Source organism: Rhinoderma darwinii, chromosome 3, assembly GCF_050947455.1.
Source record: "Rhinoderma darwinii isolate aRhiDar2 chromosome 3, aRhiDar2.hap1, whole genome shotgun sequence".
Lineage (NCBI taxonomy): Eukaryota > Metazoa > Chordata > Amphibia > Anura > Rhinodermatidae > Rhinoderma > Rhinoderma darwinii.
The window spans coordinates 310,794,918-311,083,275 of NC_134689.1; the positions used below are offsets into that span (position 1 = coordinate 310,794,918).

A 288,358-nucleotide genomic window follows, 5' to 3' on the forward strand; every position below is an offset into this window, starting at 1 on the left:
CTGGTATAAAACCAACCTGATCTCTATCTACCAAACAAGGGAGTAATTTATTCAGTCAGGAGCAATGCTATTTTATGTACGGTTAAAGGGGTATTTCCATCAGAGACATTTATCACATATATGGATCTGACCACAGGATATGTCATAAATGTCAGTTAGATGCAAGTCCCACCTCTGACACCCACACCTAGCTCTAGAACGGAGCCCCCTAAACCCCGTTCTACTGCTCAGTGTTGTGGCCGAAGCGTATGATGTGCGACCATTAACTACGGATACTCACTGAGCTATGCTGGTTCCCTAAGTCCCTTAGAACTGAATGGAAGTTACAGAAACAGCGTATCTCGCATACTACGCTGCTTCTGTAACTGGCAACTGGCATTCACTAGTATGGGAGTTACGGAAACAGTGTTGCTCAGCATCGACAATGCTCTGGCCGGGGATTCCTCTCCGGGAGGAGCCCCTGACCTCACTGTCCATATATGGATAGTGACGCCAGGGGCTTCACCAGGGGCGGAATCCCCGACCAGAGTGTTGTCGGGGATGCAGGCAACGTTTACTCTTCCGGTCACAGCTCGTTCAACACATTGCCTCAGCGCTCATCCAAAAAGATGGTCCCCTGGGTGAAATGGTTGATGCAGGGACCGTCTTCCTGGATGAGTGCTGAGATGATGTGTTGAAGGACCTGTGGCAGGAAGTATAAACACAGCGTGATCTCACGATTGAAGCTGGGAGGGGAGAAGCAATATGACGCTGACTGGACATCATCATACAGACAACACAAACACCACCCACAGAGAAAGAGGCAAAGGTATAGGAATATGAGCAGAAGAGGACAGCACAGTACAGCAGAACAGCAAAGCCTCCAAGGCAAACGGGTGCCGGCCTCTAGGAATCCGACTTGAAGATCAAACAATGTCAAGCAAAGCGCAATGTCAAGCTGAAACGTTGCACTACTTCATTGCACATATGGGAGAATAAATACATTTATTTGATATTTTCAACTTGGAGTGCTGCCTCTTTCTCTTGTTCTTGTCTACACAGAGAAAGAGCAGCGTTACCGCCCCTTTGGCTAGTATAGCCGCATTTGCATATTTAGAAAAAAGCTCATAACTTTTAAAATAATAAACGTTTTGTGACACAATTTTCACTGGAATTATCAGCATGACAGCGCCTCTTAGATTGGATAGGAGATTGGGCATTACTAAACTAGTATACTTATGTTTGAAAGAGTTTCCAGCTCCCCGAAAAACGCTTTCATTTTGTGGCAATAAATATATATAAACTATACGACAGTCGGGTCATTGCTTCCTCACTGAAAATGATGCCAACAATGTGTTTTTTTTTATTGGTATTGCATCCTAGTGACAACTCATTCACAATTAACAGCCTTTTACAATTTGAGTGGTGTCCCGCATTATCCAGTTAGCACTTCCGTTTAGTTATAGGGAAGCACTGATTTCATTTACTAGTGCCAGCAGCACTGTGGAGCAATATAGAGTATGCACTGCATTAAAGTATGTGGGTACTGTGTTTGGCACTGTTATAGTATGTGGGCACTATATAGCCCTACATCATACAGTGGTATTATTTGAGCACTATATAGTGGTATTGTTTAGGAGAGTACTATTATTTGGACACCTTATGGTGGTAGTATTACATGGGCACTGTCTAGAGAAATTATGTGAGCACAGTATGACATTAATATACTGTATATATAGTTTTACAGGTTTGGTATATATAAATTGGCATATATATAATTTGTGGGCATGATTAGTGCAGCGTCTAACCCTTAAAGGGAATGTGTTGCCAGAAAAGCATGTTTGTTTTTTTTAAATTAAACATTTAGTGTGTAGGTGATTAAACATTGTTCACATTTTTTTTATTTTTTTCACGAGTCAGGAAATATTATAAATTAGATTCTAATTTATAATATTTCCCATTGCTGGTCACTAGATGGATCTATTCCCAAAATTGCAGCATTGCATGTGGTAAAGCAACCACATTGCTTTATGCTGCAAAATTGGGTAAAAAGCCCTCGCTCTAGTGAGCTCTCAGCATCCCCCCCTCCTTTATCCTGGCTAGTGCCGGGATAAACGAGGGGTTTGAACGGTCTAACCTCCTACACTGTGTGTCGCCATTTTTTGAGCTAACACACAGTGTAGTAGGTTTACATACAGTAGTAAACGTACACAAACACGAACATACATTGAAATCTCTTACCTGCTCCTGCCGCCGCGGCTCCCTCCGGCCCGTCCGCTCCGTCTGCTGCCGCTGGGTATAGGGATGCTCACAGGGATAACCTGGTTGAACAAGCAAGGGTCTGAGGGGGGAGGATCCTTAAATAGAAAGTCTTAGGATTTTGACACGCACTGGCCCTTTAAGAAGGGAAGAGTCAGCGCGTGTACCCTCTAGTGGCTGCAGCTGCACATCGTGGATGACGGCCATGGAGGGAGATGAGAGATGCAGTTACCTGACGACGTCCAGAGCCTGTAGAGCGTCCGGATCGGGTGAGTGGAACTCGGACTGTCTGCCTGGTATAAAACCAACCTGATCTCTATCTACCAAACAAGGGAGTAATTTATTCAGTCAGGAGCAATGCTATTTTATGTACGGTTAAAGGGGTATTTCCATCAGAGACATTTATCACATATATGGATCTGACCACAGGATATGTCATAAATGTCAGTTAGATGCAAGTCCCACCTCTGACACCCACACCTAGCTCTAGAACGGAGCCCCCTAAACCCCGTTCTACTGCTCAGTGTTGTGGCCGAAGCGTATGATGTGCGACCATTAACTACGGATACTCACTGAGCTATGCTGGTTCCCTAAGTCCCTTAGAACTGAATGGAAGTTACAGAAACAGCGTATCTCGCATACTACGCTGCTTCTGTAACTGGCAACTGGCATTCACTAGTATGGGAGTTACGGAAACAGTGTTGCTCAGCATCGACAATGCTCTGGCCGGGGATTCCTCTCCGGGAGGAGCCCCTGACCTCACTGTCCATATATGGATAGTGACGCCAGGGGCTTCACCAGGGGCGGAATCCCCGACCAGAGTGTTGTCGGGGATGCAGGCAACGTTTACTCTTCCGGTCACAGCTCGTTCAACACATTGCCTCAGCGCTCATCCAAAAAGATGGTCCCCTGGGTGAAATGGTTGATGCAGGGACCGTCTTCCTGGATGAGTGCTGAGATGATGTGTTGAAGGACCTGTGGCAGGAAGTATAAACACAGCGTGATCTCACGATTGAAGCTGGGAGGGGAGAAGCAATATGACGCTGACTGGACATCATCATACAGACAACACAAACACCACCCACAGAGAAAGAGGCAAAGGTATAGGAATATGAGCAGAAGAGGACAGCACAGTACAGCAGAACAGCAAAGCCTCCAAGGCAAACGGGTGCCGGCCTCTAGGAATCCGACTTGAAGATCAAACAATGTCAAGCAAAGCGCAATGTCAAGCTGAAACGTTGCACTACTTCATTGCACATATGGGAGAATAAATACATTTATTTGATATTTTCAACTTGGAGTGCTGCCTCTTTCTCTTGTTCTTGTCTACACAGAGAAAGAGCAGCATTACCGCCCCTTTGGCTAGTATAGCCGCATTTGCATATTTAGAAAAAAGCTCATAACTTTTAAAATAATAAACGTTTTGTGACACAATTTTCACTGGAATTATCAGCATGACAGCGCCTCTTAGATTGGATAGGAGATTGGGCATTACTAAACTAGTATACTTATGTTTGAAAGAGTTTCCAGCTCCCCGAAAAACGCTTTCATTTTGTGGCAATAAATATATATAAACTATACGACAGTCGGGTCATTGCTTCCTCACTGAAAATGATGCCAACAATGTGTTTTTTTTTATTGGTATTGCATCCTAGTGACAACTCATTCACAATTAACAGCCTTTTACAATTTGAGTGGTGTCCCGCATTATCCAGTTAGCACTTCCGTTTAGTTATAGGGAAGCACTGATTTCATTTACTAGTGCCAGCAGCACTGTGGAGCAATATAGAGTATGCACTGCATTAAAGTATGTGGGTACTGTGTTTGGCACTGTTATAGTATGTGGGCACTATATAGCCCTACATCATACAGTGGTATTATTTGAGCACTATATAGTGGTATTGTTTAGGAGAGTACTATTATTTGGACACCTTATGGTGGTAGTATTACATGGGCACTGTCTAGAGAAATTATGTGAGCACAGTATGACATTAATATACTGTATATATAGTTTTACAGGTTTGGTATATATAAATTGGCATATATATAATTTGTGGGCATGATTAGTGCAGCGTCTAACCCTTAAAGGGAATGTGTTGCCAGAAAAGCATGTTTGTTTTTTTTAAATTAAACATTTAGTGTGTAGGTGATTAAACATTGTTCACATTTTTTTTATTTTTTTCACGAGTCAGGAAATATTATAAATTAGATTCTAATTTATAATATTTCCCATTGCTGGTCACTAGATGGATCTATTCCCAAAATTGCAGCATTGCATGTGGTAAAGCAACCACATTGCTTTATGCTGCAAAATTGGGTAAAAAGCCCTCGCTCTAGTGAGCTCTCAGCATCCCCCCCTCCTTTATCCTGGCTAGTGCCGGGATAAACGAGGGGTTTGAACGGTCTAACCTCCTACACTGTGTGTCGCCATTTTTTGAGCTAACACACAGTGTAGTAGGTTTACATACAGTAGTAAACGTACACAAACACGAACATACATTGAAATCTCTTACCTGCTCCTGCCGCCGCGGCTCCCTCCGGCCCGTCCGCTCCGTCTGCTGCCGCTGGTCCAAGTGCACAAGTCCGGAAGCCGCGACCGGAAGTAGTAATCTTACTGTCCGGCCGCGACTTCCGGTCCACAGGAAAATGGCGCCGGACGGCGCTAATTTAAAATTGGACTGTGTGGGAGCGGCGCATGCGCAGTTCCCACACAGACGGCGTACACAGAAGTGGATGGGACGGGAGCCGTTCGCAGTCCCTATGGGACTGTGGCTGCCGTATTCCATGTCTGTATGTGTCGTTAATCGACACATACAGAAATGGAACATAAAATGGCAGCCCCCATAGGGAAGAAAAAGTGTAAAAATAAGAAAAAGTAAAACACAAACACACAAATAAATCTAAACGTTTTTAATAAAGCACTAACATCTTTAACATATGAAAACATTTTTTGTGATGACACTGTTCCTTTAAAGGGGTTATCCAGGCTTTAAAAATTGATGATCTATTTTAAGTCAAAGCTTATGATAATAAAATAATGAAAATATAAAACAAATTTCATATAGAAAAAAATTGACTAAACATTTGTGAGACTAGATAAACAAGGATTTTTTTCTGCCAACAAATTTTATATAGAAAAAAATTTACTAAACATTTGTGAGACTAGATAAACATTTTTTTTTCTGCCACCATCTATGGTTTTATTTTATCTTCTCCTTTTGTAAGATGTACAGTTATAAGCTGTGTACAGTACTTTAGGTTCAAAGAAAAGCTATATCTTGGAGCAACTCTTAGGCTAAGTTCACACGTAGCGTAAATACTTCGGATTTTCTGCAACGGCTTTAGTTGCGGAAAATCTGCAGCATAATACAGCAGCAGTAGAAAAGCTGCAATTCCGCTGCAAAAAACGCAACTTAGAATATTATTTATCTTATACTTACCCAGAATTTTGTGCTTCTTTGTGTTGTCTGGCCTCTTGGGATAATGTTTCATCCCATGTGACTGCTGCAGCCAATCACAGGGTAAGTATGTGGGGTTTTTTTTGTTCATTTTTTAGCGTGCAGTTTTCTGCAGTGGACATTTTGGACTTAAAACTGCCCCACAATTTGGTGCGGTTTTTCGGTCGGAATTCCCTACAGTCACCAGGGCGGATACGCTGTGTACTTTTACTGTGCACAAAATCTGCATGAAGACTGCAGGTAAACGTAGGTAATTCTGCAGGTAAAAGACTACATTTTGATGCAGAAATGCTGCGGATTTTAGTGTGTTTGTTAAAAAAAACTAGTCAGAAACGCAAAATAAATTGACATGCTGCAGATTTTAAAATACACACTGCAAGTCAATTTACGTGCAGAAAAAAGCTGCAACGTGTAGATGAGACTTCTTGACATCTCATTTAATTTGCTGGTACTGTATTACGCTGCAAATTTGCAGAATGAAAATACGTGCAGCAATTTTGCACGTAACACGCATCGTGTGTGCATTTGGCGTAAGGCCACGTTCAGATGTGGCGGAATTGCTGTTGAATTCCGCTGTGGACAGTCCATAGTGGAATTCTGCAGCAGCCAGCTTTTATATTTGTTTCTATACATTTTTAGAAAACGTAGTTCAGACGTTGCAGAAAATAACTGCGGAAATCAGGCTGCGGTGCAGAATTTTCCCTCCGCAGCATGCTCATTATGTTGCGGAGAAGCAGCAAAATTTCACTGTGGATTTCAGCCTTTGCAATGCAAAAACTGAAATCTGTGGCAAGTCCGCTGTGATATCTGCGACGTCTGAATTACCTGTCAAATATGCAAATGTTGGTGCAGATTCGTTGCGTAATTGCCCCGAATCCGCACCAACATTTGCAGCGGAAAATTTATGCCACGTCTGAACGTGGCCTAAAGGTGCAGTCACACGTGGCATATTTGATGACGAAATGTCTGCAACTGAAAATCAGTTCCATTCATCTGAATGTGGCTTGCAGAAATCCATGCACCTGCTGCAGAAACAACCCCATTCAGATGAACGCAACTAATTTTCAGTTGCAGAAATTTCTGCAATAAATCTGCCGCGTGTGAATTTACCCTTTAGATTATATTAAGAATTTATTGGCTATTCCCTAATATAATGATATTATCACTCATTTTGCAAGCGGAAGAAATTATGATACCAACCCTGAGAAACTGGCGGTAATTCAAGTTTCCTCTTCACTGCCATTTTTGCGATAACATTATATCAGGGAACCGCTCGTCAAGCAATATAATATAACGGTTAAAGTGGATATAAACAATTGGTACATCACGCTACTGACTACTGTTTGTTCTGAACATCAGTCAAGAATCTGAACAATGAGCAGACAGTTTCAAACATCTTGGATTCATTTCATTTTCTTTTCGTTTTACTCAGATATTTTCTGTAATATTTTGGTGTATAAATATTTTGTTTTGCTTATGTTACTATCCTTTCAATTACTTTGTAACCATGTAAGTTGTTGTGTATTACAGCATCACTGGGTTTGTGTGTAATGCTATACTGTGTTTGTGTCAGCGTTGCAAAAACCGAGCCAGGGAAAACAGCCTAAAGTCATCAAGTTTTATGCAGTCAGCACTACTACTAAGTAAATTGTAATGTTAGTACACATAGAAATTTTAACCTTGTGTTCTTCACAATTCTGCTAATAGAACCGAGTAACAAACCTCAAAAGCTTGAAATAGGGATCAGAGATCCCTATATTTTAAGAGACGTAACGGTCTGATACTTGCAATACCCCCTTTGCCGTGACTTTGGTTAGGGTCGAGCGACTAGATCCAGGACTTAGGTGCCTCTAACTGACACCAAAAGTGAACGTCGCTATAATGTACCAGTAAAGGTACACAGGAAATGGAGCACAAGCAAGGTTAGGCAGTCCAGAACTCGGCAACGTGAGTTAAAGATATAAAAATGTTGTGCCAGGGTAAAATCGTGATCATAGTCAAATAAGCCAAGGCCCAGTAACTGTGATGTAGCACACAAATTATGGAAAAAATTGAAGCAAAATTTTTTAAATAATAAAAAGATATCAGCCTTTTATTTCACCCTAACATAGCGATGTTTCCACTCAAGCATATGTCCTTCTCAAGTGATGTAGCAGAGTCAGGTAATGCGGTACAGTAGCAGGTAGTTTAGGAGCGTAGTAGTTCAAGCCAATGTTTAGTAATGGCGATTTACAAGAGTCAAACAAGCTGGGTCAACCAGGAGTCAAAATACAATGCAGGAAATCTCAGGGACGAACAAGCCTAGCTAGAGTATAAAAACTGATAACTGGCACTAAGGCCAGCGAGTAGGGAGGTTAAATACTACGCCCGCATATATGTGACAGATAGCCTGTTCAGTACAATTAATTGTAATGAAAATATAATAGACGCATTATCACGGCACAGCCACATGGACATTTCAAAGGACCAAGGCTACCTGCATAAATAGGTGAACCCTTATGATCCTGTTTTCTGGGTGACCTAACATAAGAAGCTTCCCTCCCTTTTTTTTAATGCAGTTTTTTGCTCAGTTTTGTTTTGCCAAAGCCAGAAGTGGTTCAAAAAAGAAGGAAAGCTATAAAGAAAAGACTGATGCATCTCCCTTCTTTGTGTCCACGTCTGTGTTTGGCTAAAAAAATTGAGCCAAACACTTCAACAAAAACGGCATAAAAACTGAGTGTGATCCTGGCCTAAGCCATCCAAACTCCTCTGGTTGATCTTCCATTCACCCATTGTAAAAGAAGAGGGAAGGGTTGAATAATGGTAAAGATATCTCTCAATAAAACTTCTGATTGTCAGAAAAGTTGGTGGCTCCCCACACATGGTCAAAATATTATCGGACTTGGATTGGACTGAAATGGTATTCTGAATATTGCCAGCTATAGACTGCTTTTAAGAGAACCCGACAAGATACTTAATGTTCCTGTTGACAGCCTCAGCTAAATAGACATGTCCTTTGTGTGGTTTTGATTTGATGCCATGAATTTCTAGCTGTTGTGTAAGTTCATGTCAGCTGGTGGAATAAACAGCTAACATCTGGAAGAAACCTTCATGCCAGATGAACCTGTAACAAAAGATGACTTTCAGCCCGAGTTATGGACGGCCCCAATAATTACAGTTACCAAGCCTAAATCATCAGGCAATGGACAGAAGTCCGACTGCTCAGGATAATAAGACACATTGTATTACAATACAGGGTAATATAGAGTCATACTTACATTGTAGTTTATTTACATATTTTATTTTAAAATTATAACATTAAAAAGTTAAAGAGGAAGTAATACCAGAAATGACACTGCAGAGTTTACAATTCATGTGACTACCATGAGTGAAGATGTTTTTATTTTTATTTTAAAAGATTTTTCCCTTTTCAACCATTGTAAAATGAGTCATCTGCAGCTGAGCGCACCTGTAAGATGTGATAGTCAACAACATAGAGGAAGACACAGACACGGGCAGTCATGATGTTCTGATGGGCATTACTACGGTATTGGTATTCTGCTAAAGGCGCCTGCGGACTCCAAGTAGCTCTGCAGTTTACCATCATAGTACTCCTGCTGGTAAATCGCATAATCTCTATAAAAGCATTTTCTTAGGGAATCGCTGTTAATGTAGATAAAATACTAATTCAACAGCATCTGTCACCCGTCAGTGCTCTATAAAATATCCTGCTAAAGGGGAGTCAGTTGGGGTATTAGAAGATTGGGGGGGGGGGGGTGTTTGAAATATTCCCTGTGTGGCATGCTAATTAGGTTACCTGAGCACACACAGTCCTTCTTGGTGGCAGAGGGGGCTCACGTGGACCTTTTGACTGCTCAGCTGTAAGGAATGACTAAGGTGAATCTTCTCGACTGCTAAGAAGCGAATTAAGAGCTCATGTGACCTCATTTGTATTCAGTCCAGGGAATCTTTAGGGAGTTTTGGTACAGTCCCTGACTACCCTTAAGGCTATGTTCACACGGAGTATTTTGGGGGAGGAATATCTGCCTCAAAATTCCGTTTGGAACTTTGAGGCAGATTTTCCTCTCCCTGCACGCCGATTTTCGCGCCGTTATTCGCCCGCGGCCATTGAGCGCCGCGGGCATAAAACAGCGCGAAATACGCTTTCTCTGCCTCCCATTGAAGTCAATGGGAGGTCAGAGGCGGAAGCGCCCGAAGATAGGGCATGTCGCTTCTTTTTCCCGCGAGGCAGTTTTACTGCTCGCGGGAAAAAGACGCCGACGCCTCCCATTGAAATCAATGGGAGGCGTTCTCGGGCCGTTTTTGCCGAGTTTTGCGACGCGGTTTCCGCATCCAAAAACTCGGCAAAATACTCCGTGTGAACATAGCCTAAGTGTGGCATGAGGACCCGGCCCTGCACTCTCTAGTTACGCCCCTGGAAGTGTAGCTGCACTAGCTACGGCAGTGTGTTATTCAGCATGAAAAAGGAAGACAAAATGACAAAAAATTGTCACATTTCCTTATATAATACAGTTTAGATAACACAGTGCTCCCAGAAATGTACATATCAGAAGGTGGCAAGTAACGTTCATGAACCTGCTACAAATAAGCTCACAAAAACAACACAAATATAAAGCACTAAATGACACGATAAATTGAACAATGCTGTGTATCATATCTTACAGATTAACAGTGGAGAGTATGTAACAAACATACAGTAGGTCAATGTGTCCACAAAAAGTTACAAAGTAATTATCTGAATACAATAAAGGGGATATACCGTAGAAGATTAACTATAATAAGCAAACAAATCATGGAAGCACTGCGTCCACATACAGTGCATTTGGAAAGTCTTCAGCCCCCTTCACTTTTTTCACATTGTGTTATGTTGAGGCCTTGTGTTAAAATTTAAAGAAATTCAAGTTTCCCCCCATCATTCTGCACTCAATACCTCATAATGAAAAGTGAAAACAGAATTTTAGAAATTTTTGAAAATGTAATGGAAAAACTCTAATTTCACATGGACATAAGTATTCAGACCCTTTTGCTATGACACTTAAAATTTAGCTCTGGGGGCCTTCCATTTCTCTAGATCATATTTGAAATGTTTCTACACCTTGATTGGAGTCCACCTGTGGTAAATTCATTTGATTGGATGTGATTTGGAAAAACACACCCATGTCTATATAAGGCCCAGCTGACAATGCATATCAGAGCAAAAACAAAGCCATGATGAGGAAAGAACTACCTGTAGAGCTCAGAAACAGGATTGTGTGGAGGCACAGATCTGGAGAAGGGTAAAAAAAATTCTGCTGCACTGAAAGTTTCCAAGAGCACAGTGTCCTCCATAATTCTTAAATGGAAGAAGTTTGGAACAACCAGCACTCTTCCTAGAGCTAACCGCCCCACCAAACTAGTAATTGTAATTGGGGGAGAAGGGTCTTGGTAAGAGAGTTGACCAAGACCCTAATTGTTACTCCGGCTGAGTTCCAAAGATCCTGTGTGCAGATGGAGAAACTTTTAGAAGGTCAACCATCGCTGCAGCACTCCACCAATCAGAGTGAAAGAAGCCTCTCCTCAGTAAAAGACACATGAAAGCCTGCCTGGAGTTTGCAAAAAAAACACCTAAACAACTCTCAGACTGTGAGAAACAAGATTCTGTGGTCTGATGAAACCAAGAGTGATTTTTTTTTTACCTCAATTCTAAGCATCATGTCTTGAGGAAACCAGGAAACTCATCATCTATCCAATGCTATCCCTACAGTGAAGCATGGTGGTGGCAGCATCATGCTGTGGGGGTGTTTTTCAGCACTTGGGATAGGGTGACTGGTCAGGGTTGAGGGAAAGATTAATAGAGCAAAGTACAGAAATATTCTTAATGACAACCTGATCCAGAATACTCTGGACCTCAGACTGGGCCGAAGGTTCACTTTCCAACAAGACAATGACCCTAAGCACACAGCCAAGACAACACAGGAGTAGCTTAGGAACAACTCTGTGAATGTCCTTGAGTGGCCCAGCCAGAGCCCTGACTTGTACCCAATCGAACATCTCTGGAAAGACCTGAAAATGTCTATCCACCGACGGGTTGGATGGGGACCATCGGTAGACAAACATTTTCAGCTTGAGAGCATCTGCAGAGGAAAAATGGCAGAAAATCCTCAAATCCAGGTGTGCAAACCTTGTCGCGTCATACCCAAGAAGACTGGAGTCTGTTATTACTGCCTAAGGTGCTTCATGTAAGTACTGAGTAATAGTCTAAATACTTATGTCACTGCAATTTTTTAGTTTTTCCTTTTCATTAAATTAGCAAAGATTACTAACATTCTATATTCACTTTGTCATTATGGGGTACTGAGTGCAGAATGATGGGGAAAAACTTGATTTTTTTTATTTTAGCACAAGGCTTCAACATAGCATAATGTAAAAACATTTAAAGGGTCTGACTTTGCAAATGCATTGTATACTGAAAAGTACTAATAGGGGAAACATACTTTTTTTTATATTGTAATGTAATAATAAATATTTATTTCGTGTTTTTATTTGGCTCAGTGGTTAGAACTGTTGTTTTGCAGCACTGCGGTCCTGGATTCAAACTAGGACAACTTGGTGTTTGTATGTTCTCCCCATATTTGTTCTCCAACGCTTTAAAAACCATATTGTAAAAGGCGTGTTACTGCTAATAACATTATGGTAGGGAATTGACATCTATGCAAGCCTAAATATTTGGGGTTTGTACACAGTTCAGGGGGGCATTAAGACAGATCACTCACTACAACCTACCCTGATGATTACCTTAGCTAAAAATCTACCTATATACACACACACATAAATATATATATATACATATATATATATATATATATATATATATATATATATATATATATATATATATATATTTATATTTATTTATACACAGATGTAGCTGTCTTTACCTTGACTTTTAACGCATTAAATAAACAATGGCTAGATCTCTTCTCTTGACTTTTTTAATGACTTTTCAATGGCTTTCGTTGTGTGATATCACGCTGCAGCAAGTTATCAGAATCAAGTTAAAGACATCCGTATATCTATTGATACACATAAAATGAGTCCCTACTACGTTGGTAAAAATCCATAAAACCATAGTATACAACTATCAACACAAACCAATCAAAGTGAGTTTTTAAAAGGAATATTTATGGATGATTTTTGGGAAGTCATCGGGCAGTTATACATCTGTATACATATATGTTGCCCCTATGTATATATAAATAGATATCCTAAAATCAATAATGTCCACAGATTACGGGCAGACATAACTAATGTGCAAAGGCACATCGGACCACAGCAGGCAAGGGAAAGCAGAATGATAGTGCTCCCTACTGTCCATTAGATGCATGAAAGAGACTATGCTAATGATTTCCATCCATGGCTCACAATTCTAGTGGATAGGCAGACCGGTGGGGGATATTTTGGAGAGCCATGATGGAGGTGTTCTTTGACTAGCACCACACTCTCATCAAATTAGCCATTGGAAAGCTGTGTACAAGGGCCTTGTGTTGTCTGTGTCTGCCCTGCTACAGATACATACATTACTTACTGCCTGTATTGTTTACATCAGCAGTGCTACAAAAATGAAATAGAAAATATATTTGATTAAGTCATCTCCAAGCCCTTGTAAATCAGCCTGCTTGTGAATATGAGAAGCCATATAAGAAAGCATTGGGTACATAATCCTCCTCCATCTGTTTCTGCTTATAACCGAGCTGTATCATCAAAATCTACTGGGCAGACAGTCTCTGATTAACACAAACCAGAGCACATCAATAGCAGAGCGCGGAGAGGATACAAGAACATACATTTGTCCTCTCACAGTCTTAGAGGCTGTGAATAATTCATTTTGGAAGTTGATCTTATTTTGAAAAATAGATTTATTGTACATCAATGATTGAATAAATGACTGTTGTATGGGATGTGCATGTAGAATTGAGAAGGTGTCCTTCAGGAGCTTCAGCTGGTCCAAGGTACTATTTCTTTAAGGGAAACTCTGGAGCATACGGTATATGGTCGGATTGCCCTAAGATCAAGCCTTTGATGTCTTTATTTATATCCATCTCTACTTTAAAGTCAACTTTATCACTGTCGTGTTGGCCATCCTGTCAAAGTGACCTGGTCCTATTAGCCTTCTTAAAGGGAATGTGTCGCTAGAAATTATTATTATTTTTTTTAGTTAAACAGTTATTATATACATGATTAGACATTGTTCTAATTTTTTTCATTTTTTCACAAGTCAGGAAATATTATAAATTAGATTCTAATTTATAACATTTCCCTGTGCTGGCCACTAGAGGGAGCAATTCCCAAAATTGCAGCATTGGCATGTGGTAAAGCAACCACATTGCTTTATGCTGCAAAATTTGAGAAGACACACTCGCTCTAGCGTCCTCAAACAATCCCCCCTCCTTTATCCTGGCTAGTGCCAAGAGAAAGGAGGGGATTGAATGTTCAAACCTCCTACACTGTGTGCCGCCATTTTTTGAGCGAATACACAGTGTAGTAGGCTTACATACAGTGGTAATCACACACTAAAACACGAACATACACAAACATAACTTACCTGCTCAAGCCGCCGCCGCTGCCTCCGGTCCGTCCGCTCCTAGTGCTTGCTTCTAATCACATGTCCGGAAGCCGCGACCGGAAGTAGTCATCTTACCGCCTGGCCGCGGCTTCCGGTCCACAAGAAAATGGCGCCGGATGTCGCTCGGCCGAAGACCTTCCATTTGGACTGTGTGGGAGCAGCGCATGCGCCGTTCTCACACAGACGGCGTACACCATAGTGAATGGAACGGCTCCCGTTCGCAATCTCTATGGGGATGTATGTGCCGTATTCCATCTCTGTATGTGTCGTTAATCGACACATACAGAGATGAAAAAAATATGGCAGCCCCCATAGTGAAGAAAAACTTAGAAAAAAAAAAAGTAAAACACAAACACACAAATAAATAAAATGTATTTTAATAAAACACTAAAAGCAAATTGATATAAAATTATTTTTTTCGCAACACCTTTCCTTTAAACGTAGGATGCGACGTGATTTACGAACCGCTATGCGGTTAATCATCCTGAGAGCTTGGTAATCTAAAAACCCAACTAGCTGGTAGCAAAAACAGACACTTTCTAACACAGTTGTCCCCATGATCACATTTTTTAAGTTCCCTGTCTTTCCACACTGTTACAGCCACGGTCACGGACCACGACTTTCACCTACCTGCCTCCCGCAGATCCTCCTCTTCCTGCCGGCATCTTCCTCCTCAAAGACATCGACACATGCGCCCTCTCTGTCCCGTAGTGATCACTAGAGGGCATGCACGTTCTGGTTCCCGGTCTTAAAGGGCCTGTGCGCGCATATGTAAATAATTAATTAATTATTCCCTGATCACCCTGAACTATAAAAATGGTCCTGCCCTTCTGATCCTTGCCTGAGTGTTGTTAGTATTCCCATGTCAGTCTTGCAAATGTTCCCTTAGTGTTATCCTGTTCCCGTTGTTTCCCGAGCCCTGCTACCTGAATCTTGTATCCCGTGCGCTGTCCTTGTTCCTGAGTCTGTTAGTGTTGGAGTTGTGTCCTACTGCACCTGCTGTCATCTGCCACGTCCAGTGTCATCTGCCACGTCCGGTGTCATCTACCACATCCAGTGGCAATGGCGGAGTGTCCTAGTGGGACCACATACCCTGTGATCATGACAGTACGCTCAGGCCAGGAAATCCGCTGGCCAGCCCAAGACCGCAGTTCAAAAGATACAGACGTAGGTGCATGACCTACGGACACGTCAGGATCAACTTCTTGAGGCTGTAAATTCCATCGTGGACCATCTGGATTAACTCACTGTTCCACCTCCGGTTCTTCCTCCAGAGACTGTTGCTCTTCCAAGGCCCGTTGCTCTCCCTGTTTGTTCCGGATCCACAGTTTCCCTGCCTCTTCTTCCTCGCTATGATGGTGATACCAGAGCCTGTAGAGGGTTCATCAACCAATGCATTGTTCATTTTAGGCTACGAGCTCATCTCTTCCCCACTGAGGAGGCCAAAGTAGCATTTATCATCTCCCTCCTCGCTGGCAAGGCCCTGGCATGGTCGAATTCCATCTTGGAACAACAAGAACCTGTATCCTCGGACCTAGCCTTGTTCCCTTCTGTGCCATTTTCGAGGAGCCGGGCTGAACATCTTCTGCCGCAGCCACTCTGCTAACCCTCAAGCAAGAGGGTCCACAGTAGGAGAGTATGCTTTCTCCTCCTGTACCCTGGCAGCAGAGTTGGAATGGAAAAATGAGGCACTGGTGGCGACCTTTTGGCAGGGACTGTCCTCGCACAACAAGGACGAGCTTGCAGCCCACAACCTACCTTCTACCTTGTATGCCCTCAATTTTGTTGGCCACTCGGGTTGACATGAGGATCCGGGTGCACACTCAGGAGGTTTGACAGGAGAGCTGGGGTCAAAGACCAGTACCCTCGGCCCAGAGACCACTATTGTCTTCCCCTAGTGTGCTACCTGAAGAACACATGCAGGTAGACAGAGTCCGGTTGTCCGAACAAGAAAAGCAGCGCAGACGCTCTTCTGGATTATGTCTGTATTGTGGCCTTAAGGGTAATTTTGTGCTCCAATGCCCACAGAAACCGGGAAACTCCAGCACCTAGGGTTGGTTGGAGAGGCAACTCTAGGTGGGACGTCTCCAAACGTCAAAGCCTCTTACAAACTTTTGATTCCTGTGGCCATCATCTTTGGAGAAACATCACATTCCTCCTCTGTCTATCTTGACTCGGGAGCAGCTGCAAATTTCATCCAGCAGGATCTAGTGGATCGCTTACATCTACCCACAGTTCTTCTGGAGAGACCTCTGGCTGTTGCTTCTGTGAATGGTCATCCATTGCCCGATCAAATTGTGTTCATAACGGAACCATTGACACTACAAGACGGAGCTCTTCACTAGGAACAGATCGCCTTCCTTGTATTACCTATAGCTATCAACCCTATTCTGCTAGGTCTGCCATGGCTTCGACTACACGCTCCGGTTCTCGACTGGAGTTCCGGAGAAGTTCTCCAATGGGGTCCCAGATGCCATAGCCATTTACTGTCACAAGTTCGCCCTATTTTGCCTCCACTGCCTCAGTCACTCTCCGATCTACCATCTCATTATGCTAGTTTTGCGGATGTTTTCAGTAAAAGGGAAGCAGAGACTCTTCCTCCTCATCGCATCTACAACTGCCCGTTGGATTTACTCACTGACTCTTCACCACCTCGGGTGTGCATTTACCCTCTTTCCCTGCCAGAAACGTTAAAGAGAATCTCGAAAGAGGGTTCATCCGAAAGTCTTCCTCCCCAGCAGGAGCCGGATTCTTCTTAGTGATAAAGTAGGACAGTACGGGAAAAGAGATCTTCACTACTACGTCTTCTTAGGAAAAAAAAAAGGCTATCGTGGTCTTCTTACAGGAGACGCAGTTCGGATCAGCTTCCGTTACTCCGCAACTCAAGATTCCCAGATGTATACTACAGTTCCTCTCCGGACTCTAAAACCAAGGGTATATCCAATCTTGTAGCGAACTCAGTACCTTGGAAGTGTTGGGGATGTCACACAGATGACGCGGGACGATACTTGTTTGTAAAAGTTAAGATTGCAGACTGCACCATAACTTTTGCAAACATATACCTCCCTAACTCGGGTCAACTGACATTACTGGAGGAGGTCCTTACTGTACTGGACGACTTTGTGGAGGGGACGTTGGTTATGGGAGGAGATTTTAATATGGCCCTAGACCCCAGATTAGACACCACATCGAACCAGCCTGCCGTCTCTAGACCTTTCACTCATCGCCTACAGAGTTCGCTCCATGCCCATCAACTAGTAGATCCCTGGTGCATACTACACCCAAATGATACGGACTATACATTTTTTTCTCACCCGCAGAATATGTACTCACGTATAGACTACTTTTTGCTTCGGCATTCCCAGTTTACACTTCTTTCCTCGGCTTCTATATACTGCATATCGTTCTTGGATCATGCCATGATAACTCTAACTCTGGCCCTCCCCTCCTTGCACCCGACTCCGTGGCAGTGGCGTCTGAATGACTCATTGCTTCAGGATCCTGTAGTCTTGGAGGAAGTGCAGTCTGAACTCCAATTCTACTTGGGTGCCAATGTTACGGCAGATTCTAATCCTCTTTCAGTCTGGGAAGCCCATAAATGCGTTATGAGAGGAGTTCTCATACGGATTGGCTCCAGACTCAAAAGGGACCATGCTGCGATATTCACAGATCTAGTGGGGAAAATACACGCCCTGGTACTCACTCACAAAAGGCTATTGGACCCAGGCTCGGGAGCAGAACTAATAAGGTTGCGGGATAAATTACGTACTTTGACACTCTCAGCAGCCAAAGCCTCTCTCACTAAATGCTGTAGACACTATTATGAATTTGGCAACAAGCCGAGTCGCACGTTAGCACAGGCTTTGCGAGTGCAGAGGATGTGCACGTATGTACCTTGCATTACCACACCAGAGGGCACAAAGGAACACTCGCCGGGACAAATTGCAGAAACCTTTCATTCCTATTATTTAAAGTTATACAACCTAAGGGACTCTTAAGGCATTCCTAACCCCAATACTAGACGTGACGTCATCAGATCATATCTCCAATCCTCGGGATTAAGTACGATTTCGCAGGAGGCAGTGACAATAATAGACGCCCCGATTACGGCGGATGATTTTCTTGAAGCGCTCAAAGCATCCCCCTCTGGTAAGGCCCCAGGCCCTGATGGCCTATTGCTGGCCTACTACAAAAAACTTACTCCCCTCCTCACTAGTCCTTTTTTGGAGGAATTTTATTCCATTCCAGAGGGTAGATCGCTGCCTACAGACACATTGAGAGCCCACATCACAGTAATCCCTAAGGAGGATAAAGACCCCTTCCAATGTAGTAGTGACCGCCCCATTTCCCTTCTAAATTTAGACTTAAAACTTTGGTTACCCGAATCACACCATTTTTATCGAAAACAATTCATGGGGATCAGACAGGCTTTCTTCCTACGAGAGAGTTCAGGCATAATACCATTCGAGCTGTCAATCTCATTGAGCACATTACCGCCTCCTCAGTTTTTGCTCTCCACCGATGCCGAGAAAACGTTTGACCGGATTGATTGGTAGTTTCTCCAGGAGACTTTATCTTATATAGGTCTGGGCCAGGGTATGCTCAGTTGGATTTTGAGTCTGTACTCCTCCCCCTCGGCATCGGTGAAGGTCAATGGTCATCATTCTTCCTCCTTCCCCAATTCTAATGGAACCCGCCAGGGCTGCCCGCTATCTCCTTTAATTTTCACGCTATGTTTGGAACCCTTCTTAAGTCATGTCCGAGTTAACACAGATGTTGCGGGTGTCCAGGTGGGGGATACGACTCACAAAGTCGCAGCATACACGGATGACTTATTATTTTTCCTTTCACGGCCCCGTATTTTGGTTCCGAACCTGTTGGCTGAATTCCGGTCATTTGCAATGCTGTCCAACTTTAAAATCAACTTACAAAAATCTGAAGCTCTTAATGTCTCCCTCTCCCCCAAGGTGGTGGCAGCCTTAGCGGATTCCTTCCCCTTTAAGTGGGCGGCTAGTTCCATTAAATGTCTAGGCATTCAGCTCACAAGTCGGCCCTCACACCTTTATGCATGTAACTATTCCCATATATTGCGAACACTTCAGGGAGATCTTGAAAGATGGTCGAAAGGGACCTTCACTTGATTTGGTCGTTGCGCCATATTCAAGATGAATGTGTTGCCACGGCTGTTGTACTTCTTTCAGGCACTTCCAATCTACATACCGCGTCTTTTCTTTACCTCCCTCTCTTCTCTAATGCTCAAGTTTATTTGGTCGAACAAATCTGCACGCATTGCATGAACGACTCTGACCCGCCCGAGATTTGACGGTGGTTTGGGCCTGCCTGATATTCATCGATATTACCAGGCGGCACATTTGACGCGTATCATAGATTGGTGTAGACATGGCGGTTCCAAACCATGGGTCAAGTTGGAGCAATCCTTCCTATCCCTCCCTCTTTCGGCGGCCCCATGGCTACTGGATCAGATCCCAACATCGGCTAGATCGCACGCTCTTATAGGTCCCACCCTGCGAGTCGCGACGCTGGCATTCAAACATTTCCGGATCTCCCCGTCACCGCTATATCCAGTGTTAGGCAATCCCTCTTTTCAGCCGGGTTGTGAACCTGGACCATTCTTTTGCAAACGTCTAGCTGGGGAGATGCAGGCCCGCCATTATATCAGTAATGGCGGTTGGAGGACGACATCTCAATTAACGGACAGTACGGATCCGGGCCACCTTTCGCTTTGGCAGGCCTCCCAAATCCGTCACTTTCTTCTTATCTCTTGCCCCTGCTTCCGAATTTTCACGTGATCTTACAGTATTTTCTATGTCTGTGTAATTTTCATTGGTGCTCCTATGTCCTAACTGTGTATCACAGAGTCGTGAAATGTATTATTTCTATGTCATTCACTTTTGATAAATAAATAAAAACAGAATTTAAAAAAAAAAGAAAAAGAAGGACAGATCTCTTCGGCCATGTATCGACTACCAGGATCTGAATCGAATCACTGTTAAAATTAAGTATCCCCTGCCGCTCATCTCAGAACATTTTGACAGAATCCGTGGGGCCAAGGTATTCACAAAACTGGACCTACGCGGAGCATTTAACTTGATCTGTATCCGCAGAGGGTACCAATGGAAAACCGAATTTAACACCCGAGACGGCCATTACGAATACCATATGATGCCCTTTTGGCCTGTGTTACGCTCCAGCAGTGTTCCAGGAATTTATAAATTACATTTTCCATGATCTGCTGTATGTCTGTGTAGTGGTCTATCTAAACGACATCCTGATTTCCTTGCCGAATTTAATGATGCATCGAAGGCACGTTTGCCAAGTTCTATCGCTGTTAAGGGAGAACCACCTATACGCAAAAATTGAGAACTGTGTATTCGAGAGAGTCCTACTGCCCTTCCTGGGCTACATCGTGTCAGACTGTGGCCTCAAGATGGACCCAGAGAAGCTGAGATTCGTCTTGGAGTGGCCATGTCCACAGGGCCTGCGGCCCATACAAAGATTTCTGGCATTCGTGAACTTCTATTGGCAGTTTATCCTGAACTTCTCATCTCTGACTGCCCCAATCTCGGCCCTCACCAAGAAAAGGGTGAATGCCAAGGTTTGGCCTCCAGAGGCAGAATCGGCATTTACTAGGCTCAAGAGCGCTTTCACCTCAGCTGCTGTTCTTCATCACCTTGATGCATCTTGTTGGTGCTGGAGTCCTATTAGGTCAAATGAACCAGAAGGGTAAGATGGTGGCTTGTGGATTCTTCTCAAAATTGTTCTCTCCGGAAGAGCGTAACTATTCCACCGTGGATCGGGAGTTGCTGGCCGTCAAGTTAGCATTAGAGAAATGGAGACACTTGCTGGAAGGCGCGGTCCACCCTATTATCACTTATACGGATCACAGGAACCTTATGTACTTAAAGTCAGCCCAACGACTAAATCCTCGCCAAGCCAGGTGGTCGTTGTTCTTTGCTAGATTTCAATTCCTGCTTTACTTCCGTCCTGCTGATAAGAATGTAAAGGCTGACGCCCTGTCTCGATCTTTTGAGATTAATGATTCTGAAGAGATTCCCCAATATATTATAGACCCGTCTAGGATTATTGTCGCTAGCCCGTTGCAAATTAGAGACATTCCTCCTGGAAAGACTTTTGTCCGCCTTACGGACAGGAGGAAGATTCTCCGCTGGGGACACAGCTCTAAATTGGTGGGGCACTCTGGTGTTCGAAAGACTCATGACTTCATAGCCCGTCAGTATTGGTGGCCCACGCTGCCTAAGGATGTTGTGGACTATGTCTCTTCATATATGAACTGGGCCTCGAACAAGTCTTCCTGCTCCAAACCTGCTGGCCTGCTCCATCCCGTGCCCGTTCCTGATGCCCCTTCACAGCATATAGCTATGGACTTTATCACTGACCTTCCCCCCTCGGCTGGATGTACTACAATCTGGGTAGTAGTGGATAGTTTCTCCAAGATGGCACATTTTATTCCACAGACTGGCCTCCTGTCTGCTCCTCGCCTGGCAAGCCTGTTTAATTTGCACATCTTCTGGCTACACGGACTCCCTCTACTTATTGTCTCAGACCAGGGTGTACAGTTTACATCAAAGTTCTGGAGAGCCCTGTGCAACATGCTGGACGTTAAACTTGACTTCTCTTCTGCCTATCACCCTCAGTCCATTGGTCAAGTTGAGAGGACCAACCAAATTTTTGTTAATTATCTTCGCCACTTTGTTTTCACCCAACACGATAATTGGGAGCAACTCCTGCCTTGGGCAGAAGTCTCATACAACAACCACACAAGTGAGTCTACCGCCTCGTCTCCCTTCTACATTGTGTACAGCCAGCATCCTTGAGTCCCCCTCCCTATGCCAGCCATGACTCAAGTATCAGCAGCTAACTCTTCATTTGGCTCTTTTATTCACATCTGGCAGAAAACTAAGGCTGCGATTCTCCAAGCAGTGGACTGCATGAAAAAGCATGCCGATAAAAGAAGGAAAATTCCCCCTCAATTCTCTTCTGGAGTCAAGGTTTGGCTGTCCTCGAGAAACCTTCGACTCAAGATGCCTTCTCACAAGTTCGCTTCTAGGTTTCTCGGTCCCTTCGAGGTCCTACAGCGGATCAACCCAGTATCCGATAAACTTAGGTTGCCTCCTACTGTGAAGATTCCCAACTCGTTCCATGTGTCCTTCCCTAAACCTGTGGTCCTGAGCCGCTACAGTAAAGCTTCTAGGTCTGCAGTTGCTCCCAGCGGTTCTTCTGAGGTATTCGAGGTGAAGGAGATTCTGGACCAAAAGAGGGTAAGAGGAAGGACTTTCTATTTGGTGGAGTGGATGGGGTTTGGTCCTGAGGAGAGATGCTGGGAGCCAGAGGAGAACCTCAATGCCCCAACCCTCATTAAAAAACGTCCTCTTTCGCTCTGGACCCAAGAAAAGGGGGCGTAAGGGGGGGTACTGTTACGGCCACGGTCATGTACCGTGACCTTCACTAACCTGCCTCCTGCAGATCTTCCTCTTCCTGCCGGTGTCTTCCTCCCCAGTGATGACGGCACATGCACCCCTCTGTCCCGTAGTGATCACTAGAGGGCACATGTGCACTGGTTCCCGGTCTTAAAGGGCCAGCGCGCGCATATGTAAATAATTAATTATTCCCTGATCACCTTGACCTATGAAAAAGGACCTTGCCCTTCTGATCCTTGCCTGAGCGTTGTTAGTATTCCCATGTCAGTCTTCCAAATGGTCCCTTAGTGTTATCCTGTCCCGTTGTTTCCCGTGCCCTGCTACCTGCAGAGGCGTAGCTAGGTTCTCCAGCACCCGGGGCAAAGATTCAGTTTGGCCCCCCCACCAACCTCTTTCCCGACATCTCCTTCCCCATCGCCATGTTTGTTTTCTCTACCAATCAATGACGTGTCATTTCTTTTCCACATTTCTTTTTATGTAACTCGAGCATAAAAACCTTTTTTTTACATTTTACAAACAATATAGTTCTATACACAACACCAGAATAGTGCTCAGTACATAAATACAGCACCAGCACAAATACAGCTCACTTTAGTGCAACCCCTGTCGTATAGGTTTGCACTAATTTGTTTCTAGCTTCCAGCATGGCCCGAACAATGGTAAGGATATGCTGGGAGATGCTGTTTCACAAAAAATAAATCATATCATAATCATACCACCCATCATCTCGCTGCAGATCATACACTGACTACAGTACTGATTAGAGGCAGAATAAGCATTTACATTAAGTGACTCACCGGTGACGTCTCAGATTCTAGTTCTTTTTCTTCATCCGATCCAGACGTCTATGATGACTTTTCCCGCTCACAGCCCATTTCTGCAGTTTGCTGCTCTGATGTCTTCAGCTTCTCACTTTTCCAACATTTCTACACCTATAAACAAAGATAAAGCTCTCATTATACCACACACTATGCCCCTAAATATAATAGCGCCATACACTGCACCTCTAATTATAATAGCTCCATACACTGTGTCCCCCACACACACCGTGCCCCCTGTAGATAGTGCTTGCCATAGAGCCCCCTGTAGATAGTGCCCTCCATAGAGCCCCCTTTAGATAGTGCCCCCATATACCCCACCCCTGTATATAGTGTCCCACAAATAGCTCCCCCTATAGTGCTCCACAGATAGCCCACCCCTGTATATAGCCCCCTGTAGATATAGCCCACCCCTGTATATAGTGCTCCTTACATATAGTCCACCCCTGTATATAGTGCTCCACAGATAGCCCACCCCTGTATATAGCCCCCTGTAGATATAGCCCACCCCTGTATATAGTGCTCCACAGATAGCCCACCCCTGTATATAGCCCCCTGTAGATATAGCCCACCCCTGTATATAGTGCCTGCCATAGAGCCCCCTGTAGATAGTGCCCCCATATAACCCACCCCTGTATATAGTGTCCCACAAATAGCTCCCATATAGTGCTCCACAGATAGCCCACCCCTGTATATAGCCCCCTGTAGCTATAGCCCACCCCTGTATATAGTGCTCCTTACATATAGTCCAACCCTGTATATAGTGCTCCACAGATAGCCCACCCTTGTATATAGCCCCCTGTAGATATAGCCCACCCCTGTATAAAGTGCCTGCCATAGAGCCCCCTGTAGATAGTGCCCCCATAGAGCCCCCTGTAGATAGTGCTCCTTACATATAGTCCACCCCTGTATATAGTGCTCCATAGATAATCCACCCCTGTATATAGCCCCCCATAGATATAGCCAACCCCTGTATATAGTGCTCCACAGATAGCCCACCCCTATATATAGCCCCCCTGTAGATATAGCCCCCCGTAGATAAAGCTCCCCCATAGATAAAGACCCCCCTATAGATAAAGCCCCATGTAGATAAAGCCCCCCCCTGTAATAAAGCCCCCCCCATAGATAAAGCCCCGCCTGTAGATAAAGCCCCCCTGTAAATAAAGACCCCTGTAGATAAAGCCTTCCCGGTAGATAAAGCCCCCCCCGGTAGATAAAGCCGCCCCTGTAGATAAAGCCCCCTGTAGATAAAGCCCCCCTGTAGCTAAAGCCCCCCGTAGATAAAGCCCCCTGTAGATAAAAAGCCCCCCTGTAGATAAAGCCACACACCTTTTTTGTTACGATAAAATAACAAACTATTCAATCTCACCTTAATCTCGTTCCCATGCCGTCCGGCAGCAATGGAGACCTGCTCTCTTCTGCGCAGGTCTCCTCGTGTTGAAAGAAGCGTCTATGAAAGGCACTGATGGCAGGGCAGAATGACTTTCCCTGTCATTCAGCGCCATTCAATGACGCAAGCGGCGCAAAGTAACACGCCGCTTCACTTGTAGAAAGGCGCTGAATGGCCGGGCACGGAACGTACCCGGTCATTGATTGCTTCTAATTGTACCTGTGTCCTATAGACGCAGGTACAATTATAGTGCAGGAGGGGGTGGTGCTGGTGCCCCCCTCTAAATTGTACCCGGGACACATGCCCCGCCTTCCCCCCTAGCTACGCCCCTGGCTACCTGTATCCTGCATCCCGTGCTGTGTCCTTGTTCCTGATCCTGTTAGTGTTGGAGTCGTGTCCTACTGCACCTGCTGTCATCTGCCACGTCCAGTATCATCTGCCTTGTCCAGTGTCATCTACCACATCCAGTGTCATCCGCCATGTCTGGCGTAACCTGCTGCACACACTTCCATCCATGCTAAAGACTTGGCCACTGTCTGGACTATTTCAGGTACCCTTGTGCTACGAACTTGTATAGACTGTGACTTGGCCAGCTGCCTCTCCGCTACAGCAGAGTGGCCTAGTGCAGGGGCGTAGCTAGGGGGGGCAGGCGGGGCATGTGCCCCGGGCGCAACTTAGAGAGGGGCGCCAGCGCCACCTCCTCCTGCACTATAATTGCACCTGTGTCGCAAGGACACAGGTACAATTAGAAGCAATGAATAACCGGGCACATTCTGTGCCCGGCCATTCAGCGCCTTTCCACGAGTGAAGCGACTGGTACCTTTTGTACCAGTGAAGCTTCCGTCGATGAAAGGCGCTGCTTGACAGGGAAAGTCATCCTGCCCAGCCAATCAGCGCCTTTCATAGACGCTGCGTTCAACCCCCAGGAGACCTGCGCAGAAGAGAGCAGGTCTCCATGGCTGACGGACGGCGTGGGATTAAGGTGAGTTTGAATATATATATTTATTTTTTATTGTAATAAAAGTGTGTGGCTTTATCTACAAGGGGAACTTTATCTACGGGGGAGACTTTATCTACGGGTGGGGGGACTTTGTCTACACGGGGGGGCTTTATCTACAAGGGGGACTTTATCTACGGGGGGGACTTTATCTACACGGGGGGGCTTTATCTACGGAGGAGGACTTTGTCTACACGGGGGGGCTTTATCTATGGAGGGGGGACTTTGTCTACACGGGGGGGGGCTTTAGCTACGGGTGGGTGTCTATCTACAGGGGGGGCTATATACTGGGATGGGCTATCTATGGAGCACCATATACAGGGGTGGGCTATAGCTACAGGGGGGGCTATATAGTATATAGCCCCCCTGTAGATATAGCCCACCCCTGTATATAGCCCCCCTGTAGATATAGCCCACCCCTGTATATAGTCCCCCTATAGATATAGCCCACCCCTGTATATAGCCCCCCCTGTAGATATAGCCCACCCCTGTACATAGTCGCCCTGTAGATATAGCCCATCCCTGTAGATATAGCCCACACCTGTAGATATAGCCCACCCCTGTAGATATAGCCCACCCCTGTAAATATAGTCCCCCTGTAGATATAGCCCACCCCTGTATATAGTCCCCCTGTAGATATAGCCCACCCCTGTATATAGTCCCCCTGTAGATATAGCCCACCCCTGTATATAGTATCCCACAAATAGCTCCCCCTATAGTGCTCCACAGAAAGCCCACCCCTGTATATAGCCCCCTGTACATATAGTCCACCCCTGTATATAGTGCTCCACAGATAGCCCACCTCTGTATATAGTATATACAGGGGTGGGCTATCTGTGGAGCACTATATACAGGGGTGGGCTATCTAGTGGAGCACTATATACAGGGGTGGACTATATGTACAGGGGGGCTATATACAGGGGTGGGCTATCTGTGAAGCACTATATACAGGTGTGGACTATATGTGGAGCACTATATACAGGGGTGGACTATATGTGGAGCACTATATACAAGGGTGGGCTATATCTACAGGTGGGCTACATATAGGGTTGGGCTATCTGTGGAGCACTATATACAGGGGTAGGCTATATCTACAGGGGGGCTATATACAGGGATGGGCTATATCTACATGGGGGCTATATACAGGAGTGGGCTATCTGTGGAGCACTATATACAGGGGTGGGCTATATCTACAGGGGGCTATATACAGGGTTGGGCTATACGTGGAGCACTATATATAGGGCTGGGCTATATCTACAGGGGGCTATATACAGGGGTGGGCTATCTGTAGAGCACTATAGGGGGAGTTATTTGTGGGACACTATATACAGGGGTGGGCTATATGGGGGCACTATCTACAGGGGGCTCTATGGCAGGCACTATCTACAGGGGGCTCTATGGCAGGCACTATCTACAGGGGGCACAGTGTGTGTGTGGGACACGATGTATGGTGCTATTATAATTAGAGTTGCAGTGTATGGCGCTATTATATTTAGGGGCGTAGTGTGTGGTATAATGATAATTTTATCTTTATTTATAGGTGCAGAAATGTTGGAAAAGTGAGAAGCTGAAGACATGTGAGCGGCAAACTGCAGAAATGGGCTGTGAACGGGAGAAGTCATCATAGAGGTCTGGAGCGGATGGAGAAAAATAACTAGAATCTGAGACGTCACCGGTGAGTCACCTAATGTAAATGTTCATTCTGCCTCTAATCAGTAATGTAGTCACTGTATGATCTGCAGCGAGATGGTGGTATGATTGATAGGATTTATTTTTGTGAAACAGCATCTCCCAGCATATCCTTATCATTGTTCGGGCCATGCTGGGAGCTGTAGTTTTACGCCGTACATACCTATACGGAAGGGGTTGCACTAAATTGAGCTGTATTTGTGCTGGTGCTGTATATATCTACTGAGCTTGGTTCTGGGGCTGTATATATGTACTGAGCTTAGTTCTGGTGTTATGTATAGAACCATATTGCTTGTAAAATGTACAAATGTTTTTATGCTCGTGTTACTTAAAAAGAAATGTGGAAAAGAAATGACCGGTAGAGAAAACAACACGGCGAGGGGGTAGGAGATGTCGGGAAAGAGGTGGGGGGGGGGGGGGGGGGGGGCGCCAAACTGAATCTTTGCCCCGGGTGCTGGAGAACCTATCTACGACTCTGGCCTAGTGGGTCCACATACCCCTGTGATCGTGACACACACCCGGCTTTTCTCTGGAGCTTTCCTCAGGTTGCTGACTCATATCCCAATAAAGGATCTCTGTCATCTTTGATTCACCCCAACCCTTCCTTATCTCCCCATATTCCTCCCTAATAGCTTGTGGGTTGTATGTCGGTCGTGCTGTCAGAGTTTGTCTCGTACATGTTTTTGGTTGTTTTATACCTTCTCAACATGTGACACATTTGTACGCCATCTATAAAGTGCACACATCATTTGCTGTAACTACCTGTTGGTAGGCAGGTCCGTCCCAGGCAGTGCACATTGTAGACGGGTTTTCCTAAAGGATAAAAATTTTACAGTTGTGACATTTGATATACTTTGCAGCATTTATTCAACACTTCAGGTTTTAGCGAGCATACTCCAACATACAGTAGTTGCACCATTTTTTCATACATATTTTTTTGCATTTGGCACATCTGCACTACAGTTTGAGCCAATTTTATGGACAGAAAAAACTTTTAAAGCTCGTGTTCATGTAGTTCCAGTTCATAGCACAAGATTTTTTACCTGCAAATATAAAAAGCATAAGGGCTCACTCATGGATGAAACATGTTGGAGATTTTACCGAGGTTTTTATTTGTGAGTTTTTAATCGATCATTTAAAAGTTGTATAATCCTTCTGTGCATTGTCATTGTGAAATATTAGGTTAGTAATGCCACGGTTTAATTGGTGCCTCATATATACAGATTTATAGATGTTATGCTCTAAATTAAAGTGTATTGTTTTTTATGTTTTTAAAATTTTCCTTCATATGGTCAATTATTTCCTTGTTTCTGCTGCCCTCTACTGGTTATTATCTAAAGACTGCCTTATATAATTTGGATATATTTGTTATTTTGTATATATTGATGATAGCGTTTAACATGAAGCTCCTCCTTAGTCTACGTCTGCTGACTGCAATATATCTTCATGATCTATTTTGCTGTTTGGTAAACAATTTCATGGGGAATGCAAGTATACTCTATAATAGACATATCAGGAGAGGTGATAAGTTCTATTTAAGAAAATGGACAAATTGACTGATTTTTATTATATTTATTTTGCTTTATTATAGAGATTTTTTTTCTCCCAATGATACTTGATGATGTTATAGTTTGTTCTGAAGTACTATAGCTTTATGCAGAGATTTTCACTTCTAATAATTCTTGATAATGTGGCAGCCTGTTGTCGGCTATTGAGGCCTCTGCTGACGACTACTAGTCCTTCTCAATGAATTAGAATATCATCAAAAAGTAAATTTATTTCAGTAATTAAATTAAAAAAGTAAAACTCATATATTATATAGATTACACACAGAGTTTTATTTCCAGCATTTTTTTTTCTTTTAATGTTGCTGATTATGGCTAACAGTTAATGAAAACCCAAAATTTAGTGTCTCAGAAAATTACAATATTATATAAGCCCAATTTCAAAAATGATTTTTATTGCTGAAATGTTGGCCTACTGAAAAGTACAGTATATGCACTCGACTATGGTATTCATCCCGACAACACGACGGAACCCTTGCACAACGGAGACAAACTAAAACCATTGGAACCGGATCCGTCACCATTGAAATCAATGGTGATGGAAACGGAAACCTTTGGTTTCAGTTTGTGTCAGTCAGGGCTCAGTTTCAGATGTGAACGAAGCCTCAGACGTACCTGATCAGTCTCACCACTACTCCCTTTTTTTGGACTCTGTGGAAGTGATGTAGCAGAGTTCAAAACCGCATATCTCAACATAGTGAGGTTGGGCACTCTATCTTGGCCCCCTGTAATATGCAATAACATAGAACAAAAATGGCTTTCTCCTGACAAAACTGCATTTTTATCTTTTAGATAACCTGCAGTCATTTGCATTTAAAACAATATCATTTAAAAAAATGAAATACGTCATCAACAAAACTGAGCTCCAGCATCAGGGGGAAACCTTGCAATACTGCAGCACACTTCATAGGATGGGGCAGGATTTTCTCAATATCTCTATTTTAATTCATGTGAATTAACTTCAAAATATTACAACGTCAAATCATATCATAACATAGCGCATTATAGCACTCCAAATTTTGTAATTTTACTCTCTTTGCGTACTGGGTACAGAACAGCGCAGCGCATGTGTAGAGATAAGACACATTCCTTCACACTGTAACCACCTAGGCAGCCTGCCTCCTCCTGTTTCATCACACACAAAATCCCCCTTTTCTTCAGACCCATGCTTTTCAGGAACAACTCTAATTTAACCCGATACACAAGACACACCAAAATATTTTACACAGTACCGCTGTTAAGAATGAGAGCATGCAATATAGATCTAAAAACAATGCAATATGTGGTCACTAGTCTCATCAGACTTCACACTGCACACATGTTACATCACACACATGTCTCACACATCAGACACATGTCACATCACACCCATTCACATTACACTCCCCCCGTTCTGACCCAACTTAGTTACTGCAATATACCTGGCTGCTCCATATTCTTCACTCTTCCTGTCAAAATCTACAAAATCTCCACCTGTATTCTACACATCTCTCTCACCAACTTACTTGTTACCACCTGTAATCACTTACGTTGTCATTTTAAACTACGCACTCTACTTTCCTATTTACCTAAGTTAACTCCTGGTCATCCACCATCCCTTGTTCATCTCCCCACAAACCATTCAATTTATCACATGCAAACAACCATCTTTCAGCTGCCAGCCATTTAAAAAAAAAATTCTCCACAGTTAGACAGTTTGCTATTCACATTTTTGGGCCCTGCTCCCATACAAAGTAAAAAATAGAGATGCTCCATAATTCCCGGCATAATTCCTGGCACAGTTCTGCAGCACTGACATCCATCCGTAGCAATACGGAAAGGTGTTCGTGGCCAATAGAACTGAATGGGAGGTCCGTAATTATGGGTGATTTTACGGTCGTGTGCATGGGGCCTCAGTCTAGGGATTTGCTTATGTATTTTGTTGATGATTTCTTTAGGGGCCCTGGGTCTGAGCCAATACCAATCTCCTTCACTGTAATTTGCGTAGGTAGTTATACTACTACGACACAGATGGGTCATTAATTGAACACAGGTTGTTATTTTACAACGGTATTCAGTTCCGACGGTCTGATTTTATTCTACTACAGACTTACTTACTTGGCTGTTATTCTACAACAAAGTCGATATGCCGGATTATCAAATGCATGCTAGAAATCAGTCTGTACTGATTCCTATCTTATGTCAGTCTGACAATGCATACAACTGATGGTTTTTAAGGGCTATTACACACAATATTACAAGCTGGCAGTGTGCTAGGAGCGTATCAATTGTGACTCAATGCAACATTCAAAGTTTTCCCTTCACACATTTATCACACTTGTCACATGCACTCCCATATATATCCATTTCACTACTACAATCCTGACAAAGGACCTGATTATTACGGGACCCCTTTTGCAGATGTTATAGTGTCTTTCTTCCCCTGTTTGTCACAATTTATTTTGGCTGTATGCCACACTACGGGGCTTCCCCTGTTGCTCTGCTCTCTGAGTTCTCAATTATCAGGACTACCACAGAAGTCCTTGACGGTACTACAAGTACTAGGGGATATTACCTATGAATATTCAACCACTGTCCTTATCGCTGCTGGGTTAGTGGTTTGTAACTCTGGTCAGTGGTCTGTGACTCTCAGCTCTGCCACCTACGGGCAGACTGTATCACCTACAAACACATAGTACCTCACCGAGCCAGGCATCCCCGACACTCGACTATCTCAGAGCAAACAGGCAACAGGATAATATTCCCCTTAATTCTTAACAATTTCTACACAACAGCCAAATAATAAATGAAATTTCTAACAGACATATAACAATGCACGTCAAACAGCAGAGTTCATTGCAAGTTTTTTGTACATATCCTTTATTTCTCACTTTACGTACAGACAGCTGGACGCAATGCACAAGGTTTTTATCTCTGTACAAGATTTTTCACGCTACGTCATCACATTCCACAGGAGAGGGTCACACACTCAATCCTCACAGCTTCTGTTTCATAGGCAGCAAAAGTTCTCTCATACCATGAACTCAAGACACAAATTTACACATCTTCAACATTAAAGAGGCTCTGTCACCAGATTATAAGTGCCCTATCTCCTACATAATCTGATCGGCACTGTAATGTAGATAGCAACAGTGGTTTTTAGTTTGAAAAACGTGTTTTTACTTATTACCAAGTGGGCGTTGTGAAGAGAAGTGTATGACGCTGACCAATTAGCGTCATACACTTCTCATTGTTCCAGCCCAGCTTCTTTCACTGCACATCGTGATTGTGCAGCGAAAGAAGCCGGCCTGGAACAATGAGAAGTGTATGACGCTGATTGGTCACTGATTGGTCAGCGTCATACACTCCTCTGTACAACGCCCAGTTGATAAAAGGTAAAAACACGCCAAGTTGTCTATTAAGGAACTAATTAGAATAAATTTAAAATTGTTCATAACTTTGTAAGAAATTATAGTTTTTCAAAATAAAAACCACTGTTGTTATCTACATTACAGCGCCGATCAGATTATGTAGGAGATAGGGCACTTATAATCTGGTGACAGAGCCTCTTTAACTCAAGATAACGTACGCATCTGCAATTATTCATCAAAGTTTTGACATACCTCATACTGCTGGATAAATCAAACTGTGTCCAGTAGATGTGATGTCGTGATAGCTAAATTCCAGTCCAGGCAATAAATGAGTGAAAAAGGTATTTAAGAATATGCTTCTTACGTACCGGACGGTTTTAAGGATGCAATGCCCGTCTTCCATTGACAGCTATTAGATGATCAATCTCCTGGGTTTTCCGGCATCAAAAACTGTTGACACAATCATGGCCCAAAATATTTTAGACTGGAATTTGTATTGGGTATATCAATACCCGGCCAGTGATTTATCCAGTTTCAAATCAGAGGTCATCTATATATATATCGGAGAGAAAGTTCACACAGAGACCATGATTTGTATGCTCAAAATCCTTCAATGAAGTTTATTTCCAAAATCAATTACAATAATATCATTCAAAAGGTGTGTAAACATGAGGTTAACCAATCATTTACAATATAACAATAACTCTGATTCAGCCAATAGCATACAATGATAATATTTCACATTCACCAAATCACAGACATACATTACATTTTTAAATATAATATTATCATTTTATTAGATGCTGACGTTAGGTTTGCAGGTGGCTTATTTCTCTTGTCAACGAAATAACAGATTGCTCTTCTAATATGGGGGAGTTTTACTCACATACATATGTGAATGTGTCTCCCTCTCTTATCTCACTCCCTCCCCTTTCCTTCTTTCCACAAGCTTCTCATGAGAACAAAGGCCAAAGATAACTAACTTAGAAACATACAAAATCAGCAGTAATATACTTGTCTTAAAGGAACAATGACTTTCTTATTCACTACAAAATAAAAAAGATGGAGACTCCATGCAAGATGGCTGCTGCACGAAATGGAATAATTTAAACATGTTTAATCACTTTTACAGCCACCACACTCTAGTGTGGTTGACTCAGTCCACAGCTGATTTGTTTAGTTTTTGACTAGAGTGACCAATGGGGCTCATGCACCCTGTTGTATTATGACGCCGTTTTGTAGGGAGCCGTAATAGGGCTGTCATAGAGGTTCATGAGCCCTCTACTGTACCTACATATGCCTCTGATTTCATAGGGGGGCATACAGAGATTTTGATTCCATGCTTCATAACACTACGTTTGTATGGAGGTACCCTCTATTCTCCTACGGAACCCTTACGGTAGCATATGCATACTTCCCAACCTTCTCAGATTCAGCGGGACAGTTCCGAATTCCAGGCGGTGTACCTGCTGTTCCGGTAGTTTGTCCTGCTTACAACTGTATCTGCGTCCTCAACATATCTTCTTTGCGATACTTGAAAGTTGAGAGGTATGGCATATGGAGGCTGTACAGCTCTGTGCCCGTATGCAAGAGTCCTTACAGCAGATGGGCAGGTGATACATTTATGTTCAAAGCATTAAACACTTTTGAAAACCCCTCCATCCAGTGCCCTTTTAGGGCATGTCATACACCATTTCTGTAATTAATAGTATTTTGGAAGATGAAGCAGCGCTGAGTGCTGTGAAAGCTGCTTTTACCAGTGACTGAGAGACAGGTGGCCACTCCAAGGTACTTGTAACATAGCAAATGGATTAACCAGTTCTCCATCTGTTCTAAAGACTACTTATGGATTGTAAATTGAATAGCAAATTACCATGCACTCAAAAGACCTAGACCTATCAGCCCTATTTTAGAATGCTTGGGCCTGTACAGTGACATTCACAGTTATGATTTCCATTTATTCTATTTAATATTGTTATTAAATTGAAATTATATTCACATTAAAATTATATTTTTATTTGCTTTTGTAGTCAAATATGCAGTGCAGTAAGCTGGACAACAACACTTATAAGCACTATAAAGCCTCATGCAGATGGTTGGAATACGCTCGGCTCCATTAACCCCTTCCCGAACTCTGCTGTGTATATATACGTCGCTGTTGGGTACGGCTTCCCGCAAAGCACAGTAACATTACGTTGTGGTGATAGTGCAGGCTCAGGAGCTGAGCACACACCACCACCGCCAGGTAGGTGCCAGCTATATGATACAGCTGACACCATAATGTAATGGCTAGGACCGGAGCTAGCCTCCATCCAGCCAATTAACCCCTCAGATGGTGCGCTCAATAGAGATCGCAGCCTCTGAGGGGTTTTTAGCCACCGGCACCCCATAAATGTGATAGCTGGGTTGCCGGTGGCTGCAATGGCAACAGGAGGCCTAATAGTGGCCTCACGGTCTGCCAGCAACAGAAGCCTCCTATGCCTCGCTCAGAGGCGGGGCCTAAAAGTCTTCCGGTACCATCATCAAGATGGCACCTGCTCAGCTTCCGGCTCAGAAGCTGAGTCGGCGCCATCAGCAGTGGGTGTCCGCTGTTTGTTACAGCGGACACCCCGCTGTAACAGCAGGAACTAGAGCTAGTTCCGATCCCTGCCATTAACCCCTTAGATGCAGCGATCGAAAGCGACCGCTACATCTTAGTGGTTTATCACAAATTGGCAGCCCTGCCATGCGATGGCAGGGCTGCCGATTTCTACTATGGCAACAGGAGGCCTAACAATGGTCTCCTGTCTGCCATTACGGATGCCGATTAGACCCCGCACGGAGGCTGAGCCTGATCGGCTTGCTGTCAGTGAACAACTGATAGTTCTAATACATTGCACTACATAGGTAGTGCAATGTATTAGAACATCAATCAAACAGTTGGACCTTCAAGTCCCCTAGTGGGACTAAAAAGTGTAAAAAAAGTTGTACAAAATAAAATAAAAGTTTCAAGTAATAAAATAAAACACAATAGACCCTTTTTTCCTTATCAAGCCATAAATAAATAGTAAATGTATATTTGGTATCACGGCGTCCGTAACAACCTGAACTGTAAAAATATTGTTATTTGTCCCGTGCAGTGAATGCCATAAAAAAAAAAACCCTAAAATATACAGCCAGAATTGCTGTTTTTTGGTCACTTTGTCTTCCAAAAATATTAAATACAAACTGATCAAAAAGTTACATGTATCCAAAAATGGTTCCTATAAAAACTATAGCTCATCTCACAAAAAACAAGCCCCACACAGCTTTGTCAATGAAAAAATTAAAAAGTTATGGCTCTTTCAACTTGGCGACAGCAAAAATACATTATTTTTACAAAAGTAATTTTATTGTGCAAATAGTTGTAAAACATAAAAAAGTGCTATAAATCTGGTATCACCGGAATCACCTTGCCTCCCAAAAAAGTATAAAAAGTGATCAAAAAGTCGCGTGTACCCCAAAATGGTACCAATAATAACTACAGTTCGTCCCACAAAGAACAGCCCCCATACCACTATGTCTATGAAAAAACAAAATAAGTTAAGGCTCCAATAAGTCAGGAAAGAAAAATATGCAGTTGTGCAGGCCCGAGGGGAACATTTCCACTGTTTCAAGAGGCGATTTATCAAGGCACTAAAACTAGGGAACCAGGAAGTGGAGGGCTCAAACATATCTGCTGGAAGCGACGGTGCCCGTATTATACCAGGACAACACTTTCCCAGCGAAATTTCTCAAACTGCAAAGGTGCAGAGTGTGGACCAATAGGGGGATAAGAAACGACACCATTTATCAGTGCGACACTGGCCTGTGCATGAAAGATTGCTTCACAGCATAACACACATCTATGGATTATTTTACCCCATTATTATACCACCTAACTATGCCCCTGATGTACTCTGCCCGGTTTACAAGTACCCCCACATTATAAACTAAAATACCAGTAAAACTCCAAACAAAACTATTAACAATCAAAATCCACGCTCCAAAAGCCAAATGGCGCCCCCTCCCTTCTGAGCCCTACAATATGCCAAAACAGCAGTTTACTTCCACATATATGGCATCGCAAAACCAGGAAGAACCCTTTTAACAATTTTTGGGGTGTGTGTCTCCAGTGACACAAGCTGGGCATGACATATTTGCCACTAAAATGGCATATTTGGGAAAAATTGCTGTTTTTATTTTGCACCATCCGCAGCGCAATCATCTATGGAAAAGACCTGTGGGGTGAAAATGCTCACTACACCCCTTAATAAATGCCTTGAGTGGTGTACTTTCTTAAATAGGGTCACTTCTCATGAGTTTCTTTTATTATTTCACATCCGAGCCTCTGCAATTGTGAACCAATACTTTGTAAGTCGCCAAATTAGGCCTCAATTTCGCATGGTGCTCTTTCAATCCTGAGCCCTGTTGATCGTCCAGGCAAAGGATTAGGACCACATGTAGGGTTTTTCTAAAACTGGGTGACACAGCTTAATAATTAGAGAGCTGTCTTGTTATGGTCGCACAAGCTGAGGACCACATATTGGCATATCTATGGAAAAATTCCCATTTTCACTCTGCAACATCTAGCGCACACTAATTTCTGGAAAATCACTGCAGGGTTAACATGCTCACTACACCCCTAGGTGAATACCTTGAGGATTGTAGTCTCCAAAATGGGGTCACTTCTGGGGGGTTTCCACTGTTTTGGTCCCAGAGGGGCTTTGCACATAGCGCCCAGAAACCAATCCAGCAAAATCTGTGCTCCAAATGCCAAATGGCGCTCTTTCCCTTCTGAGCCCTACTGTGTGCCCAAAGAGCAGTTTATGACCACATATGAGGTACTACCGTACTCAGGAGACATTGCTTTACAAATGTTGGGGTGCTTTTTCTCCTTTTATTTGTTGAGAAAATGAAAAATTTTGGGCTAAAGCTACGTCTTATTTTTTTTAAATTTTCACTGCCCAATTCTAATAAAATCTATGAAACACCTGTGGGGTCAAAATGCTCACTACACCCCTAGATAAAATCCTCAAAGTGTTTAGTTTCCCAAATGGAGTGACTTTTGGGGTTTTGGTCCCACAGGGGCTTTGCAAACGCGACATGATGCCAAGAAACCAATCCAGCAAAATCTGTGCTCCAAAAGCCAAATAGTGCGTCTTACCTTCTAAGGGTAAGGCCACATGGTGCGTCATTGACGCGGTTTTGTCGCGTTTGAAAACCGCATGCGGTCAACTACATGCGTTTTTCATTTCTGTAATGCTGCAGTTCTGTTGCGTTTTTAAAGGAAATAATTGATGGACATAGTTTTCACCCGTGTTGAAGTTTGTTAGGTGCTTCTTTTATATAGTTCATTACAATGCATTGCAGAACTGTTAGCAAAAACGCAAGCAGTTCAGCAACAACTTTGGTAGCGCGGTCATTAACTGCATGCAGTCGGACATTATGAAGATGCAGTTAACTGCACAAAAAACACAATGTAATATAATAGCAGCAGTCTGTCCATAATACAAATTTCACCATTGACTTCTATTGAAAAATGACTTTCTGCGGTTTAAAAACGCAACGTGACCGCACCGTGTGGCCTTACCCTAAACCTTGCCGTGTGCCCAAACAGCAGTTTATGACCACATATGGGGTATTTACAGTGAAGGAAATAAGTATTTGATCCCTTGCTGATTTTTTAAGTTTGCCCACTGTCAAAGACATGAACAGTCTAGAATTTTTAGGCTAGATTAATTTTATTAGTGAGAGATAGATTATATAAAAAAAAAACTGAAAATCACATTGTCAAAATTATATATATTTATTTGCATTGTGCACAGAGAAATAAGTATTTGATCCCTTTGGCAAACAAGACTTAATACTTGGTGGCAAAACCCTTGTTGGCAAGCACAGCAGTCAGACGTTTTTTGTAGTTGATGATGAGGTTTGCACACATGTTAGATGGAATTTTGGCCCACTCCTCTTTGCAGATCATCTGTAAATCATTAAGATTTCGAGGCTGTTGCTTGACAATTCGGATCTTCAGCTCCCTCCATAAGTTTTCGATGGGATTAAGGTCTGGACACTGGCTAGGCCACTCCATAACCTTAATGTGCTTCTTTTTGAGCCACTCCTTTGTTGCCTTGGCTGTATGTTTCGGGTCATTGTCGTGCTGGAAGACCCAGCCACGAGCCATTTTTAATGTCCTGGTGGAGGGAAGGAGGTTGTCACTCAGGATTTGACGGTACATGGCTCCATCCATTCTCCCATTGATGCGGTGAAGTAGTCCTGTGCCCTTAGCAGAGAAACACCCCCAAAACATAATGTTTCCACCTCCATGCTTGACAGTGGGGACGGTGTTCTTTGGGTCATAGGCAGCATTTCTCTTCCTCCAAACACGGCGAGTTGAGTTAATGCCAAAGAGCTCAATTTTAGTCTCATCTGACCACAGCACCTTCTCCCAATCACTCTCAGAATCAGCCAGATGTTCATTTGCAAACTTCAGACGGGCCTGTACATGTGCCTTCTTGAGCAGGGGGACCTTGCGGGCACTGCAGGATTTTAATCCATTACGGCGTAATGTGTTACCAATGGTTTTCTTGGTGACTGTGGTCCCAGCTGCCTTGAGATCATTAACAAGTTCCCCCCCCCCCGTGTAGTTTTCGGCTGAGTTCTCACCTTCCTCAGGATCAAGGATACCCCACGAGGTGAGATTTTGCATGGAGCCCCAGATCGATGTCGATTGACAGTCATTTTGTATGTCTTCCATTTTCTTACTATTGCACCAACAGTTGTCTCCTTCTCACCCAGCGTCTTACTTATGGTTTTGTAGCCCATTCCAGCCTTGTGCAGGTCTATGATCTTGTCCCTGACATCCTTAGAAAGCTCTTTGGTCTTGCCCATGTTGTAGAGGTTAGAGTCAGACTGATTAATTGAGTCTGTGGACAGGAGTCTTTTATACAGGTGACCATTTAAGACAGCTGTCTTTAATGCAGGCACCAAGTTGATTTGGAGCGTGTAACTGGTCTGGAGGAGGCTGAACTCTTAATGGTTGGTAGGGGATCAAATACTTATTTCTCTGTGCATAATGCAAATAAATATATATAATTTTGACTATGTGATTTTCATTTTTTTTTTAAAATATAATCTATCTCTCACTGGTAAAATTAACCTAGCCTAAAAATTCTAGACTGTTCATGTCTTTGACAGTGGGCAAACTTACAAAATCAGCAAGGGATCAAATACTTATTTCCTTCACTGTACATACTCTGGAGAAGTTGTTTTACAAATGTTGGGGGGCTTTTTCTTCTTTATTTCTTGTGGAAATAGTTTTTTTTTAGCTTATTGGAACAATGTAAAAAAAATTATTTTCACGTCAAAATTCAAATAAAATCTATGAAACGACTGTGGGTTCAAAATGCTCACTACACCTGTTAGGGATCTGCCAGGTACTACATCTAGGTATACTCCTGGGATTAATCAATCCACACCTGAGGCCAGACCTGTTCGACTGACACCATCTCCCACCAACCAGGGTGGCAGGCTCAGGAGTGGGAGAGCCTATCGCGGCCTGGTCAGTCGGAGTTAGCTCCGCCCCCTGTCCTTTATTACCTGCTGTGTTCTCCTCCTCAGTGCTTGTAATTCTTTTGGATTCCTGGCCCCACTGCTGCTTGCTCCAGCCTGATTCTGCCGTGCTTCTGCCTTGCTGCTGTCCTGCTGAACCCGCTTTGCTTTGCCTCCGGCTTGCTTCCTCCTCCGTGCTCACTTGGGTATACTCCACTTCATCCTGGTCCTGACAACTCATTCACCGCTCCGTTTCCTCGTGGCGTTCCGTGGGCTACTGCCCCTTCCCTTGCGTGTTCCCTGTTTGTTCTCCCGTGCACTTAGACAGCGTAGGGACCGCCGCCCAGTTGTACCCCGTCGCCTAGGGCGGGTCGTTGCAAGTAGGCAGGGACAGGGCGGTGGGTAGATTAGGGCTCACTTTCCCTTCACCTCCTTCCTGCCATTACATAACTAATGGCCAAACGGAGAGGACTAACCAGTCCCTGGAACAATATTTAAGGTGTTTCATCTCTGACTGTCAATTCGATTGGGTCTCATTCCTTCCCCTTGCTGAATTTTCCCTGAATAACCGGGTCAGTAACTCGTCAGGGGTCTCCCCGTTTTTCTGTAATTTCGGGTTTAACCCAAGGTTCTCCTCCGTTTCCCCTGGTTGTTCCAATAATCCTGAGGTAGAGGAGGTTCATCGGGAACTGTGCACTGTCTGGGCCCAGGTTCAGAAGAACCTAGAGGCGTCCCAAAGCGCACAAAAGATTCAGGCGGATAGTAGACGTTCTGCTAACCCCCGGTTTGTCGTCGGGGATTTGGTCTGGTTGTCGTCCAGGAACTTGCGCCTTAAGGTCCCGTCCAGGAAGTTTGCTCCCCGATTTATTGGGCCTTATAAGATCATTGAAGTCCTCAACCCTGTATCCTTCCGTCTGGAGCTGCCCCCATCCTTTCGCATACATGACGTCTTCCATGCCTCCCTCCTTAAACGCTGCTCCCCGTCCTGGTCCCCCTCGAGGAAACCTCCTGTTCCCGTTCTCACCCCTGAGGGGGTGGAATTCGAGGTGGCCAAGATTATTGACAGTAGGATGGTCCAGGGCTCCCTCCAGTACCTGGTCCATTGGAGAGGGTACGGGCCGGAGGAGAGGACTTGGGTACCCGCCCGTGATGTTCACGCTGGGGTATTGATCAGGAGGTTCCACCTTCTCTTCCCTACTAAACCGGGTCCTCTTAGTAAGGGTCCGGTGGCCCCTCATAAAAGGGGGAGTACTGTTAGGGATCTGCCAGGTACTACATCTAGGTATACTCCTGGGATTAATCAATCCACACCTGAGGCCAGACCTGTTCGACTGACACCATCTCCCACCAACCAGGGTGGCAGGCTCAGGAGTGGGAGAGCCTATCGCGGCCTGGTCAGTCGGAGTTAGCTCCGCCCCCTGTCCTTTATTACCTGCTGTGTTCTCCTCCTCAGTGCTTGTAATTCTTTTGGATTCCTGGCCCCACTGCTGCTTGCTCCAGCCTGATTCTGCCGTGCTTCTGCCTTGCTGCTGTCCTGCTGAACCCGCTTTGCTTTGCCTCCGGCTTGCTTCCTCCTCCGTGCTCACTTGGGTATACTCCACTTCATCCTGGTCCTGACAACTCATTCACCGCTCCGTTTCCTCGTGGCGTTCCGTGGGCTACTGCCCCTTCCCTTGCGTGTTCCCTGTTTGTTCTCCCGTGCACTTAGACAGCGTAGGGACCGCCGCCCAGTTGTACCCCGTCGCCTAGGGCGGGTCGTTGCAAGTAGGCAGGGACAGGGCGGTGGGTAGATTAGGGCTCACTTTCCCTTCACCTCCTTCCTGCCATTACAACACCCTTGATGAATTTCTTGTGGGTGTAGTTTCCAAAATGGGGTATTTTTGGGGTGTTTACTATGTTTTGGCCCCTCAAGACTTCTTCAAACCTGACATGGTGCCTAAAATATAATCTAATAAAAAGAAGGCCCCAAAACCCACTAGGTGATCCTTTGCTTCTGAGACCTGTGCTTCACTCCTTTACCACACTAGAGCCACATGAGGGATATTTCTAAAAAATGCAGAATCTGGGCAATAAATAATGAGTTGCGTTTCTCTTGTAAAACCTTCCGTGTTACATAAAAAATGAATTAAAAAAAAATTTCTGCAAAAAAAAGAAATTTGTAAATTTCACCTCTACATTGCCTTAATTCTTGTGAAATGCCTAAAGGGTTAAGAAACTTTCTAAATGTTGTTTTGAATAGTTTGTGGGGTGCAGTTTTTAAAATGGGGTGATTTATGGGGATTTCTAATATATAGTGCCCTCAAAACCACTTCAGAACTGAAGAGGCCCCTGAAAAAATAGCCTTTTGAAATTTTCTTAAAAATGTGAGAATTTGCTGCTAAAGTTCTAAGCCTTGTAACGTCCTAGAAAAATAATGGGACGTTAAAAAAACTATGCAAACATAAAGTAGATATGTGGGAAATGTAAACTAGTAAGTATTTTGTGTGGTATTACTATTAATTTTACAAGCAGATACATTTAAACTTAGAAAAATTTAATTTTTGAAAATTTTCTCTAAATTTTGGTTTCTCACAAATAAATATTTAATTTATCGACTACATTTTCTCACTAATGTACAGTCCAATATGTCATGAGAAAACAATCTCAGAATTGCTTGGATAGGTAAAAGCATTCCAAAGTTATTACCACATAAAGTGACACATGTCAGGTTTGAAAAATGAGGCTCTGTCAGGAAGGTCAAAAGTGACCACAGCGGGAAGGGGTTAAAGTTCCAAGTTGTATACAGCTGTAATATGGAAACCCATATAAGTCAATCGGGCCATACTTTACCTCTGTATGTCTTTAATTTTATATGGAGACATACAGAATTTTTTCTGCTGAATTTATAGAAAATTGGACAGATGCCAAGTACAGAGGTATTCTCCACTACAAGCATTGCAGCTGCAGGGACACCAGGTGCTGCTGTACAGGATTTGTATCATGGCTCTGGCACGTGCATGGGGCCTTGCGATTGTAAACTTATGAATTATATTTTTCTTCTTTAGCCCTCCTTTACACAGGGTTTTTGTTCTCTGTTTTTAAAAGCATGTAGATGCATGTAAACACCAGCAGTTTGTAGCTTTTTATATGGTGTTTTCCCACGGGGCGTCTTTTATGCAGCCATTTTTAAAAACGGCCGTGTAAAAAAATGCCTCGTATAAAGAAGAGCTGTCACTTCTTGAGTCGTTTTTGGAGCCGTTTTTTATTGACTCAATAGAGCAAGGGAAAACAGCTCCTGATTTTCAGCCGTTTTTTAAGCAAACTCGCCTTTTTTGTTGCGTTTTTTCGGCCATTTTTGGAGCTGTTTTTCTATAGAGTCAATGAAAAACGGCTCCAAAAATGGCTCAAAAAGTCACATGCACTTCTTTTTACGGGGCGTCTTTTTCAAAACGTCTGTGTAAAAAAACACCCCGTCAGAACAGAACGCCGTATTTCCCATTGAAATGGGCAGATGTTTGGAGGCTTCCGAATTTTTCTGGCCGTTTACGTGTGAACATACCCTTAGACAGCATGCAGCCCTAATCTCAGCAGCTACAGGCATAGACACAGTCTTCACTGTGTCGTGGAAGTCAATGACTCAAAATATATTAGACTGAAATTTAGAAGAGTCCAACAGACTCTCAGGCCAGGCACTTTATCTAGCATCCTAATCAGAATATTTCATACCGATATATATCAAGAGAGGAGAAGAAAACACACAGACGCTGCTGATATGCTCAAAATACTCCTCTGGAGGTTTATTTCCAAGCTCAAACTGTAATACTGAAATTCAGAAGGGGTGTAGGCTTGAGGTTAACCAATCAGAGACAATGTGACAATATTTGTTATTCAGCCAATAGCTGACCATAAGATACATCCCAGATACATCATTATAATTCTTCACACATCAGGTTTGCAGGTGGCCTTATCTCTCTTGGGCAGAATGTTCCCGTAAGATGGGGGAGGCATTCCCACAAGCATATTTGCCACCCTCCCTTCTCACTCCCTGTGCCTTCACTGCAAGCTTCGTATGGGAGCCAAGGTCAAAGATAAAACATACAAAATCAACATAACTTGTGTTAAAGGAACAATGTCTTTCCTATTCACTACAAAAGAACCAAGATGAGAACAATAGACAAGATGGCTGCTGCACGAAACTAAATCATTTAAACATTATTAGAATCACTTTCACATAACTCATATCTTAGTAATTCGGCATCCTGCTCGATAATTCATAATGTAATTTCATACAGAGAATATAAGCAAATAAACCATCCTTCACAACTGTGAACCAAGATATTAGTTCTGTGGGAGATGGCATAGCTCATAGAAGGGTTTTAGCTATGTCAGGAACTAGAGGCAGGAGAAGATACAAACAACTGAGCTAACAAGAAAATGACTGCACACAGTTACCACACTTACATATTTAGGGCTTATTCAGACGAACGCATAATACGTCCGTGCTACGCGCGTGTTTTTCACGTGCGTCGCACGGACCTATGTTACTCAATGGCGCCGTTCAGACAGTCCGTGATTTTCACACAGCGTATGTCCGTATGTGAAACGCACGACACGTCCTATATTTGGCCGTGTTTCGCGCTGCACACACCCATTGAAGTCAATGGGTGCGTGAAGACAACGCACGGCACACGGACGCACTTCCGTGTGCCGCGCGTGATGCGCGCTACAGTAGTCAAAACTATGAATGAAAACAGAAAAGCACCACGTGCTTTTCTGTTTACAAACATAAAAACAGAGTGTCATAATGATGGCGGCTGCGCGAAAATCACGCAGCCACGCATCATATACTGATGACACACGGAGCTTTTATGGACCTTTTGCGCGTGCAAAACGCACACGCTCGTGTGAATCCGGCCTTAGGAGCACAGTCAGGCGCTCATTTATTACTGGTGCTGCGCTTTAAACAATGTTACCATAAGATACCATTGATTCTGAAATATTACATCAACTCAGGCAGAAACATAGGAAAGTGACAGAATGTTGAAAAAAATACTACAGTGAAGTTCAGGCTGTTATGTGACGTACAGCAGAAAAAAATATTTCTTTAGTAACACAATAGTTTCAAAACATAAGATCCAAAAATACATGCACCCCATTATTAATATTTAGTGAAGCCTCCCCTGGCAAGAATAATAACCCTGCACACTTTTATTAATCCTTAATAAGGTTGGAAATATCTTGGATCACTCCTGGAGTTAACACCACTACATCAACTATAATGTGATTTTCACAATAATACGTATGTATTTCTTATGGATATGTTATAAATCCACACACCAAACATATTTATTTAGGTGCAAAGCTTTTGTTGGAATTGGTTGATGTGTTGACCTTAAAAAGTGTTCAATGAGATTAGAAATAACTGTCTGATTTTTGTTTTCCCCAGAAATAGCGCCACCCTTGTCCATGGGCTGTGTTTGATATTGCAGCTCAGCTCCATTCTCAATTTCCATAAAATTACAGGTATACATATTATGAGAAAAAAACATTTGTCTTGAAGCCCTACCACTTGGTATATATAAGCCAGTTGCACCTTACTTGAATATAGTTATACTGACACTTCTATTAATAATTATTTTTTTATTTTATGTTTTAGAAAACAAAGTATATAACACATGTAATATTCATAGACTGCAGAGTGTAATATATCAAAGAATATCTGCAAGAGAATCCAGATGGTGATGATAATATTTGCATTGATTTGATATCTATATTTTAATATTTATCGTAATTCTAATAAATATTGGATTCTCATTCATCTCATTTTCATTGCAAAACTTCAGATATCCACAAGGGGAAGTATTATCTCATTGTCAGTGATTCTGCTGCCACGCACTTGGTCATGTCAATGAACTAGATATACTTTATATGCATGTTACTATACATTAAATCAATCAACAAATATTATTACCTTGGCTTGGTAGGTGCAGACTCAGACCTATTACCATTCAGAATGTAAGATGTCTGTCACTTCATTAGAGTTTCCTTTCAACAGACCAATTTCAGTGTTCTAATAAAGGCCTTAAACTGGCCTTTTGTCCTCTGCACCATATCTTTTGGAAGATATCCCTAACCTCAAAAAGGAACACATAGAGGGTTTGGCATTGTCCTCAAAATTCACTGTAGTAAGTAGGGATGTCACTATACCAGAATTTGGACTTCGATACCGATACTTTGTGTAGTATTGGGTTTTCTATAAAAAAACGATACTTTGCCAACAGTGATAAAAAAAAGTTCTTCCATTTTCTGATGTGAGGCACGAGGTGTGATGAATTTAACCTCCATGTGCCTCACATTAATAGTAATTAACCCCGTCATGTTTCTCAGTCATAATGGGTTAATGTGTGAGGTACATGATGGGGTTAATTACTATTAATGTGAGGCACATGGAGGTTACATTAATAAGTGAAAGAATGTTTTATTAGATTTTTTACAGGGTACACATCATAAATGATGCAAAACAATTGTTGTGCAGGCTATTACGGCTGCGCCAATACCGAATATGTGTATATTTTATGGATTGAGACTTATTTTAATGTTTATTGTAAAAAAAGGTATATGTGTATTTTTGTAAATTTAATATTACTTTATGTTTTTACTTTATTTGTAAACTTTAAGTACTGGCATATATCAGATATATGCCAGTACATTAGCCTGTGTACGTATAGTACACAGGCAGTTGTTAGAACATACCTCAGTATGCCCTAACAGGAAATATGGTAAGACAGCCCTGGGGTCCTTCAATGGACCCTGGGCTGTCTGACCATATATGGTATGGCCCTCGATCGCGTCACAGGAATTCCCTGTGACGCGATACAGGGGCATTCCCCCTTCTCATTTTCTCCTGAATGCTGCAGTCAGCTTTGATCGCAGCATTCAGGAGAATAGCGGCGGAAATGAGAGGTTTCTTTGATCTCCGCCGTTATATAATGGGGCTGCGGCTGTGTAATACAGACATTGCACCGCTCCTCACAACAAGTGCGCGCGCGGTCAGCATGAGGAGATGCGGCCGGCGCTGTACTAATGAGCGGCGGCACTGAGGACAGAACATGTGGGTGTTTTGCAGTGCGCCGGCCATGTTCTGTCTTCCGTGCCGCCGCTCATTAGTGCAGCGCCGGCCGCATCACATCATCCTGACGACGCGCACTTGTTAGGACTCAGGAGCAGGGCAATGACTGTATTACACAGTCGCATGCCTCGCTCTCATGCATTCATGTGTTACAATGCTAAGCTGTGCGCCTCACAGTTTAGTATCGAAATACATTAAATAACGGTACCGAACCGTTTGGGAATGCACAGTATCGAAGTTTCAATGCATCGTCCATCCCTAGTAGTAAGTACTAGAGACTTCTTGATTCAAGTCAAATGGCTGCATAGACTGTATCTGTAAGGCTGGGTTCGCACAACCTATTTTCAGGCGTAAACGATTCGTTTTTTTCGCCTCGAATTACGCCTGAAAACACGGCTCAAATACGTCGGCAAACATCTGCCCATTCATTTCAATGGGTTTGCTGACGTACTGTGCCGACGACCTGTAATTTTACGCGTCACTGTCAAAAGACGGCGCGTAAAATAACACCGTCGTCAAAGGAGTGCAGGACACTTCTTGGTACGTAATTTGAGCCATTTTTCATTGACTTCAATGAAGAACAGCTCCAAATTACGGCCGTAATTGACGCCTCGCAAAACGCGAGTACGAGCAATTACGTCTGAAATTCAGGAGCTGTTTTCTCCTGAAAACAGGTCCATAATTTCAGACGTAATTGTCGTTATCGTGTGCACATACCCTAATGCTGCAGGCCATTGGTCAACCCATTTTGCAATACTGGCAGAAGTATATTCTTTCATATCATATGGGTATGTTCCCAGATTCAAAGATCTATACGAGTCCATTGCTTTATTGACGCTAGACTAGGTTATCCAGGCGGTGTTCACCAGAGGCTAGTCTACTCGGCAAAGTGCAGGAGATAGTTCCAAGGAATCCAAATCCTGCCAAGACTCCTCATGTGTTAGGGCAGATTCACACGAGCGTTGCGTTTTTGCGCGCGCAAACAACGCGGCATTTTGCGTGCGCAAAAACCATTTGACAGCTGCGTGTGACATCCGTGTCTGATGCGCGGCTGCGTGATTTTCGCGCAGCCGCCATCATAGAGATGAGGCTAGTCGACGGCCGTCACTGTCCAAGGTGCTGAAAGAGCTAACTCTTTCAGCACCCTCGACAGTGAATGCCGAACACAATATCGCAAAACCTGTAGAAAAAAAAGAAAAAGTTCGTACTTACCGAGAACTTCCCGGCCGTTGCCTTGGTGACGCGTCCTTGGTGACGCGTCCTTGGTGACGCGCCTCTCTTGACATCGGGCCCCACCTCCCTGGATGACGCGCCAGTTCATGTGACCGCTGCAGCCTGTGCTTGGCCTGTGATTGGCTGGAGCTGTCACTTGGACTTAATTGTCATCCCGGGAGGTCAGACTGGAGGAAGAAGCCGGGAGTTAGCGGTAAGTCAGAACTTCGGTTTTTTTTCTACAGGTTCATGTATATTGGGATCGGAAGTCACGGTCCATGGTGCTGAAACAGTTTAACTCTTTCAGCACCATGGACAGTGACTATCTCCTGACGTCGCGTACCGATAATTTTTTTGCCGGGTTCGGCCAAAACGAGTTTGGCCGAACCCGGTGAAGTTCGGTACGCTTGTCCGGCTTCGCTCATCGCAAAGACACTCCGTTTGGATGTTCGGAAACAGAAAAGCACGTGGTGCTTTTCTGTTTTCATTCATCCTTTTCACTGCTGTTGCGCGAATCACGCTCGTCCCACGGAAGTGCTTCCGTGTGGTGCGCGTGATTTTCACGCACCCATTGACTTCAATGGGTGCGTGATGCGCGAAATACGCAGAGTTATTGAACCTGTCGCGCTTTTTGCGCAGCAGACAAACGCTGCGCAAAAAGCACGGACTGTCTGTACTGCCCCATAGACTTGTATTGGTCCATGCGTGCCGCGTGAAAACCACGCGGCCCGCACGGACCGAATACACGCTCGTGTGAATCCCCCCTTATGGAGGTAATACCATACTACTGAACTGATAATCCCCAAAAAGTCAATTTTTGAAGAACCGATGATCCTGATAAATGACAGTATACTGTTCGTCTCTAAATATCCTCCGTATGCCCTTACAGCAGACATGTGAGTCATGTTAATTCAGTGTGAATTCTGTTGTCTGTACTGTTTTCAATTTATGACAAGTCTTTATTGCTATATTAAAATAAAATGATCTTATAGTTACTGTATTATTGTTTATATTGTAAAAGTTAAAAAATCCTGGAAATCCTGCAGGGATAAAAAGTTTAGACTTACCCCGGGTGTGGCTGCAGCAGTCACATGGGATAAGACATCATCCCAGGAGGCCAGACTGCGCTCAGAAGATAGGATCTCATCGTTAGGAATAGCAGAATTTCCGCCGCAAAAGTCACAACATGTGGCTTTTTGTTTTGGGGTTTATCTCCCCATTGAATTCAATAAGTAGAACCCACAATAGAGGAGCAGCGATTCCACAGCATAAATTTACATGCCGCGGCTTCAAAAACTGCACTGCAGGTCCATTTCTGAACGTTTTTTCGGCAGATTTTTTTTCTGCTGTGTGTGGCTGAAATTTGTTCAATTCTCACCCACGCTCCTGCTACTATATTATGCTGCAGATTTTCCACAACTAAATCCGTTGCGGAAAACCCGCTAGTGTGTTCCTACCCTAAAAAGAGTCTCCTGCCAGTTTCCCCTTGACTCTCTTTAAAACTGCTATACTAAGAGTGATTAACCCTTGAAAGGTGATGAAAACCTGTGATGCAGTTTTAAATGTAATGAATAGAAGCTGCATAATGCCGCTGTAAGGGTATGTGCACACGGTAGCAGGCTTTTACGGCTGAAATGACAGACTGTTTTCAGGAGAAAACAGCTGTCTAGTTTCAGCCGTAATTGCTCCTCCTCGCATTTTGCGAGGCTTCTCTGACAGCCGTAAATTTTGAGCTGTGCTTCATTGAGTTCATTGAAGAACGGCTCAAATTACGTCTGAAAGAAGTGTCCTGCACTTCTTTTGACGAGGCTGTATTTTTACGCGTCGTCGTTTGACAGCTGTCAAACGACGACGGGTAAATGACAGGTCGCCGGCACAGTACGTCGGCAAACCCATTCAAATGAATGGGCAGATGTTTGCCGACGTATTGTAGCCCTATTTTCAGACGTAAAACGAGGCATAATACGCCTCGTTTACGTCTGAAAATAGGTCGTGTGAACCCAGCCTTAGCCGAATTCATCAGTCAGCTGGTCTGACGGCTTGGCTGAGAGCGGCTCCTGCCTGTGTTCCTCTGACGTGCAATATAACCCTGATACTAATCAAATCTAAGCAGAAATAGAGTTACTCCTCATGTACACACAAATGACAGCTTATTCTGAAAAGTCACCTGAAAGGCATAGATATTAAAAAAAAAATTGTCACACTGCGATTGCTTGATCACCTACATAATGCTTTGGAATACTTGGTAAGCATTAGGCCTTGTTCCCACAGTGCAGATTTGCTGCAGATTTTTCAATAATTTTTTAAGCCAAAACCAGTATTGGATCCAGGAGAGCAAACCTATAATGCCTTCTCTTATATATTTCTTCTGTTTATGTTCTGTTCCTGGTTCTGGCTTAAAAAATACATGCAAAATCTGCACTGTAGGAACAAGGCTTTAGGCTTAGACAACACAGTGACTTTGTCCGCGACACAGGTCGCATTGCAGAAAATCACTGTGTCCCGCTGTCTGCATCGCAATTAATGAAAATTAATGTGGCCACGTTGCAACCTGCAGGTTGCTAGGACCGCGACATGATAGTTGCAATAAATCCAAACCTGCTGGATTTCTTGCGGCTGGCGTTGGTGTGAGGGTATGGCCGTTTTTGGAGCTTTTTTCAATAGAGTCTATGAAAAACAGTTCCAAAAACGTCCCAAGAAGTGTCCTTTTCAAAATGGCCGCGTAAAAAAAACGACCCATTGGAACAGAACGCTGTATTTCCTATTGCAATCAATGGGCAGATGTTTGGAAGCATTCTGCTTCCGATTTTTCAGCCGTTTTTCGCCCGAAAAACGGCCGAAAATAGGTTGTGTGAACATACCCTTACACTGACAGGCAAACTATTAGGCCATGTCTCTGGAATTTCCTAATATGCAGATACTGGTGGCAAATCTGTGGCCTCTGTTAGGCCCCTGGCTGTCATGGTAACCCATTGGCACTCTGCGATCGCGTCACATGGTGACGATGGGCTGACAGAGGGTGCCCCTCTCCCTCTGTCAAACACCTTAGATGCAGAGAACACTATTTACCAAGGCATCTAAGAGGTTAAACGGCCTGTATCAGAGGTTTGTAATGGGAAACCAGGTGTCAATCACCGCATGGCTTCTGTGCCCATGCGATTATATGGCGTACATGTATGGCACAGTGCCTCAACACAAGGCTTTCTATGACATACATGTAGGTCATGGTGGGCCAAGTTAATAAATAAATGTCATTTCAGCACTGGGACTGCAGCCACAATTATTTCTTTGGTTAATACTCTCAGACTTCCAACAGATCAATATGCATCCTCTTAATCAACGCAGATTGATTTAATAAATCTCCCCCATGATTTTTTGGTTTTCTGCATAGTTGACTCTTTAAATGAAACAGAGCTAATCTGAGTTCTTTGCCTGAGCGTCCTCAGGGATCCTCTCCTCAGGACACTGCTGATACATTTATTCCAATAGTGTTTCAAAAGGGAACTTTTCAGGCTTTTACCATTCCAAAAGAAAGAAACGTAAGCAAAACGTATAATCTGTGCTCTGACTTGTCATTACCTGCAGAAACGTTCAAAGAAATAAACAGCTTGTAAGGCTGGGTCCACACTACTTCTTTTTTGTTTTGGTAGATGCATACCCATTGGGAGACATTGAAGTCCATGTAGCCCGGCCTACAGCGATGACTGTAGCGCATGTGACCGCCTGTGATTGGCTCCAGCAGTCACACGGGATAAAACGTCATTCCAGGAGGCCAGCTGCACTAAGAACAGCCGTGGGAACAAGGAGCCGTCGTAAGACAACCAAATGGAAGTAAGAATAGTTTTTATTATTAAATATAAATAAGAACAAGAGTTTGTTTTTTTTCAGATTTGCGATTTGCATATTTCCCACCGCAAAAATTGCAACATTTTCTATTTGTTGTTGCTTTTACCTCCCCATTAAACTCAATTGGGGAAAAGCAGAAAAAAGTGCAACACTTTTGCAGCATAAATTGGCATGCTGCGGATAAAATAAAATTCTGCACGTTTTTCCGCACCGTGTGGATAAAATTTGTTCAAATCTCATCCACTTTGCTGCTACTGTATTACACTTCGTGTTTTCCATAATGAATTATGTTGCAGAAAATACGCAGCTGGTTAACGGCTGGTTGTAGGGTCAATATGTTATCAGTATATTGTATGAGGTGTTACTTCATTAGGGAAACAATAGAATAAGATGATAGGGACAGATTCCGGCGGTAATAGGGTTGTTCTTTTCAGAACGGGTGCCCAGCAGTATTACCACATACAGGGCTAATCCAGTTTAGCTGTAGAGAACAGATATGGCACCACTGTGCCACCCTCATACACTATACTGATCACATATTGATCCTACAACCAGCAGTTAACCAAAGAAAACTTTAGCCCTTTGTCCAAAATATATTTTTGTGTTGTATGTCAGTTTATGATTTAATGTGCGTTATTCCACGTTTAACCAGCTCATTAAAAGCTAAGTTTTATAATTACTCCTTCCTTATCTAAATACAATTTGAGAATGTGGAAGGTATAAAGGGAACCAGCCCATTGTTTTGAAACTGGGAACTTTACTAATATGCTGCGGAACGGTTGCATATCTGTTGTGAGTTCAATAGGGAAGTTAATATTTACAACAGCAAATGTTGAGAGTTTTCCTAAAAAAAAAAAATAAATCGAAAAAAAAGGATATTTCCACTTTAAAATAATAAAAAAAAGACTTTACTCACCTCCCCCTAATTTCCTCATGCAGCTGGCCTAATGGAATGAAGTTTCGTCCCTTGTGACAGCTGCAATCACAGGCTGCAAGGGTCACATGGGACACAACGTCATCCTACGAGGCCCACTCAACACAGACCAGTTGGGGGAGCAAGGACTTGTCACTACAGGAGACCAGGGGAGGTGAGTATAGTTTCCGTCCCCCCCCCCCTTGCTGTTCATCTGAAAAATCAAAAATCTGCACCAAACCAAACATAATTTGGTGCAGACTTTCCGGCAAAATTCCCTGTGGTATCTGGGTTGGATTTATGGATTTACTGGAAAGTTTTCCACAGCAAATCCGACCTGAGTGAACATAAACTTAGAGTACCCACACACATTGCGGATTTGTTTTGGATATTGCCTCTTCTACATTGAAAAGGGTGAAATCCGCAGTGAACATCCAGAAAAGAATGAGAAAGCTGCAAATATGAAAATCCCCAGCATGCTCTGATTTCCGTGCGGAAAATGTTCAGTATCATGTGTATGACATTCGTTAAATCTCCTTCACTTGCTTGCAACAGTCTTCTGCTGCGGATTTTTTTCATGCAAATTAGGACAGAAAATCTGAAGAAATGTGCTACTTGTGCAGGGGGCCTTAATGCTTTGCAACATGCATGCATGGACTTACAGATAGGTTATGTTCACATGTTCAGGATTGGCCATAAGCAATGGATTTTTAAAAGAATCCGCAGGCCAAATACGCATCTGACACTCGGATTTCTGCCATGGATATGCCAGTGGATCCGCACGTGCATTAGCCTCATTATAATTCAATCAGGATAATCCGCTGCTTTTCCGTGCAAAATCCACATAAATAATGGAGCATGTTGCAGATTTAATTATTTTTTCCCACTGCATGTAAATGGGGTATAAAATTCAACATTCACTTGCATTTGATGCCAAAAGTCAGAGGATTTTATGAGGATTGAGGTACGAAATCTACGCCTAAATCCTCAACCTTTCCTGAACGTGTGAACATAGCCATAGGGTGAGGGAGTGACTTATTTAATTATTTTCACTGAGCCGCCCAAGAAGTTTAGCAAATACGTGAAGAGAATTAGCAGAAGAATCAACAGAGGGACAGAAGGATAGAAGCCAGCACTGTCCTTGCATTGAGCTGCACACATTGCATAGAGTAGTTGTGACACGCAACTACATGTGTATTCAAGTAAAATCTTACAAGTCAATAAGTATTGTACATGTTATTTTCTTTATTGCATAATTTGCATTTTTTTTAAATGTCTTACAAATATTCCTTCCGCTTTCTGAATATATGATATAGTAACACAGAAATTCTGTAGCAGTATTTGTTTTAAAACACACCACCAACTTAAATAATTAAGATCAATCAAATCTGAGAACATAAATTATTAATGATTTGCATTTGACATTCTAAATACCATTCAGCCACTTGAAATCTCTGAGCATTGAATTATGTATTAAGAGGAAGCAGAATATGGGCCTTGTATTCATTCAGAGGGGATGAGCGACAGATGGTAATTTGCCAAATCTTCCCACTTTTATATATTTCCCATTGTAGTTTGGCTGATACGTACATGTCCTACTAATTGGAGCAATTCTTCTCTAAACAACACTGTAAATAATACTTGTCTGTTTAAGGTAAGTAGTAAACCTGCCATGTAAAATGTCCACCATGTAGTCAGCTAGACATAATCTCATTGATGTTTTTTGATAAGATATTATGTTCCCTCCTCCACTTTGATGAAATCTACACCCCACTCAGGGAACTATTAGGATGAGGCCCCAAGGTAGGACAAAAATGGGGGAAATTTTTAAAACAAAATGCTTGTTATTTTGACTGAAATTGTGATAAAAAAACTAGCATACATGCTGTGCACCAAATTCATTGTGTGTTTTAGACATTTTTCACATCTGACTCGAGATTTTTTTAAAGCGGAAGAGTAGAGTGGCTAAGACAAGTTGTATGTGAGCCATGAGGTACCATAAGGAAGAGTATCAAACATGTCTAGGAACATGCGCCAAATTGTTAAAAATTTTTTTAACCTTTTTATTGAACATTCTTTCAAAGTTTGTGAGGAAAACAGAAGGAAAGAAGGGAGGGGGAGCAATATAATTCAATCAATAGTCCAGAAGATCATTGAAATTTCCAGTAAACACAAATTAAATATCATCAAGAGGTTGACCTAACTGGTCGAGCAGGATAAGGAGATGAGGGGGGGGGGGAAGGCGGGGAAGGGGAGGCAAAAAGAAAATAAATGAAAACAAAATTCTTTCATTTTTATCTCGCTGTGCTTATGAAGGAAACAATGCAGATGAAACACTCACATTTGTTTTAAATTGTAAGCAATTTCCCCTACCCCATTGAATTTTAAAAAGAAAAACATAAATCGGGGATGGAGGCATCCGCAGGAACCAGCCCATCGCACACATCCACCCCAACAGAACCCATCGTATCTATGCGGGGACAGGGGAGAAATAAGAAGGACATGAAGAAGAAGCATGGCTCTCGCCCACACCAGAAAACCACCAGGATCCTGACCACATCTTACTCGGGTGCATTCCCCAGGAGCACCTGTTCGTGGAACCAGACCATTGGTTCAAAGTATTTCCATATTTGTGTTTGAATGTTTTGTGGGAATAATGCAATGAATGTTTCCCATGTTCCAAAAAATTGTTGGACCTGTAATTCCTTATGGAGAGAGGCCTCTACCCAGTCCATTTTCAATAGATAGGATAATTTGTCCAAGAATAATTTGAAAGGTGGGGGCTGATTAGCAAGCCAGGTTTGTAATATGGCTTTCATCCCTGCTGCCGCCACATAATGCAATAATTTGTGTGTCCCGGGGGAACACCCATGAACTTCAGGCTCCTTGTACCCAAACACCGCCCACATCATCGTATCAGGGACAAAATTGGTGAAGTGAGTAGTAGTGAATGTGCGTGTGCGAGATCAAAATAGACGAATGTTTGGGGAACGACCACAAGCAATGGTAGAGATTGGCTGCAGGTGCTTGACAGTAACACGACGATTCATAGATACCAATTTTATGCCCCACACTTGGAGTCAAATATGACCTATAGGCTATCTTAAGTCGCATTTCCAGAAAACGGGCAGAGGGAAGAAATTTTTGTGCCTGCTCTAGAGCCGCCAGTATTGTGGTAGGAGTTAGAGTCTGATTGTCACCCTGCCATTTAGTTAGAGGAGTCTGGGATTGCGAATAATCAAGGGGAACATGAATGAATTGGAAGTTTCTAGATATTTGGCCATTCGGGAAGTTGGGACTGGAGAATTTTAAGAGCAAATAAGGATTCCATTCCAGGTCTGGCAGTTGCTGTAAAACCTTTTTTATATAACTGTCAACTTGAAGAAAACTGAAGTGGTCGATGGGTAACTCGGGATACTTAGAGCGGAGGTCTGAAAGTGTAAGAGCCCTACGGTCTTCCTTATGCACAAGCTGTTTTGGAGAGGTGATTCCTAATGTGTGCCACCTGTGGAAAATTGGCGCCAAATATTTTATACAGCCTGCTCCTCTGTGACTTTAAGATCGTATTAATAGATCCACTTTAATCTATACCAGTGTGCTATGTTTTTTTTTTGTTTTTTTTTTACTGAACATCTAGTTTCTAATGATATTATGGCTAATATTACACATAGCAATGTGAAGTCATTCAGTTACTAGTCCATGTATGGACCTAAGTGAAGGTGCAATGTTTGCATACAGTGAAGGCCAAGTCAGCGGATGCCGTAGGGAGGGAGTGGGGGCATATATTGAAAACATATAGTGGAAAGGTCCTCAGATCAGATCAGATGTGGTTGATAAGACATTAGTGGTGTGCTATCAAATTCTTCTGGTTGTCAAACCTCTCCATGCATGGTGCGATACTTGGCTTGATGGTCAGACTGGACTATAGAATTGCACTGTGTATGGCAGGGGTGGACACAGGAAGCTGAGGGACCCTGTGCAAGAACAGTGTCTGGGCCCCTTGCTTTCTCATATCTCATGATAAATCACCCCGTTACGTCTCTCTAACATTCCATCTGTAATTCTTAGCCATAAAATGTATAATCTAAGCCATTTACGTGCAATTTAAGACAGAATAAGGTTGTTTTATTGCATATTGGACCCCTGTGCAGCTGCATAGGTTGAAACAATGGTATGTCCGTCCCTGGTGTATGGTAAGCTTTATGGTACATGAGATTTCTTTTTTCTTTTAAAGGTCCAGTATTTGTTATTTCCCAGAGCAGTTCATCATACTAGCAACTAATGTAAATAGGTTGACCACTCTCGAGGAGATCCTCCAGGGAACTGCTGATTTTCGATGGGTCCTGCTACTGAAACCTCAGAAATTACCAGGGTAACAATTTGGCAACTGGTCCTGCAGGGGACATTAAGCTTTACACAGCTCCTGTTGAAATAAATGCACTGTCAATGTTATGCATTGATGTCCCAAGTCCTCTATACAGAGAGCTCCTCTTTGTAGCAGGGGGTCCCCAAACTAGTATCAGTCCTGCATTATTATCGCTAGCTTCCGTTATCTGGTTGAATTGCAAATATGGTGGTGCTACAATACCAATCAACACTTTCTACTACTTTTGCTGTAGGCCTATCCTTCACCAGAGTTTATCATTCTGTAAGTTCTAATATTTTTTTTTTCTACAGATACGTGGATGGCCCTCACTGATGAGCATGAGAACTATGTATTAGTGAAGCTGATAGAACGCAAGATTAGTAATATGTTAATAATATGTATTAGTAATGTATGACACTAAAATGTAAAAAAATATAGTAGGAGTTGTGTACAAAAGATCATAACTGACAGGAGTTTACAAAGGTACAGTAGATACGAAGAGCAGGGAAAGGATGCACAATCTACATTTCTGATTTATTCTTCCTTTCATTGCCGCTCAGAAGATGAAATAACCTTTTCATATTGCTCCAGTAAGAACACATCTATCTATCTATCTATCTATCTATCTATCTATCTATCTATCTATCTATCTATCTATCTATCTATCTATCTATCTATCTATCTATCTATCTATCTATCTATCTATCTATCTATCTATCTATCTATCTATCTTTCTATCTATCTATCCCTCTTGGCTGTTTTTCTCAGCTCATTTCCTCTTCTCTACTGCTTCCTTTCATCTGTCGAGCTTCCTTTTCTCTCGGTGTGGAGGCGGTGATGCTATATGCTGACATATGGTCCTGTTCTGTTTTCACAGGGCTTCCCTCTGGTGCATCATTAGCATGCTTTACTAGGCAGGTCTGCATCACTGGAAAGAAAGGAGATTCAGGTTGAATACACAGCTTTGTGAAGATTGTTCATACAGCACTATAACTGCATACAACTCCAGGTAAGACCTACTTATTTTTCTCTCTAGCCTCAGTGTTATTACTAGGCAGCCGGTTCTTGAACTTGCTGGCACATGCAAATTGACTGGTTGCTCAGTCATCACATAAGTAAGCGCAGAATGCAATACTTCTTCATTATCTATTTCTGCTCCTGTGCAGTGAGAGTAATTCCAATATTGTAAATATAACTCAAGGTGACGTCAAGGACGTTAGAGTTTATATTCTTGTCTCAAACAAATGGAATGGAAATCATAATAGTTTGGATCTAGGGCAAGGTTTAAATGTGACCTTGTGTCTTAAACCTTTGTGTTGATATTTTGTTAAATCCATCCCTGAATGTATTGAGACATAGAAATATATTGTTACACACATTCGCCTGGCATTTTAATGTGCATTTCTTCTGCCGGTAAGTTATGACATTAGTCTACTTGAAGGACAGGTTTTATTTTTTCCTGTGGTGATGAGTTACTGTATGTTAGCGCTCCCTAAGTGTCTGGTGACCGTACGGTAAATTGAACCACCACTTACAGCTGCCTATTCTCACGAAATCAAATAAGGGGAGACCTCCTCGATTTGCTGCAGTACAAACAAGTATCCTGCACATCTGACAGAACCGCATAACTTTCTTGTAGTGGAAGAGAGTAGAGTGTAGACTGTAGCTGTGACTGATATGAGGGCACTGTGGATGTCAATGGTATGGTGGCACTCAGGGGCGTAACTAGGAAAGACTGGGCCCCATAGCAAACTTTTGACTGGGGCCCTCCTCCCCTGGGTGTCACACAACCCCCCCCTTGTAGATAGTGCCTTTTTTACAGCCCCCCCTGTAGATAATGCCATACAGCCCCCCTCTGTAGATAGCGCCATACATCCCCCCTGTAGAGAGCGCCATACAGCCCCCCCTGTAGAGAACGCCATACAGCCCCCCTGTGGGGAACGCCATACAGCCACCCCTGTAGAGAACGCCATACAGCCCCCCTATAGATAACGCCATACAGCCCCCCCTGTAGAGAACGCCATACAGCCCCCCCTGTAGAGAACGCCATACAGCCCCCCTGTAGAGAATGCCATACAGCCCCCCCTGTAGGGAACGCCATACAGCTCCCCCCCCCCCTGTAGGGAACGCCATACAGCCACCCCCCCCTGTATGGAACGCCATACAGCCACCCCCCATGTATGGAACGCCATACAGCGTCCCCCCTCCCAAAAAAATGCGACCTACAGTGTGTCCTACAAAATACATGTATCCCCTCTCCACAGGATCTCCACAGGATAGGGGATACATGAGTGATCGCTGGCAGCGATAGGGAGAACGGGGGACTGAAAGTCCCCTGAACTTCTCCATGACAAACCTCTGACTTCCGGCGTCTGCACAGCTCAATAAAAATGAAAGGAGCGCTGGTCACGCATGCGCACAAGCACGACCGGCGCTCCATTCATTTCTACGGAGCTGCCGACACAGACCCCGGAAGTCCGAGGTTTGTGATGGAGAACTTCAGGGGGCTTTCAGTCCCCCGTTCTCCCTATCAATGCCAGCGATCACACATGTATCCCCTGTCTTGTGGATATCCTGTGGAGAGGGGATACATGTCTTTTGCTCTATTTTGAGCCTTCAGGACCAGACACCGTTTAGCCATTTTTAGCACGTGTTAGTTAAATGGCTATAACTTTTTTATTTGTTGGGCTAACGATGTGATTTTTGCGACGTTTTTTCCGTAGACAATGCAAGTTTCATTTTTTATCGTTTTTATTCACACCTTTTTTGCTATTTTAGAATTTTTATTCATAAAGTTTGAAAATAATAGTAAAAAAATAAGCTTTTTTTACATTTCAGCTATTTTTTTTTTGGTAATAACATAGTTTTACCCTAAAATAGACCTTTTATTTGTGATCGTCATTGTCTACCGTAAATTTTTAGATATTACATGTCTATATTAGGGTAATTGGGTCAGCGCTAGCGTTACAACAATGATTGGCGGGGGGGGGGGAAGTTTTTTTTTTGGGGTGGGTATTTTATGTGTATTTATTATTTACATTTTTTTTGCACTTTACTTTATTATTTTTTTATTACTATGGTCTGCCCCCCAAAGGTCAAAGAAGACCTTTGGGGAACTTTATATATTTTTTTTCTTTCTTTTACACCATGTTTTTCCACTGTAACTGGAGCTGCACAGCAGCCCCAGTTACACTGGAAATCAGCCCTCATATAGTGATGGTCGTCACTAATAGGGCTGTGCTGGGTCTAGTAAGACCCAGCAGCAGCCTGCCACTAACGGCACCCAGCGATCATGTGACCAGTCACATGATCACCGGGAGGAATAGAGACAGCGCCGCTGCTGCTGTCTCTATTCCTGTACACAGCGCGCATTCAGCGCTGTGTACAAGTGATCAGAGAAGACAGAAGCAGCGAAAGCTGCTTCTATCCTCTCCTCAGGGTCCCCGGCAGTCACTGACTGCCGGAGACCTGACATTCAGCTGCCCGATCGCGCGGGCAGCAAGTTAAAACCCGAGCCGTAGAAAGTCTATGGCTCGGGTTTTAAGGACCCTGACCGCTGGCCGTAAAAATACAGCCAGCGGTCGGGAACCAGTTAATGGCAGAGCGGGGAGATACCTCCCTTGCTCTGTCGTAGTGTTCAGTGGCGTCCCGTTGTAGCAGCCATAGCGGCTGCTAGCGGAGCCTCCGGCCATGGTGGGGGCCCGTGCCGGCGGGCGACACGGGCCCCCTCATGCCGCGGGCCCCGTAGCAGCCGCTACTGCTGCTACGGCGGTAGTTACGCCACTGGTGGCACTGTAACTGCTTGTATTCTATCGGTGGCATAGATAGTAGTGTTCCATTGTAAAGCAGCCAGTGTCTTTTTTTATTTTCACGTAGTTTCCCTGATCCATTTTTTAATTACAAGCAAATAGTAACTGTAATGACAGGGTAGGGAGACAGACAGGTGAGCCCTAATCTACCCGCCACTCAGTCCCTGCCTACTTGCAACGACCCGTCCTAAGCGACGGGGTACAACTGGACGATGGTCCCTACGCTCAGTAAGTGCAAGACAGACAGGGGTACACAGAAGCTAGGGAAACGGGGCAGCTGCCCACGGAGACACCGTGAGCAACAAGAGTGGTGAACGAGCTGAGTCAAACCAGGAGAGAGCGAGGTACAAAACGCTGAGCAGGAGAGTGGTCAGAAAGCCAAGGTCAATAACAAGCAGAGGATCAGTAGTACAAGCAGCAGCAGCAAGCCAGGAAACAAGCATAGAAGAATCACAGGCAAAGGAGGAACAGGAAAGGCAGGTATAAATAGACAGTGGGCGGGAACTAGCTCCGTCTGGCCAGGCTGTGATAGGCTCTCCCACTCCTAAGCCTGCCATCCTGAGTGGTGGAAGATGGAGTCAGTCTCACAGACATAGGAGCAGGTGCAGACTGATTGCCCACGGGCGTCGACACAGAACCTGTGTCTGGCAAATCCTTTACAGTAACAGTAATAAATGTATATGAGGGAATTTCTATGCATTCAGCTCCCTGGTATAAATATCATAATAATGTGTGCGCATTTATAGGCTGTGCTCTATTGTGATGATGTCACAATAGAGGGCATGTACAGTATATTCACTGGCTAAGCTCTGTTGTGCAGATGGAACAATAGCGTTTATGTCCATGTATGAATTGAGCTCTATTGTGATGTCACAATGCGTATTTGTGAATTTAAAAAGCTGCTTTATATTTCATTCACCTCATTGTCACTGGTATGAGGGCACCGTGGCTGTGAATGTTATGATGGCACTGCTTGTATTCTGTCTGTGGCATAGATGGTAATTATCTGCTGTAAAGTAGCCTGTGTTTGTTAGATTTACTGTAGTTTCCCTGATCCACTCACTATTCAATTGCCACCAAATAGTAACAGTCAACGATGTATATTAGGGATGTAAAAAAATATATAAAAATAAGTGTTTAAGGCTAAAAGTCTGATGCAAAGTCTTAGACACATAACATCCCCAAAAAAAAACCTTTGGTAAGCAAAAAAAAAAAAGACCCCTCGACAATTAGAGAGCACAGGCCATCTGTAATAGGTAAGAGCCTGTTCCCATATATCTGGCAGTTTGGCGTAGTTTCCCTCCGGCATGGTGCAGAAACACAGGGGGGGTGGGTGAACTGATGCTGGAACTGATCCCATTCTTCCCTATAAGAACAATTCTGGTATTGGTTGTATCTATTTGACGCTGGATGTCTACCTTCGCCAGAGAGAAAAACATTGCATGCAGCGTTTTCCTTAACGGCTATCCGATAGTTTGGCTATGAACTCTGGACCGATGCACAAAGTGCACATAATTTCAACAGTTGTGTCCGGCTTAGACTAAAAACCACAGGCCGGATGAAGCTGATATACTGTAGGTGAACCCAGTATAAGGGTGGTGAGAACAAGAAGAAAAGTTAATCTAGTATACTCCTAGGGTCACTGAAAGCTGTACAGGAGGAGAGATCGATGGCGGACACGCAACATTGTACAGTGCTGACATCTCAGCCTAGGCACGTGGTGATCTGCTGGAGTGATAAACCAAGGTTCATGGATTCTGTCCCTCTCAGTTTGGGAAAAGCAGCGATAACAGGCACGTCGACGAACAGGAGGCATTGCACAATCATCCCACACCACTTGATCCGATTTTTGAGGTTTCATGTGGCTAAAACACTTTGCTTTCAATCTGGCTTTTATGCCTCTCCCACATGCCACAGATTGGAGCTAGATGCTTGAAAATTTGATCATTTGCAGATCTTAGCGACACCTGCTACTTCCTCGATTTGCATGACCTTATGGCTTGCCCTTCTTGGTATTGCAATTTCAATGTTGAGAAGTGTGTATATATATATATATATATATATATATATATATATACTTTCTCAATGAATTAGAATATCATCCAAAAGTTAATATATTTCACTAATTCAATTCAAAAAATGAAATTCATGTATTATATAGATTCATTAAACACAGAGTGATCTATTTCCAGCATTTTTTTTCTTTTAATGTTGAAGATTATGGCTAACAGTTAATGAAAACCAAAAATTTAGTGTCTCCGAAAATCAGAATATGTATAAGCCCAATTTCAAAAATTATTTTTAATACCGAAATGTTGGCCTACCGAAAAGTATGTACAATATTTGCCCTCAATACTTGGTAGGGGCTTCTTTTGCATGAATTACGGCATCAATACAGCGTGGCATTGAGGCGATCAGCCTGTGGCACTGCTGAGGTGTTATGGAAGCCCAGGTTGCTTTGATAGCGGCCTTCAGCTAGTCTTCATTATTGGGTCTGGTGTCTCTCATCTTCCTCTTGACAATACCCCATAGATTCTCCTTAGGGTTTAGGTCAGGCGAGTTTGCTGGCCAATCAAGCAAAGTGATAATGTGGTTATTAACCGGTTAAGGACTAGGTTGTTTTACAGCTAAATGACCAGAGCAAATTTTACAATTTTGCTATGCGCTTCTTTAGATGACTATAACTCTGCAGGTGAATAAAGTTCATCTTTGAATTTTACACTCTTTTTAAAGGACAGATAGGGCTTTGTTTTAGCGGCATTTGTCAGTATATATAATTATTTTTTCTCTCTAAAGTGGGCAAAATTGGAAAAAAATTCAAGAATTTTGCAATTGCGTCAGTTTATGCCAGAATTTTTCACACACAGTATGGACCACGGACAAAATTAATCTCCTTTCACATTCTTCCACTTCTCCCGTGCATGGGGATACCAAATATGTGTGCTTTATTCACGGGCATGTGCCAGGGCTTGGCATAAAAGGAGGCTTTTTGGCCTTTTCGGTCCAGGAATTTTGCATTTGATTTTATAGCAGCATTTTGTTTTCTTGGGGGCGTAATGCTGCTGAAACATTAGAAACACCCCATAAATGACTTCATTCACACAAGTAGACCCCACAAGGTTTCCTTCAAGGGGTTTATCATATTTTTAGACAGTCCAGTTTTCTTCTGAAAGTTTCTTGAATAAGATGGAACAAAATAAAATCAGCTTTTTTTTAGCAAATGCGTCAGTTTATGCTAGCATTTTTCACACATAGAATGGACCACGGACAAAATTCATCCCATTTCACATTCTTCCACTTCTCCCGTGCATGGGGATACCAAATACGTGTGCTTTATTCACGGGCATGTGCCAGGGCTTGGCATAAAAGGAGGCTTTTCGGCCTTTTCGGTCCAGGAATTCTGCATTTGATTTTATAGCCGCATACTGTTTTCTGGGGGGCGTAATGCTGCTGAAACATTGGAAACACCCCATAAATGACTTCATTCACACAAGCAGACTCCACAAGGTTTCCTTCAAGGGGTTTATCATATTTCTAGACAGTCCAGTTTTTTTCTGAAAGTTTCTTGAATAAGATGGAACAAAATAAAATGAGCAATTTTTTAGCAAATGCGTCAGTTTATGCCAGCATTTTTCACACACAGTATAGACCACGGACAAAATTCATCCCATTTCACATTCTTCCACTTCTCCTGAGCATGGGGATACCAAATATGTGTGCCTTATTTATCACATAGAGATGTAGGAGGGCGGACGATAGAAGAAGCTTATTTCACAAATCGCCTTTTTTCAAAGCTGGTTTTACAAAACTCAACAGAGTTTCTATAACACTTCCAAAATATCTGCTCTTGAAGCAGAAATCCCAAAATATTCATCTAGGGGTATAATGGGAATTTATTTTTTTGGGTTTTCTAAAATAAGAAATTGCAGGTTTATGCAAATAGAGCTCTCCAGCAGATGAACTTTAGAAAACATGCAAACATGACATCCAAAAATAAAAATGTAATGTAGGGCAAATATATTTTCAACTAATTAACTAAAATCTAATAATGCAGAACAGTGTGGTATTTTTTAAAACATGGGTCAATGCACAGACCTGGTTGTGAGGGACATGATGGACAGAAATATCGGGAATCTTCGCGGTGCCCGTCTTTTCTGCAGACGTGGAACCTTTTCTAGGGGTTGCTTCTGGTTGGTGTTGGGGGAATCCGACTGATCGCGTGACATCCTCAGACTGGGGGCATTCTCTGGTGTCCTGAACATCAAAAATGAGGCCTTCAATAATTTTCTCCTGGAAATCCAGGTATGTCTGCCTCAGTTTTTTTTGTAGAGCACAAATGAATTGTGGATGGCCACCTGTAACAAATAAATGGCCACTTTTTTGTACCAGGTTTTTGTTTTTCGCTTCACTAAATAGGGCTGTAAAACCTGGTCGCTTAAATCCACCCCCCCATGTACTTGGTATATTCGGACACGCTCACTGCTTGTCCGATGTTGCCCCCCTTTCCCTCACTGCCACTGTTCCTGCGGTATAAATCGTGCTTAGCACATACACATCTTTGCGATCCCTGTACTTGACCGCCAGCAATTCCTCAGATGCATAAGCACAGGAGTCTCCCTTTACCAATGCGCTTCCCCACTAATTGCTGCGGAAAACCAATTCGGTTTTTGCGCATTGTACCACATGCCCCAGTCCTTGCAGCATACAAATGCCTAAACAGGGGCACACTAGAATAAAAATTGTCGCAGTACAGGTGGTACCCCTTGTGAAGCAGAGGCTGCATTATCTCCCACACGATCTTACTGCTGGTGGAAAGATCAGGGGGGCATCCAGGAACATTTATGCGGTAGTATATCCTGACCCGCTTTCGCACAGTTTATAAAGCTTAACGCCATATCTTGCCCTTTTGGAAGGTAGATATTGGCGAAAGCTAAGTCTTCCATGGAAGTTGAGGAGGGATTCGTCCACGCTTACATTCTGCTCAGGGGTGTAGAGTTGCAGGAATAAATTATTGAGGGAATTTATCAGTGGTCTTATTTTGAACAATCGGTTTGCATTGGTACTTGGGGGGGCCTGTGCGTTGTCGTTGAAGTGGAGGAACCTCATTATTGTCTCATAACGAGACCTGGGCATTACTGCAGAATACACTGGGGTGGCTTGGGCGGGTCTTGTTGACCAGTAAGACCTAATGGAGGGCTTTTTGACAATACCCATATTTAGGATGAGCCCCAAATTTTTTTTTAATTCCTGCAAATTGGTGGCCGTCCAATCTCTTGCATGGGTGGATGAAGGTTTCTGACTTATATATTGAGCGGCATATAAATTAGTTTCGTGGACAATCATATTTAGGATGTCGTCAGTTATAAATAAATGGAAGTAATCCATTTGGACAAAATTTGTATTGTCCACGGTTATGCCAGGAGTGGCAGTAAATCCGTGGATTCTAGGCGCAAAAGATGGGGCAAGTGCCCATACAAGAGCCTGGACTGAAGGGACCAGGCTGTCCCGTGCTACAGCGCTACTTGGCCCTGCGCTTTCATGTTCTGCAGTTTCAACTGCATCAGGGACAACGTCCCCTGAAGATGAACCTGAAGTGACGCTATCATCGTCACTGCCCAAAACAGGTTCCATCTCTGACGCGGTCTCCGACTCAGACCACAGCATGGCGTATGCCTCCTCGGCGCTAAACAACTTCCTCACCATAACGTCACTAACACTAACACTAACTAAACAAATTTTTTTTTTTTTATAAAACACACAAACTAACTGGTATATATATCTACACTACCGCTACCAAAAAAATATTCCGCTATTGCTATATATATTATATATATATGTGGATATATATATATAATTATCAATCTGGCGTGGCATGGAGGCGATACGTAAAGTCTCCAGCATTAAGGATAATACAGGGACAATAGTTCCAAGTGAGAAATAGCCCCCAAGATTTGACTCAAGGCCCTCTGTCCTTCGCGTATTACATGTCCCTCTTTTTGCCATGGGAAATAGATTTCCATGAATAGACTTGCTACAATAGCGCTCCAGAAAAATGTAATCATTTGGTATTTCATCATTTGGTACAATTTTGATCTTAAAATATATATAGATGATTTTTGTGCTAATATTTAAATTAAAAACATTTCGAACATTTAGATATACATACAAAAATTCATCTTTCACACAATGAACCACATGTGTTCCTCTCTGACTGCCCAAAAAGTTGGGCAAATTATTTGATAAAACAGCATTTCTGTGTTTTTCTGTATGTATGATCAGCTATGGTGTGATGCACCTGAGGCCTAGTTAGCCTTGGCACGTGGTCTCTATTTATCTGCAGACATTGCCTGGCTCCCTCTGCTATAACTGGCAGCAAAGGAAGAGGAGTATAATTACATTTTCTTATTTTCTTGTGTATTTTTGTGTTCGCAATGAAACAAAGTGGATGCTCTGCTAAATAATGTCATTAGGCTGAGTGCTGTTTGTTGATCTTCTATCTTTCAGATCTTGTATAAAAACCAGATTATTTCAGACTGAATGCATGGGGGAGTTTCCATTAAGGATTAATTATTTTTTTTCATACAGATCGTATTGTCACTGACAAAAGAAGCATGCTGCTTGTCTAGTTGAACTCAATCTATGAGTGTGATTATTAGTGGATCTACAAGTTGCGACATCACAGTTGCTTAAAGGGGTTCTCCCACAAAACACATGTATCCCCTATCCACAAGATAGGGGATACATGTGTGATCGTTGGGGGTCCGACCTCTGAGAACACCAGCGATAAGGAGAACTGGGGACTGTAAATCCCCCGAAGTGCTTTATGAGAAGCATGGGACTTTCAGGGTCTGTATCCGGCTTGTGAATTCCGGCAGCTCAATGGAATTTAATGGAGCGCCGGTCACGCTTATGCGCATGCGTGACTGGCACTCCATTAATTTCTATGGAGCTGCCAGACACACAAGCCGGACAGAGACTCATGCTTCTCATGGAGCACTTCCTGGGCTTTCAGTTCCCTGTTCTCCTTATCACCGGGGGTCCCAGCGGTCGGACCCCCAGCAATCACACATGTATCCCCTATCCTGTGGACGGGGATACATGTGTTTTGTGGGACTATCCCGTTAAAGAGAACCTGTCACTAGGGGATATATATATATATATATAAAAGTTGAATTAGTTTACTGACCTGAATAGTGCTGTCTTTCTAATTCCAATGCTGTTTTTCATGTTTTCTGGACCCCCACCCGTTGGCTAACTGTAGCAAATTAGCACATAGGGAGCCAACACAACAGTGGACCACGTTTCTTAAATGGGGCGGTTCAGTAAAAAAAAGAAAAACTGCGCTGAAATCAGGAAGACGGCGCTATTTAGGCATAACTCCCAACTTTCAAGTATTGCAAAAAGGGACAACAGATGCGGCAAGCTGCGCACATTGCAGGTTTTTTTTCCTGTTAAGCCACACCTCTAACCCGGCCCCCTACCCACCCATACACACCCAGTTCATCTAACACAGTATCATGCTCCCATAGTGCCTCTCCACAATATAATGCCCCCATAGTACCTTTCCACAGTATAATGCCCCCATAGCTGCCCCCACACAGTATAAAGCCCCATAGTGCACCCCACACAGTATCATTCTCCCATAGTACCTTGCCCCAATAAACCCCCACACAATATAATGCCCCTATAGCTCCCCACACACAGTATAATGCCCCCATAGTGCCCCACACACAGCCTCCTACACATTATAATGCCCCCATAGCTGCCCCCATACTGTATGATGCACCCATAGATGCACCCATACAGCATGATGCCCACACAGATGCCCCCATACAGTAAAATACCCAATAGCTGCATCCATACAATTTAATGCCCCTATAGGGTATAATGCCCCCATAGCTGCTGACATACAGTATAACACCCCATAGCTGTCCCATGCAGTATAATGCCCCCACACAGTATAATGCCCTATAGCTACCCCATACAGTATAATGCCATCACATCTGCCCCCATACAGTATAATGCCCCCATACTGTATGATGCACCCATACAGTATAATGCCCACACAGACACCCCCGTACAGTATAATGTCCACACAGATTCCGCCATACAGTATAATATCCCATAGATGCCCCATACAGTATAACACCCCCACAGCTGCCACCTTACAGTATAATGGCCACACAGATGCCCCAATACAATATAATGCCCATACAGATGCACCCATACAGTATAATACCCAATAGCTGCCTCCATACAATTTAATGCCCCCATAGAGTATAATGCCCCCATAGCTGCCGACATATAGTATAACTCCCCATAGCTGCCCCATAGAGTATAATGCCCCCACACAGTATAATGCCCTATAGCTGCCCCATACAGTATAATGCAATCACAGCTGCCCCCATACAGTACAATGCCCCTATAGATTCCCCCTTATAGTATAGTACCCCACAAGTGCTCTCATACAGTATAATGTCCAATAGCTGCCCCCATACAGTATAATGCCCCCACAGCTACCCCCATACAGTATAATGCCCCCACAGGTGCCCCCATACAGTATAACGCTCTCTTAGCTGCCACCATACAGTATAGTGCCCCATAGTGCCTAATGATAAAAATAATAAAATAAATACTCAACTAGCCCCGTTCCCACAGCGAGTGGAGAAGATTCCTCTGCTCCTCCGCTCTGTGCTATGAGTGGCTCAGTGCAGATATGCACGATGATGTCACTGCATTGTGCTAGTCTGTGCCGAGCCGATTTTGGCCGGCGTTACACAGTGAATGCGCCCTGCTTCAGCATTGGATTCAACTGTATCTGCATCCTGAAGATGCAGATACAGTTAAAACCAGGACATATCTCCGGCTGCCCGGAATTTGGGATGGTTGGAAGCTTTGATTTAAGTCAGTTAACCAGTTCAACTTATATGACCTAGTGACAAGTCCTCTTTAAGGCTGTGTTTACACATCGCTGTCAAAATGCCTTTTTTTCCCCACGGTTCACAAGAAATCTGCGCAATTTTTCTTAAATTTTCCAAAAATCGTGGCAAAAAAACCGCATTTTGACCGCAACATGTGTACCCAGTCATTTCTTGTGATAAAAGACCACAGTTTTGCCAAGGTCCCAGCAAAAAACATATTTTGCCTGCGACATGTGAACTGAGCCTTAGGTCAAGTTCATACTGTACAGGTTTGATGCAGCTTTCATGCATATTTTTTTATTTTATTATTAAAAGTAGCAGTGGAGGAGAGAGAGAAGTATAATACGAAGTTTTACATTTCTCTTCTTGTTCGGCTCCATTTTCAAAGTTTGGTAAAGAAAAAACTGCACCAAAGTGGAAAGTGTGAACAAGGACATGTGTCAATGTAAACTCCCTAAACCTGTGATGAATACAGGTGACACATATGGTCCGCAAAAGCATGGAGATATGCAATATGGGGCTCATTTGGGGCCAAATAGTGGCCATGTACAGCCATGTAGTACTCATACAGTGTCGTACAAAGCTCATCGAGTACCTAACAATGCTCAAAGAGTGTCATGCTTTGCCTAGATAGAGCCATAAATTGTCCATATAGTGGCCCACACATTCGATTACAACTTGTCTTTGGACATGTTTGCAAGGGTGGTTAGCACCCTCCGTGCTCTGCGCTGTAAGCACAGCACAAGGACACCGGCACCGGAGCTCGGGAGCTCGACTCCCGAGCAAACGGAGCGGTGTGGTAGTCATGGCGATGGTGTCGGAGACACCGCATGCCATGACTCACACCCGCTCCGAGCGAAGGGAGCGGTGTGGTAGTCATGAAGACGGTGTCGGGGACACCGCGTGCCATGACTCACACACGCTCCGAGAGAAAGGAGTGGTGTGGTAGTCTTGGCGGCAGTGTGGAGACACCGCGTGCCATGACACATACATGCTCACACAGAATGACGGAGTGAAGTCTCCGTCGGCTTTGTGAAGGAGAGGGCGGGCGGAGTGATGGGCCATCTTGACGTCACATGGAAGAGTAGGGGGGAGAAAGGAGAGGGTGGAGAGAGGGGGACAGAGAGAGGAGCCATCTTGGGAATAGGGAGAGAGAGAGAGGATCGTTCTGGAAAGTGCAGAAGAGGGAGCCAGCGGCAGACGGAGGATAGGAAGCCATCTCTCTCTCAGTGACGAGAGAGAGAAGGAGGGAACAGCCAAGGAGAAAACAGGGCTCAGCAGAAGAAAGCAGGTACCCTCAATTAGAAAACCCAATAGAGGATTCAGGTACTGAGCATTTGCAGTATCCTGTGGTATCCTGCAACCTTACACAAGTTGCCCCATATTACTCTGTCCCCGCAAATATCACCTATTTCCCTGCCACGCTGTCCCTGAAGTAAATCAACAAACAGCATTGGGTCAATACCCTGTGCCAGTCACGCACGTACATCAAAGCTTAACAATTGCCTGTGTCCTTGGGCTAGTGTCAAGAGAGAATATTGCCTGTATTTCTGTCACTGTGAACACGTTTTACTGTTAAAGAGAAGACACCGTTGTAAAGTGGGAGCGGGTAGAAAGCAGGACAGAAGTGACCGAGACTCACATGAGACTTATCGTCAGGATTGCTGACTAACTATACTCGTTACCTGTCTGCTCGGCTGCGTCCTAGTCATGCCGAAACACTACGGCTGCCGCCTGAGGTCGAGAGAGCGTTTGCCATAAAAGGTAGCGGTTAGCACCGCAATGACCCGTGGTAGTGCCTGTAGGCTCGGTTAGTCCACTAACTCCCACGACGCAACTCAGGGCCGGGAGCGTGGCTCTTACCTTTAGGCTATTCTGACGGTAGTGGGTAGCTCCCACCGTGACTGTCGGAGGCGTACGTGTATCAACCTTGGTAACGTGGGGGTTAGGCACAACCTCTCTCAGGGGGACTCCCGCGGGGTCGACGTCCCCAACCTCAGTAGTACTACCCGCTTCACTGAGAAGATACCCTGTCATTGTTGTGTCGTTAAGTAAACAGTTAAATCAAGAGGCTGTGTCATCTCTTTCGCTGCACTCAACAAGAACCTACCTATAAGCTTCTTTCTTGAATTGAGCTATACACTATTTTAGCATGATGATCGAATGATGATTAATGTATACATGTGCAGCTAAAGCTGTTCTGTAATATGGCCTAAGGCTGGAATTACACAGGGTGGTAGTGTGACGTGTGGTCAATAACCGCATGGCAAAATGGTTTACTGGGTTCGATGCAGTTGAAAACATGCGTTTTACCTATAAAACCGCGCTGCACACAACCACCCCATGTCAGTCCAGTCTTTTGGAAATTGCATCTTCTGGACATCCCTAGGTCACTGACAAGTTATATATAAATTGCAACTCAATGTATGCCTATGGAAATGGAGTCTTTAGCATGAGTGTCACACAACCAAAGTTGTCAACTAACTCAGACCTAAAATTATTAAAAACTACAACAATATCTGTAGGTATATTTTAGAAAAGAAAAGAATATAACGGTATATGTATCAAAAACCTATTTTCAATTTGGAAATGTTTTTCTTTCCAATAATAATTGACGATAATTGGATATTTTATTTGTATGATAATGAATAATAATAGAATTCGGCTTTGTTATGTTCCTAACATGTAATAATATATTTGATTTTCTTGGGGAAAAGTATACAACTATTGTGAAATTGTTGACACCTGTGCTTCTATCTGGAGTAAACCAAGTCTAATCTATTACTTGCCACATCGCTAGAATGGGGAGCACCTAGTGAATGGCTGGCTGAGCTGCCCGGATGGAGACAGAAAACCTGTGTGATGAGTGATGATGATCACAGTGATCTGGATAAACACAAAGAAGAGGTAGACTATATTTAGGTTATGGCCGGGCTCCAGGGACTAATCCTCTTTCAACGATTTATCCATTCTACAGATTACACGGTTGTTACTCCTCCCATAGCAGGAAGACGTGCAGTGGACCAGCTGTTCAAATATTAGTGAGCAAAAATGCGAAAAGCTTGTGAAGCTCGGATAATGCCTGCTGGATTTTATTCTATTTGTTAAATAGACTACACTAGAAGAAAAGAATCACTGGAATAATGATAGAGCTTTATAAAATATAACTTTTACTTCATATTGTTTAAAATAATGTGCAAAACATACACACAGGACAAATTTAAAGGCTAAAAATGTGCTCTCTTTTGTGAGAGAAAACTGACATTCTGTACGTTTTGTGCAGAGTAAATGCAAAGCTCCAAATATTACTGCATAAAGGAGGAGGTTTTTTCAAAGGTATATTTTGGGGTAATCCACCCCCCTACCCATTCTATAGTGTGTCCAAGTCCATCTTGATCCTGTAGCTGGGGACTGGGAAACCTCCTATTTTCCTTTTATATGTGTCCAGGCAGATAATGCTGTTCTCCCTATTAAAGTTATATTTTATAAAGCTCTATCATTATTCCAGTGATCGGGAGAACAGCATTATCTGCCTGGACACATATAAAAGGAAAATAGGAGGTTTCCCAGTCCCCAGCTACAGGATCAAGATGGACTTGGACACACTATAGAATGGGTAGGGGGGTGGATTACCCCAAAATATACCTTTGAAAAAACCTCCTCCTTTATGCAGTAATATTTGGAGCTTTGCATTTACTCTGCACAAAACGTACAGAATGTCAGTTTTCTCTCACAAAAGAGAGCACATTTTTAGCCTTTAAATTTGTCCTGTGTGTATGTTTTGCACATTATTTTAAACAATATGAAGTAAAAGTTATATTTTATAAAGCTCTATCATTATTCCAGTGATTCTTTACTAATTCTAAATAGAGTATTTATGCTATAAAAAACCTTTGGTGGAAGGAATAAAAATACCACCTGACATCTACACTAGAAGAAAGCAATCATTATTACATACTATCTTACACCATGTGCACCAAATAGACACCCTGGTGATGTTAGTAAATAGTTGTATAAAGTTTTAACAAGAGAAATAAAATCTGCTTTAATCTATGTATAGCAAGGTGCTCATGAGGATGGGGTAGATCAATGCAACGTGCACTTGTGTCTTTTCCGGGCACAAGCATATTATCTAGACCAGGGTTCTCAAAATCGGCCAGGTAAATGGGCCGCACATAGAAAAAAATGTGAAGTTGACGGGCCGCATTACTTCAAAACTTGATACGATACAAAATAATTGTTAATCAATTAGTTATTTGAACTACTATAACAATACTACATTACTATAATACTACATTATTATAACAATACTACATTACTATAACAATACTACATTACTATAACAATACGTTACTATAATAATACTACATTACTATAACAATACTATAATAATACTACATTACTATAATAATACTACATTACTACAACAATACTACACTACTATAATAATACTACATTACTATAATACCACATTACTATAATAATACTACATTACTATAATAATACTACTGTCACGATCTGTGGGTATGTGGACACACTAGGCCACACTGCCGTAGTGGGGTAGCAGCTGGCCAAACAGAGTACCAAGTCAATATAAAGTCCGAGCACAAGGGTACCTATAATAGTCCAGACAGTAGGAACGGCACAGATGGAACCTTGGCGGCATGTGATGCAAAACGTGGCAGATGATACCAGATATGGTGTAAGTCAGCAGGCGTAGTAGACGGCACAAGACGACTCCAACACTAGAGATGGCACAGGAACAAATACAGCACGGGAAACAGGATACAGGTAGCTGGGCACAGGAACACAGGGAACAGGATACGGCTAAGGGACCATTTGTAAGACTAACAGAGGAATACAAACAACGCTCAGGCAAGGAGTGACGGGGCAGGGCACTTTTTATAGTCCAGGGTGATCTATGAGTAATTAGTTAATTCTTAACAGGTGTGCACGCTGGCCCTTTAAGGCTGGGAATGAGCTCATGCTCGCACCCAAGTGGTCACTGCAGGACAGGACGGCCACATGTGTTGGCATCTTCGGGGGGGAAGACGTTGGCAGGATGAAAGAGGTCTGCGGTCTGCGACCATGGCCATTACAACTACATTACTATAACAATTCCTATAATAATACTACATTACTATAACAACACTACATTACTATAACAATACCACATTACTATAACAATACTACATTACTATAATAATACTACATTACTATAGTAATACTACCTTACTATAATACTGCTACATTACTATAATAATACTACATTACTATAACAATACTACATTACTATAATAATACTACCTTACTATAATACTACTACATTACTATAATAATACTACCTTACTATATTACTACTTTGGGTTGTCCCCATTGAATACAATGGATAGGTAACACCCACAACAAATAGTAAATGTTGCAATTTTTATAGCGGAAAAACTGAGATTCTGCAGTAAAAATCGGACCTCAGAAAAAAAAGGTTATACTTGCCTGTCCTCTATACTTCCCACATTCAGGCCAGCCTCCTGGGATGACTTTTCATCCCATGTGACTGCTGCAGCCAATTACAGGCTGCATCAGTCACATGGGATGAAACGTCATCCCAGGAGTCTTGGCTGCACAGACAACAGATGGATGCGTCGCCATGACTACGGAGCCCGGGGTAAGTATAGGCACTTTTTTTTTTTAAAACCGCTGTTTTCCGCAGTGGACATTTCATCCATAAAACTGCACCACGATTTGATTCCGTTTTTCGGCCATAACCAGAGTGGATACACGGTGTACTTTTAGCAGCGTATCCATCCTGTGTTAACATGGCCGTAGGGTTCAGTTACATATAGTGCAAAAACATGCCACAAATTCCACAACAGTAATTTTGCAGTAAATTCTGCAGTGGAATTACTGATGCTGCTTTTGTGGCATTTTCATATTGGTGTCACAGATTCTGGAATTTCACACTGCATTGAAGTCTATAATGAAATTCTGCATCCAAAATCCGAAACACACACAGAAAATGCTGTGGAAAATGTTTTCCGCTGCAAAACAATTACGCAAGGAAATGAAACCATGTATTTTGTTTTTACCCATAAGAATAGATGGTGTAAATTTCCGCAGCAGATTTTTCTGTTACGAAAATTACACCACGTGTGACTGCACCCTAAGTATGCTTGAGAAAGGTCTAGTTGAACTGAAAGGTTGCATTGGTGGGAGAATAAATTTCCCTGTTTTCCTGGATGTGCTGCCTTGTTTCTTGTATGTGGATCTTACCCAAGGGACTTTGGATCAAGTCTCACTGAGGCTTGCACCCGGTATTTTTATTATCTTTTTCTCTGGTGCTGTGATGCGGTGCATTCTCTGTGATTCTATTAGTAGTTGCATACATAAATAAGTCTACACCATACTTATTCAGCATTAAACCCACTGGAGTGGCAACTGGTGGTGATCAAAAGATTCCTGTAGTTGTTCCAAAGTGACAATCTCTCTACTTCTAAATATAAGAACAAAACACACTATATGGACAAAAGTATTGGGACACCGACAGGAGCTTTTATGACATCCCATTCTAAATTCATAGGCATTGATATGGAGTTGTTTTCCCCCTTTGCAGCTAAAACAGCTTGCACTCTTCTGGGAAGGCTTTCTACAAGACTTTGAAGTATGACTGTGGGAATGTGAGCCCATTCATCCAGAAGAGCATTTGTGACGTCAGACACTGATGTTGGATGAAAGGACCTGTCTCGTAATTTCCATTCTACTTCATCCCAAAGGTGTTCGATGGGGTTGAGGTCAGGGCTCTGTGTGGGCCAGTCATGTTCTTTCAACCACATCTCACCCAACCATGACTTTATGGACCTTGCTTTGTGCACTGGAGCACAGAACAGAAAAGGACAGCACCCCAAACTATTCCCACAAAGTTGGAAGCATACAATTGTCGAAAAAAATCTTGGTATGCTGAAGCATTAAGATTTCTCTTTACTTAAACTAAAGGGCATAGGCTAACCCCTAAAAAACAACCCCATAGCATTATCCATCAAACTTTACAGTTGGCACAATGCAGTCAGGCAGGTAACACAGATTTCGATGAAATCCGTGTCAAATCCCAAGTGTATCAGCAGAGCCTAAATGTCCTTGCTCATTCATATCATCATTAGACTTGCAAGAGAGGCTTGGAGGTTTATAGTTCTCAAAGTTCCTGTATAAAAAATTAATTGTGTCTTATTGCCACTTTCTATGTTAGACCCTATTTGCCCCAAGCAGTTTTCTCTTAAGGAGGGGGTAAGTACGAAGTCATGAATATAAAGAAAAACTGTTTTCTGTCAGCAGCAAATATCACTGACTTTATTTAAGCTGTCTTCTCCTGTAAGAAAATCTGTGCAGGTAATGGGCACATTTGTGGATGAACTGCTTCCAGACACTGTAAAATGACCACTGGGTTTGAGAAAATCCATTTAGACAGTAAGTGTAAGTGATCAGATAGTGGAATATCTTCTTCAAATTGCTGCATGTCAGGAGGAAGCATCTGTCAGTTATGATATTATTTTTCAAGGGGGATACAGTTTGAAGACGAGACCAGTGAATCCTCAGAGACATTTTTACATTGTTTGCTGCACAAGTTGTTATATGTAATATTTCATAATTGTCACTGTGCGGTTGTCACTCATTCTCTGTGACTACCCCAGGATCTTATACTGAACAATCTGTGACCATAAGTAACTACAGGGCTTGAGTAATTCTTATAGGTCTCTTTTACACAGCAGTATTTTGGTCAGTATTTTGCATCAGTATTTGTAAGTCAAAACCAGGAGTGGGTCCAAAACACGTAAGAGGTGCCAATCTTTCCATTATACTTCTGTGAAGGCTCCATTCCTACATTTGGCTTACAAATTCTGATGAAAAATACTGACCAAAATACTGAGGCCAGGAAGCTGGAATTCCACTTCAGCTCTGTAAAATATATTTTCTTTATAAAAGATTGAAAGACCCACTGATTATGAATTATAACCACAACTGCCCTTCTGAGCACAGAAGTGATGCCATTAAAGACGCTCTGTCACCACATTATAAGTGCCCTATGTCCTACATAATGTGATCGACCCTGTAATGTAGATAACAACAGTGGTTTTTATTTAGAAAATTGATCAGTTTTGACCAAGCTATGACCTATTTTAAATTTATGCTAATGACTGTCTTAATGCCCAACTAGGCGTTTTTTAGCTTTTCACCAAGTGGGAATTGTAAAGAGAAGTGTATGACGCTGACCAATCAGCGTCATACACGTCTCTCCATTCATGTACTCAGCACATCGTGATCTTGCCAGATCACGATGTGCTGTCACTTACTCACACATTAACTTTACTGAAGTGTCTTGCGAGTGAATAGGCATCGCTTCCAGCCAGGACGCGATGTCTATTCACCATCCCGACACTTCGCTAACGTTTGTGTGTCACTTACTCACACAGCACATCGAGATTACGCTGTGCTGTCATTTACTCGCGAGATCACGCTTGCTGTCATTAAGTCCACACAAACTTTACCGAAGTGTCGGTATTGTGAATAGACATTGTGTCTTGGCTGGAAGCGATGTCTATTCACTCTCAAGACACTTCAGTAAAGTTAATATGTGAGGAATTGACAGCACATCGTGATCTCGCAAGACCACTATGTGCTGAGTACATGAATGGAGAGAAGTGTATGACGCTGATTGGTCAGCGTCATACACTTCTCTTTACAACGCCCACTTGGTCAAAAGCTAAAAAACGCCCAGTTCGGCATTAGGAAAGTCATTAGCATAAATCTAAAATAGGTCATAACTTGGTCAAAATTTATCGTTTTTCTAAATAAAAGCAACTGCTGTTATCTACATTACAGCGCCAATCACATTATGTAGGAGATAGGGCACTTATAATGTGGTGACAGAGCCTCTTTAATTTCAATATGGTAGGTAAAGAGCCCATAGGAGTTTGCTTTGCTGCACACAGGGAAACAAAGAGAGACTTGCAGTTATTTGCATGCAGCTGGTGATTGGTGCTTCAGATCATGTTGTGACTATCTGCTGTGATAGAGGCAGAAAGTACTGCTTTATCCAGTCTCTATAGTTAGAGCTGTTGATTTGGCTAACGGTAAATTAAAAAGTACAATTTTATTAACTTGATATTCTTTGCTGTTCTTTCTCATTCAGTATTTCTTTTTCTTTCATTTCTTTTAAGATGCCCATGATTTTACTTAGAATATAACCATTAATGAGACTTACTCATCATGATTGTTCTGGATGATAGCAAAGTTATAATAATAGTAAATTGAAATTGTTTGACTCTTTAGTGAAATTCATTGGATATGTTTTTAAATTTTGATTGTCCGTTGATTGTAATTTTCTTGTGTTTGGCAATCTAATAGTTCATAAACAAGAATTTAATGTGAAGTCACATTAAACATTCTGATAGTGTAAATGTAGATTATCAAAGTGTAGTTCAGATGACCAAAAGTGTATAAAATTGTCTGTACAATCTATGTTCACATAAAGTTTTTTTGGCCTACATTCCAGCATATACACTGGAAAAGCTCCCGACATCAATGGCGGATTATAATATGGGCGGTTCTGGCGTCCGCCCGGGGTCCGAGGCTCCCAGGGGGCCCATCGCCGCCCGAACCGCACACACCGCAAAACTATGCCGCGCTGCCGCGCTGCCGCGCTGCCGCGCTGCCGCGCTGCCGTGCTGCCGCGCTGCCGTGCTGTCCCGCTTCCAACTGAATCTGCGTCCGCAGGACGCAGATTCAGTTGGGTTGAATGCTGGAGCCTCGCTCCAGTATTCACTCTGCCGTGAGCGGCTCGGTGCAGGCAGGCGCGATGTAGTGACGTCATCGCGCCTGTCTGCATGGAGTCACTCACAGCACAGTGCAGAGGAGGAGAAGCATCCCCCACCGTCGTGGGAACCGGGATAGGTAAGTAATTATGTTTTTTTTATTTATTAGGTACGTACATATGGAGGCATTATACTGTGTCACAGCTATGGGGACATTATACTGTGTTGCAGCTATGGGGGCATTATACTGTGTTGCAGCTATGGGGGCATTATACTGTGTTGCAGCTATGGAGGCATTATACTGTGTTGCAGCTATGGAGGCATTATAGTGTGTTGCAGCTATGGGGGCATTATACTGTGTTGCAGCTATGGGGGCATTATACTGTGTTGCAGCTATGGGGGCATTATACTGTGTCGCAGCTATGGAGGCATTATACTGTGTCACAACTATGGGGCATTATACTGTGTCACAGCTATGAGGGCATTATACTGTGTTGCAGCTATGGAGGCATTATACTGTGTTGTAGCTATGGAGGCATTATACTGTGTTGCAGCTATGGAGGCATTATACTGTGTTGCAGCTATGGGGGCATTATACTGTGTTGCAGCTATGGAGGCATTATACTGTGTCACAGCTATGGGGGCATTATACTGTATGGTGCAGCTATGGAGGCATTATACTGTGTAGCAGCTATTGGGGCATTATACTGTGTCGCAGCTAAGGGGACATTATACTGTGTAGCAGCTATGGAGGCATTATACTGTGTCACAGCTATGGAGGCAATATACTGTGTCGCAGCTATGGAGGCATTATACTGTGTCGCAGCTATGGAGGCATTATACTGTGTTGCAACTATGGAGGCATTATACTGTGTCGCAGCTATGGGGACATTATACTGTGTAGCAGCTATAGAGGCATTATACTGTGTTGCAGCTATGGAGGCATTATACTGTGTTGCAGCTATGGAGGCATTATACTGTGTTGCAGCTATGGAGGCATTATACTGTGTTGCAGCTATGGAGGCATTATACTGTCTAGCAGCTATGGGGGCATTATACTGTGTCGCAGCTATGGGGACATTATACTGTGTTGCAGCTATGGAGGCATTATACTGTGTCGCAGCTATGGAGGCATTATACTGTGTAGCAGCTATGGGGGCATTATACTGTGTCACAGCTATGGGGACATTATACTGTGTTGCAGCTATGGAGGCATTATACTGTGTTGCAGCTATGGAGGCATTATACTGTGTTGCAGCTATGGAGGCATTATACTGTGTTGCAGCTATGGAGGCATTATACTGTGTCGCAGCTATGGGGGCATTATACTGTGTCACAGCTATGGAGGCAATATACTGTGTCGTAGCTATGGAGGCAATATACTGTGTTGCAGCTATGGAGGCATTATACTGTGTCGCAGCTGTGGGGACATTATACTGTGTCGCAGCTATGGGGACATTATACTGTGTCGCAGCTATGGAGGCATTATACTGTGTAGGGTCAGCTAAGTGTTTGGTGCTATTATATTTAGGGGCACAGTGTGTGGCACCATGATAATATTATCTTTGTTTATAGGTGTGGAAATGTTGGAAAAGTGAGGAGCCAAAGACATCTGAGTGGCAAATCTGCAGAAATGGGTCATGGCCGGGAAAAGTCGTCATGAAGTCTGGACTGGATGGAGAAGAAAAGAGGAAAAAAACTACGTCGTCACCTGTGAGTCACTAGGTTTATAGACAATCTGTCATCTCTACTGACATGTTTATTATAGGAAATCCTTGTATTTCACAAAGTCTTTGTGCAGTCCAGGACTGATAGACAAATAAGTGTTACTATTCCCCTTGTCAGGAGAATGTGTCCCTACACGGTGCGATACTGTCAGCGATGGTTGGAGACTGTCAGTATGTGGGGACACAGCCTTTTGACAAGGGGAGTAGTAACACCCATTTGTGAATGTATGGACAAAAAGGAAGTGTTAACAATAGTTACAGGGCGGCGGTGGAGAAGGGGGGCCCAAGTTTGGATAACAGCCCAGGGCCTATGGTCTACTTAATCCGCCACTGCCCGACATATACATTTAACGCAGACTGTGACAGATTCCTAACAATGGAATCTGTAGCCCATAGGCTATTGTGACATCTGTTTAATGGATACGTAATACAAAGCTACTAAAAATGAATGTATACATTTAATGAATGCCTGTGACGTATGCCATACAATGACATATGACACCCAAAGGCTCCCATTATAAAAAATGTTTTACTGTGCAGTATACCTTTTTTCGGGATCCCGTTGGATGGAATAGCGTAGCCTACTATGCTATTCCATACCTCAAAAAAGTATCCTGACGTATCCCAGCCCGACGGAAGCCAAAAAAGTACACTCTTTTGGCCTCCATCGAGCTAATGGAGCCCTATGGACATGTTTAGCGTGTACATTGTGAGCTTTCCTGGCGTAAACGTAGGGCCGGAACGTGATGTGAACAGAGCCTAAATGAAATTGTTTCATTTATGAGGTTGTGAATAAATTATACATTCGTCTTAATGGTGTAAGCAGTTTGATTGCACACGTTATAATATACATATCGTATATTAAAAGTCTTGCTACTCTGACTTGCTCTGAACATCAGTGGTAGAATAGAAGCCAGGAATACAGTCCCCAGATCAGTCATATGCATGCCAATGTTGACCCAGCTCTATGTAAGAGCTCCATCCCCACATTTATTCTTTTTACACAACCACTTTAAATGAACACTCCACCCTTTAGCAGGTGGTGCATGGCTTCTCTCTTTGGTGTTCTTTTAATCCCTGAGGCCCTGCACTAGACATGACACCGTGAATAAGGATTGTCTTGAGTATGTATGCCTTTCAACTGAAATGATCTTGCACTGAACAAATGAATATTATATTGATTGTTTTCAGAATAATCATTATATACAGTATATGGCTTTTAAATGGAGAAATGAGAATGTTGTTGTACAAATGTCTGTTAGATGACCTTCGTGTGGTTGAATGGAACAGCAAAGTCGGATTCAGTATCCAGTCCCATAATTGATTACAATGACCATAAAAGCTTTCATCCATTAATTATACAGCACCTCTTCATTGATCATATTCGTATTGCCTCATTGATCCTATTACCGCTATTTGCCTAATGATTATACAAACATAGCCCCAATATTACCTGAAGCAATGCTTCACTTCCTTACTATGCCTGTATGTATGTTTTACACAAAAATTCACAATAGTTTCTTTTTGTCATGGACATTTGTTTTTGCCTTTTGGATTTAGAATTATTTTATTTATTATCTCTTCGGTTCTATTTTTACTGCCATTCTTATTCTGCTTTAATCTCAGAACATAAATTGCAACTTTCTATTTCTATACACTGCTCATTCACTTGCTAAACAATAACTTTATTTTAGATAATACTACTGTTTCCCCATTCCCCATTGGCAATGCTAAGCAGTTTCTTTTTTTTAATTATGGCTTGTTATTTAGTTCTCATATTTCAGCTTTTTTTGCAAATGCTATAGGTCCTGGAAAAAAAATTGAATGTAAAAAAAGTTCACGCACACACACATTATATATATATATATATATATATATATATATATATATATATATATATAAAATCCAAAAATGGCAACAGCACTCTGCGAGCACTAATCCCATCTAAACACTATAAATAAATAAATATGCATTGCTGCTAAATCTACTTACAATAGTGAGGTTCTCAGCGCACATTTTGATAAAAATTGTGTGAGCCGATCTTCCATGACAGGACAACTTCTATTAAGGTGGGTCCCTACGCTGCTCATACCCCCAGAACTGGGACTAAGCCTACATATACCTGGGGATGGTAGGAACCAGCATGAGGGCTTATTCAGACGAACGGGATATACGTCCATGCAACGCGCGTGATTTTCACGCGCGTCGCACGGACCTATATTAGTCTATGGGGCCGTGCAGACAGTTGCGTGATCAATGGGTGCCTGAAAATCACTTCCGTGGGATCAGTGTGATTCGTGCAACAGCTGTCAAACTATGAATGTAAACAGAAAAGCACCACTCCAAACGGAGTGTCATAATGGTGGCGGCTGCGTGAAAATCACGCAGCCGCGCATCATACGGGGCTGACACATGGAGCTGTTAAGTGCCTTTTGCGCACGCAAAACGCCACATTTTTTGCGTGCGCAAAACGCACACGCTCGTGTGAATCCGGCCTGAAACTAATATATATATCACAAGTATTAGCGACCTAGTGGCAAATGGCCATTAACAGTGTTTTTTATAGAGGAAAATAAAGGGACATGGAAGACACAAATCCCACTTTGCCAGAGGCAATAATTGCACACAGTTTAGTGCTTTATTTTGCCACAGTGAAACAGAAATTATTATTTCATGCATGATCGATGACAGCCTGGTTTGCAATGGTAGTGCAATCAGTGGCTTTGATGTTAATATGTATAATGGTAATGTGAAGGGTTAATAGATGTACAAAGTGAATACGTTAAATATTTATGGCTTAATTTGAGAAATGACATATGCTGTCTTTGAAAATTGGTCCAAGACTTTATATACAAGGCTGTCTAACTTCTCCATGGACATCTATGGGGTCTACTAGACCCCCATATGCCTTCAGTTTAAAGTTGTTTTTTTCAGTTTTATGTTAATAATACTAAATCACTTTATAAATGAAAAGTTAAACAGAGTGTCATAATGATGGCGGCTGCGCGAAAATCAAGCAGCCGTACGCTGCTGACACACGGTGCTGTTATGTACCTTTTGGCGCGCAAAACGTAGTGAGTGATTCACTGATTCCACGTAGTCGTTGGTGTATAACACAGATTTTATTTCAGATGCAGATAAAAAAAATAATAATAAAAGAATGTGCTGCAATGCGTTTCGATCTCAGTGCGAAACGCGTTGCAGCAGTCTTTTATTATTATTTTTTTTTTATCTGCATCTGAAATAAAATCTGTGTTATGCACCAACGACTACGTGGAATCAGTGAATCACTCACGGCTGAGCGCCCGTTCCAAGGAGCATCTTTTTTCAAAAATTTCTTCATATCAAAGACATTGCTCTGCTGTGTGCATGAGGCCTTAAAGAGGCTCTGTCACCACATTATAAGTGGCCTATCTTGTACATAATGTGATCGGTGCTGTAATGTAGATTACAGCAGTTTTTTTTATTTAGAAAAACGTTCGTTTTTGACGTAATTATGACCTATTTTAGCTTTATGCTAATGAGTTTCTTAATGGACAACTGGGCGTGTTTTACTTTTTGACCAAGTGGGCGTTGTGGAGAGAAGTGTATGACGCTGACCAATCAGTGACCAATCAGCGTCATACACTTCTCTCTATTCATTTACACAGCACATAGCGATATTATTACATCACTATGTGCAGCCACATAAACACACTATAACGTTACTCAAGTGTCCTGACAGTGAATATACATCCCCTCCAGCCAGGACGTGATGTCCATTCAGAATCCTGACACTTCTCTAGCGTCTGTGTGAGATTTACAGCAAGGCAAGCGTAATCTCGTTTTAAATGACAGGTTACATCGTAATCTCACGAGATTACGCTTGCCTTGCTGTAAATCTCACAGAAACGCTACATACACTTCTCTGTACAACGCCCACTTGGTCATGTAGTAAAACACGCCCAGTTGTCCATTAAGAAACTCATTAGCATAAAGCTAAAATAGGCCATAACTCCGTCAAAAATGATTGTTTTTCTAAATAAAAAACACTGTTGTGATCTACATTACAGCGCCGATCATATTATGTACAAGATAGGCCACTTATAATGTGGTGACAGAGCCTCTTTAAAGAAAGAGGCTGACTATTGTCCAGTCTGATTTTCACAGGATCCGGGATAGTCTTTAGTAATTAATTAAGTTGGAGATTTTACTATTGTATCCCTTAGATAAGCCTTCTATCAGTGCACCTTATCAACAATCCTGCTTGAAATGACATGAACAAACACATCCATTACACGCAACATATGATGCATTTATGATTATGGAAAGTCCGACCACCACCTTATATCTATGACACACTTTAATTTTCTTGACACAGATGATAACAAGAATATATTGGTTCAGAAGACTTTTATCTTCACCATCAGCTGGTGATTTTATTAAATTTTGCTGCAATGGTTCATTATCCTAAAGCCTGAGATCACTACCTGACTATACGTATCATGTACAACAACATACATTTAGAATAAAATGTTCTGTATCTGTATTGTTAATTTTCATATAACCTTCCATGTTCTGCTCAGTGTGTTGTACATTATCAGTTCTCCCTTTAACTTAAAAGTCATCACATCTGTCATGTTAGCAATCCTCCTCCCCCTCCCTCCATCTGCTCCTCCAGTCCCTGCCTCCCCTGAGCCTCAGTGCTTGTTTTATGTGTGTGTATGTGTGTGTGCTATACAGGCTGATGGACTCTTCCATTCCTCCTTCCCGGTGATGCCTGGATATACTATTACACTGGGATGATCGGCTTGGTTCTCAAGAGCTGTACACTTAATCTTATGCTTGTGATTTGCCCGGGGCACGGCAGCCTCTGAAGGACCTCTCTCAATGGCACCTGAACAATAAAAAGGTGGATTTCCCAGAACTGTGGATTTCATTATTCCTTAGATCCGGTAGGAATCCCATCCGCTCTTTATCTTATTTTTTTCTCTATATCTATTCATTCAGGTAATTGTTCTAAATATGTTTGGCCTGGCTCAATAAGCATCCTGGGCAGTGCCAGGTAGTTTAGTGATTTGTTTGTCAATTATATATAGATAATAGATTGTACTTCTAGGAGGTGTGATTAATAAGAGGGGTATTTTATTAGAGGTATTTGATCTTGTCAGTAATGTTTTATGTATTACTGTACTTAAATCTTAATAAAACCCAGCATGCCATGCATATGGTATGTATCATCATATGGGCACAGCAATTTCAAGTTAATGCCAATATGGGAAACAGATATGTTAATATGAGAATATTGTTTTCAAAATGTTGTAGTTTTAAAATTAGGTCAGTAGTATAAAATATTAATAACAATTCTCAGTTGTAATGTGTGGGATGCTGGAACTATGTCTCGATGAAGACACAAACCGGATTCTCTTCTTAGCTCTTGGGCGTTTGGGGGCAAAATAGTATACAGTATATATATATATATATATATTTAATGATAGCTGTAAGACGAGTTTTTATCAATCCATTATGTCCAGCTCCATTCAATAATTATATATATACTCCGCCTGCTTTGGTAAGTAATCCTCCCTCTAATGTACTAGAAACTACAATATCCAAGTCACACAATAGACTATAGATTGTATCTTGCTCAGTATATTAGTATTACCTGGCATTTGCTTATCTCAGAGATGCTGCCGGGTCATAATCTGATATCGAAATGCTGTCTGGCTGTGTATGCCGAATGGACCTATTAGAATCACTTTTTTTTTAATTCGGAATCAATTTTAACGCCTTTCGTCACAGGTTAGACTGAAATTCTCTATTGATCTACCAGTAGTTTCGTGCATGACAAATATCACATTATAGTTCTTATTTTTATTATAAGGCAACTAGAAATCGGTATATCCGCAGTAATACTGTAAGTATTATCAGCACTATTTTACCTATTTGCTCTCTAGGTGACATGATAAGATATAGAACTTTTACATGTATCTCAGTGTTTATAATAAGACCAAAAGCAATACTATTATGTATAAACAGTCATTTGCATAGTAAGAGAATAGCAGCGATGTTACAATCTACTACGTATGGAATACCTTAGTATGAAGGATGTGTTTACTTCATCTCTTTGACCCTTTCTGATTGAGATCTTATATTAGTTCTCGCGTGTGTTACTCTTTGAATATATCCATATTACAATGTAATAAAAGTTTGACCATTATAACATAGATTAACATAGTAATATCCATTGCGCCAGTTGTATATTAAATAACATTGCTAGTTAGTGATGTTATGGCAAGATTATATAAGAGTGGGGGGGGGGGGGGATATTTCTGTTATATAATTTCTACATCATTTTGCATTGTGGCGCCTCCAAAAATGACTGTAACGTATTGTTAGAATGTTATTTATCACTCCATATTTTTTCCACAAATTAGCCAGGAGGGAATACTGCATGTCAGGTCTATAGTTTCTTATATGTATCGCATTCTCTTGAAGTAAATAACTGGTGTAGCTTTTCCAAACTGTCAAGATTGTGGATAAGGGGTGCAATACATGATAAATATTGCTCATGTTATTTTTTACATTTTCTGATATACTGGCTTAATTTTTCGATCACAAATAAATTGATACATTTGGCATCCAACAGCTATAGATCTAGGAAATGTTTGCTCTTCCATGTATCAGCCATCTCTGCATCCTATTGCAAGAATTTTCATGAATATCTAATGTACCAAATATATAACAAGACTCATAGGAACCATCACACTGAAGGATTGAAGCCTAAAAGGGAAACAAATCAACCCAACTATGAGGGTCAAATGGAGATTTTAAACATCATATTTCACAAAGATAGCACGATTTATAGGTTCAGTACATACATAATAACCCTATATCATGGGGCTTACTGTTTAATGATTTTTCAATGGTGCAATGTAATTTTATTTATTTTTTTGCTATGTTTTAGTTGTATAATACATATCACAGGGCCAACTTTGGTTTGATGACCAGTGGAGGATCCTTTTGGTAATGTTAGTGGTCAGTTTAACACTGGAGCCTCAGTATAAAAATAATTAAAATCTACATACTTTGCTTTATTCTTTTCTACTTTTTAGGGGGCTGTGTGGCGCTACCCACAAGGGGCTGTGTGGTGCTACCTACAAGGGGTTTAATCCTTTTAGCTAGATTAAATAAAAGTTTTATCTTATTTTATTTCCACAAATTTATTTGATAGCCGGGAAAGCTGGGTATTTTGTGTGCTCCTGCACAGTTGTCCTTTTTTGTAGGTAGTGCCACACAGCCCACATCCCCCTTGTAGATAGCAACCCCCCCTTCCAGTATTGATAGCACCACTGTAGCTCCCTGAAGGAGCGGAATCCCCGTGTGGCCGGGGATTCCGCTCCTGGAGCGCTCCTGGATGTCTCTGTCCATATATGAACAGTGACATCAGGGGAAACTCCTGAAGCGGAATCCCCGTCCACAGCGTTGCCGGCGCTGTTACCGGGGATTCCACTCCAGGAGAAGCTCCTGTCTTCTGTGTCCATGACGTCATTGGCTTCTCCTGGAGTGGAATCCCCGGTCACAGCCGGGGATTCCGCTTCAGGAGTTTCCCCTGATGTCACTGTCCATATATGGACAGAGACATCAAGGAGCACTCCAGGAGCGGAATCCCCGGCCACATGGAGATTCCGCTCCTTCAGGGAGCTACAGTGGCGCTAGTAGATAGCAGAGCAGGAAGATATCTCCCTGCTCTGCTATAGTGCCGTCACTACTGCTATAGCTGCCGCAGCGGCTGCTATTGGCGCCACCGCCCTCATGCCCGGTGTCGCTGCTACAGCGGTAGAAACGGCCACTAAGTGAAGAAGCACCCGGGCGGAAAGGCGACTGCCTAAGGCCGGCCCTGGGTGCAGTTAGCGAGTGGCACCTGACCCGCTGGTAGTTGCAACGGCGCGGGGATACACACACCCGCTGGCGCCCCTATTGCAGTGTGGTCGCCCCTCTTGCACTGGTCGAACGTATCTAAGGCCGGCCATGCGTGTATACTTAAAGGGGTTTCCCATGAAGGACATTTATGACATATCCACAGGATATGTCATAAATGTCAGATAGATGCGGGTCCCACCTCTAGGACCCGCACCTATCTCTAGAACGGGGCCCCCTAAACCCTGTTCTAGCTTTTGGTTCTAACACTCCCGGCCACTTCCTGACTTTGTAGTCGGGACATGGTCGGGAGTTACGTAACTCCTATACTAGTGAAAGGCAGTTACGGAAGCAGCTTAACATGCGAGCTACGCTGTTTCCATAATCACCATTCAGTTCTATGGGACTTACGGAAACAGCGTAGCTCAGTGAGTTACGCAGTTTGCGTAACTCCCGACCATAAAGTCAGGAAGTGGCCGGGAGACAGCATTAGCACCAAAAGCTAGAACAGGGTTTAGGGGGCCCCGTTCTAGAGATAGGTGCGGGTCCTAGAGGTGGGACCCGCATCTATCTGACATTTATGACATATCCTGTGGATATGTCAAATGTCCTTCATGGAAAAACCCCTTTAAGGATAGACCAGGGACAGACTGACGATTTGGGCATTCAAGTAGTACCTGCTGGCTCATGGCCAGGTGGGTCCAACAGTCCCTCAGTGAGGTGCGGGGCTTGAAAGAAATTCAAGACATAGATGCTACTCATACACTATGGGGGGAATTTTTTATATGTTCTACGTCCGTTCTCTGTCGTAAAAAAGTTTCAAATTACTAAAAGATCGCAATCTGCACGAAAAAAAAAAAAAGATTTATGTTGCATTTGTGCTGCTTAAGACACGCTCATAGCTGGAGTAGAATTGACTTTCTGGTGCATAGGCGGCCAGAGATTTACCACATTTATAAAGAGGCTAGAGCCTCTTAATAAATGAGGTGCATCTAAGGCTTCGTTCACATATGAGTTCTGGCATCCGTTCTAGCGGATCAATTGAAATAAAAAAAAACCTGACAGACTGACTGATGCCAGACTGAATGCAATGGAAGGTAAAATATGGGCCTGTTCACATCACCGTTCGCTTTCCGTTGAGGGGTTCCGTCGGAGGTTTCCGACGTGAAACCCCGCAACGGAGAGTCAAACGGAAACCACAGCTTCTGTTTGCATCACTATTGATATCAATGGTGACGGAAACACTGCTAATTGTTTCTGATTGTCACCGTTCCGGCAGGTATCCGTTTTTTCCACTGAATCAATAGCGCAGTCAACTCCGCTATTGATTCAGTCGTTAAAACGGAAACCTGTCGGAATGGTGATGAACAGAAACCATTAGCAATGTTTCCGTCACCATTGATATCAATGGTGACGGAAACGGAAGCGGTGGTTTCAGTTTGACCTTCCATTGCAGGGTTCACCCGATGGAAACCTCAGCCGAAACCCCGGAGCAGAAAGCAAACACTGATGTGAACAGACTCTAACTGAGCACAACTGATGCAAATTAAAACCCATTGAAAACAATGTTTTTTTTTTACGTAAACGTTAACTTCCGTTCTTGTGTTCCTCTGACGGATACGCTAGAACGGAAGCCACAACGCAGATGTGAACGCAGCCTAACTGCAGCGCTATTTTAATTAAGACTGGCGTTTGGGGACGCCAGTGTTAATAATTTCCCCCAATGTATTTACTTGACCCAATGGTATCATGACTATGGTGAGTATAAAGGGGTTTAGGACTTTTATTTCCTCTCACAGTAATATTTATAATGTTTTGCATGGTCAGAATCAAAGAGGGTCTTCTAAACTGTTGGGCATGTAAAAATGCATGCCGTGCGCAAATCCAGTCAAGTCAGCTCAACATCCTCCAGAAGTGTTTTAAAACAAATTCCCACTTACACAACTTATATAGAACTTTCTATATTGACTAAAATATTTTTTTCATTTGATATAATACAATTTTATTATATAGAAGTGAGACACTTAAAAAAACATGAAAGTAATCCTATTTCATGGGGAAGTACTAATTAAGATATTGTATAAGTACTACAAATGGCATGTGAAATATGGTGCAGTAATATATATAGTACTGCAGGGTTCAGCAACCTGTGGCATCGGTGATACAGACGGCACATGGGGCATGATTCGCTGGCACACTTCCTCCACCAGGTGTCCAGCGCCATTGTGTGCTTGGCGGCGCTGGACACAGGCAGAGAGAGTGCGGAGCTTCATTATGCGCTTGGCAGCGCTTCATTGTGTTTGTCGCTGCTGAACTCCCTGATCAGCGCCGCAAGTGCAGAGTTCTGTAACTCTATGTATAAGAAAAAGCTAGCAAAAGTTGTCAGCTCTCTCTACTATTTGCACCCCCCCAATCTAGTGTTCAGTAGCCGTCGTCTCTTCTATGTGCACCCCCCAGCTGGTGTTCATTAGTTGCTTTCTCACCTGCGTGCAGCGCCCCCAGGCTGGTGTTCAGTAGCCGCCTTCTCTCATATGTGCACCCCATCTCGCCCAGGTGATGTTCAGTAGCGTCGTATGCACCACTAATGGATCATCTTTGCAAAGAAAGTCAGGAACAAGGGTTACACTGAAATGTAAAGTTAATTAACAGATGAATTGATTTATGTCACATACGTGGTCCTATATGACCTGCATGCTTGCGTGGCACACTGAGCAGTTCTTTATTTATTTATTTTTATCGGTACGCTATACAAAATATGTTGCCTACCCCTGTAGTACTGTATGGGTGAAAATTATAATTTGCTTTTGAAAAATCATTTAATCTTACATCTGCTATTAAAGATGTGACTTTAACTCTCACTGATGGATGTTTCAAATTATATTATATTATGCAACAACTGTGAAAAATGCAGGGTTAGACTACAGATGAGGATGCTAATTAAAACTATAAAATGCCCAAGAATAGATTATAATGTATAATCAGTTTTTTTCTGCAGAATTAAGACAGAATGTCTTCCAGCCGGCATACACTATTATCTCCTGTATGTATACCAGCATAACTAATCCATTCATATTAAAGTCCCATGGCAGGGTACAAAAGGTAATTTGGCAATAATGGCATTTCCAGAAGGGCTACCGTGCCTCAGAGAATCTCTGAGTTGATTTTGGTGCCTCAACTTTTAGTGCTTCTACAATATTAAAAGGAGAACAAATTGATACAAAGTGAAGTATGATCATTATAATTATTAACAAGATTGTCTCATCATGACAACCCCTTTTTAGATTGAACTTGGCATCAGAAACATTTGCCGATTAGATGTTATCACCAGGGGAAGCTGCGGAGGACCATACAAGAGAAGTGTCATATAGTATGCCGGTCAGTCAGATGAATGGCCAACCATGTACATGTACGGTTCGTCAAAGCGGAACCACTCTTTGTTAATGGCTTTCTGCTTTGGCTACTATTTTGGAATCGTGAGCGGGGTACCTCCATGTCTTTCATATGCTTAATTTTTCTTCATGACACAACGCTCTTAAACAAAAAATAAGTATATGCATAACAATTTATTTCTATTACTATCAACATCTAAATCCTCAATAAAAAAAAATCACATAATTAGTTGAATTTATGTAATCTATAAACAGTAAAGATGTTTCCAGTAGTTGTAGTAAAACTCCACCTGTTGAATTGATTTTTTAGGCACTATAATATAGCAATCGCAACCTTACGTTATTAGCACCGCCTATTTTAGTGCTTTCTATTACCAGTCTGGCACTGATTGTCATTCCACTAACCAGGTAGTTAGGAAGAACAGGGGTTGCCTTATCTGAGAAATCTTTTCTGCCATTGCAGGTCCTCCTCAGACATTATTATCATGGGGACTGGGCATTACTCTGATCTGCTCCAGTGCCGTGGACCATGCTAGCCACCGTTTTTAGCTTTAGTTCATTCATAGAGGATCCCAAGCAAGGGAATCCCTTTGTTAGTTACACATACATATGTCGGGAACATGACAAAGGATTATCTTTTTCCAACTATGGGAGGAACTCTTTTTTTTTAACATGACTGTGGGAACTTGCGAACTGATACTTGTATAGGGTGAAGGAAATGAAGGTGTTATTCCATTTGGTCAACCCCTCCTCAGATCAAAGCGGACCTAGCAATCTGCTTATCACCGGAGGTTTGGCTGCAGAAAGCCCTGGTGGACAGCTGATATTACTGCCGAATGATTCAGGCTGCCACATAGCAATATATTACATAGTGTTGATTGGAATTAATAGTTGTAATACAGTTGTAATACATGGTTGTGCCAAGTCCGTCAGGGCAGTACTCAGTTCCAGCTAGAAGAGGGGCATCCCAAATGTGGGACTAATGTCTATGACGATCATTTTCCCCACTAAGACATATGGAAAGCGGTTGTCCTGTTAGGCAATCCCTTTAGCATTTAGCTGATATTTTTCCCAGTGTAGAAGAAAAAGTGTCATGGAAGTAGCCACTGGCTGCTACAATGTAGAAACCATTTTGTAACACTTTAATTTTCTTAAATCACTCTGCATCATTTGCTGTATTCATTTCCAATATTGAACTTGTTTCATTAAATTATTCCAAAACTCACTGTTAGTCTTTGTGTAATCAGTAATAGTATCATGGTATCAGTAATTTCCTTGAAACTGCTTTGTTAACACTTTTCTGAAATGAGATTTCTGCCAATACAGCACATTTATGTAAGATTATAGACTGGCGTGGCATTGCATTTGACTAAGAGCAATCGATTCCCTAAACACTGACATCATAATGCAGCTCTGTTATCCTGAATTATTCATCCTGGCTAAGCCAAATAGGTTATACTCCTCTTGTGGTTGTACAAGTGCAACTAGGTCAGGTGAAGAGAACATTCATATAACAGGGCTCCTTCTAGATAGATCTTATTAAGTATATTAAACTGGTTTCTCTCTTTAGGTAATTTCAGTAATTATCAAATTAACAATAAATACATTTAAATGCAATTCCCGAGTTTTAGGGAAACCGTTGCGCACAGAAATCAAAAGGGATGACTGTGCAGTAAACTCTACAGCTTGTCCTTGTGCAGAGGAGATTCTGATGGATGGATACCCTGGGAAACACGGTAATTTACTAAAAATATTTCAGCACAATTGGGAGGGGGCTATATAGAGTGTTCTAATGTGAAATACAAAAATAATGCACATTTTTTTCTGAATTGCGTAAGGCACACATAATCAAAAAATATCTTACAGACATATTTTTGTAATATGATTCCCAGATCTTTTTGTACTTGAAAAAAAATCACAAAAATACTATTATGAACATGTCGTAACGCACGAAATTCCTTGAGAAAATGTCACTCGTCACTCGTGTTATCTTGTTATATAAAACGGTAATCTTTTTCTAATTCTGATATGTGGCACTGTGCCATTTATACACGTTTGCTACAATGACATACAGTATTTAATTTTATTATATTTTAAAAATAAGTAAAAATGTAAATGTTTGATGTTACATGTTAAGGCCATAAAAACCAATGGAAATAGTCTGTTCTCAGATGATATTTGGAAGCAGAAAAAAAACCTGATGGCAGTCAGTTTATTTTGGACCTCCAAAAAAACGTGTTCCTAAGTTAATCGTCTCTTTTGCTTATAAAATGAGGTCTAATTCAGTTGACACAGGTCTCACACTGAAGGGCTGCGAGTATCTGGCCAGTACCGTCACTTGGGCTACCCCAGGGATGCTCCAGTGACGTAGTACCCCAGAGAGAGATAGCAGCTGTAAAGGTCCTGCAGTCACGTCACTGGGGCTTTACAACACATACGTTTAACGGAGACTTGTAATGGATGCCATACAGAGGCATGCATCACCTATAGATCCACATGTTAAAAAACATATACTGCATGATCCGGCGGGATGGAAAAGCCTAGTCTACTATGCATAAAACAAGGCCTCCTATAGCCACATCAATTAATTTTTTTTTAAAGTTATGGCTGATAAAAGGCAGAGGGACAAAAACAAAAAAACTGAACCTGGCCTTCACAAGAGGATACCCCCAGCACAGCACTACTTTAAGAGCTGAGCCCGGGGAAGCCCTTGACTTCCCAGTCAATATATGGACAGTGATGCCAGGGCTTTCAACTATGTAGTCCCCGGGCAGAGCATCGGAAGTTCTCTTTTCGGGGACTCATGTTTTGGAAAAGCTCTTGACGTCACTGTCCATGTATGGCCATATAGCCGATGCTTTTGCTGAGGATTCTGGAATCTCAAAGCCTCTATATGTCACTGTCCATATATGTACAGTAACACTCTGGCCGGGGATTCTGCTCCTAAAGGGTGCACCAATGGCGCTATTTATAGGGGGGTATAGCGCTATATACAGGGTGGGGTGTGTGCGGCCCTTTATACAGGGGGGGTGGTGCTATCTACTAGGGGTGTGGTGCTATCTAGAGGGGGGTGTGGCATTATAATCTTCAGGGGGTATGGGGCTATTTTCAGAAGGGTGTGGCAGTATCTACATTGGCATTGTGGCACTATATGGGCAATCTACAGGAGGTACTGTGTTAAGCACTATCTACATGGGCACTGGCACTATGTGGGCACTGTCCTTTTATATGTGGGCACTATGGCACTTTATACAGTGGGCACTGTGGCACTATGTGGACACTGTGGCACTAGCTATGTGGGCACTGGCACTATCTACAGACGTCACTGTGGCACTATTTACAGCGACATTGCAGCACTATCTACAATGGCACTGTGGTGTTTTTTTGGGGTTGGGACAAAAAAAACACCTTGCAAATTAAATCCATCAGTTTATTTAATGGCCATGAAAAATGCAGGGCAAATGGATGGCAAATGGCCAATAAAAATGGTCAGACGGACTTGATCAGTTTTTAATGGCCATTTTTTTCACGGTCGTGTGAATATGGACTTACTCTATAATATTTCTCTTATTTTATACCAACTACTACTAACAGATCACTTCATGGTTAAACTATCTTCCTCGACTCTGTCCACATGTAACATTCAATATGCCAAATGTCTCTAATCTTACAAGACATTAATCTCCTTCAGTTCAGGGGGAAATTTAAGGGCATGCTCAAACATGGTGGAAATTGTCCGCTGCGGATTTAGAATCTGCATATGTGATGGTTCATCCAGATGAAGCGGATTTGGCAGCGGACTTGCCGCACGTTTTAGCCTTTGCATTGCAAAGACTAAAATCTGCAATGAAAATCTTCTGCTTCTCCACAACAGACTAAGCATGCTGTGGAATGTAAATTCTGCACCGCACGCTATTTTCTGCAGCGTTGTTTTCTACAACATCTGCACTAAGTAAACTAAAAAAACTATGGAAACCAAAACAAGAATTGTCTTCTGCAGATTTCTAATGCGGCCTGTGCGCAGTGTAATTCCGCTGAACAACCGCCGTGTCTGAACATGCCCTATGAAATATTTACTCATTGCTGTCACATTTTATACAGCTGTAGTATTCAAATGAATATTTCTTAGGTATATCTTTTTTTAACATTCTTTTCAAATAGTATGATATTAAAGTCAGGCATCACAATAGGTAGTCCTACACTTGTATATTAGGGAATTAGATAAGTAGTAATCTCCCAAGGCTTCATTTATTCGTCTGACCTTTCTGTCAGGGGAACCCATGAACGGAATCCAAACTGAAACAAATGGAAATCATAGGTTTCCGTTTGCATCACCGTTGATTTCAATGGTGACGGATCCATTACAAATAGTTTCCATTTTTCACCGTTGTGTAAGAGCTCCGTTGTTTTGACGGAATCAAAAGCGCAGTCGACTACGGCATTGATTCAGTCAGAACAACGGAACCCTTACACAACGGTGAAAAACGGAAACCATTTGCAGTGAATCCATCACCATTGAAATCAATGGTGATGCAAACGGAAACCTATGGTTTCCGTTTGTTTCAGTTTGGATTCTGTTCATGGGTTCCCCTTACGGAAAGGTCCGACAGAACCCATGAACGGAGTCCTGATGCAGATGTGAACGAAGCCTAACAAATACTTATTATCTGTATTGTTCCCATTTCAAGCTGAAATATTCCAAGAATAAAGCAAGCAAAACCACCAAGTTCTAAATTCCCTGTCTCCTCCCTGCTAGTAAATCTGTGTAGAAGCCAGTTGTTCAAGGCTTTTTAATAAATCAATGTTTTATTTAATTTTGAACAACTTTTTTTTTTTTCTTTATGAAACATTGTTTTTAACTTTTTGAGATACAGCTTCTCTGTATCCTGTATACATATAAACTGTATCTTGCGGCATGACCAAATCCATCAGGTCAGTAGGATTGATGGCTTCGCTGAGCGCCTGACACGCAGGATACAGTTATTATCTATCATCGATTACATCTAAGTTCATGAACTCAGATGTGATCAATAATATGTGGATTCTGCGTGTCAGAGAAACGCAGAACCATCGTTCGCCGATACAGTCAGTTGCGCTGACTGGACAGATTCGGCTTTTACCATAAAACACCGCTTCTATATATACAGGATACATATAAGCCAGGGGTCTCAAAATCAGCTGGGTAAATGGGCAGCACATAGAAAAATGTGAAGTTGACGGACCGCATTACTTTCAAATTTGATACAATACAAAATTATTGTTAATCAATTAATTATTTGAACTACTACAACAATACTACATTGATATAATAATACTACATTACTATAATAATACTACATTACTATAAGGCTATGTTCACACGGAGTATTTTGCAGGAGGAATATCTGCCTCAAAATTCCGTTTGGAAGTTTGAGGCAGATTTTCCTCTCCCTGCACGCCGATTTTTGCGCCGTTTTTCACCCGCGAACACCGCGAAATACGCTTTCTCTGCCTCCCATTGAAGTCAATGTTAGGTCACAGGGGTAGACGCCCGAAGATCGGGCATGTCGCTTCTTTTTCCCGCGAGGCAGTTTTACTGCTCGCGGGAAAAAGACGCCCACGCCTCCCATTGAAATCAATGGGAGGCATTTTAGGGCCGTTTTTGCCAAGTTTTGCGACGCGGTTTCCGCGTCAAAAAACTCGGCAAAATACTCCGTGTGAACTTAGCCTAATAATGCCACTAGGTTTAATCTTGCTGGAAATGTGCAAGTTTACTCCATGTGCTTATTTTAACAATACAGTTTTCCAGTTTAAGTGTCGCTAAAAGTAGTCTGGCTGCTCAGTTGGCAGCGTTTGGCAGACACAAGAATATGAAGATTGGGCAGCCCCTTTTTAGATAATGCCACAGTGCTCTCTGTAGATAATGCCACAGTTCCCTCTGTAGATAATGCTACAGTGCCCTCTGTAAATAATATCACAGTGCCCTCTGTAAATAATGCCACAGTGCCCTCTGTAGATAATGCTACAGTGCCCTCTGTAGATACTGCCACCCACCCATAGATAATGCCACAGTGCCCTCTGTAGATAATGCCACACTCCCCTAGATAATGCCACAGTGCCCTCTGTAGTTAATGCCACACCTCCCTACATCCTCCTGGGCCAGAATGGGATGTCAGTGGCAACCCCAGAGCCGGAGTCCCAGTGCAGAGCAGAACACTAGTATAGGCTCTGATCCGGAACTCTGGGGAAGCCCCTGACATCACCGTCCATGTATGGACAGTGATGTCAGGGGCAACCCCAGAGTTCTGGAGTCCCGGGCAGAGTGCTACTAGCACTCTGCCTGGGACTCCATCTCTGCTCCTGACATCACTGTGCATTGATGATACATTGATTTATTAAAAAAATTATAATTGCCTTCAAAATATAACCAATTTTTTTTCTATGTCGAGGATTGAGATCTGTGCAGAAAATTTCCAGAATGACTGAACGGTGTTGCAGATTTTCTAATGACTTAAAGAGGCTCTGTCACCAGATTTTGCAACCCCTATCTGCTAGATTACAGTAACGTTTTTATTTTTAAAAAACGAGCATTTTTGGCCAAGTTATGACCATTTTTGTATTTATGCAAATGAGGCTTGCAAAAGTCCAAGTGGGCGTGTTTAAAGTAAAAGTCCAACTGGGCGTGTATTATGTGCATACATCGGGGCGTTTTTACTACTTTTACTAGCTGGGCGTTCTGACGAGAAGTATCATCCACTTCTCTTCAGAACGCCCAGCTTCTGGCAGTGCAGACACACAGCGTGTTCTCGAGAGATCACGCTGTGACGTCACTCACTTCCTGCCCCAGGTCCTGCATCGTGTCGGCCACATCGGCACCAGAGGCTACAGTTGATTCTGCAGCAGCATCAGCGTTTGCAGGTAAGTAGCTACATCGACTTACCTGCAAACGCTGATGCTGCTGCAGAATCAACTGTAGCCTCTGGTGCCGATGTGTCCTCGCTCGTCCGACACGATGCAGGACCTGGGGCAGGAAGTGAGTGACGTCACAGCGTGATCTCTCGAGAACACGCTGTGTGTCTGCACTGCCAGAAGCTGGGCGTTCTGAAGAGAAGTGGATGATACTTCTCGTCAGAACGGCCAGCTAGTAAAAGTAGTAAACACGCCCCGATGTAACACACATAATACACGCCCAGTTGGACTTTTACTTTAAACACGCCCACTTGGACTTTTGCAAGTCTCATTTGCATAAATACAAAAATGGTCATAAGTTGGCCAAAAATGCTCGTTTTTTAAAAATAAAAACGTTACTGTAATCTACATTGCAGCGCCTATCTGCTGCAATAGCAGATAGGGGTTGCAAAATCTGGTGACAGAGCCTCTTTAAATAGAAGGCAGATTGTTAATTTTGAACGTGTAAACGAGGCTTTAGGCTGCGATTGTAAGGATGTGATGTGTAATCATCTGTTCAGTTAAGATGAAAAAGTGTTCACTTCACAAACACTTCCTCTTGTAGCTTACAGCAAAAGAAAACAGTAAAACTGTGTCATTTAGAAGATATAACTGCCTTTGAAATCATGCAGAAAATGGCCGCACAAGGTATTTGGGGTGTCATCAGAAAATAAAGAGTGAGTCATCAATTTTAGGGAAGGTTCATTATGAATAAGAACAGGCATTCAGCTTTTGTTCTACGCGGCATCTGGCGCCAGCGCTGTGCTCTGTTCATTAATATTTTAAAGAATAAATATTTTTCTCTTTCTTGCTGATGCTTCGTCCATTAAAGAGCAAGGTGAAGTATTTATGAACTTCTGCTCCGTATAAACTAGGCATGGTAAATACTCTGCCAAAGATCCAAAAATGTTAAACAAACCACCACATTTTTAAAAAAAATTTAAAAGCTCATTGGAAAAAATCTAACAAAACACAATTTGCCTATTAGGCAACTAACCCTATTGGAAAAAAATCTGGCACAGATGACAACAGTGTTGGAGGTCATCAAGAGCCATAATACGATACCAAATGAAGTCTATATGGAGGTACCATACCGTATCTCTATATACCTCCAACATCATAAAGAGATATACAGAGGTTTTTTTCTATTAGATTCATATGAAATACAACAGAAATAAAAGTAACATTCTCTTTCGGATTCTGTATTATATAGGTATTGTATCTAGAGGAGAATACTAACACAATATAGTGCAGAATGATGCCATAGGTACTTCATGTGCCACTGTAAGGGTATGTTCACACACACTAATTACGGACGTAATTCGGGCGTTTTTGCCCCGAATTACGTCCGAAAAATGCGGCTTGAAAGCGTTGGCAAACATCTGCCCATTGAAAGCAATGGGCTGACGCTTGTCTGTTCACACGAGGCGTATATTTACGTGCCGCTGTCAAATGACGGCGCGTAAATAGACGCCCACGTCAAAGAAGTGACCTGTCACTTCTTGGGGCGTAATTGGAGCCGTTATTCATTGACTCCAATGAAAAGCAGCGCCAATTACGTCCGTAATGGATGCGGCGTTCAAGCGCCTGCACATGCCGTTACGGCTGAAATTACGGGGATGTTTTCTCCTGAAAACAGCACCGTAATTTCAGCCGTTACGGACGCTGTCGTGTGAACATACCCTAAAGCCTCCGTGCACACAACACTGCCGCGTGCATGAGCCCTAATGTTGTGTGACTGGAATTGTGGTTTAACATTCGGCAGGCAAGAACATCCATGTCATCTAGCCCGAGGCTTGTATTGTCCAAATCTTTTGGATTATTTGTATAGCACACCAGATTGGCTTCCATGTGACGCATGATGTCTCTCCAGCATGAGTCACAATCGTTCACTAAAGAGCACATAAGATATGATGTTTGTCAGTGCACTAGGCGGCATCTGGTGCAAATGTGAATCTAATTGCTTAATGGCTCAGCAAAATCTCAGCAGCAATATTGAGAATCGTTGAGGCGTCATTGACTCCTTGAAAAGAAAATGTCAGCTCTAATCCAACTGTAATATCTAGATATCTATCACTATAGGGGATTAGAGCCGACGTTAAGCAGTTTTCTCCTCAATTTATCTGTAAAGAGGAGTAATTTGGGCATATTTATCATTGGATTTATGGCAGTTTTCTGGTGTAATTGGTTTGAAAAGAAAGATGTTCATGCTGTTATCAGTCCCCCCGCCACTTTTTCTAACACTTAGGGTATGTTCACACGCACTAATTACGGACGTAATTCGGGCGTTTTTGCCCCGAATTACGTCCGAAAATAGCGCCTCAATAGCGCTGACAAACATCTGCCCATTGAAAGCAATGGGCAGACGTTTGTCTGTTCACACGAGGCGTAATTTACGCGCCGCTGTCAAATGACGGTGCGTAAATAGACGCCCGCGTCAAAGAAGTGACCTGTCACTTCTTTGGCCGTAATTGGAGCCGTTATTCATTGACTCCAATGAATAGCAGCGCCAATTACGTCCGTAATGGACGCAGCGTTCAAGCGCCTGCACATGCCGTTACGGCTGAAATTACGGGGATGTTTTCAGGCTGAAACATCCCCGTAATTTCATCCGTTACGGACGCCCTCGTGTGAACATACCCTTAGGGTATGTTCACACGCAAACTCAAAAACGTCCGAAAATACGGAGCTGTTTTCAAGGGAAAATAGCCTCTGATTTTCAGGCGTTTTTGAAGCTGAAAATGAAGGTTCTTTTCATTTGGAGCTTCTTTTGAGGCTTCTTTTCAGGCATTTTGTGAAGCATTTTTTGAGCTCCAAAAAACGCCTCAAGAAGTGACATGCTACTTCTTTTTACGGAGCGTATTTTTACGCTCTGTTTTTTAAAACCGAGGCGTAAAAAGACGCCCCACATGAACTAAATGCTGTTTTTCCAATTGATTTCAATGGGCAGATGTTTGTAGGCGTTCAGTTCCGTTTTTTCAGGCGTTTTTCGAGGCATAAACGCCCTGAATTACGTCTGAAAACAGTGCGTGTGAACATACCCTAAGGCTGGTTTCACACGACCTATTTTCAGACGTAATGGAGGCGATTTACGCCTCAAATTACGTCTGAAAAAACTTCTCCAATACGTCGGCAAACATCTGCCCATTACTTTCAATGGGCTTTTTGATGTACTGTGCCGACGACCTGTCATTTTACGCGTCGCAGTCAAAAGGCGGCGCGTAACATTACAGCCTCGTCAAAAGAAGTGCAGGACACTTCTTGGGACGTAATTGGAGCCGTTTTTCATTGACTCCAATAAAGAACAGCTCCAAATTACGTCCGTAAAAGACGCCACGCAAACCACGAGTACATGTAATTACGTCTGAAATTCAGGAGCTGTTTTCTCCTGAAAACAGCTCCGTAATTTCAGACGTAATTGCAGTTATTGTGTGCACATACCCTAATGACTATGCGATGTAGGTGATGGTGAGTGTTTAAAAAGCTTTTTGCCACCATGCAGAAAAGTGGTGGTGACCTACACCAGGTACAACCAGGTTAGCTTAGTAAGTGGGGGTGTATTCCACAATGGGCGTCACCTTCTTGGGACGTACAACACACACAGGGGCGTAACTAGGAAAGACTGGGCCCCATAGCAAACTTTTGACTGGGGCCCCCCCTCCCCTGGGTGTCACACAACCCCCCCCCCTTGTAGATAGTGCCTTTTTTACAGCCCCCCCTGTAGATAACGCCATCCATACAGCCCCCCCTCTGTAGATAGCGCCATACATCCCCCTGTAGAGTACGCCATACAGTCCCCCTGTAGATAACGCCATACAGCCCCCCTGTAGATAACGCCATACAGCCCCCCTTCAGAGAACGCCATACAGCCCCCCCCTGTAGAGAACGCCATACAGCCCCCCCTGTAGGGAACGACATACAGCCCCCCCCTGTAGAGAACGCCATACAGCTCCTCCCCTGTAGGGAACACCATACAGCCACCCCCCCCTGTAGGGAACGCCATACAGCGTCCCCCCTCCCAAAAAAATGCGACCTACAGTGTGTCCTACAAAATACATGTATCCCCTCTCCACAGGATCTCCACAGGATAGGGGATACATGAGTGATCGCTGGCAGCGATAGGGAGAACGGGGGACTGAAAGTCCCCTGAACTTCTCCATGACAAACCTCGGACTTCCGGCGTCTGCGCAGCTCAATAAAAATGAAAGGAGCGCTGGTCACGCACGCGCACAAGCACGACCGGCGCTCCATTCATTTCTACAGAGCTGCCGACACAGACCCCGGAAGTCCGAGGTTTGTGATGGAGAACTTCAGGGGACTTTCAGTCCCCCGTTCTCCCTATCAATGCCAGCGATCACACATGTATCCCCTGTCCTGTGGATATCCTGTGGATAGGGGATACGTGTCTTTTGCTCTATTTTGCGCCTTCAGGACCAGACACCGTTTAGCCATTTTTAGCACGTGTTAGTTAAATGGCTATAACTTTTTTATTTGTTGGGCTAACGACGTGATTTTAGACAATGCAGGTTTCATTTTGTATTGTTTTTATACACACCTTTTTTGCTATTTTAGAATTTTTATTCATAAAGTTTGAAAATAATAGTAAAAAAATAAGCTTTTTTACATTTCAGCAATTTTTTTTTTGGTAATAACATAGTTTTAACCTAAAATAGACCTTTTATTTGTGATCGTCATTGTCTACCGTAAATTTTTATATATTACATGTCTATATTAGGGTAATTGGGTCAGCGCTAGCGTTACAACAATGATTGGCGGAGGGGGGGGAGTTTTTTTTTTGGGGTGGGTATTTTATGTGTATTTATTATTTACATTTTTTTTGCACTTTACTTTATTATTTTTTTATTACTATTGTCTGTCCCCCAAAGGTCAAAGAAGACCTTTGGGGAACTTTATATATTTTTTTTTTTCTTTTACACCATGTTTTTCCACTGTAACTGGAGCTGCACAGCAGCCCCAGTTACAGGGGAAATCAGCCCTCTCATAGTGATGATTGTCACTAATAGGGCTGTGCTGGGTCTAGTAAGACCCAGCAGCAGTCTGCCACTAACGGCACCCGGCGATCATGTGACCAGTCACATGATCACCGGGAGGAATAGAGACAGCGACGCTGCCTCTATTCCTATACACAGCGCGCATACAAGTGATCAGAGAAGACAGAAGCAGCGAAAGCTGCTTCTATCCTCTCCTCAGGGTCCCCGGCAGTCACTGACAGCCGGAGACCCGACATTCAGCTGCCCGATCGCGCGGGCAGCAAGTTAAAACCCGAGCCGTAGAAAGTCTATGGCTCGGGTTTTAAGGACCCTGACCGCTGGCCGTAAAAATACAGCCAGCGGTCGGGAACCAGTTAATGGCAGAGCGGGGGGATACCTCCCTGCTCTGCCGTAGTGTTCAGTGGCGTCGCACTGTAGCGGCTGCTAGCGGAGCCTCCGGCCATGGTGGGGGCCCGTGCCGGCGGGTGACACGGGCCCCCTCATGCCGCGGGCCCCGTAGCAGCCGCTACTGCTGCTACGGCGGTAGTTACGCCACTGAACACACACTACACTATATCCCATTGGGGCAGATTTAGTATCGTTGCTGTGCCAGAATTCTTGCATAAGTTGCGCAAATTTTTGACGCAAAACGATTTAAACAAATTTATTATTGATTTGCACCAAAAAGAACAGAAGTCTGTGTTTCACTAGATACGTAGCAGAAAGGGGTGTGGCTTAAAACTTCCCCAACATGCACAAAAATTCCAAACACCAAAAAAATTATGTAAAAACACCACAAAAACACTTGAAATGCATGGCATTTTTTACATGCTTTTTAAAACATATTATGACAAACACAGGAGTGAATCCAAAAAGATGGAAGAGTATAAGTTATGTTCATACATTTGTTGCAAATTTTGCTGTAGATTTTGCTGTAGAATTTTAAGTTCATATACTAGCATGCCACTCAAAACACAGTTTACCTGAGAATGGTTCAAATATTTTATAATTTAGGCTTGGGCTCTATGGTGACGCGGTTTAACTGCGCCACAACAATGTTGCCCTATGGCAGAAAAGTTCTAAGCGACCTTGCAATTATCGCAAATAGTCTGGCTATTTCCGATAAGAAAACATTGAATCTGGTGAGTGCAGGGGCGTAACTAGGAAAGACTGGGCCCCATAGCAAACTTTTGACTGGGCCCCCCCTTGTAGATAGTGCCTTTTTTACAGACCCCCCCTGTAGATATCTACAAAGGGGGCTGTATGGAGTTATCTACAGAGGGGGCTGTATGGCGCTAACGCCATACAGCCCCCCTTGTAGAGAACGCCATACAGCCCCCCTGTAGGGAACGCCATACAGCCCCCCCTGTGGAGAACGCCATACAGCCCCCCCTGTAGGGAATGCCATACAGCCCCCCCTGTAGGGAACGCCATACAGCCCCCCCCTGTAGGGAACGCCATACAGCCCCCTCTGTAGGGAACACCATACAGCCCGCCCCTGTAGGGAACGGCATACAGCCCCCCTGTCCTACTAAAAGACATGTATCCCCTATCCACAGGATAGGGGATACATGTGTGATTGCTGGCAGCGATAGGGAGAACGGGGGACCGAAAGTCCCCTGAAGTTCTCCATGACTAACCTCTGACTTCCGGCGTCTGCGCGGCTCAATAAAAATGAAAGGAGCGCTGGTCCTGTGGATAGGGGATACATGTCTTTTGTTTAATGGCAGAGCAGGGAGATACCTCCCTGCTCTGCTGTAGTCGTGTTCAGTGGCGTCTCGCTGTAGCAGCCATAGTGGCTGCTAGCGGAGCCTTCGGCCATGGTGGGGGCCCATGCCGGCGGGCGACACGGGCCCCCTCATGCCGCGGGCCCCGTAGCAGGCGCTACGGCTGCTACGGCGGTAGTTACGCCACTGGGTGAGTGGTCACTTACTGAGCATAGCTGCAGCCCATAAGGGTGTATTCAGACATTGTGGTTGAGGTGCAATTTAAACCGCATAAAGACACTTATCCAAAAATCGCATGAGTTTTTACTGCAATTTGATGCGTTTTTCGATAAGGTCGCGATTTTTTACCAAAACTCCATAGAAAACGCATCGAATCGCTGTAAAAAAATCATTCGGATTTCGGATGCGTTTTTAATATTATTTTAATCACACCTCAACCGCATTTTCTGAATACACCCTTAGGCCCTATTCACGTAACCGTGTTCGGTCCATGTGTTATGGATCAAATTCCGGCCGCATTTCCTGGCCAGAACAAAGTTCATGGAGCCGTTCTCCTAGTATCATAGTTAAGTATGATGCTAGGTGTCCCTGCCTCCCCACGTCTGTCTCATACTGTATATATGTTATCTATACGGGACGGTAGTTCCACGGGGAGGCAGTGACTCACAGCATCATGGATGACTATAGCTACAGCTCACAGAACTGTGTGAGTAAGGCCTAAGGGTATGTTCACACGCAGTGTTTTCAGACGTAATTTGGGCGTTTTACGCCTCGAATTACGCCTGAAAAAACGCCCCTAATACACCTACAAACATTTGCCCATTGCTTTCAATGGGAATTATGATGTTCTGTTCCCACGAGCCTTTATTTTACGCGTCGCTATCAATACGGCGCGTAAAATGATGGCTCGTCAAAAGAAGTGCAGGACACTTCTCGGGCCATTTTTGGAGGCGTTTTTCATTTACTCCATTGAAAAACAGCTCCAAAAACGGACGTAAAGAACGCAGCGAAAAACGCGAGTTGTTAAAAAAACTTCTGAAAATCAGGAGCTGTTTTCGCCTGAAAACAGCTCCGTATTTTCAGACGTTTTTGCTCACTGTGTGTGAACATACCCTTATAATTGGCAGCTCATATAGGGAGTAAACCCTGGCTTCTAATCGGAGTAAGCACTCTGTGCATTGCATGCCTATGAAATTTATGAAATAATTTGTACTACCGATTGCAGCAGATTTCATCCGGTAAAATGTCAGAATGAAAATGAAAATAATCCTTTTCTGTTGCACCACCAAATTTTCTTAAAATTTTATCTAACCCACAAAAGTGAAAGATCCTTTTAACATCCCTATCATCATGTCCATATAATTTAATCATTTTGTGACTTTTACATAGTATATGATATTATAGTATTGCTTTTCTTTTAAATGTTTAGTTATTTTTTTACTGGGATTATATGCACTATTATATTGCATATTTGACAATGTGTAAATACTGTGGATTTTCCACAACGAATTCTGCAGCATAATACAGTAGCAGCAAAGTAGATGAGATAGAATAAATCTCAACCACACGCTGCGTAAATACTGAGCGGAAATAAAAGCTCAGAAATTTACATGCGATGCAGAATTTTATTCTGCAGCATATCAATTGTATTTGCGTAAACGCTGCTTATTTGTTGCGGGTTTTTCCCCATTGAATTCAATGGGAGGTAAAGCCCGCAACAAATAGCAGTTGTTGCGTGTTTTGCGGTGGACTCGCATCGATTCTGATGCAATAAATGCAACTCAGAAAAAAAAAATCTTATACTTACCCAGAAGTCTGTGTATCTTCCTTCAGGCTGGCGTCTGAGATGACGCTTCAACCCATGTGACTGCTGCAGCCAATCACAGGCTGTAGCGGCAGTCACATGGGATAAAACGTCATCCCAGGAGGCCGGCCTGGATGATGTCAGAGAGTCCACCTCCAGGGATGACATTTCATCCCATGTGACCACCGCTGCAGCCAATCACAGGCTGCAGTGTTCTCCTTGGATGAAACGTCACTGCTGCAGTTTTCTGCAGTGGACATTCCGGGCGAAAAACTGCACCTTGGTTTTTCACCCGGAATTCCCTGCGGCCATCGGGGCGGATACTCAGTGTAACTTTATGCAGTGTATCCGCCCCGTGTGAACTCAGCCTTTTGGAGATATTGAGCTATCATTCCCCTCTATTAGATGTTATGAAGGACCTCTGACAACTACTGCAAAATTCAATTTTAATTTTACTGGGTACTCCACAATGCTCTATTTTTTTCCTGTAGTGTTGTCGCAGGTAAATCAAGTATTTTAATAGTTTCCTCAGTGACACCTGTAGTAAGACCCACTAATAGGCTTATGGAAACAATATGAGCTAGAAATTGTCCAAACTAGACAACTCCTCTAAATAATTGCAAATGTATTTTTGTTTTAAAAATCAGTTCAATATTTTTCTGTTTGTAAAACCAATGGAATTATGTAACCAATTCTACCAGTTGAAGTTCATTATTTAGTTAATTAAATCTTTAATTAGAATTCTACATTACTTTTAGGGTATGTGCACACGTAGTCAACAAAAACGTCTGAAAATCCAGAGCTGTTTTCAAGGGAAAACAGACCCTGCTTTTCAGACGTTTTTTGACCAACTCGCATTTTTCGCTGCGTTTTCGCAGCGTTTTTTACGTCCGTTTTTGGAGCTGTTTTCATTGGAGTCTATGAGAAAACAGCTCCAAAAACGTCCAAAGAAGTGTCCTGCACTTCTTTTTACGAGGCGTAATTTTACGCGTCGTAATTGCCGTACGACGCGTAAAATTACGCGTCGTGTGGACAATACAGCGTTATACCCATAGAAAGTAATGGGCAGATGTTTGACGACGTATTTGAGACGTATTTCCAGACGTAAAACGAGGCAAAATACGCCTCGTATACGTCTGAAATTTGGCCGTGTGAACATACCCTCACTCAGAGGCGTAGCTAGGGGTTTAGCACAGGGGGTGGCGAAACACATCTGAGTCAGTCCCAACCCAGTGAGCCCCCCAATGCATGTTTACAACTGCAGAGACAGGGTCAGGCTTATGTAAACTGCGTAGTTTGCTGTGCTACTCTTTTTCTATAAACTTTTATAGAAGTGAATGGGTGTTACGAAAACAGCATAGCATAGCTAGCTACACTGTTTCTGTAACTGGTACGCTGTTTATGTATCTTCCAATCACAGTACAGTGTCTCCTCACAGTATAATGTCCCTATAGTTTCTCCCCACAAAGTATAATGCCCCCATAGCTGCCCCACACACAGAATAATGCCACTTTCGTGCCCCCACACAGTATAATGACATCTTGGTGGCCCCCACACAGTATAATGCCCCTACATCTGCCCCCACACACAGTATAATGCACCTATAGTTGCCCCACACACAGTATAATGGCCCATAGTGGCCCCCACACAGTATAATGCCCCTATAGCTGCCCCACGTACAGAATAATACCCCCATATCTGCCCCCACACATTATAATGGCCCTATACCTGCCCCCACACAGTATATTACCCCTATAGCTGCCCCACAAAGTATAATGCCCCTATAGCTGCCCCCACACAGTATAATGCCATTATAGCTGCCCCCACTTAGTATAATGCCCCCCATAGCTGCCCCACACAGAAGAATGCCTCTATAACTGCCCCGACACAGTATAATGCCCCTATAGCTCACTCTCACCATATCATGCTCCTATAGCCGCCCCCCACACCGTATAATGCCCTCATAGCTGCCCCCCACATCCAGTACAATATATTCACATCCAGTATAATGCCCCCACAGCAGCCCCCCACATCCATTATAATACCTCCATGGTGCCTGTGCTCTGTGTGGCTTGGCAAAAACAAGCACGATGACGTCAATCATGGCCGGCATTACATAGTGAATGGTGAAGTAGGGAGCTGACGGCTCCCTGCTTCAACATAGGATTTAACTGTATCTGCATCCTGAGGGTGCAGATACAGTTGAAACCAGGACATGCCACCGTTGGGGGAACGGCCCAGCCCTTCACTGGGCCCCACCATCTCAGTGGGCCGGGGGCTACCGCTAGTTACGCCTTTGCTTTCACTCTTATCTTTAGTAATCAATGTAAGGGCTTAGGCACATGACTGTAATACATTTCTGTTTTGTACGAAGCTGTAATAGGGCTTCAGAGGGCATCTGCCTTACCTCTGTATTCCTCCAATTTCATACAAATTTTTTTTCTGTACAAATCCAAAATAAATTAAATTATTATGTACTCCATCAGTCTCCATATGTATGGAGACACAGAAAAAGGCCATACTTGCAAATGGACACAGCCAGGTCAGAAAATGCTGATGAAGGAGTGAGCAGGTGCTTTAAATAATAATAGCCACTCCCACTGGTCTTGAGGGGAGTGGTGTGTGGTGCATGGGATGTGTAGTAAGAAATAATAAATGAATAGTGTGTGTGTGCAAGTGTAATACTATGAGTGAAATATAGGGGGCAGTAATGAGTAAAGTGCCTCAATAGAAATAAAATGGATAATGGGGTGCAAGTGTGTGAAACATGGAGGGATAGTGTGTACGTCATGAGGCACAACGTGTATAGCCAGGTAGAAGCCTATTTGTGACGCCTTGATAGTTCATAGAGCGGGCTACCCTGCTTGCTATGCCAAACAACAACACACCATGCTCTCCCAGCATCAAAGACCCAGCTGTGTCCAAGAGAAGCGAATATATGTAGTAATGAAAAATACCTGGGGTATTAGTAATCATTTTGGCCAAAAGGACGCAAGCTCGCAATCCACGACAAGGATCCCCAGACTTGCGAGTCCCTAACTCCTTAAATGGAACAGAACGTTCCTGATGTACAAACAGAACCGATAAAAACAAGGGGACATATATGAAAACACAGAAAAAGGCCATACTTGCAAATGGACACAGCCAGGTCAGAAAATGCTGATGAAGGAGTGAGCAGGTGCTTTAAATAATAATAGCCACTCCCACTGGTCTTGAGGGGAGTGGTGTGTGGTGCATGGGATGTGTAGTAAGAAATAATAAATGAATAGTGTGTGTGTGCAAGTGTAATACTATGAGTGAAATATAGGGGGCAGTAATGAGTAAAGTGCCTCAATAGAAATAAAATGGATAATGGGGTGCAAGTGTGTGAAACATGGAGGGATAGTGTGTACGTCATGAGGCACAACGTGTATAGCCAGGTAGAAGCCTATTTGTGACGCCTTGATAGTTCATAGAGCGGGCTACCCTGCTTGCTATGCCAAACAACAACACACCATGCTCTCCCAGCATCAAAGACCCAGCTGTGTCCAAGAGAAGCGAATATATGTAGTAATGAAAAATACCTGGGGTATTAGTAATCATTTTGGCCAAAAGGACGCAAGCTCGCAATCCACGACAAGGATCCCCAGACTTGCGAGTCCCTAACTCCTTAAATGGAACAGAACGTTCCTGATGTACAAACAGAACCGATAAAAACAAGGGGACATATATGAAAACACAGAAAAAGGCCATACTTGCAAATGGACACAGCCAGGTCAGAAAATGCTGATGAAGGAGTGAGCAGGTGCTTTAAATAATAATAGCCACTCCCACTGGTCTTGAGGGGAGTGGTGTGTGGTGCATGGGATGTGTAGTAAGAAATAATAAATGAATAGTGTGTGTGTGCAAGTGTAATACTATGAGTGAAATATAGGGGGCAGTAATGAGTAAAGTGCCTCAATAGAAATAAAATGGATAATGGGGTGCAAGTGTGTGAAACATGGAGGGATAGTGTGTACGTCATGAGGCACAACGTGTATAGCCAGGTAGAAGCCTATTTGTGACGCCTTGATAGTTCATAGAGCGGGCTACCCTGCTTGCTATGCCAAACAACAACACACCATGCTCTCCCAGCATCAAAGACCCAGCTGTGTCCAAGAGAAGCGAATATATGTAGTAATGAAAAATACCTGGGGTATTAGTAATCATTTTGGCCAAAAGGACGCAAGCTCGCAATCCACGACAAGGATCCCCAGACTTGCGAGTCCCTAACTCCTTAAATGGAACAGAACGTTCCTGATGTACAAACAGAACCGATAAAAACAAGGGGACATATATGAAAACACAGAAAAAGGCCATACTTGCAAATGGACACAGCCAGGTCAGAAAATGCTGATGAAGGAGTGAGCAGGTGCTTTAAATAATAATAGCCACTCCCACTGGTCTTGAGGGGAGTGGTGTGTGGTGCATGGGATGTGTAGTAAGAAATAATAAATGAATAGTGTGTGTGTGCAAGTGTAATACTATGAGTGAAATATAGGGGGCAGTAATGAGTAAAGTGCCTCAATAGAAATAAAATGGATAATGGGGTGCAAGTGTGTGAAACATGGAGGGATAGTGTGTACGTCATGAGGCACAACGTGTATAGCCAGGTAGAAGCCTATTTGTGACGCCTTGATAGTTCATAGAGCGGGCTACCCTGCTTGCTATGCCAAACAACAACACACCATGCTCTCCCAGCATCTGTATGTACCATATGTATGGAGGTATTCTCCCCTAGAAGCAAAGCTTTTAGGGGTGAATATATCAGTACCCATGTAGTCCGACAGGGCCAGTATTGCAGTGCACAGTGGCTTTGTGGCTCTGTATTAAAAGACCCACTCAGGCTCTATGCACTGCCATAGAGGTTCTGTGCGAGACCATGAATCTTTTACATTTTATTGTGCTAATACAACCTGCATACACAGAAGAGCCTATAAGGTCACTTGTTAATATGGTCCACTCATTTCTAAATATGATTTAGTCTCCCATCAATATGAATCAAGAAGTATTTTAGGGGTATTTGCAATAGATAAGGCAAGGCTGATCATTTAGTAGTATATGTCTTGTGTTGCTCTGCTAAATATTATATCATGTGCTTGTTCTTAGATCTCATTAACATTAATAAATAATACATTTGATTTATGACTGAGTCCAATCATCACATTAGTTGCCGTTGGCGAACAGAATAGCATACCTCCCAACTTTTGAATTCGGAAAAGAGGGACATATTAAACCACGCCCCTAACCACGCCCAATATCCGGCATAAACACATCAAATCGCAGCCAGATCCTTCTGCAAATAACACGCGCACATTCTCACTGCAGATCTTTAGACTGTATGGATATTACAGATATTATGGATACGGTTATATCGTCTTTGTTACTTTTCCTATCTTGGTTATAAGATTTGCTCATCATAGCAGCAGCTGCAGGACAAACCAAAAGGCTGAGAACAATGTAAGTCAAGAGGGAGACCCTGTGGTGGATGACTTTTCAATTGACAGGTAGCAGAGTTACATGATGGGGATTTTTTTTTCCAGTTGTGTAACTCTGCTACCGGTCAATGGAAAAATCATCCACCAGAGCCCCCCTGTAGATTGCTCCACACACAGCCCCCCTGTAGATAGTGTCACACACAGCCCCCTGTAGATAGTGCTACACACAGCCCCCCTGTACATAGCGCCAGATACAGCCCCCCTGTACATAGCGCCACACACAGCCCCCCTGTAGATTGCTCCACACACAGCCCCCCTGTACATAGCACCAGACACAGCCCCCTGTAGATAGTTACAGATACAGTCCCCCTGTAGATAGCTCCAGATACAGCCCCCTGTACATAGTGCCACACACAGCCCCTGTAGATAACGCCACACACAGCCCCCTGTAGATAGCTCCACACTCAGCCCCCCTGTAGATAGTTCCAGATACAGCCCCCCTGTAGATAGCTCCAGATACAGCCCCCCTGTACATAGTGCCACACACAGCCCCATTGTAGATAGCTCCAGACACAGCCCCCCTGTAGATTGCTCCACACACAGCCCCCTGTAGATTGCTCCACACACAGCCCCCTGTAGATAACTCCACACATAGCCCCCATGTAGATAGCTCCACACACAGTACCCTGTAGATAGTTCCAGATACAGCCCCCTGTAGATAGCTCCAGATACAGCCCCCCTGTAAATAGCTCCAGATACAGCCCCCTCTAGATAGCTCCAGACACAGCCCCCTGTAGATAGCTCCACACACAGACGACCTGTAAATACCTCCACACACAGCCCCCCTGTAGATAGCTCCACACACAGCCCCCCTGTAGATAGCTCCAGATACAGCCCCCCTGTAGATAGCTCCACACACAGCTCCCCTGTAGATAGGTCCACACACAGCCCCCTGTAGATAGCTCCAGATAAAGCCCCCCTGTAGATAGCTCCAGATACAGCCCCTGTAGATAGCTCCACACACAGCCCCATGTACATAGCACCAGACACAGCCCCCCTGTACATAGTAGCACCAGATACAGCCCCCCTGTAGATAGCTCCACACACAGCCCCCCTGTAGATAGCTCCAGATACAGCTCCCCTGTACATAGTGCCAGATACAGCCCCCCCTGTAGATAGCTCCAGACACAGCCCCCATGTAGGTAGCGCAACACACAGCCCCTTATACTCTGTGCGGAGAGCGGTAGAGGTAGACGGCCCTACTGCTGCCACTCTCCGCTCTGCTTTCACTCACCGTCAGAAGAAGGCAGGAGTCTTGCGGCGGTGTTCTCACTGGTGTCGATGCCGGCCCGGGAGTGGACCAGTCCAGTCACCTGACCGGTGAGGTCAGATGACAGGTCAGGTGACTGGACTGGTCCACTCCCGGGCCGGCATCGATCCCAGTGAGAACACCGCCGCAAGACTCCTGCCTTCTTCTGATCGCTGCTGCAGTCAGCAGCGATCAGCTGTTTTGATGCAGCGCCCAACTAGACATTTTGAAGACTGGCTGGGACGGCGAGACAGCGGTGAAAACCGGCACTGTCCCGCCGGAATCGGGACGGTTGGGAGGTATGGTATAGTAAGGCCTCATGCAAACGGCCATGCCCGTAATCACGGCCGGCAGCCCACATTTTCGGCCCTTTCTCCTGTACAAAGTATGGGAGCACGGCCCGTAAAACGCAAAAGATAGAACATATTTCAACAGAGATTTTATTACAGTCGTGTGCATGGGGCCTTACTGTTCCAGCAATCACTGCTTAAACAGCTAATCTCTGGAGCTCATTCTTCAATTAACTCCAATAAAATGGTCTCAACCAAATGTATTTGCTAATGACGATTATTGGGCTAGGAGAACAGCTGCTCTAATTAGCTAACAATGCCAGTTCCAGACTAGGAGATCGATCTTTAGGAACATGATGTAGCACTAATTAAAATGAAACACTTGCTAGGAGAATTCTTTAACCTGGGTTATCACTTTTGCGGCCTAATGTACACACTGGGCGGATTAGCTGCGCATTTTCCGCAACTAATTTTATTGCGGAAAATCTGCAGCGTATTAAAGTAGCAGCAAATTGGATGAGATTTGAACAAATTTCATCCACATGCTTCAGAAAAAAAGCTGAGAAAAAGGCCTTATTCACACGAATGTGTTAAACGTCCGTGGGACGGCCGTTGAAACAGCGGCCGTCCCACGGACCTATGTAATTCAATGTGGCCGTTCACACAGCCATTGTTTCAACGGACCGTGTGAAGGGTCCGTGGGAAAATAGGACATGTCCTATCTTTTCACGCATCACGCACCCCTCCATAGACTCTCAACTATGGTGGATGCGTGACATCGCGTCCCGCAGCGCTGAGCACGGATGCACATAGGACGTGAAAAACGGCAGTTTTTCATGTCCGAGATGCGCAGCGCTCATGTGAATCAGGCCAAAATGTATGAATTGACCTGCAGTGCAGATTTTTAGTCCGCTGCATGTCAATTTATGCAGCGAAATCATTGCCCTTTTGTTGTGGTTTTTCTCCATTCTGTTCAATGGGTAAAAGTAAAAGCTGCAACAAATAGTTAATGTTGTGATTTTTGCGGCGGTAAAGCTGCGATTCCGCCTGCAAAAATTGCAAACCTGAAAAGAAAAAAACGTTTTGTTATTTAACTTTAATAAAAAAGCTGTACTTACTTCAATGGTGTTGTCATTTCGACAGCTCCTTGTTTTCCTGGTTGATCTCCATGTTGCTGGACTCCTGGGATGATGTTTCATGTGACTGGTGCAAAAAATCCGGACAAAATAATCTGCACCACAATTTGGAGCAGTCTTTTGCCTGGAATTCCCTTCGGGTTCGAGGTCCATTGTGCTGCATACTTTTACACAGCTTATCTGACCTTTGTGAACATACCCTAAATACGTTTTTTGTTGTGAACAGCAACAAAACCTAACCATCTTGTCTCGATTTTTGTAAATTGCAGCAAAATATTGTGGGTTAGCTGTGATTCGTGGCAAAATAGTATTTAAACCGGGACTTGAGAACCCAGTATTACCGGATATATTCGTCACCCATGTGGGCGTGGTGTGTTCTCATCCTAAGACCCTATTTCCTTTTGGCAGACTGTGCATCTTCTTTGCTCATACTTCAGTTACCTTACAGTATATCATTTTTAAAGTGACTCCAAAAAAATGTTTCTTTTGTAGGATAAATGTAAATATTTTCTTCCAACCATTTAGGAATTACTATAAAATCTTGTTTTTTTTATTAAGAGGAAAACCCCATAAGTGACAGTAAAGATAGCTAAGTGTTCTGTAAAAAATACACAGAGGGTATAAAATAAATGAATTTGTATGGAATAAGAAATATTTCCTTTTAAACGCAGTCTGTGTCTTTCGTATGGGCTCCAGTATCTGTATTGTAACTTGTAACTACTTATATATTATTTTACTCGTAAAACATTGTTGATAAATAATGTGGTAATGAGGCCATTTTAAGACTCCTGCACTCCAGTATTATCGTCTCGGGACCTGAATATCAAGTGTTTAAGTAGTAGGAAGAGTCGAATTGTATTCTAAGCACGTAAGTTGTAACCGTGCACAAATTCAAATTTGCTTAGAGAATTCCCAATTCACATTAAGTACCTGGGCATAAAGTCAGAGTCTGCCGCCTCATTTCATCATTGCGACAAACAGGATTTTATTATTTATGTAGCCTTGGCGATCCATGAGCTGATACCTTGCCTTAGGAATCATCACAGATCACAGAAATGAGAGCTTTGAAACATATATTGCTGTATACTTCTTCTTTTTATACTTCTTTGCTTGTCTAGGTGTTTTTAGATGATTCCTGCAAGGAATATAAAAGTTGTAAATTAAAAGGAATAAAAGAAAGACCAGAAATAATTGATTTAAATTTCATTGAGTAACTTCATTTGACTAGAAAGTTCCTACGGATGTTTTTCATAAATGACCATGTCTGTAAGGGTATGTTCACACGAGGGCGTCCGTAACGGCTGAAATTACGGGGATGTTTCAGCCTGAAAACATCCCCGTAATTTCAGCCGTACCGGCATGTGCAGGCGCTTGAACGCCGCGTCCATTACGGCCGTAATTAGCGTTGCTATTCATTGGAGTCAATGAATAACGGCTCCAATTACGGCCAAAGAAGTGACAGGTCACTTCTTTGACGCGGGCGTCTATTTACGCGCCGTCATTTGACAGCGGCGCGTAAATATACGCCTCGTGTGAACAGACAAACGTCTGCCCATTGCTTTCAATGGGCAGATGTTTGTCAGCGCTATTGAGGCGCTATTTTCAGACGTAATTCGGGGCAAAAACGCCCGAAATACGTCCGTAAATAGGCCGTGTGAACATACCCTAATACACTGACAGAGACAGCTGGGGGACCCTATTCAAGAACAGTAAATGGGGCACCTGCTCACTCACAGCTTATTATAGAGCACCCTCTTATGTCTCTAACAATCCATTACGAATTCTGAGATGTTAAATTAATTAGCTCCAATTCTTAAATGCAAACTAATATAAGAAGCTGCTAGCTGCTTTTAAGGAGGCAATGGACCCACTTACCTACTAGGCCCTTATGCAGCTGCACAGGTTGCACATATGGTATGTCCACTCCCAGGGGCGTAGCTAAAGGCTCATGGGCCCGGGTGCAAGAATTCAGCTGGGGCCCCCCTACCACTCCCCAACACCACCACCATCATCAGACTCCTGCGCGCGCCTATGCCCAGACGCCTTGCCCAACAGCACCCATAGTATAATGCCCCCACACAGTATAATGCCCCATAACGTATTATGCCCCCCCATAACAGCCCCATACTGTATAATGCTCCCCATACAGTATAATGCCCCCCATCTTATCAGCCCCCATACAGTGTAATGCCCCAATATGTGCATAATAGAAAAATAACATAATTACTTACCTATCCCCGTTCCCACATCGGGTTGTGGATCCTTCTCCTACGGTGTGTACTATGAGTGACTCGGCGCAGATAGGCGCGATGATGTCGCTACATCCCGCCAGCCTGTGTCGAGCCGCTCAGAGCACAGTGAATGCTGGATCAAGGAGATGTCAGCTCCTTGCTCCAGGATTGAATGGAACCGGGACCTCGGTGAGTGACTCGCGACCTCCCGGAGGTCTTCACACGAACCCCCAGGGGGGCGCGACCCACAGTGTAGGGATGTCACGATACCAAAATTTGGACTTCGATACCGATACTTCGTTTACTTTGTGAACAGTAATAAGAAAAAAAAGTTATTTCGTTTTCTAATGTGAGGCGCAAGGTGTGATGCTGAATTTTGAATGTGCCTCACATTAATAGAAATGAACCCCATCATTTTTCTCAGTCATAATGGGTTAATGTGTGAGGTACATGATGGGGTTAATTACTATTAGGCCGGGTTTACACGAGTGTGTGCGTTTTGCGCACGCAAAAATTGCGGCGTTTTGCGTGCGCAAAAGGCACTTAACAGCTGCGTGTGTCATCAGCATATGATGCATGGCTGCGTGATTTTCGCGCAGCCGCCATTATGACACTCTGTTTGGATGTTTGTAAACAGAAAAGCACATGGTGCTTTTCAGTTTTCATTCATCCTTTACAGTGCTGTAGCGCGAATCACGCTTGTCCCACGGAAGTGCTTCCGTGTGACATGCGTGGTTTTCACGCACCCATTGACTTCAATGGGTGCGTGATGAGCGAACAGCGCACAAATATAGGACAGGTCGTGCGTTTCACACAGCGGACATACGCTGCGTGAAAATCACGCACCTGTCTGCACGGCCCCATAGACTAATATAGGTCCCTGCGACGCGCGTGAAAATCACGCGCGTCGCATGGACGTATAACACGCTCGTGTAAATGAGCCCTGAATGCGAGGAACATGGAGGTTAAATTTATCATTGCACTTCGTGCCCCACAATAAGTGATAGAAAGCAGTTTTTATTTTATTTTTTTTACAGCGCACACATCATAAATGATGCAAAAAAAAATTTGTGCTGCAGGTTATTACGGCCGCGCCAATACTGATTATGTGTATGTTTTATGTATTGAGACTTATTTTAATGTTTATTGTAAAAAAGGTGAATGTGTATTTTTTTAATTTAACATTACTTTGTTTTTACTTTATTTGAAACTTTAATGTACTGACATATATCTGATATATGCTAGTACATTAGCCTGTGGACGGATAGCACACAGGCAGTTGTTAGGACATACCTAAATATGCCCTAACAACAGGAAATATGGTAAGACAGCCCTGGGGTCCTTCAATCGACCCTGGGCTGTCTGCCCATATATGGTATGGCCCTCGATCGCGTCACAGGAATTCCCTTCTCATTTTCTCCTGAATGCTGCATTCCGCTGTGATCGCAGCATTCAGGAGAATAACGGCGGAGATGAGAGGTTTCTCTGATCTCCGCTGTTATAGAGCGGGGCTGCGGCTGTGTAATACAGCCACTGCCCTGCTCCTGACAACAAGTGCGCGCGCGGTCAGCATGAGGTGATGCAGCCAGCACTGCACTAATGAGCTGCGGTTCAGGCACTGAAACAGAACATGGGGGTGTTTTGTAGCGAGCCCGCCATGTTCTGTCTTCAGTGCCGCAGATCATTAGTGCAGCGCCGGCCGCATCGCATCATCCTGACGGCGCGCACATGTGAAGGACTCAGGAGCAGGGCAGTGGCTGTATTACACAGCCGCAGCCCCGCTCTCATACACTCATGTGTACTATACTGTATTGTGTTGGATTGTGCAGTTTGCGGTGGAGAGAGGAGGGGGGGGCTGTAATTTAACGCCACCCCCCCTCTCCACCGCAAACCGCACAATACAACACAATACATTACAAGACATTATATTACAACACAAGACATTACATCACAATACATTACATTCCAGACTGCAGCTTATCTGGAGTCCTCCGCACCGACTCTTCCATTCCACTGTCTGGAAGCCGTGTCACGTGACAACACGGTTAAATGGTACACTAAGTGTACCATGTGACCGTAACCGGCTTGGCACAGAAGATTTCTTTAGGAAGCGTGCTGTATGGCAACGGGGGCCCGTGGGCCCCCCAGGCTTAGGGGCCCGGTCGCAAGTGCGACTGCTGCGACCCCTATAGCTACGCCACTGTCCACTCCCACATTCTGCATTGTCAGTGTATACCCCTTGTGCCCATAGACATAAATGACCAAGCGTATGCCCAAAAATTTGTGTTCTTTTGGCATAAATATGGCCAATATATGTTGGGATACTCCAGCCTCTGCAGAACCTTGTAATACATACCTCAACTGCTGTAGACCCTCTTAAAGATGGAGATTTGCTTATAAGTATTAATGGAATAATAAGGAATAATGTACCTCTAACTATAAATTATTTAGATTAGAATTAACCTCTGAGTTTCTTTGACCTGCGGCCCTATGTTTTATGTGGTCTTGAAACTCCTCAGTAACTTCGATTATTCTTGCATTGTGATGCTCTTTAGCTGGGATTAGGGCCCACAACCAATGGTCGAAAGACATAGAAAGGAAAACTACTCTGTGTATCTATTATTCGTTACAGGAAGAAAAGATGCTTATACATTGGTGAATAATTTGTGTCTCTGGGGATATATTCATCCGTTTCTCTTCATCATGTGCAGAAAGTGAGGCACATTTTCCAGTGATTACATAGGAATGAATGGAGGATGATTCCTTTGTGCAATCCAAGATGCAATTGTTGTACTATTTTTGCTGCAATTTCTTTCCATTTTAAGAATTGCGGTTTAAATATTTAAACTTTCATATAATGCAGGCGATTCATGCTTGAAATATTCCAGGTTTTTAGAAAGCTCACAAATAATAGTTTTAAAGAACTTCCAAGCCCACAATGCAGGTTGTTTTATATAATGCATACTGTTCACATTTGGAGTGGAAAACAAAATTCACAAAAGTTTTCGAGGAGAAATACTAGAGAAAAATAGTTTTTCTGTGTTTGGTTTTTCCTTGGATACCAAATACTTTGTCAATATGCTTTCTGCAACTTGATAATATGAGGATTAATTTATAGGAAAATATAACACGTAATACAACAATGTCTATTAAATAGGAACATGTGAGCCTACTAACAGTACACGCCGAACAGAGGTCCAGGGGTCTAGTGCAATACATGGGCCTGCTACAACAGGACCCATGAGGTCCAGCAAAAGAAAACCTGACAGTGGAGAAATCCACGTGATACTTGGGTTTATAATTTTTAAAAAAATTATTTCACAGTTGTTTCCTTGATTTATAATTATTTTATCGTAAAAATCGGGGAAATCTGCACCTTACAATACAAAAAAAATAATCATATATATATATATATATATATATATATATATATATATATACATATATATATACATATATATATATATATATACATATATATATATACATATATATATATACAATGGAAAAGCAGCAGTATTCACAATGCAATTCCAAGATGGTCTCAGGTGCAAGCAGGTAATCCCGATCCAGGGGATATAGATCAATATTGAAGAAAGTCCCAGAGCACTCCGTGTTAGTGAAAAAAATTGCACAAGCTGCAACGTTTCCGTCCTGCTATAGGATAAATGCTTGATAAAGGTCCTATAGCAGGACGGAAACATTGCAGCTTGTGCTGGCTTAATAAACCACCATTTTTTTCACTAACACGGAGTGCTGTGGGACTTTCTTCAATATATATATATATATATATATATATATATATATATATATATTCTGCTAACAGTAACTGCGAGACAGCTGCAGGAAATTGTATCCATGGCTGGCCTTAAGGGTGTGCATCACATCATTTGTGACCACGAGAAATGTTAATGTTAATTGTACAGCCCTGGTATTAAATTACACATGTTGACTGTATGGAAGTATTTACTTAGGCATTGAGTGACATTATTATTGCAGTGTATGCTTGTGAGGGCATTGTTTGGTATGGTTACAGGTACACTGTATAACAAACCACCACATAGGGAATTGGGGCACCAACAGAAGGTACTGCACAGAACAACATCCAAATTATGGGTGCCTTTTTTTTTTTATTGTATCTATTTACAGTCTATCTGCTCTAAAGTCACCTCACTTGTAATAGGACTCTATACTTTTTCTTTATTTTAAAATGGTCACTAACTTTTCCACAAACTGCAAATGCAAATTGCATAAATCAATAGTACAAGTGGACAAGTGAATAAAATAAAATGTTGTCAAATCTTAATAATGAGAAATGCCTCTTTCTCCAGTTATCAGTCTCCTTCCCCCTCCTAACTGTTCACTGATTCTGAATTTACTGCTAGATCCATCTCCTCAAGACAAGATGGACTATCAGCTCACTGAGGGATCATGTTACAGATGCCCTTAGAAGTCTATGGAAAGGGGAGGGAGGAGAAGGAGATAGCAGGAGCAGAGTGAGAGAGGCAGAGAGACACACAGCGACGCTGCAGCAGCTTCCTAATAAGTGCTATATCTCGAACCAGTTCTGGATTCACAGCTATACTGCTCATTACTGCTGTATGATGTCCTCTCTGTTGCTGCTGTTTCTGAGGGTGTTCTACAAAGAGATAGGGGAGCAGTATGTTCTCTTCTCTGTGTGTGCAATGTAGTGGAGACATGATAGCAGTTAGGTTCCACATACTAGCTGTGGGAAAACAGAGAATTAGAGCTAAAGCCTGCAGAGGGAAAAAACGTTAAAAGTGCCATATATAATGACCAGAAATTCCTCATGCACACGTATATGAGAGCTTATTCTGAAAAATCATCTGAAAAGTTAGGTACGCTTTGAATCTATAATTTAAGGCAAAAAAAATTATATTTATGAAATGTATTGGTTTGTTGGAAAATGTGTGATATGTAATTAATGTCGATACTGAACATTACATAGATCTTTTTACATGTGAATGCTTTGTGTATTATATATTCTAATCTAACTGTATTCTTTCTGTGTATTTACAGAATTCATTGTACGAAACAAAATGATTAAAAAAATAATTTTGTCCTTTGCTGACAAAACTACAATGCCCATTTGTTGATCTTCATGTAAATTGTCAATTTGATTATCAAAAACAGATCTATCCCTGGATTTATCTGTTCCATTGTAAACACTGGCACATTTAATATTACAACCTAATACAAAATGGAAGATGGCTACAGAAATAGCTCGGATTTTTACCAAGGAGCACGGGATATAGCACGAGAAGTGAAGAGACAAACAAGTAACCAAGCAATGGATTATTACCAAAATAATACATACGGTGGTTATTCATCAAATGATGCTTATTATAATAGCGGAGAACCTGTCAATCAGGAGGAAGATGCTCAGAGCGATGCTACAGAGGGACACGATGAAGATGATGAGATATATGAAGGAGAATACCAGGGAATTCCACACCCTGATGATGTCAGGGCTCAACATAAGGACACAGTCATGGGAGATGAATTTAGAGACCATGCTGATATCATGGCAGAGAGGATGGAGGATGAGGAGCAGTTGGCTTACCAATATGAGAACATCATTCAGGAATGTGGCCATGGACGTTTCCAGTGGACCCTTTTCTTTGTTTTAGGGCTTGCCTTGATGGCTGATGGAGTAGAAGTCTTTGTTGTAGGATTTGTGCTTCCCAGTGCAGAAAAAGATATGTGTTTATCACGCTCAAACAAAGGAATGCTGGGTAAGTAGGTCCAAATATTTTCAGTGGAAAAATGAAGGCAATTTAGTAAATTTCAATCAATATTTAGCAGAGAATGGTTTCCTCAGTTGAATCATGTAAATATGTAACGCATCGCATATGACAATCATGTTCAGCTTCTTCTGAACACAACTTAAAAATAGTCACGTTTTACAAATAAATATACAAAGGATAACTCTCAAAGCTTAGGTCTATGCAAAACCTAAATCTTTAGGGTTGACTGTACTTAACCTGAATATCCCTCATGGGACTAAACAGGGGTCTGAGAAGCTGTATACATGGTGATAAAATATAATAAGAAAGAAGGACGGGCACCACACAAAAGGGAATTATATGTACACTTTAAAGAAGAGGTTCTCTACCAATTGCCCCCATTTACAAAGACTATAGGGCAAATAGAAAAAAGACAGGAGGACATAATAGAGGTGCACTCAAAATAAAAATTGCAAAAAAAAAAAAAAAAGGAAACGTTTTTTAGAATAATAAAAACTACTACAACAATGCAAAAAGCTGTAAAAACATATGCAATACTTAGACACGTTACAACCAGTGGCGTAACTACCGCCGTAGCAGCAGTAGCGGCTGCTACGGGGCCCGCGGCATGAGGGGGCCCGTGTCGCCCGCCGGCACGGGCCCCCACCATGGCCGGAGGCTCCGCTAGCAGCCGCTATGGCTGCTACAGCGGGACGCCACTGAACACTACGGCAGAGCAGGGAGGTATCTCCCTGCTCTGCCATTAACTGGTTCCCGACCGCTGGCTGAATTTTTACGGCCAGCGGTCAGGGTCCTTAAAACCCGAGCCATAGACTTTCTACGGCTCGGGTTTTAACTTGCTGCCCGCGCGATCGGGCAGCTGAATGTCGGGTCTCCGGCAGTCAGTGACTGCCGGGGACCCTGAGGAGAGGATAGAAGCAGCTTTCGCTGCTTCTGTCTTCTCCGATCACTTGTACACAGCGTTCAATGAACGCTGTGTATAGGAATAGAGACAGCAGCAGCGGCGCTGTCTCTATTCCTCCCGGTGATCATATGACTGGTCACATGATCGCCGAGTGCCGTTAGTGGCAGGCTGCTGCTGGGTCTAACTAGACCCAGCACAGCCCAGTTAGTGACAATCGTCACTATGAGAGGGCTGATTTCCCCTGTAACTGGGGTTGCTGTGCAGCTCCAATTACAGTGGAAAGACATGGTGTGAAAGAAAGAAAAAAAATATATAAAGTTCCCCAAAGGTCTTCTTTGACCTTTGAGGGACAGACCATAGTAATAAAAAAATAATAAAGTAAAGTGCAAAAAAAATGTAAATAATAAATACACATAAAATACCCACCCCAAAAAAAAACGTTCCCCCCCCCCGCCAATCATTGTTGTAATGCTAGCGCTGACCCAATTACCCTAATATAGACATGTAATATATAAAAATTTACGGTAGACAATGGCGATCACAAATAAAAGGTCTATTTTAGGGTAAAACTATGTTATTACCAAAAAAAAAATTGCTGAAATGTAAAAAAGCTTATTTTTTTACTATTATTTTCAAAGTTTATGAATAAAAATTCTAAAATAGCAAAAAAGGTGTGTATAAAAACGATAAAAAATGAAACCTGCATTGTCTACGGAAAAGACGTCGCAAAAATCACGTCATTAGCCCAACAAATAAAAAAGTTATAGCCATTTAACTAACATGTGCTAAAAATGGCTAAACGGTGTCTGGTCCTGAAGGCGCAAAATAGAACAAAATACATGTATCCCCTATCCACAGGACATGTATCCCCTCTCTACAGGACATGTATCCCCTCTCCACAGGACACGTATCCCCTCTCCACAGGATCTCCACAGGACAGGGGATACCTGTGTGATCGCTGGCAGTGATAAGGAGAACGGGGGACTGAAAGTCCCCTGAAGTTCTCCATCACAAACCTCGGACTTCCGGGGTCTGTGTCGGCAGCTCCGTAGAAATGAATGGAGCGGCGGTCGTGCTTGTGCGCTTGTGTGACCAGCGCTCCTTTCATTTTTATTGAGCTGCGCAGACGCCGGAAGTCAGAGGTTTGTGATGGAGAAGTTCAGGGGACTTTCAGTCCCCCGTTCTCCCTATCGCTGCCAGCGATCACACATGTATCCCCTATCCTGTGGAGATCCTGTGGATAGGGGATACATGTATCTTGTACGGCACACTGTAGGTCGCATTTTTTTGGGAGGGGGGACGCTGTATGGCGTTCCCTACAGGGGGGAACGTTGTATGGCGTTCCCTACAGGGGGGGGGTGACTGTATGGCATTCCCTACAGGGGGGGAGCTGTATGGCGTTCCCTACAGGGGGGGGGGCTGTATGGCGTTCTCTACAGGGGGGGGGCTGTATGGCGTTCCCTACAGGGGGAGCTGTATGGTGTTCTCTACAGGGGGGGCTGTATGGTGTTCTCTACAGGGGGGGGCTGTATGGTGTTCTCTGCAGGGGGGCTGTATGGCGTTATCTGCAGGGGGCTGTATGGCGCTATCTACAGAGGGGGGGCTGTATGGCGTTATCTACATGGGGGGCTGTAAAAAAGGCACTATCTACAAGGGGGGGGGGTTGTGTGACACCCAGGGGAGGGGGGGCCCCAGTCAAAAGTTTGCTATGGGGCCCAGTCTTTCCTAGTTACGCCCCTGGTTACAACATGATGGTTTGCCCCCTATTTATTGCCAAATCCCTCTAAAAATACACATGAAAAACTTTTAAAGAGCAAATACCCCAGAAACAACAATATATAAGAAATAATATTTTAGATTAGAATAAACCAAAAACCAATACTGTAAAAATATAGCATAAAAAAGTGCAAATGTCAAATAGCTGATAGACATGGTGATTGCATGAAATACCTGGTGAAATGTAATCATTACACAATTACTTCTATCGATATCTGATAAAACATAATAACTGAAGATAGGTTTTTTATGAACACCTTTATGAAAAAATGCATTAAGAAATGAGAGAGTATGCGATTTTTATTTTACTACCAAACTTAATTCAACAATTATACCAAAACAATATTCCACCAAAACCAAAATACAAAATCTATGATTGGTCCATTACTGGTGCTTATACATCTGCAGGTGGGTCAGGGATCCATTAAATTATGTTACTGTGTGGTACACACAGTGGTCATAGTCTTACTTTGGATAAATCTTATTACATGGTATGAAGCAAGGTCAGCTCCAGGTGTATATGGGCCTCCTGTATACACCACTCTCAGATTGACATGGGACCCTCAAGCCCAGTCAACCCTATAGTTTGCCAGGTTTACCAAGGCTGAGGCCAGCCTTGAAGTGAAGGGTTAATAACACATTTCTTGTATACAATAGAAGAATTAAATAACAGAGGTTTTCATTAACTAAGTACTATTTTCCCTGTACAAGAAAACAACTATCCAGTGATGAGCTTTCCCTAATCCAGTACAATTGAAATAATTTGTTTTTATGTTCCATTGGAGTAAATAATATATTATATAAACCATAGGCTGAGCACTTATACAACATACATGGTATTAAATCCAGTGGCGGACACAGACTGCAAAAGGCCCCTGTGCAGATAATGTGCCAGGGCCCCCCCGCCCCCCCCCCCAATACCGACAAAGTTACCTAAACATATATATGCATATAAAAATAAACCTTACTAATAAAAATTATGAAGGAAGATTTATATTGTACATTTTATTACCAGTTTAGAACACAAGTAACACATTTTTTTCCGGGTTAAATTCTTATCTAAACTAAGTCCCTAAATGTGGGCAAAGAAAATGAAAAACCTATACTCACCTCCTCCGGCGCCTCCGTTCCCCCTCCGCAGCCCCTATCCCTTTCTGTGTTTACAAAGCTGCTGTGGTGACGCGCGGTCGATGGCACATGACCGCTGCAGCCAATCAATGCCCTCAACAGCGATTTGCTGTGGAACTACTGTCCTCAGCAGCACACCAATGAGGAGTTATTGGCAGCAGCGGTCAAGTGCCATCGGCAGCGCGTCACCAGTGCAGCCTTGTACACTTGTAACACAGACCGAGACAGGAGGATGGGGGCTGCGGCGGGTGAACGGAGGCGAGGGAGGAGGTGAGTATAGTTTTTTTATTTTCTTTGCCCACATTTTCTTTGCCCAGCTACTGTCCACGGGGGGCCCGCTGATGGGCTCGCAGCTACTGTCCACGGGCCTCTGTCTCAGTCCTCAGCATCGCGCAGCTGAGAACTGAGTCGGCCAGCAGAGGAACGGGCCCCCTTCCCACGCGGGGCCCTTGTGCAGCTGCACCGGCTGCACATGCGGTATGTCCGCCCCTGATTAAATCTAGTATATATCAGAATAAAGTGTCCTTATGCAGGATTGCATTATAGCTTGCAAGATGCTGGATAATAACATTGCCATCTGTCATGTCTGGCCTTGCCTTGAACCAAGAAATTAAATTAAATATTTCCTCTACTATTCATTTAGTGCTGGTCTGGAAAAAAATAAAATAGTATCTGAGTGAAGCTAGTGACTTGGAGATGTTTTGTTCTATTATTTCATTTAACAATTGCAAGAATAAACACATTGATGAAACCTCATCTGAGATCGAATTTTGCAGAAATGCACAGAGATTCCCAGCTAAGGCTGCGTTCACATCTGCGTCGGGACTCCGTTCATGGGTTCCATCAAACCTTTCCATCAGGGGAACCCATGAACGGAATCCAAACTGAAACGAACGGAAACCATAGGTTTCCGTTTGCATCACCGTTGATTTCAATGGTGACGTATCCGGTGCAAATTGTTTCCGGTTATCACCGTTGTTTAAGGTTTCCGTCGTTTTGATGGATTCAATACTAAAGTCGACTGCGCTATTGATTCTGTCAAAATGACAGAACCCTTAAACAACGGTGACAAACGGAAATAATTTGCATCGGATCCGTCACCATTAAAATCAATGTTGATGCAAAACGGAAATCTATGGTTTCCGTTTGTTTCTGTTTGGATTCTGTTTATGGATTCCCCTGATGGAAAGCTCAGACGGAACCCATGAACGGAGTCCCAAAGCAGATTTGAACGAAGCCCAAGCAGATAAATATGAGAAGATATTTTTAACAGAACTGCGGAAATTTGGTGGAGGAAGTTAATTCCCAGTCAATACATCTAATTTTGTGACAATGAGACAATAGGCTTTCAAAAGGTGACAGTATGCATTAAAAGTAGAGTTCACACTTTAGAGATGTTCATCAGTTTGCATCTGGCTAGGAAGAGTCTGGTATAAAATCATAGTTACATAGTTACATAGTTGATAAGGTTGAAAAAAGACACAGGTCCAACCTATAATCCTACCGTGTTAATCCCGAGGAAAGGAAAACCGCTAAGAGGTTGATGCCAATTGCCTCATTAGGGGAAACATTCCTCCCTGACTCCAAATATGGCAACCAGAATAAATTCCTGGATCAACGTCCCATCTCCAGAATCTAGTACTCATAACCTGTAACATTATATTTTTCAATAAAGGCATCAAGGCCCTTCTTGAACATGTTCAGAGAATCAACTATCACAACATGTGACAGAGAGTTCCATGGTCTCACTGCTCTCACAGTAAAGAATCCTGCCTGTGATGATTGCGAAACCTCCTTCCTCCAGAGGCAGAGGATGTCCCCTAGTCTATGTTGCAGGCCTAGGTGTAAAACGATTATTAGAAAGATCTCTGTACTATCCAGTTATTACAGTTACATTATAATTAGATCGCCCCTAAGCCAACTTTTTTTCTAAACTGAAAAGCCCCAAGTTCCAAATGAAAGAGTTGGCTGGTTGTTTATGAATTTAATCCTTATGAACACCTTTGCAAACACATTTTTTTTTATTGCTCCAATGCATAAAAAAACAAAAAATTAAGCAATGTAGCAAACAGTCTTGAATAAAAATCTTCTACCGTTATGTGTATAGAGACCCTATGTAGACCTATGTGTCTCCATGGTTACAGAGAATTTCTTGGAGCATGAGGTTACTATGTGCTCCAATAGCTCAGTCACTACTAAAAAGAATATGAGCACAACCAGTAGAAGAAACATCAGCAACCAATTCAGTTTTATTGATACTATGTATATCTGGTCGCTCTTTATTGTCTTAACATTGGGGGCCTTGACCACGTTGCAATGCTGGTATGAACAGCCAGGGTCTACATAGACAGCACCTAGGGAACCCATGGCCTACTGGGATGAAAGACTGGAGCAGTGGCCGAAACTTGCCCAGTTTGCCATTAAGGCACTGGTGGAATGTTCCGTACACAGTTAAAAATAAATTTTTTATTTGTTGGGCTATTGACATGATTTTTGCGACTTATTTTCGTAGACTATGCTGGCTTCTTTTTTTTTTTTAGCATTTTTATACACATCCTTTTTGTTATTTTAGAATTTTCACGCTAATAGTTTGAAAATAATAGTAAAAAAATATAATTTTTTTTCTTTACAGCTAATATTTTTCTGGTAATATAGTATTACCCTATAATAGACCTGTTATTTGTGCTTGTCATTGTCTAGCATTAATTTAGATATATTACATGTCTATTTTAGGATAATTGGACCAGGGATAGTGTTATGAAAATGATTGACGTGAGGAACGTTTTTTTTGGGTGGGTATTTTATGTGTATTTATTTAGACCTTTGGGGGACTTTATTTTATTCATTTTTTTTTCTTTTACAACTTCTTTTTCTACTGTAAGTTCAAGGGGAAATCAGCCCTCTTATAGTGACTATTGTCACTGTTAGGGCTGTGTTGGATCTAATTGGACTCATAAGCAGCCTCTCACTAACTGCATTCCAGCAATCATGTGACCAATTAAATGTTCACCGGGACCAATAGAGGCGCTGCCGTTGCCTCTATTCTATACACAGCGCTCATTGAGCGGTGTGTACGTGTTTAGCCCTCACCCGCACCACGACGTAATAGCTCGTCGTGGTACGGGGTGTGATGTTTGGAGCGGGCTTACCCACTGATCCCTCTCCGTACACAGCGGATGTCAGCTGTGTATTACAGCTGACACCCAGGACTAATGGCCAGGAACAGCGATCATGCTGTTCCTAGCCGTTTAACCCCTTAGATGCTGCGATCAATCACGATCGCAGCATCTAAGATGTTGGAAAGATGGGGACATGACTAGATTGGGGGGTGCCAATGGCTGTCATAGCAGCCCATAGGCCTAGTGAAGGCCCCCAGGACTGCCTTTCTTCATCTCTTGTTAAGCCCTGGCTATACTGCAATACATTAGTATTGCAGTGTATTGTACCAGCGATCGTTAGATCCCTAGGGGGACTAATAAAATGTGTAAAAAAAAGTTTAATAACGTTTTTAGTAGTGTAAAAAAATATATTCTACTGTATATATGTATTAAAAGTTCCAATAAAAAACCCTTTTCCAATTAAGTAATTAAAGTAATGTAAAGTAATTAAAATTTCGAACCATCACAATATACCATTATATAGCCTGCACGGTGAACGGCGTAAAAAATAAAAACATTTAAACGCCAGAATCGCTGTTTTTTGGTTACTTCATATCCCACAAAAAAATGAAATAAAAAGTGATCAAAAAGTCTCATGTAGCCCAAAATGGTACCAATAGAAACTACAGCTCACAAAAAATAAGCACTCATATTGATGGAAAAATGTAAAAGTTATGTCTCACTGAATATTGCAAAAAAAATACACATTTTATTTTGAACAATTAGTTTCTTCCTTGTAAAAGTAGTAAAACATTAAAAAATAACTATATAAATTTGGTATTGCCGTAATCATATTGACCGGTAGAATAAAGTTAACATGCAATTTTTACAAACCAAATCCCTCAAAAGATTTTTTTCCTATTCCACCCCACAAAGAATTGTTTTCCAGTTTCCCAATACATTATATGTGTCACGTTTAGTTCGTGGACCCACTGGGCAGTACCGCCTTGGCGGTATGGCAGCTGGCCAACAGGGCACAGGTTACAGTCTATAGTTCGTATAGGGTAGCTGTGGCAGCTCGGACAGTAGCAAGGCAGGCTTGGCTGGGACTAGGCAGCAGGTAGATGTCAGGCGTGGTGAAGCAAGACAGGCGGGGTATACAGCACAGCACGACTTCAGCTCAGCACGGCCCTTGACCAGTATAGCACGGGATTCAGGATACAGGAGCAGGGAACACAGGGAACTGGGAAACACTAGGAGACCATTTGCATAGACAAACTTAGGGTACGACAACAACGCTCAGGCGTGGGAGGAAGGGCCTGAGCCCTTCTTATAGTCCAGGGTGTTATGGGCTAATTAAACATGAAAGTCCGGTGCGCACGCTGCCCCTTTAAGAGCGGGCACGAGCGTGCGCGAGCACCCTACGGGACCCAGCCGAGGTGAGCGGAAGTGAGTGCTGGCATCTCCTGAGGAGGAGACTGGGACCAGCGCTCGCAGATCCATGGCTGTGGGCGTCAGGATGTGAGTGAGCCTGACGGCCCGCGGCCATGGGCATGACAGTATCCCCCCTCTTACGCCCCCTCTTCTTAGGGCCAGAGCGAGAGAGAAACTTCTTCAGAAGGGGAGGAGCATTGAGGTTCTCCTCTGGCTCCCAGGAAATCTCTTCAGGAACAAACCCCCTCCAATCCACCAAATAAAAAATCTTTCCTCTTACTCTCTTGGTGTAATGGTACGGGGTGGGGAGACGACAGGTGAGCCCTAATCTACCCGCAACTCAGTCCCTGCCTACTTGCACGGCCCGTCCTATATGACGGCGTACAACTGGGCGACGGTCCCTACGCTCAGTAAGTGCAAAGACAGACAACACAAGACAAGGGCACACAGAAGCAAAGGGGAGTAAGGCAGTTGCCCACGGAAAACCGTGAGCAACAGGCAGTGGTGAACGAGCCAAATCAAACCAGGAGAGTACGTAGTAGCAAAACAGAGCAGGAGAATAGTCAGGCAAGCCAGGGTCAAAAAGTTACAGCGGTCAATCAGGTAAACAGCAGGAATAGCAGAGCCAGGAAACCAGACAATCACAGGCAAGGAACAAGCTGAAAGTGAGGGTATAAATAGACCAAGGGCGGGAGCTAGAAACGTCAGGCCAGGCTGTGATAGGTTCTCCCTCTCCTCAGCCTGCAAGCCTGAGTGGTAACAGATCGCGTCACTCTAGCAGACCTTGGAGCTGATGAGGGCTGATTAACCCCGGGCGTCGACACAGAACCTGTGTCAGGCAAACCCTTTACACTTGGTGTCCAAGATCTTCTTAACTCCGAAGGTGTTTGAAGGGCCGCTAGAGGCATCCGCAGGGCTAGGAGTCTTGGTGAAGCGGTTCAGAACCACCAGTTTCAGGAAGGAGACATAGAAGGAGTTTGGAATCTTGAGGATAGGAGGCAGCCGACGCTTGTAGGTGACAGGGATGATCTGCTGCAGGATCTCGAAGTGTCCGAGGAACCTGGGAGCAAATTTGTAAGATGGCACCCTCAGTCGGATATTCCTGGAAGACAGCCAGACCTTCGTGCCAGGGAGATACTGAGGCGGTTCTCTTCTCCTTGTGTCTGCCTTCCGTTTCATGCGGTCGACCAACAGCAGGATTGGGGATCGAGTCTGCTGCCAGATCTGCAAAAAGTCCCTAAAAGCAGTGTCAGCAGCTGGTACCTCGGACGTATCAGGCACTGGGAGAGGAATTCGTGGTTGTTGGCCATAGACAATAAGGAACGGTGTCTTCCTTGTGAACTCACTGGTATGATTATTGTAAGAAAATTCAGCCCACGGGGCTGCTTGGAGATGAAATGGCGTAGATAGTTCTCCAAGATCTGATTGATCCTCTCAACCTGACCATTGGACTGAGGATTGTAGGCTGAGGAAAAGTCCAACTTTACACCTAGGAGTCCGCAGAGGGCTCTCCAGAACTTTGAGGTGAACTGAACCCCCCGATCAGACACAATATGCTGCGGCAAGCCGTGCAGGCGGAAGATGTGTTGGATGAAAAGTTTAGCCAGTTGAGGAGCAGAAGGAAGACTGGTCAGAGGAACGAAGTGGGTCATCTTCAAAAATCAGTCCACTACCACCCAGACAGTACTGCATCCTGCAGAGAGAGGCAGGTCAGTGATAAAGTCCATAGCTATATGCTGCCAGGGAGCATCGGGCACAGGCAATGGCTGGAGCAGGCCAGCAGGTCTGCAGTGAGCGACCTTGTTAGCTGCACACACTGAACAGGAAGACACAAAGTCCATAATGTCTTTGGGCAGCGTGGGCCACCAGATATGACGGGCAATCAGATCTCGGGTCTTACGGGTACCCGCGTGACCTTTCAGTCTAGAGGAGTGTCCCCAGCGGAGGATTCTCCCTCTGTCAGCTAGGCGCACAAAAGTCTTCCCTGGAGGAATGGGGACATTGCAGGGGGTTGAGAGAGACAATGCAAGACGGATCAATAATATTCTGGGGAATCTCTCCATGATGTCTTCTGTCTCGAAAGACCTGGACAAGGCATCGGCCCTCACATTTTTGTCAGCTGGGCGATAATGGAGCTCAAACTGGAACCTGGTAAAGAACAGCGACCACCTGGCCTGACGAGGATTCAGTCGTTGGGCCATCTGGAGATAAGTGAGGTTCTTGTGGTCCGTAAAAATTAGGATAGGATGAGCTGCGCCCTCTAGTAGATGTCTCCACTCCTCCAGAGACAATTTGATGGCCAGTAACTCCCGATCCCCAATCGAGTAGATGCGTTCTGCGGAAGAGAAGAGCTTAGAGTAATATCCACGTACCATTGACTTGCCCTTGGAACCTCTCTGGAACAGGAGTGCACCAGCAACGACAGAGGATGCATCCACCTCCAACGAGAACTGTAGTGAAACATCTGAATGATGGAGGATAGAGGCTGACGTGAAGGCATTCTTCAGGCAATTGAATGCGGACTCTGCCTCATGAGTCCACACCATGGCGTTCATGATCTTCTTGGTGAATTTAGAGATGGGAGAAGTCAGTGAGCAGAAGTTTGGGATGAACTGTCTGTAAAAACTGGCGAATCCCAGAAAGCGTTGTATGGCCCTCAAGCCTTGAGGGCGCGGCCATTCCAGGACAGACTTTACCTTTTCAGAATCCATCTCGAGACCTCGATTTGAGACGATGTAGCCCAGGAAGGGTAGAGCATCTTTCTCAAACACGCACTTCTCCAACTTAGCGTACAGACGATTCTACCTTAACCCCAGCAAAACTTGACGGACATGTCTCTGAGTCATAGGATCTGGAGAAAAAATCAAGATGTCATCAAGATAGACCACAACACAAACATAGAGGAGGTCACGGAAGATGTCATTAACAAACTCTTGGAAGACCGCGGGAGCATTACACAGGCCGAAGGGCATTACTAGGTACTCATAGTGTCCATCACGGGTGTTAAATGCAGACTTCCATTTGTCACCCCGGCGAATCCGGATTAGGTTATAAGCCCCACGCAGGTCTAGTTTGGAAAAAATCTTGGCGCCACGTATACGATCAAACAGTTCTGAGATCAGTGGCAACAGATACTTATTTTTCACCTTGATCTGGTTGAGACCCCGGTAGTTGATACAGGGATGTAGAGAACCATCCTTTTTCCTGACAAAGAAGAACCCAGCTCCCGCCGGAGAGGAAGTTTTTCATATGAAGCCCCTCTCCAAGTTCTCTTTAACATAGGCAGACATGGACTGAGTCTCTGGTAAGGAGAGAGGATATACCCTACCACAGGGAAGGGATGCACTAGGAATCAGCTCAATAGGGCAGTCATACTCCCGGTGTGGGGGCAGTGTCTTTGCATCCCTCTTGCTGAAGAAACCCGAAATTGCAGCATAATGACCAGGCAATCCTGCCAATGACTGAGGCAGAGGAGGCTGAGCTGAACAAATCTGTCCCAGGCAACGGTTGTGACACTCGGGGCCCCACTGGAGAACCTCTCCAGAGTTCCAGTCCAGGACTGGGGCATGTAATCGGAGCCAAGGCAGGCCCAGCAGCACGGGGTTAATGGCCTTGGACAAGACAAAGAACGATAACAGCTTGGAGTGGAGAGCTCCCACTTGGTGCCTCAGCGGCTTGGTCACAGCAATAACTGGATCTGGCAGAGGTAGTCCATTCACAGATGCAACTGTCAACGGCCTCTCCAGAGGGGTAGTGGCTAATTGAAGAAGATCCACCAGGTCTCCACAAATGAAATTAGCAGCGGATCCAGAGTCCAAATACGCAGAGACCTGATGCGTTCTCTCGCCGGACACTATGGTCACTGGTATGGACAATTTAGACGGAAGTCCCTTTTTATCCAAGGTTGTCTCTCCTAGCAACCCTAGGCTTTGGGACTTTTGGGAACACAGATGCACAAGATGGCCTCCGAGGCCGCAATATAGACTGGTCTATCCTCACAAACTCCTTCGGAGGATCGGCACCTGAGGACAGCAGAGGTTGCTGCAAGAGTGGGACCGGACAGAAGGATGAGGTCATCCAGGGTAGACGGTAGATCTCGAGCGGCAAGTTCGTCCTTAATTTTAGGAGACAGAATGTAGCCACCAGGGCCTAATTGTTCCACAACAGTTCTCCCGCCAGGGTGCGGAAGTGGATGGCGGACTCGCTCACAGAGGTGTCTCCTTGGCGTAGGTTTAGCAAGGAAACCGCTGCAGATGAGACCCATCCAGGCTCCTCAAACACCATGCGAAAAGTCTGGAGGAAGCCCTGGAAATCTCTGGTCCAAATCACTCCCAGATAGGATTCGCCCATGCAGGAGCCTTGCCAGTGAGGAAAGAGATGATGAAATCGACCCTTGCGCCATCAGACGAAAATGTCCTTGCATACAGGCTGAAGTGGATCTGGCACTGGTACAAAAAGCCACAACAGGTAACTGCGTCTCCATCATAGCGGTCAGGAAGTGGCAAAGAAAAACAGGGATCAAAACTGCCAGGAGGTGTAGTAGGAGGAATGGCAGCTTGTGCCTCCTGCCGACGTGCGAGAATGTTCAAGGCCTGGAGAAGTTGTTCCTGTCGAGACCAGAGGTCCAGCATATCCATCCGCATCTCTTGTGACGTCATCTTAGTCTTGGATCGACCAGCGGGGTCCATGGCCTGAGCGTACTGTCAAGTTGAGTTCGTGGACCCACTGGGCCGTATCGCCTTGGCGGTATGTCAGCTGGCCAAGAGGGCGCAGGTTACAGTCTATAGTTCATATAGGGTACCTGTGGCAGCTCGAAAAGTAGTAAGGCAGGCTCGGCTGGGATGAGGCAGCAGGTAGACGCCAGGCGTGGTGAAGCAGGACAGGCGTGGTATACAGCACAGCACGACTTCAGCTTAGCATGGCACTTGACCAGGATAGCACGGGATACAGAATACAGGATACAGGAGCAGGGAACACTGGGAACTGGGAAACACTAGGAGACCATTTGCATAGACAAACTTAGGGTACGACAACAACGCTCAGGCGTGGGAGGAAGGGGCTGAGCCCTTCTTATAGTCCAGGGTGCTATGGGCTAATTAAACATGAAAGTCCGATGCGCGTGCTTCCCTTTTAAGAGTGGTCATGAACGTGCGCGCGCATCCTACGGGACCTGGCCGAGGTGAGCGGAAGTGAGCGCTGACGTCTCCTGAGGAGGAGACTTGGGCCAGCGCTCGCAGATTCATGGCTGCGGGCGTCAGGAGGTGAGTGAGCCTGACGACCCGCGGCTACAGACATGACAATATGGTACAATAAATGGTGGCATAAAAAACTACAACTCGTCACGCAAAAAAACAAGCCCTCATATGGCTTTATCGATGGAAAAATAAAAAAGTTATGGCTTTTGAAAGGTTGGGAGGAAAAAATGAAAATGAATATGACGCCGGGGACGCTGACCTAGCGCCGCCTGTGTTTTACCTTTCCTCTTTATCTAGTGGATTTGCTACGTAGAGCTCAGCTTTAGATCAGGATTCTCCACTATTTTTATATGAATATTAATAATCCTCTTGGCCCTGATTAATGATTTTTAATAAAATATGTCTGCTGTAACTATTGCTGTTTTCCAGTCCCCCGCTCATTACACTGATATGGGCTTTTATTTTCTGTTCTATTTAACTTTCATTTCTATTTATTGTTTATGGTGTAAACTGGTAACTTACATATGGTCATTCAACATAGGACATATCAGACCTAAAATTGTGTTTTTGTTTAGTTTTTTTTTTTTTTTTAGTTTTTTTCATGTACCGCAGTAGTACAGTTCTGAATAATTACTCTATTGCACCTGTTACCCCATTAAGTGATTGAGGTCTAAACCGTAGTAAAATGAATTTATAGTGTTCCTTTTATAGCTGCTTTTCTTGAATGCTTGATCCATTCTGGGTGGTAAATGAGAATCACACATATCCCTAAGAATTCCCTTTCATAATCATTTTATTGCAAAGTAATGAAGCACAAAAGTGACGTGTTCAGCAGTTGATCCATTACCAATATGTGCTTGCTTTGCACTTGTTAAATGACCTTTACTGTTTCTTACCACTAAAGTATAGACATTTATTCAGTCGCAAAGTATGTTACATTTCTTAGTGGAAGAATAAATTAATTTTTTGTCAGTTATCCTACTCAATGTCACAAATTTTTTCTGCTGGGGAAAACTCTTATGTTCCAGATGGCAATCGTGAAAGTTTTTGTGCAGTCAGGTACGCCCTGTCATTACGCATTGCTGTAATATAAGCTGCACGCTGGCAGAATTCCGCTAACAATGTGTCAGAGCTGAGATTATTCCACAGTCAAACACTGTGCAGGCTTAGTCAGGGCTCTCCAGAGACTTTCTCTAATGTGCTTTCAGACCACCTCTGCCTGAGTGTTTGCTTAACAGGGTTACATTCTAATGGAGACGGCTAAAATTAGTCTTGGCCCACAATTTAAAAAGACTCACAAAGCATAGTCTGTCATCTATACAGTACATTACCTGCAGTTGGCACTTGGTGCATCCTTTGTGATGTAACACTGTAGGGTAGTTCTTAAATGGTCTCGCTGAACCTAATCACTAAACTCGGAGGGAATTTAGTCTTAAACATTCTTTAAAATGTTGAATGGCTCATGATAAGTCTAATACTACTGCATATAGAACAGATGATGTACTTTTGTATTCTGTTTTTGAAAATTATGCTGTGCAGCCATGACTAATAAGCCACAACCCAATACACCCTGCCATGCACTTTTTGAAAGCCAAAATTCATTAATGTTTTGGATGTGATTAGGAAAAAAATTGTGCAGTTGTATGATAAATGCGACAAGCACCAGTTCTAAAGCTGCAACACATTGATAAATTTGCCATACAGTTGTTGGGATGGTTTTAAATACCTCCCAACGTTCAAGTATTGTAAAATTGATTCGGCACGTGAAGCGTTGCATAGCAATTTTTTCCCCATTAACCACACTCAATCCCCGCACATGCTCACCCAGTTCAGCCCACACAGTTAATGCCCACATAGTATCGTGCCCCACAAATGCCCTCATAGTGTCCCCACAGTATAATGCCTGCATAGTTTTTCCCCACAGTATAATGCCTTCATAGTGTTTCCCAACACAGCATATTGCCCCAATAGTGGCCCCCACACAGTATAATACACCATAGTGCCCCCACACACAGTATAATGCCCACATAGTGCCCCCACACACAGTATAATTTTCTCATAATGCCCCCACCCCCTACCCACACAGTATAATGCTCCATAGAGCCCCTTCACACAGTATAATGCCCCCATACACAGCATAATGTCCCTATAGTGCCTCCCTACAGAATAATGCCCCCATAGTGCCCCCACACAGTATTATGCCCTCATAGTGGCCCCACACAGTATAATGTCCCCCACACAGTATAATGCCCCATAGTACCTACCTACATTATAATAATACCCTATACATTATAATGCATAATGAGCCCATAGTGCCTCCCCACAGTATAATGCACCCAAACAGTATAATGCCCCCACACAGTAAAATGCCCTCACACAGTAAAATGCCCCCACACACAGTAAAATGCCCCCCAAACAGTATAAACCCCCATAGCTACCCACACACAGTATATTGCATAGTATGGTGCCTTCCCACACAGTATAATGCCCCCATGCAGTATAATGCCCTCCCCCACATACAATATAATTCCCCCATAGTGCCTAATAAAAGTAATAAAATAAATGAGAATGCAATACTCAATGTGCTATGGTTCTACTAGACTGAAATTAGGACTTACTTTATAAATTACAGTCAATTCATATGTTTGACTGACACACCCTTAAAGCCGCCCCTCAGTGTAGGAACACACTAGGCGTAAACACTGCAGATTTTCCGCAATGGATTTCATTGAGCAAAATCCGCAGCATATCACAGTAGAAGCAGAGAAGAAGAGATTTGAATAAATCTTATCCACACACTGCGGAAAAAATCAGCTGAGAAACCATTCATAGATTGAACTGGGGTGCGGTCTTTAAAATCTGTAACATGTCAATTTATGTCAATTTATGCTGTGGATTCGCTGCTCTTTTGTTGTGGCTTTTCCCAATTAAAGTCAATGAGGAGGTATAACCTGCAACAAATAGCACATTTTTTCTGTGGAAAAGCTGCAATTCCACCGCAAAAAAACGCAAGTCAGCAAAAAAAAATATTTTTGGGGTTCAAAATTAATAAAAAGGTTAATGCTTACCACCGGGCATTGTCAAAGTGATGCATTCCTCTGTCACGTCGAGGCCAGCCTTCTGGGATGACGTTTTATCCCATGTGACTGCTGCAGCGGATCACAGGCTATAGTGGTCACATGAACTGCAGCATCATTCCAGGAGGTCGGGCTGCACCGAGAATAGAGGGACGCATCACTATGACAACACCGGAGGGGTAAGCATTAACTTTTTTTTTCTAGCACTGTTTCCGCAGCAGAGATTCCACTCGAAAATCTGCACCACAATTTGGTGCGCTTTTTCAGACGGAATTCCCTGCAGGTTCAAGGATGGATACGTGGTGTACTTTTACGCAGCGTGTCTGCCCTGTGTGTTCTTACCCTAAGAGTCCATTTACATGGACAGGTTTCCAGGCCAGTAGTATACGACGAGTTCCGCTTGTCGATCGGCACTGGTTTGCTCCATTTATATGGAGAAATGACTGCAAGTATGGGGGTGACATAATTAATACAATGGTTTGTCCCCATGCATTTTGCATCTTGTTGGCAGGACATCCCTTATTTACATGACCACATAAAAGATGCGATCAGCCGATGACCGTACGAGCGCTCGTTTTCCCAATCATTGACCCGTGTAAAAGGGCCTTTAGATATATTTTGCGTGCAGACAGATAAGGTTAAACAATGTAGGGGCTCATTTATAAGTCTTCCTACAAGAGAACAATTGCACTGTTTACAAACAAATGGTCCATTTTCCGCTCCAAATCACAACAGCTATCTTTCTTCATTACAATAGGGCACAGCTAGGACTCTGCAGCTGTTTGACATACATTATGTATCACATTATTATACCAATTCCAGATGTAGCAGAGCTGAATTTTTCAATTGACTGTTTCTTTTATAAACCATGACATATCACTGAGCTAAGATAACCCAGTAGGTTTATCTGCAGACCTATGTAAAACCACAGATAATACATCCTGATATCACAACGAGTATTAAGTAAGCAAGTAGCAGTAAGTAAAGGGGGTTTTACACAGGACAATTATCGGGCAGATGAGCGTTAATATAACGCTCACTGCCGATAATTGCCCTGTTTAAAAAGGGCAGCAATCAGCAGATGATCATCTGCTGGTCGTGTAGTTTTAAAAAAGTAAAAGATTCTCGTTGTTAGCAGCACATCTCCCTGTGTAAGCAGGGAGATGCGCTGCTAACATTATATTAATGTATGGGGACGAGCGATCAGAGTAACGACCGCTCGTCCCCATCCATAGCTCTGTGTGACAGGAGCAAGTGAGCGCCGATCAACGATGTCTCGTTGATCGGTGCCCACTGCACGGGCCAAGTGTCGGTCGGTGTAAAAGGGCCTTTAGGGTACTATTACACAGCCGAACATGAGACGTGTAAATGAGTGCCGATCAACGAGAGAGCTCGTTGATCGGTGATCGTTTGCTCCTTTCACACAGAGCTCATCCCTATACATTTTCTTCATGTCGGTAGCACATCTCCGTGATTACATGGGGATATTTGCTGCCGACAACAATGATTTTTAATTCTGCATAAAAGAGCGGATCAGCCGATGACCGATCGTTTTCTCGTTCATTGGCTGATCGTAGCCCTGATTACACAGGGCAATAATCGGGAATGAGTGTTCATATGAGTGCTTGTTTGCCGTGTAATAGGGTCTTAAAACACAGTGAGGTGTATGTGTAAGTCAGGTTACGCCACATGCACACGAACGTGCTTTTGCGGCCGCAATTCCCCCGAAAATCCAAGGGAGAATTGCGGCCCCATTCATTCCTATGGGGCCATGCACATGACCGTGGTTTCCAGGCCCATGGCAAATAATGGCCACGGCTATGTACACGGCCCGCGATTTGCGGGCGGCTTGCGGGTGACACTCCGCCCCCGGCCGACCCAAAAATCAAGGCCGTGCACATGGCTACGGTCGTGCGCATAAGGCCTTAATGTTTTCTGCCACAATTGGTAAACATTATGATCCTCTTTCATATCTCGAGGGATCCGTACCTATAATTACCTTTTCAGCCCAAAAAAAAGATTTTATTATATTTTATTATTATTATTATTATTATTATTAATAATAATATGAATAATAGGAATGGGATTGTTAATTGGTACAGTGAAGGAAATAAGTATTTGATCCCTTGTTGATTTTGTAAGTTTGCCCACTGTCAAAGTCATGAACAGTCTAGAATTTTTAGGGTAGGTTAATTTTACCAGTGAGAGATAGATTATATAAAAAAAAAAAAAGAAAATCACATAGTCAAAATTATATATATTTATTTGCATTGTGAACAGAGAAATAAGTATTTGATCCCTTTGGCAAACAAGACTTAATACTTGGTGGCAAAACCCTTGTTGGCAAGCACAGCAGTCAGACGTTTTTTGTAGTTGATGATGAGGTATGCACACATGTTAGATGGAATTTTGGCCCACTCCTCTTTGCAAATCATCTGTAAATCATTAAGATTTCGAGGCTGTCGCTTGGCAACTCGGATCTTCAGCTCCCTCCATAAGTTTTCGATGGGATTAAGGTCTGGAGACTGGAAGGCCACTCCATGACCTTAATGTGCTTCTTTTTGAGCCACACCTTTGTTGCCTTGGCTGTATGTTTCGGGTCATTGTCGTGCTGGAAGACCCAGCCACGAACCATTTTTAATGTCCTGGTGGAGGGAAGGTGGTTGTCACTCAGGATTTGAGGGTACATGGCTCCATCCATTCTCCCATTGATGCGGTGAAGTAGTCCTGTGCCCTTAGCAGAGAAACACCCCCAAAACATAATGTTTCCACCTCCATGCTTGACAGTGGGGACGGTGTTCTTTGGGTCATAGGCAGCATTTCTCTTCCTCCAAACACGGTGAGTTGAGTTAATGCCAAAGAGCTCAATTTTAGTCTCATCTGACCACAGCACCTTCTCCCAATCACTCTCAGAATCATCCAGATGTTCATTTGCAAGCTTCAGACGGGCCTGTACATGTGCCTTCTTGAGCAGGGGGACCTTGCGGGCACTGCAGGATTTTAATCCATTACGGCGTAATGTGTTACCAATGATTTTCTTGGTGACTGTGGTCCCAGCTGCCTTGACATCATTAACAAGTTCCCCCCGTGTAGTTTTCGGCTGAGCTCTCACCTTCCTCAGGTTCAAGGATACCCCACGAGGTGAGATTTTGCATGGAGCCCCAGATCGATGTCGATTGACAGTCATTTTGTATGTCTTCCATTTTCTTACTATTGCACCAACAGTTGTCTCCTTCTCACCCAGCGTCTTACTTATGGATTTGTAGCCCATTCCAGCCTTGTGCAGGTGTATGATCTTGTCCCTGACATCCTTAGAAAGCTCTTTGGTCTTGCCCATGTTGTAGAGGTTAGAGTCAGACTGATTAATTGAGTCTGTGGACAGGAGTCTTTTATACAGGTGACCATGTAAGACAGCTGTCTTTAATGCAGGCACCAAGATGATTTGGAGCGTGTAACTGGTCTGGAGGAGGCTGAACTCTTAATGGTTGGTAGAGGATCAAATACTTATTTCTCTGTGCACAATGCAAATATATATATATAATTGTGACTATGTGATTTTCTTTTTTTTTTTTTATATAATCTATCTCTCACTGGTAAAATTAACCTAGCCTAAAAATTCTAGACTGTTCATGACTTTGACAGTGGGCAAACTTACAAAATCAGCAAGGGATCAAATACTTATTTCCTTCACTGTATATGTAATTGTAAGCACTCAGCAATGCCATCAATTTCTACCCACATTGCAATTTGTGACAAGCAATTGTGCAGAGAGAACAATTCCCACAGTGTACCACACTAATGCCACAGTCATGTACTGTATTATCCATATTGTCCTCAGTTGTGTTATATACCATATTGCCCTCACACTAATATTTCATTTTTAATTAGAAATTTTTATATTTATGCATTTATATTTTTCTTTAAAAAAATGTTTTATGTATTTTTTTTTTTAAATCTTTAAACATTCATATTTATATGTTATCTAAATTGTCTACTATGTGTTTTGGTAACGACATTGGACCCCCAGCTGGTAGCAAAGCAAAGGTTTTGTTTAGTAATGTATTATACTTAAGAAAAATTGCATTACTACGCCTCTCTAGAATGGGAATCGACAATGATTAGATATTTGAGAGAGCAGCAATCTTTACTACAACATGAATGTAAATGTATTAGATATAAATAGTCAAAACAAAATAGTTGCCTTTTCAATTCAGTTCAGATCAACCCACACCAATCCCTGGTCCAGTCCAACATGACTAAAAGATAAGCACCACATTTCTAATATCTAAAACTCAAAATAATTGAGAAATGCTTTTCATGTTTATACAAAAATTATGAAACCTTTTATGAACCTTCCATATTACCAAATTGTTATCATGTAGATTACTGTTTAGAAAGACGACAACAACCCTTAGTAAATAGGTTCCTAAATATTTTTGGCAATGTTATTATTCCTAATGAAATAAATAACTTCTCCAGGCAGAACAGTCATTTCTGTTCAGGTCACATTCTGGTTTTTTGAAAATGAGTGCAAGGGAAAAGTGAAGTAGTTGACCAAAGGAACCAATCAAATTTTAGATCAAAATTTTCAGAAGTTATTTTGTATATGAAAGAAGCAACCTGATTGGTTACTAAGGGCAACTCCTCTGTTTGTCCTTTGCACGATTTTTGATAAATCTCCCCTATTACTCAGCAGTTGGCGATTACAAGCAGGAGAAGTTTCTCCAAAGGTCTATAAAATATAAAATTAACACATACTCTGACTGTGAGGTATGTTTACTGTATTGTGCATGTTAATTCCAGTAATGACTGCAATCTGTAACCGTATTAATGTATATAGTACTATACAAAAGTTTTAGTCAGTTGTGGAAAAATGCTGCAAAGTAAGAATGCTCTCAAAAATAGAAGTGTTAATAGTTTGTTTTTTTTTATCAATTAAGAACATACAAAGTGAATGAACAGAAGAGAAATGTAAATCAAATCAATATTTGGTGTCACCACCCTTTTCCTTCAAAACAGCATCAACTCTTCTTGGTAAACCTGCACAAAGTCATGGATTTTGTAGCATTATAGTCGGGTATATGAATAATCAATTATACCAAATAGGTTATAATGATCATCATTTTCATATGTAGGTAAAACACAGTCATTAACTGTAACAGAAACAGCTGTATAGGAAGCGTAAAACTGGGTGAGGAATAGCAAAACTCTACTACAAAGGTGAGGTTGTGGAAGACAGCAACAAGACACAAGGTAGTTATACTGCATCAGCAAGGTCTTTCCCAGGCAAAGATTTCAAAGCAGTGTGGTTTTTTTTTAATGTGCTGTTTAACCCTTTAGTGACCAGCCTATTTTAGGCCTTAATGACCAAGCTATTTATTACGTTTTTCCATCGTCTCATTTAAAGAGCTATAACTTTTTTTTATTTTTGCGTCCACATTGCTGTATAAGGTTTTGTTTTTTGCAGGACAAGTTGTATTTTTTAAAAGCACCATTTTGGGGTACATATAATTTATTGATGAACTTTTATTAACTTTTTTTGGGGGGGATAGAAAAAAACCATAAATTTTGCCACTGTTTTTTGCGTCCCAAATTGACGCTGTTTACCATGTGGTATAAATAACACAATAACTTTATTGAGTGGTTTGTTATGATTGCAACGATCCAAAATTGATATAGTTTTCTTATGTTTTACTGCTCTTTCACAGTAAAACCCCTTTTTTCAAAATTATTTGTTTTTCTGTCTCCATATTTAAATATTTTGCTGTAACAGAAGGCAGTTTGTTCGCCGAAAGGCTGGAAAGCGGTACAATAATGAGTATATGTCGGCAACAGTGAAGCATGTTGGAGGTTGCTTGCAAGTTTGGGGCTGCATTTCAGCAAATAGAGTTGGGGATTCGGTCAAAATTAAAGGGTAACTAAACGTTCAGCAAACTTCTGACATGTCATAGTGACATGTGAGAACTTTTGATTGGTGGGGGTCCGAGCACTGAGACCCCACTAATCGCTAAAATGAAGCATCAGAAGTGCTCGTGTGAGCGCTCAGCTGCTTCGTTTCTGTTCGGCTTTTTCAAGAAATCAATGTAGCAGAGTACGGGCTCAATAGAAAGTCTATGAGCCCGTACTCCGATACATCGCCTTTCCAGAAAAAGCCGAACAGAGCTTAGTTTTAGTGATTGGTGGGGGTCTCAGTGCCCGGTCCCCCACCAATCATAAATTCTGACATGTCACTATGACATGTCAGAAGTTTGTTGAACGTTTAGTTACCCTTTAATTGTGTCCTCAATGCTGAGAAATACAAGCAGAAACGTATCCCTCATGCATTACCATCAGAGAGGCATCTGATTGGTTCCAAACTTATTCTGCAGCAGGACAATGACCCCGAACACACAGCCAATGTCATTAAAAACTATATTCAGCGTAAAGAAGAACAAAGAGCCCTGGAAGTGATGATATGGCCCCCACAGAGCCCCGATCTCAACATCATCGAGTCTGTCTGGGATTACATGAAGAGACAGAAGGATTTGAAGATCTGTGGTTAGTTCTACAAGATGTTGGGAACAACCTCCCTACCGAGTTCCTTCAAAAACTGTGTGCAAGTGTACCTAGGAGAACCGATGCTGTTTTGAAGGCAAGGGGTGGTCACATCAAATATTGATTTGATTTAGATTTTACTTCTGTTCATTTACTTGCACTCTGTTAATTAATAACATATATTAACACATTTTTGAAAGCATTCTTACTTTTGCAGCATTCTTCCACAACTGCATAAGCACAGTACTATATATGTGTGCATATATATATATATATATATCTATCCCTACGCATATAGTGCCTAGTGAAAGTATTCATCCCCTTGGTGTTTTTCCTGTTTTGTTGAATTAAAATCGATTTTGGGGGGGGGGGGGGGGGTTGTACTATGTCATCCATACAACATACCTACCACTTTGAAGGTGCAAAATATTTTTACTATAAAAATAACAATAATTAGGATAAAAAACTGAGAACTTTTCACCCCATGAAAGTCAATACTTTGTGGAGCCTTTTGCTGCAATTACAGATGCAAGTCTCTTGGGGTATCTCTATTAGGTTAGCACATCTAGACACTGGGATTATTGCCCATTCTTCCAGGTAAAACTGTTCCAACTCCTTCAAGTTAGATGGGTTGCGTTGGTGTACAGCAGTCTTCAAGTCAAGCCACAGATTCTCAATTGGATTAAAGTATGGGCTTTGACTAGTTTATTAATGCCCAATCTCCTAAATAATCTAATAGGCGCTATGATGCTGATAACTACAGTGTGATTTTGTTTTCAAACACGTTTATTATTTGCAAATTTGTGTGCATTTTTCTAAATATGCTAATTTTGTTATACTTGCCAAATGGGAGGTTACTCTTTCTTTTCACTCTGGGTGGTGTAATGTTTTCTGTATGACGCTTTCCAATCAGCGCCATACAGTTCTCTTCCCAGCCCAGTAACATAGCGTGATCATAAGTATACAGCTTCCATTCCCAACTGTGTTTTCAACTGGTGATATCTCCGGTTTTATCAGAGCTAGAACTGCGAATCTCATCTTTCATATGCCACCAGAACCACTGTTCTAGGTGATCTACAGCCGGAGATATGGCCATTTGAAGTGATCCCCCTTCCCTCCATCCTCAGTCTCTCACACTGTGTGTGAAGCAGCTTCATGCTGATAGGACAGCGTCAGAGGCTGTGAGGTAGCTCTGCCTCAGGAGAATCGCTGGTGTTGACACCCACTTGTCTAGTATAGCCTCATTTGCATATTTAGAAAAAAAGCTTAAAACTTAAAATACTAAACTTTTTGGAACACAATTTTCACTACCATTATCAGTATGACAGCGCCTATTAGATCAACTAGGAGATTGGACATTACTAAACAAGTGACAGATCCTCTTTAAGGTCATTGTTCTGCTGGAAGTTGAACCTCCGTCTCGGTCTCAAATCTCTGGCAGACTGAAACAGGTTTTCCTCAAGAATTGCTCTGTATTTACTGCCACCCATCTTTCCTTCAATCCTTACCAGTTTTCCAGTCGCTGCTGATAAAAAAACATCCCCACAAAATATTGCTGCCACCACTATGTTTCACTGTGGAAATGGTGTTCTTGTGGTGATGGGAAGTGTTGGGTTTGAGCCACAGATAGTGTTTCCCATGATGGACAAAATTTTAAATTTTAGACTCGTCTAACCAAATAACTTTCTTTCATGTTTTTGGGGAGTTGGCCACATGCTGTTTGACAAACTTAGAACTCACTCTGTGGAGTGTACGACTTATAATGGTCCTATGAACATATACTTTTGTCTCCAGTGTGGATTTTTGGAGCTTCTACAGTGTTATCGTTGATGTCTTTGTTAGTTGTGTAATCTTCTTTCCATTTTGCTATTGTGGATCTAATGGTGCTACGTGGAACGTTCAAAGTTTGGGATATTTTATATAACCCATCCCTTATGTATATATCTCCACAACTTTGTCTCTGACCTGTTTGGAGAGCTCCTTGGTATTCATGTTGCTTTTTTAGTGGTGTTGCAGACTCAGGTGCCTTTCAGGACAGGTGTATTTATACTGATATCATGTGACAGATCATGTGGCACTTTGATTTCATACAGCAGACCTTATGGGATTTCTGAAGGTAATTGTCTTGACCAGACCTTATTTAGGGGGGTTCATAGCAACAGGGGTGAATACACATACAATCACAACTTTTCAGTTTTTAGGTTTTTTGGGGTTTTCATTTTACTGAAACCATTTGTACTATTTTGTCAGGTCCATTCCATAAAATCAAATTTTAAATCCAATTTGATTCCAGATTGTAATGTAACAAAACAGGAAAAACATCAAGGGGGTGAATACTTTCTCAAGGTACTGTATATATAATTATTGCTTTTCATGTTTGCTTTGATACTTTTATCTTCCTCTTATGGTGCATTCCTTCTCATCTCCCTGACAGGATTAATAGTGTACCTTGGGATGATGTGTGGTGCATTTGTATGGGGAGGATTGGCAGACAAACTAGGGAGGAAGAAATGTCTCATCATATCACTGACCATCAATGCTGCCTTTTCATTCATGTCCTCCTTTGTTCAGGGGTATGGGTTCTTCCTCTTCTGCCGCCTTATTTCTGGATTTGGGTAAGTACTACTGTTATATAGTATAAGGGCATGACCACACGTGGCGGATTTCCTCCGCAACTGTCCGCATCAATGCCGCACAGAATCTGCGTTTAAGATTCTGCTGCGGATCTGCACAAAATGTGCAGTAAATTGATGCGGACTAGCTGCTGCGGACTGCGGGGAAAGTGCTTCCCTTCTCTCTATCAGTGCAGGATAGAGAGAAGGGACAGCACTTTCCCTAGTGAAAGTAAAAGAATTTCATACTTACCGGCCGTTGTCTTGGTGACGCGTCCCTCTTTCGGCATCCAACCCGACCTCCCTGGATGACGCGCCAGTCCATGTGACCGCTGCAGCCTGTGCTTGGCCTGTGATTGGCTGCAGCCGTCACTTAGACTGAAACGTCATCCTGGGAGGCCGGACTGGAGACAGAAGCAGGGAGTTCTCGGTAAGTATGAACTTATATTTTTTTACAGGTTGCTGTATATTGTGATCGGTAGTCACTGTCCAGGGTGCAGAAACAGTTACTGCCGATCGCTTAACTCTTTCAGCACCCTGGACAGTGACTATTTACAGACGTCTCCTAGCAACGCTCCCGTCATTACGGGAGCCCCATTGACTTCCTCAGTCTGGCTGTAGACCTAGAAATACATAGGTCCAGCCAGAATGAAGAAATGTCATGGCAAAAAAGCAAGACGCATCCGCAGCACACATAACATGTGCATGACAGCTGCGGACTTCATTGCGGAACTTAGAATCTCCATTGTAGTCAATGGAGAAATTCCGCCATGAGTCCGCCACTGCTCCGCAACAGATAGAGCATGCTGCGGACACCAAATTCCGCTCCGCAGCCTATGCTCCGCAGCGGAATGTTACGCATCGTCTAAACGAACACTTCTAAATAGAAGTGGAAGTCAATGCAGAAACGGCTCCGCTGCGGATTAACGCTGCGGAGTGTCCGCAGCGGAATTTAAGTGAAATTCCGCCACGTGTGAACCCAGCCTAATTGCTTATGACCAGTGGTGGATTAAGTAGACCATAGGCCCTGGGCTGTTACCCAAACTTGGGCCCCCCTTTTCCACCGCTACCCTGTCACACCCTAACTATTGTTAACACTGCCTTATTGTGAAAGCATTAACAAATGGGTGTTACGATTCCCCTTGTACAAGGGCTGTGTCCCTACATACTGACAGTATGACACTGTGCAGGGACACAACCTCCTGACAAGGGAAATGGTAACACCCTTTTATCTTTTAGTCTTGGACTGCACAAAGACTTTTTATGAAATACAAGGATTTCCTATAATAAACATGTCAGGATAGGCGACAGATTCTCTATAAATCCAGTGACTCACAGGTGACGACTTCTCAGATTCTAGTAGTTTTTTTTCCTTTTTTCTTCTCCGGCCAGTCCAGACTTCATGACGACTTCTCCCGGCCATGACCTATTTCTGCAGAATTTGGCACTCAGATGTCTTCGGCTCCTCACTTTTCCAACATATCCACACCTATAAACAAAGATAAAATTATCATAGTGCCACACACTGTGCCCCTACATATAATAGCACCATACAATGTGCCCCTGAATATAATTGTGTCAAACACTGTAAAGTAACGCACCACATACACACAGCCCCTGTAGATAGCGACACACACACAGCCCCTGTAGCTAGCACCACACACATCCACCTGTAAACAGCATCACACACAGCCATACCTATAGATAGTGCCACACAGCCCCCCTGTAGAGAGCGCCACACAGCCCCCTGCACATATCGCCACATACAGCCCCCCTGTAGATAGCATCACACACAGACCCCTATAGATAGCACCACACAGACCCCTGTAGGTAGCGCCACACACAGCCCCCTGTAGATAGCACCACACAGCCCCCCCTCTTGTAAATAGTGCCACACAGCCCCTCTTATATATAGTGCCACACAGCCCCCCTTGTATATAATGCCACACAGCGTCCCTCTCTTCTATAGCAATCCCCCTTGTATATAGTGCCACACAGTCCCCCGTGTATATAGTGCTACACAGCAATCCCCCCATGTATATAGTTCTACACAGCAATCCCCCATGTATATTGTATATAGTGCCACACAGCCCCCCTTTTATATAATGCCACACAGCCTCCCTCTCTTCTATATAGTGACACACAGCCCCCTCTTGTAAATAGTGTCACACAGCCCCCCTTGTATATAGTGCCACACAGCCCCCCTTGTATAGAGTGCCACACAGCCCCCCTCTTGCAAACAGTGCCACACAGCCCCCTTGCAACTAGTGCCACACAGCCCCCCTTGTATATAGTGCCACACAGCCCCCACTCTTGTATATATTGCCACACAGCTCCCCCTTGTAAATAGTGCTACACAGCAATCCCCCCTTGTATATAGTGTGACACAGTCCCCCTTGTATCTAGTGCTACACAGCAATCCCCCCGTGTATATAGTGCTACACAGCAATCCCCCATGTATATTGCCACATAGCCCCCCAAAAAATGACCTGAAGCCTATAGTATTAATTTGCATCTGTGTCCTGAGGAAGCAGATACAAGTGAATGTGGCTGTCGTGAGCACTGGGGCCCCTCCGGTGCTAGCGACACCACCGTGCATCAGGGGGGCCAGGTGGCCATGGACCCACTGGGAGCCTTGGGCCCCCGGGCAGCTGCCTGAACCGCTCTATGGTGATCCGTCACTGCTTATGACAAAAAGACACTTAGACTGAGTTCACACCAGCGTTTACCATTCCGTTGTTCTGCTCCAACAATGGAGTAGAACAAGGGAAAAATGGAAGCCCCGCTTCCATTGCACAATGGACACCACTGGCGGCGGATGGAACCCATTTACTTTAATGGGTTCCATTGGGTTTCCCTCAGGGTGTCCGTAACTTTACCAGAAGCAATAGCGCAGCATGCTGCTGTTTATGATATTCTTGGCTGGATCTGCGACGGGGTCCCCTAATGGAGCCTCCAGCACAGATGTGAATTAGGCCTTACTTATTGTATGTGCTGCAGTTTTAATTGGCAGCAACATATCCCAGCTCCCATTTTCTGTTAGAAGGTATTATGAGTCCGTCTCTGTACAAATAACATTTATAGTCCCACGCTTTCTAGTTTTGTGGCTAATCTGTAATATATGAGATTTTTAGTATTAGTAATGTTTTAATTTTCTTCTTCTTCTTCTTGTCCTTGATTTTAGCATTGGGGGATCCCTTCCCATTGTGTTTGCCTATTTCTCTGAATTCCTAGCTCGTGAGAAGAGAGGGGAGCACTTGAGCTGGCTTTGTATGTTTTGGATGATCGGAGCAATCTATGCGTCAGCAATGGCTTGGGGCATTATTCCTCACTATGGTGAGATGTTTATCTATTACACATTTGGTTCCTTGAGTTGAACCATATCACACTTATTAGAGGCATTGTAAATTGCTTGACTTATACTCTGTATAATGTTCACAGTCCCTGGAAGATCAAGGTGTTCTTCAGCTAATATTAGAAAAAAGTTGAACCAGTTTGGATAATAATACTTCAGTTTAGTCGCTGACTGCAGATCTCTGATAACATAACAGCATATATATACACATACCTCATGGTTAATAAGAGCGGTCCTGGAGGTTTGACCAAATTATTACAGGAGAGACATTACAGAACAGAAGCCTTGACATTCAACCATTGGATTAGGTGGTCAACAGAACTCAGAAGTGAAGCCGTATATACAAATGATGTATACATTATAAGTGAATACCTTGTTGTCAACAATTACTTTTCAGGATGGGGATTCAGCATGGGGAAACATTACCATTTTCACAGCTGGAGAGTGTTCGTAGTGATGTGTGTACTGCCTTGCATAGCTTCCATCATTGCCCTGAAATTTATGCCAGAAAGTCCTCGCTTCTTATTGGAGGTAAACCAAATGCTCGTATTTCTTAACTGCCTACCTTATATCAATTTTTTTTTTTCCTTTCTATGGCTTTCCACAATTGAAAAGTTTATTGAATAAAAGCAGAGTAGAGAACAAAAATACAAGTTGGGTTGTACAGGACTATGAGGAAGTGGCCATGACACTTGGTAGAAAGCCTTGGCTCGTTCTGATTTTTTTCACAATGCAGCACCACTCTCATCCCTGGTCTGTGTCAGGTACTGCAGCTTAGCCCCATTTAAGTGGAAGAAACAGGAAGTAGTAAAGGATTCAATGTGTTGTCTAAAAGACAGAAAAGAGTGTAATGTTACCTCTAAGGGTATGTTCACACGGCAACGCAAAATACGTCTGAAATTCAGGAGAAAACAGCTCCAGAATTTCAGACGTTTTTACAAGTGCACGCGTTTTTCGCGGCGTCTTTAACGGACGTAATTGGAGCTGGTTTTCATTGGAGTCAATGAAAAACGGCTCCAATTACGTCCCAAGAAGTTTCCTGCACCTCTTTGACGCGGCCGTAATTTTACGCGCCGTCTTTTTACAGCGACGCGTAAAATGACAGCTCGTCTGCACAGAACATCGTAAGACCCATTGCAAGCAATGGGCAGATGTTTGCCGACGTATTGGAGCCGTCTTTTCAGGCGTAATTCGAGGCGTAAAACACCTCCATTACGCCTGAAAATTGGTCGTGTGCACATACCCTTAGAAGTCGGCTTGTGAGAGGAATGATGGAAGGAGACAGCTGATGGTAAGGAAGAAGGACCAGGGCCGGAAAGGTAGATTTGTGTTTTATTGGTCTACAAATGATATTGAAAAACATAAGAGTTCATCAGTTGGCGGAGAAGAGTAAGGATCCAAGTAAAGAACCTTGAGCAAGACTAACAAATAGTAAGTGGGAGCTGCAGATAGTATCTGAATGGGACTCACTAAACATCCAGTTGGATAAGTATGAGGAAATTTCGCACAATTCTATATCTGTGAGGCCCAGGGAAGAGAGTGTTTACTATTAAGGGTAAGGGTATGTTCACACGCAAATGCAAAATACGTCTGAATTTCAGACGTTTTTGCAAGTACTCGCGTTTTTCGCGGCGTCTTTTACGGGCGTAATTGGAGCTGTTTTTCATTGGAGTCAATGAAAAACGGCTTCAAAAAGGTCCCAAGAAGTGACATGCACTTCTTTGACGCGGGCGTATTTTTACGCGCCGTCTTTTGACAGCGACGCGTAAAATTACAACTCGTCTGAACAGAACACCGTAAAACCCATTGCAAGCAATGGGCAGATGTTTGCAGGCGTAATGGAGCCGTCTTTTCAGGCGTAATTTGAGGAGTAAAACGCCCGAATTACGCCTGAAAATACGTTGTGTGAACATACCCTAAGGGTATGTGCACACACACTAATTACGTCCGTAATTGACGGACGTATTTCGGCCGCAAGTAGTGGACCGAACTCAGTGCAGGGAGCCGGGCTCCTAGCATCATACTTATGTACGACGCTAGGAGTCCCTGCCTCTCCGTGGAACTACTGTCCCGTACTGAAAACATGATTACAGTACGGGACAGTTGTCCTGCAGAGAGCCAGGGACTCCTAGCATCGTACATAACTATGATGCTAGGAGCCCGGCTCCCTGCACTGAGTTCGGTCCGGGACTTCCGGCCGAAATACATCCGTCAATTACGGACGTAATTAGTGTGTGTGCACATACCCTAATAATGGAGGATTTACAGTTCCAAGAGCTGAGAAAAGGTCTAAGGCCCCATGCACACGACCTCTGATTTTATCCGTAATTACGGTCCGTCCATTCATGGCCGACGGAAACCTTCCCGTATATTTACGTACTTCCGTAAAAATTAGATCATGTCCTATTTTTTTTATTTTACGGGCTGTGCTCCAATACTTTATAATGGGAGCATGTTCCGCAAATGCGGATGACTGTGCGCAGCCGTCCGTGGCCTGCCGTGCCCGTAATCACGGACCGTGGTTACGGGCACGGTCATGTGCATAGGGCCTTAGGGGAGAAGTATGGAGAAGTGTCACTTACATTTAGGAGTTAGGAGATTATTTGAGACTTTGGTGAGTGCAGATAAACTAATGCCCAGTTCATGCTTTGCTGTTTTGATAGCAATAGTGGTGTGGAATATAAGTAAGGGTGTGTTCACATCAGCGTTCAATTTCCGATGATGGGTTCCGTCAGACCTTTCCGTCGGAGGAACCCATCAACGAAAAGGCAAACGGAAACCATAGCTTCCGTTTGCATTACCATTGATTACAATGGTAATGCTACCAATGTTAATGGTTTCCGTTTGTCTCTGCTCAGTCGACTGCGCTATTGAGTCAGTGAAAAAAATGAAAACCTTACGGAACGGAGACAAATGGAAAGCATTAGCAACGGAAGCATTAATCAATTGTAATGCAAACGCAAGCTATGGTTTCCATTTGCCTTTTCGTTGATGGGTTCTCCTGATGGAAAGGTCTGATGGAACCCATGAATGGAAACCGAACGCTGATATGAACAGGCCCTAAAAGATTTTTTTTCCCAATACATTCCAAGCTTTGGCTACAAAAATCGCATTAAAATATAATGGGGTGTCAATTTACTAATACTGTCTAATAATTAAACAGCTTAAACTTAAACCAGGCATTCAGAATATGCGCCAAATTTATCACAGTGGTGCACGCTGGCTGATAAATTTAGCGCATCTTGCTAGACATGTTAGACATTTTTCTCTTCCATTTACCACTCTTTGGTTGGCTTAGTTTACACCCATTTTTTGGGACAGTTTTTTTTACACACATCGGCTCATTTTAAATCACGCCCCTTTCTGCTAGATCGCCCCCTTTTCCTCTAAGTCATGCCCTCCTATTGAGCGCTCCTATGTCTAAAACAGTTAATAAATGTGACGCAGCTCAATTTGAATAGTAAATCTGCTCCAATGTGTGAAATGGACCTTGGAGACTTTAAGGGCGGATTTACACGAACGTGTAATACGTCCGTGCAAAGCGCGTGTTTTTCACGCGCGTCGCACGGACCTATGCTAGTCTATGGGGCAGTGCAGACTGTCAGTGAGTTTTGCGCAGCGTGAGTCCGCTGCGTAAAACTCACGACAGGTCCTATATTTCTGCGTTTTTCGCGCATCACGCACCCATTGAAGTCAATGGGTGCGTGAAAATCACGCGCACCACACGGAAGCACTTCTGTGGGACGCGCGTTATTCGCGCAACAGCAGTCAAAAGTATGTTTGGAAACAGAAAAGCATCACATGCTTTTCTTTTTACAAACATCCAAACAGAGTGTCATAATGATGGCGGCTGCGAGAAAATCAAGCAGCCGCACATCCCATGTGATGACACACGGAGCTGTTAAGTGCTTTTTGCACACGCAAAATGCCGCATTTTTCGAGTGCGCAAAACGCACACGCTCGTGTAAATCCCCCCTAAGGCAGATGTGTTGTTCAAATCGTATATACCCCAAAATGGTATTATTGTAAACTACAGCTTGCCTCGCAAAAATTAAAGGGGTTGTCCACCTTCTGACAACTGATGGCCTATCCATCGGATAGATCATCAGTATGTCACCGGTGCGGGTCCGACACCCGGAACCCGCACCGATATGCCGCTACGGTGGCCTGCAGGCACCAGATGTTATTGCACATAATGCTATGTATGGAGCCCAGAAGCAGTTGTCACATAGCATAGCGGCCGTGCTGCAGAACTGCAGGTCTGCTCCTATTCACTTGCATAGTAGCAGAGCTGCAGTACTGCAGCTCGGCCTCTATTCCGTGGCTGGAGCTAACTGCTTCCGGCATGTACGTCTGGTGTAGAGAGGCACTGGACCAGCTGATCTGTGCGGGGCCCGGGTGTCGGACCCCCACAGATCATGTACTGATGACCGATCCGGTGGAACCCCTTTAAGCCCTCACATCGCTAAATTGACAGAAAAATAAAAAAGTTATTGCTCTCAGAACATGGCTCTACAAAACATTTTTTTAGGAAAAAGTTTTACTTTTTTTTTTAAAAGTGGTGAAACATAAAACAAAACATATAAATTTGGCATTGCCATAATCGTATCAACCTGAATAATAAGGTGCACATATAGTTTTTACCGCCTGATGGACGCCGTAAAAACAAAACCCCCCAAGAAATGTCGGAATCGCAGTTTTTTTTACCATTTCACACAAAAATTTTCTTTTCACCTTCCCAGTACATTATGTGGTACAATAAATGTCGCCATGACAAACTACAACTTGTCTCGAAAAAACAAGCCTTCATACGGCTATGTCAACAAAAAAAACAAAGAAGTTATGGCTTTTGGAATGTGGGGAGTAAAATTCGAAAATTATAAAACTCAAGTTGGCCGTGTCTCCATAGGGTTAATGCTGATAAATGTGATTTGGGTTTTCTTACAGACCGGTAAACACGATGAAGCTTGGATGATACTAAAGAAGGTTCATGACACTAACATGAGAGCCAAGGGGGAGCCAGAAAAAGTTTTTACAGTAAGAATTGATCTGCAGACAATTAATTCTAGTATCATGTTTGTTACAAATCATGATGTGCCATTTTTGCCATTCTTGTTTGTAAATTGTTATCCTTTTTATTTTCCAAAATTTTGATGAATTTAGTGGCTTTCACTAATATACTTCTAAAAAGATGGTCTATAAGCACTACAAGGCCGGAAATTTGTGGAAACTCAGAGATCATATACATATTTGTTTATTGAATATCCTATTCTAAAACCATAGATGTGTAAACTATATGGGAAAATGTACGTGGACACCTGACTTACACATTCCATTCCAAAACTATTAGTGTTAATATCAATTTAAGCCCCCTTTTGCAGCTATAAGAGCCTCCACTCTTCTGGGAAGAATTATCATAAGAATTTGGACTGCTTCTATGGGAATTTATGCCTATTAAGGGAATAGAGCATTTGTGAGGTCTGACACTGATGTTGGGCAAGAGGTTCTAGCTCGCAATCGGTGTTCCAATTTATATGCTGGCCACTTGAGTTTATCTACACTAAAAAAAGTCACACCATGTCTTTATAGACCTTGATTTGTGCACAGGGGTACAGCCACAAAAGTCAGAAAGGAGCCTTTCCCAAACTGTTGCCACAAATGTGGAAGCATACAATTGCCTAAAATGTCTTTGTAGGCCTAACCCAATTCCCGAAAAACTGCCCCAGACCATTATACCTCCTGCACTAAATTTTACAGTAGGCACTATGCATTCTGGTAGGTAGAGTTCCCCTGACAGACGCCAAACCTAGATTCGTCCATCAGACTGCCAGTTAGTTAAATGTGATTCATCACTTAACACATTTCCACTGCTCCACAGTCCAGTGGAGGCTTGCTTTACACCACTACAGCTGACTATTGGCATAGTGCATGGTGATCTTAGTGTTGGGTGTAGCTGCACAACCATGCAAACCGACTTACCCTTTTGTCAGTGATGCAACAGAGGCAAGGTGTTTTTTACACACCACACACTTAAGCACTTGTGGGCCCTACCCTGTGAGTTTTCATGGTCTATCTCTTAGTGGCTGAGCTGTTATTACTCCTATAATAGCACTTATAGTTGACAGGGGCAGATCTGGCAGATCAGAAATTTAATGAACTGACTTGCCCATAAAGGTGGCATTCCATGACATTGCCACGTTTAAAGTCATTGAGCTCTTCAGTATGACTTATACTACTACCAATTTTTATCTTTGGAGATTGTATGACTGTGTGCTTGATTTTATTCCCCTCTTTTGCAATGGTTGTGCCTGAAACACCCAAACTCAATAACGATTTGGAGGGTTGTCCTTTGGCCATACAGTGTAAATATAGTTGGTGTCTCTTTTGTAACTACAACAACATATAAGGCTCTGAGATGTTTCACCACTAGATTTTGTATACAGTCAGCGTTCTAATGTGTACTATAGCTGCTATACAGGGATCCAGTCACTATATTTGATGTACCTTGCATAGGAGCAATGTGGGTAATTAGAAGATTAATACTGTCATGATCTGTGGGTATTGTGGACCCACTGGGCCGTACCTCCTTGATGGTATAGCAGCTGGCCAACAGGATAGCAAAGTCAAAAGTCTATAGTTCGGATAGGTGTACCTGTGGTAACTTCAGACAGTAGCGAAGATAGGCTCGGATGGGACCTTGGCAGCAGGCAGACACCAGGCGTGGTGTAACAAGGAAGGCGTAGTAAACAGCACAACACGACTCCAACTCTAAACAGCACTGGAACAAGATAGCAAGGGATACAGGATACAGGTAGCAGGAACGGGAACACTGGAACTGGAAAACACTCAAGAGACCATTTGTAGGTACAAACAACGCTCAGGCGATGAAGGAAGGGGCAGGGCCCTTCTTATAGTCCAGGGTGATCTGGGAGCAATCAGCTCAATCTCACTCATGTGCGCTCTCTGGCTCTTTAAAGCTGGACTGAGCTCGTGTGCTCACCCTAGTGGTCACTGCGGAACAGGACAGCCGCATGTGCTGGCATCTCCGGAGAGAAAGGTGTCAGCAGGGTGAGAGGAGTTCGTGGTCAGCGACCACAGACGTTACAGTATCCCCCTCTTATGCCCCCTCTTCTTGGGACCAGAACGAGAGAGATACTTCTTAATGAGGGTAGGATCATTGAGATTCTCTTCTGGCTCCCAGGACCTCTCCACTGGACCAAACCCCATCCAATCTACTAAATAAAAGGTTCTTCCTCTTACTTTTTTGGTGTCCAGGATCTCCTTAACCTCAAATATCTCGGCAGAAATGCTGGGGGCAACTGCAGGGCTAAGAGTCTTGGAGTAGAAGTTCAGGACCACAGGTTTCAGAAGAAACACGTGAAAGGAGTTGGGGATTCTGAGGGTAGCAGGCAGCCAAAGCTTATAAGAGACCGGGTTGATCCGCTGCAGGATCTCAAAGGGTCCGGGGAACCTGGGAGCGAATTTGCATGACGGCACCCTCTGTCAGATATTTCTTGAGGACAGCCAGACCTTGGTACCCAGAAGAAACTGAGGCGGCTCTCTTCTCCTCATATCTGCCTTTCGCTTCATGTGGTTGACTGCCTGCAGAATAGAGGACCGGGTTTGCTGCCAGATCCGTAAAAATTCCTGGAATGCAGAGTCAGCTGCATGCACCTGGGACGAAGCAGACACGGAGAGGAATACGTGGATGTCAGCCGTAGACTATAAAGAATGGTGTGAAGGTGGTGGACTCACTTGTGTGGTTATTATAGGAGAACTCGGCCCAAGGAAGAAGCTGCAACCAGTGATCATGCTGCCTGGAGGTGAAGTGTCGTAAGTAGTTCTCCATGATCTGATTGATCCTCTCAACTTGGCCATTGGACTGGGAGTGGCACGCTGAGGAAAAGTCCAACTTTATATCGAGGAGTTTAAAGAGGGCCCTCCGGAACTTTGAGGTAAACTGAAGCCCCCGATCAGACACAATATGCAGAGGTAAGCCATGCAGGCGGAAGATGTGTTGGATGAAGAGGTTGGCCAGTCAAGAAGCAGAAGGTAGGTCGGTCAGCAGAACAAAATGAGCCATTTTTGAGAATCAGTCCACCACCACCCAGACCGTACTGCATCCAGCAGAGGGAGGCAGATTTGTGACGAAGTCCATTGCAATATGCTGCCAGGGAGCATTGGGCACAGGCAGCCGCTGGAGCAGACCAGCCGGTTTGGAGCGAGCAACTTTGTTTGCTGCGCACACCGTGCAGGAGGAGACAAAGTCCATGATGTCTTTGGGCAGCGTGAGCCACCAGAACTGACGGGCAATCAGGTCTCGGGTCTTAGGGACACCCGTGTGACCTGCCAAATAAGAGCTGTGTCCCCAGCGGAGGATTCTTCTTCTGTCTGCCAGACACACAAAAGTCCTACCTGGAGGGATGTCTCTAACTTGCAGAGAGTTGACAGAGATGATGCAGGATGGGTCAATGATATTTTGTGGAGGCTCCAGGCTGTCCTCTGTCTCGAACGACCTGGACAAGGCATCGGCCCTCACATTCTTGTTGGCCGGGCGGTAGTGGAGCTCAAACTGGAACCGGGCTAAGAACAGAGACCACCTGGCCTGATGGGGTTCAGGATGGGATAAGCCGTGCCCTCTAGTATCTCCACTCCTCCAGAGCCAGTTTGATGGCCAGTAACTCTGGATCCCCAATAGAGTAGTTGCGCTCTGCGGAAGAGAAAAGCTTGGAGTAATAGCCACATACCATTGTCTTGCCTTTGGGACCTCTCTGAAGCAGAAGTGTGCCAGCACCAACAGAGGAGGCGTTCACCTCCAACGAAAATTGTAGAGATACATCAGGATGATGGAGGATTGAGGCTGACGTGAAGGCACTCTTCAAGCTATTAAATGCGGCCTCTGCCTCTGGAGTCCACACCTTGGCGTTCATGCCTTTTCTGGTGAGGGTAGAGATGGGAGCGGTCAGTGAGCAGAAGTTTGGAATGAACTGTCGATAAAAGTTGGCGAATCCCAAGAAACGCTGTATGGCCATTCCAGGACGGCCTTTACCTTCTTAGGATCCATCTTGAGACCCTGATCTGAGATAATTTGTGACTTTTTACTATTTTCTGCTATTCCCACCACTTTCTTTGTTTTTTTTTTAAAGTGGGCAGGGCTTAGCAGAAGGGTGCAAGTTATAGCGGAAATTTACGCCAGCTCGTAGCTGTCATGGATTTACTTTTCTGGACAGTGAATGATGCAACAAATCTATTAAGAGGTGTGCGCCTCTTATTCCTGGGGCCTTCATACTAAGACTGGTGTATAAAATGCCAGTCTTAGTGATTCTGCCCCATTGTCATGCTGAAGTAGGAAAGCGCATTTTACTTTTTATGCAACTGGGATGCTGTCCTATACATTCTTTGTGAGCAGTTCTGTGAGCTTACTATGACAGCTGAGCTATTGTTGCTCCTAGGCCTTTCCACTTTTAAGTTTTTGGGGCAACTTTACTAGGGTAGAAATTTTCTATTGGCAATGCTATGTTATAAGTTACTGAGCCCTTTAGTATGTCCTCATGTACTGCTTATGTTTGTCTATGTTGATTGACTCTCTGGCAAATGGGGGAAATGCTTCAAATCACTAATTAAAGGGGGGATCCACATACTTTTGGCCATGTAATTTATACTTGTGTTATTCTTGCTAGTTGCCAGGGGGAGGACAGTGCATATAACCCTATGTCTGCTACCTTATTAAGTATAATTTTATCTTTTTTGTCTTCCAGGTTTCTCATATTAAGACACCAAAACAAGTTGATGAGTTTATTGAAATCCAAAGTTCCACCGGGACATGGTTTCAGCGCTGGTTCATCAGAGTCATGACAATAGTCAAGCAAGTATGTTAGAAAATAAAAATTACTTAAAGCCAGATCTTTTATGTAGTACTAGTCCTTCCCAATAAATTAGAATATCATCAAAAAGTTAATTTATTTCAGTAATTCAATTCAAAAAGTGAAACTCATCTATTATATAGATTCATTACACACAGAGTGATCTATTTCCAGCATTTTTTTCATTTAATGTCCATGATTATGGCTAAGGGTATGTTCAAACGGCATATTTTCGGCCGTTTTTCGGGCCGTAAACGACTCAAAAATCGGAAGCAGAATGCCTCCAAACATCTGCCCATTGATTTCAATGGGAAAAACGGCGTTCTTTTCCGACGGTGCGTTCTTTTACACGGCCGTTTTGAAAAACAAGCGTGTAATAAAACACCCGTGAAAAAGAAGTCCATGTCACTTCTTGAGCCATTTTTGGAGCCGTTTTTATTGACTCCATAGAAAATCAGCTCCAAAAACGGCTGTAAAAAACGCTAGTTGCGAAAAAAAACGGCAGTTAATGAAAACCCAAAATTTAGTCTCTCAGAAAATTATGATATTAAATAAGCTCAATTTCAAAAACTATTTTTAATACCGAAATGTAGGCCTACTGAAAAGTATGTACAGTATATGCACTCAATACTTGGTCGGGGCTCCTTTTGCATGAATTACTGCATCAATGCGGCATGGCACAGAGGCGATCATCCTGTGGCACTGCTGACGTGTTATGGAATCCCATGTTGCTTTCATAGCGGCCTTCAGCTTGTCTGCATTGTTGGGTCTGGTGTCTCTCATCTTCCTCTTGACAATACCCCATAGATTCTCTATGGGGTCTAGGTCAGGTGCGTTTGCTGGCCAATCAAGCACAGTGATACTGTGGTTATTAAACCAGGTATTGGTACTTTTGGCAGCGTGGGCAGGTGCCAAGTCCTGCTGGAAAATGAAATCAGCATCTCCATAAAGCTTGTCAGCAGAGGGAAGCATGAAGTGCTCTAAAATTTCCTGGTAGACGGCTGCGTTGACTCTGGACTTGATATAACACAGTGGACCAACACCAGCAGATGACGTGGCTCCCCAAACCATAACTGACTGTGGAAACTTCACACTGGACCGCAAATAACTTGTATTGATTGCCCCTCCACTCTTCCTCCAGACTCTGGGACTTTAATTTCCAAATGAAATGCAAAATTTACTTTCATCTGAAAACATGACTTTGGATCACTGAGCAACGGACCAGTCCTTTTTCTCCTTAGCCCAGGTAAGAGGCTTCTGACGTTGTCTCTGGGTTATGAGTGGCTTGACACAAGGAATGCGACAGTTGTAGCCCATGTCCTGGATACGTCTGTGTGTGGTGGCTCTTGAAGCACTGACTCCAGCCGCAGTCCACTGCTTGTGTATCTCTGCCAGATTCTTGAATGGCCCTTTCTTGATAATCCTTTCAAGGCTGCGGTTATCCCTGTTGCTTGTGCACCTTTTTCTACCACACTTTTTCCTTCCTCTCAACCTTCCATTAATATGCTTGGATGCAGCACTCTGTGAACAGACAGCTTCTTTAGCAATGACTGTCTTCTGGAGAACTGTCAAGTTAGCAGTCTTCCCCCGTGATTGTGTAGCCTACTGAACCAGACTGTTGGACCATTTAACCCGTTAGTGACCGCCAATACGCCTTTTAACGGCGGCCACTAACGGGCTTTATTCTGATGCATATGCCTTTTTACGGCACTGCATCAGGATAAAGTAATCAGAGCAGGGAGCGTCAAATCTCACTGCTCTCAGCTGCTAGAGGCAGCTGAGGGCTGGGGGCGTCCCTGCTCTGCCGGGTGAGATCGATATTAGTATCGATCTCACCTGTTTAACCCTTCAGATGCGGTGCGCAATAGCGTTCACCGCATCTGAGTGGTTTTGGAGAGAGGGAGGGAGCTCCCTCTCTCTCCCACCGACACCCGACGATACGATCGCCGAGTGTCTGTGTCTCTAATGGCAGCCGGGGGCCTAATAAAGGCCCCCAGGTCTGCCTGGAGCTAATGCCTGCTAGATCATGCCGGAGTCATGACCTAGCAGATGCCTGTCCGTTTTAAACGGACAGGCAGTAATACACTGCAATACAAAAGTATTGCAGTGTATTATAATAGCGATCGGAGAATCGCATATTATAGTCCCCTAGTAGGACTAGTAAAAAAGTGAACAAAAAAGTTTAATAAAGTTAATTAAAAAAAAAATATGAAAAAAAATGAAAAACCCAGCTTTTCCCCTTACAAAAGGCTTTACTATTAAAAAAACAAAATAAAGTAAAAAAGTTACGCATATTTGGTATCGCCGCGTCCGTAACGACCCCGACTATAAATCTATTACATTATTTAACCCGCACGGTGAACGCCGTAAAAAATGTAATAAAAAAATACGGAAAAATTGCTGTTTTCTGTGAATCCTGACTTAAAAAAAATTTGATAAAAAGTGATCAAAAAGTCGCATATACTCAAAAATGGTACCAATAAAAACGACAAGTCGTCCCGCAAAAAAAAAGCCCTCATACGACCGCATCAGCGAAAAAATAAAAACGTTACGGCTCTTCAAATATGGAGATAATTTTGAAAAAAAAGCGTTTTTACTGTGTAAAAGTAGTAAAACAAACAAAAACTATACAAATTTGGTATCGTTCCAATCGTAACAACCCGCTGAATAAAGTTATTGTGTTATTTATACCACACGGTAAACGCTGTTGATTTAAGACGCGAAAAAGAGTGGCGAAATTTCAGGTTTTTTTCTATTCCCCCCCAAAAAAAAGTTAATAAAAGTTAATCAATAAATAATATGTCCCCCAAAATGGTGCTATTAAAAAGTACAACTTGTCCCGCAAAAAACAGGACCTTATACGGCTATGTCGACGCAAACATAAAAAGGTTATAGCTCTTGGAATGCGACGATGGAAAAACGTAAAAAATGGCTTGGTCATTAAGGTCTAAAATAGGCTGGTCATTAAGGGGTTAAAGGCTTAGGAAACCTTTGCAGGTATTTTGTGTTGATTAGCTGATTAGAGTGTGACACCATGAGTCTACAATCTTGAACGTTTATCCAATATTCTAATTTTCTGAGAGACTAAATTTGGGGTTTTCATTAACTGTTAGCCATAACCTTCAAAATTAAAAGAAAAAAATGCTGGAAATAGATCACTCTTTGTGTAATGAATCTATATAATATGAGTTTCACTTTTTGAATTGAAATACTGAAATAAATAAATTTTTTGATGATATTCTAATTCATTGTCTTAGACTATAAAAGGCTTAAATTGATACTGTAAGTCAGACTTTTTTTTATAGAAAAATGGTGTAATTTGTACATAAGATGCTCAAAATTTACAAAAACGTTGTACAGATGTAATACTCTTACAATATATGATGGATCCGACCTGGCATATGCTGGCCGGCAGATTTTGGTATAGATAATGATGCACACTATATATATATATATATATATATATATATATATATATATATATATATATATATATATATATGTATATACACACATATACATTCGGTGTATGCTTTCAACAAATGTGACTTCTCCTCCAATTTGAAGACTATTGGATATTAGGATAACATGCAAGAAATAGTGGCCAGATGCTTTATAAATACTGTCCACTTGCAAAATTTTTAACTTTATATGTATTCCACAAAGCTCTGTGTCTGTTTTTGTAAATGTGCCTCATCGTATCTAAGATATCAAAGTAATCCTTGGCAGATTTGGTTTTGAATAATAAATGTAATATACAGTAGATGCTGTTATAAATAATAGTTTATTGGTTGAAAGGAATGGATCTCCAAATTTAACTAGACCACAGTTACAGCCTGCTTCATTTCAAGATTAAGATGTTATCTGGATTCCTTTTTTTTATTTTTTTACCTTGAGTGGCCATTTTACTAGAAATAAAACACATTTATAATTGACCTTTATTAATATTTATGACCATTTTATTATTTCTGCTATCACCGATAAGCTGGCTGTGGCCCCCTCTCCCAGTACATTATTGTATAGAGTGGACTGCCGTACAACGGTAATGTGGTGCGGACATCAATCTTGGAAAATACAGAATAAAAAGTTTGATTTCAACGGCTGAATTGCACTAACTATATTTTTCAGAACATCTGAGATTGGATAATGGAATCAACAGCATTGTAAAATAGTATGCTCAGGATGGTGCTGATCTGCATCATTGTCTTTGAGTCATGAGGCGAAACATGAAGCTCCTGGGACCCAGTGCCAAGCAAAATCTGTAACTGGGCTCCCCACTTACCTTGGGCCATTTATAATACAGATGTAGCCAAGTTTATCTTGACTCTGATAACTTGCTGCAGCGTGATCTCACACAACAAAGGCCATTGAAAAAGTCAAGTTAAAGTTTCTTGACATTGTATTTAAGGCTTTGAAAGTCAAGATAAAGATGGGTACATCTGTACTTGAGCATTTATATGTGACAGAAAAGCCCTTGCCCCCCCCCCACAGGACAGAGGTGTGACTGTGAACTCTATACCTCTTATATCCCTGCTTCCAACAAAGTATAAATTCAATCTAGATGGTAGGCAAGTGCTTATCTTATGCCTTCCAAGGGAGCACAACTTCCTCCTTATTTCTTTTCTTCACTCTCTTTCTGTAACAATTATTGCATGAAGGTGCAGAGTATCAGATTAATCTACAATACTTCCCCTGCAGCCTTCGTGTTACTATTAAACATGCTAAAGATGGTGGAGAGTCACAATCTTTTTTTTTTTTTTTTTTTTTTTTTTTTTTACACGTACTCTTGTCCTCCATTACATTAAAGAAATGGCTGCAGGATAAAGCACATGATTAGATTTATATTATGTTCCCTTATGCAGTCAGTAAATTGGAAACTTAAAATTAACACTAAGTTTTCAAACAACTGATGCTAATAATAAACCTGATATATATTAACTCTGTAATTTACTTTACAGTTAAAATGTAGTTGTTTTATCCATGAAAATGCTGTGTGAAGTTACTGCCACTAGGTGTCTTTGTTCCTGTAATCTGCTGTTCACCCCCTCTTGTCAAGCAAAATTAGTCTCTGGTTACAGAGCAGAGGAGATGGACCGCAGGAAGTGTGTGTGTGTGGGGGGGTCTCTTCACTGCCTGCCCATAGAAGTCTATGGAGAGTGGAGAGGAGCTGGAGGAGGGACTAAGGAGAGAGAGGGAGACACACACACAAGCACACACGCACACAAACACACACACGCACACACACACACACAAAAGTCTATATAGAAGGGAGCAGGAGCAGGGAGATAAGACAGACATGATGCCCATACACGTCTAAGGAGAGGGGAGGGGGAGCTTGAGAGAGAGAGAGAGAGAGAGAGAGAGACAAACGCGACCCATAGAAGTCTATGGAGCAGGGAGGGGGAGCAGAAGGAGGGAGCAGAATCAGAGTGAGTAAGACACAGACACACTGCCCATACAAGTTTATGGAAAAGGGATGGGGAGCAGGAGGAGGGAGAGACACAGACATACTGCCCATAGAATTCTAATGACAGTGAAGGGGCAGCAGGAGGAGGGAGCAAAGAGACAAACAAACATGCTGCCCATAGAAATCTAACAATGGGAGCAGGAGCAGAGAGGATACAGTCTGTCGGTTAGAGTTATATGTCACCCCAGTGCTGGATTCACAACCACACTGCTCATTACTGATGTATAATCTCCTCTATGCTGCTGCAGCTTTTATATATGTGATAGCTAGAGAAAGTAGAGAAGGATTCTCCTCCTCTATGTGTGCAGTGTATAGAATACATGATAGCATTTAGGCTCCGCCCATTACCTCAGAGAAAACCAAGAATTAGATATGGAGCCTGCAGAGGAGAAAACTGCTAAAAAATGCAGAACACAAGTCATATAATGACCAGAAATAAAGTTATTACTCATGTACACACATTTGACAGCTTATTCTGAAAATCTCCTGAAAAGTTAGGTGCGGATGTAGCCATCTTTAACTTACTGCAGCGTGATACCACACAACATAAGCCATTGAAAAGTCATTGAAAAAGTCAAGATAAGGGATCTAGCCATTGTTTATTTAGTGAGTTAAAAGTCAAGATAAAGACGGCTACATCTGTATATTTTAAAGTTGAAATTTCTGCCTTGCAAAAGGATACAAGAGATTATGGTGCGATACTAATGTGAGTTTGATATGCTTCTTCTGTTTTTATGCAGATCAAGGTGAACAATTAACATATATACTAATACTATTTACTAACCAAATGGTTATTTGGATATTGGTTGAGGTTCTGCAGTTGGCCTATAAAGTACAATAGGTTTTCATTACTCTGTCTCTTTGTACTAGGTATGGGATAGCATGCTGTTCTGCTTTTCTGGCCAGTACAGGAAGAACACAATAATTCTGGCAGTGGTTTGGTTTACAATGTCCTTAAGGTAACGTTTTGTTTTTTTCATTGTCGCTGAAGCCTTTCCTTATTCCCCTAATTTGCTGAATGTCTGCTCAATCTGTCTATTTAACATCTCCTGCAGCTATTACGGTCTTACGGTCTGGTTCCCTGATACGATCCGCTACTTACAAGAAGAAGAGTATGCGAGAAGAGTGAAAAGATTTGAGGATGAACAGGTCAAGAATTTTGTATTTAATTTTACGCTTGAAAACCAAATACACATCGATGGGACTTACTACAATGATAAGTAAGTTACAGGCTCTTGTCCCTTGATAGATACAGGTCGCTAGAGCTTACAGCTTTACTTTATACAAAAAGATGCAATGCATGAAATATACAGAAGAGCTGAATCTGCCATTACTGATTCTTTTGTGCACTGTCATAGATTATTATGTAAAGATGACTTTAATCCTATGGAAAACGACATATGGTATTGTGTTTTCACATTAGGCCAAAGGACAAACTCAGTTGCTGCTTTGACGCTTTAGATGTACCATATCTGTACACTACATAACACATACACAGGCATATTTAGGTTGACGGTATTGGCTTTCATGTATCGTCTTTCAACTTGTGCTGAACATATTGCTTAGGAAGACATAGAAAGCAGAGGCCCACATGCAAGAACCGATTAGGGGCTCCTAATCCTCAAATATCTCAGCATAGAGCGTCCCCCTTATCTCTCCAACCATCCTCCAGTAATTGTGAGCTATGAAATTCATTGGCTTAGTCCCTTATATGCAATCTAAGGGCACATTCAGACGTGGCGGAATTGCTGTTGAATTCCGCTGAGGACAGTCCGCAGTGGAATTCTGCAGCAGCCGTTTTTTTCATTTCTTTCTATACATTTTTAGGAAACTTAATTCAGGCGTTACAGAAAATAACTTTGCGGAAATTAGGCTGCGGTGCAGAATTTTCCCTCCGCAGCATGCACATGATTTTGCGGAGAGGTAGCGGAATTTTACTGCAGATTTCAGCCTTTGCAATGCAAAAACTGAAATCTGTGGCAAGTCCGCTGTGATATCTGCAACGTCTGAATTACCTGTCAAATATGCAATTGTTGGTGCAGATTCGTTGTGTAATTGCCCCGGATCTGCACCAACATTTGCAGCGGAAAAATTCTGCCACGTCTGAACATGGCCTTATAGACAGTAGGAAGCTGCTTTAAGGCTGGCAGTCTGCCCTTTTACCTACAGGGCCCCTGTGAAACTGCACAGATTGCACATATGGTACGTCCGCCTCTGTATAATACCCTCAATGAGTAATGAGTGGGAACTAACTGCACTCAATAACAGATCTCTCAGACTGCTGGTCTGCTTTTATATTGGTCACTATCTTGATTATGATTTTGCAGATTATGTTATTATTCATCCATTATATGGCCTTTTCCAACATCGTAAGTTAAAGAGGCTCTGTCACCAGATTTTGCAACCCCTATCTCCTATTGCAGCAGATCGGCGCTGCAATGTAGATAAGAGTAACGTTTTTTTTTTTTAAAAACGAGCATTTTTGGCCAAGTTATGACCATTTTTATATTTATGTAAATGAGGCTTTCTAAAGTACAACTGGGCGTGTATTGTGTTCATTACATCGGAGCGTTTTAACTTCTTTTACAAGCTGGGCGTTGTGTATAGAAGTATCATCCACTTCTCTTCACAACGCCCAGCTTCTGGCAGTGCAGACACAGCGTGTTCTCGAGAGATCACGCTGTGACGTCACTCACTTCCTGCCCCAGGTCCTGCATCGTGTCGGACGAGCGAGGACACATCGGCACCAGAGGCTACATTTGATTCTGCAGCAGCATCGGCGTTTACAGGTAAGTCGATGTAGCTACTTACCTGCAAACGCTGATGCTGCTGCAGAATCAACTTTAGCCTCTGGTGCCGATGTGTCCGACACGATGCAGGACCTGGGGCAGGAAGTGAGTGACGTCACAGCGTGATCTCTCGAGAACACGCTGTCTGCACTGCCAGAAGCTGGGTGTTGTTTAGAGAAGTGCATGATGCTTCTATACACAACGCCCAGCTAGTAAAAGAAGTAAAAACGCCCCGATGTAACGAACACAATACACGCCCAGTTGTACTTTAGAAAGCCTCATTTACATAAATATAAAAATGGTCATAACTTGGCCAAAAATGCTCGTTTTTAAAAAACAAAAAACGTTACTCTTATCTCCATTGCAGCGCCGATCTGCTGCAATAGGAGATAGGGGTTGCAGAATCTGGTGACAGAGCCTCTTTAAAATAAACATTATTACTTATAGAATTCTATATTTATATTATAGCGTAAAAACATCAACATGATTTCTTCCTGTCCCATAAAACTGTAAATGAGAGCCTAGCAATTTTTATAGCTTGAACTACGCTGCCATCTAGTGGCACTAGGGCAGAATTTGACGTTATCATACTGATATCATAATTGCAATGAAAAAACCCCCAATAATAATATAATCCCCAAACTTTTAAGCTAAATTAGCATACAAGACATGTAATGTACACAGAAAGGAGATGTATGACATACTTTGAATTCTACAGTTTGGAGTTTAAATATGTAGAAATGTTATTTTCCAGGTTTAGCACAATACTACTTCTCTTTATCAACCCATTTATTATTTGAATTGTTTTTAAGGTTCTATAAGATGAAGTTTAAATATGTCACTTTTGAGGACTGTGTCTTTGATGAATGCTATTTTGAGGATGTTACTTCAAGTGGCACCATCTTTAAAAACTGCACCATAAAATCTTCATATTTCCACAACACAGGTAAGATAAGATATATTTTTTTAGTTAAAAGAGAACTTTGGTAGAGAGACATCACATTCCCTGCTGGATCCCCCGCTGCTCCTCTTCAACTGCCAGGACCCCCTTGATTTTTTTTAAATAAAAATGTCAGTGTGTTTTGTGCAACATTATACTGTATGGGGGCATCTGTGTTGGATTTATACTGTATGGGTGCATCTATGGGGGCTTTATACAATATAAAGGCATTGGTGTGGGGGCAGCTATTTTTCATTGTACTGAATGGGACGCACTATGGAGTATTATACTTTGTGGGGGGCAGTTATAGTGGCATTATGCTGTGTGGGAGGCACTATGGGGTATTATACTTTGTGAGGGGCAGCTATAGTGGCATTATACTGTGTGGGAGGCACTATGGGGTATTATACTTTGTGAGGGGCAGCTACAGTGGCATTATACTGTGTGGGTGTTCTATGGGGGCATTACACTGTGGGGAGGCACCATGGGAGCTTGATTCTGCGTGGGCTGAATCGGTTGTGTAAGGGCGGGAATTTGACGGGGTAAGAGGCGTGGCTTAAAAGGAAAAAAAATTCTCTCCCTCTCTACGATACTTGAAAGTTGGGAGGTATGCTGTCGGGTCCAGTGAAAGCGGGTCTTACATGTCTCTGACATGCAGTATCCACCTGTTATCCATCACATCTAAGTTCAAAACTCACGGACCTGACGGATTCAGGTCTTAGCGAACTATACAGCTGCTCTGCATACAGGATACAGAGTGGCTGTATCTCAAAAAGTAAAAATAATTTTTATTAAAAACTAATTTGAAAGTTGCACAAAACACACTGACTGACATTGGGTTGTCAGGAGCATCGTTGTACAAGGAATAAGCCAAACGGACCTCCGTCCCTTTGTTCTTGCCATCGGCGGTGGTACCAGAGGTTGGACCCCCACCGATCATAATGTTATGACATCTCCTAGTGATATGCCATTACATTATTGAATGGGAACAGCGAATTGAAGAAATCTAAGGAAACACTTGGATGGATTCTGCCTTTGTAATCTCACTGGCAAACTAGCAGATCACATCACTGTTTCCATGCCAGATTATCAGAGATTCAGAGCTAAAGAGGAATTGTACTGTACATATGCTGACTAAATATTTGAGAGTCATGTAATGATTATCTATGGATAGCTGATCTGCTGCTTACCCCTTTCTATACGCTTGTTGTGCAGATCTCCATGAGCACAGATTCATTGACTGCACATTAATAAACAGCACATTCTCTAATCATAAAGAGGACTGTGATATTGACTTTGAAGAAGATAATGATTTCCTGATTTACCTGGTCAGTTTTCTTGGAAGTTTGTCTGTATTACCTGGAAATATTATCTCAGCGCTACTTATGGACAAAATTGGAAGGATACGAATGATAGGTGAGTGTCCAAAATTCTATACACTTTTATGTTAGATTACTTGTAGATTACTCATGATCACACGGATAGTGTACACTAATATGGACAAATATTATCATTTATCTTGAAGGTCCTGCCACTGAGATATCAGTTTTAGGTCTAGCACTAATAGCATTTCTTAGGGTGAAGCTAGGCTTAGATTTTCTTTGTTGCTCCTACAATATATAACTTTACAAGCTTTTTTCCCACGTGCTCAGGCACAAGAGCCATGCAGAATTGACCACAGATTACCATAAACGTTGGCCATTAATATGGCCATAAACCTGCACTATTGTTTGCACTATTCAAATCTAATTTTGTCTTTCCGTCAGAGGTATATGTCTGGAGTATTTCCTGATGTATTCCTCCTCCAGAAGGCTGCAACGTATACCATACATCGGTAGTAAGCTCCCATCATACAAAAAATGTATTGTATCCCTCTGTATAGGGAAGTGCAGCTGACTACACTTCCTATACAGTGAAAAAATATATGCTGGTGATGCATACCAGCCTGGCGTATGCCAAAAGCACACTGTATTACCTTACACTGTGTGCATGGGACCCTATAGATATGATGGCAGATGGGCAATCAAAAAAGTTTGGTGACGTTTTATACCATGTCAATTCTTCGCATTTGTATAACTTTCCACCTTATATTTTCTTACAGCTGGGTCCATGCTGATCTCTGCGGTTTGTTGTTTCTTCCTCTTCTTTGGTAACAGTGAATCTGCAATGATTGGCTGGCAGTGCCTATTCTGTGGTACCAGTATAGCTGCATGGAATGCCCTGGATGTTATTACTGTGGAGCTTTACCCTACAAATAAAAGGTACTATAATCTGTTTTCTATGTTCATGTGTGTGGGCTGAACTGATGTTTTACACACAGAACATACTTGTTTTCTGCAATCTGGCACTAGAAATCATAAAGTTACCTGCACTTATATATTGGAACAAGGGGACACATCAAAGGGGAACTTGTAGCCAATTCACATTTTGATACTGTTTGCATCTGAACAATTAAAACCTCTAATTTCTCTTCAACAGGGCAACTGCATTTGGGATCCTGAATGGTCTGTGCAAGTTGGCTGCCATTTTTGGAAACTCCATTTTTGCATCTTTTGTTGGCATAACAGAGGTGGTTCCAATTCTCATTGCATCCACTGCCCTCGTTGGTGGAGGCCTTATATCTCTCCGGCTACCTGAGACCCGAGAACTTGTCCTCATGTGAATACTTACATAGTCATATACTACGAGACCCCCTAATGAAAGACCCAGAGTGTTTGAAGATATTCTGTTGATGCAGGACTTCTCTAAGACTTGTGTTGATCTGATTTCAATGATTCACTGAGAATACACCCCATCACAGTCTTCACAGCTCAAGCAACTTTCAAAGTAAAAAAAGTTCGCTCAATCACTTCTCTATTATCTATAATCTAAACTTATGTATCATATGAGTGTTGCATTTAAGAATTTTGTCCCAGTGTACAGTCATCTATAGTGGGATTGGAAGCTCTTGGAGGTTACAAGTGTAAAAACTATACACTAAGATCCCTTTAGTAAGACTATAGCATATAGTTCATTCTTCATATCACAGTACTATAAATCGCTGATACATACTGATCATGTGCATAAGCTCCTCTAGATACAAACGCTCATGATAGGAAATATGTGAATGTTGCTACAAACCACCCTCTCCTATTAATTATACTTGTTTCCATTTCTCTCATATGACAATACTGACTAAGGTCAAAATCATAGAATGATGAGAAATGTAATCACTGTGAACAACTCGGTCAAGTATCTGTATTTTCTGCCTGACATGTAAGAAATGGGGTGCAGAAAGAAGGAATCTCTGTGCACCAGTCAAACTGAACTGCAGTACTGCACACGTCCATAATAAACCACTGATCCCTGTAGAGCTCTATTATAGCTATGGCGGGTTTCTTATAGTTTTCCTACATTTGTTCCAATCGGCTTGGAATCTGCTGCTTATGATTCTTAGGTTTGACACTTTGTTTGGAAAGAGGTTGTCTATGCAGTACAAAGTTGGTAATAGAAAGCAAAATGAATCTTGAAGGAAAGCCTATCTGCAATCCTGCATTATACACTCCTAAACATTGAAATTGCATCACCAAAAAGGAAACGTTTTGGAATTGTGGAAATCACAGGATTGATAGCCATGTTAATGATATACAAATGATAAAAAATGGATACAAAAGATTCCAAACATCTTGATTTATTCAGTATCGAGTATGAGCGTCACGTGCAGAAATACACACGCCGTTACACACCTTGGCATGCTATCAATGAGGTTATTAATAGTTGTCTGAGGAATGTTATGCCACACTGAATTCACTTGGGCACACAAATCTTCAAGATTGGCTGCCAGCAGCTCCCTTTGCAATTGCCAACCAATGACAGCCCAGATGTGCTTGATGGGAGACAAGTCCGGAGAAGCTGCAGGCCATGGTAGCATGTTTAGGCCATGTAGGCTGCTTACAGTAGCATGAGCAACATGCGGCCTGGTGTCGTCCTGTTGAAAAACAGCTTCTGGGATACTTTGGAGAAATGGCTGTACCACTTGTTCCACGACCAAATCAATGTAACACTGAGCTGTTAAGTGTACCTGAAATGAAGACTAGAGGGGCCCGGCTACCGTACATTATGCCACTCCACACCATAATCCCAAAAGTAGGACCAGTGTGATGTTCCATTGCGAATGCCTCTTCATGGCGTTGCCCACGTGGTCTCCAGACCAATATCTGGCTATCATTGTATCCGAGAAAAAAGCAGGACTCATCGCTGAAGAGGATAGACCTCCATTCCAGCCACCATTGCTGTCTTGTTGTGCACCATGATGGCCTTTGAGAGCAGTGGCGTGTGGTAAATGGAAGCCACTTCAAACGCTTTCTGATGATTTGTGTCGACACTGGTTGCCGCCCTGGGCTTGGGATGTGATGTCCAATTTAACTTGCAGTACTGAATGAATCACTGTGCGCCATTCTTCCAATCAGATGATCCGTCTGTGCAGAGGTTTGCCTCTGCACACCTTTTGCTGTCATTCGTGTTGGTTGTTGTTCTCCCAACTTTCGGGACACGCAATGTTGAACAGTGCTCACATCTCGGCCTAGGCGCGTAGTGATCTGCTGGAGTAATAAACCAAGGTCTCTCAGTTCAAGGATTCTGTCCCTCTCACTTCGTGACATGTTGCAATAACTGGCACATTGACGAACAGGAGGTATCGCACGATCATCCCACACCACTTGATCCGATTTTTGAGGTTTCATGTGGCTGAAAAACTTTGCTTTCAATCTGGCTTTTATCCCACTTATACATGCCACAAATTGGAGCTAGGTGTTCGAAAATGTTATCATTTGCAGATCTTAGCGACATCTGCTACTTCCACGATTTACATAACTACAGCTTATCCTTCTTGGTGTTGCAATTTCAGAGTAGTGTATGTTGAATCTAATTATTTAGATAATAATTTAGTCTAATCTGAAGGAAATCTATCATATGCAATATATGTATATACTGTAAGTTAAATATAATATCTCTTCCTAAAATATCTTAATACTTCAATTACATTTTTTTTTGTTTTAAATTCTTTTTTAAACCTACACTGCACTACATTGGAAGTTTCCCAACCTCATAAATTTCCATCTACACTTGTTAATTCGATTATTTTCTTAATCACATTTCATGAATGCCATATTTATAAATCTAGGGGGCACCAGATCTATATGTAAACAAAACTAGTCAATATCCCTGCCATACAGTTGCTGTAAAATAATTGAGTTACATGCAGACAATTAGTAACAGCAGTAGAAGAGGAGGAGGGCAGGGTAGGCTATGATCTATGAGCGCCGCTTCAAATATTTGCATATAACTTCTGTTTTTTTTTAAAATTAGTTATATATCCGTGCGGTATCACTTTATTTCACATTTTATGTCACATGGCCCCATTTCTTAGTTGGAAAATGCTGAATGATTATATGTTGGTATCAGGACAAAAAGAAAAAAAACCTATTAATAGCACAAACAGATAAGCACAATCCAATAATTTTTCAGCACTGCCAATTAATGTCTGTTTTCTCACTGCCAAGGACCAAATGTTAGTGGCATTAAAATGCTGGAATAGGAGGCGTTCTTTTTCTTTCCCAATTATTAAACTTGGTTGTGTGCATTTCCAGCTGTACGAGTTGATCATTTACATTAATGTCCTATGTATCATTCTGGTAATTAGAAAATTTACCAAAGCTAAAAATTAAAAAGGTAAATGATGATGTTATCTACACGAACTAGATAATAATAGGGTGCAAAATACTTTTTCCAAAATGTCTTGTTAAATCTGTGCTCAGAGCAATATTGGCAATTTATGGAAAAATAGGGTAAAACTTTCCATTATACATTCTTTAGGCTGGGTTCACATGGTGCAGATTTGCTAGAGGTTTTGCTTTCATTTTCAAATTCAAAACCAGTATTGGATCCAGGAGAACAGACCTATAAGGCCTTTCTTTATATATTTCTTCTGTTTAGGTACCAAGTTCCTGGATTCAGCTTAAAATATACGAGCAAAACATGCAGCAAATCTAGACTGTGGGAACCCAGCCTAAGGGCACATTCACACGTGGCGGAATTGCTGTTGAATTCCGCTGCGGACAGTCCGCAGTGGAATTCTGCAGCAGCCGTTTTTTACATTTGTTTCTATAAATTTTTAAGAAAGTTAGTTCAGATGTTCTGGAAAATAACTTAGCGGAAATTGGGCTGCGGTGCAGAATTCCCCTCCGCTCATGACGTTGCGGAGAAGAAGCGGAATTTCACTGCGGATTCCATCCTTTGCAATGCAAAAACTGAAATCTGTTGTAAGTCCACTGTGATATCTGCAACGTCTGAATTACCTGTCAAATATGCAAATGTTGGTGCAGATTCGTTGGGTAATTGCCCCAAATCTGCCCCACGTCTGAACGTGCCAATAGGCTCCACTCCTACTCTAGACCAAATTCACATTGCCGTTTTTAATGCATTTTTTTTTTAGCCAAAACAAGGATTAGATACAAAACAAGTTTAGAGGTAAACGGCTCTTTTAACACTGGCGCTCATCTCTGTAAAAAAATGAAACAAGTTTAAACCTGGCAGAAAGATTTGTTGGAATCTTTTTGTGGTTCAGTTAAGAACAGAAGTCATAATGGTAGTATGAACAGAGCCTTAGTGTTTCCTTAATTTTTTTCCCTTTAGGATCCATTCCACAACTTGACTAGAAAACACATAAAAACTGCACTAAACTGCCCTGTGTGAATCCGGTTTTAGGTTGGTTGCACATGAATTTAATAAAGCTGCATTATAGCGTACACATTAAAGCCACATGTGTGCCTACCATAGACGTAGAGCATGTGACTGCTATGACGCTATGTTGAGAGGGTGGCCATAGCATTTGCTTGAGCTGCCACTAAGGTGTGCCCCCTACATATACAGATCCTATTGAGTTCAATAATAGTTGTATAAATCCATATGCAATGAGCTCTCCTTACTGTTGGCTGCATGCAGCTAGAATTTTATGATGTAACTCCATGACTGTGTGAAAAGAAGCAGGAATTTGGAGATCTTCGTCTTAAAAAAAATAAATATGGTGAATATTTAATAGAAAATAAAATAGTACATTTGACACAACTCTGTTTGGAATGGGTACATTCTCCTTTTCTTATGTGTATCACCCAGTAAGTTGATGTAAGGCAACAGTTGGGTTGTCAATTATCTGATGTGTATGAGCAGCTTTCGCCAGATTCATGCAGGACATTCTTGTGGTTTTGAATAGAATTTAGACTTTGCAGTGATCTGTAACGCTATACAACCACACTACTTGAAGAGTGTACATAGTTTAAACCTTGCAGTCAGCTTGATTGCTTCATGGGCTCGTATAGTTCCTAAACTTGAAAACACTTCATCAAAAATTTTAAAGGGGTTTTCGAGCCACTAATAATTGATGGCCTATCCTCAGGATAGGGCATCAATAGCTGATGGGTCGGGGTCCAACTTTCTACTTGCTCACTGTTCACTGAATGTTCAACACACATTTACCAGTCATTCACAGGTATTGCAGTCTTCTCCCATTCACTTCAATGGGACAAAAGACTGCAATACCTGTGAACCGACGCTAAATACGTGTCGACGATTCACAGTGAGCAATATTAAATGAAGGGGAAGCAGCACTCGTGCGAGCGCTGCGGCTCCTTCAAAACAGCTGATCAGCGGGGGTCTCGAAAGTCGGACCCCGATCCATCAGCTATTGATGGCCTATCCTGAGGATAGGCCATCAATTTTTAGTGGCTGGATAAACCCTTTAATATTTGTCCCTGGAAATGTTTGCCTTAGGAAATTCTTTATATTGGCCATACGCATGACATAACTGCCACAAATAACTTAACACCTTAATCCCCCCCATTAACATGCACATTTAGTTGACGGCAATGGCTGCTCCCCCAGACACACTTGGTCATTGTAGACTCCACTGAAAATGGTGAAATTTGCTTGTATGGATTAACGTGTATTCATGGCTTCAGGGTTGGCTACCTGCACAAAAAATGTTAGAATAAAATTTCACAACCATTTCCTGAATAGATATAATGAGAGTACCGTAAGTCTTTTTTAGTGTTTAGAATAAATATCATACTAACTATTAATGTAGAGCTAGGCTTAATAGAGTGTGTCTAAAATGTGCAATATTGCACGTTAGTCTTGGTAAAGTCACTGCATTTTAATGAAAGAAGCGGTAATGAATTTTATCTTTTTATGCGGCAGGTATAATATTATAAACAATATGCAAACTCCTTTTGTACTCAGGAGTATATAGACATATATATACATATATATATATATATATTTATATGTGTATCACAATTTTTATTGTACATATAAGACACACAACGCCAAAAAACGTGACATATGAAGGCAAGAAAGACTCAAGTGTAAATACATGGTATAGCAGGAAAGACCATAAATGCTGGGTCAAAGACATATACTGCGTCTATAATAGAGTCACATATATTGTGTGATGTACATAATTATACATAATTCAAGAATATCCCCAGAATAACTCTCTAAGTAATACTCCCATTCATTCTACGAGATTTATGTAATTGGAATAAGAGAAAGTGCCAGTGCATATTAATCTTTTTAAATTTAATCAAGAACAAGCCTTACAAAAATGTATTTTGTGCACTAATGAGTTGCCCATGCGTTTTGCGTTCGGCCGGTGGCATTGCCTGCTGCACTCCGACTCCTATAGCGCACTTGGCATGCCCGGAATTCCTGGTACGCGTCAGGAACCCAGATATGTGCTGCTTCGCTGGGAGTTGGAAGTGGGGCACTCCTCACTTCTGGTCGCGTCAATGGGCATAGACCGAGAGCTCATTGGCGCCGTTTCAGAAACTAGAGACACCTGTTATTCATACCATATATGGGCCAGGTATTGTCAGGACACTATGCACCCCCTAAGGAAGCAGATCACTGTGAAACGCGCGTTGGAGTACATACTGGTTATGCAGGATCACTTTATTGCAGAGATGGGTAAGGCTGGCTCATTATTAAACACAAAAAGATTAATATGCACAGGCACTTTCTCTTATTCCAATTATGTAAATTTATTAGAATGAATGGGAGTATTACTTGGAGAGGGGTTATTCTTGAATTATGTATAATTATATACAGCCATCCACAAAATATATGTGACTATTATAGACGCAGTATATGTATTTGAATCAGCATTTATGGTCTTTCCTTTACAATGTATTAACACTAGATTCTTTCTAGCCTTTATACGTCTGGTTTTCTTCAGTCTTGCTAAACTTTGCTTGAACTAATAAGAAGTAAAAGGCTGGACAAGTGTCAGTCAAGTCCCCATGTCTACCAGTGACCTGCTCACAGACATTTCCAGGCATTAGGCTTTGATTGAGAAGGTCTGTAGGTGTTTGTTAGCCATGTCACAATTAATTTTACATGGATCAAGTACCTGACAGGGAAATTAGACCTTTGCCTGTTCTGGCTCTACAGGACTCCCATTTAACTGACGGAACACAGATAGAAGTATTTCTCTGCAGTTTTACTTGAAATAAAAAGTAATAAACATACAAGAAAAATGTTGAGCACCTCATTCATTCAATACACTTGCCTACTCTGTTCTTAGACTTTGCATAGGAGGATTGTGTGACTATAAAGTTACAACTTTTTAAGGAATAATAGAAATATATTTAAGATATCCAATATTAAGGCAAAACATAAGTAAGCAAACTACTTCAAGAGCAATGCATTAGAAGTTTAAATTACGGCAGACTCGTAAGCCATGATAGATATGGCAGATCCATTTTAAATGGGGTCAAGTTTTCATCGGGGTTCTAGTACTTTTTGCGGCAAGAATAGTACTGCAGACTGCACTATCCCTGTTGTCAACAGAGCCCAAACCCCTAACGGAAAGGGAAAACACAATAGTGTGGACAGAGCCTAACATTCAGTCAACATAGTTTATACAGTATGCTCTAATTCTACTCACTATAACCCAGTCCATGTACCCATTTTTTTCCAGACAAAACCCTAAAAATAGGGACTTACATAGGCCATTGTTTGGCATTTGGCAAGATATATATATATTTTTTAAACAACCTCTGCTTGTAGATGCACAATGTAAACCAAAGAAATACATAAAAGTTAGTAAATTACTATAAGAGGCTATGTAGTCATTAATATATACTGCCATTATTTATTATGTATTCTATATCACTATATTAATAAATCAATCATTTTATATATCTATTGTTATAGTAAATGAAAGCCACTAGAATTAGAATTATTTGTCTTGTAATTGAAAAGGGCTCAGAATGCTTGAATCTGCGCTGAAAACATGAGTGCATAAGTCTGAACTCTGAGTCTTATAATTGATAAACCTTTACTGTACAAAATTATTTCAAGTTAAAGTGTAACTAAACTTTTATTTAGTTTCTGAGCGGCTTTTCTCGGAGTGGTGTACAGGGGTCAATAGAAAGTCTATGAGTCCGTACACCGCCCGCTCGGATTTCTGAGGAAAGTAAAAACTTAGCGGCACATTGCTCACCCAAGCACTTCTGCTGCATCGTTTTAGCGATCGGTGCGGGTCTCAGTGTTCGGACCCCCACCGATCAAAATTCCTTCCTGACATGTCACTATGACATGTCAAACATTTTTTGAAAGTTTAGTTATTCTTTAACAAGTCTTTCATGTACAGTAAGGAAAGGTTTACATGCTACCATGTTTTGTGCAATAATTCAGACTGCGTCCAGTAATAATTGCTCTGAGTTGTATTGAGCTGTAATACGTCACCCATGGAAATCCCTGGTCCCCATACTGTCATATACAACCTCACGAAGAGGCAGAAGGAGTTTTTCTTCTCAGAGAAATAAAATGTGCCATGTTTTATTGCATGCTGTGGTATTCTGCCCTAGAAGGAGGCACCATAAGGCGGGACATGATAGCTGACATGGTATATGTATTAAATGTGACATGCTGAAACTATGTGTATTTACAGTTGTCAGCACCGAATTTTGCTAAAAAAAATTGTAAAACCTTTTGTGAGGATAACTACACTGCACTGATCTGAATTATATATGTGCTTATCTTCATTCTCAAATAAGACTAGTAAATTCAAAGCACCGACTGAAAGCCTCATCCCACAAACCCCCGCCCCCAGCTCTAGTTAGTTCCCCCTACTTGGCTCAGCTTGATGGACAGGTCTCTTCGTATACACAAATAGTGTCATTGCGGCACCTGTCACTATATCATGCTGCCATAGGTAAGTGCAGAAAGAATGTGCTCACAGGTTCCTTTTAAAGAGATTTTCTTTAACAAATCTACCTTTCTGGTGGTGCTTTACCCCATAATACAGTAATACAATAGTCATTTAGTTGAGTAAGCTGCTTGTTCTGTGACTCTGTGATTTCCCAAATTTACAATCAGTTTGACCAAAACATTGTGTCATTAATTATCAATATTACCTACAATGTATGTTACTAGAGATGTATGTAACTCCACAAGTTTATTGTCATATTGTATATATCAGTCCATCTAGTGTGGAGTAGGCAGGCAACGTATTGCAGAGCAGAAACTTGCCTGCCTGTGACGCACACAAAGTTAACCCTAGTTCTTCCTATCTTTTGTTTTATTTAATTCAGACCATACTTGGGTGAGGATTGTTGTATTTATAGCTGTGTTTTATTTAGTGGTATCATGTATTTATTTATTTGTGAAATATAGATTATTCCATTTTTAATTGTTTAAATATTTGTTCTGTCATTGCGAATTCAGCTTCTAATATGGATTCATGTTCATGTTTGGACCGTGCTCATTAAAATTGAACAATATACATGCTGTCTCGGGGTGTTTTATTGTATTCTGCCATTTACATTGTGAAATACAGTATGGTAATTCTATGTCAATTTCAATAACTTAAAAATAAATAAATCTGTATTTTAGTGTTTTACATAACTCTACCTTACACACTTGGCTTTAACCCCTTAGGGATGCAGCCCTGTTTTGGCCTTAAGGCTCAGAGCCCATTTTTTTAAATCTGACATATTTCACTTTATGTGGTAATAACTTTGGAATGCTTAAACCTATCCAAGATATTCTGAGACTGTTTTCTCGTGAGACATTGGACTTTATGTAAGTGGTAAAATTTGGTCGATATATTCAGTGTTTATTTGTGAAAAATGGCAAAATTTAGAGAAAATTTAGAAAAATATAATTTTTCTGAATTTAAATGCAATTTCTTGTAAAACAGATGGTTATACCACCCAAAATAGTTACTAGTTCACATTTCCCATATGTCTACTTTATATTGGCATAATTTCTTGAACATTCTTTTCTTTTTCTTGGACGTTACAAGGCTTAGAACATAAACAGCAATTTCTCATATTTTTAAGAAAATTTCAAAAGCCTTTTTTTAAGGTACCTGTTCAGTTATGAAGTGGCTATGAGGGGCCTATGTATTAGAAACCCCCCATAAACACCATTTTAAAAACTAGACCCCTCAAAGTATTCAAAACAGCATTTAGAAAGTTGTTTTTAAGCCTTTAGCTATTTCCCAGGAATTAACGCAAATTTCAATTTTATTCCATTTTTTTCTGTAACACAGAAGGTTTTACCAGAGAAACTACTAAATATGTATTGTCCAGATTCTTCCGTTTTTAGAAATGTCCCACATCTGGCTCTAGTGTGCTCGGGGACTAAAACACAAGCCCCAGAAGCAAAGAAGCACATAGTGCATTTTGGGTCCTCTTTTTTATTAGAATATATTTTAGGCAGCATGCCAGGTTTGGAGAGGTGTTGAGGTGCCAAAACAGTAGGAATCACCCAAAAGTATTTGAATTGGGCTGTGAAATTAAAAAAATTTCATTTTTTCCAAAAAGATGTCATTTTTGTTCAAAATTTCTTATTTTCACAAGGAATAAAATACCCATTTTGTTGCCCAATTTCTCCTGAGTGCATGTGTGGTGATAAACTGCCGTCTGGGCCAGGGGCGTAACTAGGAAAGACGGGGCCCCATAGCAAACTTTTGACTGGGGGCCCCCCTCCCCTGGGTGTCACACAACCCCCCCCTTGTAGATAGTGCCTTTTTTATAGCCCCCCCTGTAGATAACGCCATACAGCCCCCTTTGTAGATATCTACAGAGGGGGCTGTATGGCGTTCCCTGCAGGGGGGGGGCACTGTATGGCGTTATCTACAGGGTGTGTCTGTATGGTGTTATCTACAGGGGGGACTGTATGACTGTACGCCATACAGCCCCCACTGTAGAGAACACCATACAGCCCCCACTGTAGAGAACGCCATAAAGCCCCCCACTGTAGAGAACGCCATACAGCCCCCCTGTAGGGAACGCCATACAGCCCCCCCTGTAGGGAACGCCATACAGCCCCCCCAGCAGGGAACGCCATACAGCCCCCCCTGCAGGGAACGCCATACAGCCCCCCCTGCAGGAAATGCCATACAGCCCCCCCTGCAGGGAACGCCATACAGCCCCCCTTGCAGAGAACGCCATACAGCCCCCCCTGTAGGGAATGCCATACAGCGTCCCCAACCCCCCAAAAAAATGCGACGTAGAGTGTGTCCTACAAATAACATGCATCCCCTCTCCACAGGAGAGGGGATACATGTGCAATCGCTGGCATTGATAGGGAGAACGGGGGACTGAAAGTCCCCCCCCAAGTTCTCCATGACTAACCTCTGACTTCCGGCGTCTGTGTCAGCAGCTCAATAAAAATGAAAGGAGCGCTGGTCACGCCTGCGCACACGCGCGACCGGCGCTCCATTCATTTCTACGGAGCTGCCGACACAGACCCCGGAAGTCCGATGTTTGTCATGGAGAACTTCAGGGGACTTTCAGTCCCCCGTTCTCCCTATCAATGCCAGCGATCACACATGTATCCCCTATCCTGTGGATAGGGGATACATGTATTTTGTTTAATGGCAGAGCGGGGAGAAACCTCACTGCTCTGCCATAGTGTTCAGTGGCATCCCGCTGTAGCAGCCATAGCGGCTGCTAGCGGAGCCTCCGGTCATGGTGGGGGCCCGTGCCGGCAGGCGACACGGGCCCCCTCATGCCGCCGGCCCCGTAGCAGCCGCTACGGCTGCTACGGCGGTAGTTACGCCACTGGTTTGGGCCCATGGGAGGCCTCAGATTGGAAGCAGTGCTTTGTATTCTTTGGAGTGCAGATTTTGCTGGATTGGTTTTCGGGGGCCATGTCGCATTTGCAGAGTCCCAGAGGTATCAAAGCAATGTAAAACCCACCAGAAGTGACCCGATTTTGGAAACTACACCCTTCAAGGAATTCATTTATGGATGTTGTGACCATTTGGACCCCACAGTTTTTTCACAGAATTTATTTGAATTGGGCTGTGAATAAAAAAAATAATAATTTTTTCCAATAAGATGTAGTTTTGGCTCAAAATTTCTTATTTTCACAAAAAATAAAATAACCCAATTTATTGCCCAATTTGTCCTGAGTGCGGAAATACCCCATTTGTGCCGATAAACTGCCATTTGGGACCACGGGAGGGCTCAGAAGGAAAGGAGCGCTATGTGTTCTTTGGAGTGCAGATATGGCTGGATTGGTTTTCGGGTGCCATGTCACATTTGCAGAGCCCCAGAGGTATCAAAGCAATGGAAACCCACCAGAAGTGACCCCATTTTGGAAACTACACCCCTCAAGGAATTCATTTATGGATGTTGTGACCATTTAGACCCCACAGTTTTTTCACAGAATTTATTTGAATTGGGCTGTGAATTAAAAAAAAAAATTTTTTTGCCAATAAGATGTCGTTTTGGCTCAAAATTTCTTATTTTCACAAGAAATAAAATAACCCAATTTATTGCCCAATTTGTCCTGAGTGCGGAAATACCCCATTTGTGCCGATAAACTGCCGTTTGGGACCACGAGAGGGCTCAGAAGGAAAGGAGCGCTATGTGTTCTTTGGAGTGCAGATATGGCTGGATTGGTTTTCGGGTGCCATGTCACATTTGCAGAGCCCCAGAGGTATCAAAGCAATAGAAACCCACCAGAAGTGACCCCATTTTGGAAACTACACCCCTCAAGGAATTCATTTATGGGTGTTGCGACCATTTAGACCCCACAGTTTTTTCACAGAATTTATTTGAATTGTGCTGTGAACTAAAAAAAAAAATTTTTTTCCAATAATATGTAGTATTGGCTCAAAATTTCTTATTTTCACAAGAAATAAAATACCCCAATTTGTCCTCAGTGTGGCAATACCTGATTTGTGGTGATAAACTGCTGTTTGGGCCCATGGGAGGGCTTAGAAGGAAAGGATCACCATTTGGCCTACTGGGAATTTTCTGGTGCTAAGTCATGTATGCAGAAGCCCCTGAGGTACCAGTACAGTTGAAACCCCAGAGAAGTGACCCCGTTTTAAAAACTACACCCTAGGCATTCATCTAGAGGTGTAGTGAGCATTTTAACCCCACAGGTATTGTGTAAAAGATAATGCGCATCACATGGTGCAGAGTGAGATTTGCCATTTTCTATACATATATACAAATTCAGTGTCCGATATATTGTGCCCAGCATGTGCCACCGGAGACATACACCCCATAAACTGTAATGTGGGTTTTCCCGGTTATGGCAATACCCTACATGTGGCTGTTAACAGCTGCCTGGGCACACAGCAGGGTTCAGAAGGGAAAAATGTGGGAGATAAGCTGTGCGGAGTGCATCAGGGTAAGTAAAACTGGGGTAGATTAAAAATCAAGGGATGTATAATAAATTTTAAAACACTCTTTCATACAGAGTCCTGGTTTTTCGGGACACGTCACATTGATATATTGTGTCCTTCCTTATCCCCCTCTTATAGCGGACTTTGCACCTCTTTTGACTTTTTCCCTTCTTGCCAGTTTGGGGAACTTCTCCTGGAAAGTGTTGCGCTGGTACAATGCGTGTGGCTTCGCTTCCAGAAGTACTGGGTGCCCCCTTCTTGGTCCCTAAAGATTAGGTTCTTGATAACCACCTCTTGAAATTCCAGGAAAGTTCCCCTCTGGCCTGTACATCGACGTAGCACGTACGCATTGTACAATGCCATCTGTATGAGGTGCACGGCCAGCTTCTTATACCACACCGCATGGCGCTGTAGGGCTTCAGGACTTGATCTGAGAAGTCCACCAGTCCCATGTACCTATTGTAGTACAGGATGCAGTCTGGTTTGGGGGTCTCTGTACTGGTACCTCGTACAGGTACATTGGTACTGGTTTGGCCATGTATTGTTGCAATACAAGGACATCTCTCTTGTCCTTGTACTTGATACACAATATGTTGCTGCTAGAATGTGTCCTGCTCTGACCCCTTCTGAGTGTTTGCCCAAACAGAATCTTAGGGAGGCCTCTCAGATTTCTTCTAGCAGTGCCGCATGCCACAGTACTTCTGGAAGCGAGGCACTTGAAGAGTGGGACGCTGGTATAAAAATTATCCAGGTAGAGGTGGTAACCCTGGTCCAGCAGTGGGTGCACCAAATCCCACACAATTTTTGCATTAATTCCCAGTAAGGGGGGGGGGGGCATTCTGGGGGCTGCATACTGGTGTCCTTCCCTTCATATACCCTAAATTTGTAGGTATACCCTGATGCAGACTCGCACAGCTTGTACATCTTCATGCCATACCTTGCCCTCTTACTCGGCAGGTACGGGCGGAATTGAAGCCTCCCTTTAAAATGTACCAAGGACTCATCAATAGAAATACACTTCTCGGGGGTGTATGCTTGGGAAAACCGGGCACTGAAATGGTCTAATAGGGTCTCCGTTTATACAAACGGTCAAAACTGGGGTCATATCGGGAGGGGGCACTGCTCATTATCAGCATAATGTAAGAAGCAAAGTATTGCCTCATTTTTATTTTTTTATTTTTTTTAGGTTCCAGTTCGGTTTTGAAGTTGCTTTGAGGGGCCTATATATTAGAAACCTCTATCAAACACCCCATTTTAAAAACTAGACCCCTCAAAGTATTCACAACAGCATTTAGAATGTTTATTGACCCTTTAGGTGTTTCACAGGAATTTAAAGCAAGGTAGAGGTGAAATTTAAATATATTTTTTTTTTGTCAGAATATCCTATTCATTCAATTTTTTTCTGTAAAACAGAAGGTTTTATCAGAGAAACGCAACTCAATACTTATTGCCCAGATTCTGCAGTTTTGAGAAATATCCCACATGTAGCCCTAGTGCGGTAATGGACTGAAGCACCGGCCTCCGAAGTAAAAGGACCACCTAGAGGATTTTGAGGCCTCCTTTTTATTAGGCACCATGTCCGGTTTGAAGAGGTCTTGTGGTGCCAAAACAGTGGAAACCCCCCAAAAGTGACCCTATTTTGGAAACTAGACCCCTTGAGGAATTCATTGTAGTTTTCTTGGGGTGCATGCAAATTTTTTAACAGTTTTTATTCTATTTTTAAGAGGTGTGGTGACTAAAAAACAGCAATTCTACTGTTTTTTATTCAATTTTTTTTACAGTGTTCACCGTGCGCTATAAATGACATATTCACTTTATTCTGCGGGGCGATACGATTACGGCGATACCAGATGTTTATAGTTTTTTTTATGTCTTATGGTGTTTGTACAATAAAATACTTTTTGTAAAAAATCATTTACTTTTTGTGTTGCCTTATTCTAAGCCAGAACTTTTTTATTTTTCAATCAATAAAGCCGTGCGAGGACTTATTTTTTGTGTAACGAACTGTAGTTTCGATCAGTACCATTTTTAGGTACATGCAACTTTTTGATCTGTTTTTATTAAATTTTTTAGAAGGTGAAGTGACCAAACAATTGTGATTCTGGTATGGTTTATTATTTTCTTTTATGACGATCACCGCGCGGGATAAATAACAGAATAATTTTGTAGTTCAGGCCGTTACGGACGCGGCAATACCGATTATGTATAGTTTATATGTTTATTTATTTTTATTAATAATAAAGAACTGATAAGGGAAAAAGGGGGATTTTTACTTTTATTACTTTAAAAACTTTTATTTTCTTATTTTTACACAACTTTTTTAATTTTTTTTTAACTTTATTACTTTGTCCCACTAGGGGACTTGAGGACAGAAGGCCCTGATCGCAATTCTAATACACTGCACTAAATGCGTACTGCATTGTATTAGAGCTGTCAGCTACTCACTGACAGCAAGCATAGTGGGTCCTGACTTTGTCAAGATCCACTAGGCTTCCGTAGATGGCATAGCCGGATGCCATGGCAACCATCGCTGCCCGCTATCATGTAGCGGGCCGTCGATGCTGGTTTAACTCCTAGGAAGCCACGATCGCTATTGAACGGGACTTTTAAGGGGTTAATTAGCAGGGACACAGTGATCGGTCCCCGCAATAGGAGCTGCGGCAGCTGCTGTACGAGACAGCAGCTGTCACAGCTCCTGTATGTGTCGGGAAGATGGCCGAAATGGCCGTTCCTCCCGTGACGTTCTATTCCGTCATGGAGCGTGAACAATGTGGTTACCATGACGGAATAGTACGTCACTGAATGCGAAGGGGTTAAAGGCTATGCACACCTTTGAAAACGTGTTTTTTTTTTTCATTTTTAATAAAAATGTCTATCAGTGTGTTTGGTGCAACTTTCTAATTACGTTTTATTAAGAATTATTTTTACTTTTTGAGATACAACTGCTTTGTATCCTGTATACAGAGCAGCTATATCTAGCGCTGAGACCTGGATTCTCAATTTTAGACTGCAAATAGGATTTGTATTTTGAAGATTTTTTTTCGAAGCAGCAATAAAAAGTAGGAATCTTATAAATTGTAATAAATAATTATAATAAATATATAAATATATATTTTTAAAGTTAATAGAACAGTAGTATTTAATATATTAATTCTAAGTATATATTGTAATACTAATTATTACTACAATTATTATCACTAAAAAGTGACATTTACATCCTTGTCTCTGGCTGACGGTTAACATTGTATAAGACTAACATGTCAGTATAAATATTAGTTGTTTCTTTCCTTGGTGGCTATAATTATGTTTTCATCTGACATTTTTCCTTACGCCACAATCCTAAAGAAAATAGAATAGCAATGACAGCTAAATTATTACACGATGACAGATACATATACTGTGTATGTGTTTCTATGTTGCTGTCACTAATTAGAAAAAAGTATACATTATAGTCTGTTTTTTAATAATGGCATAAAGTAATATTGGGCTATTTTGACATATGCGTCGTGTGTTCCGTTCATAAGATGGATTCCAATGGAACCTGGCGGACCCAATTGACTTATAATGGGGACTGTCAGGGCCCGGTCATCGTTTTCATTGCTCCATGCAGCGCTATTGTTGCTGTCAAATTGACAGCGGAGCGTACAACACATATGCAAATAGACACTATTTTGTTATATGTAACTTGAGAGATTGACATGCGACAGCAAAGTGCAACATATTGCATAACATGCTACCTACAGAGTAAAAGAGCTTACCCGGCTCATGGATGGTGCACCTATATATATATATATATATATATATATATACCATATATGCTGGAATCACAATTAAATCATCCAGCGCCATTTAGGATACATTAAGCCGTTGGTTGATTCGAGCTGCACTATACTGTGATTTAATGCCCATTAATATTTTTCCAGCACATATTTGATCCTGTCTGTGTGTGTCAACATGTACACAATTTAAAATCACTTTTTATAGAAACTTGACAGCTTCGGGAAATGGGTAATATTCAAAACACTGTCTGTTCAGATGAGGGGGATGTATTTCAAAGAGTACAATGTTGATAAATAGGGTTTTACAAATACACATTTACGTGGGGTGGAAAAAATCAGAGCGGGTTATCGTGCATGCTGCAGATTTTCAAATCATGTTCCCAAATGTGCCGGGCACATCTTTCCCATAAGTGTTGGCCAAAGTACCCCCATTAACACTAGCCACAGCCTCTGACTAAATGCAAACCATAGTGCCCTTTAATAGTACCAGCACATCATGCTGTCCTGGTCTCTGATCGTTGGGTGCTGTGAGCCAGTCACAGTAGGGCTGGATTCACACTCACAGTTTTTGATGCAGTGAACTTGGATAATAAATGTAGTGATGTTAAAACGAATTGCTAAGTACTAAAGTCACAGCACAGGGATTATAAACAGTGGTATAATACATGAAATATGAAATATGCACACAGTGATGTCACATTATAGAGGTAATGACGACAGTGATGTCACAGTACAGAAGTAATGAACACAGTGATGTCACAGCAAATGGGTAATAAAAACACAGAGATGCCACAGTACAAGGATAATAAACACAACCCCATAATGACCAAGCCAATTTGAGGTTTTACATTTTAGTTTTTTCCTCCCCCGCCTTCCAAAAGCCATAACTCTTTTATTTCTTTGTCGACATAGCCGTATGAGGGCTTGTTTTTTGCGGGACAATATGTAGTTTGTCCTGGCACCATTTATTGTACTGCATAATCTACTGGGAAGTGGAAAAAAAATATTTGTGGCGTGAATTAGGCAAAAAACAACGATTGTGATTTTCCAGTGTCCATTAGGCGGTAAAAACTACATATTCACCTTATTCTAGAGGTTGATATGATTAAGGCGATACCAAATTTATATGTTTTGGTTTATGTTTTACCACTTTTAGAAAAATAAAACTATTTGCTAAAAAGCAAAAAATTTTTGTGTCGCTATATTCTGAGAGCCATAACTTTTTTATTTTTCCATCAATTTAGCGGTGTGAGGACTTAAATTTTGTGGGGCGAGCTGTAGTTTTCACCGATACTATTTTCGGGTACATGCGACTTTTTGATCACTTTTTATTCAATTGTTTTTAAGAGCTAAAATGACCAAAAAGCTGAAATATACGTATATATATATATATATATATATATATATATATATATATATATATATATATATATTTTTTTTTTAGTGTTCAGCGTGCAGGCTAAGCAATGCTATATTGTGATAGCTTGCATGATATACGGAAATACTAATGTATTGCAGTGTATCGTGATACTGACAGTCTCCAAGTACAAAGTTGGCAGACTTTGGGACCTTCATTAGGCCTCCAGGCTGCCAAGACAGCCATGGGAAACCCCCGATTGCGTCCTGGGGGGGAGGCAATGATGCATTGGAGGGGCTTTCCCCACTGATTCTAACAATTTAGATGCAAAGGTCGCGATTGACTGCAGCATTTAAGGTGTTAACCGGGCGGAATCAAAGTGATCTATGATTCCGCCCTTTGCAGTGAGATGTCAGTTGTATTACACAGCTGTCACCTGCTGAGTATAGAGCACACTCAGCCCGTGAGCCCGATCCATACGTCCACTTGACGGCTGTCACGTACTAGTAATATAGATCAAATCTGTGGCACTCTGCAGGTTGTCTGGGTGTTGTAGGTAGGGTTCCTACCCCGTAGAGACTTGCAATAAAAAACTCAAGCACTCCTTTGGTTGAAATATGCAAAATAGGTAAGCTTACCCATGGTACAAGCTACCCATCTTCACAGCGTCATTTCCTATAAGGTTTTTTCTATTGACCAGCGGCAATAGAGTTTGATAAATGCTGGATTGTGGCGAAACGTTACACCTTTTCTTTTATATTGCCTTATTTAAAAGAAACCTATTTTGCATATGTCAACCAAAGGAGTGCTTGAGTTTTTTATTGCACGTACTAGTAATAGACATGTCGTTAAGGGGTTAAGTCATAGTACAGGGATATTATGGGATAATCCGGGACTTTTCAAAATTATCCTCAGGGCAGGGGATGGCATTACATATTAATTAACAAATACTCACCCCCTAAAGTGACCCCCACTCCAGTATATCTGTTAGTTTATTATGTGATACCATCCCCTGCCCTTCTGCTAATTTTGAAATGTCACGTATAACTCCTTTAAACACAATTTTTTCACACTTCAGGGCTAATAAACACAGTGATGTCACAGTATAGTGATATTAAACACAATGATGTCACAGTACAGATAATGCAAAGTGCAGGCATAATGCACAAAGTGGTGTCACAGCACAGTGTTAATAAACACAGTGATGTCACAGCACAGTGGTAAGAAATATAGTGATGTCACAGCTGGGGGTGTAATAAGTAACCATGTGGCCCCATAGCAAAACTCAGCAATACTTTCAACAGTAAGTTCAGAGAATGAAAGCATATAATTATTTTGGAGTCCATGTATCCGTGTCTTCCTCTGTGTCATTCCCAAATGCACAAGGATAATTGGGGCATTGCTGAGGGGAGGCTGGCAGGGCATGTGCCCTGGGTGCCGTAATGTCACAGTAAAGGGATAATTAATTTAATTAATTTAAAGCACAGAAGTCATGTTTACATTGATACCACAGTACAGGAATGCTGCACACAATGATGTCAAATCATGCCTAATAATACATTTGTCGCATCTTGGGCTGTCCATGTGCCTAAAAGAGCTGGCGTCGATTTTTAGAATAGATTTCAGCCAATTTCTGATTTATGATAGTAAATTTGTCGTACTGTGGGTGGCCTGAGCCCCTTCTGCTTAGCCTCACCCACTTTTTTTTCAAACTGGCAAAAGCAGTGTAAAAGGGTTAAATAGTCACTAAGTTTTGGTTTAAATAACTTTCTATTATGCTTTATTATAGGCCTCTGAAATACAAAATCCATATTGCTCCCATGAAATATATATATATATTATCATCATATCAGGTACTGTATTAGTGTCCCCTACCACTTGGCCTGAAACTGTGATAATGGTGAAGTAAAGAATATTTTCTCTACCACAACCAGTAGAGGGCGTATAGAGCTTACACATACAGTTTTACTGAAATTAAAAACTGTGCAGAATCCTGCTTACTTCAAGTAAATACAGGAACATCAATAAATCCAATTATCCTGTACGAGTAGTGATATTAAATGAAAATCTTGGCAAATTGTTAAACTGTACAATGTATGACAAAAGCTAGGACATTAAAAAATATAAATTAGAATTATTATTCTCTTACATCGTGTTAGTAGGATATACTGTTTTTCAATTTATTTCATGTGAACAGATGGAAATATAGTATTAGTATATACAGATGGATCAGTACACATTTGCCATTACTACTTTATATTTTGTTCCTGTTGATTTATGCTGCAGAACCATTCTGAGAACATAACAGGGCTATATTAAAAAAAAACTGTCTATTGCAGCATACATTCATAGTAACCTATTTCGTGAAGCAGAACTGCCATCATTTCTAGAACAGAACACAAGTCATTGGGCTAATAAATTTAGTACAGTAATAGTAACCTATTTCCATAAGCAATTTTTCAGATTTTCAGAATCTGTTAGTGAATGTTTTTATCTTTACAGTTTTTTTTGTTAATACCACATTTGATACATTTTTAAAGCTTTGTAAGGCACAATTTCCCAGCCTTAATTAAACTTCGGAGGGTTTTTATTTTTTTATTTTTTAAATGTAATATGCACTTAACCTTTCAAAGGTTTGTCCATTTTGTAAAGCCTTTTTTAACTAAGCATTTTTCCTTGAGCGAGTTAGTCTCTGGGACATTGCTTCTAGTATCCCAAAAGTCAGCTCATATCTCTGGGGAGCCGCTTGGTGCCTAAATTATAGGGGTTGTCCCATGTGAACAACCCCCTCTCAGTATAGCCATCTGAGCGATCTTTGCAGCAGCTCTCAACTCTAGCTCATAGATGGGGTTCCCAAGTGGTGGCCCCTCATTCTATGATGTTCACATAGGGAAATGGACTGTCCAGGGGGGACATTGGCGTTAAGAGCTTCCATCACAAGTATCCCCTAGGGTTCCGTCACTTTTGATGGCAAGAATAGCATGCTGTGCTACTTTTGTCGTCAAAATGATGGAAAACTCAAGAGAGCCCCGATAACTTAATGGGATTTGTCAGTCGCCTTTAAGATCCATCATATAACTTTATGACGCCAATGTGAATGTTAGGAAACGTCTATTCCTTTAATGATCTCCATGACTACTGTTCTGGCTTCTGGGCTCCTTGAGCCTCTTTTCTCGATCTTTCAGATTTGGTTTAGTGTTTATACCTGACCTCACTATCTTTGATTTTCCTTATCTTCAGGTGTCTTGATCAAGCTTCTGACTAAACCCCATACCTCTGACTTTTGGACGACTTGGAATACTGACCTCGACTTGTCTCTCTTAAACCCCTTGTTTGCTAATTTGGATTATCTGCACCCGGCTGGCTCTGACCACAGTTATACCTGGTATCCACTTGCTTATTGATTTGGACTTTATGTTTAACCTCTGGCTGTCTGGTTACCCTGTTTAGGTTTGCCTGCATTGCACCTCTTAGCCAACATTGAACTCTGCTAAAACAACCTGGGTTCTATGGGCTCTGGCGAAAACCATACAGTAGCCTTCAAAGTTGTGGCGGATTTGAGGTTGCGGATTTATATGCACGTTCTCTCCCAGCAGTGTCCAGCAGCTTTTGGGGAATCGCTCTCCTAGCAATTACATAACAGTGAACAGAGCCTTATACAGTTCTCAATTAAATCAATTGGCATTTGTACAATTCATTAATGCCAGTTGTCCTCTTTGCCCTAAATGAGTGGTTAAAATTAATTATTTCCAGGTGCCGTAATAGGGGTCCTACAAGCACATAAAACTATATGTGAATAAATGTTACAATGTAATATATGAACAAATTTGATTTCCAAGCTGAGATCTCAGGAACCAGTATTTTATGGGCAGCATGTGTTTTACATACCTTCACCCATAGAGTTGACTCTTTGGACCAGCTTCTTACATAGGGTCTGAAAACAGAGCACAAAAAACTTTAACTTGCTTGTTTCTGTCATCAAGCTTTGATATTGGGAATCTTGTCAATAGAGGGTGTTTGACCACCAACCAGTAACATGTACATAGAGATTGATATACCTATACCTATATTTTAGGGTATGGGTATTAGGGTATGTAGGTTAGTATTTTCATATTAAAAGGCTATGTACACATTTGAAATCGTTTTTTCAAAATAAAAATGCGTATCAGTGTGATTGGTGCAACTTTTCAAAATACTTTTTATTAAAAATTATTTTTACTTTTTGAGATACAGCTGCTTTGTATTCTGTATACAGAGCAGCTGTATCGTGCACTAAGACCTGAATCTGTCATGTCCACGGGACTGATGGGTTCAGTGAAAGCAGGACCTGCATGTCTCTGACATCCAGGATCCACCTGTAATCGATCATATCTAAGTTATGAACTTAGATGTGATCAATAGCAGCTCGATCGCAGAATCCGATGTCACTGAACCCGTCAGTCCCGCAGACGTGACAGATACAGGTTTCAGCGCTAGATACAGCTGCTCTGTATACAGGATACAAAGCAGCTGTATCTCAAAAAGTAAAAATAATTTTTAATAAAAAGTATTTTGAAAAGTTGCACCAATCACACTGATAGACATTTTTATTTAAAAAATGTCAAAGTTGTACATAGCCTTTAAATATGAAAATACTAACCCTAATAGCCATACCCTAATATACCCTAATATACCCTTATATCTTAACCTGCTGAAGTCTTGTGATTGTTTTGCAGTGGATTGCATTGATTCATCGGAGCTGCATCCAGTTTTGCTTGTTCTGCTGTTTTTATTTGTTGCTATATATTATTCTCAGTACTTCAGAGGTCCATGCAAAGCTTGGCTTGGATTGGCAGAGGAGGCAGGAAGGCATCCATGTGCAAAATCTGTTTTGTTTATTATCAGCTGACAAGAATGACTTTATGCTTAAATTACCTTGTTTTTCCAGACATGTCCACCTTGCATTTCCATCACTGCAATTATTTGTTTACTTGGACAAAACAGACTGCTAAGACCAAGAGGACACATTTCACTCTTTTCTCTATTCTATATATATATATATATATATATATATATATATATATATATTATTTTTTAAATAAATAAATTTTTTTTTCAAATACATGACAAAACAGACTGCTAAGACCAAGAAGACAAATTTCACTCTTTTCTCTATTATATTCTCTCTCTCTCTCTCTCTCTCTCTCTATATATATATATATATATATATATATATATACTACCGTTCAAAAGTTTGGGGTCACCCAGACAATTTTGTGTTTTCCATGAAAGCTCACACTTATATTAATCAAATGAGTTGCAAAATGACTAGAAAATATAGTCAAGACATTGACAAGGTTAGAAACAATGATTTTTATTTCAAATAATAATTTTCTCCTTCAAACTTTGCTTTCGTCAAAGAATGCTCCATTTGCAGCAATTACAGCATTGCAGACCTTTGGCATTCTAGCTGTTAATTTGCTAAGGTAATCGGGAGAAATTTCACCCCATGCTTCCAGAAGGCCCTCCCACAAGTTGGATTGGCTTGATGGGCACTTCTTGCGTACCATACGGTCAAGCTGCTCCCACAACAGCTCTATGGGGTTGAGATCTGGTGACTGCGCTGGCCACTCCATTACAGATAGAATACCAGCTGCCTGCTTCTTCCCTAAATAGTTCTTGCATAATTTGGAGGTGTGCTTTGGGTCATTGTCCTGTTGTAGGATGAAATTGGCTCCAATCAAGCGCTGTCCACAGGGTATGGCATGGCGTTGCAAAATGGAGTGATAGCATTCCTTATTCAAAATCCCTTTTACCTTGTACAAATCTCCCACTTTACCTGCACCAAAGCAACCCCAGACCATCACATTACCTCCACCATGCTTGACAGATGGCGTCAGGCACTCTTCCAGCATCTTTTCAGTTGTTCTGCGTCTCACAAATGTTCTTCTGTGTGATCCAAACACCTCAAACTTCGATTCGTCTGTCCATAACACTTTTTTCCAATCTTCCTCTGTCCAATGTCTGTGTGCTTTTGCCCATATTACTCTTTTCCTTTTATTAGCCAGTCTCAGATATGGCTTTTTCTTTGCCACTCTGCCCTGAAGGCCAGCATCCCGGAGTCGCCTCTTCACTGTAGACGTTGACACTGGCGTTTTGCGGGTACTATTTAATGAAGCTGCAAGTTGAGGACCTGTGAGGCGTCTATTTCTCAAACTAGAGACTCTAATGTACTTGTCTTGTTGCTCAGTTGTGCAGCGGGGCCTCCTACTTCTCTTTCTACTCTAGTTAGAGCCTGTTTGTGCTGTCCTCTGAAGGGAGTAGTACACACCGTTGTAGGAAATCTTCCGTTTATTGCCAATTTCTCGCATAGAATAGCCTTCATTTCTAAGAACAAGAATAGACTGTCGAGTTTCACATGAAAGCTCTCTTTTTCTAGCCATTTTGAGAGTTTAATCGAACCCACAAATGTAATGCTCCAGATTCTCAACTAGCTCAAAGGAAGGTCAGTTTTATAGCTCCTCTAAACCGCAAAACTGTTTACAGCGGTGCTAACATCATTGCACAAGGGTTTTCAAGTGTTTTCTAATCATCCATTAGCCTTCTAACACAGTTAGCAAACACAATGTACCATTAGAACACTGGAGTGATGGTTGCTGGAAATGGGCCTCTATACACCTATGTAGATATTGCATTAAAAACCAGATGTTTGCAGCTAGAATAGTCATGTAGCACATTAACAATGTCTAGAGTGTATTTCTGATTAATTTAATGTTATCTTCATTGAAAAAAACTGTGCTTTTCTTGCAAAAATAAGGAAATTTCTAAGTGCCCCTAAACTTTTGAACGGTAGTAGCCGAAGGTAGCCGAAGGTTAGTCCTGATGGGCTTCCGTCCATGAGAGACACGGAAGCCATTGTTTGGCTTCCGTTTGCCATAGTAACTATCGGCAAACCCCTCGATTTCGGACAGGGGTCTGCCGATATGCTAGAAACCCCTAAAATTCGGCGATTGCAATCGATCGCCGAATCTAAGGGGTTAATTCACCGAAATCAGCAGCAAAGGACCGCTGGCCGGCAAGAGTGGAGTGTCAGCTGTTGGCGACAGCTGACCTCCTGGTTCCCGGTACACACTGTCGCCGAGAGTGTGCACCGGAAACAACTCAGTTACTATACGTCCTCGTTCGGGAAGTAACCTCCCGCAACGACGTACAGTTACTTACTCGTGCGGGTAGGGGTTAATAATAAAGCAATATTTATATATTTGTAGTTATATTTCTATAAAATGGATTAAATCAAGTCTCAAAGATATACACAGGGGGGTATTGCATTAAATTTTATATTCAAACGCGAGGATTGTACTCAGACAATTCAAAGTATCTACTCCCACAATTCCTATATTCCACAGGAGAGTTGATTATCAATCTTTATTCATATACATTAAAAGAATTATAACTAAACCCTATCAAGGACATACAAAAGTGAGTTAAAAATTAATCCATGGACTCCCTTATTTTTGAAAATATGAATATTATATTTTGAATCTGCTGAACAGCAGATATAGCTTATAGAGGAGGGAGGAAAAAGAGTTTACATATGTTTGTTTGTGGAATTAAAGTTAGTACTCCAATTGGGAGGAATAACAGTCCATTTCAATGGCAAGAGGTAGTCCCTACATAATCAAGATATGGAAAAAGATATATCATTAGTTGTCTGTTCGTTTGAATGCAACGCTAAGTGTTAGAGGCATTCCTCTCAGAATCAGCAAACACATGGAGACATTTCTTCTACAGTATATCACACACTCAGTATTAGAGATATTGCTCTCTGAATCAACAGACACATGGAGGCATTCCTCCCAGAAAGCTGCACATTCAGACTCTCCCTCTATTGTCACTAAACCATGATGTTGGTATTGTATTGGTATTATAAGGGCTAGTCCTGACAAGGATTGTATATTAAAATAGCAAAAGAGCCCCAAAATCAGCCATCCTACATGTTTCACCACATACAGTGGCATCATCAGGGGAGAATGGCTGTTCTAATGGCATCCGCATGAGGTTTGGCATCTCCTTAAATAACTTTCCCTTGAAATTGAGGCCAATCAGTGAGTTTATCTGATAGCCAGTTAGATAAGCCCTAGCTATAATGACAGAAGTAACTGGCTTCCTAATCGGTCTGCGGCGAAAGGAGTAACTAGCTTCCCAATTGGTCTACAGCAGAAAGAGTAGAATCTTAGTTATGAGGAAAGATTAAAATAATTACATTTATTTAGTCTTGAAAAGAGACGACTAAGGGGTGACATGATTAACTTGTATAAATATATGAATGGCACATACAAGTAATATAGTGAAAACCTGTTCCATGTAAAATCCCCTCAAAAAACAAGGGGCCGCACACTCTGTCTGGAGAAAAAAAGGTTCAACCTGCAGAGGCGACATGCCTTCTTTACTGTGAGAACGGTGAATCTATGGAATAGTCACCGCAGGAGCTGGTCACAGCAGGGACAGTAGATGGCTTTAAAAAAAGGGTTAGATCATTTCCTAGAACAAAAAATATCAGCGGCTATTTCAATGTGTAGAATTGTTATTTGAATGTTGATCCAGTCTGATTGCCACTTAAGATCAGGAGGGAAATTTTTCCTTTTATAGGTCAGATGGGTACATGCCTTATGGAATTCTTAGCTTCCTCTGCATCAATAGAGGTAAAAGAAAGTTTACCCATTCCCTTGATCTACTCTCTCCTATCCATCGTTTGAACTGTCATGTGTCTTTTTTCAACCATGCTATGTAACTATATAACATTGCACACATAAATACACACCGTACACATACCACACATACCCATTACACACACACACACACACACACACACACACACACACACACAAGTATACATACATCTTACACACAAATATAAAGTTACACATTCTTACACCTCCATCAACTGTCACATCCCAGCGTAACTTGGAGCAGCATAGGCAGTAGAGGGAGCAGGACCTCCACAGATCGACGTCCTCCAGGCCTCTCCACATCCCTATCCGACTGCTCCAAGGCAAGTGCCTCACCCGCTCCAGCTATGCTACAGTGTATAGAACCCAATGATGACCTAAAACTAGTTTACTAGAACCGTTGGGAAACCGGTTATTGCAGACTCTAAAAAGCATCTGTTTATTTACGGGTATTTTAGACTAATGTTTAAGGGGTTGTGACAGACCATGTGGACAGGTTGTGGATGGGGTCTATATTTCCCCAAGATTTATGTCTTCTACTATCTGAAAACAACCAGGGAATAAAATCAGCAGAGAATGTGGTTCTCTCTTTGCAATATGTTTTGTCTAAAACCTGGAAAAGGGCCTGGTTGTTGGAGTGGGGAGAGGTGGGTGGGTCCTCACTCCATCCACACAGTCCTGGTCTTGGGCTGTCTAACTATTAATCAGGGGTCAGGTGTAATAGCCCTTTAAAAAGGCTGCAGTTCAGTCACTCTCTCTCTCAGCCTGGGGAGAGGAGCTTGTGAGAGCAAACAGACTGCATTCATAACAGGTTGTATGGTCTGCATGGTTTATGGTGCCAGGCATTAGGCCTGCACTGTGTTAGTTAGGATACCTGACTGTATAGTTAGTGCCGGAAAGGCATAGATTTTTCTTTTATTTGTTTTCTTTTTTTTAATTTCATGTACAACCTGTAAATAAAACTGGCTGAGGCCAGTAGTACCACATCTTTGCTGTGCGGACTGAAATTTACTGGCGTGTTTGATACCGAGTGCCCCTCTACCCCAGGAGACAGCTGTCCCGCTACCTAATTCCCTTACAATTGGTGGAGAAAGCTTTAGGCACTGTGGAAAAAAACAAAAAACAAACACCTTAAAGGGCCAGAGTCCCTTATATATTGCATTTTTCCAAAGACTGATACTCTGCACCTTAGAAGATGGAAGAGATGCTTAAAGCGAAGCTGCATGCTGTGGCAACACAACAGGAGGCTACCAGAGCACAACAGGAGGCTACTAGGGTGAAACAAACCGCAGACTGACTGCCCAACTGGAGGCTACACAAGCCGAACAAAGAAAAGACCGGGATGCTTTAAACGGTGTTGTGCAGCAACTAACCAGTGTGGTTCAAAGGGTTCCAGGTGCAGCAGGTGCCAGTTCTACAGCAATAAGAGCTAGCCATTTTTTGCAAAAGATGACGGCAGCAGATAACGTGGAAGCCTACTTAACAACCTTTGAAAGAACCGCTGAACAAGAGGGTTGGCCAAAGGAACAGTGGGGGCGGGACTTGTGGCACCGTTCCTTTCAGGGGAACCGCAGAAGGCATACTTTGACTTGGATAACGAGGATGCCATAAACTATGACAAGTTGAAAAAGGAAATTTTAACCAGAGTTGGAGTTACAGTTTCCGTCCACGCACAGCGTGTGCACAACTGGGCTTACCAAATGGACAAACCTCATCGCTCTCAAATTTACGACCTCATCCACCTTACCAAGAAGTAGTTGCAGCAGGAGATCCTGACAGGTCCACAGATGGTGGAACGGGTGGTAATGGATCAATACTTAAAGGGGTTGTCCCAAGTTGATAAATGGAGCTATAAAGCTCCCCCATGTAAAAATAAGAAGAATTCTAATTACCTGTCCGTCGTCCAGCGATGTCGTTTTCTTGCTATTCTTGATTGAAGTTGCGGTCGGTCCCTCTTTGTATCCTGCTCGTTGACTAGGTTCCCGGCCACCGCTATTTACCTTTAGCGGTGGCCGCGCATGCGTAATGACATCCTCTGCGTCCGGAGCAGAGGATGTCATTTGCTCGTGAACGCGCATCTCGGCGCTTCTCGGCGCATGCGCAGAAGATGCAGTGGAAAGGCACCCGTCGCAAGGAGAAGTCTGCGCTCCGCTAAAGGTAAGTGTGTATATGTTTGTGTGTGTGTGTGTGTGTGTGTGTGTCTGTGTATATATGGGTGTGTTTGTGTATATGTGTGTGTGTGTGTGTGTGTGTGTGTGTGTGTGTGTGTGTGTTTATGTGTGAGTGTATATATGGGTGTATTTGTGTGTATGTGTATATGTTTGTGTATATTTTTGTGTTTGTGTGTGTATATGTTTGTGTGTGTGTGTGTGTTTTTGTATATGTGTGGGTTTGTGTATGTGTTTGTGTATATATGGGTGTGTTTGTGTACATATGTTTGTGTGTATATGTGTATATGTTTGTGTGTATATGTGTGTTTGTGTATATATGGGTGTGTTTCTGTATATGTTTGTATGTGTGTTTGTGTATGTGTGTTTGTGTATATTTGGGTGTGTTTGTGTACATGTGTTTGTGTATATGTGTGTGTGTTTGTGTATATATGGGTGTGTTTGTGTATATGTGTTTGTGCATATGTGTGTGTGTGTGTGTGTTTATGTGTGAGTGTATATATGGGTGTATTTGTGTGTATGTGTATATGTTTGTGTATATTTTTGTGTATGTGTGTGTATATGGGTGTGTTTGTGTATATGTTTGTGTGTATATGTTTGTGTGTGTGTGTGTTTTTGTATATGTGTGTGTTTGTGTATGTGTATATATGGGTGTGTTTGTGTACATATGTTTGTGTATATGTTTGTGTGTATATGTGTGTTTGTGTATATATGGGTGTGTTTGTGTATATGTTTGTGTGTGTGTTTGTGTATATTTGGGTGTGTTTGTGTACATGTGTTTGTGTGTGTATATATGTGTGTGTGTGTGTGTGTGTGTGTGTGTGTTTGTGTATATATGGGTGTGTTTGTGCATGTTTGTGTGTATGTGTGTGTATTTTTGTATATTTGTGTGTTTGTTTATATGTGTGTTTGTGTATATATGGGTGTGTTTGTGTACATGTGTATGTGTGTGTTTGTGTGTATATGTGTGTGTTTGTGTGTACATGTTTGTGTGTATGTGTTTATGTGTGTGTTTGTGTAATATATGGGTGTGTGTTTATGTGTTTGTGTATATGTTTGTGTGTGGTTGTTTGTGTGTGTGTGTGTAGGTGAGTATAAGTATCGGTATTGTTCACATTGATAACTTTTTTTTTATGTTGTTGCAGATTTTGATGTACCGATTGGACTACGTCTTTCGATTAGTTGGACTACTGCGTAGATCTACGTTTTTTGAAAATTTTAATAAAATGGTTAACGAGGGTTTTGTTGGGGATTTCTTATTTCAATAAAAAAAAATTGTCTTTGTCTTTTTTTTTCAAACTTTATTAGTGCCTAGATAATGGCAGTTGGCTGATTGACAGCGTCCATTATTAAGGCGGTACTTAGTGTTAGCCGGTGCAGAGGCTAGCACTAACCACCCATTATTACCCCGGTACCCACCACCACCAGGGGTGCCGGGAAGAGCTTGGTACGATCCAGTACCCGACCATCTGTTGTGATGGTCGGGTACTGGGGCGGCCGTAGGCTGGTATTATGAGGCTGGGAAGGGCCAAAAACAGTGGACCTTCCCACCCTTGTAATGCTAGGCTGCTGCTGCTGTGTTGTATCGGGCTGGTTATAAAAATGTGGGGGACCCCCACGTCGTTTTTTTTCTAAATTTAACAATAGACGTTGGGTCCCCCACATTTTTAATAACCAGCCATATACAAGGCCGCAGCAGTCTGGCATTACACAGGTGGGAGGGGCCACTGGCTTAGTACATTCCCAGGCTAATAACACTGTGTTGTTTGTGGCTGGTTATGATAAATTGGGTGGAACCCCATGTCTTTTTAATAAAAATAATAAATAAATAATAAAAAAAAAATGACGTGGGGTCCCCCCCATTTTTATAACCAGCCAGATACAACACAGCAGCAGCAGCCTAGCATTACAAGGGTGGGAAGGTCCACTGTTTTTGGCCCTTCCCAGCCTCATAATACCAGCCTGCGGCCGCCCCGGAGCCCGACCATCACAATAGATGGTCGGGTACTGGATCGTACCCAGCTCTTCCCGGCACCCCTGGTGGTGGTGGGTACCGGGGTAATAATGGTGTTTAGTGTTAGCCTCTGCACCGGCTAACACTAAGCCTCCCCTTAGTAATGGACCTTGTCACTCAGACAGCGGCCATTACTAAAGTGATAGTAATAAAACTTGAAAATAAAACACAAAGATATAGATAAAATATTTTATTGAAATAAAGCACCCCCAACACAACCCTCATTAACCATTTTATTGATGAAATAAAAAAGCGTCATCTAAGTAGTCCTCGAAACCGACGTAGTCCAAACACCAAACCTGTAAAAAATCAAAAATATTAAAAAAAATAATTAAATAAAACATGTCGTAGGCTTAGTTTCACTTTCATGTGTGATACTGACTGTTATACCATGTATAGAAGCCTGCGGCAAAGTTGGCTTAGATACAGGGCAGACAGTATCATACATAGCCATACAGACATTTATACAAACAAACATACATACATACATACAAGCAAACATACATACAAGCAAACATACATACAAGCAAGCAAACATACAAGCAAGCAAACATACAAGCAAGCAAACATACAAGCAAGCAAACATACATACATGCAAGCAAACATACATACAAACATACATACATACATACAAGCATACATACATACAAGCAAACATACATACAAGCAAACATACATGCAAGCATACATACATGCAAACATACATGCACATATACACATACAAACATGACAACATACATACAAGAAAACATACATACAAACATACATACATGAAAACATACATACATGCAAACATACATGCACATATACACATACAAACATGACAACATACATACAAGAAAACATACATACATGAAAACATACATACATGCAAACATACATGCACATATACACATACAAACATGACAACATACATACAAGAAAACATACATACATGAAAACATACATACATGCAAACATACATGCACATATACACATACAAATATGACAACATACATACAAGCAAACATACATACAAGCAAACATACATACACATACATGCACATATACACATACAAACATGACAACATACATACAAGAAAACATACATACAAACATACATGCAAGCAAACATACATACATGCAAGCAAACATACATACATGCAAGCAAACATACATGCATACAAGCAAACATACATACAAGCAAACAAACATACATGCATACAAGCAAACATACATACAAGCAAACAAACATACATGCAAACATACATACAAGCAAACATACATACATGAAAACATACATACATGAAAACATACATACAAGAAAACATACATGCACATATACACATACATGACAACATACATACATACATACATACACATATACACATACATGACAACATACATACATGGAAACATACATGCACATATACACATACAAACATGACAACATACATACATGAAAACATACATACATGCACATATACACATACAAACAGGACAACATACATACAAGAAAACATACATGCACATATACACATACATGACAACATACATACAAAAATAAACTCACTAAGACGTTCCCACGAAGAGCTGAAAGGTCCCGTCACTTTTCTTCTCCCATTCACAATAACAGAGCGGTGGGTGCAGATGACGTAATCACGTGTGCCTGATATGATTACGTCATCTGCGCCACAACGCATTGTTACTATGAATGCGAGCGGCGCCAAGAAGAGGGAAGATGGCAAGTGACGGGACCGTTCAGAGCGCCGTTAGAACGTCTTAGGTGAGTTTATTTTTTTTATATATTTTTAGTTGTTCGCCGGGTGCTGATGCAGCACCGGTACGGCGGCTACAAACATTACATGTAGTGAGAGGGTGGGGGAGAAGTTGTTTGCCGAAACGGGGTGAATGTAGTGTAGTGTAGTGTAGTGCAGTGTAGTGTTGTTGACATTCACGGTAAGTTCGTCTCAATCGGGCTTACCATGCCCGCTTGAGACGAACATTCTCCCGATGCTGCTAGAACTACAGTATCTAGCAACATCGGGAGCGCGCACACTGCAGAGCGGAGCGGCTTGATTGACATCGAGCCGCTCACGCCCCTTTTTAGAAAAGATAACCAGCACTTGCTGAGTTATCAAGTGTAAAAAAAAGGCACTTAGGAAATGAATTTTAAATTTTTTTTAACAGCAAATGTTTTAAAATTCATTTCCTGCTTAGAATGTTTAAAAAAAAAAATTTGAGTCAACTTGGGACAACCCCTTTAAGGTCCCTGCCTGTTGCCTTACGCAAGTGGGTAAGACATGGGGATCCCAAAAATGCTGACCAGCTAGTAGAGATGGTGGAGAGGTACACAGCAGCCGAGGAGCTGATGAATCTGCCACAGCGCACCCTAGCCCCACAGCGGAGAACTACAGGATTACCTGGTAAGGCTGTTCTAAGGGAAAAGGGGGCTGGAATTGTGCCTACTTCTGGAGAGACTGAAGGGTCTAGAGACTGGCAAACTGTGCCAGGGAGGTCTGTGGCTTATAAGCGACTCAGTAAAGACTTAATAAGATGCTTTAGATGTCATATGCCAGGTCATGTGATTGCTAATTGCCCAATGACTGATGAGCCTATGCAATGTGATGCTGTATATATAAACCATAGTTTGTCTTTGTATGCTAGGCCAGCATGTACTGCATTGCCTAATGTAGCTGGTGAGAAACAAATGTGCACTATTTCTGTGGAAGGTAAAGATGTAAATGCATTATTAGATTCAGGCAGTTTGGTGACTTTGGTAAAGTCTGATTTAGTAAACCCCAGAAAATGGCAGGATAACACCATCGATGTAATTTGCATACATGGGGATGCCCGTGTTTATCACACTGCTATGGTGAACATAAACACCCAGTTTGGTGCAGTAAAGTTCATGTCATGGTGGGTTTAGTACCATTGTTAATGCATGATGTCATTGTGGGGCGAGATTTCCCACATTTCTGGAAGTTGTGGCAAAATAGAATTACTATTACACTGCCTGTATATGAGGACAAAAATGTTAGGGGTAACTCTAGTACAGAAGTATATATGCCTGCAGGAGTGGCTGCGGTAGACGCACACACTTTTCCATTTTCTGTCATGGCTGGAGACTCTGAGGAAGCTGACCATAGTGATACTGTCCCTACAGAGAGTCAGAGCAATCCAGAGAGAGAAGACCCCCTGACTGACAATATGCCTGATCTTGAAGTGAGAAAAGATCTGTTTGGTGCTGAGCAGTTAAAAGATCCTACCCTAATGAGAGCCAGGGAAAATGTGAAAATTATTGATGAGGAACTGGTGGAGCCAGATACTAGACTTTCTTTTCCCTACATGGCTATAAAAAGAGACCTGTTGTATCAGGTGGTAAAAAAGGGAGAAAATCTTTTGGAACAATTAGTGGTCCCTAAAGCATTTAGAACAACGGTGCTAGATCTTGCTCATGGCCACATTATGGGGTATACAATTGGCCGTGGTTTGGTGAAGCCCCAAGTAAATAAAATTGAAGCCATCCGAGGTTGGCCTCACCCTGTAAACAAGAAGCAAGTTCGTGCTTTCCTGGGGATCACAGGCTACTATAGAAGATTTATACCAAACTTTGCTTCACCGGCAGCCCCTTTGACAGACCTGACTAAAGGGAAAGACTCTGTAAGGGTCAAGTGGACACCGGAGGCTGAACAATCATTTCAGGCTCTTAAAAACATTTTGTGTGCTCAGCCGGTATTGATTACCCAGATTTTAAAAGAGAACTTATTCTACAAACGGATGCATCTGATGTGGGTCTGGGGGCTGTACTGTCACAGGTACGAAATGGGGAAGAACATCCCATACTATATCTGAGTAGGAAGCTGAACGACCATGAGAAAAAATATGCTATAGTTGAGAAAGAGTGCCTTGCTATTAAATGGGCACTGGAGGCACTCCGCTATTACCTTCTTGGTCGTCACTTTGAATTAATCACAGATCATGCCCCCCTTAAGTGGATGTGTGAAAACAAAGAGAAAAATAGGAGGGTCACAAGATGGTTCTTGGCCTTACAGGAATATAGATTTACTGTAAAACACAGGCCAGGGACTCAAATGGGAAATGCAGATGCATTGTCCCGAGTTCATTGCTGTGTGACCAGATGTGTTGCAGCCACTAGTCTGAAACAGGGGGGAGAAAATGTGACAGACCATGTGGACAGGTTGTGGATGGGGTCTATATTTCCCCAAGATTTCTGTCTTCTACTATCTGAAAACAAAAAATGGCAAAAAATGGCAAACAAGAAAAGACCAGACACGCAAGACCCTACTCATCGCTTAAAGGTGATTAACCTATCCACACATTTTTTCTCAGAAATAGATAGAGAGGTTATTGAAAAAGGCCTCACCTTTTCACCCTGTAATCGTTTTGATGCTTTCTCTGCAGTAAAAGATCTTAATATGTTTGGCCGGTCACTCATACACAAAAAATGGTTCCATAAATCCAACCATGCAGATAAATTTCCTACTACAGAAGAATAACAAGCTCTAGGGGCCCTTGAGGAGTTACTGGAAGAACAAGATACCAATGTATCAGGTAAAATTCCAGTATGTATTCGCACGAAATCAAAGAAATTTCCTCCACTTAGTCTGTGCCCTGCTGTAGATTCATTTGTGAAGGCGGTCACACTAGAATTTCAAAACATTCCCGGTAATATTAGACATGACAACTTAACTACAATACAACGGGAAAGTCTAAACAAATTACAAAAAATGAAGGATGTTGTGTTCAAGGCTGCCGACAAAGGCGGTAATGTGTTTGTATGGCCTTGCCACATGTATGAGGCTGAAGCCTATAGACAATTACGTGATAAACAGTGTTATAAAAAAGTGACATTTAATCCTTCATCCTCTTTCAGATCTATGCTGCAGCAGATACTATCGAAAGCCTTACAGGAAGATGTTATTAATAAGGAATTGTTCACCGCACTCATAACTGTTGAACCTATTATCCCCACGTTGTACTTACTCCCAAAAGTGCATAAGAATCATACAATACCACCAGGAAGACCAATAATTTCAGGTAGGGGCAGCATTACAGAGAAGTGTTGCAAATACATTGACCATCATCTAAAAGACTTGGTCATAAACCTACCTTCATATATCTGGGACTCCGCAGATCTTCTCCAGAAGGTTAGCGGCATCAGCATTGATGATGACATGCTACTAGTTGCGATTGATGTGGAATCCCTCTATACCAGTATTAGGCATGGGGATGGGATTGGGGCAACTAAATTCTTTCTCTCTAAATCTAATCTGGAAAAATCCATGCGTGATTTTATTGTTGAGTTACTAGAATATACCTTGACGCACAACTTTTTTACCTTCAATGGGAATTTCTACCTACAGCTCCAGGGACCGGCGATGGGGGCTGCTTGTGCACCCTCATATGCCAATCTGTTCCTTGGACTGTGGGAGAGAGACCTATTGACAAATGGCCAGGATGATTCAATGGACCGGATCCTGTTTTGGGTACGGTACATTGATGACATCCTGGTCATCTGGAAGGGTACATCATTAGAGCTAGACAAGTTCATGTCAGATCTTAATAACAACCAGTTTAATCTCAAATTTACGTACAAATCGAATAATCAATGCATGGATTTTCTAGACATCAAATTAACTAAAGACGCTGATGGATTCTTGCAGAGTAATGTGTATCGCAAGGAGACCTCTGTTAATTCTCTGTTGCATTTTTCATCTTCCCATCCACCACAGACCTTACAGGCGATTCCTATCGGGCAATTTCTGAGGATAAGGAGGATATGTTCCTCCGACACTCTTTTTGAGGAACAAGCCAAGGATCTAAAAAATCGCTTTATCGATCGAGGCTATAGTATGCGGTCCATCTAAAAAGCATATCACAGGGCCAAGCATACAAATAGAGATGACCTCCTGTTTACAAAAAAGAAAAAAGACACACAGACAAAGGTGAGGTTTATAACTAACTATCACTCGAGGTGGCCACAAATGAGGGAAATTTTTAAGAGGTACTGGCCAATTTTACTCACGGACCCAATTCTTACCAACTATGTGACTAGGTACCCTAGTATCACAGCAAGACGCTCGAAAAATCTGAAAGATCATTTAGTGAGGAGTCACTATGATCCGATTATAAGAAAACATCCTTTCGGGACAAAGGGCGCAAAATGTGGGTGTTCCCTTGTGTGGGCACTGTGTGGCATGTCCCAACATTGAGAGAACAACAACGTTTCCCAATGGGACAGGTACGAAAATTTATACTTTAACACATTCAATATCATGCACCACGAAAGCAGTGGTGTATTATGCAACGTGCCCATGCCCTAAAGTATACGTTGGTCTTACTTCAAGGGAATTAAAGGTACGGGTGAGGGAGCATATGTCTGACATCAGACGAGCAGCAAATGAGGAGGCCGTGGAGACCCTAAAACCAATACCGCGACATTTCAAAATACATCACTCTTGCGATCCAACGAAATTAAAGGTGAGAGGCATTGATCACATTGTTACAAACATGAGAGGGGGTGATATCAAACAAAAATTAGCACAATGTGAAGCACGCTGGATTTGGACCCTTGGGTCAATGCATCCACTGGGCCTAAACAAATCTCTGAACTTTGCTCCATTTCTTTGAACCACTGACTCCTTGCGGGTCCAGTTTTTTAACATATTTCAAAATATACATATTTTTTTATTAATTGTTATTTTATGCATATAGTCATTACCTTGTTAACTACCCTCTTTCATGAATTTTTCAACCTTTAAGGTATACAGATACGCAGTTATGCTTGGAAACACATTTGGAAGATACTGGAGGCCATGGACATTGGAGGGGATGAAAATAATATATATGCCCATTGTTTAATGAGCATGTGTTATTTCTTTCTGCTCAATTCATTATCAATATTGTTCTTTTTCTTTTCTTTTTATTTTGCGGTGTGTTTTGATTTATTTTTGTCACAATATATATGTGTTCTTATATTTGTCATAGTAACCACGGTATATATATATATATGTTTTTATTACTAATGTATTTGTAATTACTAGTAACTATGCACTTGACAATCTAGTATATATTATTACTGATTTTTATTGAATATTAATATATATACATGTAGATATTTATACGTTTACTGACATCTTTTGTATGTATTTTTTGTATATATATATATTTTTTATCAATGTATTTATAATTATAATCACTATCGATTATGCACTTAATAAATTTCGCACATATCTTTAATCCAATTTTATATTGTATATTAATTAATTACACTTTTAGACATATATATACATATATTTTTCCGTTCATCATCACTATTCACTAGTCTTGTCTTTTCTTTCTAGTGTTTTTCCTTTCTCTTCTCTCTTTCTTCATTCTTCCTCACTCACTCAATTAATCAATTGTTTAATGAGCATGTGTTATTTCTTTCTGCTCAATTCATTATCAATATTGTTCTTTTTCTTTTCTTTTTATTTTGCGGTGTGTTTTGATTTATTTTTGTCACAATATATATGTGTTCTTATATTTGTCATAGTAACCACGGTATATATATATATGTTTTTATTACTAATGTATTTGTAATTACTAGTAACTATGCACTTGACAATCTAGTATATATTATTACTGATTTTTATTGAATATTAATATATATACATGTAGATATTTATACATTTACTGACAGCTTTTGTATGTATTTTTTGTATATATATATATTTTTTATCAATGTATTTATAATTATAATCACTATCGATTATGCACTTAATAAATTTCGCACATATCTTTAATCCAATTTTATATTGTATATTAATTAATTACACTTTTAGACATATATATACATATATTTTCCGTTCATCATCACTATTCACTAGTCTTGTCTTTTCTTTCTAGTGTTTTTCCTTTCTCTTCTCTCTTTCTTCATTCTTCCTCACTCACTCAATTAATCATTTGTTTTACTTTTTTCTTTTGCATCGGTCCCTTATTACACATATTGTGTATCTTCCTTATTTATTGTCATGAACCGTCTTCTTTCATTGTCACATACACTTTTCTTTCCTTTCTTTTCTCTTTTCTTCTTTTTGCCGACAATGTGCATTTATAATTATTGCACTCTTTTAAATCAATATATACTTCCTCTAATGTTCCCATTCGACTCACATGCATATATACATACTTATCTTTATAACTTACATTTGTTTCCGATCTATGTTTTCCCTCAGTGGCACGGTGGGAGAGGGGTGTGCGCTGGCTAGGGGTGGGGGAGTGGCTCACGCATTCTCAGCCGAGTCTCCAATCATAGCTGGAAGTGGGCGGCGCTGTCAGACACCGCTGGCTCACGTCCGCTCCGATGACGCGGTTCCGGAAGTGGGGCAGCAGCCATCTTGCTACCCCCGGCTTGTCGCCAGCAAACCTCTCGCACTGTTTCCACTAATGTGAATTACATCTGTGGTTGTGTTCAGATGGCACTGGTTTCTTTGGGTGCTCGAGGTAGGGTCCCAACCCGGGTGTAGAATAAGAATTTGTACTCGGCACACCTTGCTTGTGTTACAAAAATATATATTTTTATTATGGATGCCAGAGGCTGCATGTGCGACGTCGACGTTTCGGTCAGACAGACCTTCGTCGGGCACTGAGCCGTGCTGGGGACTGGATCGGTACAAAATATGATGCGTATATAGCGCTGCTGTGGTCAGTAATCGGCGGCTTACCGCTCTGTGTTGGCGCCAACACAGAGCGGTAAGCCGCCGATTACTGACCACAGCAGCGCTATATACGCATCATATTTTGTACCGATCCAGTCCCCAGCACGGCTCAGTGCCCGACGAAGGTCTGTCTGACCGAAACGTCGACGTCGCACATGCAGCCTCTGGCATCCATAATAAAAATATATATTTTTGTAACACAAGCAAGGTGTGCCGAGTACAAATTCTTAAGTGAATTACATCTGATTATGCCATTACATAAGGGAGGGTCCCGCTGGGAAGACGCCACCCCCGGACGAAGGCATTCGCCGAAACGCGCATCGGGTCTAGCGTCTCCCCCATGCGGTGACATGAATCTGTGTACGTAATATCATTATTCTCTGTATTAGACACCTGTGGCTGCTTGTTCACTAGATTTAGGCTGTACTCTGCATACATTGGCTTTTTTGTATTGTCTTATTATGCAACTTACCTTTACTGGTTATAATTTCTGATACCAGTAAATGGTGTCTTCCTTACTGGTAGTACACTATTTTTGCACGTTGGCAATTCATAAATACATTGCTTCCTATATGTTACATTTATTCAGCTTAGTACTGATATCAGCATCTGATCTTGGGTCTCTATAATATATGGTTATGTCCCAATACCATTTCATGTATCCTGCATGGGCTGATGCCTTTTTACATTGTATGACTCATTTTTTAAATATTTGTGTCTTTGTTTGTCAATAAAGAAATTTGTTTCTATCACACATTATGTGAGTTGTACTTGACCTCTTCCTCTATAGGTTCTTTCAGTACATTTATGGTCAGAGTACCATGTTACATTGGGGTTATGTGTATGTTCTTCCATTCTATATATGTGGTTACTTATATGTCATTAGACTGCTATTTATATAAAAAAATATATTTACATTGTCTTTATTGAATTGGAGTTCGTACTATTGCTGCTTGTGTACAAATTGGTTATTCATACTATCTGAAAACAACCAGGGAATTAAATCAGCAGAGAATGTGGTTCTCCCTCTGCAATAGGTTTTGTCTAAAACCTGGAAAAGGGCCTGGTTGTTGGAGTGGGGAGAGATGGGTGGGTCCCCACTCCATCCACACAGTCCTGGTCTTGGGCTGTCTAGCTATTAATCACGGGTCAGGTGTGATAGCCCTTTAAAAAGGCTGCAGTTCAGTCACTCTCTCTCTCAGCCTGGGGAGAGGGTACTCCCGCCATTAATAATTATCATCTATTGACAAGGTAGGTGTTGAATGTTAGATTAGTGGGGGTCAGACCACGAGGACCCCCAGTGATTGATAACAAAAAAACACTAGTCCTTCTGTCCAGCCCCAACAAAATGTTTGTGATTGGGTGGAGCTATATTAGATATATATAGTGGGAGCCCAGTGGATGGACATTTATCCCCCCTTTAAGATGTGTTTACACAAAAAGATTCTAGTTCCCAATAAGGCAAATATCATTATGAATTGATTGCGTGTAAATTGTCAATTTATTTAACTGAAAAATAATCTTGCCTGCTTAACTGCTCGGCGGACTGCTACATAACTGTATATCATGGTTTGCTGTACGGCTGTGATTGACCTATGCTCTCCCACTGTAATTCCGCAGCATTTACAGTAGCAGTAAAGTGTATGAGATTTTTAAAGTCTCATGCCCAGGCTGTGGAAAAAAAAACGCAGTGAAAACGTTCATAAATTGTCGTTGCTTTTCTGTTGCGGGTTTTCCCCATGGAATTCAATGGAGATGCAAAACCTGCAACAGAATTGCAAGTATTGCGACTTTTGCGCCAGAATCGCAGCGATTCCTCTACAAAAATCGCAATTCAGAAGAGAAAAACAAAAATCATACTTACCCAGAACTCCCTGCTTCTTCCTCCAGTCCGGCCTCCTGTGTTAACGTTTTATCCCATTTTACCGCTGCAGCCAATCACAGGCTGCAGCAGTTACATGGGCTGTAGTGTCATCCAGGGAAGCCGGACCAGGCGGCAAAGGAGTGACGCGTCACCGTGACAACAGCCTAGGTAAGGCCTCATGCACACGAACGTAAAAACGCCCGTAATTATGGCCTGTAATTATGGGCCCATAGACTTCTATTGGCCACGGGTACCTCCCCGTATGCTTACGGGAAGGTGTCTGTGCCGTCGAAAAATATAGAACATGTCCTATTTCAGGCCGCAATAACGGCACAGGCAGGCCCATAGAAGTCGATGGGGCTCCCGTAATTACAGGTGACTACATGTGTGCACCCGTCATTACGGGAGCGTTGCTAGGCGACGTCAGGGGATAGTCACTGTCCAGGGTGCTGAAAGAGTTAACTGATCGGCAGTAACTCTTTCAGCACCCTGGACAGTGACTACCGATCACAATATAGATCAACGTGTAAAAAATATAGAAGTTCATACTTACCCAGAACTCCCTGCTTCTTCCTCCAGTCCAACCTCCCGGGATGACGTTTCAGCTCATGTGACTGCTGCAGCCAATCACAGCCCAATCACAGGCTGCAGCGGTCAGATGGACTGCCGCATGATCCAGGGAGGTCGGGCTGGATGTCGAAAGAGGGATGCGTCACCAAGACAACGGCCGGGTAAGTATGAATTTCTTTTACTTTTACTACGGAAAGGGCTACTCCTCTATATCCTGCACTGATAGAGAGAAGGGGCTGCCGATTAGTGCAGTGCAATTTTGCAGCGAAAACGTGCCAGTAAATACGGGTGGAATACTGGTGACACCGGACCCGTATTTACGGGCATGGGTCCGTAAATACTGGTGCAATACGTGTCTAATATGTTTGACCAAGGACCCGTATTTACGCCAGTATTTACGGGAGGAAAAAAAATACGTTCGTGTGCATGAGGTCTAAGTATGGAGTTTTTAAAAAAAACAAAAACTTCTGCGCTGCTTACCACAGCGGAAATTCGTGCCAAAAAATGTGGGGCGGTATTTTGGATTGAATGTGATGTGGATTCCAGGTCGGATACAGTGCATGGTTTTTACGCAGCATATCCGACCCATGGGAACCCAGCCTAATAGTCTTGATTTAGATGCCTTGGGAGATGACGGTTTTCAGGATGGCGGTAACCAATGCATGCTACAATGGGCAAATAGGAAGATCTTCTTGTGAGACCAATGATGGATGCGCAACCAAAAGATCTTCTTGTGAGGTCAATGATAGATGCAAGTACCATCTGTCTAGGAAGATAGAGGTAGGTACTAGAGGAATGATAAATGCAAATTAATTATAGTGTCATGGTTATTGGTGTTTAGGATCTAAGAATGCAAATATAATGAAGGAAATATGTAACAAACAAAAGCAAGAATTATCACTTAGAGGATATCAAGGTAAAAGAGAGCTACATTGCATATTATTAGAATTTAGTTCCCAATGAATGCAATCTAGAAGAGCTAAATGGAATGAATAATGAAATGACAAATGATAATTTAATAGAAGAAAGTGGGAGTTATGAGGTTATATTTATTAAAGTTTGGTGACTATTTTTATGTACTCATAAATTAGTTAAAGAGGCTCTGTCACCACATTATAAGTGGCCTATCTTGTACATAATGTGATTGGCGCTGTAATGTAGATTACAGCAGTGTTTTTTTATTTAGAAAAACGATCATTTTTGACGGAGTTATGACCTATATTAGCTTTATGCTAATGACTTTCTTAATGGACAACTGGGCGTGTTTTACTTTTTGTCCAAGTGGGCGTAGTTGAGAGAAGTGCATGACGCTGACCAATCAGCGTCATACACTTCTGCCCATTAACTTACACAGCACATAGCGATCTTACTCAAGTATCCTGACAGTGAATATACATCACTACCAGCCCGGACGTGATGTCTATTTAGAATCCTGACACTTCGGTAATGTTTGTGTGAGATTTACAGCAAGACAAGCGTAATCTCGCGAGATTACGCTGTAAACTGTCATTTAAAACGAGATTACGCTCGCTTTGCTGTAAATCTCACACAAACGTAAGCGAAGTGTCAGGATTCTGAATAGACATCACGTCCTGACTGGAGGTAATGTATATTCATTGTCAGGACACTTGAGTAACGTTAATGTGTGTGTATGTGGCTGCACATAGTGATCTAGTAAGATTACTATGTGCTGTGTAAATGAATGGGGAGAAGTGTATAACGCTAATTGGTCAGCATCATACACTTCTCTCTACAAAGCCCACTTGGTCAAAAAGTAAAACACGCCCAGTTGTCCATTAAGACCTACATTAGCATAAAGCTAATATAGGTCATAACTCCGTCAAAAATTATTGTTTTTCTAAATAAAAAACACTGCTGTAATCTACATTACAGCGCCGATCACATCATGTACAAGATAGGCCACTTACAATGTGGTGACAGAGCCTCTTTAACCAGGAAAATGAAAGGACGAGGTTAAAAATAAAGAATTAAGAGTAGATAAGGAATATAAATTGGCGGCAATCGACCAGTCGCTCGTGATATGACTGATTGTTTAATGCAGCAGCTAAATCGTGGGAGATTCATTTAACCTCATTAGCTGCGAACATAAAATAATATCATGTTAATTAAAAAAACTGTATAAAAATACGATTTCAACTGATGACAACTTTAAAAATAATATTTTTTTTTAATAGAATAGCACCTCCATCATTTTTTGTGCTATCAATGTACACAATAATTAGTGCTCCAATAAATAAAAGTGGCAATTATATCTTATTTCAAAGTATTGATACAAAAAACGAAATGATAGGACGAACTACAAAATAACGAAAAAAACAAACAAACAACTTAAAAAAAACTGTAAAGTAACACAATATCTGAGAGCCTTGCAATGGCAGGTGTGGCCTAATTATACAATACACACAACTGTATTGTGAACATATCCTAACCTCTAGCATGGAGGAAGGGCTAGCAGTAAAACTTCCATTTTGTCTGACAGGAGGCTGCAAATGTCAGTTTTTTTTAAATCCGTCACCCATTGACCTCATTGAAAGAAATATAACTGATCATGATGGATTCTGTTACAAAAAACTGGATCATAATGGAACATTTGAAGACAGATATAAACTGATTCACTTTTTCATCAGTTTAAAAATATAGGAAATAAATGGGATCGGTTGACAGATCGTCATAATCTTTTTATTCAAAAAATAAATACCCACAAATATTGAGCCCCATGCACATTGCTCTCAGATGCAAACAGACTTACAGTAAGGGGCCATATTCGAAGGTTGTATGGACCTGTGTTTAAGGCCGCATGCATGAGCCCCTAAAGCATACTGAGCTTTTCAGGTGACTTTTCAGAAAAAGCTGTCATATGTGTGTACGTAAGGTATAACACTACTTCTGGTCATTAAATGACTTGCACGCCGCTTTTTTTAGTAGTTTTTCCCTTTGCAGTCTCTGTTTCTAATTCTCATTTTTCTCTAAGGTAGTCCTAACTGCTATCATGTCTTCTATACACTGCACACAGATAAGGGGAGGATCCTGCTCTCCTATCTCTTTCACATATATAGAAGCTGCGGCAGCAGGGACAGGGGCGTAGCTAGGGGGGCAGGCGGGCATGTGCCCAGGGCGTAACTTAGAAAAGTAATGAATGGTAGGGTACGTTCCGTGCCCGGCCATTCAGCGCATTTCTACGAGTGAAGCGGCGCGATACTTTGCGCCGCTTGCGTCATTGAAAGGAGCTTATTGACAGGGAAAGTTATTCTGCCCTTCCAATCAGCGCCTTTCATAGACGATTCGTTCAACCTCAGGAGACCTGCGCAGATGACAGCAGGTCTCCATTGCCACCGGACAGCACAGAAACGGGATTAAGGTGAGTTTGTATAGTTTGTTATTTTATTGTAATAAAAAAGTGTGTGCCATTATCTACGGGGGGTGGCTTTATCTACTTGAACAGATACTAGGAGACCCTAGCAATTGGCAGGTATATGTTGAATATAGAGGGAACAAGATGTGCCTAGAGCACATTGAAACCAATTTCCCAATTGCTAAACAATGTGGTTAAAATATAACTTTTATTATTTTGCTATTAAAGATGTCCATGAGGACATAACACTCAGCACAAACGGTTAAAATTAGTAGCCAATATTGCTTCAGCACACGCTCTGTATTCACTCGGTCTGCATGTGTTGCCAGACGGAGTGTAAAATACTCAGTTGCCAAGTCTCGTGTCAGCAGCTGCAGACTGCCGAGCTATAGTGGATACGATGTGGTATGCGTGCTCAGAATTGCCAAGCAGGTTAGGCTTTTTAAAATAATAGATTTAGCCCCCCCGACATGTTTCACTGTCAACACAGCGTCCTCAGGGGATCAAAACGGGGCTAGTGAGCGCGCGTGTAGATTGTCAGTCCCTTTAAAAGTTTGCGATTATCCTCACACAGGGTTCACCTGTGTAAGAACCAATTGGAGCTCAGTACAGAGACCGAGCCTCCACAGTGAGAGATTGACACATGTATTGGCCAATATGTGAGCCGTATGTGTGATCAATAGGGCTGTGTTAAGTGCGCATGGGCACTAGCAGCACGGCTGGACTTAGTAAATTTTCTTGCTTTGACACTGTTTTCGGCGCCTGCGTACAAGAGGCACCGATGATCTTAGTCGATTTTCAAGATTGGTAGCTGCATGTGCGCATGTCTAGGCACTTAGAAAAAAGAGATCACTAGATGAATCTCTGTAATAGAGATATACCATCCAGTTTGACCACTATAAGGAAGTATAAATAGCCTACCAGGATGCAGATCACGTTTACAGGTAACATGACCACAGACAGGCTTGGTTGAACGTCCAGAGATGACTTGGACAGTATCTGAAATAGGGGTCTGAGTGTGTTAGGAACATAATGGTACCGTATTCGCAGTCATATTTAACTAAGTACTCCGAAGTTTTAGTGCGCATGTCTAGGCACTTAGTGAATGCATCAGCAGGGAGTTCTCCTACCGATGGGGTACGTATTATAATAAATGCATATATTTTCTATATTACAAGTCCACCTATACTTCCACAAGGAATACGGCTCAGCCTCACTGTATTGGTTCAAGTAAAGGAAAGAGGGGAGAAGACCACAGGGACGGACAATTAGTCCAATGGACATAATAGACTACTTGAATAGTCAATGTAGAAATATATTGTCTCTTTTTTCAATGAAGATAAGCATTGGTCTTAATGACCAGATGACAGCTGTCAATATATATATATATATATATATATATATACATATGTATACCAATTGTGGCATTAGAAATTAGGGCGATTATAGAAAGGCTGCAAAGGTGAATCCTTCATTTAGCCCATTTGGGCTTAGGGATCTGAGCCTATGAATCCATTTTGCTTCTTCTTGCAATAGTTTTTTATCAAGATTCCCAGCTCTGGGACCCAGCTTAACTTGGGTAATGCCCCAAAATTTAAGAGCATTGATGTTTCCTTGGTGGTGAAGTCTAATATGTTTAGAGAGAGGTGTATCCTCCTTCATATTGATCGTACTTTTGTGCTTCGAGATCCTTCTGCGGAGTTGTTGAATGGTCTTGCCCACGTATAATTTTGGGCAGGGGCACTGTGCGGCATAAACGATACCACTACTTTGACAATTAATGAATTGTTTTATGGTAAAGATCCTCCCATCAACTGGGTTGGAAAAGGTTTTGGTCGTCGGCATCAAAGGGCAAAAGGAGCATCTGCCACAGGGAAAGGAGCCCTGTATTGGGGGCGGAAGCCACGTTTTTTGTTCAGTTAATGGTCTCGAATAGTGACTATGTGTTAGATATTCACGGAGGTTCTTACCTCTCCGATAAGTGATGTTGGGAGTATCAGAGATTGTGTCACAAATGTCACTGTCTGTTAGTAAAATAGACCAGTGTCTCTTTAAGATATTTTTAATTTGATATGAGCAATTATCAAAATTCCCTATGCATCTTATGAGGGAAGATGGTTTATTAACAGCCGGAATGGATTTATCATTCTCCTTTTTTCCATGTAGCAGATCATCCCTCGATGTTGCCCTAGCCCTAGCATAGGCTCTATGCAGGGTTTTCTTTGGGTATCCGCGCGCGAGGAACTTTTTATATAGTGTATCACATTCTAATTGGAAGGTGGTTTCTTCAGAGCAGTTTCTTTTTGCTCTCAAGTACTGTCCGATAGGAATACCTTTTTTGAGGGCCGGCGGATGGAAGCTTCCCCAATGCAGGAAACTGTTTGTTGCAGTTTCTTTTCTGTAGATATTAGTTTGTACTGCCCCACCAGGATCCAGGGAAATTTTTAGGTCCAAGAAGTTAATTTCATTTGTGTGTATAGTGTAGGTGAATTTCATCCCAATATGATTAGTGTTGATGATATCCATGAAGTCGGAGAAAAGAGCAGTGTCCCCCTCCCAAAAAATAAGTATGTCATCTATATATCTACCCCAGAAGGAAATGTGACAAGTGAAGGGGAGTAGATCGTCGTTAAAAATAGTTTGTTATTTTATTGTAATAAAAAAGTGTGTGCCATTATCTACGGGGGGTGGCTTTATCTACTTGGGGGTGGCTTTATCTACAGGGGGGCTTTATCTAGGGGGGCTTTATCTACTGAGGGGCTCTATCTACAGGGGGGCTATATACTGGGGTGGGCTATATGTGGAGCACTATATACAGGGGTGGGCTATATCTACAGGGGCGCTATATACAGGGGTGGGCTATCTGTGGAGCATTATAGGGGAGCTATATGTGGGACACTATATACAGGGGTGGGCTATATGGGGGCACTATCTACAGGGGGCTCTGAGGCAGGCACAGTGTATGGTGATATTATAATTAGAGGTGCAGTGTATGGCGCTATTATATTTAGGGGCATAGTGTGTGGTATAATGAGAACTTTATCTTTGTTTATAGGTGTAGACATGTTTGAAAAGTGAGAAGCTGAAGACATCTGAGTGGCAAACTGCAGAAATGGGCTGTGAACGGGAGAAGTCATCATAGAGGTCTGGACCGGATGTGAAAAAAAGAACTAGAATCTGAGACGTCACTGGTGAGTCACTTAATGTAAATGTTTATTCTGCCTCTAATCAGTACTGTAGTCACTGTATGATCTGCAGCAAGATGATGGGTGGTATGATTATGATATGATTTTTTTTTTTGTGAAACAGCATCTCCCAGCTCATCCTTACCATTGTTCGGGCCAAACTGGGGGCTGGAAACAATTTAGTGCAAACCTATATGGCAGGGGTTGCATTAAATTGAGCTGCATTTGTGCTGGTGTTGTATATATGTACTGAGCTTGGTTCTGGTACTATATATACTGAGCTTTGTTCTGATGCTGTATTTATGTACTGAGTTTGGTTTTGGTGCTGTATATATGTAATGAGCTTGGTTCTGGTGTTGTGTATAGAACTATATTGCTTGTAAAATGTACAAATGTTTTTATGCTCGAGTTACATAAAAAAAAATGTGGAAAAGAAATGACACGTCATTGATTGGTAGAAAAAACAAACATGGCCTGGGGGAAGGAGATGTCGGGAAAGTGGTTGGGGGGGGGGTGCCAAACTGAATCTTTGCGCTGGGTGCTGGAGAACCTAGCTACGCCTCTGGCATGGAGGTGATTATACAGCAGTAATGAGCAGTGTAGCTGAAAATCCAGCACTAGGGTGAAATGTAACTCTCACCAGAAGCTGCAGCATATCTGTGTGTATCTCACTCATGCTGCCTTTACTCCCCCCTCCTGCTCCTAATCCCCTGCCATAGACTTCTATGGGCAGCATGTATGTCTCTTCTCCTGCTCCCTCCTCTTACCCCTTCCCCTCACCATAGACTTCTATGGGCAGCATGTCTGTGTCTCTGCTACTGTACCCTCCTCCTGCTCCCCCTTTCCTCTCCATAGATGTGCATGGGCAGTGTGTCTGTGTCCCTTTCTCTTCTCCTGCTCCCTCCTATTGCTCCACCTCCCATCTCAATAAACTTCTATTGGCAGTGTGTCTGTGTCTCCTCTCTCTGCACCTGCTCCCTCCTTCTGCTCCCCCTACTCTCTCCTTAGACTTCTATGGGCAGGCTATAAAGAGACACACCCCCACATCCTGCAGTCAGTCTTCTCTGCTCCGTAACTAACAATGGATTTTGCTTGACAACAGAGGACGGACAGCAGTTTACAGGTAGGAAGACACCTAGTGGCAGTAACTTCACACAGAATTTGCATGGATAAAACAAATACATTTTAACAGTAAGTAAATTACAAAGTTAACAACAGGTGGTGGAGCAGCACAGTGACAAAATTACCAAAATTGTCTGGTGCTAAGCGACTGAAAATGCCTTTATTGAGAAAGGTGAAACGTTGCAGACTTAGTCTGGTGAATAAATCACTTCATTTTGAGTGCTGCTTTGCTGCCTTTTTTTTAAATTACAAAGCTGTTATATATCAGGTATACTATTAGATTAGCATAAATTGTATGAAAAGCTAGTGTTCATTTAAATGCACCCTTCAGGGCATGCACACGACCATATTGCAGCTTCCTTTTGTACGGCGTAGTAATAAGGCTGCTATATGGCTGCATACGTCCTCTACTGTACATCTGTATGCCCTTGATTTTGAGGAATACAGAGGTTTGATTCAGTCAGTTTTGGCACAAATCTAACAGAAAAATAAATGCGGCACGTGGCATCGGACTGCACATGTACCAAGATATGGGAGAATATATCCGTACATACAGAATCCGATGGAGCATGAAAGGCAGTGAATAAAGCAATGCCAAATAGGCTCCGTGCACGGCGCTATGCTGCGTGCATGAGCCCTTAAAGAGGCTCTGTCACCAGATTTTGCAACCCCTATCTGCTATTGCAGCAGATAGGCGCTGCAATGTAGATTACAGTAACGTTTTTATTTTTAAAAAACGAGCATTTTTGGCCAAGTTATGACCATTTTTGTAGTTATGCAAATGAGGCTTGCAAAAGTCCAAGTGGGCGGGTTTAAAGTAAAAGTCCAACTGGGCGTGTATTATGTGCATACATCGGGGCGTTTTTACTACTTTTAGTAGCTGGGTGTTCTGACGAGAAGTATCATCCACTTCTCTTCAGAACGCCCAGCTTCTGGCAGTGCAGACACACAGCGTGTTCTCGAGAGATCACGCTGTGACGTCACTCACAGGTCCTGCATCATGTCGGACGAGCGAGGACACATCGGCACCAGAGGCTACAGTTGATTCTGCAGCAGCATCAGCGTTTGCAGGTAAGTCGATGTAGCTACTTACCTGCAAACGCTGATGCTGCTGCAGAATCAAGTGTAGCCTCTGGTGCCGATGTGGCCGACACGATGCAGGACCTGGGGCAGGAAGTGAGTGACGTCACAGATCTGCACTGCCAGAAGCTGGGCGTTCTGAAGAGAAGTGGATGATACTTCTCGTCAGAACGCCCAGCTAGTAAAAGTAGTAAAAACGCCCCGATATACGCACATAATACACGCCCAGTTGGACTTTTACTTTAAACACGCCCACTAGGACTTTTGCAAGCCTCATTTGCATAAATACAAAAATGGTCATAACTTGGCCAAAAATGCTCGTTTTTTAAAAATAAAAACGTTACTGTAATCTACATTGCAGCGCCTATCTGCTGCAATAGCAGATAGGGGTTGCAAAATCTGGTGACAGAGCCTCTTTAAAGAGACGCTAGACTCATTTTTCCTTGACTACTACGTGTTATGTGTTGAAGAATTGGCATGTCTTGGGTATGATTTGGTAATTTTTCGGTCAATGTAAGTAATTGAATTCAGAAAAATATGTTTTAACCTAGGAAAATGTGGAAAGAGTTTTAAGCATTCAAAACCCTAGTGACTTACATAAAAATTATGAAACAAAACAATTTATCTATTATGCTATTTTGTATAACTTTTAATATTTGTGAGAATTTATCTCCATTTCCGACTGTTAAATGTGTTTGATTTATTCTTAATGTATTTTTTGTTCATTTCCATTTATTAACATATGGTATTTGCTATTATGGATTTTCTAAGTATAAGCAACTGACTATCTGACAATCAATATAAAAGCGACTCACAATTTAAAGAAGTATTAAGCTAATACTCTTTATATACAGTATTCTAGTGCTGCTATAATTAGAATCATATTGTCCTTCTGTGTATCAGCTGGTATTTAGGAAGAAATACATTGTTTAATATTTTTATAGTTTTGGAAAATTTCTAGAAAAAATGTATAAGTTGTTGGCACTGAATCTTTTTTAATACCCTCTATTCACGCAACATATTACATTAGGAATGAGTGGGTTAATGTAGCACATATTACTGCAAGCTGCAGGATAATAAGCACTGATTAACTATAGAAAAAAAAAAGTAATTCACTGCCCGGATACCAAGGGGATAGGGGGCTATGTATGCTTTCTATATTAATGATGTTTCATAAAGTGCTGTGAATTGAACACGTGCATTGTCCTAAGTGACTAATAATGTAATTTCGTCCTTTTTGGTCTTTTGTTTAGTTATATACAGCTGACATAACAATGTTAAGTTCACACAGGGTGGATACGCTGCGTAAAGGTACACAACGTATCCGACCTGGCGGCCATAGGGAATTCTGGCTGAAAAACCACACCAAATTGTGGTGCATTTTTTTAGGCCAGAATGTCCACTGCGGAAGACAGAAGAGAATTAAAAAAAAAAAAAAGCCCATACTCATCCTGGGATGTCGTTTAATCCCACGTGAACGCTGCAGCGGTCACATGGGATTTAACGTCTTCCGGGGAAGCCAGCCTGGACGAAGAAGCACAGAATTTTGGGTAAGTATAAGATTATTTTTTTTCTGATTTGCGATTTTTGTGGCGGAATAGCAATTTTTCCGCTGCAAAAATCGCAACATCTACTATTTGTTGCAGGTTTTACTTTGCATTGAATTCAATGGGGAAAACTCGCAACAGAAAATCAGCGATTATGCAAATACAATTGACATGCTGCAGATTAAAAATGCACGGAATGTCAATTTCTGAGTGTTTTTTCCGCTTATCATTTACGCAGCGTGCGGATGAGATTTGTTCAATCTCATCCACTCTGCTGCTATTGTATTATGCTGCGGATTTTCTGCAACGAGATAGGGCTTGTCCACAGCAGAATACAGTAGCAGAATAGTGGATGAGATTTAACAAATCTCATCCTCATGCTGCGTAAAATTTCCGAGCCAAAATTGACCTGCAGTGTGTATTTTTCGAACCGCAGCATGTCAATTCCTGCTACGGAAAGTGTGCAGAATTGCTGCGTTTTTCAGAGGTGATGTCTTCTTTTCCTAACATTGCGAAAAATGCAGCAATTTACACCGCATTTTCTGCCGTAAAAACCACAGGAAATGGTATGTTTTTGCCACAGCGGAAAGCCGTTGACTTTCAACGGTATTGCTGCAGAAATTTTCCTCAACAATTCCATTGTGTGTGGACAACCCCATACGTTGTGGAAAACCTACAGTATTTATGCTACGTGTTAACTTACCCTTAAAGTTAAATTATGAAGCTATAAGACTAAATACGTATGTCAGATCTATACATCTATAGTACATTTTATTGGCCTGTGAGTATTTTCAATATCTAGAATGTGTTGCTGTACAGTGAAAGCTTCTGAAACACCCTTAAAGAGGCTCTGTCACCAGATTTTGCAACCCCTATCTGCTATTGCAGCAGATAGGCGCTGCAATGTAGATTACAGTAACGTTTTTATTTTAAAAAAACGAGCATTTTTGGCCAAGTTATGACCATTTTTGTAGTTATGCAAATGAGGCTTGCAAAAGTCCAAGTGGGTGTGTTTAAAAGTAAAAGTCCAAGTGGGCGTGTATTATGTGCGTACATCGGTGCGTTTTTAATACATTTACTAGCTGGGCGCTCTGAAGAGAAGTATCATCCACTTCTCTTCAGAACGCCCAGCTTCTGACAGTGCAGATTTGTGACGTCACTCACAGGTCCTGCATCGTGTCGGCCACATCGGCACCAGAGGCTACAGTTGATTCTGCAGCAGCATCAGCGTTTGCAGGTAAGTCGATCTTACCTGCAAACGCTGATGCTGCTGCAGAATCAACTGTAGCCTCTGGTGCCGATGTGGCCGACACGATGCAGGACCTGTGAGTGACGTCACAGATCTGCACTGTCAGAAGCTGGGCGTTCTGAAGAGAAGTGGATGATACTTCTCTTCAGAGCGCCCAGCTAGTAAAAGTATTTAAAACGCCCCGATGTACGCACATAATACACGCCCACTTGGACTTTTACTTTTAAACACACCCACTTGGACTTTTGCAAGCCTCATTTGCATAACTACAAAAATGGTCATAACTTGGCCAAAAATGCTCGTTTTTTAAAAATAAAAAACGTTACTGTAATCTACATTGCAGCGCCTATCTGCTGCAATAGCAGATAGGGGTTGCAAAATCTGGTGACAGAGCCTCTTTAAACTGAACGTCCACTATTGAATAACATTTTCTTATTTTATCTAAAAAGGTCCAATATTTAATTTCGTAATATATCTTTAGTGTGTGCATTCACACATGGCAGATTTTGTTGCAGAAATTCTTTGACTGAAAATCAGTTGCATTTATCTGAATGGGGTTGTTTCTGCAGCAGGTGCATGGATTTCTGCAAGTTCCATTCAGATGAATGCTTTGTTCATGCAGATTTTACGTAGATTTTGCTTGTAGTTTTTAAGCCAAAAACCAGAACTGGATCTAGGAGAGGAGGCACTTTATCCCCTTAATGACCAGCCTATTTTAGACCTTAATGACCAAGCCATTTTTTACGTTTTTCCATCGTCTCATTCAAAGAGCTATAACTTTTTTTTATTTTAATGTCGACATTGCTGTATAAGGTCTTGTTTTTTGCGGGACAAGTTGTAATTTTTAATAGCACCATTTTGGGGTACATAGATTTTATTGATTAACTTTTTTTTGGGGGTAATAGAAAAAAAAACGCAATTTTGCCACTCTTTTTTTGCAACCTAAATTTACGCCGTTTAGCGTGTGGTATAAATAACACAATAACTTTATCCAGCGGGTTGTTGCGATTGCAACAATACCAAATTTATAAAGATTTTGTATGTTTTACTACTTTTACACAGTGAAAACACTTTTTTTTCAAAATTATTTGTTTTTGTGTTTCCATATTTGAAGAGCCATAACTTTTTTATTGTTCCGCCGATGCAGTTGTATGAGGGCTTTTTTTTTGCGGGACGACTTGTAGTTTTTATTGGTACCATTTTGGAGTAGATGCAACTTTTTCATCACTTTTTCTCACATTTTTTTTAGTCTGGATTCAAAGAAAACAACAATTTTTGCATGGTTTTTTATTACGACGTTCACCGTGCAGGTTAACCCCTTCAAGACCCAGCCTGTTTTGGCCTTCAGGACCCAGCCAATTTTTTCAAATCTGACATGTGTTACTTTATGTGGTAATAACGTTGGAATGCTTTTACCTATCCAAGCGATTCTGAGATTGTTTTCTCGTGACATGTTGTACTTTATGTTAGTGAAAAAATTTTGTCGATAATTTTGGTTTTTATTTCTGAAAAACACCACAATTTAGAAAAAAAATTAAAAAATTTGCATTTTTCTACATTTAAACGTATCTGCTTGTAAAACAGATAGTAATACCACACAAAATAGTTACTAGTTAACATCCCCCATATGTGTACTTTATGTTTGCATCATTTTTTGAACATCCTTTTATTTTTCTAGGACGTTACAAGGCTTAGAACTTTAGCAGCAATTTCTCATATTTTCAAGAAAATTTCAAAAGGCTATTTTTTCAGGGACCAATTCAGTTCTGAAGTGGCTTTGAGGGCCTTATATATTAGAAAATCGCCAGAAGTCACCTCATTTTGAAAACTGCACCCCTCAATGTATTCGAATCAGCATGCACAAAGTGTTTTAAACCTTTAGGCGTTTCACAGGAATTAAAGCAAAGTAGAGGTGAAATTTACAAATTAAATTTTTTTTTGCCGAAATTCATTTCTAATACATTTTTTTTTGTAACACAGAAGGTTTTACCAGAGAAATGCAACTCAATATTTTATTGCCCAGATTCTGCAGTTTTTAGAAATATCCCACATGTGGCCTTAGTGTGATAATGGACTGAAGCACCAGCCTCAGAAGCAAAGGAGCACCTAGTGGATTTTGGGGCCTCTATTTTATTAGAATATATTTTAGGCACCTTGTCAGGTTTGAAGAGGTCTTGTGGTGCCAAAACAGTGGAAACACCCCAAAAGTTACCCCATTTTGGAAACTACACCCCTCAAGGAATTTATCTAGGTGTATAGTTAGCATTTTGACCGCACAGGTTTTTCGCTAAATTTATCAGAATTTGTCTGTAAAAATGAAAATCTACTTTTTTCTGAAAAAACATAGAAATTTTTAATATTTACAAGAGATAATATAGAAAATGCACACCAACATATGTAAAGCAATGTCTCCCGATTACGGCAATATCCCATATGTGGTAATAAACTGCTGATTGGACCCACAGCAAGGCTCAGGAGGGAAGGAGTGCCATTTGGATTTTGGAGCACGGATTTTGCTGGATTGGTTTTCGGTTCCATGTCGCGTTTGCAACCCCCTGGAGGGACCAAAACAGGGGAAACCCTCCAAAAGTGACCCCATTTTGGAAACTACACCTATCAAGGAATTTATCTAGGGGTATAGTTAGCATTTTGACCACACAGGTTTTTCGCTAAATATATTGGAATTAGTCTGTAAAAATGAAAATCTACTTTTTTTCTGAAAAAACAGAAATTTGTAATATTTACGAGGAATAATGAAGAAAATCAACCCAACATTTGTAAAGCAATGTCTCCTGATTACAGCAATATCCCATATGTGGTAATAAACTGCTGATTAGACCCACAGCAGGGCTCAGAAGGGAAGGAGTGCCATTTGGATTTTGGAGCACAGATTTTACTGGATTGGTTTTCGGTGCCATGTCGCGTTTGCAACGCCCTGGAGAGACCAAAACAGGGGAAACCCCCCAAAAGTGACCCCATTTTGGAAACTACACCTCTCATGGAATTTATCTAGGGGTATAGTTAGCATTTTGACCACACAGGTTTTTTGCAGAATTTAGTGGAATTAGGCAGTGAAAATGAAAATCAACTTTTTTCCTGAAAAAGCATAGAAATGTACAATTTTTACAAGGAATAAAGGAAAAAAGAATCACAACATTTGTAAAGCATTTTCTCCTGATTACGGCAATATCCCAAATGTGGTAATAAACTGCTGATTGGACCCACGGCAGCGCTCAGAAGGGAAGTAGCGCCATTTGGATTTTGGAGCACGGATTTTGATGGATTGTTTTTCGGTGCCATGCCGCCTTTGCAACGCCCTGGAGGGACCAAAACAGTGGAAGCCACCCAAGTTTCCCTATTTTGGAAACACCCCTCAAGGAATTTTTCTAGGGGTATAGTGAGCATTTAGACTTCACGGGTCTTTTGCAGAATTTATTAGAATTAGGCGGAGAGAATTAATATCACAATTTTTTTCCACTAAAATGTTGAATTTTCTCATTTTCACAAGGGATAAAGGAGAAATAAACAACCAATTTTTGTAAAGCTATTTCTCCAGGGTACGGAAATACCCCACATGGGGTCATACATTTTTTTCATTAGAAATGAATTAACCCTTTCAGGACTGATCCATTTTTTGTTTTCTTATTTTCGTTTTTCACTACCCGCCTTCCAAGAGCCATAACTTTTTTCTTTTTCCGTCAGTAGAGTGATGTGAGGGCTTATTTCTTGCGGGAGGAATTGTAGTTTCTATTGGTACCATTTAAAGTGCCATAAAAAGTACTGGGAAACTGAAAAAAAATAGGAAAATATAGGAATATAGGAAGAAAATCTGATTCCATTTTTTGGGGTTTTCGTTTTTACAGCTTTCGCCGTGCGGTAAAAACGAAAACTACAGTGATTTTGATGGTTTAAATTATTTACGTTTTTTACGGTGTTCACCGTGCGAGTTAAATAATGGTATATTGTAATAGTTCGGCCTTTTACGGACGTAGCGATAACAATTCTGTTTATTTTTTTACATTACTTTTGAAGAAAAATGGGAAAAGGTTTTTTTTTTTAACTAAACTTTTTTCTTTCTCACTACTAATAACTTGAATTCTTCTACACATTTTGTTAGTCCTCTTAGGGGACTTGTACCAGCGATCATTGGATCCGCGGGTACAATATGCTGCAATACTAATGTATTGCAGTATATTGTTATATTTACAGACTCCTGTAACAGCACGATCGCTGTTCCTGTCCGTTAGTCCCGGGTGTCAGCTGTAATACACAGCCGACACCCGCAGCGTATGGAGCGGGCTCAGCACGTGAGCCCGCTCCATACATCAACCCCCGCACCATGACGTGCTATTAAGTCATAGTGCTCAAAGGGGTTAATGCACAGCGGATGGTGTGAATATTGCAATTTTCCACTGATATGCCATTTTAGTGCATATGTCGTGCCCAGTTTGTGCCCCTGAAGACAAATACCTCATAAAGTTTTAAGCGTGTTCTCCCGGGTATGTCGATGCCATATATGTGGACGCAAACAGCTGTTTGGGCACGCTGCAGGGCTCAGAAGGGGGGGACGCCATTTTGCTTTTGGAGCGCAGATTTTGTTTGGTAGTTTTTCTGTTTTGGGTTTTGCTGGTATTTCAGTTTATAATGTGGGGACGTATGTAATCTGTGCGGAGAACATCAGGGCATAATAAGAGGGTATAATAATGCGGTAAATAAATAATAATTCATAGATGTGTGGCCAGCGTCGCACTGATAAATGGTGTCGGATGTTACCCGCTTTTAGAAAACACTGCACATTTTGCATCGCCATATTCTGAGAGCCAGAACGTCTTTATTTTTTCACCACCAGAGCTGCGTGAGGGTTTATTTGTTGCGGGACAATCTGTAGTTTTCATTGGTACCATTTTGGGATACATGCGATTTTTTTGATCACTTTTTATTACATTTTTTTGCAAGCCGGGTGACCAAAAACAAGCAATTCTGACAATGGTTTTTAGTTTATTTTTTTGCGGTGTTCACCGTGCACTATAAATGACCATTATACTTTATTCTGCGGGTTGGTACGATTACGGCGATACCATATGTATATAGGGTTTTTTTTACGTTTTGCAGCGTTTGCGCAATAAAATCACTTTTTTATAGAATAATTTATTTTCTGTGTCACAATATTCTGAGAGCTGTAACTTTTTTATTTTTTAGTCAAAAAAGCTGTGTAAGAGCTTGTTTTTTTGCGGGACGGGTTGTAGTTTTTATCGGTATTATTTTTGGGTACATGCGACTTTTTGATCACTTTTTATTCTCTATTTTGTGAGGGGTGGTGACCAAAAAATAGCGATTCTGGTGTCGTTTTTTATTGATTTTTTTTGGCGTGTTCATCGTGCGGGAAAAATAACATTATAGTTTTATAGTTGGGGTCGTTACGAACGCGTGGATACCAAATATGTGTACTTTTTTTAACGTGTTCATTTTTTTCCTATAATGAAAGTCTTATTATAGGAAAAAAATGCAGTGTTTGTTTATATAACTTCTAACTTTTATTTTTACACTTTTTTTTAAAACATTTTTATTCTTTTTTTTACTTTTTTCACTTGTCCCACTAGGGGACATTGAGACTTGCAGCTCTGATCGCTGCTGGAACACATTACACTACACACGTAGTGTAATGTACTCCAACTGTCATTGTGACGTAACAGTCACACTGACAGGAAGCCTCGGAGGACCGGTGGAGGCTGCTCCTCCGAGGCTTCCATACATGGCAACCCGGAGATCATTGTCTGACCTCCAATTGCCGTGACAAGCATCGGTAGCCCCCACGATCACTTCGTGGGGGCTGCCGATGTGCTTCAAACCCCTTAAATGCGGCGACGGCAATCCGTCACCGCATTTATGGGGTTAATTGCCAAAATCAGCGGTGATGGTCCGCTGACCGGCAAGGCTGGAGTGTCAGCTGTCAGGGACAGCTGACCTCCCGGTTCCCGGACACTGTCTGTTAGGACAGTGTGCGCCGGGAACTACTCCGCAATAGTACGTCTGGATGCGGGAACTAACCCCGCTGCAGGACGTACTATTGCGGCGCAGTGCGGGAAGAGGTTAATTCATGTAATAACTTTATAGTCGGGGTCGTTATGGATGCGTTGATACCAAATATTTGTAACTTTTTAACTTTATTTTGTTTTTTAATAATAAAGCAGTTTGTAAGGGGATAAAGTGGGTTTTTCATATTTTTTTTTAAAATTTTTTTTCACTTTTTATTAAACTTTTTTTTACTTTTTTACTAGTCCCACTAGGGGACTTCACTATGCGATTATATGATCGCTTTTATAATACACTGCAATACTTCTGTATTGCAGTGTATTATGCCTTTCCGTGTAAAATGGACAGGCATCTGCTAGGTCATGGCACAGGTATGACCTAGCAGGCATACACTACAGGCAGACTTGGGGGCCTTTATTAGGCCCTCAGGCTGCCATAGAAGACAGACACTCGGCGATCTTATCGCCAGGTGTCAGCGGGAGAAAGAGGGAGCTCCCTCCCTCTCTCCAAAATAAGTCAGATGCGGCGCTCTCTATTGAGCGCCGCATTTGAGGGGTTAAACGGGTGAGATCGATACTGATATCGACCTCACACGTTCGAGCAGGGATGCCCCAGCCCTCAGCTACCTCTGGCAGCTGAGAGCAGGGAGATATGACGGCTCCATGCTCTGTTTATTTATTCCGATGCAGCGCCGTAAAAAGGCTATTGCATCGGAACAAAGCCCGTTAGTGGCCGCCGTAAAAACACTATGGGGCGTTCACTAACGGGTTAAGAGCCTTCCTTTGTATATTTCTTCTGTTTAGCCTTCGTTCCTGGTTTTGGCTTAAAGAATACATGCAGACCCTGCATGAAATTTGCACTGTGTGAACAAGGCCAATTGGAGCTTATTTTCAATTGCAGAAATTTCTGCAACAAAATCTGCCGTATGTGACTGCACTCTTTAGGTACGCTCACTAGCAGCAGATCTGTTTCAAAAGTTTCTGCGACTGAAAATCAATTCCATTCTTCTGAGTGTGACTCGCAGAAATTCATGCGCCTGCTGCAGAAACAACCCCATTCAAATTTATGGAACTCGTTTTCACGCAATTTCTGCAACAAATCTGCCACATGTGAACTTTTTACTATAGTGGTCAGAACTCCTCTTTTGAGCTACAGCATAGACATTAACTTGAATGATAGAATTGTGGCTGCCTTTTGTCACCACTAAGGAGGGCTTAGAAGCTTAATACATACTATTTATACATAGATGCTAATAAAACAACTGTATCGATTAAACTCCAATGGCCTTATTAACACAAATGTATTTCTCGTCAGTGTGGTGTTTATTTTAACAATGTACAGTACACTGACCCATACAAGTCAATGGGTCATACTATTCAAACATTCGCTGTTTTCAACTGAGCTTGTGTCCATTGAAAGAAACTCATAACATGCCCTATTCTTGTCTGTTTTTGCAGACCAGACTCACCCATTGATGTCTGTGCGTGCGTGAGAAAAACTGTACAAATGATATCCGTGCGCTGTCCATTTTTCACGGATCTATTGCTAAGTAATGAAGAAAATAACTCTCAAACCAGGAAGTAATTCCAGACCAGCCTGGTGAAGGGCCTGGCAGCATCCCTAGGAGGCTTGTGAAAGCTGAAAAAGTTGCCAAGGTCCATGGATGTTAAGAGACTGATAACTTGGTGAAAGGTCCAACTGTGAGATGCCAAGTCAGACAACAATCAAGACTGTCTGAAAAAGAGACAGCATCAGACAGAGAGAACATTGGTGAGGGCAACCAAAGCTGTGCCCCTATTACAAAAAGTAATTGCCTCCTTTATCCATTGTTTTGATTTGACACAGAAGGGGAAAACCATAGCTGCCCCCACCAAGAATCGCCCTTACATATACACCCAGCAGCTCAAGTTCCTCATGATTGCATTTGAATTGCAACAGTAAGTTGTTTTTTTTATGTTTTGAAAAAAAAAATCAAGTATGTAATTGTCTAATAAAAACAAAAAAACTAAAATAAAGATAATCAAACTGACATTTTCTTAAACGCTGTTAAACGAAAAAAACAATATTGTTTATCTTGGTTTTATAATAATGCACCCAACAAAAATAAAGAAAATAAATGTATCACTGGTTCATTTTGGATTTTTTAAAAGAAAATAATATCCAGAGGTGAGAGAAGCCAAACGATAGAGGTCCAGTTCTGGATTTTAAATTTCTCTTGGCGACTGGGTGTCCAAAACCTGTGCAGGATTCCCCTGTGTAGAGAAACTACATTAGCAAACAAAATGGTTAGATAATTTTTTTGAAACAATGTGGTCCATCTGTAGAGGGGAATTCTGCACAGTTTTTTTTTTTTACACCAATCCAAAAATACAAAATTCCAGAACTTGTTTGTTACATTTTTTATTTTGTTTGCATATCATTAAAACATGTTTCAAAAAGAAAGTCTGGAAAGTTGGAATCTACAGATCTAATATTGAGGGCCTATCCAAAGTATAGGCCATCAATTTTACAATCCTGGATAGCCCCATTAAGGTCAAAGAGGTTGTCTAGTTTTGACAACCCCTACCTATGTAAAAGTTTCCATGTTGATGCGCTGATCATGGGGGGGGGGTACAGATGTAATTCACAGATGACACGAACGCTTATGTAAGAGAATGCTGAGTTAATGAGAGTCCCTTAGGGAACCCCATCAAATAGTCAGAACAAAGGTAATGCATGGACCTGCCGGGTAGTGCTTCTAAGAAAAGCCTATTGATTTCAATAGGTACTGTAACGGCCGCGGTCGCGGACCCCCGCCTCCCCTTACCTGCTGACAGCCGCAACCGCAGACCTCTCTCCTCCTACCGATGTCTCCCTCCCAGGAGACGCCAGCACATCCGGCCACTCTGCCCGGCAGTGACCACTAGGGTACGCGCGCTCGTTCCTGGCCTTAAAGGGCCAGCGCGCGCACATGTAAATAATTAAAGCCGTCAATCCTATTTTGCTGGGTCTGCCTTGGCTCCGGTTACATGCTCCAGTCCTGGACTGGAAATCTAGAGAAGTTCTCCAATGGGGCTCAAAATATCTCCACTGCTGCCTGTTACAGATCTGTTCTGTGCAGCCTTCTGTGCCTCAGTCATTAGCGGGATTACCTCCTCATTTTGCTCAGTTTGTGCACATCTTCAGCGAGAAGGAGGCTGAGATGCTTCCCCCACATCGGTCTTACGACTGTCCGATTGAACTGGTCTCAGATGCTTCACATCTCTGTGGACGGGTATACCCGCTCTCCTAGCCAGAGACCCAGTCCATGTCAGCCTATGTCAAGGAGAATCTGGAAAGGGGCTTGTTAGAAGAATTTTTGTATCTATCAATGAGATTCAAGGAGTCACCGGAACAAATTGAAGTATTGCAGCCTTTTATTCTCGTTAACGAGGACACAAAACAACATCAGATTAAGTCATCTTTCAGCCTCTGTCTGCCTCTATCCTGAATGACTGAGTTTTTATACATTTGCTGAGAATAACATGTCTGGACTAGTTCTTGTTACATTTTGCTTCATATATCACAATTGACAACTAATTAGAAGTTAAACCTTTGTCTGGAAATTCTAATCTCCCTATTTAGGAATTCAGCTACCCCCTCCTCATATATAATATCAGTTATCTTAACAATAAAACATACTAGACATTTTGTTAGTCAAGGCTTTACATATACACAGTTTTAGTCTTCATTAGATAAAGTAATCATAAATTTTAAACTTTTCTAACATTCCTCCCTGTTGTAAATTTAGGAAGAAATGTTCTGTGACACATCAAAAACAGATTTTCTTCTTTACCTTTTCACCAATATTTTCCATACATCAGAATTTTTTCATGAGGTGTTTCCAAGCCATCGTATTAAGTCCTCATTTTGAATCTCTTGGTACATTGTTTTAGTAATTGAAGTGTCAATGAGTCTCTGAATTAGTCCCCTTATTCAAGAAATGCAACAACATCCACGAGTTACAAGTATGGCTGCCACTGTTGCTAAGGAAATCAATAGAATGGATATGTGGTTACTCCATTTTCCAAACCATCCTTCAAGCCACTTAGTGAAGATGTAATTTTTTCCAGAGTTTTCCGCAAGTTCTTCGTACAGGGTATTGAGTCCTTCCAATGCCTTGGTAATACTACCATTAGGAGCTGTATTATTGGAAATAAAAGTACAACAGAAGATACAAACATTTTACAAACACCCCCTTTTTCTGCTAGTAACATACCCAGAGCCATTCTATTTTACCATGTCATTAAAGATATAGGTCCCAAATGATCTGCAATGCCCTTTATTGCATCTCTGGTATAATTAACAAATCTCTGTTGATTTTTTAAAATATAATTAATCCAGTTGACATTTTTATTTATCGTAGACCACCAGAAAAATACAGACTCGAAGCCTGATGCAATCTGATTTCGGACCTTAAACTCATCTGCCACCTGTCGGGGTACTCCTATTTCATCTATGTATATTCTATGGTCAAAGGAACCTCCAGGGATAGACCGCTTATAGCTATTTAGATAGTCTCCAGGGCTATTTTCTCATTCTCTGAAACTCAGGGGCTGTAAACAAGTGGATGTCATCAGAAGCTGAACTAGATTACAGCCTCCCGCCACTTGGCCAGTAGCCTAGGTCTCAGCTTCCTGTTTCCACATAGCCATCAGAGATCAGTCCTTGCCCTTGTCTGGTTGGTAAACCAATTAGAGGAGTAATTACCATTATCGGTACCAATATCTATGGTGGTTTCACAAAACTCTTCAGTGAGGTTCCCTACTTTCTTACCTTTCCCATTCCTCCGAAAGCAGGTGTAGTTGCCAGGGTAAGCAACTACTAAGGGAGAGATTTCATCTCTCCCCACAGGTGGGTAGAATAAAGAGAATGTCTTACCTAATTTATCACCCTGGATTATATGATGCATTATATAAAGATAACATGCATTGCAGACCCTGTGGGTTCTCCTTATATGATAGCCTGAAAGGTATAGTACCCAGTTATGGCCTAGCTTTTGCACAAGCGATACAGTTAGTCCTATTATTTTGGATTGCAGTGTATCTCATTCAGGCTAACCATTCATTTTTATCACTGTAACCTGTTTCTAATGCCAATTTATCTTCACAAGTGAAGTTGGCCAGATAGACTATAGAGAGTAGGTCTATCTCCAGGACTAAAGGACTTTCAGTTACATCCTTTTTCTTAACTTCAATAAAGAAATGCCCTATAGGTTCAGTACCTGAAACATCATCTCATATAGCATATAATCCCTTATCCTTTTATTAGGATTTCGAAAGGTCAAAAATAACTAGTTACAGTTGGTGAAACTTGTACAGGAAGAGGTAAGTTTCTTCATAATAATTAACTTTTCTTTTAAAGAGGGATTAATAGCAGACATCATGGAATATCCATAATCATTATGGGCTGTGATCCATTTGGCCAAAGATCATGAAGAACATCTCATTTTCCCTAGGGTATTTACATAGATAGTACAAATGTACTTATCTGAATATGCTAGTTTGTAAGAAATCCCATACCTTAGGTTGACACAACTTAGACCTCCATAGGATACCTAGAATAACTAATAACATTTTGTCCTGTCTCCTCTCAGGCTCTGGATGTTTTCTTCGCTGAAGTTTGAGACCAGTCGCTTCTAACAAATGACCACCCTTTGTAATCAGTCTTTTATAGCCTATGAGGATAGTGACAATTCCCTAACTACCTTACAGTGCAATAAGTGTATCCAAGAAGTAAGTTCGGCTATCTGTACAGCCGTAGGTGTGGTAAGCAGAACCTGATATGGTCCTTCCCAACAAGGATGATACCAGTGTTTTATTTTTATAACTTTGATCAGGATCCATTTTCCTGGCTTCACAGGTTTAGGTACAGGGTCACCTGGAATACAATTAGAGATAGGAACTTCCTTGCTGAATATATGGCAAAAAATGTTAACCAACAAGTGTAAAATCAGACTCTTCATCCATCCTAGAGAATGGATTTAACTGTGGTATTACAAATGGTCTACCATACATAATTTCAAAAGGTGTCAAACCTGATGCTGTAGGACATTCATATTTAGGACTACTAATAGTAAACAATATACCCAATTCTTCCCAGTTTCTTCCATTGTTTTCTTTTGAAAGTTGTTTTTTTTTAGTATCCCATTGTCACTGTATATTTCCTCAGGTATCCCAAACCACCTAGGTATTATCTTCTTTACCAATGCTTTAGGACTGTGATAGCATCTGGGCTTGCTGTGGGGAATATTTCTACCCATTTGGTAAATACATCAATAATCACTAAACAATATTTCTTCCCTATGAGTTTCGCATGATAACCAAGGTCAAAGATAACCAGCTTTAATAACATACGAAATCAGCATTAATATACTTGTCTTAAAGGAACAATGTCTTCACTACATAAGAACAAGATTGGGTCTCCCTACAAGATGGCTGCTGCACAAAATGATTTCACCTAAACATTATTTCAATCACTCTCACATTTTCCAAAGCCAGGTACTTAAAAGAGGGCTTATCCCCCTTACAGACTTTATTTTCTTAGCTTGCTCTACGGTCATACTTGTCCTGCATAATGCCAAAAAGGTCTATATAGTGGCAACAGGCTTGGCCAACTACTTATCAAATGCCCCTTGGGCAGTATTCAAAATATCAAACACAATCTGTAACAGTGTACAATCTGTTGGCCACTTTCTCTATATTATGAGCAATCTTTACTGCTAAACCTACTAATATAGGCAATAATCCAAACTTCTCCTCCACGGTACATATTGGTCATAATTGTGTCACACTGTCACTTACTGTCCTAATGGGACTTTTACCCCTGCAGATATAACAGGTCGTGGGCAGCATCTTTCTCAAACCTAAAGACACCTAGGTAACATAACCTCCAGGCTCTCATTGCTGCCATGTACTTCATGAGTAACATCAACCAATGACCTTCACCTCATAATTCCACATAAAACACCTCAAGTTGTTATTCACAATACCGTGGCATTTTTACATACATTATAATTATAAACCTCAGACAATAGGGTCTCAATAAATAAAATAATACTATCACTAATCTCATGCTATCAACCCTCAGGTTTGGGTCCCATCAGTTCATTGACAAGTCCTGTACATCAAATCAAACAAGCAAACAAACATATAAAGTTATTTGATTGTCTGTTTGTTTAAGAAAAACTTCTCTGTCTCTCTGGACAGGGCACCCAGAAATATGTAGTTACTGGGTACATTTTATTTGCACTTGGTGTTACACTTTTCAGCAGGATTTGTACCTTGATCTGAGCTGATTACCTGTAACCTCTCCCACTAACAAAAATATTCACAAATACCATGTTTTATCTGACAAGTGTCTCAAACTACATTTTTCTTACCTACTCTGAAATTCAAATTAACACCCTATACATATACCTATTATCTTAGGAAGCTAAAATTCAACTTGGTTAATACAATTAAATCCATACAAATGTGTTAGAATGGATATTGTGGACTTGGGAACTTTCCTCTCTTTGGTCATACATTCCCCTGTGGATTATGTTTGGCCCTTTTTAAACAGGTTAACCAAATTTTTTAGAGTAGTTAGTAAAGCCATATGCCGTGAACACTTTAGATATGATTTCTACCATCCCCCCTGTTGAGACATGGCTTGTCCCATGGCGCAATATGACTGCATATCTGAATAAGTTACTGGGGAGTATGTATTTGTTCTTACAAGATCCATCTACAAACCGTATTAGATCACTATTTGGTAGTGGAGTATCTTTAAGATCTGATCTTGGTAACACTCTTTCTGCTATGGAGTATAGGCAATCATGTGGTTCACCATCCTCAGCAGTAGGCATCAAGGTCGAATAATTTAAAGTGGTACATCTTTCTATGGTGTGGCGGTATTATTCAGTAACAGTATGTAGGTATTATTCATTCATGGTGTGGCAGTATTATTCAGTAACAGTATGCTGGTATTATTCAGTCACTATGTGGTTATGGTGGGGCGGTATTATTCAGTAACAGTATGGGGGTATTATTCAGTCACTATGTGGTTACGGTGTGATGGTATTATTCAGTAACAGTATGGGTTATTATTCAGTAACAGTATGGGGGTATTATTCAGTCACTATGTGGTTATGATGTTGTGGTATTATTCAGTAACAGTATGGGGGTATTATTCAGTCACTATGTGGTTATGGTGTGGAGGTATTATTCAGTAACAGTATGGGGGTATTATTCAGTCACTATGTGGTTATGGTGTGATGGTATTATTCAGTAACAGTATGGGGGTATTATTCAGTCACTATGTGGTTATGGTGTGATGGTATTATTCAGTAACAGTATGGGGGTATTATTCAGTCACTGTGGTTATGGTGTGGGGGTATTATTCAGTAACAGTATGCGGGTATTATTCAGTCACTATGTGGTTATGATGTGGTGGTATTATTCAGTAACAGTATGGGGGTATTATTGAGTCACTATGTGGTTATGGTGTGGGGGTATTATTCAGTAACAGTATGGGGGTATTATTAAGTCGCTATGTGGTTATGATGTGGTGGTATTATTCAGTAACAGTATGGGGGTATTATTCAGTCACTATGTGGTTATGGTGTGGGGGTATTATTCAGTAACAGTATGGGGGTATTATTCAGTCACTATGTGGTTATGATGTGATGGTATTATTCAGTAACAGTATGGGGTATTATTTAGTAACAGTATGGGGGTATTATTCAGTCACTATGTGGTTATGGTGTGGGGGTATTATTCAGTAACAGTATGTGGGTATTATTCAGTCAACATGTGGTTATGGTGTGGGGGTATTCAGTAACAGTATGGGGCTATTATTCAGTCACTATGTGGTTATGGTGTGATTGTATTATTCAGTAACAGTATGGGGTATTATTCAGTAACAATATGGGGGTATTATTCAGTCACTATGTGGTTATGGTGTGGACGTATTATTCAGTAACTGTATGGTGGTATTATTCAGTCACTGTGATTATGATGTGGGGGTATTATTCAGTAACAGTATGGGGGTATTATTCAGTCACTATGTGGTTATGGTGTGGTGGTAATATGCAGTCATGGTGTAGAAGTATTATTAAGCCACTATGTGGTTATAGTGTGGTGGTATTATTTAGTAACAGTATGGGGGTATTATTCAGTCCCTATGTGTTTATAGTGTGGGGGTATTATTTAGTAACAGCATGCAGGTATTATTCAATCACTATGTGGTTATGGTGTGACGGTATTATTCAGTAACAGTATGGTGGTATTATTCAGTCACTATGGTTATGGTGTGGGGATATTATTCAGTAACAGTATGGGATATTATTGGTAATGTTGGTCTTACAATCTATGTAAATTACTGTGGTGTGGGCTGTGGGGAAGTATGAGTGTGACAGCAGATGATCAGGCTAAAGAGACAGTCTGCAGAGTGGCATGTGATGTACTTTGACATGCAGGTGATACTTACATGTGGGATGTGGGCCCATAACTTGTGTACAGCCCATGGCCTAAAATCATATTAATCCACCACTGGCATCAAGCCAGCACAAGCAGACCACAACAATATAGCAGGTAGAGAAAATAAACCAGCCCAGGACGTGCCGCTTCAAAACAGCACTAAGCGCGATCCGTCCTGGACTGGCCGGAATGTAATTGCAGAGAGTGACGCCGCAAATGACACTGGCTGCCGAGGAGAGATATGGGGCTGTGCAGTGCAGACTGTACTATTTGCACTGCACTGATGGGTAGTAAGAATAATTCCTTAGATATTTTCTATACTTCAAACAGCACTTTAACAAATAAACATCAAATGTTTTCCCATTTAAAAAATTTATATATTGCGTGTTTGATGTGTAAAGCTAGTAATGAAAAAACTCTGATAGATTTGGGGGGGGGGGGGGGTGGTGCCTTTTTATAGTACGCCTCAGGCAGCAGAGGGGCTAGGTTCACCCCTGTATAAGATCTGCGAAAGTTCCACCGGGTACACACATTGTTTCCGCATTTATGAGGGAAGGGATTCCAAAATTGATCCCCCAGAGTGCCGCCCTTCCCTTAGTGTCAGCGGAAAAATTGTGTGGGATCTTATACACCCGCCAGGGATATAATGTCTATATAGACAATTTTTACAACAACATCCCTCTCCAAAAGTGCCTTTTGGCAAGAGCAACAGTGGCCCGTGGCACAATAAAAAAAAATTCTAAGGGCCTCCCCAAAACCCTCCTGGGTCAAACATTGCCAAAAGGAGAAAGCAAAGCAATGTGCAGCGAGAATTTGCTGCTAGTGAAATATAGGGACAAGAAAGATGTCCACATTCTATCAAGCATCCATAAGGATAGCAGCATCCACGTTCCAGTTCGTGGCTCCAGCAAGCCTGCCTGCGTACTGGATTATAACCGCTTTATGGGTGGGGTGGATCTATCTGTTCAGGTCATAAAGCCATATAGTGCCATGCGGAAAAGTAAGACCTTGTACAAGAAGCTGGCAGTCCACCTCTCCCAAATGGCAACGTATAACGCATTTGTGGTGTCCAGATACGCAGGCAATACAAATACATTTCTCCAATTTCAGGAGAAAATTCGCAAGGCCCTTTTGTTTGACAATGCAGAAGGCGAGGGCACTTCTTTGCGAGATAACAGTTGCCGTATAATCCCAGGCCAGCACGTTCCCTCAGTAATACCCCCCACTGAGAAGAAAACAAGACCACAGAAAAGATGTCGGATGTGCTCCAAAAAAGGCATTAGGAAAGACACTATCCACCAGTGTGAGACATGCCCCACAAAGCCAGGCCTATGCATCAATGAATGCTTCAAAATTTACCATACCTCCACTGAGTTTTAGATTATTTTATTTATACACCCGTTCATTTTACAAATTGGCTATTCTAAATTGATTTTTGAAGCGGAGTAATTTTATTTTCATATATTTTTGCCCACTTACTAAAATTTAAAAGAAGCCCAAACGAAACGAAAAATTCTTACTACACCCCTAAATGAATACCTAAGGTGGTTTCACATTATAATTAGTTACACCAAATTATAAAATGTTTGAAAAACCCCTAACAAAATTCTCACTATACCCCTAGATGAATACTTACATGGTTTCACGTTATAATTGGTCAAAATGAAAATATTTTTACAAAATCCCTAACAAAATTCTCACTATACCCCTAGATGAATACCTTGAAGTGTAGAGTTTTCAAAATAAGGTCAGTTGGAATCACTGAAATAGCATACTTGAGATAAAAATTTAATTATTATTTCACAGCATCATTTCATATAAATGTAATATTCCTTCAATACATTTTTTTTAAATAATTTTAGTGAGTTTGCCTATTATTATAACTATGTCCTGCCATATAAAGCTGTTCTATTAATTCTTATAAACTGTTTGGTGATATGAGCATAGTTCTTTGTATTTGGAGGTTACTCAATTTACGAGCTGTTCCAGAACAATACGTTATGGGCTTTTTTGTTGTTCAGGCTTTTGCACAACCTGTTAAACCCGAAAATACTTCCAGGAAAATGGAAAATATCTTAGGGGATTAGTGATCCTTTACTGTCCATAAAGATGGTGTTGGACACTGCCCTTTTATATATTCTGTAGGTGATTGGTTATTTTGCGCACATTACGGTTCCTACTTTGCCGGGCAGGGACCTGTAATGGTGTGCCAACGTCTCTTGGCACGTTCGTCTCTGATATAGATATTGATGGGGCTAAAGAGATGTTGTATGACCAGTCCCTTTGAAAAAAAGAAGTGACATTATAAAGCCCTGTTCTTTCATCCTGTGAACATGCTCAAGTTCTAAAATTTTTCCTCCAGTTCCCAAATATATTGCCCTTCAGTCCAATACAGTTCTAATTTAAATTCTCCCTGCTTTAACTGTTGTTAACAGCTGTGGACTGACACATTTGTTGGTCATCTGCTTTGTTAGCATGACATAGTTACATACACTGGCAAATGCACTTCTACGGGTTAATATGCTTTGGAAGGCAACCATGCCCCAAAAATAAAAGAATTTGGTAGAAAAATTACCACCTAAATACCATGATTCCGGCTATCAAAACCTAGCGGTACAAACACTCATTAAACCACTACGTGAATACCTTAGGGGTGCAGTTTTAAAATTGGTTCACTTCTAGCGGTGTCAGATCGTTCTGCCAGCTCAAATCCTTTATAGGCATGGAGTGGGGGCCTATCAAGTCATTCAAGCTGAAATTATGTTCTGAAAAGCCAAAGGGTGCTCTTAATTTTAGTGTTTTTCACACATAAATATTGAATTTATCGACCAAATTTTTTCACTAACATAAAGTCCAATATGTCACGAGAAAACAATCTCAGAATCGCTTGGATAGGTGAAAGCATTTCAGAGTTATTACCACATAAAGTGACACATGTCAGATTTGACAAAAATGGGGCTGGTCCTGAAGGCCAAAATGAGCTTGGTCCTGAAGGGGTTAAGACCTCGGGTGTTCAAACAGGTGAGTACGCCTGTGTTTAGAACCAATGAAATTGCCTGAAACTAGACAGGCCCCCATCCAGTAAGATTGGCATAGGAGCTGTCCAATCAAGAGGACTGGAGAGTGCACCAATCAATGCATACGAAGCACGCATGCGCACCACAGCAAATCCGGGAAACAGCCGATTCCGTGAACAATCTTGTGGGGAGGTAAGTGTGCGCATGTCTACACACTTAGATTCTGCAGCGAATGTATCAGGCAAGTAGCAGAATATGATTGTAGGGAACAGATTGCATAGTAGTTCCCAATTGGGGACGTATATCACCAGGCACTAAACTGTTTTGAGTGCACATATAAGAATACTAGGAAGGATTAATGATATACAGCTAAAAATCATTGAGTAAACGTATAAATCCACAGGCTAGAATGAGCAGCTGACCAATGAGATGTGGTGGAATGAACATGGTATATCATGTATCTACATCTATGTCTGTGTTATTGAACATAATTATAAAGTAAGATAAATACTGTTTGGAAAAATTAAGGGAAAGGAAATTGATAATGTTGAAGATTAGGTGTCAAACCAGATGGACATAGAATTGAAAATGATATATGTAAATATATAAATAAATATAAGTACCATATATGTAACCACGATGATAATAATAATAATAATAAATAAAGTAACAATATAATTTTTTCACATTAATGTCAAATTTATTGGGTAAATGGATAAATACAAGTTTTATTTACTTTACATGTTGTATGTCTCTCCTTTGGACATTTTAAACTTATATTATTAAAAGTTATATTTTATTTCCTTATTTTTCATTATTTGAGTAGTTTGGAATCAGGGTTTCATTGTGCCTCAGGCATATTAGTTTTTTTGATTTATTCACATACCCGCCAACTACCAGGGTATCTCCAGTTCTTCATTGTTTATATAAAGTTCAGCACCACTTTCCTGCGTTCGTAAGCCACGCCCCCTTGTTTTTCTCAAAAGGCCGGCTCAACAAACACCAGCCAATGGGAGCACTAACGCCACGATACGGGAGACCAGTGGGGGTGAGTATGATATTTTTTCATTTTAGGGGTAAGAATATCGCGGTACTTGCAATTCGTGGCAAATTTATTTAGTTGGAATCTAATCAAAGGATTTACAGCAGTAAATCTGGCTGAAAATCTGCACAACTCAAACATGATTTGGTGCAAACTTTCAGACTGAATTCCTCAGGGTTTATGGGGAAGCACGCTTGAGGTCATGTGATCCTTTTTCTAATCTGTAAAATTCAATGATTCATGTACCGCAAGCCCCAAAAATGTCGGATTTCGCAGAATTCGAATCTTTTAGGAAATTTGGACCAAATTTGGTTAGTGTAGAATTTTTTCATTCATCTCTAGCAGTGACCATTTAAATCTATTTCTCTGTCGGAGGATTGGCGCTCCCTATAAGAAAAAAAACGGATCAGCAACTGCTATTAAAGATATATTAGGAAATGTATCTAAGCTGGCTGTTAACACAATAACGCCTTATTTACACGAGGGTGGCGCATCGCGGACGTGAAAAACTGAAGTTTTTCACATCTGAGGTGCATCCGTGCTCTGCGCTGCGGGATGCGATGTCTCGCATCCCCGATAGATGAGTCTATGGAACGATGCTTGACGCGTGACGCATGTCCTATTTTCTCACAGACCCTTCACACGGTCCGTTGAAACAACGGCTGTGTGAACGGCCACATTGAATTACAAAGGTCCGTGGGACGGCCGTTGTTTCAACGGCCATCACAAGGACGTATGTAAGGCCTAAGGGTGCTACTTTTTACCAATAATGTGACGAACAAACAACTCTCCTTATAGTGGGATTGACTCAAAGGCTGACTGAGGAATATGGCTGACTGCAAATATTGAAATAAACTAATCCTGTCTATATAAGGCCTTGTTCACACGTCGGATTCCATTTGGGGTTTCCGTTTATCCATTCTGTCAGAGGAACAGATGAGCTGTAAGCCAAATGGAAACCATAGCTTCCGTTTGCAATGCTTCCGTAGCAAATTTCCGTTTGTTTCTGTTCCGTAAGGTTTTCGTTTTTTCCCGCTCAAACAATATCGTAGTTGACTGGTTTCCGTTTGGCTTTCCTTTCATCTAAAAGACTCTTTAAAACTTATAACTAATATTCTGGATGCAGAACAGCAAATGAACATGTATAATTAGGAACTTTTTTTGTTGTTGCTATGATTAAATGATCTATTGCTTTAGCTATTGCTTATGAGTTGCAAGTGGAAGATGGGGAGACCAAAGCTTTATTCCAACTTAGTCAAATTAAAGGTTTTTATAAAGGTATGTTTACTTGTGGAGATTACTCTGCAACTTGTTTTACACTTTTTGTTAAAAGCGGAAACATATTTGTATCATTTTTACACAAAAACTTTGAAGGTGAATTATCTTTCAAATACACACAGGTTTATACTCAGGTATAGATTTACAAACAGACACGGTAGAGCAATATTTGTACAAATATGTTAACATTCTTCTAATTTACACAAAAGTCTTTGATTTTGTAAGTGTGTACCTGGATAATTCCTCATTTTGTATCCACATTTTTTAACGTTTTCTGGTCACGCTTTTGTGCAAATCATAAAACAAAAAACCTTTTTTAATGCAAACATGTTAAAATGGTTCCATGATTGTGCCTCTTAAAAAGCAGTTGGTAATTTTTGTAGCCCCCTAAACTCAGGAAGCCGGCCACCCTGGTATAGTAAAGTGCTAATCACATTTCTATACAAAGCGGTAGTTGGTTTTTAAATAAAAAAATGCCCTTTAAGCATGCACAGACACTGTGTCTACAGGAGTATTTAGTTGATGCATTTAACAACATTCTGCAATTTGCTGATGTCCATGAGCAATTCTAGCAATAAAACTGTCATTCTTCAGATATGATTGTTCACTTTACTAGTAAAATCCCTGATATGCAGTGTGGCTAGATGACAGTTGAAGGTGCTTTGTAAATTCCAGAAGGCAGAGGAAAAACAATTTTTTTAGACTTGAGGACATGACATCCAAAAGCAAAATACTCTGTCAGTTGTCAGAAGGTGTAAACATGAAAGGAAGTGATGGACTTAGCACACTTGAAGGAGCATGTCTGTTCAAGACTGATGTGCAAGCACAAAAATCAAGGAGACCACAGCAACTTTAATCCTATATTTCAATATATTCAGGCTTGTGGAATGTTTAATGTTGAAATAGGTTTGATTGATTTTCTGCTGCAAGGATAAAGGCTTCAAAAATGACAGACATCTTTAAATTAGGACTTCTGTAGGATTGCCTTAAATAGTTATACTGCTCCCACCAAACAGCCTGCAAATAAGTGTAGATTTCTAACGTTAATCTGTTTTCCCTTAGTCCTAACAGCAGGACAATAATGGGGTATTTCTGCTCCTGTGTACTAGTAGGACAGATGAAATTTTTAATTTAATCAAACTAATCAACTAGAGTCTCCTCCCTACATAAGGACATCCAGCCCCTTCAACCATGTGTTTATTATAAAGTAGTAGCCTTAACCCCTTCCCGCTGTGGTCACTTTTGACCTTCCTGAGAGAGCCTTATTTTTCAAATCTGACGTGTCACATTATGTAGTAATAACTTTGGAATGTTTTTACCTATCTAAGCGATTCTGAGAATGTTTTCTCGTGACATATTGGTTATACCACACAAAATAGCTACTAGTTAACATTTACCACCTGTCTACTTTATGTTTGCATTGCTTTTTGAACGTCCTTTTATTTTTCTAGGTCGTTACAAGGCTTAGAACTTTAGCAGCAATTTTTCACATTTTCAAAAAAATTAAAAACACAATTTTTTTAATTGACCAGTTCAGTTCTCAAGTGGTTTTGAGGGCCCTATATATTAGAAATCCCCCATAAATCACCACATTTTAAAAACTGCACCCCTCAAAGTATTCAAAACAGCATTTAGAAAGTTTCTTAAACCTATAGGCGTTTCACAAGAATTAAAGCAATGTAGAGGTGAAATGTAAAATTTTTTTTTTTTTTTGCAGAAATTCATATATAAAATTCATTTTTTTTCTGTAACACAGAAGGTTATACCAGATAAATACAGCTCAATATTTATTGCCCAGATTCTGCAGTTTTTAGAAATATCCCACATGTGGCCCTAGTGTGGTAAAGTACTGAAGCACAGGCCTCAGAAGCAAAGGAGCACCTAGTGGATTTTGGGGTCTTCTTTTTATTAGATTATATTTTAGGCACCATGTCAGGATTGAATAAGTCTTGTGATGCTTAAACAAAGGAAACACCCCCCAAAAAAAACATTTTGGAAGCTACACCCCAAAAGGAATAAATCTAGGGGTGTAGTGAACATTTTGAATCCATAGGTGTTTTATAGTTTTGATTAGACTCTGCATGTGAAAATAAAAAATGTAACATTTTTCCAATAAGATGTAGTTTTAGCTAAATAAAAATACATTTCCACAAGCTATAAAGAAGAAAAAGCCCCCCCACCCAGATTTGTAAAGCAACTTCTCCAGAGTATGTAAATTTCCCACATGTGATCCATATGCTGTTTGGGCACACGGCAAAGCTTAGAAGGGAAAGAGCACCATTTGGCTTTTGGAGCACAGATTTTGCTGGATTGGTTTCTTGGCACCATGTCGCATTTGCAAAGACCCTGAGGTATCAGTACAGTGAAAACTACCCAAAAGTGACTCCATTTGGGAAACTACACACCTTAAGGAATTTATCTAGGGGTGTAGTGAGCATTTTGACCCCACAGGTATTTCATCGATTTTATTAGAATTCGGCAGTGAAAATAAAAAAAATCATTATTTTTTTCAATAAAATATAGCTTTAGCTCACCCCAACATTGTAAAGCAATTTTGCCCGAATATGGCAATACCCCATATGTAGTCATAAACTTCTGTTTGGGCACACCGTAGGGCTCAGAAGGAAAGGCAAGCCATTTGGCTTTTGGAGTGCAGATTTTGTTGGATTGGTTTCTGAGCGCTATGTCACATTTACAAAGCCCCTGTGGGACCAAAACAGTGAGAATCCCTGAGAAGTGACCCCATTTTGGAAACTACACACCTCAAGACCTTTATTAAGGGGTGTAGTGGGCATTTTTACCCCACAGGTCTTTTCCATAAATGAATGCGCTGCGAATGGTACAAAGTAAAAATAGCAATTTTTCCCAGATATGCCATTTCAGTGACAAATATGTCATGCCCAGCTTGTGTCACTGGAGACACACACCCCAAAAATTGTTAAAAGGGTTCTCCCTGGTTTGGCGATACAATATATGTGGAAGTAAACTGCTGTTTGGGCACGCTGTAGGGTTAAAAAAGTGGGAGCGCCATTTGGCTTTTGGAGCGTGGATTTTGCTTGGCAGTAGTTTGTTTGGAGTTTTACTGGTATTTTAGTTTATAATGTGGGGGCATATGTAAGCTTGGCAGAGTACATCAGGGGCATAGTTAGGTGATATAATAATGAGGTAAAATAATCCATAGATGTGTGTTACGCTGTGAAGCAATCCTTTATGCACAGGCCAGTGTCTCACTGATAAATGGTGTCATTTCATATCACCTTTTTGGTCCACACTCTGCAACTTTGCAGTTTGGGGAATTTTGTTGGGAAAGCATTGTCCTGGTATAATACGGGCACCCTCGCTTCCAGTAGATATGTTTGAGTCCTCCCCTTCCTGGTTCCCTAATTTTAGTGCCTTGATAAAAATGTTCCCCTTGGGCCTGCACAACTGCATATTTTTCTGTACTGACTTATTGGGGCCTTAACTTATTTTATTTTTTGATAGACGTAGTGGTATGAGGGATGTTTTTCTACGGGACAAGCTGTAGTTATTATTGGTACCATTTTGGGGTACATGCGACATTTTATGCCACTTTATCCCTTTTTTAGGGAGACAAGGTGACCAAAAAACAGCAATTCTGGTATAGTTTTTTTATAAACACAAACAGAAAAAATGGGACATAGATAACATCAAAACCACAAAAAAGGCCATACTTACTAGGTAGGTGGGTGGGTGAAAACCCGTTCCCAGCAGGACGCAGACAGGTCAAAAAATGCCAGCAATTCTGGTATAGTTTTTTTATACAGCATTCACCATGCGTTATAAATTACATGTCAACTTTATTCTGCGGTTCAGTACGATTCCAGCGACACCAAATTTATAGCACTTTTTTGTTTTACAACTCTTTGCACAATAAAATTAGTTTTGTAAAAATAACGTATTTATTCTGTCACCATATTGAAAAAGCCATAAAGTTTTAATTTTTTTGTCTACGGAGCTGTATGAGGGCTTGTTTTTTGCAAGACGAGCTATAGTTTTTATAGATACAAATATGTATGGTTTATTTTTTTCAATAATAAATGACTTGATAAGGAAAAAGGGCAATTGTGTTTTATTTTATTATTTGAAACTATTTTTTACAACTTTTATTTTAACTTTTTTTAGTCCCGCTAGGGGACTTGAAGGTCCAATTGTTTGATTGATGTTGTTGTAATACATTGCACTACCTATGTAGTGTAATGTATTAGAACTGTCAGTTGTTCACTGACAGCAAGCCGAACAGGCTCCACCTCCATGCGGGGCCTAATCGGCTTCCGTAAATGACACAGCTGGAGGCCATTGTTAGGCCTCCTTTGCTATAGTACCTGTCGGCAGCCCTGCCATCGCACGGCAGGGCTTCCGATTTGCTACAAGCCACTAAGATACGGCAATCGCTTTCGATCGCTGCATCTAAGGGGTTAATAGCAGGGATGGTAGCTAGCTCTGGTTCCTGCCGTTACAGCAGGGTGTCTGCTGTAACATACAGCGGACACCCACTGCTGATGACGCCGGCTCAGCTTATGAGCTGGAAGCTTAGTCTGCCCCATCTTGCCGTTGGTACCTTGCCGTTGGTAGCCTTTTAGGCCCCACCTTCGATTGGGGCATAAGAGGCTTCCATTGCTGGCAGACCGGGAGGCTAGTATTAGGCCTTCGGTTGCCATTGCAGCCACCGGCAACCCAGCAATCACGGTGCCGGTAGCTAAAAACCCCTCAGATGCTGCAATCTCTATTGAACGCAGCATCTGAGAGGTTAATCTGTCGGATCGGAGGCTAGCTCCAGTCCTGGCCATTACATCAGGGTGCCAGCTGTAACATACTGAGCCTGCACTATCACCGTGACGTAATGGTACTGTGCTTTGCAGGAACCCCTGCCTGACAGCACCGTATATATACGGCGGATGTCAGGAAGGGGTTAATTAGGGCGGGAAGCTTGTGCTGTTAGGACTAATGGAAAACAGATTAATGTCAGAAATTTACACTTCCCTCACATCCTACAGCAGCTAGGAAACAGAAAACACAGCGCCACATAGTGCAGGTTACTCAGATGTGATGAGGTGCAATATAAAATTACTGCTCACCTGGGGTAAGAGGATAATAGACAATGAAAGAACAATTGCTGCTGCTGCCAGGACTCAGAACCGGTATTCCAGGGAAAACCGCAGAAGATGTGCTGGATATGCAAGAAAAAAAAGAGTCTCCAAGGGCGCTGCTGCACTTAAAAAGCATCAAAGCATACGAGAGGTGAATCACGTCAAAAACAGAGGGTGCATGAAAAGATTTATTAGAACAAGGGGCTACGCGTTTCAATGCCGCACCGGCATCTTCATCAGGCCATGAAATAGCATACAGACTGCACTGTTTAAATACAAACTTAACACTAGAAAAACCCGCCAATGTGACCGGGGTCAAAGTGCTCAAATGACGTCACAGGTCAAGGTTTGAAATTAAATATAACTATAAGCAAAAACAATAAATGGTTAATACAATGAACGGTTGTACCTTGCACAACTATACAATAGAGCATACACAATTTTATACAAAAAATGACACATTAATGAAAAACATTACGAATGAAAGCAACACGGTATATGAAACGTACAAAGGGGTGCTAAATACTGAAAATCCACTTGTATGTCGGAACAGCATCCATCAGACCGCTAAAAGGACCCAAAAATCAATCTGAATGTAAAAATACAGCCAGAGTGAATTAATATACAATAGAAACATCCATTCGGATGCTAAAAGTGACAGCATCCAATTGGATGCTAGAAGAACATCAATTTAGATGTTAAAACTGACACCTTACATTTAGATGCTAAACAAGCATCCATTTGGATGTAAACTCAAAAAGAGATAGCTGGAGCTAAATCTGATGGTATAAGTTACCTTTTAAAAATATATTTTTCATTTAAATTAGTACAATGCAATGGGTAATCAAATAAGCCGTATGGAGAGATAAAAAAGATAAACCAGCAGCGGGTGAGTCATAACTGGAGAGGTCCATATTAGCGCGTATACGATCAAACAACAAGACAAGATGAGTAAAACAATAAACATATAAAATATTAAAAATTATGTAAAAAAAAAGGTATATGCTGTAATGATAAAATTACATCATAGATTAAAAATACGCAAATGGTATAATAATGATCATCTTATGTAAGTACCGAAAAGACGGAAAATCGGAGAAACAGGAATTAAGAACACAACGAATTAAAAGGCAGACAGGGTGCTATGAACTGCAAAAAAATAGCAAATGGAAGGATAAATCTACCCAAACTGAAAAGCACTAAAAATTCCTATGGGATTATCAATAAAGGAAGATAAAAAAAGAAAAGACATGATTCATAGGTGACAGCCCACAGTCAAAATTTTACTCTAGGGTTGATTCAGAGAGATCATTCAGACCGTATGGTTGGAGGCTCCTCAATTTGAAAATCCAATAATTTTCACGTTGCTTTAGCTTGCTAAATCTGTTGGCAACATTCAGTGGGATCTGTTCAATCGGTGTAATCAATATTTTATTAAAAAGGCTATTATGTGTGGAGGCAAAGTGACGGGAGACACTATGTTAAATCTTTTCATGCACCCTCTGTTTTTGACGTGATTCACCTCTCGTATGCTTTGATGCGTTTTAAGTGCAGCAGCGCCCTTGGAGACTCTTTTTTTTCTTGCATATCCAGCACATCTTCTGCGGTATTCCCTGGAATACCGGTTCTGAGTCCTGGCAGCAGCAGCAATTGTTCTTTCATTGTCTATTATCCTCTTACCCCAGGTGAGCAGTAATTGTATATTGCACCTCATCACATCTGGGTAACCTGCACTATGTGGCGCTGTGTTTTCTGTTTCCTATCTGCCTAGTTCGGGATGGAACCTTCCTTTTGGAGCTGACATCCCGCTGCAAAGATCAGCTTTATTGCGTTTGTGGTTTTCCCTGTGTGAACCACACCCTAGAAGTTGGACTCTCTCACTGGCTGCCACCCCGCTCTCTCATTGAAGCAAGTCTTTTCTATTTTATCCATTTCATCACATCAAGGATTTGTGCTTTTGGAGGAATTTTTTATCAATTATGACTGACTTCATCAACGATAGGAGACATTTTCGTGAACAATGGATCATGCAATCATTGGGACTTCTGGATACTACAGATCGAGCAGAAACAGTGAGTAACACGTATACTCCTGAACTGACTAAGGATATGACTGATCTTTTTTTAACATTGGAAGATTGCCTGAAAAATGAAGCCAAACAGAATATAGACTGCCTGTTTTTGCAATCATAGAGAGCATTACCCCTAGGGGGTTGAGAATAATTCTCAATAACCCATACCCTACTGACTTATGTTTTAGCTCAGATTGGAAGATACTGTTAGATAATTGTCAAGCAGGTGTCCTCAATTTACTCTTTAAAAAGAGAACTTTTATTAGTGACTCATTGAAATCCGAGATTTCCATGATCAAGGATAAATTATTAAAATTCTCCGATCACCCTGATTTCATAAAATTGGAATTATCTATTAACAACAGGCTGAGTTCTTATGAGAAAGATCTCATTCTCAGAAAAACTAATACATTTAAAAGAGATCATTGTGATCACCAAGATAATCCTGTGGGAGACTATCACTAACAATTACACAGTTCCAATGATCGATAAAACGGTTGATAAATTTAACATCAGCACCAAAAGGTTTGCGAATGAAGGCTTTGGCCCCACGTCAGAGGGTGTATCTCGCAGGTACCCCCATAATGGATTGTCAGAGGGTGAATCACGCAGATATTCCCCCCGTAATAGATCCTTTAAGAATAGTTATAGGAATAAGAATCCCTTTGAGGATCTTATTCGCTTTGCTAAATCATCAGCAGTGACCCGCATTGCTGATCCTGTGCTCCTTCCCACCATTGTCAATACTGAGAGTATTTCTTCCATCAATTCCAGAATTATAAATTGCACACCTTCCATCAACTACCCTTCTGGAGTACCTGTTAATGCATTCAGATCCTCTGAATTGGAAGCTCGTCTCTTGCAATTCCAATCCTCTTTGGAAAATCCTTCCACTCCTATTTTAATATCACCATCCTCTAATGTTTCTATGGTACTATCAGAACATGATTTATCCCCATCTTTATTGCAGCTATCGATTCATGATACCTCAGTTAATTTTTGGGAAAACTCTCTTCCCACTAATATAGAAGGGGCTCATGCTACATCACCCCCCAACGATGTATCCTATGGTATTTCTGATCCCCCTCTTTTAGCCCCCACATCTTTTATGGATGCTACCACTTCTTTTTTAGGACTTCCCTCCCAACTAACCATGCCACCGGTCACGCCTACCATCAACAGCGACGATCACCTTGTAACATACCTTTTAAGCCCGAAAATACAAACCATCACTCATTTTTTCCCACTGGTACAAAAAATTTCGACCAAAAGAAAACTAGATACAGAGGAAGAAGAGGAGGTCGCAAACGTAACAAAACGACCCCTCTCTACCAATCTAAAGAAGTATCGGACCAGCCATTAAAAATGACATTGTTTAATCTATCCTCTTATATTTTCAACACACATGAGATTAGTTTGCTAAGTAAGGCTATGTTCACACGGGGTCTTTTGCCGAGTTTATTGACGCGGAAACCGCGTCGCAAAACTCGGCAGAAACGGCCCGAGAACGCCTCCCATTGATTTCAATGGGAGGCGTCGGCGTCTTTTTCCCGCGAGCAGTAAAACTGCCTCGCGGGAAAAAGAAGCGACATGCCCTATCTTCGGGCGCTTCCGCCTCCGACCTCCCATTGACTTCAATGGGAGGCAGGAGAAAGCGTGTTTTCTGCCCGCGGCGCTCAATGGCCGCGGGCGAAAAACGGCGCGATCATTGCTATTCACACGGAGTATTTTGGGGGAGGAATATCTGCCTCAAAATTCCGTTTGGAGCTTTGAGGCAGATATTCCTCCCCCAAAATACTCCGTGTGAACATAGCCTAAGGGCCTCTCTTTCTGTCCTGTTACGTCACCTAATACCTTTGATCTTTTCATGGACCTTAACAGGTTCGTCCGTAAATTAACCCTTACTAGACATTTCTCTCTTTCCAAAATGGTCCCAACGCATGCAACATCTGCCCCTGCGCCGGAACCTATTGTACAAGACCTTTTCCCATCAATAATCACTACGGATTTAAAGCCCAAATCTTGCTTTTATCCCTTGCACCATCAGGGTTCCTTATTGGAAACATTCTCCACTTTAGTAGGGAATGAATTTAGATCCTTGGATAAACCGATATATAAATCTGACAATCTCACGCATCAGATAAGAAATTCTCTTAGGGCACTGGCAAGGAATGACAATATTGTGATTCGTTCGGCCGATAAAGGAGGAGGCATTGTAATTATGGATAGGGATAAATATTTGGGAGAGACCTACAGGATCCTTGATGACAGGAATTTCTATATTCAATTGGCAGTGAATCCTCTACCTGAACACTCATTAAAATATGGCAATCTTATTGAAACAGCGTTCCGAGAGGGCATTATTACCAAAAAAGAAAAGGGTTTTCTTAACCCCTTCCCGCTCCTTGACGTACTATTACGTCATGGCAGCTGTATCGTTCGCGCTCCATGCCGTAATAGTACGTCTCGGGAGTAACGGCCGTTTCGGCCGTCCTCCCGACACATACAGGAGCTGTGACGCTGCTGTCTCGTACAGCAGCTGTCACAGCTCCTACAGCGGGGACCGATCGCTGTGTCCCCGCTGATTAACCCCTTAAAAGCCGCGTTCTATAGAGATCGCGGCTTTTTAGGGGTTAAGCTGCCATCGCCGGCCTGCTACGCGATAGCGGCCGGCGATGGTGACTATGGCAACCGGACACCAAACAATGGCGTCCGGCTATGCCATAGACGGAAGCCTAGTGGGTCCTGACAACGTCAGGACCCACTATGCTTGCTGTCAGTGAGTAGCTCACAGTTCTAATACACTGCACTACGCATGTAGTGCAGTGTATTAGAATAGCGATCAGGGCCTCCTGCCCTCATGTCCCCTAGTGGGACAAAGTAATAAAGTAAAAAAAAAGTTAAAAAAAGATGTGTAAAAATAAGAAAATAAAAGATTTAAAAGTATTAAAAGTAAAAATCCCCCTTTTTCCCTTATAAGTCCTTTATTATTAATAAAAATATATAAACAAACAAATAAACTATACATAATTGGTATCGCCGCGTCCGTAACGGCCTGAACTACAAAATTATTTCATTATTTATCCCGCACGGTGAACGCCGTAAAATAAAATAATAATAAACCGAACCACAATCACAATTCTTTGGTCACTTCACCTCCCAAAAAATGGAATAAAAAGAGATCAAAAAGTCGCATGTACCGAAAAATGGTACTGATCGAAACTACAGTTCGTTACGCAAAAAATAATTCCTCGCACGGCTTTATTGATTGAAAAATAAAAACGTTATGGCTCTTAGAATAAGGTAACACAAAAAGTGAATGATTGCTTACAAAACGTATTTTATTGTGCAAACGCCATAAGACATAAGACATAAAAAAAACTATAAACATCTGGTATCGCCGTAATCGTATCGACCCGCAGAATAAAGTGAATATGTCATTTATAGCGCACGGTGAACGCTGTAAAAAAAAATAGAATAAAAAAACAATAGTAGAATTGCTGTTTTTTAGTCACCACGCCACCTAAAAATAGAATAAAAACTGATCAAAAAGTCGCATGCACCCCAAGAAAACTACAATGGATTCCTCAAGGGGTCTAGTTTCCAAATTGGGGTCACTTTTGGGGGGTTCCCAATGTTTTGGCACCACAAGACCTCTTCAAACCGGACATGGTGCCTAATAAAAAAGGAGGCTTCAAAATCCACTAAGTGCTCCTTTGCTTCGGAGGCCGGTGCTTCAGTCCATTACCGCCCGAGGGCCACATGTGGGATATTTCTCAAAACTGCAGAATCTGGGCAATACGTATTAAGTTGCGTTTCTCTGATAAATCCTTTTGTGTTATAAAAAAAATGGTATAAAGAGGATTTACTGACAAAAAAAATATGTAAATTTCACCTCTACTTTTCTCTAAATTTCTGTGAAACACCTAAAGGGTTCATAAACTTTCTAAATGCTGTTGTGAATACTTTGAGGGGTCTAGTTTCTAAAATGGGGTATTTGATAGGGGTTTCTAATATATGGGCCCCTCAAAGCAACTTCAGAACTGAACTGGAACCTAAAAAAATAAATAAATGAGGCAATACTTCGCTTCTTACATTATACTGATAATGAGCCGCGCATGCGTGGTCGGGTCCCGGCGGCTCGGAGTTGTGATTGTGTGGTGACTCATCTCGGCACGCACGATGAGAGCTAAAGTTCAGGCTCCCATTGGCCTGACAAACCAGCTGACTTCTCGACCTATCGTATGTAAGAGGTCTAATTTGTACAACTCAGAACACCCCTTGAAAAAGCAATCTACGCGAAACGCGCGTTGGGGTTTCTCTCCACACTTGGGAGCTGTTATAACTGAAGAGCTACATGGGTTAGTACTTGCTGGTCTTTTTTCACTAAAGACTACTATACTGTTCTTGTCGTATTGTTACCAGTTACCTGTATACTTAGACATTTGTCTGAATTAGGTTATCTTTATCTTTATTACTGGTTCCTGTTCTGAACTAATTATTTTTAGTACTGAGTGTGTTTAGACTACTTATTACTGGAAATAAATCACTACCTCTATATTTCCCGAGCAGCATTCACAGAGATGTAGTATACTGGGAATTTGTAGACTTATTGTCTGGACATAAGTGTTCCGTTAGCTTTACTACTGGGTTCTAGAGACTTTTTTGTAAAATATATGACATCTTTCTGGTAACCCTTTTTTTGGGAAATTTTCCTGTTTATATGTGACACATACAAATTGTACTAATCCAAGTAACTGTGTGGCTCCATACTGTCTCCTATTTCAGAGATATACAGTCTTTGGGTTTGTAGTCTGTTTTTAATTATGTATTTCTGTACGTTCCAATAAAATTTGTATTTTTTGATAATTTGTGCTTCTTACTATAATAGTTTCGACTCCTTGTTCTCGTGTATTTAGTAGTTGATAATGAGCCGTGCCCACCCCGAGATGACCCGAGTTTTGACCGTTTGTATAAACGGAGACCCCTATTAGACCGTTCCAGTGCCCGGTTTTCCCAAGCATACACCCCCGAGAAGTGTATTTCTATTGATGAGTCCCTGGTACATTTTAAAGGGAGAGTTCAATTCCACCAGTACCTGCCGGGTAAGAGGGCAAGGTATGGCGTGAAGATGTATAAGCTGCGAGAGTGCATCAGGGTATACCTACAGGTTTAGGATATATGAAGGAAAGGCCACCCCCAAACCAGACTGCATCCTGGACTACAATAGGTACATGGGAGGGATGGACTTGTAAGATCAAATCCTGAAGCCCTACAGCGCCATGCGGTGTGGTATAAGAAGCTGGCCGGGCACATCATACAGATGGCATTGTACAAAGCGTACATGCTACGTCGATGTGCAGGCCAGACGGGAACTTTCCTGGAATTTCAAGAGGTGATTATCAAGAACCTAATCTTTAGGGACCAAGAAGGGGGGCACCCAGTACTTCTGGAAGCGAGCCCACACGCATCGTACCAGGGCAACACTTTCCAGGAGAAGTTCCCCAAACTGGCAAGAAGGGAAAAAGTCAAAAGAGGTGCAAAGTCTGCTATAAGAGGGGGATAAGGGAGGACACAATATATCAATGTGACACGTGTCCCGAATAACCTGAGCTCTGTATGAGAGTGTTTTAAAATTTATCATACATCCCTTGGTTTATAATTTACCCCAATTTTACTTACCATGATGCACTCCGCAAAGCTTATCCCCCCTCGTCTTTCCCCTCTGGGCCCTGCTGTGTGTCCAGGCAGCTGATAACAGCCACATGTAGGGTATTGCCATACCCGGGAGAACCCACATTACAGTTTATGGGGTGTAGGTCTCCGGTCAAAATGCTCACTACACCTCTAGATGAATGCCTTAAGGGTGTAGTTATTAAAACGGGGTCACTTCTTGCGGGTTTCAACTGTACTGGTACCTCAGGGGCTTCTGCATACATGACTTTGCACTAGAAAATCCCCAGTAGGCCAAATGGTGGTCCTTTCCTTCTGAGCCCTCCAATGGTCCCAAACGGCAGTTTATCACCACAAATGGGGTATTGCCGCACTCAGGACAAATTGGGCAACAAAATGGAGTATTTTATTTCTTGTGAAAATAAGAATTTTTGAGCTAAAATGACATATTATTGGAAAAAATATATATTTTTTCAATTCCCAGCCCAATTCAAATAAGTTCTGTGAAGAAACTATGGAGTCTAAATGGTCACATTACCCATAAATTAATTCCTTGAGGGGTGTAGTTTCCAAAATGGGGTCACTTCTGGTGGGTTTCCATTGCTTTGATACCTCTGGGGCTCTGCAAATGCGACATGGCACCCGAAAACCAAACCAGCAAAATCTGTACTCCAAAGAACACACAGCGCTCCTTCCCTTCTGAGGCCTCCCATGGGCCCAAACGGCAGTTTATTGCCACAAATGGGGTATTGATGCACTCAGGAGAAATTGGGCAACAAAATTGAGTATTTTGTTCCCTGTGAAAATAAGAAATTTTGGTAAAAAATTACATCTTATTGGAAAAAATGTCATTTTTTTAATGTCACAGCCCAATTGAAATAGGTGCTGTGAAAAAACTGTGTGGTCAAAATGCTAACAACAACCATAAATGAATTTCTTGAGGGGTGTAGTTTCCAAAATGGGGTCACTTTTGGTGGGTTTCCATTGCTTTGATACCTCTGGGGCTCTGCAAATGCGACATGGCACCCGAAAACCAATCCAACAAAATCTGGACTCCAACAAACATATAGCGCTCCTTTCCTTCTGAGCCCTCCCATGGGCCCAAACGGCAGTTTATCACCACAAATGGGGTATTGCCACACTAAGGACAAATTGGGCAACAAAATGGGGTATTTTGTTCCCTGTGAAAATAAGAAATTTTGATCACAAATGACATTTTATTGGAAAAAATTACATTTTTTTCATTTCAGAGCCCAATTCAAATACGTGCTGTGAAATAACTGTGCGGTCAAAATGGTAACAACAACCCCAAATGAATTCCTTGAGGGGTGTAGTTTCCAAAATTTGGTCACTTTTGGGGGATTCCTACTGTTTTGGCACCTCAACACCTCTTCAAACCTGGCATGCTGGCTAAAATATATTCTAATAAAAAAAGAGGACTCAAAATGCACTAGGTGCTTCTTTGCTTCTAGGGCTTGTGTTTTAGTCCACGAGCGCAGTAGGGCCACATGTGGGACATTTCTAAAAACTGCAGAATCTGGACAATACATATTTAGTATTGTTTCTCTGGTAAAACCTTCTGTGTTACAGAAAAAAAAATGAATAAAATTGAAATTCAGCAAGAAAAATGAAATTTGCAAATTTCACCTCCACTTTGCTTTAATTCCTGTGAAATGCCTGAAGGGTTAAAAAAACTTTCTAACTGCTGTTTTGAATACTTTGAGGGGTCTAGTTTTTAAAATGGGGTGTTTTATCAGGGTTTCTAATACATAGGCCCCTCAAAGCCACTTCAGAACTCAAGAGGTACCTTAAAAAAAAGGCTTTTGAAATTTTCTTAAAAATATGAGAAATTGCTGTTTATGTTCTAAGCCTTGTAACGTCCAAGAAAAATAAAATAATGTTCAAAAAATGATGCCAATCTAAAGTAGACATATGGGAAATGTGAACTAGTAACTATTTTGGGTGGTATAACCGTCTGTTTTACAAGCAGATGCATTTAAATTCTGAAAAATGCAATTTTTTAAAAATTTTCTCTATATTTTGCAATTTTTCACCAATAAACACAGAATATATCGACCAAATTTTACCACGAACATGAAGCCAAATGTGTCACGAGAAAACAATCAGAATCGCTTGGGTAGGTTTAAGCATTCCGACGTTATTACCACATAAAGTGAAATATGTCAGATTTGAAAAATGGGCTCTGAGCCTTAAGGCCAAAACTAGGCTGCGTCCTTAAGGGGTTAATATGCCTTTTCCCGAAATATGCCATTTATGTACCACCTTCCCAAAGTGCATAATTCCATCACGAATCCCCCTGGACGCCCTATAATTTCTGGAATCGGGTCCTTGACCAGTAATCTCTCTCATTTCGTTGACCTTCATCTCCAAACTTTAGTGGTTGGCTTACCATCATACCTCAAGGATTCGACTCAGGTGATTAGGGAGCTTCATGCAATCAATGTCACTAATTCAATGCATCCCATTAATTTTCTCACTGCAGATGTAACTGCACTGTATAGTAATATCCCTCATTCCAAAGGCCTTGAGGTTATTGAGTCTGTATTAACCACTAAAACCTACATGCCCGATAGTCAAATTGAATTTATTACCAAATGTGTCAATTTTATTCTCAACCATAACTCTTAGTTTTGATTAAAATTTTTTTAACCAAATCAAGGGGTGCGCTATGGGTTCTAGGTTTGCACCCTCATATGCCAACCTCTATATGGGAAACTTTGAAGACCTTTATATCTACCATGATCACCCTTTTAAAAATAAGATCTTATTCTACAAGCGCTACATTGATGATCTCCTCTTTATTTGGATGGGCAATGAGTCTGAGGCTGCATCTTTTATTGATTTTCTTAATCAGAACATTTTTGGGTTATCTTTTACACATACTTTTTCTACCACGTCAATTGATTTTTTAGATTTGACTATTGCTTTTGACATTACCTCTAATAAATTTAGTACAAAGACCCATTTTAAAACTGTAGATGTCAATAGCTACATCAATTTTAATAGTGCCCATTATCCTCCATGGATAAAGAATGTCCCCTTCGGACAATTTAGGAGGGTTAGGAAAAATTGCACGACCAATATTGATTTTCATAGGGAATGTAATATTTTTGTAAAGGATCTGCCAGGCACAGCTTCGGGGTTAACTCCCAGAACTAATCAGTCAGCACCTGAGAATACATCCCTGAGACTGACTCCTGCTTCCACCATTCAGGCTGGCAGGCTTAGGAGTGGGAGAGCCTATCGTAACCTGGCCAGACTCAGCTAGCTCCCGCCCTCGGTCTATTTAAGCCTGCCCTTCCTGTCCCTCGGTGCTTGTGATTCTTTCCTTGTGGTTTCCTGGCCCAGCTACAGCTCCTGCTATTTTTGATCCTGCTCCATACAGACCCTGGCTTACCGACTACTCTTCTGCTTTTCGTTTTGTACCTCGCACACTCCTGGCTTGACTCGGCTCGTTCACCACTTTGGTTGCTCACGGTGTTGCCGTGGGCAACGGCCCCTTTTCCTTGCTTGTGTTCCTTTGTATGTTTGTCGTGCACTTACTGAGCGCAGGGACCGCCGCCCAGTTGTACCCCGTCGCCTAGGGCGGGTCGTTGCAAGTAGGCAGGGACAGAGTGGCGGGTAGATTAGGGCTCACTTGTCCGTCTCCCTACCCCCTGCCATTACAATTTTAGAAAAAAGATTTAAGGAGAAGAATTTCCCATCTAACCTTATAAAAGGAGCTCGCTGTAAAGCTGCCCTATTAACCCAAGCATCGTGCATTGAGGAAAAAAGAGACAAAAAAGTTATCCATATCTTCAGTAATAATTTCATCACCACATTTAATAGTGGAAATAAAAGAATCAGGGAAATTTTGGAGAGACATTGGCATATCTTGATCAGTGATCCCTACCTAAAGGCAGAGTTACCAGAAAGACCTATTGTTACCTTCAGACGCTCTAAATCCCTCAAAAACATTCTGGCCCCAAGTAGACTGAGTAACCCTCCAGCTGCTTGCTCGACTTTGCTCCCTAAAATATTGGGCTCTTTCAAATGTGGCCATCAACGTTGTATGTGCTGTACTAATATTACCCATAAAGCCACAATGTATACATCTACAGTAACTGAGGAATCCTTTAAGATTAAGAGTTTCCTGAATTGTGGAAGCTCCTTTGTAATTTATATGCTTGAATGTCCCTGCCATTTACAGTATATTGGCCGCACAACACAATGCCTACGAACAAGAGTCAACAGCCATAGGTTTAATGAAAATACGGGCTTTATGAAACATAGTGTCTCCCGTCACTTTGCCTCCACACATAATAGCCTTTTTAATAAAATATTGATTACACCGATTGAACAGACCCCACTGAATGTTGCCAACAGATTTAGCAAGCTAAAGCAACGTGAAAATTATTGGATTTTCAAATTGAGGAGCCTCCAACCATACGGTCTGAATGATCTCTCTGAATCAACCCTAGAGTAAAATTTTCACTGTGGGCTGTCACCTATGAATCATGTCTTTTCTTTTTTTATCTTCCTTTATTGATAATCCCATAGGAATTTTTAGTGCTTTTCAGTTTGGGTAGATTTATCCTTCCATTTGCTATTTTTTTGCAGTTCATAGCACCCTGTCTGCCTTTTAATTAGTTGTGTTCTTAATTCCTGTTTCTCCGATTTTCCGTCTTTTCGGTACTTACATAAGATGATCATTATTATACCATTTGCGTATTTTTAATCTTTGATGTAATTTTATCATTACAGGATATACCTTTTTTTACATAATTTTTAATATTTTATATGTTTATTGTTTTACTCATCTTGTCTTGTTGTTTGATCGTATACGCGCTAATATGGACCTTTCCAGTTATGACTCACCCGCTGCTGGTTTATCTTTTTTATCTCTCCATACGGCTTATTTGATTACCCATTGCATTGTACTAATTTAAATGAAAAATATATTTTTAAAAGGTAACTTATACCATCAGATTTAGCTCCAGCTATCTCTTTTTGAGTTTACATCCAAATGGATGCTTGTTTAGCATCTAAATGCACGGTGTCAGTTTTAACATCTAAATTGATGTTCTTCTTGCATCCAATTGGATGCTGTCACTTTTAGCATCCGAATGGATGTTTCTATTGTATATTAATTCACTCTGGCTGTATTTTTACATTCAGATTGATTTTTGGGTCCTTTTAGCGGTCTGATGGATGCTGTTCCGACATACAAGTGGATTTTCAGTATTTAGCACCCCTTTGTACGTTTCATATACCGTGTTGCTTTCATTCGTAATGTTTTTCATTAATGTGTCATTTTTTGTATAAAATTGTGTATGCTCTATTGTATAGTTGTGCAAGGTACAACCGTTCATTGTATTAACCATTTATTGTTTTTGCTTATAGCTATTTTTAATTTCAAACCTTGACCTGTGACGTCATTTGAGCACTTTGACCCCGGTCACATTGGCGGGTTTTTCTAGTGTTAAGTTTGTATTTAAACAGTGCAGTCTGTATGCTATTTCATGGCCTGATGAAGATGCCTGTGCGGCATTGAAACGCGTAGCCCCTTGTTCTAATAAATCTTTTCATGCACCCTCTGTTTTTGACGTGATTTACCTCTCGTATGCTTTGATGCGTTTTAAGTGCAGCAGCGCCCTTGGAGACTCTTTTTTTCTTGCATATCCAGCACATCCTACAGCAGCACAATAATTGGGATTTGGCAAGAAGTAACCCCATAGGGAGGGCCCTCTTGTCTGGTGGAACTCAAAATTGACCATTTAAGAGCCGTCTCCTCGGAGAACCACAAATTCAGCCTATAATGGTTGATAAATATTAAGTACGAGCTCCAAGCTGCACAGCAAATCTAATTCAGCAATGTCAGACTTTATTCAGCCCAACAGGTGGATACTGCTCTAGTGGAGTATGTTCTAGAAAAATTAGGCGAATCAGAGATCTAACAGTGTAAGGCAGTCTACTGGCCTCTACACTTCATCTACCAGGGTAGGTTTAAGTATTTGTTTCTTACAGGAAGCAATAAATTCTGAAATTTATAATCTCTTACTCCAGCCAAATAGATCTGAAGACAACAGCACAGATCTAGGAATGTTGATTATTTTCCTCATGACAGGAAGACACGTGCCAGAACATTGGAAGGGTGCTGACCTGATTTCAGGTTACAAATGACGGAGCTTTGGTGTGAAGTTTAGCAGTAGCCTTAGCAAGACCATGTCATGGAGGAATCTGATGTATGGAGCCACTGATGACAAGGCTTTAAGCTACCCTATTCTTTTGACAGATGTTATGGTTAGGGGTGTACACCTCTCTTGTGCAAACCGTGCAGCTGCCCAGTACATTGCACGTAAGGGACTGAGATAGTGGCTCACAGTTACTGGTGCAAAATTGAGAGACACAAAGTAGCGTGCCATGGTTAATTATTGGAAAGCATGTGTCATGGTTTGTGGGTATGTGGACCCACAAGGGCGCACGGCCATAGCGGGGAGGCAGCTGGCCAAACAACAAGGAACCCCAGCAATACAAAGTCCCGCACAAGGGTACCCGGATAGTCCAGACAGTGGCCGCTGCTCTGGCACGGATGGAGGTGGGTGCAGCAGGTAACGCCAGACGTGGCAGATGACAGTAGGTGCCGCAGGTTGCGCCAGATGCGGCGAATCTCTCTGGACGTGGCAGATGACACAGGACGTGGCGGATGACACAGGACGTGGCAAACAAGAGCAGGTGCAGTAGACACGACTCCAACTAGTAGGCACAGGAACAAGTACACAGCACGGTATACAGGTAACAGGGCACGAGTAACAACTGGAATGGGAAACGCTAAGGGACCATTTGCAAGACAGACTAGGGATAACTAACAATGCTCAGGCAAGGATCAGATGGGCTGGGGCCCTTTTATAGTCCAGAAAATAATGTGTGTTGATGATGATGATTTCTTACATGTGCGCGCGCTGGCCCTTTAAGAGTGGGCACGAACATGCGCGCGCACGCACTCTACGGGACACAGCGGACTGGAGCGGAAGTGAGCGCTGGCGTCTCCTAGGAAGGAGATGGGGACCAGCGCTCACAGATCCATGGCTGCAGGCGTCAGGAGGTGAGTAGACCCGACGGCCCGCGGCCATGGACGCTACAGTAATCCCCCTCTTACGCCCCCTCTTCTTGGGACCAGAGTGAGAGAGGAACTTCTTAACGAAAGCAGGGGCATCGAGGTTCTCCTCCGGCTCCTAGGACCTCTCCTCAGGACCAAATCCTCTCCAGTCCACAAAATAAAAAGTCCTTCCTCCTACCCTCTTGCAGTCCAGGATCTCCTTCACCTCAAACACATCAGAAGAACCGCTGGGAGCATTTGTGGAACAGGAAGTCTTGCTGTAGCGGTTCAGGATCACTGGTCTAGTCATTAGAAGTTTAATGATTGGTGGGGGTCCGACTCTCTTGATGTGACATTTTCTGAGCTGAATGTATTAGATGATAATGTATAAGTGGTGAGTCCTTCAGAAGTGGCAGTATTAATTGACACTACCTGGCATAAAAGGATAAGCCACACTAACCATTGCTTGCATTCCAGGCACATTTATCATAGATCTTTTAAAATGTCACACACATAACAGAATAACTGCACCTGTTGAGCTATCAGTACATGTGACAATGTCAATTATAAAGGTCACAGCACGCTATCCGAAAGAGATCAACTATTCACTATATACATATAAAAATTGATATAATATTTTTAAGTGTTAGGAAAAAATATGAATTATTTACAATGGCGTATTAAATCCACAGAATTTTTTTTTCTTTTTGACATAAACCACCTAGTTTTTTTCACTAGAAGCCTACATTCTTAATGGGACAATTGACACATAAATGTTCCTTAGTAAGTGACCCATTTTTTAACTGAATGGTAAAATGAGAGTTCAATTTACAGAACTAGTTTATGCTAGTGTAAATACTGGCACATTTATAGGTGTGTTCACCAGCTGTGGGAAGGTGCAATCTTCTTGTATCCCAGAAAAAACTAAATATTACATCTTTCACATTTATTTATTTGCTTAAATGGTTGTCCGCTTATTACAATCCTTTTTTGTTAGAAATGTCTCCCAAAAAATATGCTGAATTCAGGTTGTCCAGTTTCTAAAACCCCCAGGTTTTAAATTCTCTGCAATGCCAACTCAGGTAAAATGAAGCGTTACATGGTACCTGTCACGATGTGGGTATGTGGACCCACTAGGCCGCAGCGCACCGCAGCTGGCCAAAACAACAGTCTATAAAGTCTATGGAAAGCCCTAGCACAAGAGTACCTGTAATAGTCCAGACAGTAGCATAGGCTTAGGCACAGATGGCAGGTAGATGACTCCACACGTGGCGGATGAAATCAGACGTGGCAGATGACACCAGACATGGTGTATGACAGCTGACATGACAGATGGCACAACATGACTCCAAAACTAGAAGAGGCACATGAACAAATACAGCACAGGATACAGGTAGACTAAGGGACCATTTGCTAAGACTAACATGGGAATACACAACAACGCTCAGGCAAGGAGTGAAAGGGCAGGGCACTTTTTATATTCCAGGGTGATCTGGGGATAATTAATTATTTACATGTGCCCTTTAAGGCCGGGAACGAGCGCACGTACCCTAGTGGTCACTGCAGGGCAGAGCGGCTGGATGTGCTGGCGTCTCTGGGGAGGGAAATGTCGTCAGGAGTAGAGGGGTCTGCGGTCGCGTCCATCGGAAAGGTAAGAGGAGGCGGCGGTCCGCGACCGCGGCTGTTACAGTGCCCCCACTTTTTAACGAGGGTAGGGGCATTAAGGTTCTTTTCTGGTACCTAGGACCTTTCCTCAGGACCAAACCCTCTTCAGTCCACCAAATAGAAAGTCCTTCCTCCTACCCTCTTGCAGTCCAGGATCTCCTTTACCTCGAACACATGAGAAGAACCGCTGGGGCAACTGAAGGACTAGGAATCTTACTGTAGCAATTCAGAACCACAGGTTTCCGGACGGGACACATGAAAGGAGTTGGAGATTTTGAAGGTAGGAGGCAGCCGCAGTTTATAGGAGATAGGGTTAATCTGTTGCAGAATCTCAAAAGGACCGAGGAACCTGGGAGCAAACTTGTATGAAGGCACCTTCAAACGAATGTTCCGTGTGGACAGCCAGACTTTGGTACCTGGAGGATACTGAGGCGGCTCTCTTCTTTTTGTATCTGCTTTTCGCTTCATGCCATTGACAGCCAGGAAAATAGAGGACCAGGTCTGTTGCCAGATTTTCAGAAAGTCCCCAAATGCAGAGTCAGCAGCAGGTACCTGAGAAGTAGTAGACACTGGAAGAGGGACTCTAGGATTTTGACTGTACACAATGTAAAACGGAGTGGAAGTGGTGGACTCGCTTGTGTGTTTGTTGTACGAGAACTTGGCCCATGGAAGAAGCTGTACCCAGTTGTCATGCTGTAAAGAGATGAAGTGGCAGAGATAATTCTCCATGATCTGGTTGGTCCTCTCGACTTGCCCATTGGCTTGGGGGTGATAGGCTGAGGAAAAGTCCAATCTTACATCCAGGAGTTTACAGAGGGCTCTCCAGAACTTTGAGGTAAACTGAACCCCCCGGTCTGACACAATGTGAAGAGGCAAGCCATGCAAGCAAAATATGTGTTGAATGAAGAGACTCGCCAGTCGGGGAGCAGAGGGTAGGCCGGTCAGCGGGATAAAATGTGCCATCTTTGAGAACCGTTCCACCACCACCCAGACAGTGTTGCATCCTGCTGAGGGCGGAAGGTCTGTGACAAAGTCCATCGCAATGTTCTGCCAGGGGGCATTGGGTACAGGCAGAGGTTGTAGCAGGCCGGCAGGCTTGTAGTGAGTAACTTTGTTAGAAGCACACACTGTGCAAGAAGAGACAAGTCCAGAACATCTTTAGGTAGCGTGGGCCACCAAAAGTGACGAGCAATCAGGTCTCGGGTTTTACAAACGCCAGCGTGCCCAGCCAGTTTAGAACTGTGTATCCAGGGAAGAATTCTTCTCCTGTCTGCCAACCGAACAAAAGTCCTCCCCGGAGGGATGTCTCTAACCTGCAAAGGATTAGCAGTGACAATGCAGGACGGGTCAATGATAGTTTGAAGGGACTCCACCGTGTCATCCGTCTCAAGTGACCTGGACAGAGCATCAGCCCTCACATTCTTGTCAGCGGGACGGTAGTGGAGCACAAATTGGAAACGAGTGAAGAACAGTGACCACCTGGCTTGACGGGGATTTAGTCGTTGAGCGGACTGAAGATAGGTAAGGTTCTTGTGGTTAGTGTAGACCAAGATGGGGTGAGCTGCGCCCTCTAGAAGATGTCTCCACTCCTCCAGAGACAATTTGATGGCCAGTAGCTCCCGATCTGCAATAGGGTAATTGCGCTCTGCAGAAGAAAAAAGTCTCGAGCAGTAGCCACATACTACTGACTTTCCTTTGGAGCTCCTTTGGAACAGAAGTGCACCTGCACCAGCAGAGTAACCGTCCACCTCCAATGAGAACTGCCGAGATACGTCAGGATGATGGAGGATCCAGGCTGAAGTGATGGCTTTCTTGAGGCTAATAAATACGGACTCTGCCTCTGGGGTACACACCTTGGCGTTCACACCCTTCTTGGTAAGGGTGGAAATAGGAGATGTCAGTGATGAGAAGTTTGGGATAAACTGCCGGTAGAAATTGGCGAATCCCAGGAAACGCTGTATGGACCTCAGGCCTTGAGGACGTGGCCACTCCAGGACAGCTCTCACTTTCTCAGGGTCCATCTTGAGACCTTGATCTGAGATGATGTAGCCCAGGAAGGGCAGAGAACTCCTCTCAAAGACGCACTTCTCCAGCTTGGCGTATAAACGATTCTCCCTTATTTGTAGTAGGACTTGACGGACATACCTCCGATGAGTCGTCGGATTTGGGGAGAAAATCAAAATATCATCGAGATAAACAACAACACAAATATAGAGGAGATCTCGGAAGATATCATTAACAAATTCCTGGAAGACCGCGTGAGTGTTACATAGTCCAAATGGCATCACCAGGTATTCATAGTGCCCGTCTCGAGTGTTGAACGCCGTATTCCACTTGTCCCCTTGACAGAATCGGATCAAATTATAAGCCCCTCGCAAGTCTAGTTTAGAAAAAATTCTAGCTCCTTGTATATGGTCAAACAGTTCATATATAAGTGGCAACAGGTATTTGTTCTTGACCATGATCTGGTTGAGACCACGGTAGTCAATGCAGGGTCGAAGGGATCCGTCTTTCTTTTTAACGAAGATGAACACAGCCCTGGCTGGGGAGGAAGACTTCCGTATGAAACCCCTCTCCAAATTCTCCTTGATATTGGCCGACATGGATAGAGACTCTGGCAGAGGAGGCAGGAGAGGATGAATTTGCAACAGACAACGACCAAGGCACTTGGAGCCCCATTGGAGAACCTCTCTGGAATTCCAGTCCAGTACTGGGGCATGCAGTCGAAGCCAAGGCAGGCCCAGCAGAACAGGATTCATGGCCTTGGGCAAAATAAGGAAAGAAATTATTTCCGAATGAAGGACTCCAACCTGGAGCCTCAACAGCTTGATTTTAGAAACGATGGGATCCGGCAGAGGCAGTCCATTCACAGAGGCAACAGCCAAAGATGTCTCCTGGGGGACTGTGGGCAACTGAAGATGATCCACTAGCTCCTTTTGGATGAACTTTGCCGCAGACCCAGAGTCAAGATAGGCAGAAACTTAATGCGTCCTCTCACCAGATACTAGGGTCACAGGAATAGTCCGCTTGGAACAGAATACTTTATTAGGTACCATTCCACCTAGGGTTATCTCTCCAACCAATCCTAGGCAATGGGGTCTCTCTGGTCTCTGGGGACACAGACGCACAATATGGCCTCTTAGGCTGCAATACAGACAAAGTCCAGAAGAGCATCTGCGTTGTCTCTCCTGGATAGACAATTTGACATGGTTCATCATAGGATCCTCTGGTGGGACGACTGAGTAGGAGAGTAAGGATTGCTGGAAAGTAGAATCCAGCCTAGGAAGTTCTCTCTCCCGGATCCTCATGTCAACCTGGGTGGCAAGTAGGATAAGATCGTCCAGGGTAGATGGCAGATCGCGAGTGGTCAGATTGTCCTTAATCCCCGAAGACAGTCCCTGCCAGAACGTGGCCACCAAAGCCTCGTTGTTCCAGGTTAACTCAGCAGCCAGGATACGGAACTTAATGGCATACTCGCGCACGGAGAGGTCTCCCTGGTGTAGGATCAGCAGAGATGCAGAAGCCGAAGAAACTCTCCCGGGTTCATCAAAGATCGAGCGGAAGGTCAATAAGAAGCACTGCAAGTCACGGGTCTCTGGTCCCTGATGGATTTGCCCATGCCAGGGATTTGCCAGTAAGGAGAGAGATGATGAAGGCGATCCTGACGTCATACGAAGAGAAGGACCTGCCATGTAGTCTGATGTGGATCAGGCATTGATTAAAAAATCCCTCGCAGGTCCTCGGGTCTCGGGTCTCCTTCATAGCGTGTAGGTAGCGACAAGAAGCACAGGGGGTCGGCACTGGTACAGACAGGAAGTGTAGCAGGCGGAACAGCAGGAATGGGTGCAGTGATGACTGTGGTTGGAGCAAGCAGCCGATGGGTAATGGCGCTCACCGATAGGAGAAGTTGGTAATGCCGTGACTGGAGGCCAGCATCTCGGCCAGCACAGCTTGTGTCGTCAAGGTCTCAGGTTGACCAGCGGGGTTCATGGCCTGAGCGTACTGTCACGGTTTGTGGATATGTGGACACACTAGGCCGCACCGCCGTAGCGGGGAGGCAGCTGGCCAAACAACAGGGAACCCCAGCGATACAAAGTCCCGCACAAGGACAGTGGCCGCAGCTCTGGCACGGATAGAGGCGGGTGCAGCAGGTAACGCCAGATGTGGTGGATGACAGCAGGTGCGGCAGGTTGCGCCAGACGTGGCGAATCCCTCTGGATGTGGCAGATGACGCAGGACGTGGCGGATGACGCAGTACGTGGCGGATGACACAGGACGTGGCAAACAACAGCAGGTGCAGTAGACACGACTCCAACTAGTAGGCACATGAACAAGTACACTACATGGGATACAGGAACAGGTAACAGGGCACGGGTAACAACTGGAACGGGAAACACTAAGGGACCATTTGCAAGACAGACTAGGGATAACTAACAACGCTCAGGCAAGGATCAAATGGCCTGGGGCCCTCTTATAGTCCAGGAAATCATGTGTGTTTATGATGATGATTTCTTACATGTGCGCGTGCTGGCCCTTTAAGAGTGGGCACGAGCGTGCACGCGCACCCTACGGGACACAGCGGACCGGAGCGTAAGTGAGCGCTGGCGTCTCCTAGGAAGGAGATGGGGACCAGCACTCACAGATCCATGGCTGCGGGCGTCAGGAGGTGAGTAGACCCGACGGCCCACGGCCATGGACGCTACAGCATGGATGCCTACCACCAGCCCCCCCTACACGGGAGCTCTCCACCACCTGTGTCCGCCCTTGATTATGACCAGGATAAAATAACTTTTTAGGATAGGAAATTATGTGGGACCTCTTCCAGAGGTTCAGAGGTAGGTGAGCATTAACCTCTTAGCACTAAAGCAAAGTCTAATTTTGCCATAAGTCTGAGGATAGTAGGTCTCATTCTATCAGACCACTTTGATAAGGGCTTCTGTGACAAGGATCTTACCCTAAAAAGCGGACCTGGACTAATTTTGGACCATTCAGGTTGATAGACTCAGTCCTTTTCTGAATCCTTCCTTCTGGAAGTGTAGGATGTTGTTAATCTGCAGGTTGCAACTATCCACCCCTTGAGTGGAATATGAAGCTGAAAAAAAATCCATTCGACCATTGTGTAAGCCCTCTTGGTAGATCCAGACCTGGACTGTGAGCAAGTCTTCATAAATTCATTAAAAGCCCTTTAAATTATAAAAGGGGCTGGTCAACCTTCAGGCTATCAGGTTGAAACTCTTCATGACCTGACAGAGTTGAAAGCTCTGAGACACCAAGTTTTGCACTGGGGAAGTCTCCAGTAACATCCTCGACTCATCTGAATGAGTTAGGATTACCATGACCTCAGTGGCCAGAACGGTTTGATGGCTTTTACCATGGCCTGGTCTTGCCTGATTTTCATCAATACCATGGATATTAAAGAGGCTCTGTCACCAGATTTTGCAACCCCTATCTGCTATTGCAGCAGATCGGCGCTGCAATGTAGATTACAGTAACGTTTTTATTTTTAAAAAACGAGCATTTTTGGCCAAGTTATGACCATTTTTGTATTTATGCAAATGAGGCTTGCAAAAGTACAACTGGGCGTGTTGAAAAGTAAAATTACAACTGGGCGTGTATTATGTGCGTACATCGGGGCATTTTTACTACTTTTACTAGCTGGGCGTTCTGATGAGAAGTATCATCCACTTCTCTTCAGAACGCCCAGCTTCTGGCAGTGCAGACACACAGCGTGTTCTCGAGAGATCACGCTGTGTCGTCACTCACAGGTCCTGCATCGTGTCAGACGAGCGAGGACACATCGGCACCAGAGGCTACAGATGATTCTGCAGCAGCATCGGCGTTTGCAGGTAAATCGATGTAGCTACTTACCTGCAAACGCTGATGCTGCTGGAGAATCAACTGTAGCCTCTGGTGCCGATGTGGCCGACACGATGCAGGACCTGTGAGTGACGTCACAGATCCGCACTGCCAGAAGCTGGGCATTCTGAAGAGAAGTGGATGATACTTCTCATCAGAACGCCCAGCTAGTAAAAGTAGTAAAAACGCCCCGATGTACGCACATAATACACGCTCAGTTGTACTTTTACTTTTCAACACACCCAGTTGTACTTTTGCAAGCCTCATTTTCATAAATACAAAAATGGCCATAACTTGGCCAAAAATGCTCGTTTTTTAAAAATAAAAACGTTACTGTAATCTACATTGCAGCGCCTATCTGCTGCAATAGCAGATAGGGGTTGCAAAATCTGGTGACAGAGCCTCTTTAAGGCAACCAGAAGGAAAATGTATGTCAGCCTGAACCTCCTAGGGATGTACAGGGCATCTACTGCCAAGGGATTGTCTTCCTGATAAAGGGAGGGAAATGTTTCCACCTTGGCGCTGAACCTGTTCGCCATGAGATCGATCTCTGGCACTTCCCACATTCTGGTAATCAGCTTGAAGAGCTCTAGATTCAAAGACATTATTCTTAGACTTCGACTCAGTAGATCGGCAATAATGTTGAGGGAGCCTTGAATATGTACAGCAGACGATGGGTAGGTTCAACTCTGTCCATATAAAGATCTGTCCCATCTCTCTGAGAAGGGGTTCTGATTGGGTGCCCCCTGCCTGATGTTATATTGTCCAACTTTACACGGACTGCTTTCCCCTGGACTTGTAGAGCATATAATATGGCTTTGAGTTCCTTTAGAATGAAGGACATAGAGCTCTAGAGTGGATTTTTTGAGGCCCAAACTGTATACCACTCCAGATGTACTCCCATCTTAGTTGAGATGCATCTGTAGTCAACAGGATGCAGATTCTCTGGACCAGAGACCTTCCCTCCCTAAGATGTTTCCACATCGGACGGATTCATAAGTTTGAAATGACAGGGTGCACCTATTGTTCAACCACTCCGGGTTGTATTACCTTAGGCTCTGGATCTCTCTCTGGAGGGGTCGCAAGTGCCCTAAGGCCCAAAGAACTGCCTCTGCAGCTGCTGACATGAACATAAGAATTTCTTTCCTGCCAAGCATGCGGAAGGGAGATAATATCTCCTGGGAATTTATGACAAAGCCTAAGAGCGTCTTTGTTCTTGATGGAACAATGTCTGACTTTCCCAATTTATAATCTAACAGCTTTGGAATTACTGGGCCATAGTTTGAAGATGGAGCATCAGATGAATCATCCAGGTGTTGAACCACAGATATCCCCTATGTTCTTACAGGCAGCTATAGCAGTAACCACCTTAGAAAAGGTGTGAGGAGCCTAAGAGATCCTGAACAGGAGAGCTGTGAATTGCAGGGTGCTTGACACTGCCTCTTACCTGCACAGCTGTTCTTAGACATTTTCCTTGAGAAAGAAAAATGGCGATGTGAAGGTATGCATCCTTCAAGACCAGGGAGGCCATGAACTCCTTTTCATGGATCTGATTGTCTCCTATTTGAATTTCTTCTTTCTGAAGAATCGGAGGTCGATACCTTTCCTTCATTTGCCCAAAGGCTTAGGATTACAGGAGAATACACTTCAGTTCCTCTCCCAGGAGTAGGGACCTCCTTTAGGATCTTCCTTTCTAGGAATTGTAGAAAGGAGACATCCAGGATGACCTGATGTAAAGGAGCAGTACGGGAAATCTTCCCAGAGGAGGTGAATGAAAATCTATTGAATAGCCAGACTTCAACCGTTAGAACGGTTATACTTTGCCCGTTTCACAAGACAGTTGGAGGCGCCCCCTACAGGAAGGGATCCGGTGTCAGTGTTTGGGCTTTCTGGTGTCAGAAATGGAACCTAAAGCAATGCCTCGAGGGGGAACTGCTACATTAACGGAGAGCCCTAGACTGCTCTGTCATCCTGATTGACTTTGTTAACGGCTATAGAGCCTTTTAATAGCCTTCTAGGGAACCTTGGCCTGCTTCGGTATTGACTTCTGTGACATCAGAGGACATTTTTCCACGACTGAAGGGTTGATGTCTACCTTAAATGACTGCGGTAATGTTTACCCCTTCTTGTCAGAGAAGCTCTCCACAATTTTCATTAGCTCGACTGAGACTCAGAGTTTAAGCCAGTAAGAATGTCTACCAGTGGTAGATAAGGTCGTAGTCTTGTCTGACAACCTTACCTGTTTGGATAGTATCCCCCAGGTAGTCAGGGGCCAAATTGATGGTATCATCACATGTAGCTCCGGCATCTATACCAACTTTTTGGTGAGCCTTGGAGATTTCCAGAAGTCAATGGATTCGGGGATTCCCAGCTAATCTTCCATGCTGACACTCGCCTGGCCCACAGCCTTGCAACATCTGCGATCAGGCACATTTAGCTTAGCTGTAGGATAAGGTATTTTTAATTTTAAGTCTTTTGCTGTCAGGGAATGCTGGGAGTTGCAGTTTCAAAACAGATGGTGTGCCAGAGGTTGCTGCCCCCCATCCTAACATGCATTCTTGTTATTGATAGCCAGACGCATAATAAATTGTGCCACTGGCCCTGCTCAGCAGAGTAGGCCCTTCAAGCGCACACATGGAGATTTGACAAGAACTCAGCAGGTACAACAGCACGCCTAGACAATCCAGGTGATAGCCTTATAAAGCTTTGGCGGAGGACATCACTGCTTAAAGGGAACCTGTCACCAGCATTTCACCTATGAAACCGACTATACCTGGTGGCAGTGGGTGAAAAATCATTTCTATATAACCTATAATTATCTTCTTAGTCGGCTCCGTAGCTTTAGTATTCAGTTTTTTAGTGTTCCCACACCGTATGCTAATGAGCAGAAAAGAGTCAGATCTTCATTTGAAAAGAGTCAAATCTTCGTTTGAAAAGAGTCATATCTTCATTCCTCACGTCTTTCCAAGTTTACTCCGCCTCCATACTTTTGATTGACCGCTCCTCGCCTTCCCCCAGCACACAAAATCCCGCGCTTGTGCATTGATGTCCTCTTTTGGTGTGTGCGCACAAAGAGACACCGGATTATTACGATAAAAGGCGCGAAACGTTTGCAGACCGTTATTTACAGTCGGAGGAGGGGTTTAGGAGAGGGGATAACGGCAATGAACTTTTTATAGCAGCGGCCAGTGAGGGAGAAGTAAAGTTCAATAGGTGAAATGCTGATGACAGGTTCCCTTTAAGTGTAGCTCATCCATAGGAAACACGAACTGTATTCAGGTTTTTTTCATCTTCTGCCATCATAGCTTTTTTTTCAAAAGCTTCATCCACTTTGAATGACCTAGGCCCACTAGAGGTGGAGACTAGGGCCTACCGCTGGTCAACATCCTGGTCCCTTGACCCAATGGATTTCAACAATTTCCATTACACTGATAAATTGACTGGTGATGTTGCCCATGGCAACGCTTAGACCTTCCTGATAGAAGGAAGACTAATTCTTTCATCTCAGCATGAATTTTTGAACAATCCTTAAATCACCAGTCTGCCATACAGGTACTTGCTGGGCCTTAAGCTGTGTAGCTATTGAAATTTGACAAGGGAAGGCACATTTAGCTCATAATGGCCATTGACTTAATCTTGTAGAGATGGTTCACCAGCAAGGCCACAAGGGCGACAATCTAGGCACTTATAAGTTCATAGCTGCAGGCAGGGGATATCACAATCCCTGCAGCTACAGTGCTTTCAATTGGAGGTTGTTTTTCTTTTAAAACCCACATCTGGGGCTGCACACAGACCCTTGTTACACAGCAGACATGCTCCAATATGTCTGAGTATATTGCTCCTTCTCTACCAGGCAACTGCTTCGGTAGAGGAGCTTCCTCCGATCTCTGTCAACAGATCCTGCTGAAGATATCTAAGAAACAGATTAATTGGAAATTTATACCAAGAAGAAAAAAATTACATATCTGGTTTTACAGAAAATAAGTATAAACCCAAGTGATGGCTGCGCTCAATGAGATAGTGTAGCACTATGTCCAGATTAAATGCAGACATGAAACAAAAGGAGAGTCTTCCTCTTCATAGAAATACAAATTTTCTCAGGAAAACTCTTAGAAACGCTGAACACTCAGGGCACTTCCGCCCCAACAGATGGAACGCCCCAAGGGACTCTGACTCAGGCTCCCTAGAGGTAGGAAAAGGTTATCTTGCATTATGGCAACAAACAGATAAAACATTAATAGCAGGCTGCAGCAGCAGTCTCCAAATTGCATAGGGTTACAACACCCTTTGTACACCTCCCAGTATTCTAGGAAGTTCAGCATAACAAATGAAAACAGTAATACAATGCAAAGCAAACAAGCAGTGCAAACCCATCTCGTCCAAGTCCACAGGACAGAAAAAAACACATGGTGGGAGGGGTTGGATGTCCTTATGTAGGGAGGGGACTCTAGTTAATTAGTTGGATTCAAATAAAAATTCCATCTGTCCTACTGGTATACAGAGGCAGAAATACCCCATTATTATGCTGCTGTAGGTCGTAAGGGAAAGCACATTATATAGGTTGATTCCCTCTTTACAGTGATACCTCTCATTCACTGAGTAACACCAAGAGGAATAATGTGCAATGCTCGGAAACTTGCAAGAAAGAAGTAATGTTCTAGACACCACATTACAGTGCCTAACTTACTGCCCTCATACCATGCATTCCCAAGTGAATGGGACAACGCTGCAATACCTTGCACAGCCACTACGAAAATAATGCTGCATGCAAGTATGAACCAGACTGAAACCGATGTAAACAGTGAAGAGGCTGCAGAGGTCGCACAAGCACTACAGTTATTTCAAACAGCTGATTGGTATGGGTGCCAAGAGTCAGACCTCCACAGGTCTAATATTGGTGGTCTATTCTAAGGATAGAGCAACAATTTCAAAACCCCAAATATTCTCTTCAATGTGTACCTCTTGATTTTTATAGAAATTATTAGGGAATTGCATTAATAACATAATTGTCACTCATGCATGTGATGGAGCTCTAGTATTCCAACAGGTTTCACTAAGCAGAGTGACTAGGGGATCCTTCTGTACTTCACCCTACAATGGACACTAACTTTTCAAACAACTTATGCTAATCAAAAAGTATACCTGATATTTATCAACTTTGTAAAATTTAGTTGTTTCATCCATGAAAATTCTGGGTAAAGTTAATGCCACTAGGTGTTTAACTTTCTCTAATCTGCTGTCCACCACCTGTTGTCAAGCAAAATCTGTGGTTAGTTACAGAGTAAAAAAGACAAACTATAGGAAGTGGGGGTATGTCTCTTTATTGCCTGCCAATAAAAGTCTTTGGGGAGGGGGAGCAGAGAGAAAGTCACAGACACACTGCCCATAGAAGTCTATGGAGAGAGGAGGGGGAACAGGAGAAGGGAGCAGGTGCAGAGAGAGAGAGAGAGAGAGAGAGAGAGACAGACAGACAGACAGACAGACAAACAAACACGCTGCTTATACAAGTCTAGTGGAGAGGGGAGAGGGAGCAGAAGCAGAGTGAGAAGGACACAGGCAGATGCTGCAGCTTCCTGGTAGGTGTTAAGGTCTCACCCCAGTCCTGGATTCTCAGTTACATAGTTACATAGTTTGTACGGTTGAAAAAAGACACATGTCCATCAAGTTCAACCAAGGGATGGGAAAGGGGAAGTGGGATGGGAAAGGGGAAGTAAAAAATTTCTACACATAGCAGTTAAGATTTTTTTGTTCTAGGAAATTATCTAAGCCTTTTTTAAAGCCATCTACTGTCCCTGCTGCGACCAGCTCCTGCGGTAGGCTATTCCATAGATTCACAGTTCTCACAGTAAAGAAGGCTTGTCGCCTCTGCAGGTTGAACCTTTTTTTCTCCAGACGGAGGGAGTGCCCCCTTGTTTTTTGAGGGGGTTTTACATGGAACAGGATTTCACCATATTTTTTGTATGCGCCATTCATATATTTATATAAGTTAATCATGTCCCCCCTTAGTCGTCTTTTCTCAAGGCTAAATAGGTTTAGTTCTTTTAATCTTTCCTCATAACTTAGATTCTCCATGCCCCTTATTAACTTCGTTGCTCTTCTTTGTATTTTTTCCAACTCCAGGGCATCCTTTCTATGAACTGGAGCCCAGAACTGGACTGCATATTCTAGATGAGGCCTCACTAATGCTTTGTAAAGTTGTAATATTACATCCCTGTCCCGCGAGTCCATGCCTCTTTTGATACACGACAATATTTTGCTGGCCTTTGAAGCAGCTGATTGACACTGCATGCTGAAATTTAGTTTATGATTTACAAGTACACCCAGATCCTTCTCAACAATTGACTCCCCCAGTGTAGCTCCCCCTAGGACATATGATGCTTGCAGGTTTTTCGTACCCAGATGCATAACTTTACATTTATCTACATTAAACTTCATTTGCCAAGTGGACGCCCAAACACTTAGTTTGTTTAAATCTGCCTGCAATTCACAAACATCTTCCATAGTCTGAACTATATTGCATAGCTTGGTGTCATCTGCAAAAATAGAAATAGTGCTATTAATCCCATCCTCTATATCATTAATAAATAAGTTGAATAATAGTAGTCCCAGCACTGAACCCTGGTGTACACCACTTATAACTGGGGACCATTCAGAGTAGGAATCATTGACCACAACTCTCTGGATACGGTCCTTGAGCCAATTCTCAATCCCATTACAAAACTATACTTTCTAAACCTATAGTCCTTAATTTACCCATTAGATGTCTATGAGGGACAGTGTCAAATGCCTTTGCAAAGTCCAAAAACACTATATCCACAGCGGCCCCTCTGTCTAGGCTTCTGCTTACCTCTTCATAAAAACAAATCAGGTTGGTTTGACAGCTTCTGTCCTTTGTAAAACCATGCTGGCTGTCACTTATAATACTATTTATTGTCACATAATTCTGTATATAGTCCCTCAATAGCCCCTCAAACATTTTCCCCACAATTGATGTTAAGCTTACTGGTCTATAATTACCCGGCGAAGACCTAGAGCCCTTTTTGAAAATAGGCACCACATTTGCCCTGCGCCAGTCCCTTGGCACTATACCACTCATGAGAGACTCTCTAAATATTATGAAGAGGGGGACAGAAATAACTGAACTAAGCTCTTTAAGAACTCTAGGGTGTAACCCATCTGGTCCCGGGGCCTTGTGTACATTTATTTTATTTAATTTAGCTTGGACCATATCTACATTCATCCAATTCAGTATATCAACTGATATATTAACAGCAACGGCAGCGGCTACATCAGCTGCTCCTTCTTCTGTTGTATATACAGAGCGGAAGAACCCATTTAGTAACTCTGCCTTCTCTTGATCCCCTGTGACCAACTCCCCATTACCACTATCTAAGGGTCCTACATGTTCAGACCTGGGCTTTTTTGCATTTATATGCTTGTAGAATTTTTTAGGATTTGTTTTACTATCCTTGGCCACCTGCCTTTCATTTTGTATTTTTGCTGATTTTATTACATTTTTACAGATTTTATTAAGCTCTTTATATTTTACAAAGGCTGCAGATGTACCCTCAGATTTGTATTTTTTAAATGCCCTTTTTATGTCATGTATTGCCCCTTTCACAGAAGGTGTAAGCCATGTGGGGTTTAATTTTAGTAGTTTATACTTGTTACCTGTAGGAATATATTTTGCACTATAATTACCCAAAGTAGATTTGAAAATCTCCCATTTATCATTTGTCCCATTATTTGACATTAGTTCTTCCCAGTCTATATCCTGAATTGCCGCCCTCATCCTGGGGAAATTGGCTTTCTTAAAATTAAATGTTTTTGCCCTCCCAGCCTGCGTTTGTTTTTTACAGTATAGGTAAAATATAACTATATTATGATCACTGTTACCAAGGTTTTCACGAACATTGACATTCCCAACAAGCTCTGCATTATTAGAAATGACCAGATCCAACAGAGCTTCACCTCTAGTCGGGTCTTCCACAAACTGGCACATAAAATTTTCCTGCAACAGGTTGAGGAAATGTCTCCCCTTTGCAGTTGAAGCCGAACCATGACACCAATTAATATCCCGATAATTAAAATCTCCCATTATCACAACAGTACCCGCCTGTGCAGCCCGCACCATTTGTTTATATATTTGACCTTCTATCTCTTCAGTTATATTGGGGGGTCTATAGATTACACCAAAAGTAATTTTTTCAGTGTTTACTTCCCTTTGTAATTCCACCCACAAGGTTTCAACCTCCTCACAGTCTTCACCCTCTAATGTCTCATTTACACTCACCTTCATATCGCTTCTCACATACAGACATACACCACCACCTTTCCTATTTGCCCTGTCTTTCCGAAACAGTGTAAAACCCTGTAGATTTACAGCCCAGTCATGTGAAGAGTCCAGCCATGTTTCAGCAACACCAACTATATCTATATCTTCTTCCAGTATTAAGGCCTCCAGCTCCCCCATTTTGCTTGCTAGACTTCTGGCATTTGTGAACATACACTTTAACTTGCCTTTAAATGTTTCACTTTCACTATCAGAAATGTGATTATTTGACATTTGGGCCTTTTTATTTTCACTGCTGTTTTGTAACGAAAGGATCTCCTTATCTTGTTGTCTAGTCCTCTCCCCACCGTCTGTTTCTCCCCCCACCAATATAGTCTGACCCCTCTCTAACCTAACTACCCCTTTATTTCCTACATTGGCCTCCCTCCTCAGCCCTAGTTTAAACACTCCGCCACCCCAGCTAGAATTCTCTCCCCCAGCACAGCGGACCCCCTTCCATTTAGGTGCAAATCATCTGCAGAATACAGTTTGTACCCCAATGAAAAGTCAGCCCAGTGCTCTAGGAACCCAAAGCCTTCTCATCTACACCAAGACTTAAGCCATGCATTTAACTCCCTGAGCTCCCGCTGTCTTTCCTGTGATGCACATGGCACAGGCAGTATTCCTGAGAATACAACCTTGGAGGTCCTTCCCTTCAGCTTGTAGCCTAGTTCTTTAAAATTATTCTTAAGGCTCCTCCACCTACCATTTATTCTGTCGTTGGTACCGACATGGACCACAACAGCTGGATCATCACCAGCCCCTCCCAGCAATTTGTCCACCCTTTCCACCACATGCCGAACCCTGGCACCAGGGAGACAGCAAACCATTCGGTTGAGGCGGTCTTGGCGACAAATTATTCTATCCGTCTTCCTGATTATAGAATCCCCTACAACTATCAATTGTCTTGGCTTACCTGCATTACCATCCCGCCGACTACTAGCTGGGCTGTTCTCCCGGCTGTTAGGGAGATCAGTATCCACTAGGGCTGCCTTTTCTGAGACTGACACCCTCGCATCATCACCCAACCTGGCAATTTTGCTTGGAATGCCAGAAACCGGATCGGCCTTCCTATTCTTTGACCCCTTTCTACTGCCCCTAACTACATTAACCCAGCTACTTACCTGATCCTGCTCACCCATGTCTTCACCCTCCAGTTCTAACCCACTAACTGCATGCTCCGTGAGCAGCAAGCTCAGCTCAAGATTGTCTATCCTCCTCAGTGTTGCATTCTGCTCCTCCAGATCTCTAATACGAGCTTCCAGGTGACCAAAATGCTCACATCTGCCACAGAGATATTCACCCTGGAACTCCGGCTCCAGTCGTGTATACATATGGCAAACTGTGCACTGAAGAAAACCTCCAATCTTGCTATCCATTATCCAAGTTACACCAAAACAGCGAACAATTGTCAAAGTAAAAGAAAAGAAGAGTACTTACTGGGGCTTCAACTCCTCTTTTCAACTCCGGTTTTAGAACTCCACTTAGTTCACAAGCCACTTAAACCACCAAGCTCAGAAAGAGCAAGCTCAAAATGAGGTCTGCTGACTAATTTATACCACCTGTGTCCAGTTAACCCCTTCCTCCTAGACAGCTGCTCAGCTGGAACGAATCTGCAAGGGAAAAAAAAAATTATAATTTTTTTTTTTTTTTTAAATTGGGTGAGTTTTTGCTATCTTCTATTTGCTTGCAATCAAAACAGATTCATAAACACAGAAATACAGCAACACAATACAGAAGTACAGCAACACAATCCGGTTTTAGAACTCCACTTAGTTCACAAGCCACTTAAACCACCAAGCTCAGAAAGAGCAAGAGTTATACTGCTCATTACTGTTGTACAATCTCCTCCATGCTGCTGCTGCTTTTATATATATATATATATATATATATATATATATATATATATATATATATATATATATATATATATATATGTGATAGAGATGGGAGAGAAGGATGCTCCTCTTTTCTATGTGTGCAGTGTATAGAAGACATGGCAGCTATTAGGCTCCGCCCACTAGCTCAGAGAAAAGTGAGAACTAGTGATAGAGACTGCAGAGCAGAAAACTGCTAAAAAAAAATTCAGAATACAAGTCATATAATGGCCAGAAACAGTATTATTTCTCATGTACACACACGACACATTTTTCTGAAAAGTCACCTGAAAATGTAGGTACACTTTAAGGGTATGTGCACACGATAGCAGGCATTTACGTCTGAAAAGACAGACTGTTTTCAGGAGAAAACAGCTGCCTCGTTTCAGACGTAAATGCTCCTCCTCGCATTTTGCGAGGCTTCTCTGACAGCCGTAAATTTTGAGCTGTGCTTCACTGAGTTCAATGAAGAACGGCTCAAATTACCTCTGAAAGAAGTGTCCT

At 42.1% G+C, this 288,358-nt stretch overlaps 1 protein-coding gene across 3 annotated transcripts; it reads left to right on the top strand.

The window, feature by feature from the left end:
• Positions 1–58,394: 58,394 nt before the first annotated feature.
• SV2B (synaptic vesicle glycoprotein 2B) lies at positions 58,395–178,536 on the top strand. 3 transcript variants are annotated; one of them, XM_075858216.1, is made up of 14 exons: positions 58,395–58,568; positions 81,668–81,805; positions 124,019–124,734; positions 150,327–150,507; positions 153,689–153,840; positions 154,257–154,390; positions 158,807–158,896; positions 163,618–163,728; positions 170,060–170,148; positions 170,245–170,409; positions 172,791–172,924; positions 174,134–174,334; positions 175,020–175,179; positions 175,397–178,536. In XM_075858216.1, exons 3-14 carry the CDS (start codon positions 124,200–124,202, stop codon positions 175,578–175,580), a joined length of 2,136 nt encoding a protein of 711 aa, XP_075714331.1. In that variant the 5' UTR covers positions 58,395–58,568; positions 81,668–81,805; positions 124,019–124,199; the 3' UTR covers positions 175,581–178,536. The 3 variants fall into 3 exon arrangements, with proteins under 3 accessions (XP_075714331.1, XP_075714330.1, XP_075714329.1); XM_075858215.1 differs by lacking the exon at positions 81,668–81,805; XM_075858214.1 differs by lacking the exons at positions 58,395–58,568; positions 81,668–81,805 and adding an exon at positions 86,515–86,753.
• The last annotated feature ends 109,822 nt before the right edge of the window (positions 178,537–288,358 follow it).

Coding starts and splice junctions, on each gene's coding strand:
- SV2B (XM_075858216.1), top strand. CDS start 124,200: ATGGAAGATGGCTACAGAAATAGCTCGGATTTTTACCAAGGAGCACGG. Junction 154,391..158,806: donor GTCCTCGCTTCTTATTGGAG/GTAAACCAAATG, acceptor GTTTTCTTACAG/ACCGGTAAACACGATGAAGC. Junction 174,335..175,019: donor TGGAAGGATACGAATGATAG/GTGAGTGTCCAA, acceptor ATTTTCTTACAG/CTGGGTCCATGCTGATCTCT.